This window comes from Ursus americanus, chromosome 18 (assembly GCF_024610735.1).
Source record: "Ursus americanus isolate L20-20 chromosome 18, mUrsAme1.1.p, whole genome shotgun sequence".
In the NCBI taxonomy this organism is placed as follows: Eukaryota; Metazoa; Chordata; class Mammalia; order Carnivora; family Ursidae; genus Ursus; species Ursus americanus.
Window position 1 is genome coordinate 51,113,570 of NC_142144.1, and position 207,676 is coordinate 51,321,245.

General features: G+C 40.8%; 1 protein-coding gene and 1 long non-coding RNA gene across 3 annotated transcripts; both read left to right on the forward strand.

Moving 5' to 3' along the window:
• Positions 1-6,643: 6,643 nt before the first annotated feature.
• Positions 6,644-124,272, forward strand: TTC39B (tetratricopeptide repeat domain 39B). 2 transcript variants are annotated; one of them, XM_045780704.2, is made up of 20 exons: positions 6,644-6,914; positions 41,382-41,416; positions 74,075-74,170; positions 77,949-78,059; positions 80,416-80,547; positions 81,567-81,643; positions 85,067-85,134; positions 88,008-88,072; positions 93,915-94,020; positions 95,367-95,432; positions 96,847-96,955; positions 97,583-97,650; positions 97,741-97,800; positions 99,465-99,626; positions 100,252-100,343; positions 104,713-104,839; positions 108,185-108,293; positions 116,471-116,588; positions 118,167-118,283; positions 121,668-124,272. In XM_045780704.2, the coding sequence occupies exons 1-20, from the start codon at positions 6,675-6,677 to the stop codon at positions 121,756-121,758; spliced, it is 2,049 nt and encodes a 682-aa protein (XP_045636660.2). In that variant the 5' UTR covers positions 6,644-6,674; the 3' UTR covers positions 121,759-124,272. The 2 variants fall into 2 exon arrangements, with proteins under 2 accessions (XP_045636660.2, XP_045636661.1); XM_045780705.2 differs by lacking the exon at positions 41,382-41,416 and having other exon boundaries at positions 6,864-6,914.
• A 23,782-nt stretch (positions 124,273-148,054) lies between these two features.
• LOC148108608 (uncharacterized) lies at positions 148,055-150,331 on the forward strand. Its single transcript, XR_015727503.1, has 2 exons — positions 148,055-148,281; positions 148,418-150,331. It is a non-coding gene; the product is annotated as an uncharacterized LOC148108608 (long non-coding RNA).
• Positions 150,332-207,676: the final 57,345 nt, after the last annotated feature.

Below are 207,676 nucleotides of genomic sequence, written 5' to 3' on the forward strand. Positions count from 1 at the left end.
TAAAGCTACTTGTTGGGAAACCAATGGGGATTCCAAGTCAGCTGGAAACATCAAAAAGAAATGATAATATATAGTTTCTTCTACAGGTAGTACAAAGTATATCAAATAGCATAAACGATTTTACCTTACAAGGCTTTTTTCCCTCAAGCACATTAGCTAGTATGACACCGTGGGGGAAATTACTTGAGATACCTGGGAATTTGGGAACATGGAAAATTATCTATTTGGCAACTTCTACTCACTATTCACTCACTCATAACTGTGAATGAAGGAGGGCTTCTTTCTTTTATTTTTTATTTTTATATTTTTAGAGAGAGAGAGACTGTACACAGGGTGGGGCGGGGGACAGGGGAGGGACAGAGGGAGAGGGAGAGAGAGAAGAATCCTGAACAGACTCCCCACTGAGCGTTGAGCCCAATGCAGGGCTTGATCTCATGACCCTGAGATCATGACTTGAGCTGAAATCAAAAGGGGGACGCTTAACCGACTGAGACACCCAGGCACCCTTAGGAGGGCTTCTTTCAGTCCAACAATTAGAATCCCAGCATCTATGTACTTTAACCCTTACACTGTATTTGACACGCCCCAAAGACATGAAAGAATTGAAGTGGATTGTTCAAAGGTCACAAATCCAGGTCTCAAGGAAGCGAGGAGATGAGACTTTTCTACTTACTGGTGGCCTGATATCTGCCTAGAAGTCAGGCTCACTTGGAGCGGTGAGGATCTACCTTTTTTTCACATCGGTCAACCAGACAAAAAAATGTAGGAAAATGAAATGAAAGTGGTGTTATTGGATCACATGGAAAATAAAGATATATTCTTACCACTTAGATTTTATTGTTGTTGTTGGAAGAATATCAAGGAGAAAACTGTCACAGCCTTTCACTGAGATGGAATGCTCATGTTAGACCTTGTACGCTAAGTAGCAACACAAAAGCCCTTTTCTCGTTTCCCATCCTGAACTCTTGGTGGGCTATGTCGGGCAGGTGGGCTGCTTGTGCCCTGAGGACTCAAGGTGCTTGCCATAATTTAGAGCAGTGGTTCTCAAGGCATGGTTCTTGAATTAGCAGCCCCAGCAGCAGCCAATAGCCCTAGCAAAGGTGGGCCCCACCCCATGCCTACCTAATCAGAAACTGGGGGTTGAGCCAGTAACTGTGTTTTAACAAGCCTTCTAGATGATTCTGCTGCATGCTCAAATTTGAGAATCACTGCTTTTGAGACACTTAGAGCTAATTATTACAGTGCTGAATCAAAACTGATTTCAGAATATAGATATTACTACCTGTAAGTCGAGAAGGTTTGTATCTGTGACTCCTCCTCTAGATAAGCATAAGAACTGCTCTGATATAAACCCAAAGTGCCCAATCAGAAGTGTTATAGATACTGGGACTAAAAGAGGCTATGAGAATAGAATTAAAGATGGTCAAAGATAATTATGGGTTTGCTAAACCTATGCATGAAATACAATGAGAAGATCACTGAAGAAAAAAGCAGAATGTGGAAATATTTGGACTTGTAAGACATTAAAAAACTCCAGCAATGTAAAGGGAAACATGCCAGGGGCGCCTGGATGGCTCAGTCAGTTAAGCATCCCCTTTGGCTGGGGTTGTGATCTCAGGGTCCTGGGATCGAGCCCCATGTCAGGCTCCCTGCTCAGTGTGGAGTCTGCTTCTCCCTATCCCACTCCTCCTGCTTGTGTGTGTGCTCTCTCTCTCTCAAATAAATAAATAAATAAAATATTAAAAAAAAAAAGCCAGAAAAGAAGGCCCAACATTGCCCAGAGAAAGATGACTTGTGGGAGGTACCCTCCGGAGAGAAGGTGTACGTGGGCTGCTCAACTGCTCCAAGTCAACTTCTCCAATCCAACACCAACCGGAAGCTATAAATGCTTTAGCCCGATAAGTGGGAAGGTATGTGGGAACCCAGAACATCTCATAACACTTTGAATTAGATATGTATACCTTTAGATTTAGGTTTGTTTGCATATCACGGAAAACGCAGTATAATGGTGGGTTAAACAAGATAATAATTGATTTATCGTTCATGTGATATAAATGTAGGATAGGTAGTCAGTACTTGTGAGGCAGCTCTGCTGTTATCAGGAATCCAGATTCCTTTTGTCTCTTTGATCCACCATATTAGTTCATGGTTTCCATTCTCAAGGTATTAATTCATGGTCCAAAAGGATGGAAGGAACTCCAACCATCACATCTCTTCTAGGCTGTGGGAAGGAGGAGAGGCAGAAGAGGGAAGGGCACATGCCTCTTTTTTTAGTCCTTTCCCTTTAAACAGCTTTCCTGGAAGTCAAATATAATATATTTCATTGGCCAGAATTTAATTATATCAGCCATTCCTCGTTGCAAAGAAGTCCTTGAAAATGTAGTCTTTTAGCTGGGTACCGGGCTGCCTTATATAAAATCAAGTTCTGGGGCTCCTGGGTGGCTTAGTGGGTTAAGCGTCTGCCTTCAGCTATGGTCATGATTCCAGGTCCTGGGATCCAGCCCCACATGGAGCCCCACATAGGTCTCCTTGCTCAGTGAGGAGCCTGCTTCTCCCTCTCCCTCTGCAGCCCCCCCTGCTTGTGCTCTCTCTGTCAAATAAATAAATAAATAAAATCTTAAAAAAAAATCAGGCTCTCTTACTGATGGAAAAAAGGGAGACTGAATAGCAGGTGGTAATGAGCAGTCTCTGCCACAGAGTCCATATTTATTCTTGGTTTTAAATCTTCAACACTACTCTAGGTCTCATATTGCCAAAGTTAGTCTTTATTATGCTTTTCTCTTCTCTGGGTTGCACTTTCCTCTTTTGAAAAAATGAGAGTAATGTAATTTAAAGAGCTATAAAGAAAATAAATAGGAAGGTGATTGGAAAGATCACATACATATACATATATTATATATACTTTATAAATATATATTTATAACAAAGAACTGATAAACAGGGTAAAATGAATGTTCACCCAGCTCCAAATGCCTAGAATAGGGATATTCTTAAGGGAGGATTTCGGCTCTACCAAATGATGAGGTTTTTCCCCTAGCATTTAAGCCTCTCCCAGAGAAATGAATTCATCCCTTTTAGGTCACTGAGGGAACTCTAAGTGCTTAGCTCTTGTATAATTTTGAAAAAAATGAGTTGGCATTAAAGACAGTTATCATGCCTTGCACATTATCCTAAGAAAAACAGTATTTACTTTTTGGATTTCATGTAAATTGCCATCTTTAATCTCTTTCATTATTATTGGTTTGCTCCTTTTTACAAAGCAGTGGCATTACAAGGTCTAAACAAAATTCTTCATGTACCATGAACTTTTGATACTTTCAGTTGTTCACTCAACAACCATTTATTAAGTATCTGTTAAGTTTTGGGCACTGGGGTTTTATTAGAAACACAAAACACAGGGTCTTTCCCTGATGGGAGTTCACATTGTAGTGTGTGTGAGGGGGGTGTTGCTGAGCGAGATAGACCATGGACATGTAAACAAATCAACAAGATAGTTCAGATAGGAAAAAGTGCTATGAAGGCAGTAGGAGGACATGGAAGCATGTAATTGGGAGGGAAAGGCTATGTTAGAGGGGAAAGTTCTCCTTGAGGAGCTAAAATACGAACATGAGACAAAGCCACTAACAAATGCATAATTTACAATGAGCACTTATTTCATGGATACAAGCATCTAAAAATTTTTGTTTCTAAATGGAAAACCATTCTCTCCCCCACTACACAAATGATGAAGATGCAACTTTTATTTAAATCAAGTATCAACAAAGAACATCAACATCAGTTAAGGGTAACAGGTTCAGGAATACTAAAGATAAGATTGCGAGCAGTATTAGAATTATTTTGAAATTCAAACAGATCCCAGTAGGTGCGCCTTCAAAATTAAAGAAAAAAATGAGGCACTCGCTCTTGCTTAAATCCTGTTAGTTACTTTTGGGAAATTAAATATTGAGTAATCTCACTTGACTGTTAAGAGTACAACGTCATCAGCAAACTGGCAATGAATTCTGTTACAAAAATGAATCCATTCTAATTGTTTTTTGAAAAAAGCTATTTTATATTGGTGATTCATGATCTTGCAAAATCATACATGTGCAGACAAAGCTGGGATCTGCCAGGAGCAAAGCAAATTTGATTAGATGTTCCAGTGGCTAGAACATATACATTCAGTGTTTATAAATGCTTCCTTAGATATACGAGTGCTGCTTATCTAGTGATGTGAATTTAAGACATACAGAGTTTCAAATTTGATCCCTGATATTAAGAAAAACAAAACAAAACAAAACAACAAAAAAACGCCCACTGGACTTTATCTATAAGAATAGAGTCCTGAAAAATTAGACTTGATTCTCATTAAACATCATCATGCCACTAATTAGAGCCAACTTGTTTTGTATCTCTTCAAAATTTGAGATGAAATTTGTAAGACAATAACAAAGCATACAGGAGAGGAAGAAGCCACCAATAAGATAGTTTCACATCAAAAAGATGTGATATTAATTTAGGAAACAATGAACTTTAAAAATCGGAATCATCTGTGAGTAATACAGAGTAGAATCTGGACCAGGAAGGAAATCTAGCCTCAGAAAGTGAAGCAAAACAGAAAAGGGGGTGGAGGGGAGGAGGAATGGAAATTTTCAGGGGTATTCGAATTAAAAGACCTTTAGTTTCCTTCTAGCCCCATCTATTTGATTCAAAGAGCATCCAAAGAATGTACTAACCAGTGAAAAAAAGGACTTATTGAGATGTTATGTAGATAACCCAAAATTCACCCATAAGCATACAATGATTTATAGAAAGTTTACAGTGTTATGCAACCATCACCACAATCTAACATATTTTTTCATGTTGTTTATGGGATAGAAACCACTTTATTTTTCTTTTATAAAGTTACATAGTGATTTGTTAGAATCTGAGAGCAAGTTTCAAGGATGTGAAGGGGACTCACTGAAAATGTCTGTAATAGACATGTGTAGGCAGTTGGTTTACTGCAACAAAGAGAAAGAGAGGCAGAGTGGCTGGAGGCAGGACAGAGTAATGGTTACCAGCCACCTCTTATAGTCAGACTGCTGGAGGTCAGATTCACGTGTCCTTATCTGCTTTAAGCTGTCTGACCTCAAACAAGTTACTTGAACTCTCTGAGCTTCAGTTTACTGATAATAGTACCTACTTCATGGGGTTATAAAGGATAAATGAGATAATATGTATGTGGTGCACAGCATAGTCCTGACACATAGTAAGTACTCAGTAAATCTCAGCTATTTTTTAAATTATCACTGGATGGCCATTAAATAGCCTTTCATGAGCCATACACAAAAAACCACATGCTCTCTGATTCAATTTATGTTAAATTCTAGAAAAGGCAAAACGATGGTGATAGGAAGTAGATCAGCCCTTGACAGAAGCTGGGGAGTGGGGGTAGGAAATTGATAGCAAAGGGGCACAGGGAGCTTTTTAGGGTGCTCTATATTATGATTGGGATAGTGTTTTGTAAACATTCGTCATGGAATTACACACTTAAAATGGATGACTTTTATTGTGTGTAAAATAAAGCGGGCAAAAAATACCCCAACCCTAAAAAATATAGCTTTTAATTTCCTAGTTCGATAGTTAGAACATGTTAGAACATTTTACATGTTAGAAGCAAGAATAAATTTCTAGAGAAGCCTGAGTGGTTTAATCAGATAAGCGGGGGGGGGGGGGCTCTTGATTTCGGTTTAGGGTACTATCGAGCCCCGCCCCCATCCCGCTAGGGGTGGAGCCTGCTTAAGATTCCCCGTCTTCCTCTCCCTCTGACCCTCTCACCCTCTCTCTCTCTAAATTTTTTTAAAAAAATTTTAAAAAAAGAATAAATTTCTAAATTCAGCCAGCAAGTATTTGTTGAGTGCCTACTTTGTGCAAGACACTGTAATAGGTGCTGGGAATGCAGCCTTGAAGAAGACGGCATCTCTACCTTCATAGAGCTTACAGTTCAAGCACGAATTAGATACACATGTTTGGGGTTACAAAAGGGGTCAGTGTGGGATGCTATGGGGATGACATAACCGTGACAGGGGAGTGGGAGGAGTGGTAGAGGAGCTCCAAGTTGTATAAATATCTGTCCCATGGATTTTCTTTTATTTTTCAAACATACACAGAAGCAAACACAGCGTACCTCTATCCGACATGGTGCTTGGGAACGTGGCGTGACAGAGGCTTCTGTGTGACGGGTGATGGTGAGTGACCCAGGGCTGCCCTCTGGTCCCACTGTCTGTGAGACAGGGTGTCCACCTGGCGAAGGAAGCTGACTGGTATTGGCCCAAGGACCAGGTGATACTTCCATCGGCCTCAGGGGTAGCGTGGCCTTGACCTTGATCTCGTCAACCCGGCGTCCTCTTGGCTGCAGGCTGGCACTAGCCCTCAGCACAGCACAGGAAGCGGGTCCCCTCAAGTACTCTCCCAAAAGGTGGACCAAACTTACCGAAGTCCCAGTCTGCGAGATAACTCCCCCCACGAGACGACCCAGCCTACTGGTGACTCCGCCCACATGGGGGTCCGAGGCAGATGCCGGCTGGGGGCGGAGACGCGTTGCGGGAACTTGATTGGCTCTTCAGTTTGAGCCGCGTGGGAGGGCGGGGCGAGGCCGGCGGGAGGCGGAGCTTGCGGCCAGGCGGGCTGCTTGGCGCCCGCTGGGGAAATGGATGCTCTGCAGGTCCGCGGGCGCCGGGGGCGGGGAAAGCACTCGCTCGGAGGCGCGCTGGCCCCGCCCGGGACCCGGCCGGAGCTCGGGGCCGCCCCCTTCCTCCCTCACTGGCGCTGGGCTGAGCTCGGAGCCGAGAAACGGAGTCGGCCCTGAGCTGAGTGTTTGGTTTTTGGGTGGCGGCAGCCTGAGGAGGAACATGGCGCTCCTAGGCAACGGAGCAGAGCTGGAGGCGGACGAGGTACTGACTGGTGGGGGTGCGGGCACTGCCCCTGGAGTCCCGGAGGGATGAGCGAACCTGGGTAGGGACCGCCAAGGTCCCGCCCCCTTGGTTCCCAGTTCGGGACAGGCAACCTCCCGTCGGAGGAAGGGGCACGGGCTGTGGATGGGGGCACCCGGTCTGGGAGGTCTGTCCCCGCGCGAGCGTGGAGGGCGCTCGGAGCGGAGGCGGTGCGGACGTTCTGGGCGCCCGCACGGTGGGGTCGTGGTTATAGAGGACACCACGTCGGAACTGCGGGTGATGGGTGCGAGAGCGCGGGATCCGCTGCACTGCGCTGTTCTGAGCTTCTTCAGGAGCGCCTGGGCTTTTTTTTTTGAAGTCTGACCCTGAAGTCCCGACACTGGCCCTCTGGGGTTTGCGGAATATCACTTCTATGGAAGTTTCCAGGTGTCAGAACTGAAAGGCTTACAGTTGGGGACAGGAGGGGGTTAGCTGGGGGCGGGGGGTAGAAGACACCCGGGGGTGTCTGCTCGAGCGGGCTGGGCAGGGGCTGCCGAGGGGCGGGAGGGCTGGGGACCGGAGCAGCCGCCCAGGAGTTGGTGCTTTCTCCTCGGTCCACAGGGCACAGGCCTTTCCCATGCAGGTCCGCAGTGTCGGTGGTGGACGGGGGAAGGCGCTTTGAGAACCGACTCCAGCCTCCTGACTTCTCAACTGTATTTGAGTCATTAGTCACTTCCTCCTGTGGCCGACGCGCGGGGGTCTGAGCACCCTCGGGCGCGCGCGCTGGACCTGTTGATTCATGGACTGTTCCTTTCAGCACTTGGCAGATCGGTCGAGACGCTCCCTCTTGCGCTGGAAGTTGAGGCCGGCAGCAGGAGCAGCAGCCGCAGCACCCACAGTTGCTGCTGCTGCCATTTTACCTGACTTGAATTTTACAAGTCGCTGCCGGGGGAGGTTTAGTTTCAAATGATGCAATAGTGGAAGATCTGGAGGAGGCAGGTTAAGATTCCTGTCCATCCCTTTAATGTTGGGAAACTCCTGACAATGAATACTGTGTTTTCAGTGTACCCCTTAAAATAAAAGCGAAACAAAAACTAAACTACAGCTCCTTTACACGATGGACAGGCAAGAGGGCAAGCCAGGCTGTTTAAAACCTTTACAGCCAGTCCCTTGTAATGAGGACCCCCGAGATCACAAACCAATGAACTAGAGCTTGCTAAATTGCATCTTTTTATTGTTGAAACTTTTACACTACACGTAAAGGCAGATGATGAAGTAGCGTATTTGTTGCTATTTTCATCCATGACAACCTTTCTTTATTTATAGCTTTAGACTGTCTCTTGGTATGACCTGGAGGCTTCTGTTTTTCTTTCTTCCTGTCTTAGTTCTTTTCTATAATGGAGGTAGTAAAACGTTCATCGTGCTTTGACTATACATACACTCCCTTCCTCAAAAGTTTTTGTGACTGTCTGTTGCATATTAAATTAAGTATTCGTATGCCTGTCATGCAGGGCCCTCTGTGGTATGATCTCAATTTGATGTTCCAGCCCATCCCCAGCTGCTTCCCTATGTATAATCAGTTAGTTTAACCGTGTTATGCCCGTATTATAAATGAGGAAACAAGACTGGCAGTACATAGTAAATGTGAATTGAAATTTTTGAATCCCTAGTCAGCTTATCTAAAAAGATTTGGTACTCTTAGGACTATATAATGTCAGGGCATTGTTGAGCTAGAAAAGGGGATGCTGTTAATTAATGCTTGGACAATAGTTGTAAACTGGGACTGTCCTGGGCATTTCGAGACCTACAGCCACTCTAGCCATACCCACTGTCTACAAGGTGAACTGAAGTGTTGAGATGCATGAGGTAGGGAGGAGGACTCTAGGTCTGTGGGGGAAGTTAGGTTTTGAACAGCAGAGAGCTTGGCACACAGATTCTTGATAAATATACATTTGTTGAATGAATGAATAAAAGCATAAATGATGTTGCTTAATAATTTTCTCAGTGTTTGCTATATCTTTCATTTATTAAATTCAATACCTATTAGATTCCTGTTACATGTAAGGTACTAATTGGTCCCAGGAGATGAACAAAGTACAAACAGAATTTTTTTGTTCCTGCCAGATTCGCTTTTGTCCCTCCATGGTACACCATTTCTATTGGTAGAAATTTTGCAAACATTTATTGAACATTTGCTCTGTGCTCAAACTTGGTAGGTGCCTTAGAAAGAGAAGACACAGTTTTAGCTCTCTAGGATTTTTTTGGCTAGATAGGGAGATAGGACATGTGTACAAGAACTCTAGAATAGAGCTCAAGGCAAGGTAAGCAAGTACGAAGTACTGCATCGTGGACTGGGTACACCTTTCTTATTTGTAGAAAGTCCCTAGTCTTTCAGTGGGCTGAAGCACTGTACCATGAATGAACAAGACCCTGTTTGTCAGTTTTACTGGGCATTTGAAGCTAAAATGGCTATTTCAGCTGGGGAACTTTTTTAAACACTTAATATATTTGATAGTCTTTGTGGCCATTAATTTATATTCCAGAGGAGTAGAAGGGACAAAGTGGTGTAGTTGGAAAAGTAGTAGGCTAGGGATTAGATGAACTGGGCTCTCTGTCACTAATTTGTCCAGTAGCCAGTTACGAATTATGTGTGCAGACATCTGCCTCCAGATACAGCAGTGAACTGGACTGATCAGGTCTCTTTCTATAGCTAGTGATTTCATTGAGCAAGTCTCTCTTTCTCTTAGGGTTCTTTTAAATTTCCTCATCTGAGGAAGGAGAGGCTGGATGAGCCCTAAGTGTTCTTCCAGTTCTAGAAGTCTATGCTTTTTGTGGGGAAGCTCCTTTTTGGGAGAAGAGCTAATAATATGGGAATTCCCTTTCTTTCAAAGTTTCTAAGGAGATGATAGTAGTAGAGGAGCTGTCATGGTAGCTGGTGGATGGGGTGCTTTCCTGGGTGAACTGGTGTTTGTTGTTGTTTTGTTTTGTTTTGTTTTTTCCTGTTTAGTTGCTAGGAGGATAAATGTGGGAACATAGAAGTTAGGGCTTGCAACCTCAAGGGTGGCAAAAATTGTTTCTGGAGGGAGGCAGAAGCATTTTAGATATTGTAATGGTTTTGTAGCCCTTCAGAGCTTGGTCAACAATATCTTATTAACATTAAAATTTCTCTCATTGAGTTTTCTTGGGTATTAGGTAAGCAATGTAGACATCAAGTTCTTGGGAGATATACAGATGTATGCAAACCTACTATAAACCTATGGCAAATAGGTGGCTAGGATTGGAGGATTTTCTATCAGTTACTTGATCTTGAAGTCATCTTTTTCTTTCTTTCTTTTTTTTAAATAAGATTTTATTTATTTATTTGAGAGAGAGAGAGTGAGTAGGAGAAGGGAGAAGGTCAGAGGGAGAAGCAGACTCCCTGCTGAGCAGAGAGTCCAACATGGGGTCCGATCCTGGGACTCTGGGATCACGCCTGGGCGGAAGGCTGACGCTTACCCGACTGAGACACCCAGGCGCCCCTGAAGTCATCTCTTTCTTGATGACCTCCTCATATGTGTAGGCTGCCCATTGGCTACCTTGTGGATGTTGCTTATGTTTGGCGCTGAGTGTTTTTGTGCATAACTTGGTATTTGAGAATTAAAGAGGAATAGTTTATATTTTATTATTTAATCCTCCTCAAGTAATTCAGTCCACCAGTAGTTGTCAAGTACTGAAAAGAAAAAATATTGATAGTATCTGAATGACTAACTAGCAGCTACTTAAGTTAAAAATTGTTTTCTCTAGGGGCGCCTGGGTGGCTCAGTCATTAAGCATCTGCCTTCGGCTCAGGGCTTGATCCCAGAGTCCTGGGATCGAGCCCCACATCAGGCCCCTCCACTGGGAGCCTGCTTCTTCCTCTCCCACTCCCCCTGCTTGTGTTCCCTCTCTCGCTGGCTGGCTCTCTCTCTGTCAAATAAATAAAAATCCTAAAAAAAATGGTTTTCTCATAGGAAAAAAAAGTTAAGTTCACTAAAATTAACTTTTTTTTTAAAGTTTATTTTTATGTATTTATCTAGGTAATTTCTATACCCCATGTGAGTTGTGAACTCACAACCCCAAGATCAAGAATTGCATGCTCTTCCCAATAAGCCAGCCAGGCACCCCAAAAAATAACTTTTTAAAAAAAATAACAAAAAAAATTTTTAAAGTAAGCCCCGTGCCCAGGGTGGAGCCCAGCATGGGGAGCTGAAATAAAGAGTTGGATGCTTAACCAAATGAGCCACCTAGGTGTCCCTAAAAAATAACTTTTTTTTTTAAAAGATTTTATTTATTTATTTGACAGAGAGAGGGAGAGCCAGCGAGAGAGGGAACACAAGCAGGGGGAGTGGGAGAGGAAGAAGCAGGCTCATAGCGGAGGAGCCTGATGTGGGGCTCGATCCCATAACGCCAGGATCACGCCCTGAGCTGAAGGCAGACGCTTAACGACTGAGCCACCCAGGCGCCCCTAAAAAATAACTTTTAAGAGGATAATTTTTCAATTGTTTTACCTTCACTGGAAAAATAGCAGTGTTGAATGTCTTTTAAAAATTTGGTTACATAGCTATTATTATGTAGAAGTTAGAAATTTGCGTGTGTAATTTGCTATATTACATTAAAAGCTACTCAGCAAATATAGTTATAAAGTTAAATGTTAATAGCTTTAAAATTTTTAATTTAACTAAAATATGTATTCAGTTATTCCAAATTCATTATTGAATAAAAAGAATAAACTTTATACTTGCTCTTTTAATGTATTAAAGCATTTTAAGATTTCATGGTGGGTGTTGTTAGGAAAAAATGTCTAATAGGGCTCCTTAGGAGGGCAATAATGAAAAAAGTTGAGAAACACCGAGTTGGAGAAAGAAATAGCTCATGTGGCAGATGCTTTCATGGTCTGCCTTTGGCTCAGGATTTATTTAATTTTTTAATTTTAATTTTAATATTATTTTTTTTTGGCTCAGGATTCTTTTTAGGTCTAATTTTTTAAAAAGATTTTATTTATTAGAGAGAGAGAGTGCAAGTGTGTGCTGGGGCATTGGGCAGGGGGAAGAGGGAGAGGAAGAGGGACAAGCAGATGCCCTGCTGAGCATGGAGCCCGACTTGGGCTCAATCCCAGGACCCTGAGATAATGACCTGAGCTGAAATCAAGAGTCAGACGCTTAACTGACTGAGCCACCCAGGCACCCCAGATCTAATTCTAATTTAGAAAATTTATTCATTGGTGGGGTGCCTGGGTGGCTCAGTCATTAAGCATCTGCCTTCGGTTTGGGTCGTGGTCCCAGGGTCCTGGGATCGAGCCCTGCATCGGGCTTCCTGCTCAGCTGGGAATCTGCTTCTCCCTCTCCCACTCGCCCTGCTTATGTTCCCTTTTGCTGTCTCTCTTTGTCAAATAAATATATAAAATCTTTAAAAAAAATTTATCCATTGGAATTTTAGATGAAGTTTAGATAAGATTGATTGCTACAATTTTTAAAAAAAATTTTAAGAAGACTTGATTTATTTACTTATTTACTTATTTGACAAAGAGAGAGAACGAGAGAGTGAGAGCAAGCAAGCACAAGCAGGGGAAGCAGCAGAGGAAGAGGGAAAAGCAGACTTCCTGCTGGGCTCAATCCTAGGACCCTGGGATCATGACCTGAGCTGAAGGCAGACAATTATCCGACTGAGCACCAGGCTCCCTGATTGCTACAATTTTTTTAAGAATCAGATTTGTTCTTTCATTCCACCAGTGTTCACTGAGTGCCTGGTCCATAGATGCTGGAAGTACACACTAAGTGCACACTAAGATAAGACAACATTACTGCCCTTGAGGGACGTACACTGTAGCAAAAGACACAGTTATATGAGTAACTAGTTAAATCTTTGGGTCAAGGTAGATTTTAGGTAGAAGGGCCATGTAATTTATCATCCATAGCAGGGCAGTATGAGAGTAAATGGGTGCTTTCAGTAGTTACCCTAGGACAACAGGTGCAACACAGGGATGCCACCCTAGTTTAGGGGCTGGCAGGGACTTTAAGGAAGAGATGGTATTTGAACTGGGTCTTGAATGGTGAGGAGGCTTGTGCTGGGCAGAGCAAGTGGGATACGGCACAGGCTTGGTGGAAGTTGAGATGGGCAAGGATGAGAGCACGTGTGGGTTCAGCAGGGCGCTCAGCATGTGGGAGGGAGAGCCAGTAAGGGCTGAGACTGCAAAGTGTAGCTTGGATCATGTGGTGCAGTGTCTGGAACATTGTGCTAAGGAGTTTGGGTTAAATCTCCTAAAAAACGGGAATCTGGGAGGTTTTTTAGGTAGGCAGGTGGGGTAAGGATATTTATTTTAGAAAGATTAATGTGGTAAAGTTGATGCAGCCAGACTGTGGAGGTGGCAGCAGGAAGGGTGAGTGGCTGTTGTAACAGTTAGTGTGGGAGGAGGTGAGGACTGAAGTGGAGCAGAGGCCACAGGCTTCCAGAGAAGAGGCCAGATGTGAGGGAAAACATGGAGAAGGAAGGGGCTTGGGGGCCTTTATCCTAGTTTGAGGGCCAGTGGATGGGGAGTGGTGGGGAGCTGCTCAGTGATAGTTCTGGGTTCCTGTGTGGCTTGGCGGTGGTGCTATTAACACAGGAGGAGTGGGCAGAGAGGATGGGGGAGGACCTGACATAGAATGTGCTCACCTTTGTCACTCACTGTGACTCTCCTTACCAAGGGGAGCATGAGCCCTTTGTTTATAAGGGCATGAGTCTGGGCCAGGTTAAGAAAAGCGTGTTTGTAAATTGGTTCTGCAGGTTAGTGGAAGGAAAAAAATAGCGTCCGTTTATACCATCAGACCCTTACTCCTGCTCAGGTTAACCAACAGGCAGTTTTCCTGAAATGTTCATTCTTTTGTCTCTTGAGATGCCGTCTATACTTGGAATGCCATCTTCTCAGGGAAACTTGCCTTCCTTTTCTTTTCCCCTTCCCTTCATACTTGGATAACCCCTTCCTTGCTTTCAAGTCCAGGAGCAGAGGTATGCTGTCTCTCGAGGCTGGTCTTGGATCTTCCTGGCGTTAGCTGTTTGCCTTCTTATCTTAGTTCCGTGCCCAAGGGTGCAGTTACTAATTATCCACTGTGTTAATCTGATACTGTGAATTCTGTGAGGCTTATGGTTTCTACCTAACCATCTGTTGACATCTCCCCAGCCCCAAGTCTGGGGGGGCCCAGTGGCCTTCTCCGGTGGGTCTCCTGAAGTCACTGTGTGCTCACTTTCCAGAAGATGAATACATGGAGACTGCCCAGGTGCTTGTGAGGCTTCCTGGGGAGAGCTTTCTGCTGGTCTCCACCTGTGTCAGAACTTTTCTTCCACTCACGTTGCTTAGTGGATATTGGTCACACACCCTCGCTGATTGGCTGTGTTGATTTGGTCATCACACCTCTCTAAAGGGACTCCTCAAGTGTTGACTGCCTGGCATTTCATAATGCCATTATGCAACTTATGCTCTTTATTTAAAGACTTTGGGTGTGTAGTAAGTGCTTCTTTGCTGAGATCTGTGGACATGTCCCCTTAGTACTGCTAATATTTTGCTGACATATATGTAGGGCCTATATATTTTTAAATATTTTAATGAAGGAATGCCACATGTATGTATTTGTTGGGTTGGATTGCAACTGGTAAATAAGAATTATTCAGTCTAATTTAATGTGTTGGATATTGCATTAGGTGCTGTAGGGGCAAACACGGCTCCGGCTCTAAGTTATGATCTAGTGGGGAATGGGAGCAGGTGTGTAGACAAATAGACATAATACTCTGTGCTGAGAACCATAGAGGAGGGATACCAGGGTGCTTTGGGAACACAGTGGAGGGCACCTCATCCAAAGGAGGGGATTGGTAGTCAGGAGATGGTTTCCTGGAGGAGGCCACTTCTTAGAAAATCTGGATCTTACAGGGTAAATAGGGGTTGGCTGTGTAGGAGAGAGAGTTGGGGATGAGGGGAGCCCTTAAAGTGTGTCCCAGGGAGAGGGAATGGCAAGCATAAAATATAGAAGTGAGGGAGAGTTGGTGGTGCTCTAGGTGGCAGGGAATGAGTGTGAAAGGTAGGAAGGGCTGTTCGAGTCTTTCTTGCCCAATCGTGGATATCATTGTGTTCATCTAAGGGTGTAAGCTGAGAAGAGGTGTGGAGAGATCAGTGGGTGGTTGGTGGCTCTCTCTGGCAGTGCGTGGAGGCTGATGGGAGGGAGACAGGACCCAAGATGAGGAGGCAGGTAGATTTCTGGTGTTTTGTTTTGTTTGTCCGATGACTGTTACAGCCCTTTGAAGGCTGACTCTATGCCAGGGTGGCTAAGCAGTGGGATAACACAATGGGTAAGATACAGAGCAGATACTTGGGAATACAGACACATGCACACAACTCTGCCCTGAAATAGGGGAGGGCGCAGACAGCATGTACACCCCGGTGCTCCTAGGAAGAGGAGAGGACTTTTCCCAGGGCAGTCATCAGGACATCATGGGGATAGCATGCCCCCACCCACAAGTCAGCTGAGTTGGATTCCTGACCAAGTCTTTGTGTGACTTAGAGCTACCCAGCTGTGTGACTTAGAGCAAGTCCCTTAAACCTTTTGGGCTTCGGTTTCCTCCTAGGTAACGGGAAAGAATTGACATTGACCTTCTATTTCTGAAGTTCTTTTAAGCTTTGACATCTATGATCTAGACAGTGGCTTTTTTTTTTTTAAGATTTTATTTATTTATTTGACAAAGAGCTAGAGAAAGAGCACAAGTAGGCAGAGCAGCAGGCAGAGGGAGAGGGAGAAGAAGGCTCTCCGTTGAGCAGGGAGCCCCACATGGGGCTCGATCCCAGGACCCTGGGATCATGACCTGAGCCGAAGGCAGCCGCTTAACTGACTGAGCACCCAGGTGCCCCTACACAGTGGCTTTTGATCTGGATGGTGAGGGGTGGATTTCAGCAGGCAGCGGTGGAATGAAGGTGTGATCCATTCCACCTTCATTCCTTCAGGCAGAGGGAGCAGCAGAGGAAACGTGCTCGGGCATGGATGAAGCATGACGGAGACCATTGTGCTGAGGCAGAGGGTGTGTGGGAGCTGTGGGCTGAGGCAGGGGAGTCTACTGTGTGTTGTAGCAGATTCTGGCAGACCTTCAGTGCTCAGTGAAGGAGTTTAGGTTTGTTTTATTTTCTAATTTCTTTTTTGATAGTGGGGAGACACATGTATCCTTTCATATTTGGGGAAGGTCTTTCCTTCTCTTTTTTTCGTTTCTTCCTTCTTTCCTTCCCTCTTTTCTCTTCTCTTTTTCTTTTCTTTTCTGTTTTCTTTTTCTCTTTTCTTTTGTTCTTTTTTTTCTTTTCTCTCTGTGTCTCTCTGCCTCTCTCTCTCCCTTCCAGTATAGGAAGCAGTGATGATTCTATGATTCTATTTTAGTTTCCCTTTCTCCTTTCCCAACTCGTTTCTGAAATTTTAAACTAATGACTGTCAGCTGCAATGCAGTGTTTAAGGAGGCAGACAATTCAGATGTGCCTGAGTAATTCCATAAGCTTATGTTTTATCACATAGATTCTTACAAAGTTTTGAGATGCAGAACCACATGACCCACCACTCTGGTGTGGTCAGCAGGACCAGTCCAGGTTTCTCTGTGGCGGGGGTCCCCTTAGTCCTTTTCTCCCTCCCTGCTTCCTTAGACCGCTCTGTCCCAGAGTTCTGGGGGTCCTGGTCTTTTTTCAACTCATGGGTCACAGTTCCTTCCATTCAGAACTAAAGGAAACAAACCTCAGATTCTCACATCATTTTAAGGCCAAATGGGGTGTGATCTCTTCGAAAGGAAGTGGGCAAGACAGATGACTGAGTGGGAGATTCCTGAAGAGAGGGGAATGGGGCCTGACTCCAAAACCTCTCCCAGAAGCACGCATGCGTCATCATCCGTGTGGAAGCATTGACGGGGTGCTCATTGCCCAAGAGCAGCTACGCTCTGTGCAGAGTAGTATCAAGCTTCTGAAGAGGGCCAGCTTGGGTTCAGATCCTGGCTTCCCATTTGCTGTGTGACTGGGCATGTTATTTAACGTGTCTGATGCTCTTCGTTTATAAAATGGGGATAATGATGCCTACCCTAGAAGGTTACTGATGAGGATGAAATAAGAGTTTACTTGACAAAGCACTTGGCATATAGAATTACTCCAAAAATGGTGGTTCTCTTTTTCCATATGCTTTTACCTTAAGATCTTGCTGCCACTGCTTATTATTTATGGGTTTGATGAAGAATCTGCAGCAAATGTTTTAGTGTGTTCAAATATAGTTTTACCTTATTTTTGCAGCCAACTAAGAAGGAAATTCTGTGTAAGCATGTCCGAGAAGCAGGAAATGACTGGCCCAGGGTCGCTCAACTCACTTAGGCACAGAATTGGCATTAGAAGCCAAGTGCTCTAACTCTACATTCAGTGCCCTTCCCACTAGGGTGGCAGACTTTGTCAGAAGGACAAATGCACTCTGCCCTCTTCCTGTCTGTTTTTGTAAATAAAGTTTTTTGTTTGTTTTTGTTCTTTTTTTTTTTTAGAGGGAGAGAGATTAAGCGAGAGAGAGAAAGAGCGTGGAGGGGCAGAGGGAGAAGGAGAGAGAATCCTCAAGCAGACTCCCCGCTGAGCGTGGAGCCTGATTTAGGGCTTGATCCCACATCCCTGAGATCATGACCTGAGCTGAAATCAGGAGTCGGACACTTAACCAACTAAGCCTCCCAGGTGCCCCACAAATAAAGTTTTATTGGGACACAGCCATGCCTGATTGTTTAGGTGTTGCCCATGACTGCTTTCACACTACAACTGCAGAATTGAATAGTTGGGACACAGACTATATGGCCCACATGGCCTAAATATTTATTAGTTCTTTAGGTGATTTCAGGGGCTATGTGTAAGTTTGTTTATAATGTGTTGTAAGCCTTATGAATTAAATTTGCTTATTTCCTTAATACTCATATAAGCATCAAAAACTAGGAAAAAATAGAAATCTGTTTGACACATCCCATGACGTGGTACGGTACAAGTTCTGGAGTTAGATGGACATGGTTTGAATCCCTGCTCCTCCTTGTACAACCTTGGATAAATTAAACTTCAGTTTCATCTGTAAAACGAAGAGAATAGAACCTACTTCAGTGGATTATTGCAGGGATTAAAGCCCTATAAAGTGCTTAGCTTATGGGGTGCAAATGTTGGCCCTTAGCTCTATTGTGGTTGAGACTGCACATGTGGATGCTTGACATTGTTTTCCCAGCCGGTTAAGGAACTGGCTCTGTGAGGGTCAGCCCCTCCACGCTCCACTGCAACTCCCGTCCGGTGGATCCCTTTAGGATAGATGCAGTTAGCTTTCAGGCTAGTCCCAAGACTCCAGCTGGGTCAGTTCTGCGAGTTTATAGTCTTCACACTTTCCTTCCCTGAGGAGGGAGCGGAAACCACTTACCACAAAAGACAGTGGTCAACAGGGGCTCAGTGCAGAACAGTGTTAATATTTGTCAGGAAGGCATTTGGCAGTTATCAGTTATATTTTGAAAATGGCATTTCCCCATCGACACATAAATGGTATGTAACCTTTGGTTTTTCCAAACATTTTGCTGTGCAGGATGGTTCCCTCTTTAACATTGTTGAATGTCGTAACATTCTTTACAGCCTTTTCATGTAGCAACTGGATGTTAACAGGAGACTGTGTTTGGTTACTTAGCATAAGAAGTTAAAAGGTAAAGGAGGTGACAGTGTGTGTGTGCACACTCCTGGCCCTGGAGCAGGTTCTAGGGTTCTTGCTCAACCCCACAGCAATGTGCAATGCCAGACTGCTCTTCCTAAAGTTCAAGTCCTGTTTAAAATCTGTTCACAGGTTCATTGCCTTTGAGATATTATGCAGACACCTTAGCATGGCATATAAGGCCTTCCCTACGACCTAGCTTACTGGTGTTCACACTTTAGTGTGCATAGATCCCCAGGTTAGGGGAGCGGGTGACTTGTTAAGATGCACATTCCTAGGCCCCCTACTGAACCAGTCCTATTCAGTAGGTCTGGGGTGGCTCCCAGAAGTTTGCATTTCTAACAAGACTAATAGTGCTGAAGTGCTTGTGACCTCCCTTCCACTCCCCAGCTCCCAGAAGGTCAGTCCCAGCCTTTAAGATGCTATTCCCTCACCTGGCCAGTTCCTCTTCATCGGTTAAGACTTGTGGACACTTCTCCTCCAGACTTTCTAGATACTCCCTTCTTCCCTCCGCTCCAGGTGCTCAATAACTATATAGTGTTCTTGGCTGCCTGGTAGGAGAAATATCCCTCTTTTGGCACACATGCCATGACATCTGGCAGGGATGGGACGGAGCTGTCCCCTTGTTCCAAAAGGAAAGGGTGTTCTTCTTCCTAGTCGAGAGCAGAAAAGGAACTCCCTTCAGGGGTTTCTAACAATGCGGTATTTTTATCTTCTCAACCAGGAAGGAGAATTTGCATCCACAATCTATTGGCCTGATTTCAATACACTTGAAAAACAGAACAGCTTTATTGAGGTGTAAATACATATCATAAAATTGACTCCTTTTAAGTGTACAATTCAGTGATTGTTAGTAAATTTACAGAATTGTGCACAGATCACCACAATCCAGTTTTTTTTGAAATTGAGGTATAATTAACATAATCTTTGTATTCATTTTAGGTATACAACATATGGTTTGATATTTGTACATACTGCAGATGATCGCCACAATGAGCCTAGTTAACATCTGTCCCCATACATTACTGACATTTTTTTTCTAGCGTTGAGAACCTTTAAGATCTACTCTCTTAGCAGCTTTCAAATATGCAATATGTTATTATTAGCCATAGTCACCATGCTGTGACTATGTCACATCCCCAGGACTTATTTATTTTTTAAGTAGAAATTTGTACATTTTGACCCCCTTCATTCATTTTGCCCACCCCTCTCCCCCCACCACAATCCAGTTAAGAACATTTCCATCACCCCATAAAGATTCCTTCTACCCATTTGCTTTCACCTCAATACACTTTTAACACTTAAAATAATTGAGCAATTTAAAATCACCAGAAGAAAATAAAATTTCTCAGGCAGAAATAAAAAATGAGATGCCATTATATATGATAGGGATAATGCAAAAGTGTTGGCCATCAAAGAACAGGATTGGAGAACAGGGTGCATTTTTTTAAAAAAGATTTTATTTATTTATTTGAGAGAGAGAGAACAACCTGGGGGAGGGGCAGAGCAGAGGGAGAAGCAGACTTCCTGCTGAGCAGGGAGCCCAGTGTGGGGGCTTGGGGCTCCATCCCAGGACCCTGGGAGCATGACCTGAGCTGAAGGCAGATGCTTAACCAACTGAGCCACCGAGGCGCCCCTAACGGTACATTTTGGTCAGCACTTGACTTGGCTCTTACACTGTGACATCATCAGAACAGAGGTTCGAGGGCTGCATGAATTACCCCTGTCCAAATGAAGAATTTGTCCTGTTTGTAGGAAAGCAGATGTGTAGTGTACATGGATAAAAGTTTTTCCTATTTTCTTGTTCATTACCCAAGGCAGATGCTATTTATCCAGTATGTTTAGCTCCTGCTAGAGGAATAAACAAGCAGTTGCTTTTCTAAGCCATTAAGTAGTTGAATCAAACAGGCTATCCCCATAGCTGGTCTTGAGTGGGACAAAGAGTCAAATGAAATCAGCCTCTTTTTAGGCATCACTGAATTTCAGATTTGTTGTGTCTCTTCTTAGGAAGGCATGTGAGAGAGAAGGGAAAGAATATGGGAGGGCTTGCAGGTTAGCAGACGTCACCTGAGAGAGTTCTGCCACTGGCTGGCAGTGTGACCTTGGGTAGGTTACTTAATCTGATTCTCTCTGAGCTTCAGTTTCTCACCAGTCAAATGAGGATTCTAATGCCTACCTCACAGAGGTGCTGTGTGCAGCCCTGGCACCACACCCAGTGCCCCCGTACTATAAATACTGAGTTGCAGCCATTAATTTGAATAGCAACTACGTATTGATTTCATTTTTTATCAGTACATTCAGATGGCTAGAGTTTTATAGAGCAGGAAAGAATCATGGTGAGATGGTATCAAGTACAGCAACTAGCTATATTGAACATCTTGATATTAAATATTCATTTGCTGATATTAATTTGAAGATTTAGTTTTGGGAGAGAAGGTTTTGTTTTGTTTTTATTTTAAAATGCAAGCAGTGGTAAATGTCCTTTTGGAGAACCGGCTCAAGCCAGGTAACCAAGGGCAAGGCAGTCGGAGCCATAGTTTCCCCGCTCCCACAGTGGGGCTAAGTGAAATAACACGTGCAGTCTGGCTGGGGTAGATAGGGAGCTTTCACAAAATGACTATGATGACTATAATTTATTCATACACTTAATGCTTTTAGCAGCGTGAGCTGTTCACATTTCTAACAATTTGCTAATTTAGTACTAATAGCATATGTGTGTATGTGCGTGTGCGTGTGTGTGTGTGTGTGTGTGGTATTTCTCCCCCCTTTTCCAAGTAGAAAACATTGAGATTTGTGGAATTCTTTTTCATCAGACATAAAGCACATCTGCTCTAATTTCATAAATAGTTGAGATGACTTTACTAAGACATGAGACTCCACAAATCAGAATGTTTCTAATTATATTTGGCATTTAAAAAAGTAAAAAGCTACTAGCTTGGGGCGCCTGGGGGGCACAGCGGTTAAGCGTCTGCCTTCAGCTCAGGGCGTGATCCCGGCGTTATGGGATCGAGCCCCACATCAGGCTCTTCCGCTATGAGCCTGCTTCTCCCTCTCCCACTCCCCCTGCTTGTGTTCCCTCTCTCGCTGGCTGTCTCTATCTCTGTTGAATAAATAAATAAAACCTTTAAAAAAAAAAAAGTAAAAAGCTACTAGCTTAGAAAGAATCATTTTCTTCTTCTAAAGGCTTACCTGTTTTTACCTCCCTTTGTAGTTTGCAGAGGAGGAGGTTGCATTTGAATTTAAGTAAGGGTCCCCCTTTTTGATATACACAAGCCCAGTCCCAGTCCACACTTCGGGTGCACATCCTGCGGAAGCAGGTTTCACAGGACAGGAGATTAGGCTCCCCTCAGGGACATGGGACATGCTTACATGAATTCCTGTCTCTTTATTAAAGACCACAAAGCATTCCATTTCAATTGTGGCAATTTGGAGACAATCATCCTTTCTATAATTATTTCAAGAGCAAACACAAGGCTTTGGGGGAACAATTTAAAACGGCATTGTCCAACCAAACCAGCCCTCCCTGTGCCTCATCCACGATTCCCCATCTTTGTTCCCCTCACTTTCCCCTTCTTTTACTTCCACATTTCTGTCATCAGCTAGTCCTGTCGAATCAAGCTCCAGAACATGGCTCCTTACTGCAGGCTGGCTCCTTCTTTCCATCCACACCATCATCGTCTCATGCCCTCCCCTCTTGGACAGCATCCTCGCTGGTCTGCCTGCTCCCTCTTCCTTCTGCAGCCCATTCCACTCTGCAGCCCTCAGACTCATTCACAAACATTAATATGTGTTACCACCCTGCTTAAAACTTTCGTGGCTTTCTAGAATGTTTAGAATGCAATGCATGCTCCTTCCTGTGGTCTATGTGGTCAGGCTTTTGCCTTCCTCCTCTGGCTCACCTGCTGTTCCACCCACCATAGCTTGCAGTAGATCTCCTGAACATACCCGTTTTTTCCCACTGTGGTGCTCTTGCATGTTTCTCCAGCCTGGCAAGGCTTCAGCCAGCTCTTCACATGACCGGCTCCTTCTTAACTTTCCATCCTCACTTTAAAGATCAGGTTCCAAGTGAGGCTTTCCTGGGGTTCTGTCTTCAAAGCAGCCTTTCTCTTTTCCCTTTTATGCATCCTGTGTATTTCCTCTTTGATATAATCACAGTCTGTATTATCTTGTTTATTTTCTTCTGTGTCATCTGCCTCCATCAGGTTTCAGTGCCAGAAGCAGAAACTGCTGTGGGTCATTTAAGTAACGAGTTTAAGAAGGGAAGTAGGCGTTTACAAACCGCGCAGAGGGGCTGAAGCAGCATCTCTAGGCTGAGCCTCCAGAAATGACCTTCAGTGCCATCCAGAGCTGACTCACTAGGAGAGGTGCTCATCCTCCTTGGCTGATGGTTCTTGAGCTAAATGTTCATGGCACTTTGCAGTAACTGTCATTCAGGGATCAAGAAACCAGAATCCAGAAGCTTCGATCGCCACTGCTTTTCATATACAGGACGCTGGAAAATGGACGCTGGAGCATTGCTTTTGAAACTACTTCAGCTTCTGGGATGCCTGGGTAGCTCAGTCCGTTGAGCATCTGACTCTTGATCTCAGCTTGGGTCTTGATCTCAGGGTTGTGAGTTCAAGCCCCTCATTGCGCTCCGCACTGGATGTGGAGCCTACCAAAAAAAAAAGTATATGAAACTACCTTAGCTTCTTTACTTTTGTTTGACAGCAGAAAAGGTCAGAAAGGGGCAGGAAAATGGCCTCAGCCTTCTGGCTCTTGTACAGTTGTATCTTAGTTGGTCTAGCTTAATTTTCACCCCGAGTCAGTTTGCTTCTTCTACAGCTGCAAAGCTACAAGGCTCTCAGGAGCTCCTCTCTGTACAGCGTATTGAAGTTCCTCGCATGTCTGTTATAAGCCGAACAAAACTGTGTTACGATTGATTTCTTCTGTTGTCTTTAGCCGCCTCTCAGCCTCTTAATTTTGGCAGTTTTTTGTTTTCAGAATGGCTGCACATTTTTGCCAGTTTTCACTATAGTTAGCTCTCTATTAATTAAAAAGAAATGATTTAAAGAGACAGTTTTAGAGTTTAGAGGTCTATTATTCTGATATAAATGCCGATGGCTCTTTAGCTTCCCCTCCAAGTATGTAGAGCAGGGAGTAAACAGCTAAGAATTGGTAATGAAACAGTTTCAGGTGGCAGCAAATCAAGCAGATATTTAGTATTCTTATTGTAATAAGGTCCGTTTTGTAATGTACCTTGGTGTGTAAGTCAGTGGCTACATACCGCAGTTTTCATTAGGAGAATCAGAAAAAGAACTGAATATTATTGCTAAAGTTTAGATGTACCTTAACCGTGTAAGATTCCTAGGCAAAACAGAATTCTCATAATAAGCAAGTTCTAAGTATTAGAATATGTTCGGAGGGGATAAAAGTGGGAAGTTTAAAAGTTGCCTAGGCCAAATGTGGGACAGTTTGAGTGCAAAAATAATTAAGGACAGTGATGTGTACAGGCCATTTTAAATAATAGGACTCCGTGAGCCCATATCAATGATAACTAACTAGATACATAAATGGGGGATATGGGAGGGCTTTCACTTTCAGTAAAAGGAGGGAGTGCTGGAGTTGGAAGATCAGTCTTTAGCCATCAGAGTGAAGAGTGAGTAAGGCAGCTATCACTAGGTGCTGATCTAGGGCAAATTTTGATGAGGAGAATATTTACATGGTCTTTTTTTTTTTTTTAAGATTTATTTGAGAGAGAGAACGAGCACAAACATGAGTTGGGAGGGGGGAGGGACAGAGGGAGAGAATCTTAAGCAGTCTCCTTCCCTGAGCATGGAGCCCAGTATAGAGCTCAATCTCATTATCCTGAGTTCATGACCCGAGCTGAAAACCCAGAGTTGGATGCTCAACTAATTGAGCCACCCAGGCTCCCCTATTTACACGGTCTTACACTGTCTCACCACAAACGCCTTCTTAATGGCAAGACAAAACAGTAACTGTGCAGTGGAGAAATCAGACAGCACCTTGGCCAGGTGATCACAATTAGTATCAACAGTGATGGCAGATGAACATCTGTGCCTCCAGATAGAAATGACCTGACAAGGACACAGCGTCCCTTCTGTAGTAGCCTAGCCTGGATCTAATCATGGGGAAACATCAGAGAAACTTTATCTTTTTGTTTTTATTTTTAAAAAAGATTTTATTTATTCATTTTACAGAGAGGGGGGGGGAGTGCACAAGCAGGGGCAGAGGCAGAGGGAGAAGCAGACTCCCCTGCTGAGCAGGGAGCCCGATGTGAGGCTCAATCCCAGGACCCTGGGATCATGACCTGAGCCGAAGGCAGACGCTTCACGGACTGAGTGCCCCAGGTGCCTCTCAGAGAAACTTTAAATAAGGAAGGTGGAAAGTTCTATTTCAAAAGAAAAAAAAAGGAGAGGAGTGCTGTACTCCAAAAGTAGCAATGTCATAAAAGACAAAGACTGTGAGAATATTCCGGATTAAAGGGGGTGAAGGAGACATGACTCCTAGATAGACCCTGTACAGTAGGAGAAAAGTGCCAGAAAGGAGAATTGTTGGGTCAATTGACAAAACTGGAATATGGGCCGTAGTTTCCGGTAGTTAAATTTATTGTAGTGGATAACTGTATGGTGGTTACAAAAGAGATTATTCTTATTTTTAGGAAATATACCCTAAAGTATTTATAAGCAAGGGGCCACAATAAATGTAATTTACTCTCAAATGGGTCAGAAAAAAGAGTAGCTAAGTAGCTAGGTAGAAAAGAAGGAGAAGGGAGGGGAGAGGAGAGAGGAGAGTAGATTATAAAGCAAACAGGGCAAAGTGTAAATAATAGAGGAATCTGAAATAATGGCACACAGGTGTTCTTTTTATTATTCATATTCTGGTAACTTCTGTAACTTTAAAATTATTTCTGAATAGAGTTTAAAAAAAAGTTAACTAGTTACTAAAAGTGCTGTTTACTTACCCTGGACATGGAGGCAACTGGGTTATGAAACAGATTCAGCTGAAATGTCATGTTACTTTATTTTGCAGGAGTTTTTTTTCTAGGTATGTTGAATCTGCTTGTCTTGAAGTAATACTTTACCCTTTCTTTATATTGTACTAATTGTTCATTCTTTTTTACATTATACAAATAATACATAAAACCATTCTTGTTACAGAAGATCTAAATGATGCGGAAGTCAAAACGTGGTCTTTCCTTTACCATTCCCTCCCTTCTTAGAAGAAATCAGCATTAAGAGTTTTTATAAATATATACTATACAGCTTTCCTAGGATTAGGCTTTTCATTTAATATATCTTAGAAATATTTCTACTCTTTGCTTTATTCTTTATAAAATTACTGAAGGGGATTGGGTAATGTAACTGTATTGTTACTTATTTACTATTTCTGTGTAGAAGATCATTTAGGTAGTTTCTAATTTTTTTCACAATATAGTATGTTCCATAATAGATGGACCCTTGTGCGTGTGTATAAATATTATAATAGCAGAGAATCCTAGAAGTAGTAATGCTGTGTCAGTGTATATATATTTAATTTTTTAAAATAGATACTGTAAGGCTGACTTCTAAATAGATTGTAGCAAAGGTATATGTTCACTTTCCAGCATCTCTGCCAAGTGTGGATATTATCAGTCTTATACATTTACGTCAATCATATGACAAAATAATACGATTTTTTAGGTGCTTTTTTTTTTTTTTTTTTTAAGTAGACTACACACCCAGCATGGAGTCCGACATGGGGCTTGACCTCAGGACCCTGACCTCAAGACCTGAGCTGAGATGAAGAGTCAGACAATTGACTGAGCCATCCAAATGCCCCTTTTTAGGTGCATATTTGCAGGTTTATTGGCTATTGGCTTTCTTCTTCAGTGAACTGTATTTTCACACCCTTTATTGAGTTTTTGGTTGTTTGTCTCTTTCTTATTGCCCTGTAAGAGTTCTTTATTTATTATGGATAGTAATTTTTTTGTCTGGTAAAGATGTCTTAAATATTTTCTCCTAGCTGTATGCTTGTCTGGGAAGTTTAAAAATTTCATGTAGCCAAATCTTTCATTCTTTTTTTTTATGGTTCCTGGGTTTTTGTCTTAGAAAGATTGTTCCTATTTCAAGATTATTAAAAAAATATTCTCTATACATTATCTCGTGTGTGTGCGCATGCGTATGTATACTTAATCTATATCAAAATTTGTGTATGGGCTTAATTTTATTTTTGTCCCAACAGAAAACCAATTAACTTGGCATCATTTATTAAATAATTTATTCTTCTTTCTCCAATTGAAAAATGTAACTGAATTATAAAATAAATTCCTATAGGTATAGGAATTTGTGTTTGTATTCCTTATTATGTTCTATTGATATATATATATAATTATATCTGTATCTATATCTATATCTATATCTATATCTATATCTATATCTATATCTATATCTATATCTATCTATATCTATATCCCTGTGCCAATTCCACAGCTTTAATTTGGCCAGGAAAATCCTGTTTTCCTTTCAGATAACTTTAGAACTACTTATAAGGTTTCTTGGCATGATGGATAGGAGCTCAGGCTATGGAGTCAGGCCTGTGTATAAACCATTTATTAGCTCTGGGATGCTAATTACATTTCTTTTAGAGCAATGCTATCTGATTTATATGAGACAATATCTTAAAAAGAAAGCATAATACTTGGTGTATAAACATGCTAAATATTTTATATATTCTCATAGTGACAGAGATTCGATGTGTTCAATGACAGTGTTATAGCTTATTAATCAGAATAGCCCAGGGCTGCCTGGGTGGCTTAGTTGGTTAAGTGTCCACCTTGGGCTCCGGTCGTGATCTCAGGGTCTTGGAATCGAGCCCTGCATCGGGCTCCCTGCTCAGCGGGGAGTCTGCTTCTCCCTCTCCCTCTGTCTCTAGCTTGCTGTCTCTCAAATAAATAAATAAAATCTTAAAAAAAAAGAATAGCTTTTACATTGACTAAGTAACTAGTGTGTACATATACATACATATGAACAAAATTTCTATCTACAGTGATGCTTGAGGTGTGACCAAATGTATTTGTTCATTCCTAGATCCACTCATTTGTTTTTCTATTCTTTCAAGTAGTAGTTTTGGTGCAGCTGCCATGTGTAGGCATTGTGCATGGTTGGTGCTGTGGATATGCCTCATGGAACTTGTGGCTGTGGCCCAGAGGGAGCTCAGACACAAAACAAAAGACCCACGTACCTATGTTTGCAAGTGAGACACATGGTGTGAGGAGAATTGGTATCTCCATAGCTCTGGTTCACTTTGATGAGGTTCAGTTTGACGATTTTGTCAAATGGCACAGTTTGTTGAATTTACCAAATTTGTTTGTCAGAAGCAGTTTTAAAGGTTTTCTTTTTTAAAGATTTATTCATTTATTAATTTGAGAGAGAGAGTGCATGAGAGAAGAGAGCACGAGGTGGGGGGAAGAGGCAGAGAGAGAAGCCGACTCTTGGTGAGCAGGGAATCCACGGGGAGGGGCTCGGTGGGGGGCTCTGTCCCAGGAACCAGGCATCAGGACCTGAGCTGAAGGCGGATGCTTAATTGATTGAGCCACGCAGGGGCCCCCATTTTAAAGGTTTTTGTTTTTTTTTTAAGATTTTATGTTTTTGAGAGAGAGAGAGAGTGTGCGTGTGCACATGAGCGGGGGGAGGGGCAGAGGGCGAAGCAGACTCCCTGCTGAGCAGGGAGCCCAATGTGGGACTTGATCCCACAACCCTGAGATCACGACCTGAGCTGAAGGCAGACGCTGAACTGACTGAGCCACCCAGGTGCCCAGTTTTAAAAGTTTTAATGACAGTGAATAAAGTCATAGATTCTGAAGTTGAACTTTGGGTGGATTCAAATCCCAGTTCTGTCACTTAGTTGCTTTGTGACCTTGGGCAAGTTATTTAACCTCTCTGTGTTCAGTTTCATCATTTGTAATGTGGGGATAATACTAAGTCACTTCAGAGGGTTGTTAAGAAGAACAAATGAGTTAATACATGTAAAAGCATTTAGAACAGTGCCTGGCAGGTAAGGAGTATTGCAGAACTGATACCATTATTATGATACCCTTCTTATGATATCTGTATCTGAATTTTTAACACTTCCTATGGGACATTTCTTATATTAGCTTTTTTCCATTTTAAAAACCAACTTTATGGAGGTATAATTTGCATGTAGTAAAATGAATCCATATTAAGTGTACAGGTTAAATTTCATAATTGTGTATACCCATTTAATCACCACTGTAATTGAGATCTTGAACATTTGCATCAGTCCCAAATGCATCTGCTCCCTGGTACCCCTTTGCAGTTATTTCAAATTCTTTTCGAATGCATTAGTTTTACCAGATTTTTAGTTTTTGTCTTTTATATGTTTAGACTTTTAAATTCTTAAAAAATCTTTTTGTTGTATAACATATTCAAGATACTAATTATATGATCTACTATACTAATTCCTCTGGCATCCTCTCCTTTCTGCTAGTTTTGAGTAAGTTTCCATATTTAATTGCTTCTTTTTTTTAAAGATTTTATTTATTTATTTGAGAGAGAGAGTGCATGAGAAAGAGAGAGAGAACATGAGCAGGAAGGAGGGGGAGAGAGGGAGGGAGAAGCGGACTCTCCGCTGAGCAGGGAGCCTGATGTGGGACTTGATCCCAGGACCCTGGGATCATGACCTGAGCCAAAGGCAGATGCTTAACTGACTGAGCTACCCAGGCACCCATGAAGGGAAATTTAGTCTTGAGAGAAATGAATAAGTTGGAGTCTTAGCCTTTTCTCCCTTAGAATGCCCCAAAAGCAAGATCACAGTTTTCAGCATCTCTGCTTTGCTAGTACCTATAATTTTCATGAGGGTAGATACCCTGGGAGGCAAAGTACTGTCTGAGTGGTCCAATATTTAGACACATAACTTTTCTCTGCAGTATTAACAACAAAAGTAATAATTTAATGAGAGGTGACATTATTGAGTACTTATAGACCAGATACCAAGCTAACCTTACATACATCTTGTCTAATTCTTCAGCCCCACAAGTTTTGTATTGTTGCTGTTCCCATTTTACAATGATGGATATGAATCTTAGAGACTTTAAGTAACCTCCACAAGACCACGCATAGTTAATAAATGATGGAGATGATGGTGGGACTCTATAGTGCATGTTCTTAGCATTATTTCCCTCTTGAATTTAAAGCTTGAAGGCTGTGGGTTTTTAGTAAATAGTCCCTGTATTTTATAGATTTTTCATACCTATTTCTTACTCTATCCTCAAAACATCCAATGGGATAGGCAAGGAAATTTGATGTTTTATCCATTTGTGTAAGTGTAAGCAAACTTTTTTGGTAAAAGGCCAGATAGTAAGTATTTTCAGCTTTGTAGATCATTTGGTCTCACTTGCGACCACTAAACTCTGTAGTTGTAAAAGGAAAGCAGCCATAGACAATATGTAAATGATTGAGTGTGATAGTGTTCCAATAAAACTTTATTTACAAAATTGGCAGCAGGCTAGATTTGGTGCATGGGTTTGCTGTGGTGGACTGATCTATTTGGGGATACCAGGACATATCAGCCAGAGGGAGGCAGAACCAGGATTCTTAGTGCCAAGTGTTGTGCCCTATCCACTCAACTGTCCGAGCTGTAGCACACAGTACTACTCACCAGTGCCTTTAGAAGTGCAAGTCCCAAAATAGTACGGTAATAACCAAAGTTTTATACTCAGTATTTGTTCTACGTGGTTTTCACTGTGTCATTTAATCCATGGATAACCCAGTGAGATGGGAAACTGAGGCACAGAGGACAGTAGCTTACCCAAGGTCACAGAGCTAGTAAGTGGTGAAACTGGGATTGGAACCCACATGAGCTCAAGTCTTCCTTCCTTATCTCTCTTGAATTTTGGGTTTTCTCAGTTTGAGGTGTCCTTTGAAGCTGTACTGTTCAGGAACTGCCTCTTCTGAGCACTCATGTTAAATGACAAGAATCTGTGGTCTATTTTTAAGGCATTTGCTTCGGAGCAGAGCTACCAAAGGGAATGCAAACTCTGCATTTTTCTGTAATGGCCTGAAAATTTGAGGATCCATCCAGCAAGATGATGCAAGAGGTTTCATTTTCCTCATCCTTAGGCTGCACTGGAGACTTTCAGCTGTAGGAACTCTTTCTTTCTCTTTCTTTTCTTTTCCTTTCTTTTCTTTTTTCTTTTCTTTTCTTTTCTTTTCTTTTCTTTTCTTTTCTTCTCTTCTCTTCTCTTTTCTTTTCTTTTCTTTTCTTTCTTTTCTTTCTTTCGAAGATTTTATTTGTTTATTTGACAGAGAAAGAGAGCACAAGTAGGGGAAGCAGCAGGCAGAAGGAGAGGGAGAAGCAGGCTCCCGGCTGAGCAGGGAGCCGGATGCAGGGCTCGATCCCAGGACCTTTGGATCATGACCTGAGCTGAAGGCAGTTGCTTAATGACTGAGCCACCCAGGCGCCCCTGTAGGAACGCTTTAATGATAACATAAAAAAATTGTTCATTAGTGTCTGCTGTGCTAACACAGCGTTAGCTGCATTGAATACATTAAGCCTCACAACAGTGCTATCAGTTAAGTGGTATTAAAACAGTTGCACAGATGGAGAAACTGAGGCTCAGCTATGGGATATTGGATATGTTAATTAAATCTCTGGGTCTTGGTTTCTAATTTGGACATAATAATAGTCTTAACATAGGGTCATTATGAATATTAAATGAGTTAATACCTGTTAAGGATTGGCACTTAGTGGTGTTACCTGTTACTATTATTATGAGAACATAGTGGTAGTAGTAATAGTAGAGGTGAAAAGCTCACTTTTTATGATTTTCTGTGAATTAGAAATAAGCATCCAAGAGTCCAGTATAGTGTCTGGATGTTGTTAAATGGACTTTATAATTTATTCAAAGGAAGAAGCTATAAGCTGTGTTTCTTTTAATTTTAAAATACCTCAATTACTGATGTTTCCAAAATTAAAGAGTTTAAAGTGTTAAAACTCAGCCTCTTGGTTCAGTTTGTTGCTGTTTGTTTTGTGTAAAATTTTTCCCTTGCAAAAATGGCATGTCCTAGATATTATTCTGTTTACAGTAGATTAAGTGGGGTTGGTACCAGAGGACTGGAGTGCTTGACATGATAAGTGGTTGGCAAAGTTCATTTTATGACCGTAAAAGTAGTAGCTGAGGACTGTGTGCAGGTGAGTAAAATAATTTAGTCATTTATGTTAAACAAATTCAGTAATACACAATTGTAAAAAACATTTTGCTTACGTACTCTTTTTTTTTTAAGAGTTTACTTATTTATTTTAGAGAGAGAGCACGCATGCACGTGCACACCAGTGAGTGAGGGGGAGGGGCAGAGGGAGAGGGAGAGTGAGACTCTCTAGCAGACTCCCTGCTGAGTGCAGAGCCTGACGTGGGGCTTGATCTCACCACCCTGAGATCATGACCTGAGCTGAATCAAGAGTCATATGCTCATCTGATTGAGCCACGCAGGCACCCCTGCATGTGTACTTTTAAACTCCTGCATATGTACTTTTAATTACGCACCAGACGTCACTGTGCACGTAGTACATTTGTTATGTACCCATTCCTCTACGAGATTATATCCAAAGCCATGTTTACTCTATTATATAATGGCAATTTACAGTATTTGTTCAATGTTAATTTTGACTAAACACAATTTTCCTTTTAAATGCTCACCTTAGAGCTTAACCCCTGCCATAGCTGCAACTCAGCTTCATATTTATAATGAAATGCAGAAAGGAAAAGCCTTTGCCCCCTTCGTAAAGTTAACTGTTCTTTTTTTTTTTTTTTTGGTACCACGTTCATCTGTGTGTTAGAAACTATAAAGCAATGCTGTCCAATTCAGTTGTTGTTTGTGAGAGTGACATCTGGTGGTTTCTTTTTAATTCTCATGGTTTCTCTGTGCTTGACTAGTTCTCGGAAATTCAGAGAATCATTGTGTGAACTGCTTTGCTTGATACTTAACGCACTAAGTAGCTTTTTTTTTTTTTTTAAAGATTTTATTTATTTATTTGACAGGGAGAAAGAGAGAGCACAAGCAGGGGGAGAGGCAGGCAGAGGGAAAGGGAGAAGCAGCCTCCCTGCTCAGCTAGGGAGCCTGACATGGGGCCCGATCCTAGGACCCCTGAGCCGAAGGCAGACACTTAACTGAGCCACCCAGGTGACCCCACATTAAGTAGCTTTTGTGGATCAACTTAGTAACCACTGATTTGGCTCAAACTTCGAGAAGCCCAGCATTCCTTTTAGATGCAGTCCCTCTGAATACCCGCCTTCCTTGAGGGATTTTACTTTAGCATTTATAGTGGACAAACAGCTGCCTTGGGGGGGGGGTGGATTTCTGTTTAATTCAGAGCATTTAGGATTTTGAGTGAGGGATATCTGTGTCATCCTCTCTGCTTTACTCATGAGAAGGCTTGAATCCTGAGAGGCTGGGTGTATTGGCCGAAGTCACATTGTTGGCCAAGGTCACTTTCCTCCCCAGTGAGCTGAGGTCCTGGGCTCTGTGCCCATAAGTTATGTTTATCATGCTGGGTAACGCACCGAATAGGAAGGGTCTAGGCATTAAAGGATATGAGGTGAAGGCATTTTAAGATGGGAGAAGTAAAGGAAGTTAACATTTTTGAGCACCTATTTGCTATAAATATTCCCACATTCAGTTTTTTGTCTCTCTTCCAAAAGAGAGTGCAGAATCTTTGGTGTGAAAGAGTTATCAAGGAAATCCAGTGAGGAGTCCCAGGTCTGTCTCTGAGTCCACTGATTCATCCCATATCGGAGCATTTAGTATCCTATGGCATTGTATTTACTGATTCTGTTTTGAGTCTGACCTGTTGACATGCATTATCTTGCCGGCATCCTGCAACAATCCCGGGAGGTGGTTGGAATCCCCATTCTACCAGTGGGAAAGTGGAGGATTGTAGGGGCGAGAACCCTCCAGAGTCAGGGGTAGAGCTGAGACTCTGACTCCGGCAGGTCTAAATATAACGTCCAGGCCTAAACCACTGTCATGCTTGAGTGAATCACTGAATAAAACCTCACTCACCAACATGTAATGGTTGCTTAGTAAAAATGTGCTCAATTTATTTTTGTTTTCAAAGTAATCCCTTCCTATTGAACTGTTATTCTATATCCCCAATTTTCACTATCAGATCTGTGATTTTTGGTAAATGTGAAACTTAAAACAGAACTTGTGGGGTAATATTAGAGTACTTTTCTGGCTTGAGAGGAACTAAAGAACTATATTAATGCTGTGCTTGGAGAGTGTGTGAAATTATTTTCAATCTCGAGTGATGAGTGTTTAAAAACTTCTAAGGCACAATTTTTTTTCTTCTGGCAGCTGACTTACTGTTTGTATTATTAAAAGTTTAAAAGAACTCTTATTTTTAAAAAAAGTTTATTTATTTAAGTAATCTACACCCAGCTTGGGGCTCAGACTCATGACCCTGAGATCAAGAGTTGCATGCTCTTCCAACTAAGCCAGCCAAGTGCCCCTAAAAAACTCTATTTTTGAATAATATTTGAAAACCTCCAGTTTTTTACTTTGTGTATCCCCCCAAATCAGGTTTTACAAACCTTCTGGGAAGGTTCAGAAGATGCACTCTGTCATTTTTTTTTTCTTTTTTTTCTGGTATATTTGAGAATTTGTTCATAGTCTGATCTTTTTAAACCTTGGGAAGGTCACATTTTGTTCACTTCAAAGGCCAAGTGGGAACTCGGATTGTGAGTGTGTCTAGTATATGGGCTCCAATTGCTTTCCTTCCCTTTGGTTAAGAGCCCTGTGGGTCAGTTAAGTTTTCACAGAGAACTTGCTTTGATGTTAATCCTCTAATAGGAGTGTGAGTGGTGTTCACACCCACCCAGTAATGGGGATGCTGAAGCTGGGCTCTAAGTTTGGCCTCAGTGTGTTTCAGGGCCTTGCGGCTCCCTCATACAATATAAATTTAAAAAAGTGTAGCATGGCATCTAAGACAAGCTGGTGGTAACCCTCCGGATCTAGTTGGGGAGTTTAAATGCTCCAGAAGGCCATGGGCTCCTTTTTGAGCTTGACAAAGAGATTACAGAGAAATGGATGGCAGGTGTGAGCAGAATGAACAATTATTCCTAAGAGGTAAGCTCAGGGTGCATATATTTTTTAAAAAGTTCTTTGCCTAGTCTTTCTTCTAAAAGTCACTTCACGGACACACAATCAAGATATCTTTTAAATGAATTAACCCTGATTTAGAAAAATCAATACTTTGTTGACGTTGTAGTGGGTAATGATGTCACTTAAGTTTATGTATTTCTCATATGATTCCTTTAACTAGCAGTGTGCCTCTTCTTCTTCTGTGTGAAAAGATTTAATATCTAATATCTGAAAAATTCTCCTGGTATGTCACTGTGATAATGATAAACAATAACAACTGATATCAGTCTGGTTTCCCTTTTGAACATCTTTTTTTAAATTAAATTAAACTGAATTTTATTTTAATTCCATTACAGTTAACATACAGTGTTATATTAGGTGTACAATATAGTGGTTCAACAACTATTTTGAGCATCTTGGTTCACCAGGGGTGAAGGTCATGCAGAGGAATGTTTGCAGTTCTTATGACCCCAACACCCATGGCTATTAATCCCCGTCCTAGTCCCAGGGGAGCTTTGGACATCTCTTCATGTGCCATGTTCTGGGAATGGTCCGGATGTGCCCCAGAGCCAGGGGTAGAATCTGTGACTTGTCAGAGTTCTTGGCAGCGCTAGCGTTCTTTGAGTCCATGGTACCAAATACACAGCTTCATTGGTCAATAGAATGGAATGTGGGTGAAAGCTTCAGTAAGGAGTGTCTGGTGCTATGGGGTGGGGGTGGGGGTCTCTCACTGAGGAGGAAGGTGTCTACAGAGCCCCACCAAACCTTGTCATCCTAAAGAACAACAGTTCAATGAGAACATGGTAGCATCAGCTCACAGACCTGGGAAGTCATCCAGATGAGACAGGGGAAAATGGAGGCAGAGGCAGAGGAGGAGGAGGAAGAGGACGAGGTAAGGGACAAAAGAAGAGGCCTAGAGAAATGATTCAGCCTTTTGGATTTGTGGTACCTAGCTTTAAGTTTCATCACGTTTCTTCCTACTTTTTCTCGGAGTAGCATTTGCCACATAGTCCTTTTCATATTGGAAAATGAAGTAAAATTCAGATGTAGAGGCTTGAAAAGTTGTAAATCCATTGGGTCTCTTTGGAAGTTAATACAGAGTTTATTTATTTATTTATTTATTTATTTATTTATTCATTCATTCATTCATTCATTCATTCATTCATTCATGAGAGAGCGTGCTTGTGCATGTGTGTGGGGGGGGAGTGGCAGAGGGAGAGGGAGAGAGAGAATCCCAAGCAGAGTCCACGCTCAGTGAGGAGCTGAGGTGGGGCTCAGTCTCATGACCCTGAGATCATGACCTGAGCTGCAATCAAGAGTTGGACGCTTAACCGACTGAGCCATCCATATGCCTCAATACAGAATATTTAATTACTACTGGTAATAGCGTATTTGTCGTCTTTATTCTTTGCCGGGCCCCAGTAGGGATTAATGGAATGTAAACCTTTTCATCACCGGTATCTTCATTATTTAAGATTCTCAAATAGACATTTGTTAAGAACTTGCTGTCACTTAAAAGCACTTGCATGCATTTGTGCCACTCAGAATATGATGAATGTAACAAATTAAGATGAAATTGCTTAAAAAGCCTTAGTAGTTGTTGCAGCACCCCCATCCTCCTTCCTCACTCAGTGTCTGTCCCCATGACTAGGGTCCTCCATCCGTCTGGGGGAAGGGGGAGGTTTCAGGCTCCCCATCCAGCAGGAGCAGGCCCTGGAGTGCCAACGCATCCAGAAGGTCCTCCAGGGAATCTTTCACATACAGGGTTGGCCCATTTGCTAAATTGCAAAACCGCTCAGGGTAAGGACCTTTCCTCTTGAGACAAGGGTACTCAGCCAGCCAGTCAGCAATGATTTTTTTCTAAGTCTGTGAAGTGCAAAGTACTATGCTGGGTTATAAAGTAGATTCAGAAAGAGTACAATGGCTCTTGACTCCAGCCAGGGAGTGGAGATAGGCTCTGGAAAAAGTCAGGTACCATTTTGAGGCAATGCATGATTAGGAGCCAGGTGTGGCTTAAATAAGCATCTGTTACACTATGCCCCAAAATAGTCACTCCTCAGGGTCAGCTCAGTGTGGGAATGGGGGAGGCAAATGCAGCGGCCTTCCGGGAAGAAACTAAACACAGGGGCTTTCCTGGAGCATGTCATATCTATCAGCAGCATGATCTTTCCTCTCTTACTGTCATTCAGCTGGAAGGACTCTGGATGCTTCTCTGACTGTATGTGTTTCAACTGGTGTCCACATGGTGAGTCTGCCCAGCATGTGGTGATCACTGGGGAGATACAAACCAGCAGTGGAAAAGCACTGGGAAGGTGGTGGTGAGTGGAGAAGCAGAGAGACCGTAGATAGAGAAATCTAGGTGTGTTCCCTGGAGAATATATGGAGGTATACGTAGTGCTGGGTGGGAGGCTGTTGACTAGCAGTCAGCCGCGGATCTAATGCCAGGCCTAGGGGTCTTGATGGCAATCCACAGAGGAAGGGAGCTCCTGAGGCAGCAGCGGGAGAGGGATAGAATTTGAGCTGGCTGTCGAAACCTAGAAAAACAGAAGAAAAAGGAAGCCATTGGCTCCAGGGTATGTGCTGTGGGAGGTCTGAGGAGAGGTCTCTGACTTCTGGTGTTTCTTCCCTCTGCGGAATCCACATCAATTTTCCCACAGATCTGGGAAATCATATTTGCAGGTACTTAGGGAGAGAGTGTGTTGTCACTGTTAATGTATAATTTCCACAAAATACAAATATAATTCCCATAAAGATATAAAATGAATGTGTCAGTTTTATTTCACCCATTAGTGGAGGAAACCAGTGAGATGGTAAACTGATTCAAAGAGTATTTGAGGAACTGGGTATTTATAGGCTTAAAAAACAATGGTAGATTAAGATTGCTAGGTCATTTGTAAAGCTGGGTAACGTCCTACAGGTTAATAAAACTATAGTCTTTAAGGTTTTCCTGCCATTCAGAAATTTAGAAGTTAATATGTAACCTCACAGTGTCTGCGTTCTAATCAGATAGTGAATAATCAAGTCAAACACAAGGATATTCTCCTAGAGAATGCGATAATCGCTGGGAGGAATTGTTCAACACTGCTGCTGTATGACCTTGAGAAGATATGCTGTCCCCTCCTCTCCCACCCTCTCACCACTCCTACCCAACTGCCTGAGTTCCAAGTTGTGAATAATTTTGGCATTAGAAAAATAACTGGGAGTTAAAGATATGAGATTGAATCCCAGTTCCTTCACTTACCAGCGGGGTAATATGGGTCAGGTAATCATCTATGTTTTACCTGGATTTACTTGCTGTGAATTGGGAGGAACAACTGAGGTAACTTTTGTAAAATGCCTGGCACATGATAGGCACTCAGTCAATCTTAGTTCTCTTTACCTTTCCTTTAAAAAAAAGAAAAAGAAAAAAATATAAAAATATTTTATTTATTTATTTATTTATTTATTTATTTGAGAGAGAGCATGTGAGCAGGGGGAGGGGGCAGAGAAGAGGGAGTGGGGAAGAAGCTCAAGCAGACTCCTCAATGAATGGGAGCCAGGGGCAGGCTCGACTCTATGACGTTGAGATCACGACCTGAGCCAAAGCCAAGAGCCAGAAGCTCAACCAACTGAGCCACCTAGGTGCCCCACCTTTCCTCTTTTTAAATGAAAAAAATTTCACCTTTTGTCTGGCCTTCATGGACGAAATTCTCTCTCTTCTTTCTTTTCTCCCTCTCTTTCTCATCTCTAGTTTATTAGAATAATATCCTAGAACTCTGGTGGATTTTCAATATTCTTTTTTTTTTTTTAGATTTTACTTGTTTGAGACAGGGAGAGAGAGAAAGAGAGCATACGAAGGGGGAGGTTAACAGAGTGAGAGGGAGAAGCAGACTCCCTGCTGTGCAGAGAAGCTCAATGACAGGCATGATCCCAGGACCCTGAGATCATGACCTGAGCTGAAGGCAGACGCTTAACCGATTGAGCCACCCAGGTGCCCCGCCTTGTCTCCTTTTAAATTAAGAGGTGGCTTCCCTAGTTACCCCTCTTGAAGGGCACTCAGTAAATATTTCAGTGTCTCCAGTGTGCTCTAATTTCAGGTTGAGGTTTGTAAGGAGAGGAGAGATGCTCAGTAGCCTTCCAGGCTTGTGATCTTTACATTCTCCCTTAATTGGTAAACGTCAGCCCAGGTAGGGTTAATGGTGGCGCTGGAGGGACTGTGAGCTGATGTCTGGTATAGGAAGCAGATCATCACAGCCAGAATGGGGTTCCTGGAGAGCAGATTTATCCCCTTCTCCATAGCCTCTTACATGATAACTTGTGTGCTGGTGTGTAAGACATTGATTGTGTTGTGATTCAAAATGACAAAATCTGTGATACCAAGAGCCTCAACAGACTTTTGATTTGGAGAAAGGAGTCTATTTGTAATTGGGATTTTTTAAAAAAGATTTATTTATTTATTTATTTATTTGAGAGTGAAAGAGAGAAAGAGAGAGAGAATGTGTGTGTGTGGGTGGGGGGCAGAGGCAGAGAGAGAGAGTCTTAAGCTGAACATGGAGCCCAACACTTGATCTCACCACCCTGAGACCACGACCTGAGCCGAAATCAAGAGTCAGACACTTAACTGACTGTGCTACCCAAATGCCCCTAATTGGTCTTTTTTTTTTTTTTAAGATTTTATTTATTTATTTGAGAGATACAGAGAGAGCATGAGCAGAGAGAGAAGCAGACTCCCTGCTGAGCAGGGAGCCCAACGCGGGGCTCGATCCCAGGACCCTGAGATCATGACCTGAGCCAAAGGCGGATGTTTAACTGACTGAGCCATCCAGGTGTCCCCCACTAACTGGTCATTTCTATTATAGGCCAGAGAAGTATCTTTTTAATCTTGGCTTAGGTTCTTTTGCTTCAGGACTAGCTCATTTGTCTTCTACTAGTTGGTTTATTAACTTCTGCTTTTGCTGCAGGAGAGTGCGATTCAAATTGAGTTGCCCTTGACTCTACCTCCCTCCCAATACAGTAGCTTAATGGGTCAGAGATCCCAAAGTCTGAACTTCTGCCACTACTTAACAATGTTGTGTCTTCTTAGTGTTTATACATTTTTTTCCCTTTCCTGCCTAAATGTAGAGCTCAGTGTAGTCTAAACATTGTTTAGTATCAATTGTCACACAAGGGAAAAGTTCTATAACCCTTCTTCCTCATTTCTGCATCATAGCTGTAAATGAGGTGATGTAATCAGTGCCTTGACAGCCTGAGCTCAGTTTACTCATTCATTAGGCTACATGTATTTACTGAGCAACTGCTGTGCCAAGCCCTGGTGATAACTAAGATACATGCTCTGATAGAGACAGACTGTAATCAAGTAAGTAAACAAGATGAGTACAGATTTTGGTAAATTTTATGAATGAAATAAATCAGATGTTGAGAAACTATAAGCTGCTATCCTTAGTAATTTTAATTGAGATTATTAGAGACATTCTCTTTCTGAGCTGGAAATAGAAGGATGAGAATGAGTCAGCCACAGGAAGAGTTGAGCGAAGAGCATTCTAGGAAGGAGAGAATGATGAGGAGAGGTGTGGGATGAGTTTGGCTTGTTCGAGGAGAAAGACAGACATGCATATGAAATGGGGTGAGCCAGGGTGCAGGTGGGTGGAGAGGTGGTCGGAGGGTGGTAGAGCCATCTAGGGCTCTGTAGAACGTGGGGAGAAGTTGAGTTTATTGTAAGTGCAATGGAAAACTCATAAAGAGTTCTAGGACAGTGAAATGGCACGAGCTTATGAAAGGGAGAGAAAGAAAAGAATACTGCTGTTGTGTGAAGACTCGGATGGAGGGTGTCAAGCCTAGGAGCGGGGAGACCAGTGAGGTCCTTGTGCTTGGGTATGGTGGTGGTGGTGCAGATGTAGGGAGAAAGATGCTTTGAAGATTGGACTAGGTTATGGTGGGTCCCTAATGTCTGAATGAGAAGCGTGCATTTGACTTTTTGCAGCTATGAGGGAGCTTTGTGTGTATGTAAGTTTGTGAGTGGATGTGTATTTGTGAGAGTGTGTGTATGACTGAGTCTGAGTGTGTGTTAGTGTGTATCAGTGTGAGAGGTGTGTTTGTGTATTTGTAAGTGCATATGAGTGTGTGTGTGCATGTACACACTTGCGTTTTTCTCCTGTTGTAGCTTTTGAACGGGCAGGGCAGTGCCACGAAGGAAAGGGCTAACTTTTGTGGTATAGATTAACTGGGGGAAAGTGGGTGTCAGGAAGATTTGCCAGGAGGTTAGTGGAGCTGGATGTGAAATGAAGGCCCAGAGGTGCTAATAACGTGGCCATGGAGCAAGAGAAGTCTAAATTGGACAAATCCAGTTGTTGTTTTATTCTGTATCTGGATGAATGAGACTGAGGAGTGAAAAATCATTCCATTAAAACAATCACACTCTTCAAATTAGCCCAGTGTGGTTGCTAGTTTTATCAGTCTTAGTTATTTAAAAAAAATTAAACGTCACTAAAATTCATTTGCTTGATTTCTCTGGAAAACAGCCTGTTAGTAAAAGTTGAGTGAATCAACTGCATTCCACCCAGACTGTCCCCTAACACTTGCTCCTGCACTTACGTACATACTCATTTTCTCTACATTTGGAGTTCTTAATTCTTGAGAAACTCATTGTGTGTTTTGTTCCCCTCTAGGACATCTTTGAAGATGCAGTGGAAACCATCTCTATGTAAGTAGTAACATAATAAAAAGTATAGAGTAAAGAAAAATTGATGGTTCTCTTATATAAAATGTGTAAATATTTCTTTCTTTTTGAGAGTTGTGACTACTGCCAGAAAGAAATCACTTTTCTGTAATTCAGGAGTTTAGGATGTGATAATGCTTAAGAAAGAATTGTTCTAAAGTTACCACCAAATACATTTTTGAGTATTATTTCTTGTAACCTTAATTCAACTAAAACAAAAGAAGAAATGTTTTCCAACAAATTTAATTTTATTTGTTTATACCCAACCCTATTACATCTTGTTCATGTGTTTTTACATGAGTAACCTCATATTGTGGAATTTTGCTTTTGGTGTGCATTTAATTTTATTACAAGCATTTCCTGTAAGTTTGCATAGTTCTTGTACTGATTTTACATGATATCCTATCAGATCAAGTGAAACATCACAATTATCCATTTCTCCTTTGTTAGACATTTAGGTTGTTAACCAGTTTAAAAACTTAGAACTAAGTAACGAATATTTTCATGTATATAGCTTGTCATATTTTTGAATTATCTCCAAAGATTAACTTGACAGATGTAGGATTACTGGATTAAAAGGGATGGAGATTTTTATTGCTTTTTATACAATATAGTAAAAAAATTTATTTATTTATTTATTTTAGAGAGAGACAGCATGATTGGGAGGGGCAGAGGGAGAGGGAGAGAGAATCCAAAGCAGACCCTGAGCTGAGTGCAGAGCCTGACAGGGGGTTCAGTCCCAGGACCCTGAGATCATGACCTGAGCTGAAACCAAGAGTTAGTGGCTTAACCAACTGCGTCACCCAGGCGCCCCCAGGATATTTCAAATTGCCTTTCTGAATTGGTCAGCTTGGGCCACCATAACAAAGTACCACAGACTGGGTGGCTTAAACAATAGAAATGTATTTTCTCATAGATCCAGAGGCTAGAAGTCTGAGATCAGAGTGCCAGTATAGTTAGGTTCTGGTGAGAGCACTCTTCCTGGCTTGTAGATGGCTGCCTTCTCTTAGGTCTTCACACAACAGACAGACAGACAGACAGAGGCCTCCTCTTACAAAGGCATTAATCCCATCATGGGTGTCCCACTCTCAGGATCTCATCTAAGCCCAAAGGCTTCCAAACACCATCACAGTGGAGGTTAGGCCTTCAATATGTGAATTCTGGGGGACACAATTCAGTCTGTAGCATTTTCATGTAGTTTATGTGGTTACTAATACTGTGGAAGTGAAGTGGTTTAAAATGTAGTGTCCCAGGGCGCCTGGGTGGCTGAGTCGATTGAGTGTCTGACTTTTAGTTTTGGCTCAGGTCATGATCTCAGGGTTGTGAGATCGAGCCTCACATTGGGCTTCATGCTCAGCAAGGAGACTGCTTGAGATTCTCTCTCTCTCTTGCCCTCTGACCCTTCCCCTGCTCATGCTTGCTTTCTCTCTCAAATAAATAAACACATCATAAGAAAAAAATAAAATTTAGCGTCACCCCTGGGTGCTATTTGAAACTCTTTTGCTACTCAAATAATAAATAATTGCTTAGTTTTTAAAATTTTTCTTTATTATCATTGTTTACCACATTGTAGTTCCTTTTATATAAGTTCTAGTCTTCTTTTACATGCTTAACTTTTTCTCACCATCTCTCTCACATACTTATGAACTTTAAAACAGAGACGCAATTTGGGGCGCCTGGGTGGCACAGCGGTTAAGCGTCTGCCTTCGGCTCAGGGCGTGTTCCCGGCGTTATGGGATCGAGCCCCACATCAGGCTCCTCCGCTATGAGCCTGCTTCTTCCTCTCCCACTCCCCCTACTTGTGTTCCCTCTCTCGCTGGCTGTCTCTATCTCTGTCGAATAAATAAATAAAATCTTAAAAAAAAAAAACAGAGACGCAATTTAATCTTTTGGTATATTTGCTTCAGATATTTTCCCTAATTGCTATTTTTTCTATATATTAGTTATACATTTTTATGTTGTCCAAAAGTTTTAAAGTTTATATTGTTGAATGTTTGTTTATGTGAAAAAGAAAAAGTTAATTGTGATTAGGACTAAAAAGAAGCTCTTTATTTTGGAACAGTTTTAGATTTATAAAATTATTGTGACGATAGTACAGAGAGTATTCGGAAATGGACTTGAATTAGTCGTAAATGGATATTGCAAATTCTAGGGCAACCACCAAAAAAGGGGGAAAATATAACTGATATGTAAGAAAGAGAAAATGAAATCATATAAAATACTCAATTAAAATCACAGAAGGCAGAAAAAGAGTAGAAGACCAAAATAGGAACAAAGAACAAGGGCAAGAAATAGAAAACAGTAATAAATATGTTAGATACTAATCCAACCATATTAGTAATCACTTTGAGTATCAGTGGTCTACGTGTACCAATTAAAAGACAGAGATTGTCAGCATGGGTCAAAAAACATGACCCAACTACATCTTGTCTATAAGGAACTCACTTTAAATATAAAGACACATATAGATTAAAAGTAAATGGATGGAGAAAAATATACCATGCTAACTCTAATGAAAAGAAAGCAGAAATAGCTATATTAATTTCAGACAGAATAGACTTCAAAGTAAGGAAAGTTATCAGAGATAAAGAAGGGCATTACATAATGATAGAAGGATCAATTCTCCAGGAAGACATGATGGTTCTTAATGTGTATGTCTAACAACAGAGCATCAGAGCACATGAGGCAAAAACTAATAGATGACTCTGTTATCACAGTTGATGACTTCAGCGCCCTCCTCAGAAATGGACAGACCCAGTTGGCAGAAAATCAGTAAGGGCACAGTTGAACTAAAAATGAAAACTAACCAAACAAAAACCCCTGAACTTGAAGCAACTGGATTTAATTTAGATCCCTATCTCATGCCAACCCTAAAATTGCTAGCCTACTATTCCAACACCATTTGCTGTTTGTGAAAGAGAGAACATTTATGTACGATGCTTCCTTTATCAAATAATAAATTCATTAAAATAATGGTGCTCTGTTTCTGGGCTTTCTGTTGTGTTCCTTTCATCTGTGTGTCTGTGTCTGCATAAAAATTACTCTTTGTTCAACTGTTTTAAGTGTTTCAATGTTAGTATGACTGGTTCTTAAAAGAACAGTGTCCCAACAATGACCCCTGTGGTGATGATGCTTTTGAACACTACCTCACTCCCGAAGTATCTAGAATTTTATTTTCCATTCATTGCCTCTTTCAGCCTCTCTTCAGCTGTATATATCTGCCAGCATTTACTTTCATCTTTTAATTTTTACTTCCCTATCCCGCTCAGGTTAGCAAACCCAAAAGTTTACCCATTCTAGAATTTATCTTGCTCTTTTAGATTTCTGGTGTGCATTATTTCTTGTGTCCCTTAAGACAGTCTCTTAAACAGTTTTGTGTTTCCTTTTCAATGTTGCCAAAATGTCCTTGGTACATGTTCTTGTAGGTAGCAACACGTTATAGTAATATATCACCAGCTACATTATGATAGTACATCACCTAAGAGAGAACCTCACCTTCTTGAAATAGAATCTAAAGCCAGAATGGGTGGCCAAAATAGATATCAGAATTCATGCTCTAAGACTCTTGCCCTTTACCTGTAGTAGTGGCCTCCATCCGGAGTCTGTTTACAATTAATTTTGACCTGATTCTAATAAACTTTGCTTTTTGGCATTATTTTGCTGGAGTTCTGGAAGGTATGGTGAGGGGGTAGCTTTAGCGGTCAGTTTGTTGATGGTGACAAAAAAAGACAGTGAAAGAAGAAAGAAAATGCAGCTTACAGTCATGGCACTCCAAAGCACAGCCTCAGGGTTTTACTTTGCTTAGGTGGATACAACTAGATGTACCTTTCTGGAGAGACCAGCCCTCGGATTTGACAGGCTAACTTGTGCTTCAGTCCCAGTGTGGCTGGGACGCATGGATTAATTTCTCTGTGTCTCAGTTTCTTCCTCCTTGCATAGATTTATGGGAAGATAAAATGAAATTTAATTTAAATGTGATAATGGGAGTAAAGAACATAGTAGGTGCTCAGTGAATACTGGTACCTTCCTATTCCCCCCCCTCCCCAACCCTGATTGCTGTTCAGTCTCCAGTGAGAAAATCATGTTCATAATTCTGTCTCTGAGACATTGGAAGAAGGTTAAATTATATCTAATATATTCCATTTAAGAAGGTGGAGACTTGTGTCACGTATATTAAGGAAATTTTAGAATGACCAGAAATGTTTTTAAATGACATTTTGAAAGTTAGTAGGATACACTTCATTCATAGGGAAACCTCACTTGGGTGGTTCCTTTTATTTCCTCAACACAGAATGTGATGTTTCTGTACTTAAGTCTCCTGTGTTACTGACCCTTTTTGAGATTCAAAATATTGCAGAAGTAATCCATTATTCAATCTCTTTCCTTTAACAAATTGTTTTCCCTTGTGATTACAAATACATGTTAATTGTCAACAATTCTTCAGTTATTTTTTGTGTGAACGTTGGTTTGTTCTTATTTCAGTTTGTCAATATTTTTCTCGTTTCCTCTTACATTTGTGATGCCATGCCATTCCTTTCATGACCCATTAGCTGCTAAGCTCGGTAGAGCCCTTTTTCCTCATGCTGATTGAACCACGCATTTTGGTTTTATGTTTCTAGTGCCAGTAGTGATGCTTCAACTTCCCTGTAGCAAGATATGATCCCCATGCCAACCCGATGATTAATTTATTCCTGTGAATATTTTGCCTGAATTTCTATTGAAAAAGATGCAAGCTAACAGATGAGAGAGGCCTTAAATTGTTTCCGCAAAAGAAGACTATTTCCTATTCTCTTTTTCTGCTTAATGGGTTTACCACTGCAGACATAGATTTTCCTACTTCTCAATCTTTGTGGTAACCACTGTGTTATTTTAACTGATTATTTTGAGAAGTTGCTAGGTTTGCAAACTGCTAGATCATACAAACATCTCCACCATTTAGAACTGAAGGGAAAAGAAGAGATTTTTCTTAAATGGTTAGTGGCACATTGAGCGGGTCCTTTTTAAAAATTAAAATTGTGAACTTTCTGGCCTGCTCGGCATAAGGAGGTGACCTCTTAGGGAGGGACTTTAAATTAGACCCATGTTATGATCTATAGAAATTTGCCAGAGGATTAGTGGTGCTTTAGTGTCTTGCTTCCTGATTTAACAATTCACTGCTGGCATGTACTTCTTGATTCTCTGATGCCCAGTATCCTCCTTTGCTTAACTTCCATCTCTGACAGTAGAGTGGTGGGTATAAAAGGAATCTGTTTATAAATTGAGTGTGATATGACACACAAAGAATAAATAAAATTCTAGGGTTCCAAAAGAGAGCTAGGAGATAGGAGCCTGGCACTGGCTTTGGGTTTTGAGAGATACCAGAATTACCTGACACCCCAAATGAAGAGGGGTCACCAAGGATCCCTGGCCTCTGTTGAGTAGATAGCATCCATTAACCACTTGGAATTATTGTGACTTGGTAGTGGTTGTTGTTGTTGTTGTTTTTTAAAGATTTTATTTGAGAGAGCGAGAGCATGAGAGGAGCAGAGGGACAGAACCTTCAAGCAGACCCCTCACTGAGTGTGGAGCCAGACACGGGGCTGGATAGTAGGATCCATGAGATCATGACCTGAGCTGAAACCCAGAGCCGGATGCTCAACCCACTGTGCCACCTAGGCTCCCCCATGACTTAGTAGTGTTTTTGATTAATCTCTTTCTCATAAAAACCACAGGGGGCAATGGACCCAAACTCTAATTAACTAGAGGGCCCTGGTTGAGTACTAGTTGATTAAGATTTACTTTTTTATTCAAAGAGTGTTACAACAGATGCAGGTTTAGTATGTCCTCAGCAGTGATCTCTTGCATTCCATAGCGTCTTATTAAGTTGTTGAATTTATCCTTACCTAGAAATGTGGATGTGTTGAATCAAGTCCTGAGGCAGTGTGAATGCAGTGGGGATGAATGTGTTTATGTGCAAGAACTACTGTGAATTTATCCTTACCTCTAGAAATTGAAATAGACATTTTTAACCAAGTGATAAGAAGCTTACGACGGAAATAAAAATATTTTGTAGCATAGCATTTCTTAGGGACTTTTCCCTTTTTTCTTCTTTACACCTTATCTTTTGAACTATAAATCGTAGATTACAATGACATAAAGCTTTTAAGGCCATTTTGTTTTTCTTACTAGGTTAGGTCAACTAATTATGATCAACTAGTTTGCTCTGTTTTAAGGTTATTTAGGGTGAAAGTCAGTAAATGCTAGTTGGAAAACATCTAGTTAATGGTTTTCTTCATAGTGGTGAAATTAAAATAGTAACTCCAGGCAGATTTGGATTTACTTTCATTTTTCTCTGATTTTGTTTGGCCTAATTCTCCCCTCTTGGGCAATACAATTATTGCCCAAATCTGGAGAGGAACTCCTCCCCTCAGCCCATCTGCCTTTTCTCAACCAGGTTGACAATTATTTTATTAGATCAAAGACAGCATTTAAATTTTTAATTTTTTTTTTTTTTTGAGCGAGAGAGGGCATGCAAGCACCGGAGGTAGAGGTGGAGGGCGAGGGAGAGAGAGACTCTTAAGCAGGGTATATGCTCAGTGTAAAGCCCACCGAGGGCTCCATCTGAGATCATCATCTGGGCTGAAATCAAGAGTCGGATGCTTAACTGACTGAGTCACCCTGGCGCCCCTCAGTGGCATTTATATCATTACCTTACATACCGCTGAGGAAAAAAAACACAAGAATTTTGTAGGAGAACTTGTATAAGGGAAAGAGAAATAAAACTATCACGCAGGAGGACATGGTAAGGGAACTCGTGTATTTCAATCTTGGTACTAGGTTGGGAGGGAAAAGAAATACCTCTCATGAGATTCTCTGCCATGATCATTTCTTTTGAAACAGCCCTATTTCCATGCCAACTTACATCCCATAAAATTCCCATTTTAAGTGTACAGTTCAATTAAGTGTAGCATATTTACAGAATTCATAGCCATCACTATAATCTATTGTTAAAGCACTTTGTATAACCTGAGATAGACACTTTGTGCCCCTTTACTGTCACTCTCCACTCCTGTCCCCACCCCTAGGCAATCACTGATCTAATTTCTGTTTCTAGATTTGTCTCTATAGACGTTTCATATAAATAGAATCACATAGTATGTGTTCTTTTGTGTTTGGCTTCTGAAATTCATTCATGTTGTACCATGTATCAGTATTTCATTCTTTTTTATGGCTGAATAATATTCAAATGTATGGATCCACCACATTTTGTTTATCCATTCACAAGTTGATGGAAGTTCAGATTTTCTCCAGTTTTTGGCTACTGTAAATAATGCTATGGGGAATAATTGTGTACAAGTCCTCTGTGGACATACATTTGCAATTCTCTGGCATACATACCTAGGAATGGAATTGATGGGTCCTATGTTTACCTTTTTAACGCTCTTAAGAATTTGAATAACAAGCTGGTTTGCAGTCTGAATTTTAGTTATCAGTGTGGCCCAAACAACTTGAAGGAGGTAATTTAATTTTAAGGTTGGTGGAGCCCTCAGGTAATTGGCAGAAGCCAATGTGGATCCTCTCCTTAAGAAGTTGATCTAGGCCAAAGTTGCTGTCAATTTTAAGATGCATCCTTGTTTCAGGGATATTACATGATGAAGAATCATGTGTCAGAGTTAATATAGTAAATGGAAATAAAGTTCCCTAAAAAAGCCCAGACTGAGTGGTATTGCTAGTGTCTTTCACCTGTATTGTCACTACTTGAATTGCTCTTCTTTGCATTTTCTTTTGTACTTTTAGGTGTCCTTTAATGGCCTGTTACTGTATTGGAAACTTCCAACATGAGAGTTCTTTATATGAGGCTATTGGGGGACAGAGTGTATTTGTACATTTTGAGTTAAGGCACATATATTCTATAAATGCTCTCTTTCATTCACTATGGGGAGGACTGACAGGATTTCATAGGTTAAAGGAAAGCTCCTTAAGCGCTCCTTTGGTCCAGTTGTCTCGTGTTACCAAGGAGGCCCAGTGGAGGAAGAAGACTTGGTGTTATTGGTGGCAAAATGAATGGCTGGTGAACCCCTCTGGGTAGGGCCTTTGCCATTGTGGTTGCCCTTTCTGCAGACTCAGGAGCCTCTCTGACTGTCACTCAATCCCAGCTAGCAATGTCCAGGTTGTGTCTGAGAGCCAGAGGGACCTTGCTCCCAGGGCTGAGTTCCTCCCCTCCTCCATCAGTGCTCTTCTGTGCACGGCCACTGCTCTGTGCTGCTGTGTCTGGGGCTATTTCAGTAGTTGTAATGGGAAATCGTTCCAGTCATTGCTTATGTGATCACTCACATGGATGTTTCACAGACACCTTAATATACATGTTACAGACTGAACTCGTGATATTCACCTGCCTTCTTCATCTGAAACGTTGTCCTCTCCTGGGCTTCCCATCTTCACTCACTTGCGCAAGCCAGATAGTTGGGAGACCTCTTTGATTCCTTCTCTTTCCCCTAACTTCCATGATACCAAGTGTGATGATGTCTACCTCCAGAATTTATTTCGCATCTGTTCACTTTTCACACTCTTTCCTGTTTCATTAGCTCAAGGCAGTCTCGGGTTTGCCTGAATTACTTTAAGAGCCACCAAACGTGTTTTCTTGCTTCCTTTGTTCTCTGTCCTCCCACCTTCCCAACAGCACCCCACTCAGTCTCCACACAGCAGCCAAAGTTGTCTTATTTTTAAAAGAATTAAATATGAAACATTTCAAACACGTACAAAAAGCGGAGAGGATAGGAAACTGAACTCCCCTGTGCTCATCACTCATTTTCAACAATTGTGAATCCAAGGCCAATTTTTTTCATCTATAATCCACCCCTAAGTTATTTGGAATCATATTCCAGACATTATAACTTATTTCTACCTTTAAATATCTCAGTATGTACTTCCTAAAAACAAAGATGTTCTCCTATAGAATTACCTTTAAGAGATTAAGTCAGGAAATTAACATTGATACAGAACTGTTATCTAATCTATATGTCTTATATGGTATCAGTACACAAATATAAGTTAGGTCTCTTTTTAAAAGCATCATGAGACTATTATCACACCTAAAAAAATTAACAATAGTCGTCAAAGATGCTATCCCTGTTCAAATTTCCCTGGTTGTCTCATAATTATTTTTTTAACAGCATGTTTGTTTGAATTAGGACAGAGCGATCCTTTTAGAAATGAAATTGTATGATGTCATTCCCTTACTTTAGCGTAGTGTCCGTCCATGAGTTTACGTGTCTCTGCAGGATGAAGCCCCCCATCTACCATGGTCCACAAGGCTTGAGGCGCTCAGGCTCCCACATACAGGTGGAAGCCTAGTCCAGGGCACCCTCCACTCTCATTCACTGCTCTCCAGCCACAAGCTTCCTTCAGGTTTTTGACTGAGCGAGCTCTTTGCTGCCCTAGATTTGAGCTGGTGTCTCAGACTAGAATGACTTCCTCCCACTCCTGCCGGGGCTTCTACCTAATCATCCTCACCTGTCAGCTTGAATGCCTTCCTACCTTTCTTAATGACTCACCTAATTGGGTTACTCCTCCCCCACTTCCCTATCTTGTCATCCTGTTTGTTTTTCTCATTTCATTTGTCATTTTGTAGTTAATTGTTGCTTGCTTTTGACCATCTGTTCCTTTGTTCTCTAAGTTCCAGGAGGGTGGGACTGGTCTGTTCTGCTCATTATAGTGTGCCCTGCACCCACGCACCATGCTTGGCATATAGTAAATTCTCAATTTGTATGTGTCAAATTAATGAATTTGTTAAATTAATGTACTAGTCAGAAAATGTAGATGAGTACTCAAAGTGGACTGCAAGGATTTTCAGTGCATTAAAAAAATCCAGGCATCATTTATTGAGAACTTACCAAGTACAGGGCACAATGATAATGTCTGTGATTGTTCAGAGGGAGAGTAAGTTAAAAGAGCTTTTGGGGTGTGTATTTTTTTTTTTTAATGATGATTGAGTTATAGCTGGTTGGTTACTCAACCCAAATACATACATAATTAGGTAATGTCCAATTGTTTGGGCATAGTAAACACTATCTAGGATTATTGGTGTCTCCTTTGCCATTTCTCAACTGGGGGCTGACGCTCTTTCCATCTGAGGAGTATGTAAACAAGCTGTCAGAATCCTCAGGGAGGTAGTGAGCTAGACCGCCTTTTGTTAACTTTCTACCATCTTTATCTGCCTTGTTTTGATACCGTCATCCATCTCGATAAAAATAGCAACCTGAAATGACTAATAAACCCCCCCAAAATCAAATACTTGAGAACTTTGCCTTTTGAAATGTGTCAAACATCTCCACTGCTAATGTTTTGAAAATCATTCACTGTCTCTGGTTCTCCCTCTCTTCCCTTCTTCCCACTGTCCCCCTTTTGTTGCATGGTGTTTGTAGAACAGCATGGGTAGAACCCCTCAAAGGGGGAGTAATATTTGCATTGGGCACATTTGTGTATAATGTGTAGTTCAGTATCGTGTGTCATACACATTTAATAAATAGTCTGAAGGCTTAGCCACTAACAAATCTAAAGGACTCTGATATTGCTTAAAACTGAAGAGGTATTTGGGGCACCTGGGAGGCACAGTTGGTTAAGCCTCGGACTCTCGGTTTCGGCTCAGGTTGTGATCTTAGGGTTATGACCTCAGTGTCATGAGATTGAGACCTGAATCGAGCCCCGCACTCGGACAGTCTACTTGAGATTCTCTCTCTCCCTCTCCCTCTGTCCCTCCTGCTTATGCACTCTTGCATGCTCTCTCTCTCTAAAATAAATAAATAAATCTTAAAAAAAAAAAACAAAACACCTAAAGAGGTATTTGGGGATTTGTATATGACTTTTATTATTGCATAAAGTAATTTCTGTTACTTATTTTATTTTGATTGTCCAGAGTGAGTTTCAGGCTAGCACAGAGTATTTTTTTTATTACCTATAAGCAGAATGTTACAACTAGAACTCAAAATGTGTTAAAGCTCCATGTAACTCTGATGAATTAACATTTTAGAAGTATAGGCATAGTTTTAGTCTCCCCTGTAGGCAATATTGTTATGAGATTTTGTTTTCTATTTTTGGCAGTAAGAAAGTTTTCTGCAGCGCTAGCTTGACTTTACTTTTATGCAGTTAAAAAAAACCCAAAAAACTGTGTGTGTTTGTGTGTGTGTGTGTGTGTGTGTGTGTATAAAGTTCTGTGTGTAAGGTCCCCATTGATTTAAGAGATCCTTTGCCATTTAAAAAGTTACCCGCAATATAAAAGAAATTATACCAACAACGTATTGGTTTGCTTTGATTAAAATAATTCTGTGTACTTACTACAAGGAAATTAATTCCATGGTCAACTGTTTAAAGCATATATATTTTGAAAGAACATTCTCATGTCTCAGTACAATTTTATTGTTTAGATACCTAGGTGGATCCTATATTTTCAGTAGAACTTAGTCACTAAAATAGTATACGGATACCTTTTCAGACAGCTCTGTGTAAGTAAAAAAAAATATTTTGTAGCACGTCTTTAACCTCTGAAAGAATTTATTTGCATTAAAAAAATTGCAAAGTATAAAACATGTAATATCCGTATCAATTAATTAATGTATAATGTCATGTTGGGAGCATTGCTGTTTTTATAAAACCACTCTTCCAATTATAAGAAATTTTGATATAACTATTTTCATGCTGCCTCAAAATGGCTACCTCAAGATATAAAAACATTTTTTAAAAAAGTAAAAAAGAAAAGATATTTATTTAAATCTAACAAATATTTGAGAAATAAAAGTAACTGTTATCCTTGACTGTTTCCCCATTTTCCCATTTCTGAGAGCTACCTCAGCAGACCAGGGATAAAGGTGAGCATGCCTGTTTGGTATAGTTTGAAAAATGTTTGCCAAGCCCGTTCTCTACATGAGGCACTCAGTTAGTTTGAGGGGACAGTCTTGACATAGGGAATATGTGAAGTGGTGGGGGTGTCTACGAGGTTTCTCATCTCCCTCCTTGACATTTGTTCTCTGTCCAAGTTTTGGTGTTGCTGCTAGTCCAGGGACTGATGTGTGGAGAGACGTGGGTGTGGGGATGTATAACCTTACATGGTTCTTAGTAATAAAGAAAAAAAGTTGGAGATTTTGTTTTTTAAATATTAAAAGCAAACGAAGGTAAAGAATTCTGTGTTCTTTGGGTGAAAAGTATGTTTTAAGCCTAATACCAATAGGAGAAAAGAGTGATAGTTTTGACCAATAAACCAAGTTAATAGAGAATTAATTGGAAAATATTTTAAGCCTATACGAAAGAGGGTTAATCCCAAAAAGCAAATCAAGAAAGAGAACACTGATGGAAAAAATTGTCCAAGGGATATATGCAGGTAACTGTAAAAGAAGAAATAAAGATCTTTCAGGGTACTGTATTCATTTCCTATAATTATTGTAACAAATGACCACAACTTGGTGGTTTGAACAATACAAATTTATTCTCTCAGAGTTCTGGAGGTCAGAAGTCTGATATGCTTTTCACTGAATCAAAACCAAGGTGTTGCCATGACTATGCTCCCTTAGAGGCTCTGGGGGGGAAATCCATATTATTGCCTGTTTCCAGCCTCTGTGGCTGCATTTTTTGTATTCCTTGGCTTATGGCCCTTTCCTCTAACTTCAAAGCCAGCAGCATGGTATTTTCAAATAGCCCTGCTTCCATGGTCACAACATCTTTTTTTTTTTTTTTTTTAACAGCTTTTGGTTTTATTTTTAATTTTTTTTAGAAGTGAGTATGAGCAGCAGGAGGTGATGGGGAGAGGGCAGGGGGAAAGGAGAGAAAGAATCCCAAACAGGCTCCATCCTCAGAGTGGAGCCTGATATGGGGCTCTGTCTCACAACCAAGAGTTCATGACCTGAGTTGAAACTAAGAGTTGCACTGAGCCACCCAGGTGTTCTGGTCACAACCTCTTCTGGCTTGTGATTGCATTTAGAGCACTCCCCATCTCAAGATCCTTAATTTTATTACACCTGCAAAGTCTCTTTTCTCATATAAGGTAACATTCACAGGTTTTAGGGATTAGGACTTGGATATCTTTGGGAACCATTATTGAGTTTAACACAGCTAAAAATACCATGTATAGTCGAAGGATGCACACATAAGCAAAAAAATTATTTTGTTTGGAATTGGTTTTCTGAACATGGTAGGATTATAGGGTATTTATATTTTCAAAAAAGCCTTTATACTTTTTTGTATTGTCTAAATTTTTATGGGACATGTTTTACTGATGACCAGAAAAAGTAAAGTTAATTTCAATTTGGGAGAGGATGTTTTTAAAAAACAGACTTTATTATTATTATTTTTTAAAGATTTTATTTATTTATGTGACAGAGAGACAGCCAGTGAGAGAGGGAACACAAGCAGGGGGAGCGGAAGAGGAAGAAGCAGGCTCCTACCGGAGGAGCCTGATGTGGGGCTCAATCCCAGAACGCTGGGATCACGCCCTGAGCCGAAGGCAGACGCTTAATGACTGCGCCACCCAGGCACCCCCAGACTTTATTTTTTGAACAGTTTTAGATTTACAGAAAGGTCAAGAGGATAGTACAGAGAGTTTCCATATACCCTCATTATTAACAGCTGATATTAGTAGCATAATTTATTATAGTGAATGAACCAATGTTAATATGTTATCACTGACTAAAGTACATACTTTATTCAGATTTACTTAGTTTTTCCTTAATTGGCTGCGATGGTTCTCGGTCTTTTCTTTCTTTTTGATCACCTTGATGGTTTTGAGGAGTACTAGTCAGATACTTTGTCGGATGCCCCACACTGGAACTTGTCTGGTGCTTTTCTCATGGTGAGAGTGGGGCTACGGGTTTTGGAGAGGAAGACCACAGGGATAAAGTGTCATTATTACCATATCATTTCAAGAGTACCTGCTACCAACATAATTTATCACTATTGATGTTGACCTTGATCACCTGGAACCTAACTTATTTGGATGTGTGGTGTTTTTTTCCTTAGAATGCATCATTATGGTTATATCAGATTCATGTCAAATTGTCATACTTCTTCCAACATTCTCAAAGGAGTCTTTTAGCCTTTATGAGATTCTGAGCATGGCTAAGTTAATTTTACATTGAAGATTTCTTAGAAACATGTAACTCATAATTTTAGGGATGTCTGAAATTATGGGTGGGTTACCTGTTGTAATTTCTCAAAGATTATGTTCAAATACAAGTTAGATCGATTATTTTCTTAGATATTGCATATTATTCACAAAAATATAGCTGGACTTAAAGTTTCTTTTGATATAGGAGAAAAGAATATTAGATTAAAAGATATTCATGGGGCGCCTGGGTGACTCAGTTGGTTAAGTGTCCAGCTCTTGGTTGCAGCTCAGGTCATGATCTCATGGGTCGTGGGATTGAGCCCTGCTCAGCACAGAGTCTGCTTGAAGATTCTGTTCCTCTGCCCCACCCCCACTCACATAAATAAATAAATCATTCTTTAAAAAAAGATAAAAAGATATTCGTATTAATGGGAAAGTGTAGGTGTGAAATACGCTGACTAATAATTTTGGAGTTGGGCTTGCCATTCCTTGAGAAACCTTGACCTTCACAAGATCAAGTGTCTTACATATTTCTAAAGTGTCTTATAGTTCTTCTTTGAACTACAGTACCTATCATATATGCTATCATTTGCTGAATATCTGGCTTTCCTGCTGGACTGAGCTCCAAGAAGCAGGAACCATGTGTGTTTTGCTATTATGTCCCCTGTGCCTAGCACACAGTAGGTGCACAAGTGTATGTTGACTGGCTGTCATTGCATATGCTAACTCTTTGGAGCACTTTTAGAAATGGGTCACATGCATGGGTAAATAATCATAACAATGCCATGTGGAAAAGGTAGTATACAACATGTAAAACAATAGTATTAAAGAAAACTGTATGTATATACAGTTTCCATATATACATGGAGGAAAATAAAGAAATAAAATATTATAAATACAATAATAATATATTATATATTATAAATATAATAATATATAATATAATAATATATCATATACTATAAATATAATAATAAATATAATAAAAAAGAAATAAATATTATAAAATATTAGACTGGTTATCTTGGGTCATGAGATTATGGCTGTGATTATTTCTTCTTTGTTTTCCATTTCTCTTCAAGGAGTTTATTTTATAATCAGGAAATGTTAGACTAGATTACCTGATACTTTCATAATCAGATAAAATGGTGAGCCCCTTCGTAAAAGTGGTTCAGTTCTAGTGCGTGGAAGAGCACTTAAGGCGAGACAGGAAAGCTGCAAAGTCACTGTCTCTAAACCTACTTTTGTTTTTTCTTTTAGTTTCATCGAAACCAGCTCAAATATCATTTATCTAATGTTAATTTTAAAGTGCCATTTAGAGCTATATTGGGGTGACTGTCATGTCATATGTGTATTTCACTTTGCTAATTTAAATTTTGTGCATTTAGCCTGTTAGATTAAAAACCTCAGAGAACTTGATTTTCCCTTATTTTAGTGTTTTAAAGAAGTGTCTGGGATATAAAAGTTAACTCTAACCTGGGAATATCTGCCTGCTATTGTATTTTCCTTAAAATGAACAAGAAGTCATTTTATTCCTCAGTTAGCCCTCTTTAGATGGAGATGGATCCTTGGATTAGGTGAAAAATCCCTGAGAGACCCTGGAGAATTGATAAATTCAGGCCATTTGTGTTTGTCTTGCCTGTTTCCCTAGGATAATTAAACAGTGATGGATCAGAATTAGGCTGCAGCAGGGACTGGGGAAAAAAATCTCCCGGCATCCCTTCCCGCAGAAGCGTCAGCCACGGCAGTGAGTGTAGCTGCCACTTTAACTGACATGTCTTAAATTCTGCTCTGGGAAGCTCTGGGATGCTGTCCGCAGCCTCGGCAACTTCTCTTCTTATGCCCTTTAATTGAGAGTCTCACTGGAGACCAAGAAATAAAACAGGAACTGAGGATTTTTGTTGGCCTTTAACTTGAGGACTGTCGTCTTCTTTTTGTTTGCCTTAAAAAATCTGGTAGAAGAGAGGGAAAGGCATCTCCACAGTGAGGCTAGACTCATTCCTCCAAAGTTACAGCTGCTCTAAATCTGTGAGTATGTTGCATTTTTAAAGCTGTTCCTGGGGGTCTGATTGCAGCGTTCTGTTTAGATGGGTGAGGATTTAATTTAAGGAAAGCCATAAGAATTTTAAAAATAGGAGTTAAATCTCATTGGAGACCTGCAGTTTTTGTTAGTTGACATTGTCTTTATTAAAGGCTTCATGTCAAGCTGGCCAGGGCTCTCCCCCAACCCCTCCCCCTCCCTTTTCTGGGGCTTCCTGAGGGTGAGTGCTGAAACCGGAGAAAATAGTGAATCTTGCTGCTGCAGAGGACGTGGTCTTCTCGGGATGCCATGGCTGGCTTACTGCTGCTGCAAGGTGTGCACGTAGTTGTAGAACAATGGAAGGGTGATGACGGCTCACTGTGGATTCACTGTGTCCGTCTTATGGTCTTTGCTGGGTTCATTATAGGGTGTTGTTTTGTTAGGGTGATTAAAACCTTAACGAAAGATGAAGTACACTGGCACGCTCTCAGAATAGTGGGGGTTGATAGTCCTAGACTTCACCTCTTATCGTGAAGCCCTGTATTGGCTTCTCCTGGTGTCTTTGTAGCAGATTACAGGGGGTGGGAGTTACCAAAAAGTGACCTTTGCATGACCACCCCTTTCTAATTGTGCATTTGAATTGGTGCCATTTTTTTTCTGATGACGTAGATTCTTTAGCCTAAACATCTGTCCTTAGTCACTGTGTCCCACTTTCCCCCTTTGGAATCCACTGGAGGCTAGAACTGTATCCTTCCTGAATTATTATGGAATCAATTTTGGAACATTTTGTAAAGGTAGAGGTTAAGTTTTGGTTCCCATGAAAACCCCCGTATGTTCTTGATTTGTCTTTGTTAAATGAAAAGTCTTATGATTTCAGTGATTCATATCATTTGGTTACCGTTCTCATTCCTTTATTTTAAAAATCACAATGGCTAAAGCAATTCCTAAAAGTTGATTTGCTGTCAGTAGTCAAAATACTTTTAAACAACAGCTAGTAACAGTCATCTTTGTAGATATAGAATATATTTGACTGAGGGGGACATATTATATGAGCTTTGTGGGTATCAGTATTTTGGTTGATTTCCTGCAGTGTGAAAGAAATCAAGGATTTTAAAAAAGAAACTCTACCACCCAGAGATCAAACATTTGCTGTTTTTATTTTTAACATTTTGTTAACCCTAAATGTAGCAACTTGGGAAGGATTCCTAAAAATAGGAAATTCTGCCTCACCTAGACTTGTAAGGAACTGACATGTATTCATTCGTTCATTCAATAAACATTTATATTTGTTGCAAAGCTCTTGCCAGGCTCTGGGGATATGATGCTGAACAAGATATTATATGTGCCCTCATGGAGCAGTTATTTTTAGCAGGTGAGGGGAGCATTCAAAAACTACCTCATCATTTCATTACAACTGTGGTAATTTTTCAACTGTCTAAGCGTAGATGGTTTGTGGCCAGATATATACAGGGCATATAAATACTTGCAACTAATTCTGTCCCAGATCTTCTAAAGTGACAAATCCTTGGTATACTTGAGCTGGAAAGAGATTATGAAAATAATTTGATTAGTTCAACAAGTATATGATAGGCACTGTATTAAGTGCTGGTTTCAGATCAGTAAATAAGAAATGGTCCCTGCTTTGGAGGCGCTTATATATATAGCTAAGTCTAGTGGGAGGGGAAGGGAAATTGGTTATGTTAGTATATTTTAGTATCTTACTGATTCATTAATTCAATAAATATTTTTTGAGTGTCTTCTGTGATGCTGGGCACTGTTATGGGAACTGTGCTGGGCACCGGGGGTGGGGTGGAGAATCTGGCAGAGACCCCCTGCCAGCTGGAAACTGTTAAGGGCCACAGTGGAGAAGTGATAAGGTGCAATGAGGAATACACAGGACGGGGGTCGAGCATCTGCAGTGGGCCAGCCACTAGTGGGTATTCTGCATACATTAATCTTCCCTTCGATCCTATAAACTACTTAACTATCTCTGCTGTAACAAGCACGTAAACCAAGGTACAGAGAGGTGAAATTGCTGCAGGTCACACAGGAAGTAAGTGGAGGAATTAGAACTTGATGGCAGGTGTGACTTGATTTCCAGTCTCTGCCCCTTCTGGTGGTCTCCAAACCTGGCTGCTCACCAGTGACCTGAGTTCCAGAGGGAGAACAGTGTTTATTACAGGCTTCCCTGGTGACTGTGGGCAACTAAGTTTAAGAACCATTCTTCTAGGGGCGCCTGAGTGGCACAGCGGTTAAGTGTCTGCCTTTGGCTCAGGGCGTGATCCTGGCGTTGTGGGATCGAGCCCCACATCAGGCTCCTGATATGAGCCTGCTTCTTCCTCTCCCACTCCACCTGCTTGTGTTCCCTCTCTCGCTGGCTGTCTCTATCTCTGTCAAATAAATAAATAAAATCTTAAAAAAAAAAAAAAAAGAACCATTCTTCTACTACTCCCTCAGTTTACACAGGTAGAGAGCAAGAACAGAGGTCACACAAGTTAAAATGGGGCCAGTAACCAGATTTCCTAGCTGCTGTTTATTTCACTGGAGTATATTAGAAGATACTAAGAAACCAAAAGCAGAATTAAAAGCAAAGAACAGACCAAAACCAACCATCCAGGTAAAACAAAACAAAGCAAAAATAACAGCAAGAGCCTGAACGAATAAAGGTGTTTGGCTGGCTTTGGCTTTGAAGAAGAATCCCTGGCGGCCTGACCTGCCTTCCCTCAGAGCCCTGATTCACCTGCCTGTGCTGCCTGATGGTTACTTGCAAGTGAACTAGTTAGGATTTTTTTTTTTTTTAAACAGAGAAAGTATCTTGGCTTATTAATAGTCGTTCAGGCATTTAGAATTTATTGGGGGATACAGATAGGAAACTGTCGTTAGTTAAAAAAAAAAAAAGAAGGAAACTGTTATTGGGATATAGTGGGATAAATGCAGTGGTGTGGAGAAGGTCAGGGTTCTGTGGGAGCAAAGATGAGGGGTGACTAACCTAACCTGGGGTGATGGGCAGGAGTCTGGGCAGAGGCTGAGCTGAGAAGGCTTTCTGAAAGAGGCGATGTCTGAATTGAGGCAGATCCTGCTAGATACAGGGCACGATCAATCGGGTATAGCAGGAGGGTTTATTAAGTACAAAGGCCTTGAGGTATGAGAGTCCGTTGTAGGAGCGGCCAAACTTTCTCCTCTACCCTCTTAATGTATTTCCTGGGTCCTGCAAATTAAAGGGACAAAAGACAGATTAGCAGGAGGGAAAAAAAAAGTTTAATTGCGTACACACATGGGAGTTCATCAAAAAAAGTATCTTAAGGAGGTGGTTAGAATTTGGAGCTTAGATACTTTTTTTTTTTTTAAGAGAGGGAGAGTGGAGGGGCAGAGGGAGAATCTTACTCAGGCTCCATACCCAGCATAGAGCCCGACGTGGGGCTGGATCTCACAATCCTGAGATCATGACCTGAGCCAAAATCAAGAGTTGGCTGCTTAACTGACTGAGCCACCCAGGCGCCCCATTTGTATACTATCTTAACGAGGTACGATGAAGTGTGCAGAAGAGGCTAGGCCAAAGAAGGGGTTTTAGGCTTCTGGATGAGCATTAAATTGTAGGAAGATGACTAGGAAATGTGTGGTAAGGATTTTTTAGTAAGGTTTGCTATGCGATACGAGTCCTCTCAGCTGGTAAGATTTATCCCTGAAGTAATTCTCTTCCTGGTGTGGGAAAGGGAAACACCTTTACAAAAGGAAATTTATGCTCTGCTTTTAGGCTAGGATGGGGAGGGTGAGAGCTAATCGCTTCAGCTCAAAACAATATGTCAAAGTAACATCTTTCAGGGTGACATACTCTGATCCCGTTCACCATGTTCTCTTCAGGGTTTATCAAGAAGCTTGGGAGTCCTGCAGTTCTAGTGAGTTTAGGCTGGTCAGAGGAAGACAGATGTCAGGGGTGTCTTGCCAAGCAGCTGTGGCAAGGGTGGTGACAGACCCCTGAAGTATTTTCATTGTGAGGATTGCATGGACTTGTGTTTAGACAGGATGACCTGGACCCAGAGTGGAGACTGCGGTGGGGGGTGGGGAAGAGTGTGCCTCAATCCTATATGATACCTCGCTCCGGGTTCTAATAGTCTGCCCAAAGTTATAGATAATTTAGGGCTTAATAGGCTTTATGGCATAGGCTGAGCATTTAACATGTGTATGTATATGTACCTATGTATGTATGTACGTATATACACACAAAGAGATAAATATCAGTCATTGTTTGTATAGCAAATATGTTTGATTTCCAACACAGTGACAACCTTCTCATTTGATTAGTAGAAAGCTTGAGGCCTGTCATGAAGTAGGGGATTTTGAGGCCCTCTGTAGTTTCCTTGTTTGCTGTGTCATCCACTAAAGATTTTCATATCTTTAGTGGGGAAAAAATGAACTAGAATCTTTTAAAAATATCTCTTTCAGTCCCAGTACCCATGCTAAGTCTGTCTTTGTTTTTTCAATGAAAACTGTGGTAATTTGTCCCTCCTATTTTATAGATGAGAAAGATGAGGTGCCCCTTGAAAAGCTGTTGTATTGTGTCCCTTAGCCATAGATTGCTTGGGGTGTAGACAGCCCTCTCCTCATTTTATTTTTTTTTAAATAAAGTCACGTGTACTCCTGGATACATGTGTTATGAAAAATGTTTTTTTTTTTTTTGGTGCTGTATACCCAGCGATCTTCCTAACATGTTGCACTTGCTTTCCACTTAAGAAAAAAAAAAAAGATTTTATTTATTTATTTACTAGAGAGAGAGAGAGAGAGAGAGTGGGGGGAGAGGCAGAGGGAGAGAGACAAGCAGACTCCATGAGAGCACAAAGCCCCCCAACGGGGCTTGATTCCATGACCCTGAGATCATGACCTGAGCTGAAATCAAGAGTCAGACACTCAACCAACTGAGCCACCCAGGCGCCCATGCTTTCCACTCTTTTTTTTTTTTTTTTAAAGATTTTATTTATTTGACACAGAGAGGCAGCCAGCGAGAGAGGGAACACAAGCAGGGGGAGTGGGAGAGGAAGAAGGAGGCTCCCAGCGGAGAAGCCTGATGTGGGACTCGATCCCAGAACGCCGGGATCACGCCCTGAGCCATAGGCAGACGCTTAACGGCTGCACCACCCAGGCGCCCCCATGCTTTCCACTTTTTAACACCACATTTACACTTATATCTTTGGCCCATTGTTTAAGTAATCTCTACATCCAGTGTGGGGCTCGAACTCACAACCCTGAGATCAAGAATCCCACGCTCCACTGACTGAGCCAGCTAGGGCACGCCTGGCTCATTTTAGAAAGGGCAGACTGCATATATGGGCTGATTATGTGGGTATGAGTTTGATAGGAATTTCATGGATGGTTTACTTTTCTTTTGATATTTCATCAGTCCACAGGTGTGGAAGGTCTTTAGAGACCATTCAAGTAGTATGAATGGATTTCTTTGGTGATTGTTTTTGTATTGGTGGGTTATAGAATATCTTCTTTCAAGTCCTTACAGATGACTCTATTTTAGCAAGCAGGGAAGTATGGGAACAAGACTCGAATTTCTCTTGTGCTTTGGGATTATATAGTCATTATCCTCTTGACTACTGGGTGGGGCAGAATTTGAGCCTTTCTGTGATCCAGCAAACCGAGTCCTAATATATAACATTTATGTGCCAGCACCCCTCCTTCATATTAGCTTAGGTGTTTTTGTTTTTTGTTTTTAAAGCAATAATATCCCTGTATACCAAAACCATTTTGTGTGCCTGCTTGATATCACAGGCTGAATATATACAACATACTATGAAAACAGACACACATTGAAGAGCTAGGGAAAATTAAACTTTAATTACTTGAGTACTTATTTGCTTCCCCTTCTGGTTTGTTTTTGTTTTACCTACTATTTCTTGAAAGCTACTTGTTTGTAAATGAAGGCCTCCCATGTTAACATTCATGGGTATTTTCCATTTACATACATGATATAAAATGTAAGGTATTGAGAATGTATTTGGCACAAGGGTGCTAATATAGAATTAATATAAATGTCATTTATTCATCAAAAACTCATTGAGCATCTCTGTGCTAAGACAGAGAATTCCTGTCCTTAAAAAGCTCATCATTTACCTCCCACAACTGAATGTAAAGCAATAATCATACCATGATGAGTTTTAAATTCTGACCAAGGAACCCAGAGGAGAAGCACATCAAGTAGCCTGAAAGAAAAGAAATGACTTCCAGGTAGCCTTTATTTTTGTCTCTCCATTATGGATTCTGAGCCAAATGAAAGGAAAACTTTTTTCCAGTATTACTTTTTTAAAATTTCTCTTCTGGCTACTCTTTGTTGTAGTTCGTAAGTTTGAGAAGAAAGATAAACATCCTTCACCCCGCCCCAGCCCCTTGCAGTGTCATACTGAAAACCTGCGTTTACTCTTCCTCTTGGAAATACCTGCATTCCTCCTTTGGGGGACAAACTGAAACCCGCCAAGTGCTGCCTAAGGAGCCTCCGCCCCCAGGGCTGCAGGAAATACCCAGCTGCCCAGTAGCTCGAACGAACGCAGTGGGCTGTCTAATGGGAAGTTCTTGGCCCCGATCACTTAACTCTTTTGACAACATCAGGACTGCATTTATGTAGTATTTCAGCCCCAAAAGTGATTTTACAAAATGGAGCACATTCCTCCTGGTAACTTCCTCATGAGGTAGCTGGGGCAGGTATTGTTATCCCTCCTCTGGCTCTTTGTCTTGGTGTATGCTTTCTTTTTTCTTCCCGGTTTCTTTTTATTGTGGTAAGATACACCTAACACAAACTCTACCATCTTCACCACTTTTCAGTGTGCAGTTCAGTGGTGTTCGGTACATTCCCACGGTCGTGCCCCCATCACTGCCGTCCATCTCCAGAACTCTTTCATCTGGACAAAGGGAAACTCTGTACTCATTAAGCAATAACTCCCCACTGCCCTCTCTCCCCAGCCCTTGACCACCACCTCTCTGCTTTCTATGGTTTGTATCCTTTCTTTGTTTTTGCACACGAGGTCACTGAGATCCCTAGCAGTGAGCAAACGGTCCAGTGTGTCGCTGCTTTCAAGTGCCCGGCACACCTGGGACAGACACCCAGTGCTCAGCCTTGCGTCCCAGAGCTCAGCCTTGCGTCCCAGCATGCTTTCTCTGACATCACACTGCAGGTGGGGCAGTGAGAAAGGGTGATTGCTAGAGTAGGTAACAGCTTTCTGTTAGAAATAAGAAAACCCTTCAATAGGGAAGGAATTTTTTTTTTTTTAATTAAAAACCAGCAAAATGAAATTGGAGCTGCCTGTATATCTCTTGCCAATCTGACATTCCATTGTTTGTTTGAAATACTGTGAAGGAGTACAGTTTGCTTAAGGAAAGAATTTGAAAAGATACAGGCTCTGGTGTTAGTTCCCAGCTCTGTCTGATTTGCTCTGTCTGCGGGCAAGAGAAACAGCATCTGTTGGGGCAGTTTCTTTCTTTTTTTCCTGAAGAAACAGTAAGTCCTGCTGTCCATTTTCTTAGTGAGTAGGGTCTGAGGTGTGCTTTATATTATACATGAAAATTAGCTTCTGTTCTTTTCATCTGTTCTCACTTTGTTCTGGAACTCTCATCCCCGGTGAGAACAGAAGAAAACATGTAGTTGTTGATAAAAGATCCTGTCATCTGTTCACATTTTAAATAGTCTCTTTTATAGTGACTCACGTTTTCTTGGGGGGAGTGGGAGAGGTAAGTGCCCAGTCAAGTAAAAATTTAAACTCTGCATCAGGCCTATATCTTCCTTCTCAAAGGCTCCCCTGTCCCTCTTCCTTAATAGTACCTGGGTGCCAGAAGTTCCATGGAGATAGAGCCCTACTCTGGGAATTGCCCTCTGGTTGACAGCCCCACTTACTTGTTTTTTCTTAACTTCTGTCGTCACTGTCCCTGCCACCAAAGTACCTGAGATGGCTGGATCTGTTGGTATGACCTCAATGGCTTGGCATTCCCCACTGGCATTGGCTAGGATGCCTGAGGTCCATGGGCACTCTCATTTGCCCTTTGCTCCAGGATCATCCAAGTTGTCTTTTAAAAACACCTTATTTTGCAATAATGTCAAGCTGAGCAAAAGAGTATGAGAATAAGAGAACTTTTGTATATCCCTAATCCATTTTAAACATTTTGCCACAGTTGTTTTATTATTCTTTCTCTGTATGCACATTATTTTACATCTTTCTGAGTCATTTGGGAGTAGGATGCAGTCCAGAGAAGGTGGTCTAGAAGGGGACATTGGAATCTTTCTCAAGTGAGCAAGGGAGGGATTGTTTGTTCTTTCCTTTTCTCTGCTTTCTTCCAACTCTCCTTGTTCGTGAATTAAACTTCTCCACTCTCTTGAACTCTTCCTTCTACTGAACTGGCTTTGTGTCCTTTCTATCCCTGGCTATTGGCTGCTAGTTGCATTTCCAGTTATTGTGCTCAGGTGTATTGTTGGGAGCAGATGGGAGTACTGCTGACTTCCACTTGCTCCTTTGTCTGTTTATCCAGGCAGTCAGGTTCTCCACTCGCGTGGCAGGTCTACCTGGGGGATGCTTGGCAGACAGCTTGCTGACATGTATGCAAGGTTTTGGTTGGACATTTTTTTTTTTTAATTCATTCATTTATTTTAGAGAGAAAGATCACGTGCACACTAGGGGGCAGGGGAGAGGCAGAGGGAGAGGGAGAGAGAGCCTCCTCAAGCTGACTCCCTGCTGAGCGTGGAGCCCTACAGGGCCTTGATCCCAGGACCCTGAGTTGATGACCTGAGCTGAAGTCAAGATTTGGATGCTCAGCCAACTGAGCCACTCAGGTGCCCTTGGCTGGACTTTTGATCCAAATTTAGGAGCTTATAAGCAGGATAAAAAAAGATATAACTGGTGGCTCAGTAGGTTAAACATCTGCTTTTGGCTCAGGTCATGATCCTAGGGTTCTGAGATCGAGCCCCATATTGGGTTCCCTGCTCAGAGGGGAGTCTGCTTCTCTCTTTCCCTCTGCCCCCCTCCCCAGCTTGTGCTCTCTCTCTCAAATAAATAAATAAATAAATAAATAAATAAATAAATAAATAAAATCTTAGGGGAAAAAAAAAGATGTGACTTGGCAACATGGTGGTAAAACTTATGTTATTTAAAATCTAGAATTTATTCTCAGATATCATCTTGGAGATCATGAACTGTATGACTTAATGTATCTAACACCTGATATAGTGCCTGCAGTATGGTGCTCCTAGGTGTTTGTAAGTGAAAATTAAACTTTAATTTACTAAATTTGACCCTTTCGTTCAGTGCATTACTTTTTTGTGGTCCATTCCCTGCTACCTTTTCCAGCTTTATTTATTTATTTTTGCAGAGTTGGTTACCTTGTTTTTTATCTTAATCCCAGTTTCTAATAAAAATGTAACATGAGGGTGAAAGGAAGTACCTTTCCAGTGACTCCATCTATTGCAATGGACCTTCACTTTCCATCTTCCATAAAAGCATATAGCTTGTTGACGTGCTCACGGGCCTGGTGTACTGCATCTTTCAGATCTGCCAAAGATTGAAATGGGGCTAGTGTCAAGAACGCATGGTAGTGTCTACTGATGTCTGCCTGTGAGAGCCAATTCCTTTCAATCAAGGAATAAACCCATTTTCAGCAAACAGGTAGATACACTAAAAATCAGGTTGAGGTCATAAATGTATATATAAAGTAACAAGTTTGAAAACAATTTAGGAATATATTATTACAGGTATTTTAATTTCAAAACTTAAAATAGCATGGAAGTGTGTTGTCAGTGTAGGAAACAAAGAAGATAAAATTAGAAAAGCTGTAACATTTAAGTACTGACTTTTCAAAGTACTTTGAAAAATACTTTTTGGAAGAGTTCGATAAGGTCTAAAATTACATTAGAAACACATTGGGTAGTGATATATTCTAACTTCCTCACATGAAAAGGACTAAAAATAATATACTGTTCTTGCATTTTTTCCAGAGAACTATTGTAAGCTGTGTGTGATAGTACAGGGGGTGATCGGAGGGTGTTTCCTTAAATTAATATTTGAATGTCCCCTTCATGAATTTGAATTTAAACTGCTCAAAATATATACTTTTCCCCCATTATTAAAAATAGTGCATGATCATTTTTGAAACTTGGAAAAAACATCAAAAAGCAGAAAGAATATAAAAATCACCCAAGCCCTACAGATAATGTAAAAGAGAGTTTACGGTTTTGTTTGTAGTAAGCCTAAGCATGGACTATTTAGGGGCAGGTTAATTAGTTTATAAATTCATTAGTATCTGACTTAGTCGAATAATTATATCCTTTGTTCGTGCTTGTCCTTTGTTTTTTTAGCTTTGTAGATCCTCCCTATAAAGGAACAAGACTTAAAGTGGAGAGAAAATGGTGGCATTCCTTTGCTTTGATTCTGTAGCACCGGTGATAGGCTGGGGTTGAGGTTGGCAGTACAGTGAGTTTGGCGGTACCTGTTGATTTCTGGGCTGTTCTTGCTGTACCAGCTGCAGCAGCTACACCTCCCCTCTTCTTTGATCACAGGCTGTGAGAATGGCTTCTTGAAGGATTCATCCACTGGGCAGAATTTGTGAGCAGTTTTCTTTAGTAAGAAACACAGGCTGATCATATGGTTAAAATATTAAGCAGTAGATTTCCTGGAAACCTGGTGGTGGTGTCCACTGCAGTCTTGTGTTTATAACTCCAGTGGATACCGTCCAGACTGTAGATTATATAAATGGTGCCTCCCAGAGCGTAACAGTTGGCCTGTTTACTTTCATTCCTTTTCTCCCCAAAAGAGAGATTTTAACTTTGATGAAAAAGCTTAAAGGATACTAAGTGTCTTTTTATTATTTTTTGAAATTTCATTTCATTTTTTTCTTCTTTTTAAAATGGGCCAGAGGGGCGCCTGGCTGGCTCACTTGGTTAAGCATCTGCCTTCAGCTCCAGTCATGATCTCAGGGTCCTGGGATCAAGCCGTGCCTCAGGCTCCCTGCTCAGTAGGGGGAATCTGCTTCTCCCTCCCATTTTCCCTCTGTGCTCTCTCTCTCAAATAAATTAATAAAATATTTTTTTTAAAAAATGGGCTAGCTTTGAGGTGCCTGGTTGGCTCAGTTGGTTAAGTGTCTACCTTTGGCTCAGGTCATGATCCCAGAGTGCTGGGATCAAGCCCCACGTTAGGTGCCCTGCTCACCACAGAATCTGCTTCTCATTCTCCTTCTGCCCCCCTCCCACTCTGTGCGCACGTGTTCTCTCTCAAATAAATAAATACATACATAAAATATTTTTTAAAAAAATGGGTTAGCTTTTATTTCATTGCTCAAGAACATAGCACATTGTTTGGATTTATTGCGGAAATTAAATTTGAATTGATTCTGCTAATTATGATTTGAATGAGAGGAAAAAGTATACAAAAATAGCTGTCAGCTTTTCATTTGAAAATAGTTTTACTTAGTGATCAAAAATTAGAGCAGTGTGAAACTCAATAATAAAAAGACAAATAGCCCACTTAAAAAATGATCAAAGAATCTGAACAGACATTTTTCCAAAGAAGATGTGCAAATGGCCAGTAAGTACCTAAACAGATGCTCAGCATCATTAGTCATTCGGCAAATGCAAGTCAAAACCACAATGAGATACCATCACACCCACTAAGATGGTCAGTAGTAAGTGTTGGCCAAGATATAGAGAAATTAGAATGCTCTTGCATTGCTGGTGAGAATGTAAAAATCACATAGCCACTTGGAAAAATGGTCTGGCAGTTCTTTGAAATGTCAAATATAAAGTTAACATATTATTCAGCAATTATTTCCTAGGTATATACCCAAGAAAAATGAAATATATTTCTATACAAGAACTTCTGTATGAATGTTAATATCAGCATTATTCAAAATACCTAAAAAGTGGGGGGGCACCTGGGTGGCTTAGTCAACTGTTGACTTTGGCTCAGGTCATGATCTTGGGGTCATGGGACTGAGCCCCGCATCAGGCTCTGTGCTCTGCAGGGAGTCTGCTTGAGATTCATTCCCTCTCCTTCTGCCCCTCCCCCCACTCTTGCGCACAAGTGCTCTCACTTTCTAAAATAAATAAATAAATCTTTAAAAAAATACCCCAAAAGTGGAAATAACATGTATATCCATCAACTAATGAAATGATAAACAAAACATGTTCTATCCATACAATGGAATATTATTTGGCAATAAAAAGGAATGAAGTACTGATATATTATCAACATGTATCTTGAAGACATGCTAAGTTAAAAAGGAAATCATGGAAGACCGCATGTCATGTAAGTCCATTAATATGAAATGTCCAGGCTAGAAAAAAATCTGTATATACCGAAAGCAGAATAGTAGTTGCCTAAAACTAGAGGTGGAGGGGGAAATGCAGAATGAGTGCTAATGGATGGATACAGGGTATCTTTTGGGTGACAGAATGTTGTATAATTAGATTATGATGATAGGGGCACCTGGATGGCTCAGTCAGTTAGGGATCTGACTCTTGGTTACGGCTCAGGTTGTGGTCTCAAGGTTGTTGGATTGAGCCGCTGTGCGTAGCAGGGAGTTGGCTTGAGATTCTCTCCTTTTCCCTCCCCTGTGTCCCTCCCTCGACTCTCTCCTTCTCTCCCATACATACATACATACGTACGTACATAAAATCTTAGATTGTGGTGATAGTTGAACACCTCTAAGAATATACTAAAAGTCCTTGATTGTATACTTTAAATGGGTGAATTGTATGGTCTGTGAATTATATCTCAATAAAGCTGTTTAAAAACTTAAAAAAAAAAAGCATAAAATCAGGGCAAAAGAAGGACAATTTTTCCAACATAATTGAAAATGTTGAAATTGATGTAGTGTTTTTCTTATCCTCTATCAACCCAATAACAGTATTTTTCACCAGCTAAAAATACATTTCTTTGAACTTACGAATATAACATCTAGGTTATGCTCAGGGGTACAGCAGTCAAGTCACTCTGTTCAGTTAAATTTTTAATAACTGTGCTTACTTTGGTGGTACAGATTCTAAAACTGAAGCAGTCTAAGGAGCATTTAGCACGGAGGCTATCTGAACCTCAGTGCAGTGTTCATATATTAGAAACATTTACTGAAGGAAAAAAGACCTGAATAAGTGTGTGTATAGGTGTGAAAATATAGTATTGTAGAGATAGTGTTAAAAAACAAAATTCAGCCTAGTAAATTTGAAGATCTAATTGGCTTTATTAAACAATTCATGAATTGGGCAGCCTCCCATCAGCAAAGTAGAGGGGACCTCTGGGGAGTTGTACAAAATGGCAGGATTTTGTAGGAGAAAGGGTGGGGCAAGAAAGTTTTAGCAAAAGGAAAGGATTGTCCTGGGCAAGGTCGATTTCCCTTAGGAGTAAGAGTAGCCGGGTCTTTTCATGCAGATTACCTCAGCTTCCTTTGGGGAATGGTGAGGGCCCCTTTGGCAAACTCAGTGCAGACTCATTGGCCCCAGATGGGGAAAATTCCGGACTGGTTAAGACTGGTTAAGATTACTTTTCTGGGGTAGGTTGAAACTAGAATTAGATTACAGTTTGGGACTCAACCTAACGGACACCATTTTCGGCCGGTGATTTTGCTTTTAACAACGTCATTGATACATTTATTGAGGAAATAAACAAGATTGTAAAACTGGTTCCAGGAGCATTTAGGCAACTAAAGAATGTTGGAATAAGATTTCTATATGCAAAACTCGTTGATCTTCTGTAAAGCAGTATTTGCATCATTACAAGACAAAAAAACCCCTACAAGTTTACATATTTTTTTATGTAATATGAACCTTAATCAGTAGTAAATAGTAAATCAAAGAAAGGTATATTCCTTACAGAATGAAATATTCCTTGGTGGGTCCGTTAGTGCTCCAAGATGATGTTGAGAGGACATGTGCTCCTCCCTTTGTGTTACTTCCAAGCTAAGGAAGTAACTGAAGGATGAGTTATTCACTGGTGTTGGGATAATTGCCTATTCATGTGGGAAACAATTACATTTAGCTCTCACTGTATACAAAAATGGATTCCAGATATATGCCTGTCATTTTCTCTCTGTATTTGAAACATTTGTCATAAAAAAAGAAGAAAATAGGTTCTTGATGAAATATTATGTAGTAGTCTGAGTGAATTAATCTATATCAAAAAATACTGTTGAATAAAAAGATCAGTTTGTAGCCTGATGTACTGACTGTGATATTAATATAAATTTTAAAATACTGTAGAATTTCTGGGACTTCATGGACTTGTATACAAAAACATAAAGGGCTAGAAGGATCTAATTTAAACTTTTATACCTCTGAAAATGTGAATAAAATCTAACATTATTTTATTAATAATTATTAAGTTCTGCTGAATTCAAGTCTCTTGTTGTCTGGTAAAGATACTATAACTGTAGCTTTGAAATATGCAACATTTACCTGGCATAGCAGACTTGATTTTAGCAGAACTTAATAAATTTTAGCATTTTATATATATGGTACACCAAATCACTGGGGAAAATATGTGGTCTTTAAAAATTATCTTGGGAAAAATGGCAAAAGGTTAAGAAAAACTACACAGCGCATTATATATTCAAATTATAAATAGATCAACAAACTGAATATTCAAAAGTAGCAGCACTGGTAAAATTATGCTATATAATCTTAGTGGAGGGAAGGTTTCTCTAAGTATGTCCTTAAAATTTAGAAATGTTAAAGCAAAGTGATTAGTTTTGATTAAATAAAATTTTCAGTATTGGGAAGAATTTTGTAATTAAAGCTGAAGACAAATGAGAAACAGGGGGCTGTTTTTATGGTCATTTCAGAGACCATGTTTTTCTAGCCGTTCTGAGTGAATCTGTAGTAGACCAGATGGGCAAGAATGGTCCAAATGGGTGGATGTCCTTGTAAGTATCTTTTTCCTCTTTGCTTCTAAGCAGAGGTAACATCACTGCCCTAGAGTCTGGTTTGTGTAAGTGCTGGGTGCTTCGTCTCTTCTGGTAAAATGGTCTTGTGATGGAAAACAACCTGCCTTAAGTTACATTTCCTTCTATGTATGGAGTTCTCTTCTCTCCCAACTACCTTTGTGAGAAGAACCTTGATTTTTCCCTAAACTCTTGTGTAAAATTTAGGGAACTTGTTATATTCAAGACAGGATGAATGTTAAATCTAAAATATTATAGGGTATTAGGAAGTCTGAAAAGAACTCCACTTAATTTAGGACATTGCACATCTTAGAATTAGGGAAAAAAAAGTTCTCTAAAGGGAAAATCAATAACTCTTTTCTCTGTATGGTTTGTGTATAGTTAAGGTGAATGGAAGCCGGAGGTTAGTGATTCTATTACAATCCAGGGGGCTTATTCTTAAACGTGAGTTTCCTTCTCTTGCGTGGACCTGCCTCCATGTGTCTGTGGAGGGAGCACTGGGTCAATAAAATGGCCTGAGTCTGCAAACCAGATCAGTCCCCACCTCCTATTTGTTATTTCAGCGCTCCTTGGTGTATATATAATGGGAAATGAAGCCAATTATTAAAAAGAATATACCTTGCAAAATATATGCTCTTTAACTCAAGAATTTATCCTCAGGAAATAATCAGGGAAGTGGAGGAAGAGCTTATTACAGTGTTGTTTGTAATTGTAAAACATCAGGAGCAACTTACATGCCCCCAAATAAGGGGCAGGTAACCAATTATGTTTAGTAACTATGATAAAGCAACACTATTTGTCGAGAAGAAAAAATTGAAAATAAACATGTAATGAAGGAAACTAGAATATGTCACCCCACAATTTGACCTAAAAATCATTTTGAGCTGGCAGCAATCAAGAAGCAGTAAACACTGGAAAAACTCCCCCTTTTCTGCCTAAAGGCAGGAAATAAATTCTCCTTTTACTGGTGAAAGACATTTGTATCAGCTTAGAGTATTTGCAAACCTTTTTAAAGTAACGCTTGTCTCTCTAGTTACTTCTTCATCATTTACTATTCCGAGCCCCAACCCCTTTGTCTTGCCAATTCTTCACAAATATAAAGGCTTCCTGCTTTTTCAGGGCCGTCATTCTCTTGTGAAGGCTCCTATGTACAAGACAAATTCAGTAAAATTTATGGCTTTTCTCCTGTTAATCTGTCTTTGTGCGTTTTATTTTCAGACCCAGCCAGGGCCTCTAAGAGGGTCAAGGAAAACTTTTTCCTTCCTTACAATAATATTCTATTTTAATAAAGTATAGAAATACATGTATAGATTTACTTGGGAAAATATCTGGAAGGATATTTATATACAGGCTACAATGTTGTCTTTGGGTGGACAGCTGTGGGGGTGATTTCAGTTAATTTCTTTTTGTGTACTAGAATAAACAAATAAGTTTATTTTGTTGGTGATATATTTCAGAAATGTTCACCATGTCACAGTACATAGATTTTTGTTACTTGATTTTTAAAACTGATTAGCCATGGAGGTGAGATGTACTAAATAATTGAAGGGCTTATGTTGTATACTTGAATTTATGTGGACTGTTCCTGTAAGACAAAGAAAGAAAAACCTCATTCTGTTTTTTTTTTTTTTTTTTTTTTTATTAATAGGTTTTCTCGCACAGATATGGCAACAAGCAGCCGTCCCTTTGCATCATTTGATACAAAACTGGCCTCTGGACGGTTTGGATCGTCTAATGTGAGCAGGTCTGGAAGAGGGTGCAGGTGTTTTCGGGACAACAGGGGAGAGCAGTACAGCCCTTTGGTGCATTGTAATGTTGATGTTAGAACAGGGTTTCGTATTTTACTGACTGGTGAAATAGGCAGGTGTAGTGTCCATTTTATAAATAAGGGAAGGAGAGACAGAGCTGCTAAGGGACTTGTGAATGGGTGGCGCTGTTACATAAAAAGAAACAAAACTAAATTCAACATTTGGTGCACAACTCTCTTTTGAGCCTTTTTTATCTTAAAAATTTTTAAATCATTAATTTCATTTATACAATATTATAACCACATTGTCAAGCATTGGAGAAAATGGAAGAAAGGAGAAACATCCACCATAAATATGACCTTTTAAACTGTGTTCATTCTTGTCTTTTTCCTGGGCATACGCTTCTGTTTGATACGGATGCAGCCATCGGGTTTTCATTGAATGTTGTAGTATGATTATTTTTCTACTTACATTCTTCTTGTAATGTTGGCTTAAAGAGCATTTTAAGAAATGTTGATTGTAGAAAATTCAGGCAATATAGAAAAGCACAAAGGGGAAATAGAAATGTGTATTATCACTGTAACTTTTTTTGTGTTTGTGTGTGTTTATCCTTTCTTTTTCTCTTCATATATAGAGCAAGTGTTTTTTTTTTTTGTTTTGTTTTTTTTGCTAAAAAAATTTCATTTTTTTTTTTTACTAAAAAAATTTCATTCCATATGTGTCTGCTTATGGATCACATTCAACATACTATTTAGTAACCTGCTTTTTATAAGTTAATGTATCATGACATTTTTCCTTTCCATTAATATTTTTGTTAATATCACAATTGCTAACTAATATTACTTTCCTGCCCATTCTAGAATTAATGTAATGAGTTGTTTCTTTTTGAACATGTATGTTGTTCCTTTATCAGAGATTAAAGGCAACTCTGTGAAAGCTATGTTTTAGTACCATGAGAAAGGGCTTTTTATCTATCCTTATAGGTTTATCAAACTTTAAGTTGTACAGCAGATCTTTAGGATTTGAGATTTTGCGTTTGCAATTTCAGCTACTTGTGTGTGTGTTCATAACACTCATGGATTTGGCAGTTCGCCTTAGGACTCAGCTCTCACAGTAGGACGAAGGGGTGCAATAATTTGAGGGTTGATGAATGGAGATGAAGTTGAAAATAACTCCAAGGATCTTAAGGCATTTATTTTTCACATTAGGATTTCATTCCATATGTCTCTGCTTATGGAAATCTGAGATTTCTTTAGAAATATGAGTCTCTCCCTCAGGGTTAACCTCTGACTCATCTGATAGTTTCCTAAGGAACTACTTGCATCAACATTTATGGATCTTTTTTGATTTATGGTGGACTTCCATCCCAGATGAGCCCGTCATAAATAAAAAATGCATTTTAATACACCTAACCTATCGAACATCATAGCTTAGCCTCGCCTACCTTAAATGTGCCCAGAACACTTAACATTAGCCTGCAGTTGGGCAAAATCATCAGAACCCATTTCTGGTAGAAGAGTAACTGAAGTGGGATTTTGTTTTCATGTTTGAAGGAATGAATTTGGAGAGGTTGGTGACATGGAAGTGTGACTTTAAGTTCTTTTAAATGAATCATCGTACTGCGCGTTTACTTACTGAAATATTTTCCTATTAGAAGTTGTTACACATGTGCGCCTGGGTGGCTTAGTCGATTAAACATCTGACTTTTGATCTTAGCTCAGGTCTTGATCTCAGGGTCCTGAGTTCAAGCCCTGTGTCGGGCTCCATGCTGGGCATGAAGCCTACTTAAAAAAAACAAAACAAAACAAAACAAGTTACACAAAACATTTTGGAGAAGGCTCTAATTTTATCTCATTTTTAATTATTTATTTATCTGTCTGTTTATTTTGGTGGCGGGGAAGGGCAGAGGCAGAGGGAGAGAGAGAATCTTAAGCAGCCTCCATGCCCAACACAGGGATCTATCTCACAACTCTGAGATCATGACTGGAGCCGAAATTGAGTTAGGCAGCCTGAGGGCCCTAATTTTAAAGAGCAAAATTTCTATCAATCATAAATAACAGATAATTTTTAATGAAGGGTAAAATCATAATGATTATACAGATGTAAAAATAATCATGGTAAAGATTTTACTTAATTCATTAATCGGTAAGGGAACTAGGCAGATGTTACAATTGATTCAAAGGAGAAATTGAAACAGCACATAAAAGAATGTTGAAATTACTGTCCAAAGTCAGCAAAACTAGCTTCTTGTACAGTGAAGGAGAAGAGGTAATTGAACGTCTACTAGTCAGGATAGAATTTACATGTCTATAGACAATTATTTTGCATTGCCATCAGTTACAATTTACAGAGTTGCAATTCAACACTAAAAAAACAAACCAGTTAAAAAATGGGTGGAGGACCTGAATAGACATTTTTCCAAAAAGACATACAGATGGCCAGCAGACACATGAAAAGATGCTCAATGTCACTACTCATTGGAGAAATGCAAATCAAAACCACAGTGAGATATCAATTATACCTGTCAGAATGCCTAAAAAAAAAAAAAAAAAGACAAGACATAGCAAATGTGGGCCAGGATGTGGAGAAAAGGGAACGCTCGTGCATTATTGGTAGGAATGTAAACTGGTGCAGCCACTGTGGAAAACAGCATGGAGGTTCCTCAAAAAAGTAAACATAGAAATCCCATATGATCCATTTTCACTACTGGATATTTACCCAAAGAAAATGAAAACACTAATTCAAAAAGATGTATGCACCCTATGTTTATTCACATTATTTACAATAGCCAAGATATGGAAGATACGGGCACCCAAGTGTCCATCCATAGATAAATAGATAAAGAAGGTGTGGTGTATATGTACAATGGAATATTATTCAGCCGTAAAAAAGATGAGATCTTGCCATTTGCAACAGCAAAGCTGGACCTAGAGGGTATAATGTCAGACTGAGAAAGACAAATACTGTGTGATTTCACTCATGTGTGGAATCTAAACGACAAATCAAATGGATAAACAAATGAAATGCAGAATCAGAACTATAAATACAGAAAACAAACTGATGGTTGCTAGAGGGAAGGGGGGTGGGTGGATGGGCAAAATGGATGAAGGAGAGTGGGACATACAGGCTTCTACTTAGGGAATAAATAAGTCATGGGAATAAAAGGCACAGCATAGGGAATATAGTCCTTGATATCAGAATAGCATTGTATGGTGACAGTTGGTAGCTACATTTGTGGTGAGAACAATATAACTATAGAGAAGTTGAATCGCTGTGTTGTACACCTGAAACTAATGTAACATTGTGTGCCCACTATACTCTAATTAAAAAAGAAAACACAGTTTACAGAGTTGCAAGGCAGTTCCCTAGAATCAAAAAGCAATTTGAAGGGGTCTCTTCTGCAGTCTAGACAATAATGCATAGTTTTCCACTGAGGCACATTTTTTTCTTCTATGTAATCAAACTAAAACACAATAACTTCCCCTCTCCTATGAGTAAAGGTAGTTCCATCCATGCTTGTGGTCTTTATGCCTACTATGAGCCTTGTTTGTCAATTTCTTCCATTCTCACAATAGCTTCATGAAGTAGGTGGTGGTGGTGGTGTTCCCATTTTACAGATGAGCAAGTCAGGCTTCAGAAGGTTAAATAGCTACTAAGTGGTAGAGTTCGAATTGGAACCTTTCTGTCTCCAAAGTGTACATGCATACACACATGTGACAACGTGCTAATAGTAAAAGCGATAGAAATTCTGTGTGTTTTTTTCTTGGTCTTCAGGTCAACATCAAACAAGGTGGATCTCAAGTGTGGCCTAGAAGAATGTGCGGTGGCATTGAACTTATTTCTAAGTAACAAATTTACAGATGCCTTAGAATTGCTTCGACCGTGGTAATTAACTTTCTTTCAGATAAAATATATTTTTTTCAGATGTTTCTGATGATTCTTTCTTTGATCTCATGCTTGTTAGTTAATTTATCTGCATTGCCATCTGAATATTTCTAAGCTAATTTGGTTGAGACCCCTACTGTTGGTCAGTTTTAATATCCAGTTAAGAAATCTGTCTTTTCAAATTTAATCAGTAGAAAGTTTCTGATTCTTTCTCATATTTTAATTTCTATATGTGTTCAAATATTGTCATTGTTGTAGTTTTGTAGAGCTTCATTTTACTTTCTTCAGTGAAATGTTTTCATGGATATGCCTCTAAAGCTTAAATATGATTGAAAAAAGTTTCCTTTGAAATGGGATGGAAAGAACTAGAATATGCTAATCTTTAATGTTAAAAAGAAATTTAAGATAATTAAAAGTGTTACTGGGACTCCCTATTTATGTGATAAACAAGTTAAGCAATTTAATTTCAGTTAATAATGCCTGTTCATTTTTGAAATGTGGCAGCAACACCTGTGCTCAGCCCTGTTACTAGGTGTCACCCTGACCACAGTCCCCAACTCTCCAGTGCGCCTGGAGCTTGACAGGAATAATCTTACATTGTGCCTTCAAACATAGTCACTTGCTTGGATGAAGCTTAGACCTTACATAACAATTTTTAGGAGATTACTTGGGCACAATAGTGGGAATCTCATTTCTTTGGTCAGTAGGGCAATGTGACCCTGATCACAGACTTTCAGTCTTACTACACTTGCGGTGGTGAGCATTGCATAATGTATAGAATTGTCGAATCACTATGTCGTACACCCGAAACTAATATACCATCGTATGTCAACTACACACTTCAATTAAAAAAATTACATTACCTCCTGAGAAGCTGCTGTGGTAATTCTATTTCAGAGGTTAGGAACAGATGATAAATAGATGGTACAGCCCACAGCTGAAGGAAATTGTCCAGTATTGTCTTCAACACTTGTCTGCCCTGCTTGTCTCCTGCCTTGTTTCCCTCTGTCCTTGCCAGTCCCTCAGACTTCTTTCTCTCTCCATTTTCTGTCTACTTCCCTGTCTTCCTCTCTGCCTGCCTCCCTTTTTCTTTTTGTCTCTCCTCTCTCAGCCTGCCTTCTTGTCTCCTTCGTTTTTTATTCACATAGGATGCCTGTTTTCTCTGTCTCAGACACCCAGCTGGTCATAACATGGAATAAAAAGACATGATTGAATATTTTATTTGGTCAAGTTTTATATTCTTTGATCTTTTTGCAAGTTTCATTGTTAAACATACATTTTTCCCACTTGAATCTCTGTTTTCTTCTTGGAGCTTTCAGTTTAAAACATGAGGCTTAAAACCACAATAAATGATTAACTTTGGGGTGCTCTTAACTGCTTGCGGTTTTTTGAACAGCCTGTGACCTCACTAGTCAGGACAAACTGCAAATTACCAAAGGATGTTTAGACTATTTCCATGAGGGAAAAGAATAATGTGGGCTTACATTTGTTTTGCATAGCCGTGGGCTGTTGTGCATTACATTTGAATTAAAAACAAAATCGTGCATTAATATTTTAAATCTTATAACAAATCAACCTAATGAGAAGTTTTGAGAAAGAGATAGTGAGGTTTTCACAGCCCTAACGTCTGGGGTGCCCATACATTAAGACTAATTAATGCCCTTAAGAATCCATGCAATTCTCAACTGATAATTTAGTAATTGGAGTTGTCAAGAACTTTAATCAGGAATTATAGATAATGGGATTAGATTAGATATGAGGTCTAAAATGTACTTTTGCCTGGGCCTGTTGTGGCCGACCTAATTTACTGCAGAAGTCTTGCTTTCCTTTGGCCTCTGGCTGGGAGTGGAGAGAAGCTGTTTTTTTGTTGTTGTTGTTGTTTTGTTTTGTTTTTTTAAAAAATGAGTCTTTATCTGAAAATATATCAGAATCTCTCTGTCACAAAATGCATTTCCAGTGGACTTTATTTTAATACTTGTATCAGAGCTAAAAATAGTACGCATATTGCCTGGTGTTCAACTGGGAAGAATTGGTTTGCTTTGAAAGGTTTTCAAGGAAAAGAGTCCACAGGCTGCCCCCTTGTGCTGAAACAGGGAAAAACAATTGTTGGCTTCTGCTTCAACCTGGAACATTCTGTGCTGCCTGTGTAGGTTTAATTTGGAAAGTCCTTGATATTTGAGTTTTTTAGGACATGCCTTTCACAGTCTATATTATGTCGGTGATTATGTGTGTAAAAGTTATCACTATAAAGTCACAATATGCTTTTACTAGGATTTCTCCTGGTTAGTATCAGACAAGACCTGCATGCTTTTTAAATTGAATCAGAAAGTATTAATTCCCTGTGTTCTGCCTCCAGGGCTAAGGAGAGTATGTACCATGCCTTGGGCTATAGTACCATTGTGGTGTTGCAGGCCGTCATGACCTTCGAGCAACAGGACATCCAAAACGGCATTTCCGCCATGAAGGACGCATTACAAACCTGCCAAAAGTATGAACTGAGTAATTAAATGCTTGAGATACAACTACAAACCTTTATGTCTGTGTGACAAAGTGAATGAGGTTTGCCTGATGGAGAGCTCTGTTTGAAGTTCGCCCCAATTGTAGTAAGGGACTTGTACTTCCAAGCCTCCTGGCCTCACGTAGTTCTATGTAACAGAGTTAAAATTTACTCTTAGGAATTATAGTAGATTCTTGTTTGGCCAAACACTTGGCATCTGTACCTCTACCTTCCCCCCCACTTTTCTTTTCTTTTCTTTTCTTTTCCTTTCTTTTCTTTTCTTTTCTTTTTTCTTTTCTTTTCTTCTTTCCTTTTCCTTTTCCTATGTCTGTGGGGTCAGCAGCATGCATCTCTCAAGGGTCTTCCTGGGGTGGATGAATTCAGCTACTGCCTGCCAAGCCAGTATGTCCCTTTATGTGGGAGATACTGCCTATTCAGAAGGGAGAGCTTTATTTGTCTAAAAGGATATATTTGAGCACTTCTGGTTCGTGAAAATGAGACAAATTTTCAGTTTTATTTTAATCTTTGCTCTGTATGTATAGTAAGCCTCCAGCAACAGCTGTTAACTAGCATTGGTAAAGTTTAACATGAAACTGTATCCTCATGTGATTATGTTGCAACCCTATGAATGAAGAGAGTTTCCAAATACTGCAGTCTAAGTGATTCTTAATCCGCGGTGGCTCTTACCCCAGAAATACTGATTTCAGCCATACAGATCAGGGCAGTGCTTGGCAGGGTTAGCATTCATTGTTCTGCGTGGGTTTGTCCACTCACTTGTCCAGTAAGCATGGATTGAGTGCCCACAGGGTGCCAGCCCAGTACTGGGCGCTGGCTGTGCGTTGGTGGGAAGGGTGGTCTCTGCACCACAGACTTAGGGTTTAGCATTTCTCCCTGGTAACTCTTTGGTGTGACTGTGACAAAAATGAATGTCAGAGGAAAATGAGCTTGGTCTGATTTATTGTCACTTTTTCTTTCTGTTTCCCATTTCCCCTTCTGCTTGCTCTCCACAGATACAGGAAAAAATGCACAGTGGTAGAATCTTTCTCAAGTCTTCTTTCTAGAGGATCCTTGGAACAGCTGACTGAAGGTAAGACTCATTTAAAGATTAAGTATTTCGTCTTTGAAAAGTTAAAACATGGTCATACTCATAAAATTCAATACTTGCATGTAGAATATAAAGGAAATGGAATACCTTTTGCTCTTTCCCATGATACTCACCCTGCAGAAGTAACCACTGGTTAATGCCCAGGATTCCCCACGTAGCAGAGTGGGGTTCACAGCTGATCTGCCTTTCTGTAAGCCACAGTTCTTTCCACTGCACCCCACACTTTCTCTTGTAGGCTTGTAGAAAAGGGAACAAAATGTTCACATATGGATGAGGGAAATGTTGAATCATTCCTATGTTAGACATCTTGAAAGTAGATGGTGCTGCGTTCTTATCTTTTTATAATGTTTTTGTACATGGCACTTCAGAAAATCTGGAATAATTTACTTATTACTAATTATTAAAAAAGAAACTAAACAACGAGATGCTACTATACACCTATTAGAATGTCTATAATCTGAAACACCAACAACACCAAATGTTGGCAAAGATGTAGAGTAAAAGGAACTCTTATTCACGGCTGGTGGGAATGCAAAATTGTACAGCTACTTTGGGAGATAGTTTGGCAATTTCTTACAAAACTAAACATACTTTGACCATACAATCCAGCAGTCAGTCTCCTTAATATTTACCCAAAGGAGCTGAAAACTTATGTCTGCCTGTGGATGTTTATAGCAGCTTTATTTATAATGGCCAAAACTTGGAAGCAACCAAGATATCCTTCAATACGTGAATGGGTAAATAAACTGTGGTACATCCAGAAAAATGGAATATTATTTTGCACTAAAAGGAAATGAACTATCAAGCCATGAAAAGACACAGAGTGACCTTAAATGCATATTACTGAGTAGAAGATACCAATCTGAAAAGGGATCATGCTGTATCATTCCAAGCATATGACATTCTGGAAAGGGCAAAACTGTGGAGACAGTGACAAGATCAGTGGTTGTCCAGGGATGGGGTGTAGGGGTGAATGGGTGGAGCACAGAGGATTTTTAGGATAGTGAAAAAACTTTGTGAGATATCATAATGATGGATCCATGTCTTTATACATTTGTCCAAACCCATAGAATGTACATCACCAAGAAGGAATTGTAATGTAGACTATGAACGTTGGGTGATTATGATTTGTCAACAGAAGTTCATCAGTTCATCAGGGGAGGGTGGGGCAAGGGATACATGGGAAATTTCTGTACCTTCCCCTCAATTTTGCTGCACACCTAAAGCTGCTTTAAAAAATAAAACCTTACTTAGAAAATAATAAACATAAATTAGCTTTTGACTATAGCATATTCTGAAAAACAGGTTTATTTAGACTTTTACATCCAAAGGCATGCTTAGCTAACATTTTAGCATGGTGAAGCTATTTCCTTCAGTAGACTAAGGAATTTATAATTAAGAGATGTTCTGGTAAGATACCTATTCATAAATGCCAAACAGCTAATTTTGAGACCTGGGGAACTGCCCAATATAAATCAACCAGAGTGAAGGAATACGACTTTTATAAATTAAGTTGCATTTTATTCCTAATGAGTTTGGCTGTCACTGCAACCCAAACAGACTTTGTGTTCAAGGGAGCATGTCAAAACATTGTAGCTTTAGTATGTGATTTGTTTTTCCTCTTGGTAATTTTCATTTACATCCTTGAGTGGCTGGTTGTCTGCAGGACTCAGTATATTTAATTAAACTTTTCGTGGGTTTAACATGGAACACACCCATTCTTCTCTCGGGGCTGGCATATTGCCCTGAATGGTTTTCAAATTTCCTTTAAAAACAGATATGTAAATGCAGTGCTTAGGATGTGAAAGGGATTTAACATGAAGGGTACTTACATATGGTATACAGAGTTCAAATTTTCTTGCCGTTTATCTCTGCCTTCTTGTTGCTTCTTTAGCTGCTCTGAGTTTTGTCCATCTATAACTTAACCCTGATGCAGTCAATCCTTCTGCTCAGACCTCTGCACGGACTCAGTGTTACCTGTTGAATCAAGCCCAGTCTCTGACACTGAAGGTTGTCCATCACTGAGCCCCGACTTACCTTTCCAGACTATTTTCACATTCCTCCCTTTACACACCTTGTGCTTCGTCACAGGAGCGCCACTGGTCTTCCCCGCACACACCCAAGCCAGCAATCTGTGTCACTGAGCAGACTTTCAAAGTGAGTTAATCCAAACTATTTCCACTTTGTTACAAATGTTCCTAGGAAGAGGAAATTCAGGTGGCTCTGTAAAAATTGAAGACTCCACTTTTTATTCCCCTGAACGCTGAGAAAATCCGGAGGCACACTTAGAGGTGAGGCGTTCCGAAGCACCGAGATCCTGCCTGGTGATGGCTGCCAGAACATGCACAGGCCCTAACTCCGCAAGGCTGGCCCCATCTGTAGGCAGGCGGTGGAAGGATCTTCACCCCTATTGCTTCTTTGTAATTTCAGCCTTCAGCACCTCATCTGATTCTTTAGCTGTGAAGTGAAGATGTTACTAGCTGAATTTTATAAATGAGGTGGCCAGCAGCAGAGAGAGATGGATACCCACAACATGGCAGAACTTTTCCTCCAATCCAGGCTGTTAAATACCCCAAGCTCGTTTACTTAAAAAAAAAAAAAAATGCCAATTTGCATCCCATGGATAAATCAGGAATCTGCTGATTTTGTTTATGCAAAAATGCAAAGATTTCCCTCCCACCCCAGTCTCTGCAAGTGTAAGGTATTGTTTAGGAAGACAGGCCATGTGTTTTGGGGCATTCCATATGTCCCTGGGATATACATAGCTTTACAGAGTCCCTTTTGTCAGTGCCTTGTTCCTGTGCTAGATATCTCAGTGATCAAAATAGCCTGAAATTGTGCTAGTGCGAGCTCTTTTTATATCATGTCTTCTGTGTGTGAGGAGTCATGCCTTGGGCATGCTGGTCCATACTTGTTCACAGAACTCCAGAGAACTGTTGCTTTCCCTTTAAGTTAATAGTGTGTCTGATCATTGCCATGATTATCATACCTTCATATTTTAGAAGCTAGAATTCATAAATTTAAGATAGTTTTTTCAATCTCCATAACTCTGTTAAACTTACCTGTTACTGTTAAATTAAAAAATAATTTTTTTTAAGTGCTTTTAAATTTTGGTTTCCTCTTGTGAGCTGAGTTCGGGTCTCTGGCACCAAGCGCCTGACTCTTTGCAGTTATATTTGAGTGGAGCCAAAGATGACTTCCTTAAATCCTTTTACACATTCTAGGAAAAATCTTGCTGAGGACTGAGAACCAAGGTCATCATTCTGCTTTTATGGAAGGACCAAAGCAACCTCGATTTTTGTGTCTCTCTTGGGTTCATTGAGTTACGAGTCTTTCCTGAACATCTCAGAGCAATTACTGTGGACACAGGATTTTCCTTAATGTAATTTTATTTGTTTTTAATAGAGGAAATGCATGCCGAAATCTGTTATGCCGAGTGTCTCCTACAGAAAGCAGCACTCACGTTTGTGCAGGTAATAAATGTTTGGCTTCGAATCAGTAAGGCTGGGGAAGCCTGCCAGTACTACATAGAAAAAATGGGGCTCATTCTATGTCAGTGCTTCAGTTCTTTTGACTTAGACTTGTAATGGAAGATACTTGTCGTTCTGATAAACTTGGACTGAAAGATGACCCCAGGGAGCTTTGTTCCTACTCAAATGCACTTGGAGTCTGTTTTGAATTTCAGTCTATTGGGAACCACTGCCTTGTAAAGGAACTGTTTTGCAACTACTGCACCTAATTTCTGGATGCTTCTCTGCATGAGAAGTGTGGGATTATCCCTCTTTGCATTTGCTAATGGTAGAGGGCTACAGGCCCGGGCAAGAGAGGCATCTTCATCCTTGCCCATTCCCTTCTTACACAGATGCAAAGCTCGGTGAATGCATGCTTTGAGTGCGAGGGTTTTCATATATACTTCAGATTTTATTTTTCCCCCTCTTTCTATTCTCATGCCCCTTTCTTGCTTTAATTTCTTCCTTTGGAAGAGCAGATTTAAAAAGTCACTAGACCAAACCATGAATACCTTTCTTTAAAGGACATTTTAATTTTACCTCCAGGAACTGTTAAAGCATCATGGCCCCATGGGTGGAGGTGATGGATACATTGGGAGTAGAGGTAGGGTCAAGATTGTAAGGGGGCAGAAATGCAATTGTAAAATTGAAAATTTTCCTCAATCACAATGTTTTACATTGTATTGAGAGTTGCTTTTCTTTTTTTTTTCCTGGAGATTGACTTTTTCGGTTGGATTTGGTTTAATAAAATTGAATCAATCTGGTCTATGACCCTGTTTCCTAAAACCCTACAAATTATGAAGTCTGGTTGAAAACCTCATTCTTACTGCCTCAGTAAGCATAATGCTAGTCACGGAGGCCCCCCAGTTTTTCTGATGTGTTTTCCAAATGGGGATTTGACGATTAAATCTGGGATTTGAAGGCTTATTTTAAATGTGGGGGACTTGTAATTAAACATCTGGGAGATATCCAAGATACCTCCCTCTTTCTCATGCCTCCATATCCAGTTTAATGCTCATGCTTCTTTTACCTTTTGAAGATTTAGCGGTGCCATCTCTTCCTCTTCCTTCTGTGAGTGTTCTAGTGGGGGTGTTCATCAGCTCTTTAGACAGCACAGCGACCTACTGACCCTCTGGCTCTCATTTCTCTTAACCTCCAGCTCATTGTCCACTGTGCAGCTGAGCACCCTCTCAGAGATGAGAATCTCACCTTGTCATTGCTGTGCTTTAGCAGTGAGTCGCTCTCATGGGCTATGGCAGTGGTTCCGGATCAGAATATCAGCAAGGCGGGGGAGGCTTTTTCAAACTAAACTGGTATCTTCTCCCAAATTCCCTCCTCCCCTCTTACCCATGGCCTCAGATGCTAGTGACAGGTGTGTTGCGTACCTGAGTGGCACGGTAGAGGTAGCTTTCTTACTCCTTAGTTTTGTCTTGCTGAAGCTTCTGTGGCGGTGCTGACTTACATAAGCACAGATGGCCAGGCACGCCAGGATCGTTAATGCTTCCTTGCCTTTCCTTCCGCTTGACTTTTCCCTTGGCTCGCAAGGTTCGCATCTGCTTTGCCTTCCTTCATTTGGCCACTTCCTAATCATTTTTTGTGCCTTAAGCCCTGATGCTTCCAGGAAGCTTCTGTGGGCCTCTCCATGCCACCCCCTCCCCTGCTGTGTGCTCTCATGACATCCTGTGCATATCTCCATCCGTGTGCATGACTCCAGTCCTTAGCACCTTGTATTGCTTTTGTCTGATGTTGCATTCAGATGCCTGGTGTAAAATAGGCACTCAGTAAATGTTTGGTGAATCACGAAATGAAAAATTATTATTTGAGGCAGATTTTAATGTGATTAGGAAATTGTTTCCAGGCCAGTCTTGGAATTTGTGTAATCATAAGTTTCCTTAAAATAAGAAGATAAACATTTAAGTTGCATAGTGAATTTTGTATTTATTGATTCTTATAATAATTTAAATGTTAAGATTTAATAATTAATGACATTTGTAAGCTAAAGTAAATTTTCCTCTTGCTTTAGAAGGATGTTGAAGTGTACAGGAAATAAATACCAGAGTATTTCTCCATTATCAATAGACTAGAAAAATATTCTCCTTGGAAATGTGAAATACGGGTCTGTCTTCATTAGCACTGTTAGATTAACTTCTTTTAAGCAGTTTTCGATATAATTTATTAAGAGAGTCTCTTGGAATCCTAGAATGCTGACCCTCAAAATGATAATTCACTTAGGCTCTCTGCCTCAACTTTATGGTTGAAGACCATCAGGCAAAGAAAAGTGAAATGATTTTTTTCTCCAAAAAAACCCTGCATATTAGTGACAATCAGTTTAGAATCCAGATCAGTAATTTTTGTTCTAGAAATGTATACGAGTGAAATTTACGGTGTTAAATGTAGACTGAATGCTAAAGTACCCTGCAAAAGAAGAACCATCATCCCGTTTACTGGAGTGTGATGAACTGGAAAGTTTGTCCTTAGAGCATATCCTTAAATCACCCATTCTGGATTCTGTCAAACCCTTAAGAAAATTGCACATTAGATGATGTTTATCACAGTAGATTTGGACTAACATATTTGGCCACTGAGTGGTAAGGATTACTTCCTTAATTACTTGCTTGAAGTAATGCAAAGATTTTTAAAATGCGTTCTTCTTTTTGCCATCTAACTTGGAAGAAAAATTACAGAAGAGCATTTCAAATGTAAAGCAAGAAGAATGTTTTAATTTAAAAATTATGTCCTCAAAAGATAGTGTATTGTTCTAATCACACAAATATATAAAAGAACAGTGAAAGAATCTTTTGCTAAAGGATCTAATTATTTAACTGAATTGTTTTCAGGATGAAAATATGATCAACTTCATCAAAGGTGGACTCAAAATTAGGACAAGTTACCAAATATATAAGTAAGTTAAAAATTAAGATGTTGTTTTTAAATGATTCTTGTACTCCGTCCAATTCGTACTTCAGAATTCTCATGAAGTATGACTAGGTTTTATTTGGTGTTGGTAAAAAGGCACTTGATTTTTTGGCTTACTGTGTATGTGTTTAGTGGTATAGAACAACAGAATTTCAGTTTAAATGCAATCTTGAGAAAAATGGCTAAAAAAAAAAGCTACTGACATAATTTCTAATTACAGAGAAATCTTAGTTTCTCTCTCCTAAAATCGATTTCTATATTTAAAATTACGGGTATGTCTTCGGTCTAGACTCTAGAGCAGCACTGCCTGATAGAATTTTCTGCAGCGATTCAAATGCTCGGTTAAGGTAGCCCATAGTGTTGTCCGGATCTTCTATATCCTTATTGAGTTTTATCTAGTTGGTCTATCATTTGCTCACAGAGTTAAAAATCTCCAACTTTGATTCTGGGGTTACCCATTTCTCTCTTTAGTTCCATCAGTGTTTGCATTGTATATTTAGAGCCTCTGTTATTAAGTTTATGTATATATTTTATTTTTTTTATCTTCCTAATGAATTAACCTTTTTATCATTAAAAACTGTCTCTACATAACTCCTTATAATATTTCTTGTCTTGAAGTCTGTTTTGTCTGGTATTAATTTAACTACTCATACTTTTTTATAATTAGTGTTAAGTGTAATATGTCATATATTCTTGTACTTTAAACCTATCTTTGTTTTTATATTTAAATTGCAGTTCTTATACATGCTTATAGTTGGGTCTTGCTTTTTTATTCAGTATAACAAATGATTTGTTTGCACTTTCGGCTACCACTTTTCTTGTTCTCTTGCCTCATTTGGTTTTCTCACTTCTTTTTTGCCTTTTATTATGTTACTAAAATTTAAAAAATACATATATATTCCAGTGTAATCAATCACTCTATTGTTTTCTTAGTTGTAGCCCTCTTTGATTTTTTTAAAGGTCACTGTAGTGATTATAATATCCTTCTTATCACAGTCAACTTAGAGTTAATATTGTACTATTGCCCATAAAATACAAGAACTTTGTGAAAATATAGTTTTATTTACCACTTGTATTTTATGCTATTCTTGTGATAGTACACTTATATATATTATAAACCCCACAATGCAGTATCAGACTTTTTTCATAAAGATTTATTTATTTGAGAGAGAGCGAGAGAGTGCGCATGTGGTGTGCCCAAGTGTGGAGGGAGGGGCCGGGGGAGAGAATCTTCAAGCAGACTCCCCTCTGAGCACAGAGCCCGAGGTGGGGCTCAGTCTCATGACCCATGAGATCACGACCTGAGCCGAAACCAAGAGTCGGACACTTGACCAACTGAGCCACCCAGGAGCCCCAGGAGTAGGACTGTGGCTTTCTGTATCAGTTCTAGGCAGCCCATGTTGTGGGGTTTCAAGAGCACTTTCAGCTGACTATCTATGTAAATGCAAAGTCCGTGTGGGAGATACTCCCATCTTTCGAAGTTCAGCTCTTCTCCAGTTTCTAACTACTTTTTGTTTTCACTTTCCAGTGCCTGAAAATGCATTTTAAATATATATTTAAATTCCAAAGTTCATAACTGTTATCTGTGGGAGGGTTAATCTAATATAAGCTAGTATGTGTGTCATTATTAGAAGCAGAGCCCCATTAGTGAGAGCAGAACCAAGATTTAGTATTTTAAGAGACAATTTTACCCAAAGTAATTTCATAAAATTATATTCCATCCAAGAGCGTGGAGGTAGGGAGGAGTTTTGGGAAATTGACATATTGTTTTCAGTTTTCCTCTTGAAATACTTTTTTTTCCAAAGATTTTTTTGTTTGTTTTTTTGTTTTATTTGAAAGAGAGAGCGAGCATGTGCATGCCAAGCAGAGGGTGCAGGAGAGGGAGAAGCAGTCTCCTTGCTGAGCAAGGAGCCCGACGTGGGACTCGATCCCAGGACCCTGGGATCAGGACCAGAGCCAAAGGCAGACGCTTCACTGATTGAGCCACCCAGGTGCTGCTCTTGACTTTTTAGATGATATGTATGCCTTGGTGGCTTAGTTGGTTAAATGTCTGAGCCGAAACAATGAGTCAGATGCTTAACTGACCAAGCCACCCAGGCGCCTCTAATATTAAAATATTTGTAAAAGGGTACTAGCGAAAACATAGGAAAATATTTTTTATAGTCCTAAAGCACAAAAGCCTTTAAACTTTTATTTAAAAATTTTTTACCTTGAAATAACTTCAGAATTTTTACAAAGAATTTTTATATATTTTTCATCCAGAGTCACCAATGTTAACATCTTATAGAACCACAATATGATTATTAAAACCAAAAAACTAACATTGACGCAGTATTATCAACTACTCTACTGATTTTACTCTGATTTCTCTAATTGTCCCACCAAAAATATCCTTTTTCTGGTGCAGGATTGAATCCAGGATCGGGGATGTTGCATTTAGTTATTATGTCTCTTCAGTTTTTTTTAATCTGGAAGAGTCCCTCAGTCTTTCTTTATTTTTATGACCTTGACATTTTTGGAAGATACTGGGTAGTTATTTTGTAGTATGTCTCTCAGTGGGAACTAATCTGATGTTTCTTCATGATTACATCCAGATTTTGCATCTATGGCAAGAATAGCATACAAGTGATATCGTGCCTTTCGTAATCTATCGTATCAGTAGATACATGATGTCAATTTCAGAAGCCTTTTTGAGTATGACGTAAAATCAGGAACCATAAAAGACTGACTTGACCAAATAAACATTTCAGTTTTCATCAGGGCGAAATATACCATAATAAAAAATACAAAGGGAAATGTGATACAGATGATTCAGGGCAAAATGACAGTGTGAGGAGCTCATAAGTTGGTGGGAATCTAAATTGATAGAATTTTCCTGAGGGATGTTCCAACAATATGTATCAAAATTAAGAAAGTGTATCACCTTTGATCTCAGAAGTCCCTTTTCTGGGAATTTATCCTAAGGATAGTTGTGATAGATTAACTATAGTTAACAGTATTTAATGTAGGAAAAGTACTTCATGAATGTACAAGCACACTTTTAGCAGCATTGTTTATAATATGGAAAATTTGGGAACAATGTAAATATTTAACAATAGGAATTTGGTTAAATAAATTATTCCATAGCATAGAGTAATATGCATTTGTTAAAAAATAAGGTAGCTCTCATGCATTTTCATGGGAAATCATCAATATAACCTATAGAACAGTATATACTATTTGATCCCATTTGTGGTTTTTAAAGATTGCGTTCTTACTAAAGCATAAAACCACCTACAAGGTTATATACCAGGCTGTTAACAGTAACCACCTGTCTGCGGGATAGTCATGTCAGGGTCCTTACACTTTCTCCATGTTATTTGAAAATTTTGTAACAATCATCTATTAACAGAAAATAGAACATTTATATTTTGATTAAAAAAGGAAAGAATTCTGAAAATCATTTCTACCTTCTGCCATCCTATTGATATTTTGATGTTTGAGTTTTTAATGCATGTGTATGAGCATATATAATTATCTTTTTATGTAATGAAATCATATAGTTCATGTCATTTTGAAATTTCCGTTTTTACTTCATGTCACAGAATTTTAGGTCATTAAATATTTTTAGTTCATCATGGATTTTAATGGCTATATAGCATTCTATTATGTGGGTATACCACATGTGTGTATGTATAAATATATACACTCATGTGATTGCCTTTTTAATTAACTTCCCATTATTGCCTATTTAGTTTGTTTATATGTTTTCATTATAAATAGTAATACAGTATCTCTCCTTATGGTAAGTTTTGTGTTTATCCATGCTATTTCCTTAGAATAAAATTAAATTTATTGGGTCAGAGGTACGCCTGTATTTAAGATTTTTGATATATATTGAAAAAATTATTCTGAAAAATAATATACTCAACTCTATGTGGAGTATAAACAGCCACAGACAATAAATGAATGAATGAGCATGCTTATGTCCCCGTAGTTTGCCAATCTCCATACTATAACCACCTTTTACCAAAGTAGATGAATATGTCTATTTGTTCTTTCCTTTGCCAGCACTGGTTTTCCATTTAAAACATTAAAATAATGCTTTATTATCACAAAAGTGACATATATATTTAGGAAAATAGGAAAATGTAGATGAGCAGATATTAACATTCACACCCCATATTCTTTGCACACGGTGGTAATGGCTGTTAAACCTTAGTATATATTATTTCAGAATATTTTCTGTCCAAATCTAAACATACATGTACTTTTTAATGTGCATCCTCTTTTGTAACCTGCTTTTTTCAGTTAATGATCTTTACTTTTCCATGTCAATAAATCTTCATTTCATATAATACTCAGTCTGTCTTCACATTTTCCTGGTTGGCCCCAAATTTCTTTTACTGCTGGAATGTCTATACCAGGATGCAACATAAGACTGTCTACTACATCCTATGTTTATGTCCACTAAATATCTTTTATTCTAGAACAGTCTCTATATTCATGATGGTTGTTGAAAAGCCCAAGCCAGTTATCTTACAGAATATCCCACGGCTTTGTTTGATGGCTTCCTTGAGTTTTCATGTAGCTTGTTCTATGTCTTAGTCTGCTCAGGCTGCCGTAACAGAATCCTACAGACAGGGTGGCTTAAAGAACAGAATTTTATTTTCTCACAGTTCTGGAGGTTGGAAGTCTAAGATCAGTGCCAGCATGGTCAGAGAGAGCTCTCTTTCAGGCTTGCAGACAGTTAACTACTTTTTGCTCAGCCCTCCCAGGGCCAAGAGAGAAATAATCTCCCTCTTTTTCTCTTCTGAGGTCACCAGTCTTATCAGATTAGGACCCCACCCTTAATTACCTCCTAAAAATCCCTATTTTCATATATCCTCACATTAGGCCTTAGAGGTTCAACATATGAATTTGGAGGGGGGTCATAATTAATTCAGTCCATAGCATTCTTCTAGCCCCTTATATTCCCTGTAAACTGGAAATTAGATCTATCGGCATATTAGATTCAGGTTAAATTAATTTGGCTAGGACATATCATAAATGAAGTTGTACACTTTATAATTATATTACACAAGGTGATATATAGTACCTGGTAATTTCTTATTACCTTTAAAATATATATTTGTCAATTTGGTAAGCCATTCCTGTCCATTACCAAGTTTTATATCTTTGTCATTGTTTTAATTTGCATTTCTCTGATTAAGTATTTGCCTTTTGCAGATATAAAGGGAAGGGGGAAATATACAGAAAAGAAATTAAAATGAGAAATTGGAAAGATTTGCTTGGATGGAATAGGAAAAAGAAAGACAAATGGTGTAGTTTGATGGCATTTGCTGTCCTTTTTCAGTCTTTCCTACTTGCAAGCTCTAATGTATTTGGTCTGTTTGAGATCATGGCCATCACATTGAAATTCACATCTTTTTGGCAGTAGCACCTCAGATACGCGGTGGAAGGTAGGGTTGCTCAAGCGTGCACAGCAACCGAAGGATGGAGCACCCCTGGGAAGTCTTCTGTGAGACATTGCTGGAAAGCTGTGAGGTCACGGCCCTGCAGTCTTGTGGCTCTGGAGTCCTGTGTGCTGATGTTCGAACCCTGTCTTGTTTCAGACCAGAAAGATTGCTCCTGATAAACAGGGCAGAAATGGTGTGTCAGTTTTTCCTTAATGACTATTACCCGAGTAGCCTTTTAGGTTAAACTCAGCACAGTCACCTCCATTGAAAAATTGCCTAGTGTTTTGGCTGATCACATTTATCTTATCGTGTGTCAGTGTGAAATTTGACTTCACGTTTATTTTCAGAGTCATAGTAAAACTTACGTGATAACTTTTTTCTTCAATCCAGAGAATGTCTTTCTATCCTGCATGTAATTCAGAAGAGCAAAGTTGAACAGCAGTTCTTCTATGAGTTTGAAGGGGGTGTCAAGCTTGGAATAGGTGCCTTTAATTTGGTAAGTAAATAATTTAAAGCCGCCAGAAGCTTTTGTAAAAGAAGCTAAGGTTTCCAGAGCCTTCTCCACTGTGTGTGAACCTCTGCCTGGGTTTTGTTGACAAGTGTCTAGAGTGGGATCAGTTTTTCTGTGTTGTGACCCAGCGGTGACTTTGGCCAGTATGTGTTGTAAAGTTCTGCACACGCTCAGACTAGGTTTGGATTGCACACAAGGGAAAGCATGCAGCACTCTGAGTGGACGAGCAACATTTTTGGTAATAAGGAGCTTGGAATCTGGTTCCATTTCCACGTCAGAAATACTGTTGCTCTAGCAATGGCGGCCCTGGAATTGAAAATAGGTGAGGCAGTAGCCATATAACTTGAGGCATGATTTTGATGCTGTGAGGGGGAGACAGAGAGTTTGAGTAGGTATTTGTCAAACTGTAACTTGTTATTTATAGAGATTTTGAAATTTATTAAGGTTTGACTGGAATTAATGAGAAAATGCAGTGGTAAAGGGAATAATATACACAAGTGTGTACATCACCGTGGCCACTTTGTTTGCGAACCCAGTTGGTCAATGATAGGGGTGGCTGGGGAAAGAGGCTGGCTGACTGTTAGAACAGGTCACCCTATTCACTTGATTATTCAAATCCTCCTCTGCTGAGGTCAGGCTTTGGTGAACATTCACATGGGACACAAATATCTTCATGTTTTTTGCTCATTCAGAAAGGTCTATACTCTTCCCCAGACTTCCTTGTCATTAATATTCCAATGATATTCCTTCCAAATCCCTGACCATGCAGCCAATGAATCCGTATAGAATCACACATGTGGCCATTTCTCTCCTAGCAAAATGAACAAGCAGGTGACCTGCTCTTGCACTGGCTGGATTTCCCCTCCCCACTGCTTCCCAGGGATGTTCTAGAAAGCAACTGTAGTGCCATGCTGTTCACTTTTGGTTGACTCCTGCATATTATGCAGAATTCAACAGACTTGCTTTCTGGAAAAGGATATTAAAAGAGATCTTGTTTGGACGTGGGCACTGAGGGATTGCCTTCTCAGCACTCACTCATCACTGCACATAAGAGGAGCAAGTATTCTCTAGAGCATCCTGAAAAGGCCAGGGTTTTTGCCATTGTTGTTTGTTTGTTTTTAAATTTTTTAGGTTCATTGTCTTAGCTAAATGAAATTAATTCACAAGTAATGACTACTGTATGTGTAATATGTGATGATTGAGATATGTATAGTGGTTCAAACTTTATCTAATATTTCATATTACCGAATTATTAAAACTTTAAGTTGTTTGGAGGTTAATATTTATCTGTAGATAGATACACTGACAAGTATACTTTTTTCTTCTTGCAGATGCTCTCCCTTTTACCAGCACGGATTATCAGACTACTAGAATTTATAGGATTTTCAGGAAACAGGGTACAAATTTAATTTTATCATGGTTTTGACAGGAAAGATGAATATGAGGGCAATACAGCAATTCTCATAACTAGCATGACAGTTATTGACAGTTTGTTTGCAGGACAGTAAAAAGTCATTGGGGTCTTGATTGTACTTTTCAGGAGCTGAGATGGTTTTTCTATTGAAAGCTAAAATTTTTTACTTTGTTACCTAAGTTCTGGGATTAAAAAGTATGTTTTACTAACACTGCTACTTGCTGGACTTTCGTACTCTTGTGTGGTTAAAATATGCTTCCTTAATCTTTTAGCAACCCCAGAGCGTTCTGTAAAACCAGGAAATTAGGCTAGATTTCTATGTCTCACATTTTATGATTCACATGGACCAAGTATACTTCTAGTATTTTGGGTTTCCTTGCACTTTTATAAGTTTCATGATAAAACTAAGCAAGGAAATGTTTTCCATGAATTTCATTCATTATATTTCTGTGTGGTTGTTTTTGTAGTAGATAACATTTATTAAACCTAACACTCGGTATGCTATTACCAGATTGCCTTATTGCAAAAGCTGTCCCTATTAGTGAAAAGGGCAGGTTTTGAGAACTATATGAGAACAAGTATAAGAAACTGTTATTTCCCCGCCCCCCCCCCCCCCGACAGGTCGTGTGCTTTTCTGTTTTCTGTGCTTCTGCTACTCTCTATTTTGGATGCGCTCCCTGGCCAGCAGCCTCCCAAATAATGTTCTCTTGAGAGCCTCTGCATCCATTAGGTTTGAGATAAATGTCCACTGTTCCTCACACTTTCCCTTATCCTCTCCCAGTGAAGCTCAAGTATTCCTAAGTTGGAATCATTTATCTTTCTTACGGCATTCACCACATTCTAATATGACCGTGTGTTCATGTAGTGTCTTCCCTATTTGTTGGAAAGGTCTTTGAAGATAAAACTGTATTTGTTCATGACATTAAGGAGGGCATGTGATGTAATGAGCCCTGGGTATCATATAAAACTGATGAATCACCGGCCTGTACCTCTGAAACCCAGAAAACATTATATGTTAATTAATTTAATTTAAATAAAAAATGTAAAAAAAACCCTGTATTTGTTCATACCCACCATAATGCCTCATACTTAGATCCTCAGCATGTTTGAAGAAATTAATATTTTTATCAGAGAAATACAACATTTCTATGAAATGAGCACTGCCTTTATCCTCTCCCTAGAATCACATAATATGAAAGAGTTTGTGAGATTATCTATCTCATGCCAATTTAAAATGTAACTTTTGTTTCTGGTCAAGCATTGCCCCTTTTCTAAGCTCTTGGAAAATAGACACCACCTTCTTGGAGGGTGGAGACACAGGAACTCGGCCTCTGTAGTGTCTGAATGTGATTTTTCAGTCATGTTGTCTCCTTCTGAAATGCATTTGTTTCCCACAGGAGTTGGGCCTCCTGCAGTTACAGGAAGGTGCATCAGGAAGAAGCATGAGGTCTCCACTATGCTGCTTAACTATACTAGCTTTTCATACTTATATCTCCCTAATACTTGGTAAGGACTGGAGTACGTTTTATGTCATTGAAAGTTGATTACCTTTCATCTGAGTAAGTACAAACTTTAGATTGTACCCTCGAAACCAAGATAACATTGTATGTTAATTATATTTCAATTAAAACAATTAGAAAATAAATCACTAAGTGCTAGTAGTCTGTATGTCTTAACTTTTTTTTTCTTTTTTGAGGAAAGATGAAAAATAGTGACATTTGTCATAGTAACATTTGGCAGAGGGGGGTGGAGGATTTCTTTCCCTGAATATTTTCTATCTGTTTTCCGCTAAAGACATTTGGTAAAGTTTGTTTAAGGTGATCTATTTTAGCATATTTGTATTAGATTTCTTTTTGAGTAGAAAATTTAATTTTTGGTGAAGTTAAGTTAATATTGTTATTAAACCCAGAAAGCCCAATTAGGACTCAACAATAACTCCCTCCATTCTTAGGAATTAGTCGGTCCTAGAGCTTTCTTAAACTAAAGTCGTGGGTGGGACTTGTCTTGCCAAATTAACAGTTCTTATCTTTTCCACAAATAGGTGTTTGCTATATTTTACTGAAATGTGGAGAATTACTTATAAGTATCTACCCTGTTTCATGAAGACTGAGGCCTTTCCTGTTGCATTTCTAGGTACAGGAGAAGTGAATGTTGTGGAAGCAGAGAGTCTCCTTGCACCCTTCCTCCAGCAGTTTCCAAACGTATGCTTAGAATTTGAAATGCATGTTTCGGCCATAACCAATCAGGCGGGGCTGACCACTGATCAGTCTGTCTGCTTCCTTTCTCCCCAGGGCTCCCTCATGTTGTTTTATCATGCCCGGATAGAGCTGCTGAAAGGGAATGTGGAAGAGGTAATTTATCTTGGGGGAAGTAACTTGGGGAGTTGTCTGTAAGGTGGGGTTGTGTCACACTCATTCAGCTTAAGTAAATTCAGCTATATGCACTAGACAGCAATATAGACAAAACATGTCATTAAAATGCCCAAATTTAATTTTGTGTACGCATTCTATATGTAGATTACTGAATACAGTCTATAATTACACATTAAATACATGAGTCAGCTTGGGGTAGAATATACAAAATACAAGTGGGCAACCTTTAAAGGAATTTGAAAAAACTTGATCAGTTTCTGTATTGCATATTGACTTTGAAATCTAGCCCCTGCATAAGATACAACTTCGCTGTACTACACATACTCCTCATCAAAGGAAATTACTCACTAGTTTTCTTAAAGATGATGACTATGGACTTTTTCATAGACGTATACTCACAAATAATTTTCTTCTACACAAATGAGGTCAAACATATGTATTTTTCTTTGATTTTTTTTTTTCTACCTGCAATACATCTTGGATTTCTTTCCAGGTCAGTGTATCTAAATCTCCCTCATTCTTTTTGATGGCTGGGTTTCATTCCATGAGATGGATATATGATACTTAAGCAGTCCACTATTGATAGACATTTGGCTACTGTAAATAATGCTGTTGTAAACATCATCAAGTGTATATTTCTGTGCACAGGTGTATTTATATAAGACAGATATTGATAATCAGGATTTCTAGGTCAAAGATGTTTGCATTTTGATAAATTTAGCCAAATTGCCCTCCTAACTAAGGTTAATAACTAAGGTTATTCCTTTTAAACTCCTGTAAAGATATGAGCATACTTACTTCCAATGCACTTTGGCAACTCTGGACATTATCTGTTGTATTCTTGCCCATGTCATAGCCAAAATATGATAATCGAATTTTTTAAAAGATTTTATTTATTTATTCTAGGGAGAGAGAGAGCATGCACATATGCACACAAGAGCTGGGTGGGGGTGGAGGGGCTGAGTGGGGGGAAGAGGGACAAGCTCAAGCTGAGTTTGGAGACTGACGTGGGGCTTGATCTCAGGATCCGGAGATTGTGACCTGAGCCGAAACCAAAATTCAGGTGCTTAATCGACTGAGCCAGGTGCCCTGAGAATCTAATTTTTAAATTTATATTTTTCAGTTTACAAATTCCTTCATGTGTATGTCTGTCACTTGTATATCTTTTTCTCTGATTACCTATTCATATCTTTGACAATTTTCCCATTGAGTTGTCTTTTTTTTTTCAAGTATTTTATTGAATTGTTATATGATAAGGATTAATTTTGGCCAGTTGTGGATGTAGTGATATCTTCTCCCAGCCTTCCTTTAACTTTGTTTAAGGTATATTTTAACTTCTGGGAGTTCTGACTTTTATATTTTCAGTCCTTTGGTAAAGGACTTCTGCATTTTATATCTTCCTGGGAAGGAACTTCACTACTCCCACATTATAAAGTCCCACAGCCCCCTCACGAAGCTAAATCAAGAGGCAGAGCTTAATTGTATCATTGCATGTAGGGAAAGGAACATCTATCATCACATTGAGTGGTTTAATGAGCGATGCTTTTGTTCTTTTTGTACAAAGTGATTTATGTATTTTTCCATTAGGTTATTTTCTCCTTGTCTAATATCTGGATGATCAGCTTTCTGCAATTGACTTATAGGCACAAGAGATATTTCGAAAATGCATTTCAGTTCAAGAAGAATGGAAACAGTTTCACCATCTCTGTTACTGGGAGCTGATGTGGATTTATGTATTCCAACAAAACTGGATGGAGGCATATTATTATTCTGATCTGCTTTGCAAAGAAAGTAAATGGTCCAAGGTAAAGTGCTATGTTTTCATTACTGTTATCTGTTTGCTAGTAAGTGTCCAGGATGATTTTTCTTTAGGACCGATTGCTCAGAAGTATGACATCAACACTACTTTCTCAACTTAGGCATTAAGTACCTACAGCATAGAAGCACTGTCTTTAGCTCTACATGTTCTAAAAGCCATCCAAACAGTCCTTTTCAACAAAGAGGTTCTTACCTCTCAGGGTGAAGTGTACTTACATTTAAAAGTTATTCAGTATCAACAGCCTTGATAATTTTTCCATAGATTTTATGATGCCCTGATGACAAGGCTTTTCATAATAGTTAAAATTAATTCTGATCTATTTGTGAGAAGTTGGGAGAAATGAGACAACAGTTCCCTGTTCATTCTGTGTACTTTCTTGACCATAAACACTACAGTTGTATAATAGGAAAATGGTCAAAATTAACTGAAACGTCTTCTCAGTAGAAACAGGCAGTATAAGACTTTATTTTTTTCCTTTTATTTATTTATTTTTTTTGGTGCCTTTTAAATGTTACCTCTGGACAGTTTGTAGGTCATTCCTGACTTGCAAGATAGAAATGTCACATACCTAGAGATGCCCTATAACTAGCTGCTTCTCTTCTTTCCTCCAGGCAACTTACGTGTTCTTGAAAGCTGCAATTTTGAGTATGCTTCCAGAGGAGGATGTAGCGGCAACTAAAGAGGATGTGGTAACTTTATTCAGGTAAGCAAGGCACTTTTGCTATGACACACATCCTGGATATATCCTTCTTTCCCCCTAAGTGTTCTCCCAGACTTTACCTTCATATCTTCTTTAATTTCTACTCATTCAGTGCAGGAACACTTAAAAACCACACTCAGAGAGGGTCTGCTGTGAACTTATCTGTTTAACTTTGTTTAGATTGGTGTCCGTCCATCATCTGTAACCTTGTTTTCGAGCACCTACTGTGTGAAGGGTACCGTGTTGGGTGTTGAATAAACAGGCATGGCTCCTGTCCTTGTGGAGTTTATAATCTTGTAATGGAACCAGACATCAGTGAAATTATCACACAAATAATGGCAAAATTATAATACACGACTAATTTTTTTTTCTTAACTACTTTTCTTGCCATTCCTTCTCAGTATCTTTGTAGGCTCATCCTGTTTTATCCAGCTATTAAATGTTGATGTCTTAGAGCCTCAACCTTAGGAAATCTCAGCCAGGCCAAGTTTAAATCCCTAGTTCAGACCTCCTGACTGAGCTCCCGACCCATATAGCCAGCTCCCATTTGTCACCTTTCCTTGAAAATGTGAAAGCATTTTATTTATTTTTTGTTTATTTATTTTTTAAAAATTTTATTTATTTATTTTAGAGAGAGTGGGGGAAGGGCAGAAGGAGAGGGAGAGAGAGTCCCAAGCCGATGTGGTGCTCAATCCCAGGACCATGAGATTATGACCTGAGCCAAAACCAAGAGTCTGACGTGTAACCAATTGTGCCACCCAAAAGCATGTTAAACTTACTGTGTTTAGTCTTCCTGAGCAAACCTGGTATTTTTTCCTCTTTTGGTGATTGGGACCACAGTTAGCAAGCCAGAAGCTGATAATACTTGCATCGTCAACACTGCTCACTGTCCCCCCACCATTCTCCAATGGGAGGAAGGGTATTTATATATGTGTAGAGCCAGTAATGGTTAAGATGGTATCTGCAGGCAGAGTAGGAGCCGCCGAGGCAGCAGGGAGTTGTGGTGGTACAGTTTCAGACCAAGGGAAGAGCATGTGAGAGGACCTGTTGAAGGAAGGAGCACTGCACGTTAAAGGACTAAAAGATGATATTTGATAGGACATCATGCTACATTTAACGTACAGTTGACCCTTGAACAACATGAGTTTGAACTGTGTGGGTCCCCTTCAAGTGGACTTTTTTTTGATCAGTACAATACCGAAAATGCATTTTCTCTTCCTGATGATTTTCTTTTTCTTCCTCCCTTCCTTCCTTCCTTCCTTCCTTCCTTCCTTCCTTCCTTCCTTCTTTCTTTCTTTCTTTCTTTCTTTCTTTCTTTCTTTCTTTCTTTCTTTCTTTCTTTCTTTCTTTCTTTCTTTCAAGATTTTATTTATTTATTTGAGAGAGAGAGACAGAACACAAGCAGAGGGAACTGCAGGCAGAGGGAGAAGCAGGCTCCCCGATGAGCAAGGAGCCCGATGCGGGACTTGATTCTAGGACTCTGGGATCATGACCTGAGCCAAAAGCAGATGCTTAACCGACTGAGCCACCCAGGTGCCCCCCTGATGATTTTCTCAATAACATTTTCTTTTCTTTAGTCTACTTTACTGTCAAAGTATGGCATTTAACACATACAACATACAATATATGTATTAATCAACTGTTTATGTTATTGGTAAGGTTTCTGGTCAGCAGTAGGCTGTTAGCAGTTAAATTTGGGGGGAGTCAAAAGCTATCTGTGGATTTTTGACCATGTGGGAGGGGGTCGGTGCCTTTAATCTCCATGTTGTTTAAGGTAGCAAAGTCACAGGTGCCAAAGTGGTCTAAGAGAGGGTATGGTAGAGGGGAGGAGCTGACCACTGGAGATGAGGAAGTTAAGGAAGAGAGAAGCTCTACTACATCCTTCAAACATATTTAATGACAAAACTTTTTACATGGAATCCTATATCCTGTGCTCATGTTACAAGAAATAATATGTTAGCTGGACCCTCAAGATTTGTCAGGACAAATCTGAAGATAGGACCAAAACCACTTTTTCATCTTCTTTTTAAAAGCTATTTTTGCAAAAAGGAACATGTATACTAACTATAGAATCAACACCAGTGGAAGCCATGGTAGGATTCATGCCACCTCTTGCTGGTAAAATGTACGTCCTTGTTTCACACAAACAACGGATGGAATGGAATATTAAGATACTTTGAAATCTTTAACTCTCCCTCTGTCTCTTCCACTTTAGAGTAAGTGTTCTCCATATCAAAACAATTTTTGTGAAACATGTAACCAGTCCTATTTTCAGAAGAAAGCTTGAGGTCTGCTGTATGATAGCATCTAATTGGTTGGGATAATGAGAAGAGAGTCGCCCAGTGAATGTTTTTTCATACAGACTCTGCAGTCTTCAAACCACATGATTTCCTGTCCAAAGCATGTTTCTATCCCCCATCCCCAACCCCCACTTCACATTTCCACTGCTTCTTCCTCTGATGTTACTGAACATCAAATCATGGGCGTTCTGCTTTAGAGTTCATATCCCCAGATTGTGCCAGAAAGAACCGAACACAATCTTGTCCTCTTATTGGAATATTTTTTCTCTTGTTTCATCTTACTTTTTCTTTCAATGATGTAATTGGATATTTATTTTCCTGAACTTTGTCTCAGCAACCTGTTTGGTGCACTTACAAATTTGTGTGCAAGAAAGTGCGTTGGGAATATAGAGTCTCTCCGTCCTACTCTCATATTTATGTGCTTGTAAATTTCACAATGGGGATTTCTTAGGCTTTTAAGAGGAAGTTTGTAATCATGGTGCATGTCTTTAGTTGATTATTTTCAAAATAACCTATGTTTGAGAAACTTTTTCTCTAAGTATACATTAATTGACAGCTGTGTTTTGAAGCACGTTATCTTACAGATCTGTGTCCTAGGATAAAGACAGGAATAAGTAGGAATAGATATGAATATGAAATGTACCATATACCCTTTTTCCTCTCTCTGAGTATCCACGTAAAAGTAAATACTTTGGACTCTTTTCCTGCTTATTTATGGAATTTGCCAATTTTTATTTTTATTTTTATTTTATTTTTTTAAAAATATTTATTCAATTTCGGGGCGCCTGGGTAGCGCAGTCGTTAAAGCGTCTGCCTTCGGCTCAGGGCGTGATCCTGGCGATCCGGGATCGAGTCCCACATCAGGCTCCTCCGCTGGGAGCCTGCTTCTTCCTCTCCCACTCCCCCTGCTGTGTTCCCTCTCTCGCTGGCTGTCTCTCTGTCACATAAATAAATAAAATCTTTAAAAAAAAAAAATATTTATTCAATTTCAATTTAATTAACATGTACTGTATTATTAGTTTCAGAGGTACAACCCAGTGTTCATTACTTCAAGTGCCTTCCTTAATGCTCCATCCCCCCACCCACCTCCCCTCCAGCAACCCTGTTTGTTTCCTATAGTTAAGTGTCTCTTATGGTTTGTTGCCCTCTCTGTTTTCATCTTATTTTATTTTTCCTTCCCTTCCCCTATATTCATCTGTTTCTTTAATTCCACATATGAGTGAAATCACATAGTGTTTGTCTGTCTCTGACTAACTTATTTTGCTTAGCATAATACCCTCTATCTAGTTCCATCCACGTCTTTGCAGATGGCAAGATTTCATTCTTTTTGATGGCTGAGTAGTATACCATTGTGTGTGTGTGTGTGTATGTGTGTGTGTGTGTGTGTGTGTTTACACCACATCTTTTTTACCCATTCATCTGTTGAGGGACATCTGGGCTCTTTCCATATTTTGGCTGTTGTTGACGTTGCTGCTACAAACATTGGGGTGCATTGCCAATTTTATATCTAGATTTCCTTGATTGTGTTTGATAAATTAAGATATTAGCCACGTTAACTAGAGAGAAGTATGTGTCAGTCAGTGGTTCTCACATTTCAGCACACATCCGAATCACCTGGAGGACTCACTAGAATCCAGATTGCTGCGCCCAGCTCTAGAGTCACTGATATTAGATCACTAATATTAGGTCACTCCACCACTGGGGTGGAGTCTGAAAATTTGCATTTAAAAAAAAATTTTTTTTGAAGATTTTAGTTATTTATTTGAGAGAGAGTGAGCGAGAAAGAGAGAGAGAGCACGCACACAAGCTGGGGAAGAGGCAGAGGGAGAGGGAGAAGCAGACTCCCTGCTGAGCAGGGAGCCCAACATGGGGCTTGATCCCAGGACCCTGGATCATGACTTGAGCTGAAGGCAGACGCTTAACTGACTGAACCACACAGGCGCCCTGAAAATTTGCATTTCTAGATGCTGCTGCTGCTGCTGGTATGGGGAGTGCAGCATGAAAACTGCAGGTATCAATAACGTCTGTGTTCTAATGACCTTTTGCTGGGGCTGGGGTTGGGTTCTTCACAGACAGGTGGATAGCTTAAAGCAGAGAATTGCCGGGAAATCCATCCCTACTGAGAAGTTTGCTGTAAGGAAGTCTCGACGTTACTCTGCCTCGTTGCCTGCTCCTGTGAAGCTCATCGTGCCTGCCCTGGTATCTGTTTTTATTTTATTTACTGTTGGTGTTTTAGAAAGAAATCATCTATTCACAGCAGCAGGAAGCACACCTGTGAAGTTTAGCTGTTTGCTGTGAAGTTTGGCTCAATTAAATGCCATTGTAAGGATATTTGTAAGGTGAACATTTATGAATTATTAATAATTAAATAATCATAAAAATTATAGCTAATGTTTTTTGACTACTTGGTATGTTCTAGGCATTATGATATTTAAAAATATATCATTTATTATTTTTTGAAAGGCTATTTAAAACAATATATCATTTAATTCTTACAGTAACTATGAGGGTACTTTCTCCCTGTAGCCCCATTTTATAGATAAGGAAATTCAGGCAGAGAGGTGAGTTGGCTTAATTAAAGTTGAGTTGAATTCTAATGCAAGCCACTTATATGATTTTACCTTTTCTCATTGCCACATTAAAAATTAAGAGGTCAAAAAAATGTAAAAAATTAAAGGAAACGTGAAAATAATTTTAAGAACATATCTTGTTTCACCCAACATATGTAAAATGTTTGTTTGAACATATAACCAGTAAAAACTTAATGAGATATTTCACATTCCTATCTATGGTACTAATTATTTGAAATCTAGTGTGTAGTTTACTCTCAGAGCACATCTCAGTGTGGACTGGCCGCATTTCCAGTGCTCAGGTACCCGAAGTGGCTGGTGGCTGCTGCATTCCACAGTGTGGTGCTGAAACTCACATTCCTCTTCTTCTTCTTCTTTTTTTAAAGATTTATTTATTTATTAGAGAGAGAGAGCATGAGCAGGGGGGACAGAGGGAGAGGAAGAGAGAGTCTCAAGCAGACTCCATGCTCAGCGTAGAGTTTGACGTGGGGCTCGATCTCATGATCCTGAGATCTCACCTGAGCCGAAACCAAGAGTAGGCGCTTACCCGACTGTGCCACCCATGTGTCCCTGGAGCCCACATTCTTAATCATTATGTTGTTTAGACTACACTTCATGAAAAGCATAATTTCCACTTAAATTTTTTTAATGAATACTTCTTTAAAAGTACTGAATGTATCAAATTATTCGGGCTCTTTGGGGCTTTAGTTTTGCATATGTAGTCAGCACAGGAAAACCATTAAACGCAAGCTGACACCTACAGTCCTCCTTTGGGGTTTCTTGATTTTTTTTTTTTTTTTTTTTTTTGTATTCCAGAGTTTATTCAGCTATTCCTCTTTGACAGTTTAGTTTCCAGTTTTTACTATTACAAACATGTTACAATGAATATTCTTTCATACTGCTTTTTTTTTTTAAAGATTTTATTTATTTGGCAGAGAGACAGCCAGCGAGAGATAGAACACAAGCAGGGGGAGTGGGAGAGGAAGAAGCAGTCTCCCAGTGGAGCAGGAAGCCTGATGCGGGGCTCGATCCCAGGATCCTGGGATCATGCCCTGAGCCGAAGGCAGACGCTTAACGACTGAGCCACCCAGGCGCCCCTATATTGCTTTTTTTGGTGCATGGTCATGTAATTCTCTGGGAAGATTTCTAGAAATGGAATTCCTGGTTGAAGAGTATATGCAGTTACTATTTTGACATTGCCAAATTGCCCTCCAGAAAGCCTTTACTGGTTTAAATTTCTACCAGCAGTGTTTCACTGTTTTAATTTACATTTCCCTGTTGGTATGGTTGAGCATGTTTTCATGTGCTTATTATTTTTATTTCTTCTCTTGTGAATTGTTCATATACTAATGTAATTTTTCATTAGGTTGTTTATTGTTTTGTCATTGACTCATAGGAGCTCTTTATATATTCTGTGAGAAAGAAAACGGTAGCCTGTAACAGGTATCAGATAGGAACTAGCCTATACCTAGGTCCAGTTGTTCTCTACTTAAGATAAACAATCCCAGAGAGCACCACCATCAGACCAGGTTATTCTGTGCCTGTGATGGAATGAGACAAAAATAGCACTCTGTCATCAAATCTGAGCACAGATAAAAACAGGAACACCATGCAAATCACCAAAATGACCAAGCATCCCCCTTTCCCAGCTCACATGGGAGACTATTGCTGTTTCACCAATTATACTTTTAGATCCATTCCTGATTGATTTCTATCAAGTGATTTGCACTGGGAAATTTCTTCTTTGTGTCACAGAACTTTCGTGAAAATTTTCTAAAGCCTGATAGCCCTTTCTGTGCCCTAGAACTTAGTTGCTCATGTGTATATAACTATATCCTACTTTGAGTAAGGGGAACTAACTGCACTTCTTTCTGCAGGTTTAAGGATGTAGAATTGGTTTGAATTGGTGTTAACCAGGAATTTCACCAAAATGTTATTTTTAGAATCTCAGATATGAGCTTGCCTTCTTCTGATAGTCTCTCAATAAAAACAAAACTTAAAGATCATCAGTTAATTATTCCATTAATTATTGAATCAAGGTCTTACACTATTAGCAATAAGAAACTGTTGGATGTTAAAAAAAATTAGAGTGTTGTGATCTTAGTTTTCAGTGCCGTAGAGTAGAGGTGACTTTGCTGCCACTTGAATGTATTTTCCTCATTTATGTGACTTCCCTGTAAGAAGCTGTTCAAACAATATCTTTATCGTATTTTAAAATTCATTTATCTCCAAGAAGATACTAATTACCCTGCTTATTTTAAACCCTTAAAAATATGAACTGTACTACCAGGAAAGTTAGAAAAATATTTTCAAGCAAAAGCATATTTGCTTTTGGTCCAAAAAAATTCTCATCTGTTAGCCTATGAGATGTAATTTGCAATAAGAAATCATTAGTTTACACTTTCAGGGGCTGTCATTCAGCCATATGGCCTTTAAATGAATGCATTTCCTGCATGTTGGATTGTATTGCTGGACTGTCACATGTTTTTAATGGGATGAAAGAACCATTAAAATATTTTCTATGTTCATTTCCAGTGAAGTCCTTGGAAACATTTTATGTAAACAGTTGGCAGATATTTTAAAATATTTCCCTTTACTTAAAAGTAACAACAAAAATTTGTATCAAATACAATTGTTCGTAGTATCAGTTAAAAATATTCTATTTATTTCTGTATTTGTAACCTATTATCTTCCAAAAGGATCAACTACCAGTAGATGCTTAAATGAATGAGTACATTTTTCAGTAAAAACATAATATACTATATATATTGAGTGGTATAAAAGGCAAAAGGCATATGCTAAAATGAGAAAGGGGGAAATTGTATTCACCACACTCCAAATGAGGAAAGCTAAGGAAAGTGATCTCTGAAGGTTGTCTTGAGATCCGTAGCAACCAAGAGAGTAGTTTCGTTGTTGTAAAGGACATTGAATAACCTCACATAATTGCAAATGGCTTTTCGTTCTTCCTCATTAGGAAATGATGTATGTCTGGAATGGTTTTCCAATAGTGAGCAAGAGAAAAGACCTTTCTGAAAATCTGTTGGTCACTGTCGAAAAGGCCGAGGCTGCTTTACAAAATGAAAGTAAGTATGAAAAGTAGAAGCCTGGAAATCTTTTTCATTACCACTCTCCTGCCCTTTCCCTGTGTATATCTACCCGTGTTCATTTGTGTGTGTCACAAAGACAAAGCACTTGGGCTGCAAGGATCTGGGTGATTGTAATCAGAGGAAGGGAGGAATGACACACGCTGCAACGTGGACGAGCTTTGGGCACACGAGGCTACGTGAAAGATGCCAGTTGCAGAAGACAGCTTATCGCATGGTTCCATTTATATGAGATATTGAGAACAGGTACATCTATGAAGACAGAAAGTAGACTAGTGGTTTTATAACTAGGGGTGGATGAACTGGGGCATGTGTGTGATAGCTTTTAAAGGGCATGGCATTTCTTTTTGGAGTGATGAAAATGTTCTAAGACAGTGGTATTGGTTGTACAACTCTATAACATCCTCAAAACCAGTGAATTGTGTACTTCAAGTGGGTGAATTGTATGGTACATGGATTATATCTGAATAAGTCTGTCACTGAAAAAGATGAACAATCAGTTAAGTTTTAGAGTGCATTTCTGGTTTTTAATTTGTGACTCTTTCCATGCCTCCTTTTGCTCTGTAATACCTCTTATGTTTTTGCAGACACAGAAGATTGTTTTCAAGTTGACATTTTCTCACAATTTAATTTTTTTACTCATTACTGTTGGTTGTCCTAGAGGCCCCTCTTTAGTTTACTGGAAGCTCCGTTTCCTGGAAGCAGCCGGCATGGTAGAAGGAAAATCAGGCCATATGGGCTTACAGCTCTGCAGCTGTGAGACTCTGGGAAACTTACCTCATCATTCTGGGCCTGGGGTTTCTTTTAAAATGGGATGAGGCTATCCAAAGAACCATAGATAATATCCAAAGTTTTCTTGCTCTGACAGTGTCTAATTCTCTAGCTTAAGTAGAGGGTTTATCTTTTCATAAATGATGCCATAAATGATAGCCTTTGTAGTATTCCTCATCAGCCCCCAATCATTTAGGGCTTATCCTTTGGAATGTTTTAACCACAGAAGTAAAAGAAAACTTCCATGGTGACAAACATGGCAAAGGGCATAGAAATTCAGGAAAAGGCAGGGAAAATTATAACAGTTAACTCATATTTCTTAACTGGAAAAAGATGGGCATTGACGGAGTGGCTAGCCCCATCCTCGATATATTCTCCACATGGGAAATTAAATATTGAACGTAGCTCTAGGGATGAGAACCTCATTTGGATCATTTTTGTATTTGGAGCTATAGAATGAGGCTGAAATGTTAAATGAGATTTTTCTTTATAATTATTGTTAAAAAATTAAACACATAATTATAATTGATAGTTGTAGGTGAAAAAGTTACCCATATTTTTGCTACTCTAACATGGTTAATTTAGAATTTTTGTTTGTTCCAGCCTAGCCTTGTTTTTATAGTTGCAACCATAGTGTACCTGGATATATACTGGACTACTTTTTGGTTCACTTAATATGTCATAAACTTTTTAAAATTGAAGTATAATTGACACATAACATTGTATTAGTTTGATGTGCATACCATAATGATTCGGTATCTGTGGCCTCTCTAATGATCAGCACAATAAGTCTAGTTAACTTTCGTTACCATACATAGTTACAAATTTTTTTTTCTTGTGTTAGAACTTTTAAGATCTGCTCTCTTAGCAACTTTCAAATATGTAGTACAGTATTATTAACTACAGTCACCATGCTGTACGTTATATCCCCATGATTTATTTTATAATGGGAAGTTTATACTTTTCTTTACCCATTTTTCCTACTTCCTATGCCCCACCCCCAGCAACGACCAATTTATAAACTTGGTTTTTTTGTTGTGTTGTTTAGATTTCACATAAGCGAGATCATAATATTTGTCTTTCTCTGTCTGACTTATTTCATTACTTAGCATAATGCCCTCAAGGTCAATCCATGTTCTTGCAAAATGGCAAGATTTTATTTTTTATGGCTGAATACTATTCTGTGGTATGTTTATACTACATTTACTTTGTCCATTCATCCATTTATGGCTTCCATATCTCGGCTATTGTAAATAATGCTGTGATGAACATGGGGGTGCACATATCTTTTTGATTTGGTGTTTTCATTTTCTTTGAATAAATACCTAGAAGTGGAATTGCTAGATCATATGGTAGTTCTGTTTTTATCATAGACTTTTAAATTGTTGTTAAATGGCTCCTATAATAATTTCAAAAGCTTCATAGCACTCCATGGAGCTAATGTATCATAATTTAATCAAATCTCTCAGTATTGTTGGGCATTTAGGCTGCTTTCCATATTTCCAATAATTCTAGTTTTAGATTGCCATCAATAAGGAGAGGAAATATGAAAGAATGAAAGCTGAATCAGTGGCCTTAATAGCTAATAAGGTCAAGGTTTCAGGCAGGATAGCTGAAGAAGTCAATAGAACAGAAAGCAATGACGTCCTGGGGCCACAGATCAGCACCCCCACCCCCCAGTTCTCCCAAATTACCGTTCTGTGAATATAAACTGGTAATCACAGGGAGAATCGGGTAAATGGAATATTCTACTTTACTATTGAAAAAAGTCACCTGCAGAGGTCATCTATTGCTGGAGGGTGAGTAATGTCAGTCTCCCATGTTAAAGGCAGCATTTTTATAAAAGAACCGTGGTTCCCTTTCTCTCCTTTTTCCTTCCCCTTAGAGAAAAGTATTAAACTTCAACCCCTATGAGCTGAAGCTTGGTAGAGTAGCCAAAATATTGAGGTATTTATCTTCATGGACTGATAATTCTCTGTGATTTCTGGGCACCAGGGAAACAGGTGGATGAAAGGGCTCGAGAAACTGAAATCAAAAAAGAAATCCAAAGTTTGTACTATTTAACAGAGAACCAAAGGAGCGTATGTATAAGTATAGTCTTACAGACTCACTATATGGACATTTTAGACTTTCTTTGTATGTTCTAGATGTGACATTACTAGTATATTATCTACATAGTTTTTATATAGAGAGTTGCATTAAGTTTCTTTACTATTCATTTTACAATTGTATCTTTTTAATTTTTAAAAATTATTTTATTTTATTTTTTTAAGTAGGCTCCATGCCCAGCGTGGAGCCCAATGTGGGGCTTGAACTCACAAACCTGAGATCAAGACCTGAGATGAGGTCAAGAGTCAGACACTTAACTGACTGAGCCACCCAGGTGCCCCTCTTTTTAATTTTTAATTGTAGTACAAAATATATATCACACAAAATTTACCATGTGACCCATTTTTAACTGTACAGTTCAGTAATGTTAAATATATTCACATAGTTGTACAACTGGTCTCCAGAACTTCTCCATACCCATTAAAAATAGCTCTCCATTTCCCTCTCCTCACTGCCACTGGCAACCACAGTTATACATTTTGTTACTATGAATTGAACTATATTAGGTTGCTCATTTGAGTGGAATCCTACATTATTTGTCCTTTTGGGACTGGCTTATTTCACTTTACATAATGGCACCTCAGGCTTTGGGGCACCTGGGTGGCTCAGTTGGTTAAGCGTCTGCCTTGGGCTCAGGCCATGATCCCAGAGTCCTGGGATCGAACTCCACGTCGGGCTCCTTGCTCAGTGGGGAGCCTGCTTCTCTCTCTCTCTCTCTCTGCTTCCCCTGCTTGTGCTCTCTCACTCTCTCTTTGTCAAATAAATAAAATCTTAAAAAAAGATGGTCTCAGGGTATATCCATGTAGTAGCATGTGTGAGAATTTCCCCTTTTTAATGCTGCATAATATTCCATTGCATGTATAGATCACATTTTGCTTTTCTATTTATCCACTGTGGCACATTTGAGTTGCTTCTACTTTTTGGCTATTGCAAATAATACTTCTATGAACACGTGTATGTAAATATTTTTTTGAGATTGCTTTCAGTTCTTTTATTTATTTATTTTTAAAGATTTTATTTATTTATTTGAGAGAGAGAGGGAGAGGAGCAGAGGGAGAGGGAGAAGCAGACTCCCCGCGGAGCAGGGAGCCTGATGCAGGGCTCCGCCCCAGGACCTTGGGATCATGACCTGAGCTGAAGGCAGACGCTTAACCAACTGAGCCACCCAGGTGCCCCACTTTCAGTTCTTTCAGATAAATGCCCAAAAGTAGAATAGCTGGATCATGTGGTATTTCTATTTTAAATTTTTTGAGGAATTGCCACAGTTTTCTCTAGCGGCTGCACCATTTTACCTTCCCTCCAGCAGTGCGCAAGGTTCTAATTTCTCTATATCCTCACCAGTATTCGTAATATCCTGGGGGGTGTTTTGGGTTTTTTTTTTTTTTTTTTTGTAGTAACCATCCTAATGGGCGTGAGATGATCTTTACTATTTTCAGTGTGACGTTACTTCAAAAAGGAAAAAGATTTTAGTTTAATTTGTGTGTAAAGTCAACATAAAGTTACATCATTTTGAAATTTGGATGAAATGAAAGTCTATGAAAGTTGACCTTAAAAAATGAGATTTCACAAAATGCACCTTTGTAGAATCCATTTGGGCTTTTAAACAAATTTTAGTATTCATTTTTATTCAACTAATTGGGCTACATTTTATTAACTTGCTCATTTGAACACTCTTAGATTTTCCATACTAGATATAGAATTGTGATAGGCTGAGAAAACATTGTTTCTGCCAGTAGGGGGATTATCTATGATTAAAACCCATATATCCGCAAACCAAATGGGAAAGTGGATATGTTTTTAATAAGTGGATATGTAAAAACTGGGAGGTGAAGGAAAACCTCTTTTTATTAAATGAAAACATTTGTAGAGTATTTTTCCCCCCAGAAAAGTGAACCAGGTTGTTTCTTGTGTTTTCCTACAAATGTAAGGGCTTTGGTTCAGTTGAATAAATTCTGACGTTTGAATCCTTTGTTGTATAGACTAATACTTACCACCAGAGAGTAGGGCCTTTGTATATTAAGAAGACCTGAGGGACCATTGGATTTTTCTCTATTTGAGCAGGCTCTTCAGCCTTTACCTCAGAGTTTATTTTGTCCCATTATTGGTTGGGGGGAAATGGAAAGGAGTAATACATGTATCGGACTAAGTATGTACAGTAAAATAGAGGCTTAGAAAACCAGACTGCTCTCTCCATTCATTCCTTCCTCTTTTAATGATCTATTGAGATGGTAGGCTTGGAGATATTTAAGGAGGGCTGGGGAAAGCTCAGACAGACAGACAGATGCACTGTACTTCATACAATTCTGTTTTTCTATGTGTTCCCTCTGGTAAAAAAAAAAATTATAATAATAATAATTTTAAAAAGCTTTTTCTTCCTGAAGATTTTGTACACAAAATTTTGATAATCTATTCCAGGTCCATTATTTTCTGCAGGAAAATTACCAAATTTCCATCTCCGCTCCTTCCCTCTACTCAGTAATGACCTTTTAGTAATTAAGCTCTTATCTTTCAGAGCAAGGGGGAAAAGAAATCCAAAACTGAAAAAATAAAACGAAGTTGTAAACCTGAGGTGACTCCAGCCTCCACCCTGTTTCTCCCCGGTATTGGCAAGTGAATGTGTTGTTGCTTCTTCTCCCCTTGGCAAGTGTCTCTAAAGTAAAAGATGGTAGAAGATACAGTTGGTGTTCTGCTCTGACAATGCGATTATGAAAGGCCCCTTATGATTACAAAGGGACGGATACAGTTTAATAAGAGCACACTCCATGTAATATGCCTGGAGTCAGTGTCTGCCACTAATTCCTTTAGTGTTCCATTTGAAATCTAACTAAACTCAACATGTAGCCAGAAGTTGGTACAGTAGTTCTTCTCTGGCTCTTTGTTGCAGTTAATTTGCTTTGTGAAATTATATAGCAAACACAATCAGGGCTACATAAAAGGGAAAATGCTACTTTATGGCTTTTCACTTTCTAAATCTGTTTTTGAATTTTTCCTTTGGTGCATTTCAGCTAGTTTCTAAAAAGTTTAATGTGGATATTTTTGTAGTTTGGGCTTCAAACTTTCTTTTTCCTCAGCCTACCCTCTGTTTTATTAAGTTAAGCAGATCTTTTGTGATGAAAATATGCTTTGGCAGCATTGTATAATTTTCTTGGAATGTAAAATGGAAATTCTGTGTTGAAATGTTCATCTGTGAACTCACCCATGAGGTTGAGAATCACGATAAAGCATTCAGATTTTAAGGGAAAATAATCATCTGACAGAGTACTCTGTGGTCTGAGGAAATAATGGTTTTGCTAAGGTTTGGAGGAAGGTGGTGTCTTTGGACCCATTTTCTTTTCTTTTCTTTTCTTTTCTTTTCTTTTCTTTTCTTTTCTTTTCTTTTCTTTTCTTTTCTTTTTTTTAAAGATTTTATTTATTTATTCGACAGAGATAGAGACAGCCAGCGAGAGAGGGAACACAAGCAGGGGGAGTGGGAGAGGAAGAAGCAGGCTCCCAGCAGAGGAGCCTGATGTGGGGCTCGATCCCATAACGCCAGGATCACGCCCTGAGCCGAAGGCAGACGCTTAACCGCTGTGCCACCCAGGCGCCCCTGGACCCATTTTCTATATCCTTAACTTATGATCTAAATAAAAGCTAAGTGCGGTGTTAGTGGTACTTAAATTTTCCATAGTGTTATGTCTGTTCCTCAGAAAAACCATCATTCACTGAGCACCAGGATTTTGTGCTAAGACAAACTGTCATAAAATGCTAATACAGGACTCAGTAGAATGCACAAAAACGATACTAAAAACTAGCATCCAGTATGGACCCTAAGAGTTTGGTTCTAGGCCTGGAAAGCTACTGCTTCTTGTTTATGTATTTCAGTGAGCATCCATGATTAGAAACGTAGATATATTTGTGTGTGTGTGCCGGTGGCGGGGCGGGGGGTGGGGGGTTGCTGTAAAATGATCCTTAAGTAATACGAAAGGTAACGTGATATTGATAACCTGTGATTTTTCTTGGTGAATGAACTATCAGAGCTTGGAAGTGAAAGGTGAATGTCAGCTGTTTTTAGCACCTAGAAGTAAAGTGATCCCCTTCCAGTTGGTTAAGTTGCATCATTAACCTCCCATCAACAAGCAGTTTACTAACTCAAACACCAGCATGTGTTAATGGTGAATTCTGAGGTTTGTACTCAAAGCAGGGGAATCTCAGTAGGACGACTCCCAGGCTCCAGGGGTTTGGTTTACTACCCCTCCCACCCCTGTCTTGTCATAGCCTGAAATGTATAAATTATCGGCCTGTCTTGAGAATGACTTAGTTGCAGTAACTTGCGAAAGCTCCCAAATTCAAAAGTGGTAGATGTGAAATGTCTACCTTTGTCAGGTCAATGTCGCACAGGATATGGTTCCTTTTGTTTAATATTCTACAGCCTTGGGCTGTAGAAGGCAATGAGTCATTTTGGAAAGGGGAAACGTGGTGAAAGAAAACCCTTGACATTAGCCTCAAGCGCTTGCAAGTTTGTGAGGTAAAGTTTTAGGTACCTTGCCTGTACTTCGGAACCATTTGGTCTAATTTTATGACAGAATTTTCCCCCAAAAGAACAAACCCTGGGAGAATTGATAAGTTGTAAACAGACTGATCTGGAGAGGGTATTCTATTCTACTTCCTGAATTTTTAATGGGTAGGAAGCCATCTGCTTCTCCATATGGAAGTGTTATCGTCTCCTGCGTGAAGCCAGCGCAGTTCGTCGCCAGAACCACGGGAGGAGGCAGCCCTCTTGCTCCTCTCACTTTACCTTTTATAGAATTAATACGGCGCCGACTTTATTAGAGTTCAGATTTCCTATTGTGACATCTAAGGCCGCCTAACTCAGACAATGAGCACTGAGCACCCGAAGAAAGATTTTCAAGTGGATAGAGTTGCACCCCTTCATAAAATGGTGTAGTAAGGTAGTAAGCTCCTTCTTCTTTTAATTTAAAATATTTTCATTGTGTCATGGAACACTACATCAGAAACTAATGATATACTGTATGGTGACTAACATAACATAATAAAATAAATTTAAAAGTAAATGAATAAATAAAATATTTTCATTGTGTTTTATTAAATGAAGCATAGCACATGCTAGAAATATTGTCCTTATTTTTCAGTGATCCCTCCAAAACCTAGTAGCTATTCGTTCTCCCTCTTCCTTGGGATTTTATTTTATTTCATTTTTATTTTTATTTATTTTTTTCCCTTGGGATTTTTAAAAGTGTTTTTCCTTTTGTGCTTGCTTTCTGTTTGTTTGGCTTTAGACATAAGCGACTACTCAGTGGACGACGAGTGCTTGGTGAAGCTGCTGAAGGGGTGTTGCCTTAAGAACCTGCAGCGGCCCTTGCAAGCCGAGCTGTGCTTCAATCACGTCATCCAAAGGTACAAACGAGCAAGGAGGCTGGGGCTGAGTGCAGGCTGTGGTTTCCAGGGAGTTACTGTGAGAAAGCAACGTGTTCCCTCCCGCGGCGAGTGTTCGGTGCTACCAGGAAAAGAATCCAGTAGTGCTCTCTTTGTCCTTGGAGAGCAAACTTAGAGCCCCAGTAGAGCATGGCTTTATGCATTTCTGCTGGTGTGTAAGGGGAACACTAAGCTCCATGAAAGCTAAACACTAGTTTAGCTGAGAACATAGGAGGACTGGTGAGGACTGGTGTCCTTATGAAGAGGAAAGAGACCATGTCTATATCCCAAATAAGTCATCTGCTGTTTTTAGTAAACATGTTAAAGAAGTAGCCATTGATAAAAAAAAAGTAATTAAAAAAAAAAGAAAAGAAGTATCCATTGAGTTCAATTTTACTGATGTTTCTAGAAGGATCAAAAGGATGACCCAATTTGTGCTATGTGTTACATTTGTCGAATCTACAGTGAATTGTTTGCTCCCGTGTTTTGTAATTTGGGATCGTGAGCTCCCCTTCAATGGGGTTTTATCATGAGACACCTATGAGGCTGGGATGGAAGAAGAGCCTCTGAAGTGATTTTGCTTTTATTTCTGCCAGTGCCCCCAAAACTTTTTCAGCCCAGGCCCACTTTCATGTTAATGTCATTGCTTAGAGGTCCTTGGATCCTTTGGGCCACGTAAATATGAATTGCAAATTCATGTGAGGACAGGTCTGTTATTAATTTCCCAAGGAATGCATTTTTTCCTTCCAACCTGGATGCAGACCGAGGAGCCAACTGCCCTTGTCTTCCTCCTATGCCAGAGAGTAGGTTTTTCCAATCTGCCCTTTCTCTGATGGAGAATGGCCCCAGCTTGATATAGAAGTCTCAGGCGCTGCTCTTCTGTGGACTCAAGGCCTCATCTGCATGAACACTGAGATATAAAGCCCTGGTTGATTCAGGCCAAAACAGGTCCCAGAACTGCTTTGACATCATCCAGACACTTAGAGTTCTGGCTTTGTTTTGTTTTCAGCTTGAGAGTTTTTCTTATGTTCTTGTGAGCTGAGTTATGCATTTGGAAGGGCTTTACCTTATATATATTTATTTTTTATTGCTTCTTGATGCTTTATGGTCAGATTTCATAATATTGCTGAAAACAGAAGTGTTGACCACTTCTTTATTGACTTTTTTTTAGCCTTATAAGACTTAACAATTTAAAGGAATACAGTGTCCTTATTTCTAAATGGAGTCATTTCCTGAACACGTTCATTTTTTAGGAGGATGACCTTGTCCTTTCAGGGTTAATCTTTGAAGATCTTGCATGCATTCGTCTGCCTAAGGGGCATAAACAATGCTCAGTACTGGATTTAGATTAAAGAATAAAATAAAAGATGAATATAGTCAAAACACACTATTTATTGCCATCGTTTATTAGATTTCTTGACCATATAATGACAGTTCTGTCCGGTAATAAGCTTAGTGCTGTACCTGGTTCCTGAGAAATGGGGAAAGTACATACATTAAAAAAGAATGATTTGTTTCTTGTTCTGTTAAGACTTAATCACTTTTTTTTCACTCTTTTAGTGAAAAGCTACTGAAGTATGACCACTATCTAGTGCCATTTACTCTGTTTGAGTTGGCCTTTTTGTACAAAAGCCAAGGGGAAATTGACAAGGCCATAAAGACCCTAGAAACTGCAAGGTAAGTGGTGATGGCAGCTCTTCCTGCCTGCTATGAAGTCAGGAACATCGACACCAGTATAACCACAGCAGTAATATTATATACTTAGAAGTTAAAACACGAATGAAAAATGAATAATAACGTTATGCTCATGACTTTTGCTGTAGTTGTGCTATTTCCAGCCTTTTTAATGCCACAATCACATTTGTTTGCAAATGTGATTGTGGGCCTCTCTATGCCTGATTTCTAACCTATTCTCTTCTGGATTGGGGTTGGCAGGCATTTTCTGGAAAGGACCAGATAGTAAGAATTTTTGGTTTTACAGCATAAGGTTTCATTGCAACTTCTAATTGCATTGAAAGCAGCCGCAGAAGACAACATGTAAATAAATGGGTGTATCTGGGTTTGGCCATTATTTGGGTCATAATTTGCTGACCCTCGTTGTCTTCAACCATATCTCTCATTTCCTTGAAGAGCTGCTGATTGGAAGAAGCCCTCTGTGTCTTTCCCTGGCTCTCTTTTCTTTCTGTCTACTGTGGTAATTTCGAAGCATTTTCATTTCTGCTTGACAGTGGCTCTCAGACTTGTGATCATGGCTCACTTAAACCCTGTGGTCTGTTCGCCTTGAATACTTCTTGAATACAGTGGAGAAAGAATGACATAATAGCTTTAAGCCATAAATAGCTTATTTTTTTTTTTAAGGTTTTATTTTTTTATTTATTTGACAGAGATAGAGACAGCCAGCGAGAGAGGGAACACAAGCAGGGGGAGTGGGAGAGGAAGAAGCAGGCTCATAGTGGAGGAGCCTGACGTGGGGCTCGATCCCGTAATGCCGGGATCACGCCCTGAGCCGAAGGCAGACGCTTTAACCGCTGTGCCACCCAGGCGCCCCTATAGCTTATTGATTCATTAGTTTGTTCATTTACTCAAATTCAGCGAGTATTCACTAAGTATTTATTATGTGCCAGACACTAGTAAAGGCTCTAGACAGACATCTATACATAAACAGGTGACGTTTCCTTTTGCTTAGTTAGAGGGGATGTTGAATAAACCAACAAGTAGGAAAACCAGCAATGGCATATGCTTTGCTGACATTTATAATATGATACAGAGTCCCTGGGTATTACCTTAGGTTGGGTTGAGCCTGGAAGTTTTCCTTGAGGAGATGATACTGTAGTTGAGATTTGCATATTTAAAGCCAGTCTTGAGAAGATCAGTCACCAAAAGACGGGGTGGGGAGCATTCCTGGCTGAAGCCACAGCTAGGAAACTTCTAAATGGGCAATTAGCCACTAGATAGTATATGATGCTATTTGCTGAAATGGGGTATGCTTAGAAGAGCAGGTTCCAGGAAAGGAGAAGACATACTTCTGTTTAGAACCATGGGATTTTGAGGTGCTTGCTGGGTGTCCATGTGGAGATGGTGAGTTGACAGTCAAATATACAAGCCTGGAGTTCAGTGGAAACATCAAGGCTGAATGTAGAGATTTCAAAGTCACCTGCTCAAAGACAGTGATATTTAAAGCCAGGATACTTGGTGAAGTGATTCGGGGAAAATAATACAGCTAGAGAAAGAGCTTCGGGATATGCCATCATTTTATTTTATTTTATTTTATTTTATTTTATTTTATTTTATTTTATTTTAATTTTTAAAAGATTTTATTTATTTACTTGACAGAGAGACAGGCAGTGAGAGAGGGAACACAAGCAGGGGGAGTGGGAGAGGAAGAAGCAGGCTCATAGCAGAGGAGCCTGATGTGGGGCTCGATCCCGGTACACCGGGGATCACGCCCTGAGCCAAAGGCAGACGCTTAACGACTGAGCCACCCAGGCGCCCCTATGCCATCATTTTAGAAATGAAACAATAAGATTAAGAAGAAGTGGCCAGTGAATTAGGAAGACATCCAGGAAAGCAAAGTGAACAAAGTGTTTCAAAGAGAAGAAAGTGGTCATTTGTGAAGATGGCTGCTGAGAGGTGAAGCAAGGGGAGTCCAGAGAAGTGGCTGCTGAACTTGGCAGCATGAAGATCATCAGTGACTTTGACCAGTGAGGGGAGAAAGTGGAGTCAGCTACTTCAGGCAACTTTTCAGGATGTGTTGCTGTGAATGAAGCATAGTAATGGGGAAGAAGCTTCAGGGGCATCATGGAACTGAGAGAGGCTGCTCCTGCTGCTACTTATTTTTTTAAAGGGTGATATCGGAGTGAGTCACTTTTAAAGCTAATTTTGTTAAGAGTGAGAATGACTCTTATTTCAACTGACATGTATGTATCTTCAAATCTAGCTATTGGAAAATTAGGAACTCTCATTAGTGTCGTTTGCAGTATTCATTGTTTGGACCTACTTGGTGTTACCTAAGCAATGCACAATAAGACAAATTTGTAATGATGAAAATAAGACTGATAATTCACTACTAAAAAAAAAGACCATCAGTGATCAAAAGTCACCACTAACTCAAGCCTGTGCTAATGAAACCACCATAAACAGATTGCTTCCCAGCAATTTCAAGACTTTGAATTGTCTGCACTTTCCATTATGCAGTTGGAGCTTCGCAAAGTTGCCAAAATTAGTGGCCGGGCATTTAGGAAAATACTCAGTTACATCCTTTGGTAACCCGTATTGTGTATAATAACTGTTATCAAGGTTACCGGTGAGTAGCTCTTAGACCTGTATAAAAAGAGCTGTTGAAGGAAAGCATTGCCATTGCAAAGAAAGGAGTTACAGTTCACCCACGGGCCAAGGCACTGTGTAAAAGCAGGAGCCCAGAGTTACAGCCATTCCCTCCTGCTGATTCTTAACAATTCTAACAGACGGAAGTGAACATGGATGATCTAAGTAAAGTTTTTAACTAATCTATGGATTTCTATGGCGCCTTCTGACATCGTCCCACAGTTATTGGCCAAACCATTGATATTTGCCTGTGAGAATCGGAATAATTTTGGTGTCACCATATAATCCTGCTTTCTTTGTTGTAGCTGTTTCATGAGAGTTTCAGCATCATTTCTTTGCGGGGGTGGGGGGGCAGTGATTGATCATGTTCACGTGAGGCTGCCTTAAAATTCCTGGTTTAGAAAAGAAAGTCAACTATTTAGGAATAGTTCACAAAAGTTGTTAAACCCTCTTCATATGCTTCTGGCTGTGTTTGTGAATGGATTGGTCATTAAATAGGAACCTGCTACTCAAAGTATGACTCAAATCACTGCCAGGAAGCTTCTAGAAATATAGAATATTGCCATCCTCCTTTGCTCACAGGATCAGAATCTACATTTTAACAAGATCTGCTGTTAAGTCATATTCACATTTGGAAGCAAATAAGGAATGAAGATGAGAAGAAGGGGAGGTGGTGGTGTTGCCCTTGTTGGATACAAAGGGATTTTGACATTACAATTTCATTGTTATTTTCTTTAGAAACAACTACAAAGATTACTCCATGGAGTCCAGGCTACACTTCCGAATTCAGGCAGCTCTTCACCTCTGGAAAAAAACTTCCTCCGATTGATCAGAACATGAAGGATGGGGTTTTTCCTCAGTTAGCACTGACATCTGCGATAGACTAGAGCTTGTATTAAAGTAGAAAAGTGATCTTGTGAATGAGAGACAAAAAAATAATTTATTGTTAATATTTTTTATCATCTGTGTGGTTTACTGTTGGTCTGCGTAAATTTTTTTTTTCCTATGAAACGATGTTCAATGTTTAATACTATCTAGAAAATTCTTATATTTTGCCTCTCCAAAAAGAATTTCATATTAGATTTGAATTGGAGAGTGAAGAAGTCTTTTAAAGGACTCACAGGTACAATCAAGTCTGATTAGATTATTTATTTTTTTTAATGTGGAAATTAATGTTTAAGTAGCAAATGGCTGATAAGTTGAGCCATTTTTAGCTTTGTTGGTCAGAGATATTTTGTTGCCTCCTGTTTAAATTTAAGAGGGGAAATAAAAATCACCTACATTCAAAATAGATTACCAATAACCTGAAGTCTCCTGAATAAGACAGGCAGTGGGTGTGAATTAGGGACAGGATAATGTCCTTAATAGGTGGAAGGGAACTGTATCTAGAAAAGATGGTGAAATATAGGTTTTAAGGTTTTTTTTATTCTTCATGTAAGTTAAAGGTGGTGACATTTTTGAGCAACTATTCTTTTTTTGAATGTACCTAAGTCTATTATAATAAAATTCAAAGAACTCTGTCTAAAGGGAAGAAAAAGTCATATTTTAGAAATTATCCTCAACCTTAGCCATGAGAGTCTAAAATACGTACATTGATTATTTTTTTCTATAGGAAGCAAAGTTCCTGCTGCTTTAAATGATATGTAAAATATCAGTAATTTTTATACTCATGATGTTGGTGAGTAAGATCTAATTTTCTAATCTCTTTATCTAGCACTGTGATGGTTCCTTGTAAATATCTGGACTGCGCTTCGTCCTTTAACTGGGAAACACAATCAGGGCAGAATGTGGGGGAGAGCCTGGCTTAGCAGTTACTGGGGTGACCCTTGAGGAGCCCCCCTGTTCTCTGCGTCAGCATATTTTCCTCATCTATGAAATGGAAAAAGAACAGATGACTTTTCAAGGTCTCTTTCAGTTTTTTAACTGTGCGTCTGTGTATTAGGCATTTTCTGCAAACAGCGTCAAACTGTTTAACTCAAACTATTACCACAAAGTGCGTGTCTTACTCCACAGTCCTGTCTACCCCCCCACTGCCAAGTGTTGGGGTTAATGACAGGATTGCATCCAGGGTGAGGAAAAATACTTCATGGATCCATAAATCAGGGTTTGGTCCCATTTCTGTTCTATTTTGAAGAGTAACTTATGGAAACCTCTGCAGTTTAGCAGAACAGCCCCAGATTGGGCGCCTGGAGCCCACCTCTGCTAGTCGGTACTTCCTTGACGTGGACTAAGTCATTCTTCCTCGACTCCGTTTCCCCAGTGGGGATGGCAACACACTGCTTGGTGCTCGTGGCGGCTCAGTTAGATAATGCATATGATAGCTTTTTGTAAACTGTGAAAGGCCATGTGAGTATATGAGTTGCTGTAATAATTATGGATTTTATGCACTGATAATATCAACACAAAAATATTGGCCGACTTTGTGGTCTCTGATGTAAAATGAAGGAAGTGCAGAAATTCAAACACCTTTAAATTTATTCATGTGTTTGGCCCTGACAATAACCCAGATTATGAATTTGCTCCTTACTGTTCATTCCCTGCTATACGTGTCTATGCCCAGCAGGTATTTTGGTCTTGTTTTCTTTAAGGTACTAATTCTTGACCAATACTAAGGATATGTTTCCAGTGGAAGGTGATTAATACAACTTGAGTCAGAGAACTAGTCCTTCAGACAGCATGGTGGGAGCTCTCGCTATGTGCTATTAATATGAATTACGTAGCTTTATTTTAAGTCCAGACAAGAGGAAATAAAATGAACGGTTATTACCATATCAGCAGTGGAAATACATTTAATAATTATTTTGTATACAACTTGAGAAATAGTAAACAATTTCCTTAGAAGAGCTTTGGTAGCATTACTTTTTTAAAGTACAAACACCCATATTGTTTTTGTGAGAACCTGCAGGTCAGAGCGGAAGTCAGTAAAAACTTATCTTTCTGGTATAATTTGAAAACAATATAAGCTATGGTGTTTATTTTTATTTTACTTTAACTCTGCATTACCAAACAAATATAAAAGAAATTCCTATCTCTCATTAGAATTGTTCCTCTATTTTTTTCTTATTTTGTTCTTATTTTTACTTCCTATTCTTTTTATTTAAATTCAATTAACAAGCCTATAGAACATCATTAGTTTCAGATGTAGTTCAGTAATTTATCAGTCGCACATAACACCCAGTGCTCATCACCTTAATGTCCATCACCCAGTTACCCCCTCCCCTCACCCACCTCCCCTCCAGCAACCCTGTTTCTTTCCCATAGTTAAGAGTCTCTCACGGTTTGTCTCCCTCTCTGATTTCTTCCCATTCCATTTTCCCCTCCCTTCCCCTATGATCCTCTGCGCTGTTTCGTGTGAGTGAAACCTCATGATAATTGTCTTTCTCTGATTGTCCTGTTCTTTTTATAGTTAACTGTTAATATGGATGATCTATCCATTGACTGTGTAATTGTTGTAATATCATTAACACTACAAATATTTATCTGTCTCCTGGCCTGTTGACGATGCCCTGGTGATGCCACTTTCATGGCGTCAGCTAATACTGCATTTTTGGAGTGACTTTGGATCCAGGGTGCTTTGTGAAGAATGAGTGCTGAAGTGACAATGTTTTATCTAATGTTTTGAGGGGCATATGTGATGGGTTTGGGCTGCCAATATGTCTGACAGTTTGTGCAATTTGTGTAGTTTTGGTATAATTTTCTTTTCTTTTTTTTAAATGGAGAGCCAGGGTTCTGATTAGTGCTGTATAAATTTTAAGACTCAAGCAAAGGTTCTGCTTTGTAGGATCAGTGACAAGGAAGGCATGACTTCCGCTTGATAATTAATGGAAGATTAACTATATCAACTCCTATGTGGACATATATTTTAATGTTTCTGTGCTTCTCCTGGATACAGGAAAGTCTCAAGTTACATAGGAAAAGGAAGCTCATTGATTCTGTTTTCTCTACAAGTGGGTAGAAGCTTTAGAGAGGTGAATTCCAAATTAATCAGCATCAAGAAAGATTTTTTAATCATTGAAGCAATCTAAGTATATTGTCTTTGGCCAAGTAGGCAGGTTAGCAGAGCTATGTGACTATCGTTCCTACCTGGCCTGGCAACTTACAGTTGAACTTTGAGGTTCCTCTATGAGTCTTTGATAAGGGCTTCAAATCAGTGGGATGTGTATAAAGAAGAAGGTTTACCCCCTTTTGAAGACAATCGAGTATTTCTCCTTTTGAAGCTGCTGTAAGCGTAGTTACATTGTGATAGGCACTAATAGTCCCTATGGTCGTTATGATGCTACTTCTCATCCTTCCTTTAAAGTGACTGAAAATAATAATTGAAAAGGTTTTTGTGACTAACAGAAAGATTTTTGGAATTACTCTGATTAATCCTTCATTGATTTTTCTTTTTACGTATTTCTGTTTTTCTCCTATTCTCTCCATCTTTATCAATCATAAATACAAATGCATTTAGTTAAAATGAGTTAATGAAGACTCTAGTGATTGTTTAGATGCCCTAAGATTTTGTGATTCATAGGGCCTGGAATGAGTCTTGGGAAATTATCTCCTCCCCCACACCCAACCTCTTCAGTCCTGCTCTGTCCGGTCTCGTGGCCACTGGCCACATGGGACAATTGAGCACTTGAAACATGGCTAATGGCATGTGTTGGAATGATGCTGGGTGTCAGGGAGTGCTCATTTATGTGTGCTGCAGTTCTGTTTAAAGAAAAGGCCTCCCAAAAGCATGCTTCCTGGAGTTGCTATCTACTATGATCACCCAACCACCATAGTTGTATTCTCAGTTCTGGTTCAAATATGTATCTGTGAGGTTTGTTTTTTTCTGTTCAAGTGCCCATAAACTTTCATTTCATCATTTTATTCTGCAGATGATCAAGGTCATCTTTTTTTTTTTTTAAGATTTTATTTATTTATTTGACAGAGATAGAGACAGCCAGCGAGAGAGGGAACACAAGCAGGGGGAGTGGGAGAGGAAGAAGCAGGCTCATAGCGGAGGAGCCTGATGTGGGGCTTGATCCCATAACGCTGGGATCACGCCCTGAGCCGAAGGCAGACGCTCAACCGCTGCGCCACCCAGGCGCCCCGATCAAGGTCATCTTTGATCACTCACTCTCCCACAGCTCCTTAAATACTAGACTGAGACCTTATTTTTAACATTGTTATTTTAATCTGATTTTACAAACATTTGTCGCTTTTTCAGATGCAACAGCACAAACAATTAGAGTTGTAGAGTGATTCACCTTTGAGATGTTAGTAGGTTTTATGATTAAAATTATATATATATAAAGTAGGCTCCACAGCATGGGTCCCAACGTGGGGCTTGAACTCATGACCCTGAGATCAAGACCCGAGCTGAAATCAAGAGCCAGACGCTTATCTGACTGAGCCACCCAGGCACCCCTAAAATAATATTTTCTAAGGTTAACATTATTCTGAAGAATTTGGTGTCTCAGCTATGCCAATATGACTATTTAAGGAATATTAGTCACTAGCTACCCACTTATGATTTGGCAGATAGTTTTTTTAAAGTTATATACTTTAAGCCTTTTGCTGCCTATTATTAGTATTTTTAATGTGTGTGATATACTTAAATTATATGTATTCATGTAATTGACATTTTTAATCTCTGTAGACATGTCTAGATCAGATAGGCAAGTAGATAGAAAATAACTTATAAATATGAAATAGACAATGTTTTATCCTGCTCTTTCAGAAAGAGTGCAGGATTTTCTCCAAATTGTCTCCCCTCCTGTAGACCAGTTATTTATATATTTTTCTTTACGTATTCGATTGCTTGTTTGAAACCCTGTTCCCACTTCCCATTGTTGATAGCTTTGTCTTTTTTATATCTGCTGTCAGATTTAGTTACTTCAGATTATTGAACTTGAAATGTAAGGAAGGATGCATCAGAATTTATCATGAGGGAGAATACCTTCTCTGTTGAGCAGTTGCTATCTGATTTTGATGGCATGGAAGTCCATTCCAATCCGTTCATGACTTGAAAACGGCAGAAAGAAATGATGCAAGGACTGTTTAGTGGATTCAGAAGGCTGAGCAGGTTCTTGGCCTGATCCGTCCTAAAGGGCTGGTGCATCTAGCTTCGGTGGAAGTCTAACCCCCATTCTGTCCCATTTATAAATATATCAGACGGTAATACTGTAACCCGACCTTGCATGGAAAAATCCAAGCAGCCGCCTCACTGTATTTAATAAAGAATTCATACAGATGCCTACAGATCAGGTATTTAATAGGAAATCTCAAGGTACTTTGAAGTATAATGCTAAACTTTATGAAGTAAAACTTGTATGTTAATCCAGTAGTTCTTAGAAACACACAGTTTAAGTGATGAATGTAAGGGATGCTGGCATATCCCAGTGGGAGCTTTGGTTTTATTGCTACTTAATATTTTCTAGTAATTTTGTTTAATTATTAGTAGTCTATTGAACACTATTAGGAAAAGAAAAAGTTGGGTCTCAGTGTAACAGAACTGATAGCCAGAGAAATTGGATACGTGAACATATTAGAGAATACTGCTTATCATTTCAGTTTTAAAGGAATTCTGTTATTTTGAGATGCTGGAAGGTCTTCCTCAATTTGAAGGGATGTGACTCCCTGCTTGGGAAATCATACAGACATCCTAATTCATTCTTGTCTTTATTGGAACCAAGTGTCCAGGTTAGTAAATTAGTTTAAACAATTTTCATTAATTACTTCACTTTTTACCTGAAATGATTTTACTCTTCATAGTGGACTGTTGCTTTCTATACAGTGATTCATTTTTTAAGGAAATACTTTACATGAAAAGAAAGATTATGGTAAACATAAATCTTAGGCTGTTGATTTAATGGCTGAAGAAAGCAGTACTGTTGGGTACTTTGATTTGCAAAAGGAGAGCACACGTGTTCCACTGATATGTGCTGTCCAGAAAAATGACTTCATTCCGAACCAGTATGTCGCATTCTCATGTTGTCTAAGGGAAAATTTTTTTATAAGTAGGTAGTTTATTATTTATTCTTTTTTTCCCTTTGCTAACTGTTGACATCCAAACACCCAAATGAATACCAGCTGAGGCATTTATATGCTAGTGTTTTAAATATTTATTTGCAAATATTCATAGAACTCTTGAATTTTTTGATGCAAGTTGCTAAATCAGATGTAAAGGTAAAATATATATTTAATAAGTGAGAAGTATTATTTTATTACTGAAATTTATTTCTAAAGCAAATTTATTTTGTAGGTATTTCACTTGGGAAATTTTGCTTTGCCTTAAAACACAAACAAAATAAACCTGTCTTGTGGTCTGCTTATCTAAAAACCCTTAATGTTACCATGCCATGTAGGTGGATTTTGAAATTCTTTGAAAATGTGTATTTTTCACTTTCATTTGGGTTAAACAAAAGTAGTTAGAGGTCATAGACTTTGTAAATCAATGTGTGGTTTCTTGTTGACTCATCAAAGCTACCTGTATGTACTTTGTAATTCAATGATTTATTAGTAAAAATTGCCAACATTTTCTGTCCCTCATTCTCTTCTCATTACACTTGAACTTGGTTTCCTATCTTTTCCATTCCCAGTGGTCACAGTTTTACAGAGCAAGACATTTTTAGAAATTGAAGATGTGTGAGTTCTATGTAAGATGAATGTGTTAGTAGCATCCATCTGCTGATCAAATAGGCATTGGATCTGGTACCAGAAAGTGAAATAGATTGTAGCTATAAAAGCATTTTATCAATATAAGTCGGGAAGAAAGAAGAAAACTGTGAACTTCTGATATTTTTAATATAAAAACTGTGTTCCCAATGCGTATTTGCTTGCTGATTTTGTGTTAATGTTATCACCTATGATTTGTAAGCTAATGCTGATATGACATCCACATTTTCAACATGAAGACAACAGTTCCTGTAGCATATTTTTAACATTAAGACATTTTTGAAAACAGATGTCATCTTAGAAGTTGTATTTTTAAGTACAAATAAATCATCCCAACTTGAAAGTCAACATGCTTTATTTTTCATTCTTCAGTATTACAGAATACCCTGCATTATTACCCTGCATTATTAGCTGTATGTGTAAGTTGCCAGGTATTCCCGGAATTCGGTATTCTTGTATTGCTACAACTCGTTTACCTACAACATGCAATTGAATTGTTATATTGTTATTTAAGTAAATTCCACTTGATGAAATTAGTCTTATTGTGGTTGGTCTACACCAACACAACATCTGTTATGCTGGTCTCTAATTGTAGTGTGATGTGCACTTAACTTTTTGTTTCTTGGTAAGACTTTCTAAAACCTTTTCAGACAAATGGGAAAGTCTCTCTTTCTGCCATGTTCTTGACTGAGCAATGGGCATGAAGAGATAAATGGGATGGCACAGTTATCTTGAGGGAGGATTACCTTGTCTTTCATCTTTTTAGAATCGATTTCATAGTTTAGAGATTTAGATTAGGTGCTAATACGTTCAGTTTAAGGAGGAATCTTTAGCATTCAGTGTAACAGTGGGAAAAAATTGGCCTCTGGGAATCAGGAGGTCTGTGTTTGAAGCTGGACTTGGCTGGGTAGTGCCATGTGATCCTCTTCCCCAACAAGTTCACTTCTCTGAACTTTGCCTAACCCCTCTGTAGAATGGGGACAATTTCACCACCTCATTCAGCTTCAGGGAAGATCAAACGAGGTATATAAGAATCACCAACAGGTAACCTAGCATAAAATGCTTTCTTCTACTCCCCTGGATGAGTTAGGGTAAGCTAACATCTGTCACAAAGCAGGTTGTTCCTGCCAGCGCGTGACTTTTCATGTTGTGATTCTGTAACCCATGTTCTTTGTCTTGTGGCTCTTCTGTCTTCAATGCATGGCTGCTAAGGTCACTCTGTCCTTTTGCATCAAAGCTGCGAAAGGGGAAAAAGCATGGAGGGTTGTGTGAAGGAGGTAATGCATATCATCTGTTCATATTCCATTGGCTAGAGCTCAGTCATCTCACTTCACCTAATGATGAAAGAGGCAGAGAAATGTAGTCTGTGGGCTCAGGGAAAAAGAGGAAATGGTTATGGCCAACAGTTGGCTTGTCTCTGCTACATTCCCATTTGTGCTGCATCCACCATGGTTCTCACAGTGTGTCCCAGGCTTTCACATTTGTCTTTTTCATTGTTGTTCTTTGGTATAAGGGGCTTGATAAATTTGGGGATGCATTAGTTATAACTCTTTGGATGGGAATAAAATCAACTTGAGCTAGTTTAAAAACAAAAACTCGAGGAAGCATCTGTTAAGTGGGTAAAGGGCGTCTTGTGGAACTCAGGGACAGGAATGTGAGAGATCCTCAGGAAGCATTTGAATTCAGATTAAAAAAGCTTTAGAGACCATTTTTACTCTGTCTCCTGTGCATCTGCTTCCTTCCCAGCAGATGAGCCTCTGCTCCTGGTTCCTAGGCTACGTCATGGGAAGAAAATGACCACAACACAGCCATGTGTTTCTGTCATGCCCCTTCTCTGTCTCGGGCCAGTGAGGGATCCACTCCACATTGTCCTCATACAGGGCCCTGGGCTGCTGGAGTCTCCACTCTGCCAGGAGAGGGAAAGAGAGCATGGTATACATGAATTGGCTCTTAGAGCTTCTACCCAGAAGTGACATAGTTCATATTCAAAGCAAATCCCAGAGTTTTACCACCTTCAGCTGGGGAGGAAACACAATGCTATGCTGTGCCTGGAAGAAGTACCAGAAATGTTGGTGAACAGCACTTATGACTGCCGTAATCTAGATATTTGGCTTATTCTCCTTCCTTCCTTCACACAAAATATACTCACTTCAGCCTGGAGGGAGATACTCCCCAAATCCCATCCAGTCATGGCATCTCCATGAAATACCCTGTAGTCTATTTCAAGTCCAAATGTGGCTCCCATTGATCTGGTGACCATGAACTAAAATGTTACTTGCCCTCTACACACAACTTACATAGTAGTTGAGCAGGGGCAGGATAACCCCAATAAAAACTCCCACTCCGAATGGAAAAGTGAAGCATGGCAAACACATAGCCAACATTGGTCTGTTACAGTTTTAAAATCCCATATTTTGAGCCTCCTGACTGTGCGAATGGAGAATGCTTCTCGATTAGACCTTGATCACATTTCCTGGCAGTATCACCCTTGTCCATTGTTCTCTGTAGCATCCGGCTTCACCTCCTGAAAGAGTCTTTATTTTTCCATAATGTCTTAGGCCACATCTCAAGTGGTTATCAGGGAAATTGCCCTCCTGAGGAAGTGAGCAACTTTCTCAGAACATTTCCTGCCTCGTGATGAGGCCAAGGGATCATTTTAAGTCACAAAGTCTCATCTCTTTCAGGGCAGGTGGTTCTTTGGCAACACAGTTCTCCAAAAAATTTAGTCTGTTTTTTGTCTATTTGATTCAGTGTCATATACCAGATAACCACACCACAGTATTTCTAAGATGCCACTTTTCATTCCCATGTCCAACCTCCCTTGACTTAAGTGACTAAACTTAATATTGACTTGAGTCAATACCACCTCTGGAATCAATTTCTGTATTAATCCGAATGGGCTAGGCTATGCTTTAGTAATAACCCCCATATCTCAGCAGCTTAAAATAACAATACTTTATTTCTTGCTCTTGCTATACGTGTGTGTCAGGTCAATAGAGCACCCTGTTCCACGTTGTGGAGGCCATTGGAACCTCCACTATCCGGAATGATGCTCGTCACCGTGGCAAAGGAAAAGGAATCTGGCTTTTTCTGGTTTGTTTTAAATGCCTTTATTGAGGTATACTTTAAATACCGTCAAGGTTACTCCTTTTAAGTATACAAGTCTAGATTTAGGGAATGTATACTTTTGTGCAGCCATTACCATGGCTGAGCTTTGGAACACTGCCTTCACCTCAGAAAGTTTCCTCTTGCCTCTTTGCCGTCAGTCTCCACTCCGGATTCCCTGGCCCTGGACAAACACTGACCTTTTGTCTCTATAGTGTTGCCTTTAAATAAAATTTATGTAAGTGGAATCATCCTATATATAGTCTGTGGTTTCTGGCTTCTTCCCCTTAATGTAATGCTTTGGACATTCATCCATGTTGTTGAATATAATTGTACTTCATTTTTATTGTCGAATTGTATTCCATTGTATGAATATACCCTATATTGGTTATCCATTCACCAGTTGAACATTCACGTACATGTCTTTGTGTGGACATATGTTTTCATTTCTGTTGGGTAGATACCCAGGAGTGGAATTCCTGAAGTATATGTTTAACTTTGTTGAAAATTTCCTATCTTTCAAATGGGCAGTACCATTTTGCATTCCCACCAGCAACGTAGGCAGGCTCCCATTTCCATATCCTCAAATGCTCTATGGTGCTAGTCTTTATTTTAACAGTCTGGTATGTGTGAAGTGGTATCTGTTGGGGTTTTGATGCATATTTTTTAAAATTGAGATATAATTCACATAACAAAATTCACTATTTTAAAGCACAAAATTAAGTGTATACAATTCAGTGTATTTTTTAGTGTAGTTATATGTCATACAACCATCAGCACTATCAAGTCCAGAACATTTCCATCCAGAACATTTTCATCACTCTAAAAGAAGCCCTGTACCCACTAGCGGTCCACTCTGATTCCCTCCTCCTCCCATCCCCTAGCAACCACTAATCTAGTTTCTGTCTGTGTGGATTTGCCTGTTCTGGACATTTCATATGAATGGAGTCCTATAAATAAATGGCCTTTTGTGTCTGGCTTCTTTTATTTAGCATAATGTTTTCAAGTTCCATCCATGATGTAGCATGTATCAGTACTTGATTCCTTTTTATGGCTGAACAACATTCTATTGTATCACTTCCATACTGTCTTTGTTTACCAGCTGAGGGACATTTAGGATATTTCCACTTTTAAGCTATTATGAATAATGCTGCTATGAACATTCATGTATGAGTTTTTGTGCATACATATGGTTTCAATTTTCTAAGGTATGTACCTAGAAGTGGAATTGCTGGGTCATATGTAATTGTACATCTAACTTTTTTTTTCTTTTTTAGATTTTATTTATTTGAGAGAGAGAGAGCACGAGAGGGGAGGGAGGGGCACAGGGAGAGGGAGAAGCAGACACACTGCTGAGTAGGGAGCCAGATGCATGGCTTGATCTCAGGACCTGGAGATCATGACCTGAGCTGAAGACAGATGCTTAACCAACTGAGCCACGCAGGTGCCCCTGTACATTTGACTTTTTGAGGAATTGCCAAACTATTTCCAAAGTAGCCATACTGCTACTACATTCCCACAATCAACCTATGAAGGTTCCAGTTCTTTACATCTTCACTAATTCCTTAATTGATTTTTGATTATAGCAATCCTAGTGGTATCACATAACAACTTTGATTTGCATTTCTCTAATGTCTAATGATTTTGGGCATTCTTTCATATGTTTATTGGCTATTTATATATCTTCATTGGAGAGAAATATCCATTCAAATTCTTCACTCATTTTTTTAAAGATTTTATTTATTTTAGAAAGAGAGCTTGCATGTGAGTGGGGGGAGGGGCAGAGGGAGAGAGAATCCTTTTTTTTTTTTTTTATAGTGATTTTTTATTATATTATGTTAGTCACCATACAGTACATCCCCGGTTTCCGATGTAAGGCTCGATGATTCATTAGTTGTGTATAACACCCAGTGCACCATGTAATACGTGCCCTCCTTACTACCCATCACCGGCCTATCCCATTCCCCCACCCCCCTCCCCTCTGTGGCCCTCAGTTTGTTTCTCATAGTCCATAGTCAGGGAGAGAGAATCTTAAGCAGACTCCGTGGGGCACAATCTCATGACACTGAGATTGTGATCTGAGCTGAAAGCAAGAGTTGGGCGCTTAACCGACTGAGCCACCCAGGCGCCCCAATTCTTTACTCGTTTTTAAATTTTGTTGTCTCTGTATCGTTTCGTGGTAAGAGTTCTTCGTTTATCCTGGATACTAGACCTTTGTCCAATACAGGCACACCTTGTTTTGTTGTGCTTCACTTTCTTGCACTTCACAGGTACTATGTTTTTTACTAATTGAAGGTTTGTGGCAACCCTGCATTGAATAAGTCTCTTGGCGCCATTTTCCCATCACTATTTGCTCACTTTGTGTCACATTTGGTAGCACTCTCAGTATTTCAAACTTTTCCGTTATTTTGTTTGTCATGGTGATCTATAATCAGTAATCTTTACTGTTACTATAGTAATTGTTTTGGGGTGTCACAATCCCACCCATATAAGATAACAAACTTAATGTTGTGTGCGCTCTGACTGCTCCACCTACTGGCTGTTCCCCATCTCTTTCCCTCTCCTCAGGCCTCCCTATTACCTGTTACACAATGATGCTGAAATGAAGCCAATTAATAACCCTACAGTGGCCTCTAAGTGTTCAAGTCAAAGGGAGAGTCACACGTCTCTCACTTTAAATCAAAAGCTAGAAACAATGAAGCTTAGTGAGGGAGGCATATCAAAAGCCAAGATAAGCTGGAAGCTAGGCCTCTTCTGCCAAACAGCCAAGTTGTGAATGCAAAGGAGAAGTTCTTGAAGGAAATTAAAAGTGCTACTCCGGTGAACACACAAATGATAAAATGAAACAGCCCTACTGCTGAGATGGTGAAGGTTTCAGTGGTCTGGATAGAAGATCAAGGCAGGCACAACATTCCCTTCCACCAGAGCCTAATCCAGAGCAAGGCCTTAACTCTCTTCAATTTCGTGAAGGCTGAGAGAGGTGAGGGAGCTGCAGAAGGAAAGTTGGAAGCTGGCAGAGGTTGGTTCATGAGGTCATGAGGTTGAAGGAAAGAAGCCATCTCCATGACATAAAAGTTCAAAATGAAGCAGCAAGTTCTCCAGAAGATCAGGCTAAAATCATTCATGAAGGTGGCTCCACTAAGCAATAGATTTCAGTGTAGACCAAACAGCCTTCTGTTGGAAGAAGATGCCATGTAGGACTTTCATAGCTGGAGAGGAGAAGTCGATCCCTGGCTTCAACGTTTCAAAGGACAGGCTGACCCTCTTAATAGGGGCTAATGCTGCTGATGACTTTACATTGAAACCAATGTAAAGTCATCATTTGGAAAACCCTAAGGCCCTTAAGCGTTATGCTGAATCTACTCTGCCTGTGCTCTGTAAATGGGACAACAAAGTCTGGATGGCAGCACATGTGTTCACGACATGGTTTACTGAATATTGTCAGCCCACTGTTGAGACCTGCTGCTCAGAAAAAAAGATGCCTTTCAAAATATGACTGCTCATTAACAATACATCTGGTCACCCAAGAGCTCTGATGGAGAGGTACAATGAGATTGCTAATACAGCATCCACTCTGTAGTCTATAGATCAAGAAATCATTTTGACTTTCAAATCTTACTATTTAAGAGATACATTTTGTAAAAAGGCTATAGGTGCCATAGCTAGTGATTCCTCTGATGGATCTGGGAAAGTAAATTGAAAACCTAGGAAGAAGTCACCATTTTAAATGCCATTAAGAGCACTCATGATTCATGGAAAGAGATCAAAATATCAACGTGAACAAGAGTTTGGAAGAAGTGGATTCTGATTCTCACGGATGACTTCGAGGTGCTCAAGATTTCAGAGGAGGGAGTTAACTAGCAGATATGGTACAAAGAGAAAGGGATCGCGAATAATTAGAAGTGGGGCCTGAAGATGTGATTGAATTGATGCAATTTCACGTTGTTTTTTTTTAAAGAGAGAGAGATGGGGGCAGTGGAGGGGCAGCGGGAGAGGGAGAAAGAGAATCTTAAGCAGGCTCCATGCCCAGCACATGAGCCTGATGCAGGACTCAATTTTACTACCCTGAGATCGTGACCTGAGCTGAAATTAAGAGTCAGAGGCTTAGCTGACTGACACATCCAGGTGCCCCTTATGACAAAATTTTAATGACTGAGGAGTTGCTTCCTATGGATGAGCAAAGAAAGTGTTTTCTTAAGACGGAATCTACTTCTGGTGAAGATGCTGTGAAGATTGTTAAAATGACAAGAAAGGACTTAGAATATTGCATAACCTTGGTGAGGCAGCAGCAAGGTTTGAGAGGATTGTCCAATTTTGAAAGAAGTTCTACTATGACTAAAATGCTATCAAGCAGCGTGGCGGGGCATCTGGGTGGCTCAGTCGGTTAAGCATCTCCTTGACTCAGGTCCTGGGATCGAGCCCCACGTCAGGCTTCCTGCTCAGTGAGAAGCCTTCTTCTCCCTCTCTCTCCGCCTGCTGCTCCCCCTGCTTGTGCGCTCACGCTCTCTCTCTGTCAAATAAAGAATAAAACCTTAAAAAAAACCAGCATCGCATACTACGGAGAAATTGTTCATGAAAGGAAGAGTCAATCCATGAGGCAAACTTCATTGTTGTCTTATTTGAAGAAGTTGCCACAGCCACCCCAACCGTCAGCAGCCATCACTCCGATCAGTCAGCCGGCATCAGGATCGAGGCAAGACCTCTACCCGCAAAGATTACGACTCTGAATCTCAGAGGATGGTTAGCATTTTTCAGCAATCAAGTAGTTTTTAATTAAGGTATGTACATTGCTTTTTTAGACATAATGCTATTGCACACTTTAAATAGACGACGGTACAGTGTAAATGTAACTTTTATATGCCCTGGGAACCAAAAAAAAAAAAAAATTGACTTGCCTTATTGCAGTGGTCTGGAACTGAATCTCTAAGATCTGCAAGGTCTGCCTGTATATGATTTGCAAGTATTTTCTCCCATTCTGGGAGTTGTCTTTTCATTTTTTTGATAGTGTCTTTTGACACACATCTGAGGTGCGGTTTATCTTTTTTTTTTTTTTTTTAGGCTGCTTGTGATTTTGGTGTCCTATCTAAAAAACCATTGCCTAATTCAAGGTCACACAGGCTTACTCCTGTGTTTTCTTCTAAGTGTTTTACAATTGTAGCTGTTACATTTAGGTCTTCGATCCATTTTGAGTGGATTTTTGTGTATGATGTGACGTCGAGGTTCACCTTCATTCTTTTGCGTGTGAGCATCCAATGATCCCATAACCATTTGTTAAAAAGCACACTGGCCTTTATAGCTTTCACCCACATCTTTCACCTGCATCATTTCCATTCATGTTTCATTGTCCTAAGCATGTCATGTGGTTACGCTCAGCTTCAAGGGGACAAGGAAGTACATTTCTACCACACATGTCCTTAGTTTTAAATTTACATGTTACATTTCCAGCTACACGAGATGACTCCCTTTTTCAGTGTAAGTTCCAAGTCCTTGCGGGGAGAAGGAGGGTTATTGGTCTAGCTTGGGAGAGGTTCTGACCCTCCCCTCAAATAACTGTGACCAGGGGAACAGGCTCATTTGGAACAAACGAGGCTGCTGAAAGTTTATCCTCATTGAGTGATGAATGGGATAGTTAAGGGGAAGGGATCATTATGGAGTTAGACTTACTTGACTTTGTCTATCTCAAATATTGTCTGTGAGTTTGAATCTAATTCCGATTTAGATTGTTTGGAAATTGATCTACAAGTATGTGTTCCCTGATTGTACTTTTGTTTGGCCAGTAATTTATTGAGTTCCTGCTATGCCTTTTAGTCACTGTTCCAGGCACTTGGGAAATACTAGTGAGTAAAACAGATTTCTGCCTTCATGGAGATTATATTCTAGTGCGATGAGGCAAACAAACAGTAAATGTGATAACTAAGTTACATAACATGGGGATTGACAATTTAACGCCTAAGGCCAGCTGTCTATTTTGTAAATAAAGTGTTACTAGGACATGGCCACGCCCGTTCATGTGTGTATTACCCATGGCTGCTTTGCCACGACAGTGGCAGACTTCACTAGGGATCTTCCTTGACTTACAATGGGATGACACCTAATAAACCCAGTGTAAGTGGAAAATACCCTAAGTCAAAAATGCATTTAATTCACCTAACCTGCCAAACACTATAGCTTAGCCTAGCCCACCTTACACATGCTAGGAACACTTGCATTACCCTACAGTTGGACAAAATCATCTAACACAAAACCCGTTTTATGATGAAGTATTGAACATCTCATGTAATGCATACTGAAAGCAGAAAGCAGAATGGCTGTATAGGTACCAAACGGTTGTGAGTTCTCAGTTGTTGACCTTCATGATCACGTGGCTGACTGGAGCTGCGGCTCACTGTCACTGCCCAGCATCACGAGAGAGTCTCATACTGCATTATCGCTAGCCTGGGGAGAGATCAAAATTTAAAATTCCAAGTACAGTTTATACTGAAGACTCATTGCTTTTGTTCCATTGTAAACTAAAAAAATTGTAAATCGAACTTTCGTAAGTTGGGAGCCCTCTGTAGTTGCAAGAGAGAACTTTAGGCCCACAGACTTAAAATATTTATTATTTGGCCTTCAAGAAAATATTCGCTGACCCTCTATATAGTACATAGAAGGTGATATGTGCAGGGAAGCAAAGAAAAAATAGAGCCAAGTAAAGAGAACTGGGAATGTTGAGGAAGGAAGGAGGGTCAGGTGCAATTTTAAATGAGGTGGTTAGAGCCGGCCCCATTGAGAAGGTGAAATTAGAGCAAAGACTTGGCAAAGAGGAAGGAGCCAACTAGATATCTGGGGAAAGGGTATTTCAGGCAGAAAACAAAAGCCAGTAGAAAGGCCTTAAGAAAGGAGTGTGTCAAATGCAATCAAAGAAGAGGGAGCAGACCGTGTGGCTGAGCTGAAGTGAGTGAGGGGATAATAGTAAGAGATGGGTTGGATGGGTGTCTGGGACGGAGGGGCTGAGATTTTCCTCTATTTGCAAGCTGACAAATTTAGCCTACACAGTTTTGTGGATTCTGGCAGAAGGCATGAGACTCCTGAGTCAGAGACCAAAACCCTTATTATTCGTGGCACAGCAAGAAGCATGACAGCAGCATATTTCCATCAGTTCCCCTTCCTCCGAGTCCCAGGGAGGCAATGTGCGGCCCCCAGGTGGATGCGACGTACCGGAGTCTCTCATAATGGACTGCAAGCAAACCTGCCTACCCTTTGCATGGAGGGAGATATGATCTTTGTCACACTGGATAGCAAGCAAACTGCTCTCAGCTCTGGAAGGAGATGCTGTATTTTTCCAAAGCTGCTTGCTAGCCACACATTTTTGAAAAGATTGTCTGGAACAAAGTGTTTCTTCTTGAAAGATGTGCAGAAAAGCAAGAGACCCATGGAGAATTGTCTCCCACTTGTAGGGTTATAAGGTACCTTCATGAGGTAATGGGGCCATTTAAAGAACTTTGGCTTTTATCCTGACTGAAATGAGGGGCCGCTGTAGAGTTTTTGGCAAAGGAGTGCTGTGAGCTGACTTATGATTTGAAAAGATTACTCTGGCTGCCACTTTGAGAATAGGGTGAGGTGGATAAGGGCAGAAGCAGAGAGACTTGGCGCGGGGGGGGGGGGGGTTGCAGTGATGCAGACAAGAGGTAATGGTGGCTCAGCCACAGCAACTTCTTGCAAAGACAAGAGAAATGAGCAAAAATGAATTTTTGGGACTTCATCAGGATAAAAAGCTTTTGCACAGCAAAGGAAACAATCAACAAAACTAAAGGCAGCCTACAGAATGGGAGAAGATATTCGCAAATGACGTATCAGATAAAGGGCTAGTATCTGAAATCTATAAAGAACTTATCAAACTCAACACCCCCAAACCAAAAAATCCAGTCAAGAAATGGGCAGAAGACATGAACAGACATTTCTCCAAAGGAGACATACAAATGACTAACAGACACATGAAAAAGTACTCACCATTACATGGCATCAGGGAAATACAAATCAAAACCACAATGAGATACCACCTCACAGCAGTTAGAATGGCTAAAATTAACAAGTCAGGAAACAACAAATGTTGGTGAGGATGTGGAGAAAGGGGAACCCCTTTGCAGTGTTGGGGGGAATGCAAACTGGCGCAGTCACTCTGGAAAACAGTATGGAACAGTATGGGGAGGGGTTTGGGTTGAGATAAGTTAAAAATAGAACTGCTCTACGAGCCAGCAATTGCACTACTAGGTATTTATGCAAAGGATACAAACATAGTGATTCGAAGGGGCACATACATCCCAATGTTTATAGCAGCAATGTCCACAATAGCCAAGCTATGGAAAGAGCCCAGATGTCCATTGACAGATGAATGGATAAAGAAGATGTGGTGTATATATATAATGGTATATTACTCAGCCATCAAAAAGAAATGAGATCTTGTCATTTGCAATGACATGGATGGACTTAGAGGGTATTATGCTCAGCAAAATAAGTTAGAGAAAGACAAATATCATATGATTTCACTCATGGGGAATTTAAGAAACAAAACTGATGAACATAGGGGAAGGGGAGGAAAAATAAAATAAGATGAAAACTGAGAGGGAGGCAAACCATGAGAGACTCTTAACTAAAGGAAACAAACAGGGTTGCTGGAGGGGAGATGGGTGGGGATGGGGTGGCTGGGTGATGGGCATTAAGGAGGGCACTTGATGGAATGAGCACTGGGTGTTGTATGCAGCTGATGAATCACTAAATTCTACCCCTGAAACTCATAATATAGTATATGTTAATTAAATTGAATTTAAATAAAAAATTAAAAAAAAAAAGGTGATGGTGGCTCAGACCAGAGTGTGATGTTTTGGGTTTAGGCTTGGTCGACTGGAAGGATGTAGTTGCCTCAACCATCTGAGATGGGGAAAGTGACAGAGGAAGGAGATTTGGGGGGATACTCAGAAATCAGTTTTGGACAGAATGAATTTGGGGTGTCGATTAGGCATTCTGATATCGAGGGGGCAGTTGGTTAAGGGACTGTGGAATTTAGGGGAGGGGTTTGGGTTGAGATAATAAATTAGGAGCTCTCGGCACACAGCTGGTATTGAAAGCCAGGGGACCAGAGACTTTTATAACGAAGGTTCAGGGAGTGACCATGATAGTTCACCAACAATTATGATTTGGGGTGAATTATATGCTCTGCTCACCTCAAAGCTAAATCTAGCCTGTTGGGGTTCAGACTGAATAAAATTTAATACAGATGAAAATGAGCTCTTCCAATAAAACAGGGCCGTTATCTGGCTTTTTTGCAGCCTCCTAAAGGGGCAGAGTAGCATTTGAGCTTTAAGGGGAGGAAAAAAAAAAAAGCCAAGCATAAAATCTGAAATTTTAATTAAGAAAAATTGACAATGTTAAACAAGAAGCAGCTGTGAGGGGGAAGATTTGTGTGCATTTTTAGCCCCTTTTGAAAGCCTCAGATTGTCTCTGGAGCAGAATGGAGCAAATTGTCACAAATCTTGTTTTCTGAGAAACCAGTTATATCAACATTATGGCAGGCCACCACCACAGCCAGCGTGCCAAAAATAACATGCAAAGAAATGACTGCAAATCTATTTAGGATTAAGCCAGTAATTATTGTGTTTGTGATCATTTCTAAGAATTGTTCCTACCCAAATATTAAATGGAAATTAAGAAGAGCTCATTCTAGCCCGGAAAGTTTCCATTTTATTTTCCTCCTTTTCTTCACTTAATGGTTCATGTTAGTAAACTATTAATAGCTTTAAACGAAACACTTCTATGTTGAGACTAAAAGTAGAGTCACTTTAATATTTTGCAGACTTTATATTTTTCTTCATTAAAAAAGAAAGCGTTTTTTCTTTTATTTTTTGTGTCTGAAGTTACTTATGAGACTAAAGCTTCTTAAAATCCAGATTTTAAGTGTATGATCTTTTGAGGTCCTGAGGCACCAAGTATTTCCTTATTTCCCTCCATTATCAAATAAATCTTAATTTGGCCAAACATGTATTTGGTGAACTGTAGGTGAACATGGAGATGCGAGTGGCAAAAATGGGACCGATGTAGGGACAGAGCTAGACCCTCTGTCTTTTGTCCGTAAGATGGCTTCTCTGCAAAGAGATGGAATCCTTTATTCCAGGAAAGCAGTTTTTTAAGAAATGATTACAGCATAATTATTTAAATAATAATATAATAATGTTATATACTTAGTATATGTAAGTATAATAGGTATAATATATGAGCACATTAATATGAGTATATAATATACTTAATATACCTTTTAACTTAAAATAATGTACTTAGCATTCTTACAAGTACTAAGAAATCTACCTTTACTTGGTATCTGCCCACTTCTCCCAGGGATTCTGTACCCCCCCGTTAGATCCCTCAGCAGACCATGTAAATACTCACAGTGCTCATTCATCTAGTAGGAAATATGTATATCCTGACATTCCAGTGCCTTGGGAGAGTATTTTTTCCTAATCTCTGTCAGGGATTTATGTATGGGTTTTATGCAGTAAGAACAGGACACATTCCTTCTCCACCGTTTCTCAGGCGATCTTCCTAAGGTCAAACTGGGCAAAGTCTGACCCCCCAGGGGAATTACTGACTAGCTGTCAGAGAGATGAATGCTGCTTTTTATTTTTTTATTTTTTATTCTATTTTATTTTGTTGAATGCTTCTTTTTAAATAGCTGCAGGCTATTCCCTGTCAACAAAACTGGCAGTTGGAAAGGAATCTTCTATTGGAACTGTCTGGAAGGGTTCGGTTCACCTGTAGAACAAGGACCATTCAGCCGCCAGGTTTCATTCATTTTTCAGGACCAGAAGCTGCCCCTCAGCCAATCTGTGTATGGAGTACTGCCCACGGTGTTAATTTAGTGTAGTGGTTCTGAGCTTCCCACGTCTTAAATTGGACTTTTTTTTTTTTTTTTTGGTTGTGCAGTGGGGAGGAGGTACCAATAAGCAGAAAGTGAGATTGGCGGGGTTTGCGGGGACAGTATTTCAGACTGGTGTACCTCTCTGTGCCTCCGGGATGCCTTCCTCATCTTTTTAGATGAATTCTGTGCCCCTGTGTCAAACACATCAAAGAACAGTAAGTGTCTAAGATTTTGATTAACAAAATCCATGTCATTGTTGGGTGATTGTTTTATAGAATTTTTGCACCAGTGGAGCACAAATTCCCAGTAATTGATGTTAAAACCCTGTGTCTGCCATTGATTATGAAGCAACAAGTCAATGCCAGGTCAATAGAATCTCTTCCTTAATAAACATCAAGCCACAGGAAAGTACAATTTCGATGACTGTCTCATCTTTCCCTCTAGATAAACTCTTTCTTCCATATTCCTTATAGTGATTTTTCCATTAATAGTTAATGCTCAATATTCATTTCCCCTGAAAGTGATTCCTGGAAGTCTTCCAGAATCTTAGGAAACATCAGATATGTAATTTCATCTTCTCCTTTCTCGCCTGTTTCATCATAAAGTTGTCTTCTTGATTTGGTTGAGCAATCTTCTGCCCTCTGAAGGAAGGGTGGTTCATAAAGCTTCGTTCAAAGGGAAAAGCCTTCTGTTCCAAGACCGGCAGTTTCTTTCTCCAGATGGCCTCTAGCAGACAGCCAGCTACCAACTGTCCTCTCATTGCGGCCTTTTGTTGGCTCTCCCACGAAAGTGGGGAGCAATCCCGGACTCTCCAGCTGCTCTTAGCTCTTCTGGCAGTAGCCGTTCCTGGGGGAGGACCTGGAGATGAAGCTGAGGCTGCTTCCTCTCCTGTCTTTGTTGGACGTGTAGCTACAGAATGGCACGGGGAGTTCATGGATAGAGCTGCTGGTGGTGCTCCGGCCAGACTCCCACACTGTCTCTGGGCTGCCTTGTTCTGCATTGTAGCTCAAACAGTTAGTTAGTAAGAGCCCTGGAAACAGGATTTCGTAGGACAGAAGATTATGTTAGACCGTGGCTTGGCACTCACGTTTACAAAGTCATGCATCCAGTCTTTACAGGCTGTGAATGATGAATAGAAGCAAAACCGGGAACGTTCTAGGGCCTCTCATCCCTTCCTCATCCCTGGGTTTATCTAACTCATGTCTAATGCAGATGGTTGATGATTGCAGTGGCTGTTATTGTGTCGTTAAGCAAATGTACACTTTCTTCTCTACAGTGTATTTTGTTTTGTTATCCCAAATCATTCAGATAATGCTGAGTATGAATGACCAGACGCCTACAAGAGGGTTTCAAACTGTAGGCAATTATGTATCATCAAAATACTGAAAACGGCTGTTTACAAAAGAAAACACAGATACCAAAAATGAAATGTTGAGAAAAGAGTAGACAGTCTACAACCAGCACATTCCATCCTTTGATTTGGGGAAAGGCCATCATGGAACATTTCCTGGCAGTTGCCTTTGGACATAGCTGTTTGTTTCTTGGTTCCAAGCCTTCTTTTCTGAGTAGGCCTGACTCATCAGATTTCATTAAATAAAAAAAAAAATTACCATTATTGACCTCTACCCCTTGGTTCCACGAGGACTCCTGCCAGTGGGATTTTGGGCAGGTCTCATAGCAGCCTGGCCAGAGTATGAATCTATTATTTCAGGATGCCTGAGGGGAAGGCTGAGGGGCTCCTTCTGGGTGGGATAGACTAGCAGTCATCATGGCACTTCTCTAGAGTGGCTGAGTTTTCACAGAGATAGACCACAGGGATAGACCACACCCAACCAATCCCCTCAAAAACCCAGTTTCACTCCAACTTGAACAGAATTAAAGTCACTGCACTTTAACAAACTTGAGGTATCTGTAATAAATATATATTACTAATAATTAATAATATATTACTAATATATATATATAATTTATTTATTTTGTATATTGTGGGCTATAGACTTAAACCAATTCAGAAGACAGCCTCTTGGCCAAAGAAAAATCTCCATTGCCAGGTAGCATTTGCTTGGAGTTCCAAGGCTCCAGAAGAGATTTTTTTTCCCTTTTTTTTTTTTTTAAGATTTTTATTTATTTACTTGAGAGAGAGTGAGAGCGAGAGTGAGAGAGAGAAGGGGAGCAGAGAGCCTGATGCGGGGCTTGATCCCAGGACCCCGAGATCACGACCTGAACCGAAGGCAGACACTTAACTGATTAAGCTACCCAAGTGCCCCTCTTTTTTTCCCCCTCTTACGATCCCTACCAATACAAAGTGTGTATACATGCATGTGTCCTTGTGTGTACACGGATACACACGCACATACATGTGGAGAGTCTGCCTTGGGCAGAAACATTTTATTTCAAGATTAAATGGGCTGCCCTGTGGCTTTCCCATTTTCCCACTTTTCCACCTGCCTTAAGGCTGCCTGATGTTCCTCTCTTGGGAGGCGGCTGCCCTGCTGAAAGTTTCCTTTGGGTTTTAGAGCTGCAGAGAGAGGCAGCGGGCCCAGGCAGGCATGGAAGTCCATTTCTGAAGTGCTCGTTTCTTCTTTCAGTGTTAACATAGATTTGACGTGCAGGGACAATTTGGTGGTTACCTCCTGGTCCCTGGCATGATTATACCAAAAATTTGCTTTGGGGACTTCGAGAACTTTTGCAGTCTCTTGCAAGCAGCCGTGGCAAAGCCTGGGCATTCAGTATGGAGAATACGTAGAACGGCCAGAGAAGAGAAGCTTGGAGCCTCCTTCAAACTTGATCGATGACTGAGTCTGAGTGTAGAGAAGGAGAGGTGGCACAGGTTGGCAGTTTCCTCTCTAGGACAGTAGTCTTTGCAAAACCGATTTCCTGATCCAGTGAAGCGGCAGCATGGATGGCTATGAGGATTGCTAAGGAGAGAAACCGCTTGCTGTATCTCTCGTGGTTGCTTGTTGCTATTTGAATATCAGCTGGGGTTCGACAGAAAGCGTTCTAGGTACTTTTTTTTGAACATATAAGTGCTTTTATTTATTTATTATTTTAAAGTTTTTATTTCAATTCCAGTTAGTTAACATATAGTGTTTTATTAGTTTCAGGTGTGCAATATAGTGATTCAACACTTCCATACATCACCCAGTGCTCATCACGACAGGTGCACTCCTTAATGCCCATGACCTATTTCACCCAACCCCGAACCTCCCTCCCCTTGTAACCATCAGCTTGTTCTCTCTAATTATGAGTCTGTTTCTTGGTTTCCCTCTCTCTTTCTCTTTTTCCCAGCACTCTGGGTACTTTAAGAAGAAAAAGACATTGTCCAGAAAACTAGGTACTTACAAAATCACTAGAATGGTTGGACAAGTAGGTTCTAGGCTGGGCCCCCAGGAATGACTCCAGAACATGGAAAGAAGCAACTCACTCACCAGGGGACAAGGAGGTCAAGGCTGTGACTGCTGTGAAGATGGCAGCTTCCAGCTGGGTAGGAGGCCATGATGAACTGCTTAGAGCTTGTGGGTGATTTCAGTGATTCTGAGTCACTTCTCTGTATTGGAAGTCCTCATCCTGCAAGGCTCTTCTTGGTAGCAGCTTTGAGGGAGAAGCATGGAGAAGTCTTTGGGAGGAGGGTATTTGCTGATTATCTTCTTTCCAGAAGTGTTGGCGGCTACTGTCGTCGTGTGGGCTTTTTCATAGGTGTTGAGTGGGCAGATGGGGAATGGGTACTCCTGGGACCCGTAGTTCCCTCTGGTAGGTGCTGGTGGTGTCAGGTCCTGCCTCCAGCATAGTAAGTGTATGAGCAGTGTGTGGTGGCCCGTGAAGCCCACTCAGAAAAGGTGAGTGTTTCTGGACCTGCTTCTCCCAGCCCATAGATATTCTCTGTGGTTCTTCGACTTGGCCCTGGCCACATCAGGAGGGTCACTTCCCAGCTGGACTAGGGGCAGCTGCCTTTATTCGAGATCATGTCAATGCCTGCTTTAAAATCTCCCGTGGCTTCCTATTTGTGTGAGGCAGAAGTCCAAGTTCCTTACATGACCATGAAAGCCTTATATGACCTGGGATCTGCCTAAGTCTGACTTCATTCCTTCTACTCTTCTTGTTCATGTTGTTCTGGCTGTGCTCACCTTCTCTCTGTTCCTTCCATGTGCTAACTTGTGTTTACCTGCGAGCCTTTGCCCTCACTATCTGCTGTGCCCACAGTCGTCTTCCTTCAGGTCTTTGCTTGGTTAACTTCCTCTCATCAACTGAGTCCTACTCTCACCTCCTCAGAGGTTAGAGTTAACCAGTTATTCCCTTAACAAGAACTGGGTGAGTCCCGTGTGAAGGAAGTCACAACATTTTAGTTGGAGAGATGGTAGAAGATTTAAATAAAAGAAGAGAGATATCGTGTTTGGTGGGTAGAAAGATGAGATATGGCAAAGGATATCACTCAGTTTTCCCAAATTAACTTCCCACCCCCAATCAAAATACTAGTAGCAAGGGAAATGATGGTAAAGTTGGTAGTGAAGAGTAAGCAGGCAATAATCGTTGAGAAGTTAAGAAAGGAAAAATTAAAAGTGACTTGCTCTATGAGCTAATAAAACATAAGGCTACTAAAATGGAAAATGTGTAATATTTGCAAAAGAAGTGACGGGGCAGGGGAAAAGATTAGTGCTGAAACCAATCCTTATATAAATAGGAGTTTAACGGTAAGAACAAAAATTAAAGATCGGTGGGAAAGACATTATGAAACAAAAATATTGGGATTTCACTCCTAGGTGTATATCCAAGAGAATTAAAAACATATGTCCATGCAGAAATCTGTACATGAATGTTTATAGCAGTAATATATAGTCAGAAAGTAGGAACAACACAAATGTCCATCAAGTTAAGAACGGATAAAATGTAGATACATTGAAATATTACTCAAAAAAGGAGTGAAGTACTGAGACATAGACAAATCTTAAAAAGATTATACTAAGTGACAGAAGCCCATCACAAAAGCCACATACGACATGATTCTATTAGGACGAAGTGTCCAGAATAGAGAGAAAGTAGCTTGGTTGCCAGAGGCTGGAGGAAGGGCGGATTGGGGAGTGTCCCCTAAGGGGGACAGGGTGTCTTTCTGGGGATGAAAATGTTTGGGAATTAGGTAGTGGTGATAGTTGCACAACTTTCTGAATACATTAAAAACCACTAAACTGTAACTTTAACATGGTAAATTTTAAAGTGGTAAATAGTTACAAGAACAATTCTAAGACCCCGCAGAAGAATAAATGCACACAGGCAATACACAGAGGAAGAAATGAAAGTCACCAATGACCTGTGAAAAGTGCAAGGCAAAATGTAAATTCCGAGGCCCTCTTTTCTTTTACCACATTAACAGTGACTCTCATTCCCAGCATCGGAAGCAAAATGTCGGTCAAACTTACAACGAAGTCATGAAACAGGAGATATACCTGTGTGGATGCCGTGTGGGTTGCACCGTGCTACCTGTTAAAAAAAAAAAAAGTCCAATGTGCAGATTTCCTACCTTTTAGATGTAATTATTACAATTTTGAAAAGATTTTATATATTTATTTGCAGAGAGAGAGAGTACAAGCAGGGGGAGCAGCAGGCAGAGGGAGAAGCAGGCTCCCCACTAAGCAGAGATCCTGATGTGGGGCTCGATCCCAGGACCCTGGGAGCATGACCTGAGCCGAAGGCAGATGCTTAACCGACTGAGCCACCCAGGTGCCCCTAATTATTACAATTTAACTTGAGAGAAACTTGAGATTGATTTTTTAAAATCCTCACGTATTATTTATTTTTCATAAAATGTCATACACTTGTCCTCCGTCTTGCACGGTTTCGCTTTCTGCTGTTTCAGTTACCCACGGCCAGTTACCCACGTGGGAAGCAGACGATCCTCCTCCGGACCTACTGCCAGAAGGTCAGTGGCCGCCTGATGCTGGGTCCCAGCGCCTACGTCCTTCCCCTCACCTCATCTCCTCACCTGCGCATCACCTCACTGCGTCACTAGGAGAAAGAGTACAGTGCGATGAGATGTTGTGAGAGAGAGAGCACAGTCACACAACTTTTATTACAGTATATTATTTGGTTGTTCTATTTTAATATTAGTTATTATTGTTAATCTCTTGCTGTGCCTACTTTTATGAATAAAGTTTTGACCTCGGTATGTACATACAGGAAAAAACATCACGTATGTAGGGTTTGGTACTCCACAGTTTCTGGCATCCACGAGGACTACTGTATATGTAAACAAGGGTTTACCTAGCTTAATTGATTACAATACTTACATGTTTTTTTCCTCATGAAATCAGAGAATATCACCTCTAAGAAATGCTAAACCTTGACAGTGCTCTCAATATTTTTAGGGTTCCTATTTTTTTCTTTCTTGTTTATGTTGGCAATCGACTATCCATATGAGACATATTTTTAAAAAGACTTTTATTTATTTATTTGACAGAGAGAGAGAGTGCACACAAGCAGGGGGAGTGGCAGAGGGAGAGGGAGAAGCAGACTCCCACTGAGCAGGGAGCCGTACGTGGAACTCGATCCCAGGACCCCAGGATCATGACCTGAGCGAAAGGCAGATGCTTAACCAACTGAGCCACCCAGGCACCCCCATATGAGACATATTTTTAGCAGAGACAACAAAGAGGCAAAGTCCCCATTTTCCAGTCATCTTCAGGCACAGTAGGGGTGGAGGACTAGCGTTGGGACTAGTAAGGCAGAATTTCAAGCCAATAGGGATGTACTGTACTGCTTTCTCTCTGCTCTCCTCTCTCCGATAGATTCACCTCTACTTGTCTCCACCACAGCTCAGACAAGTTCATTGCAGACCCAGAAAAATTTGGAGATACTTCTCCACTGTCTTAAAAGCAACACAGGAAAGTACAATTCCTTTCATTCCATGGGAAACATTCAATTGTTCTTAGACATTGTACTATTTGATTTGAGCATTGTCTCATCGTGAATGGCCTGTGCGTCTCTCTGTAAAAGCAGCGATTCCCTGCTACAAACAAAATTCCAGAGGCCTGACCTGCCTGATGCTGGGAAAGTGGTTCTGGGAAGATGCTGTGAACATCAGTGCAAAGTTGAGGGAAAGCAAGAAGCAGCCTTTTGTCTGTTCCTATCCTTGCTGTCTGGCTAAGGCTGCGTTGGGATAATAAGGCTGTTCTATCAGAAAACTGCACTAATTAGTTGCAATTTCTCAACATCTTTGGACTGCTTCTGAAAACTAATTACTGGGAACCAGGGAGCGTAAGAGAATACACACCCTGTGGATATGTAGTTAACACACACACCTCTCACAGGCGCTGATGGGACAGGCTGCTTAATTTCCCCAAAGAGGATGCACTGGGTTTTCCCCTCCCCATCTTTTAAGTTTTTCTTTTTTAACAGCTTTGTTAATTTAGGTTAAGTGGTTTGGTTGTCATGGAAACCAGTATTCCTCTCAGGCTGACTGTGTCAAAGGCATCATTAATCTGTTTTCTCAAATGCCTCTTCCTCATCCGTCTAATTGCAGTCTCCCCCCCCCCCACTTTGGATGACATCATTTTGGACATTTTTAGGGCACCATATGTGAGATTCAGCACAATTTATTTTGTATTCAAATTCCGTATCACTTTGTTAATTGTCATATTCCCACCCCAGGGGAGGAAGATGGCTCCCCTACGTGGGGGGACATAGCGTCCCCAGAGGTGAGGTCCGAAGTCACTTGATTTAGTTCACCTCAGGCTCAATGTAGCGTCCCAAATAAAGAAGACTTTTGACACTGCCTCTCCCTCCTTCTCTTCTTCTGGGTTCTTTTCTTAGGATTCTAAGTTTTTGGTGTACTGGGAACTGTGATGTTTGAAAGAGTAAAGAGTCTGTACTGCTAGAACGTTTTGGAAATTCTAGGATGACGTAGGTAACAGAATGGCCAACGTCCTGTTCGGATGGCCTTGAACTGACGAGAGAATAGGAGCATAGTATATTGTCTGTTCCTCTCAGAAAATGGTCTTGGCGCGAAAATGCTGTGTTGTTTGTGTCCTTTTGCTGTGGTGTCCATTTAAGAACCCTGACTAACAAGGCAAAGACAGTGTGACAGTGGTTATTTGCTTCCTGTGGCTCGGATCCATGGAACGATTTTCAACTGATTTGTTCTGTTTCACCTTGATCAGTGGGCAAGACTCTTCCTGCGCACCTGCGTACCCACACAAGGTTCCAGAATCTCCACCCGTCATTATGATGAGCACATGACCATAGAGGACGTTTGGGCTGTGGGCAGGGCACGGGTTGGTGGGAGACAGCACCTGAGGACAGGTCAGCACACGGACCACCCACTCTGCTCCCAGGCCTTCTCATTGGGAGAACTTCAAGAATTATTGGCCTTACCACCTTCCTCTTGGAAAAGCCAAATCTCATTTTCCCCCCTATTTTGCTACTGTTTTTATGGGAGGGTGCTGAATAGCTGGGAAATAATGTTTATTTACACTTTACATTGCAGTCAGTCACACATCAGAGAAATCATGAATTAGGATTTATTGCACATAAATCATGTATTAGGATACTTTTTATCCTTCCTAGTTCATAAAAGCAGACATACATTATATTCCTAACACTTTTTTTTAATGTGTGTGTTATCTTCTTGATTCTAAACATTGACATTCTTTTCTCATCTCTCTTCTTTAGGTGGAATTCATCCTTTCTTGCTGTGTTTCCTGGTAGTTTTTCATCCGGTTATTTATTATAGCTTGTGTACCATTTAACTGTAGTTAATTTGAAAGTATGTCTCTTTAAAACAACTTATTTGAGTTACATTTGTTATCTGCATGCCCAGCAGAGTGCCCGACGCCTATTATTTAGTCACATTATATGTTGGATAGATAAATGTTGACTTAAGGCCGAAACAATTTTGATGTATAGCTGTATCAGTTTGCAATAGGAAAAAATGCCCATTGGTCTTGACTGTCAGCAATGGTGGTAGAACTGATTAGGTTTTTGTGTTTCACTGTCTAAGAAGCATTTCTGTTGTAGGTCAAGGGAACAAAGCATTACGTGAGAAAATGACACAAACAAGTGTTTGGACTGCTGTAACAGAATATTCTAGACAGAGTGGCTTATAAACAACAGAAATTCATGTCTTCTAGTTCTGGAGGCTGGGAAGTTGAAGATCAAGATGTCTGGATTTAGTGAGGGTCTGCTTCCTGGATCATAGACAGCTGTCTTTGTGTTGTGTCCTCATAGGGAGGGACAAGGGAGCTCTCTGGGATCTCTTTTAAATAGTTTTTTATTTTATTTTATTTTATTTTATTTTATTTTATTTGAGAGAGAAAGTGAGTCGGGGAGAGAGAGTGCAAGTGGGGGGAGGGGCAGAGGGAGAAGCAGACTCGATCCAGGACTCTGGGATCATGACCTTAACTGACTGAGCCACCCAGGTGCCCTCTGGGGTCTCTTTTAAGGACACTAATCCTGTTCATGAGGGTTCTACTCTCATGAACCACCCAGTGGTGCTATCTCCAACACCATCACATTGGGGATTAGGTCTCAACATATGGATTTTAGGGGAACACAAACATTCAGTCTAAAGCAGTGGCTAAGATTTATGCTTCTGCAGTTCTAAGTTAAACAGATTTGGGGACACCAGAATGGAGGTAGGGCAGGAGAGAGGATCTAGAATGAGGCCTCGCTTTCTGGCTTAGGTGCTGGGGAGGAAGTTGGCAATATGGGGGAGAAATGGGTGTTCAGGGTGGGACAGGGAAGATGGGTGAGCGGACTTGAGTGTGTTCAGTTTGACTCTGAACAAGCACCGGCGCAGAGCTGAATTGGGCCTTTCTGAGTTACAAAGAATTCCTTAGGTTATGTTTTTCTCACATGGCTGAGTCTTTACTGCAACTACATGGAAGCAAAGTGTCCAATCTTGTTTCAACTGAAAAGCCCTCTCTGTCAGCGCTGTTGAGCCTCGGAGATAAATAAGGAAAATAGGCAACAAGAGTGCTGAGAATTAGTGCAGTTTGAAAAGCAATTCAGATTTGTAAGAAAGACTTGATATTTTAATTAAGAGATCAGGGACTCCTTTTTACCTTGGAAATCACTCAGGTTACCTCTGTGACTTCTTTTTTTTTTAACTAAAGAAAAATTAGGCTCGGGCACCTGGGTGGCTTAGTTGGTTATGGGTCTGACTCTTGGTTTTGGCTCAGGTCATAACTTCAGGGTTGTGAGATCGAGCCCCGTGTTGGGCTCACACTCACTGTGGAGTCGGCCTGTCCCTCTCCCTCTGCTCCTCTTCCCTCCCCCTGCACTCACATGCATTCTCTCTCTCAAATAAATAAATGAAGTCTTAAAAAAAAAGTTAGGCTCACAGAAGGACAGAAACCAAGGGTAGCTGCCTCTGTCCACTTCTCTCTCCACTCATTTCCCTTTTTTCATGCTTCCTGACTCTCCTTGCACACTGTTTACTTTCTTCTCTCTCCTGGCCAGCTTTGTCTGTATCTTCTCAGGCCCTGATCCCGCAAAACTTTGTCGCAGACAAGGCTCATTTTGTCTGTCTACCTCATGGGTATATCTCCCCAGATAAATGATGTTATTTTTTTATTTTCCCAGTTCCACAATTCTCAGGAGAGAATGCGTGTTGTCCATTTAATCTTTAAAGTCGCAGTGCATGGGCAGGGTTACCTGGCTGCCCCCCATTTAGCAGATGTGTGGGTGAGCAGATCATGGAAAACAAATCTCACCTCAGACATCACTTGGAGACATGCTCTACCCCTTGCAAAATAACTGGATATTTCCCTAGCTACTTCCCCTGTAGAAACAAGGACTTCTATCACAGTAACTCTTTCGTCGTAATTTTTATTAAAAAAATTTATTTTGTAATAATTTTTAATATAGTGAGTAGTATAGGCTTTGAGTGGAAGTTGTGAAATCTTAACATTTCTGTATTCCTTTTCCAGAACTCATGTATTCCTTTCATGTTGTGACTGAATATTTATTGCTTATACCTAGACCTCATTTCCTGGTGCAGTAAGACATAGAAGCCACCAGGTGTCACTGTTGCAGGTAACATTTCAAATTCCCGGGGTAGCATCTGATACTGGCGGTGCAAATATTTTAGTAACGGTGGATAGGCTCCAAGAAATCACCTCGACTGTCCTTCCTGCCAAGAAGCCACCGTGAACAGGTGAGTTGGTGGTTTACCTTTAATGCTCTTCAGATAAAGAACAATGTTTACACACACGCATTTCTGAGGGCCACTCGCAAAAACAGTCACCAAAACAAGCTTGCCTCTGAGGTCCTTAGACTCCGAACAGCTATGAATCTGAGACTCTAAAGCCACGTGGACATGGTCTCTGCCTGCCACTCAACCTTTGTGTGCTTTTGCTTTTGTCAAGATCAAATCATTTTAGTAAATGGTATATTATCATTCAAAAGAGCAGAATCCCTAGTAGTGAGAGGCATTAAAAAGACACCACAGGGATGGTAAAGGTTTGCTGTGTATGTAGGTGGCTTCCCTTGGCTCAGGAGGCGAAGGCTGAGAGGCTGAGGGCCGAGGGAAGAGGCTCCCCGTCGGGCTGCTGGTCAGCTGCTCCTGTGGGAACACCCCCTCACTGACGGCTTCAGTTTAACTCAACTCTGGGATCTTCATGTTAATGTGGAAGGTGGGTGTTCACTGACTGCGGTTTCACCTTCCTTCTCACCAGTATCCCTTCTTAGTTTGTCTTTTCCTTTTTCCCCTTTCTTCTTCTTCTCCTGTGTTGTCCTCAGTTTCCCCTGTCTCAATTATCCTGTCATCTCCGCCATAGTTCCCAGGGCCTCCTAAGGCATTTCTTAGCTGCCCCCGTAGAAACTGGTGGTCAAGAAGAGACAGTTGTGGAACACTCAGTTTCTTGTCTCTTCTCCTAATACTCTACGCCACAAGCAGGGGAGTCCAGCGGCTACAGATGGGTAGCCAGCTAGGAAAGCACAACCGGAAGAACACCGCCGGAGACGTAGGTGGAGAGGCACAGCTGACCTACGCCCCCGCTTCCCAGAGCGGGCTCAGGAAAACATTGCTCCTCAAGCTACAGCATGAAAAAGCAGTTCCCTGCACAAGGCGTCTGAGAAATGCCACAGCCCAGATCCTCTTTTGGGGAGATTTACAATGTACCTGGAGCAGTACAACGATTGTAATATGTCCTCCAGCAGAGACACCAGTTGAATTACTCAGCGCACGCTCCCTTGACACAGAACCCGTATTCGATGGCATCGCTGATGGCGCCCACCGCCCACGAGTGACCCTTAGGACTGGCGCTCTGTGAAAGGTACTTCGGGGACTTTTCCATTGTGCAGAAGTTGGACAAATCCTCTCTTAGCAAGGAAGTAAAATTGAATGCTGCTCCTAGAATAGGCTCAGGCTTTGATTTTTGTATTCTGAGATGGCATATTTAAAGCAAATAGAATAATCTACTCTAGGGGATATAACTTTTCTATGATGTCATTTACATTACTAAAAATAAATACTGAATGACTGCCAAAATTGTAAGACTTTCTTCTCTCTGGAGGAATTTTCACTGCTTGAATTCACTGTAGCTTGAGATCATTTAGTTTAAGATTTATTGAGCACTCACTGTATGCCCAGCACTGTCTCACCGATGCAAAGACAAATAAGACCTACTTCTTGCTCTAAAGGAAATCCAGGGAGAATTTTACAGTTTTATACCACTTAACTCTTGCATTCTGCTGTTTTTGATACTTAGTAAATGAGATGTTACTCATGATATACTTACTCTTGTGCTAGAGGAGTGGAAGCTTTAAGCAAATAACGGTAGTAATGATTAGACATTTAGTTAGATGCTTTGAGTGGAAGAGAATGTTATGCATAATTTATAATTTCAAATTTCTTTTCTTTGTTGCTTAGGAACTCTTCTAAGAACAAAACTCACATAGTTGGCTTTCAATCTTGTGGTCCAGGTTCTCTTTAGAATGTGTAACATTGTGTCCTAGAAGAGTAGGAAGCACCCCTTCATATGCCCAACTCCATCTTCCCTCAATTCAGGCAACACACCTGCTTTTGGGGGGGGAATCACTATGATCATCTCATTTGCCATAGTTCCCATCGGCATCAAGACCAAGTGGGAATTTGATTTTATTGTTGGAGATGGGTCATTGGAGGGACCCAAGCAGATCGCAGCCTTTCCCTCACTCTGTCTCTTGGGCTCTCCACCTCTCCAAGGTAATCAGCCCCGTTTGCTTAGGTTTTGCGTGAGTTCAAGATCTAAGATAGGCCATTTCACAAGTATGCTGCCTTTTTGCATTCAACGAGGAAATGAGTTCCCCTCATTTGAACTTATACAAGGCATTGAAAATAACTTTATCCTCTTGCCTCTCTCATGGTTGTGCCCTCAAGTCTAGAAACAAAGGAATGTGGGAGTGAGGGTCCTCAAAGACTGTGTCTAGGATCTCTGTACCAAGCCTCGCGCACTGGTCCACTCTGCTATGGCTCAGGATTCCTGGTCTTTCCAGGAGATAGCCTTCCATGTCAGTCTTGTTGGAACCAACGGCGATCACTGTTTTCTTACTTGTATTTAGTCAAAAGTCAGAGAAATCCTGATAAATGCTTATTGAATTAATTGACCTGCTTGTGTTGCCCATCAAAATACAGTGAGTAACTTCTTAGAAATGGTCTCTTCTTCGAGAAGAAACATTTGTAAGATGTTGGTAATTTCTTTGTAGATAGATCTGTGATTCTAAACGGCATATTCCCACTTGGGACAAAAGTCAACTTCAATATCAGTTGAAGTTTAGCTCATGTGCACGATTGAACAAATTCTAAATATAAGAAAAACCCTTTTCAAATCTCCTTGATTTATGGACCTTATAAATATGACCGCTGGAAGATAGCATGCAGGATTATGGGATTTATTTTGTGTGTTTGCCATGAGGATGAAATAGAGTTTTGGAATTATTGAGGCCAGACGCAAAGGGAAATTAAATAAGCCCTGTGGATGAAAAGAAATTTTTTAAAAGTGCCCTGTAAGACATATCAGGTAATAAAGCACCAGGGCCAGATGGATACACAGCTGTATTGTACAGAACATTCAGCCATAAATTACTTCCAATTTTAGAAGAGTTTTATAAACATGCTCCAGGAACCAAAGAAACTTCTCCTTGTTTCAATTTTACTGGCAAGAAAAAAGAAATGTATAGGCTATAAACTTAATTTTATTCCTTAACTCTAACTAAAAAGCTATGACTGTTAGATTTATAAAGCTATTAAGCAGTATATTTCCCTGGGTCAAGTGGATTTATTCTATGGAAAATTTCTGGAAAATAATATTTACTACTTAGTTAATCTTACAAATACAGTACCGGATAATTGAAAAATAGGTATGGTTAAGGCCTTTACCTAGTGAATTGAAGAACTGAATAAAAGCACTCATTTCAAAGAGATAGTCATAGAAGGTTTTTTGTAGAAATTTCAGGACTGGCCTGACATGTGACTTCCTCATTTTTAGGAATGTATCCTTAGAAGAATCATGTATATATCAAACTATTTAGTATCCCACTTGTTTCTTAAAGTGTGGTTCGAAATAGCAGAAAAACTGGGAAAAAAACCTTTATGCCCAACACCAGGCTTAGTAAATTATGGTATATTCACGCAATCGATATTACGCAGTTACTGCAAATAATATGGAATATTTAATATCAGAAAGATGGCCATCATAGTCGAAGGGGTAAAAATGGGCCAACGCAAGCCTTGGTGGTATGATTTGCTTTTTGTAAAGTAACAGAAAAGCGTTTGTGTGTCTGCAGTGTCCATCCGGGGGTCTTGTTAGCGTCATTTAAACATTGAAAGTGAAGGCGATCGGAGGCTTGCACTTGGCCCAGGCTGCTGCGGAGGGCGTCAGTCTGGAGCCACAGCGCATGCGCAGGGCAGCATCAGGCATTCCTCTCCAGTGGGAGAACTTGCAGACGTTCAGCTCTGGGGCGAGGACAGGAGAAACACACCAGGGAAGGCCAGCGCTGCCATTGGCCTGGAAGCCTCGTATCAGACAGTAGGTAAGTTTTTTTGTTTTTGTTTTTGTTTTTAAATAACAGTTCAATAGGCTTCTAGGGTCTCTAAGGGACATTTCAGTTACAGGAATCTCCACACTCAGGGGAACTGCAGCTTCCTTGGCCTGATTTAAAGCTCATTTACAGGGGCGCCTGGGTGGGTCAGTTGGTTGGGTGGGTTGGGTGTCTGCCTTTAGCTCGGGTTGTGATCCCAGGGTCCTGGGATGAGCCCCTCCTCGGGCTCCCTCTCCCTCTGACCCTTCCCCTTGCGCGTGCTCTCGCTGGCGCGCGCTCTCTCTCCCAAATGAATACATTTTAAAAAAAATCTTCCAAAAAAAATAAATAAATAAATAAAGCTCATTTACGGTCTCCCCCTATCCAAATGAAATTTACCCGCCAAGTGTCATCTTAATCATTAGGCAACATTGCTTAGTGCCGTACACCAAATATCTGTGCTCCCCCCCCCCCCCCAGTTCATATGTTGAAATCCTTGCCCCCAAAATGATAGGATTAGGATTAGGATTAGGAGAGGTTGCGTTGGAGGGAGGGGATTAGGTTAGGATGGCAGAGCCCTCAGGCAGGGAATTAGTTCCCTTGTAAAAGAAGACTGACAAAGCTCTCTTGCTTCTCGCCCACGTGAGGTTACAGCAAGGTAGTTGAGGAAGTGAGCCCTTATCAGACTCTGCCGGTACCTTGATCTTGGACTTCCCAGCCTTCAGAACTGTGAGAAATAAGTTTCTATTGTTTATAAGCCATTCAGTCCATGGGATCTTCGTTATAGATGCCCAAATGGATGGACACTTAGTGTCATAATTCACATTCCACCTGTTGAGGAATCAGGTGTGTAGGTGGTCAGTTTAAGACATCGAGCCAGACTGAGGGTGACAGTCCAACCTTTAGCCGCTCAGTGCAAGAGGCCAGAGGAGGCACCTTTCTCCCAGGGTGGTATTTGCCGCATGGAGTCAGATCCTTACCTTGATCACGTCTCCCGAAGATAGAGCTGGAATGTTAACTGAAGGGCCAGATCAGGGCTTTTAACCCTTTACCTGTAGTACTTGTTATGTTAACCCTGTTTATTTACTTTCTGGTTCTTTTCTTTTATCCCTTTGGATTTAAGTTACTTTCGTGTGTCATTTCTTTTTTATTCGTTCAGTGACACGGCTGGAAGTTTCCCTGCTCCGGGGTAACGCCTCTGATGTTACACCTCCGAGGGTACGACCTCGGCATGACAGTAGCTTTCGCAGGGCTGGCTTTGGCTGTGTCTTTCCCTCATCTGGCCGTTAGGCTGTCCCCCTCTGTTGCTATCACATCCAGCCGGTAGTCTTCACGAATTTCTAGCTGGTTGCTCTACTGTTTTGAACAATGCCCTGGGACCTAAGTTGTTCTACAGTCTTGTCCAATTAAATTTAGGTCCTTTTTTAGGAATAAGAGTCACTGAAGTCAGTCTTTGAGGTTTGTTTCCATCCCAGGAGGGTTGTTTTTAGCTGTCTTTTTCCTTAGTTCTCTCTGTTAACCTTCCATTGGTCTGCAGTTTAGCTTATTTTTTTTAAAAGATTTTATTTATTTATTTGTTGGAGAGAGAGCACAAGCAGGGGGAGCAGCAGGCAGAGGGAGAAGCAGCCTCCCTGTGTAGCAAGGAGCCTGATGTAGGACTTGATCCCAGGACCTTGGGATCATGACCTGAGCCAAAGGCAGATGCTTAACCGACTGAGCCACCCAGGCGTCCATACAGTTTAGCTTATTATTCTTATAAAGTTACCCGCCTTCTCTTAATTGCTCACCATTAAAATCTCCACTGTTGCAACAGTGCCCTTAGACTTAAACTTCCCCATACCCTGTTCCCAATAAAATCATTCCTTTGAGGAGAGATTCAAAGCTCTCTGTTCTTATGGCTTCTTTCTCTCACTGGGCAAAATCTATGGTCAACTGCTGTAGAGCTTGGGACAGGGACATGGTCTCCTTCTCAGAATGACACCCCTGCTTGCTGAGCAGGGTGCTGCATGGGGGAGTAGCCTGTGGACTTCTCAGCTTGCCTCTCCTGACACGGAATCTGCCCATAAGTGAGCTAGGATCAAGGGGATTTGGGTTCCAGATTGTTAGCCTGCTGTGCCTGGGACAGATCTTCTGTCCCATGATTTGAGGGTGATGGAAGGTAGTCCTGGACCTCTCAGCTATTCTTGCCTTGGGTAGAACTTCCGCAACATGAACCTGGTGGGGGGATAAGAAATGCTGGTGGCCTGTTCCTCCAGGAGAGATCCTGTGGCCCCAGACTGAGAGCTGGGGCAAGTGGAAACCCCATGTTCCGGGCTGCACCAGCTGGGTTAGCGCCCCCACAGTGCTGAGCTGGAGAGAGGGGCAATGCCACCAACCCTTGTGTTTCTTACTGAGACTTCGATTTCCTTGAGTAAACATTTCTCTAAGGGCTCTCTAAGTGCTGGATGCCCTTAGGAGAATTTCTAGAGACTTTAAATTAAAACAAACAAACAAAACCAACCCTTGACTAGTTATGGTTGTTTTGCTGGGGAGGTTTACAGAACTCCTCACACTGCTCTTCTAGAAATCTATCCCCACCCCACGTCTTGTTTATAATTTATATGTGTCTCATGGACCATTAGCCTGATGTCATTTCATTAATACTATGCATTTATTAAAAAGGCAGAAAAATATTTAACAATCTATTGATGGTTATCCAGAGGGATGAGGAATTACGTTGATTTAAGTACTTTAAATATTTTAAAATTATTTTGCTTATCTGTATTTTTTGCCTCAAACATTTATTTGAAATGAGAAAGAAAAGCTTGTAATAAAAGAAAGAAATACAAATTATTTTTCTCTTGATGGCTGGGGGCTCCAGGCATGCAACTCGTTTCTCCTTTTTACTGAGAGACTTGCTGGCAGGAGAGATGACTTGGTCAAATCTCTTTATAAACATATTAATGACAGACTTCTCGGCAGTAACACTCCTGGCTTTCTCTGATGGGAGAGTCCTCAATGGTGGAATATTTTTAGCATAGCAGAAAGTACCTGGTCTGTCTAGAATTGATCATGACCAACAGACCAGGGATCTACGGATTTATGGGGCCTGGCTTTCTGGAAAAAGTTACATAAGCTATTGTCGGCGGAGGTCATCGAGAGGACACGACTGCGGGTTGACCCTCCAGCTGGCCCTGGGCAATCAGAGGCTCCTTACCCCCTCCCCTGGCCTCTGAGTGCACGTTCCGCCCACCTTCCCAGTGTGTGGTTGAGATCACCTGCTCTGAGTACGTGACTGAGCCCAGGGAAGACCTCTGTATAAACTGGAAAGACTGGCAGCGGGGTGCAGAGATTTACTCGTCTTGTGGTTGCTGGAGACAATCCTTGTAAGTTAAGTTGTCTTGCTTATTAAACCTGCCACCACCAGTCTCGGGTGCTCTGTCCCTTTCCTCAGTCTCTCCCTGCCCTTCCGTCTGCTAGGGCCAGTTTGAGAACCACTGCTGTGTAACTATAGGAATGCAAAAGATGTTTCATGGTAGAGATAGCTTTTTTTTTTCTTTTTGGTGAAAACAATGATTGCATATATCAGATATTGGCAAACGACCTAAGAAAGGACTGGGGAAGTTGGATTAGAGGTCCTGGACCTCTTCTTGCTGTTTGTAACACCTGACACAGGGTAAAATCTCTGAATCTGGCGAGTCTGATCTGAGTATCCAATGCCTTTTATTGTTTCAGCCTCAAAATAAGAAAAAGGGCTGCTTTTTTAGGAGCCCCTGTGAGTTTCAACTCACCATTTAGGGAAATGGTCTTAGAAGTCACTGAACTCTTTCCAGGTAAATAAGAAGCAGTTAAATGCAGGCGAAGCAGGGAGTGTCCACTCACTGCCAGCACTACTATTCATAATGTGAATTAGGTATATTTTAGCAAACAATTGGGCTATGAAGTTTAGGTCCTTTTTTTGTTTTTCCTTTCTCCTTTTCCTGAAAACCAATTTGCTGTAATTTGGCAATTCACGGAAATAGTTTTCTGGGAATTGATTTTTAGTGAATTGGACTGCTTCCAGGTGATATGATTAAAAAATAAAAATATTTACCCCAGTTTCTCTGGCATTTCCATGGTGCCTGAGTATAAAGAGAAATTATTGAGAGTTGTGGAAAGTGAATATCCTTTTCCCCAGTTATGAGAAGTTTCATATTTTGGGTCTGGTATCTGCCCTTTTTTTTTTTGGTCCCATGTAGTAAAAGGTTTTTTTTTTTTTTTATGTTAAACTTCTATATCCCTTGGAGAAAATATGAAAAATAGAGAAAACATATTTTTAATTTGTTACTTAACATACAGTGTAATATTAGTTTCAGTTGTAGGATGTGGTGATTCAACCCTTCCATAGAACACCTGGTGCTCGTCAAAGTGAGCTCCTTAATCCCTGTCACCTGTTTTGCCCATCTCCCCCCCACCCCAACTCCCCTCTGGTCACCATCAGTTTGTTCTCTGTAGTTAAGAGTCTGTTTCTTGGTTTGCCCCTCTTTTTTTTCCCCCTATGCTCTTTTGTTTCTTAAATTCTACATATGAGTGAAATCATATGGTATTTTTTCTTTCTCTGATTTACTTATTTTGCTTAGCATTATACTCTCTAGCTCCATCCATGTAGTTGCAAATGGCAAGATTTCATTCTTTTTTTATGGCTGAATAATATATAAATAATATATATAGAAAGAGCCACTTCTTTATCCATTCATCAGTTGATGGATACTTGGGCCGCTTCCATATCTTGGCTATTGAAAATAATGCTGCAGTAAACAGTGGGCTGCGTGTATCCCTTTGAATTAGTGTTTTTGTATTCTTTGGATTAATACCCAGTAGTGCAATTGCTAGATCACAGGGTAGTTCTATTTTTAACTTTTTGAGGCACCTCCATACCATTTTCCACAGTGGCTGCACCAGTTTGCATTCCCACCAACATGGCATGAGGGTTCCTTTTTCTCCACATCCTCACCAACACATGTTTCTTGTGTTTTTGATTTTAGCCATTCTGACAGGTGTGAGAAGATAGTGCATGTAGGTGGTTTTGTTTTGTTTTGTATTATTGGCTGCTTAGAGTTTATTTTCCACTGGGTGCAAGGCACACAGTTCCAGGGGTGTCATGAAGGCTTGCATGTGGCTTGGATAGTACAGAGTGGGGTTCTCTTAATGTCCTTCTTGGTGTTTTGTGGTTTTGATATAAAAGAGCCCAAATGTTTCTGCTTGCTGCAGCCTACCGCATCCACAGGAGGGAAAGCGGGGAGCTCTGATGAGCCTAGCGCCTCGTAAAGCCTGGTGGTGGGCTATGGGGAGACTGGGGGGCGGTGAGGGGCAGCTTCCCCAGGATGCTCTGCCCTTCCGCAGGAGCTGTTACTGGAAGTGGAGTGCAGGCGGCGCTGGTGATAGTCGTGGGTGGCCACGAGCCAGCTGCTGGACGGGGGTGGCTGCCATGCTGTTGTTTGTGGGCTGGTGGAAACCCGGCGGTGACCCCTCCCAGGTCTCCACTGGCAATCACAGGTGGGTGATGGGGTTGGGACGTTAGGCTGTGGAACCCATTTGCAGAGGAGAGTGCTGGACGCAGCTCCAGGACCAAAGGACTGGTGGGGTCTGCACTGTAGGTTTGATTTACATTTCTCACAAGAGTGATGTTGAGCATCTTTTCATGTGTCTGGCGGCCATCTGGATGTCTCCTTTGGAGAAATGTCTATTTATGGCTTCTGCCCATTTTTAAATTGGATTATTTGTTTTTCAGGGCGTTGAGCTGTATCAGTTCTTTATATATTTTGGATACTAGCCCTTTATCGGATATATCATTTGCAAATATCTTCTCCCATTCGGTAGGTTGCCTTTTAGTTTTGTTGATGGTTTCCTTTGCTGTGTGGGAGCTTTTTATTTTGATGTAGCCCCAGTAGTTTATTTTTGCTTTTAGTTCCCTTGCCTCAGGGGACACATCTAGAAAAAATTTGCCACAGCTGATGTCAGAGAAAGTTACTGCCTTATCTTCTAGGATATTTATGGTTTCAGGCCTCACATTTAGGTCTCTAATACATTTTGAATTTATTTTTGTGTATGGCGTAAGAAAGTGGTCCAGTTTCATTCTCTTGTCTGTAGTTGTCCAGTTTCCCCACGCCATTTGTTAAAGAGACTGTCCTTTCCCCACTGGGTATTCTTTCCTCCTTTGTCGAAGATTAATCGACCATATGATTATGGGTTTATTTCTGAGTTTTCTGTTCCATTGATCTATGTGTCTATTCTTGCGCCAGGACCAAACTGTTTTGATGACTACCGCTTTGTGACACAACTTGAAGTCTGGAATTGTGATGCCTTCAGGTTTGCTTTCCTTTTTCAAGATTGCTTCGGCTGTTCAGGGTCTTTTGTGGTTCCATACAAATCTTAGGATTTTTCCAGCTCTGTGAAAAATACTGTTGGTATTTTGATAGGGGTTGCATTGAATATGTAGATTGTGTTGGGTAGTTTAGATATCTTAACAATATTTGTTTTTGCAATTCATGAGCAGGGGATGTCTTTCCATTTTTTTGTGTGTCGTTTTCACAGGAAACCATCCAGTTTTTATACATTTTAATACATCCCCCCCTTTTCTTTATGTGCATAGGTTTTTCTCACGTTTGTAAATCATTCTGAACAGTGTTAAACCATTTTAATATCCCAGACTTCATTTTAGGTAGAATGTTCACCTAAATTTACTGAAAAAAATTAAGCCAGATATCTACCTGAATCACCCAGTTATTCAAATGGACTGAGTCATCAGAAACTCTCCAAATTGCTTGTTTTTGTTTCTTCCTGACATACACGGGACCTCTGAACATAAAAAAAGGCTTAGAAGAGAGAAAACATCCTCTTTACTTAGGGGCAGCACTTTAATGAGATGTAGAAAAGGAAACTGATTAAGAGACTGTAGCCCCCAGGTGCATTTACCTGTCCCTGGGTAAGTCATGTAACTTCCATGACAATTTCCCAGTGGACATGGTATCACTATGGTCCTTTCTAAGTGGCATAGCCAACAGCCATGGAAGGGCATTACCCCATGTTTCAGGAGCTTTCCGTTGTATGTAAAACATTGCTCTCACCTATAGAACCCTTCTCTGTGAAAGAATGGACAGTCACCAATATACAAATGCATTGTAGTCAAAAGGATTTTTTGGCTAATTCAGTTTGGATTGGAACACATTTTTCCACATAAACGATGTTAAATATAATGGTTCCATTTCCAGCTAGATGGCTAAGAGAGAGTTCTAATCATATTATTTTTATTTCCTTCTGTGTCATAATGGATCCTATGTTCTATCTGGAATCTAAACATATCAGTAACATATCACATAGAAATAGCATATAACCATTCTAGTCTTTAAATTCAAATCTTCCCTATCCCTCTTCTTCCTCATTGTCCACACTCTGGCATGAAAGCAGAGAGGATTAATAACACCAAAATTATATGAGCTAACATTTTCCTGCATACTATGTTCTAGTCATTGCAGTAAGCACATTCTGTGTATTTTATCATTTAATCCCCACTACTTTCCCCATTTTTTTTTAAGATTTTATTTATTTATTTGACAGAGATAGAGACAGCCAGCGAGAGAGGGAACACAAGCAAGGGGAGTGGGAGAGGAAGAAGCAGGCTCATAGCGAAGGAGCCTGATGTGGGGCTTGATCTCATCACACCGGGATCACGCCCTGAGTCGAAGGCAGACGCTTAACCGCTGTGCCACCCAGGCGCCCCTACTTTCCCCATTTTATACACGAGCAAACTGAGACTAAGAATTCAAGTGACTTGTCCGGAGAAGCTGTTAAAAGGTGGAAGCCGGCCCGAGGCCTCCAAACCCTGGGCTCCTGCCTGCCCCCTTGTGGCAGCAAGTGCTCTTGAATGCGCCCCCTGCAGCCGTAATTGATGCGTGTTGGCCAAATGTTGTTTCCTCAGTAAGAATCCATTTATGTACCTTCCGCCACCCCCGGACTGATTCAGTTGCCCCTAGCTAGGCTCTCACAGCCTTGAATTTAGGGTACTCATAACTTTTATACTAGCATCTGTGTAGTTATTTAATTACTGTCTCCAAGCTTCACTAGATGGTAAGTACCATGAGGGAGGGGACCATATTTGCCTTCATCCTTGTTTCCATGCCAGGAACATGGTTGGGTCTCTGTTAATATATTTAGAACAGATGAATGAAATGGAAGGGGGAGCACTGCTTTTATGGGAGCGGAGAAGGAGGTGCGTTTGTGGACAGAGGGCAGGCTTGGGGCTCCCATATTGACCGATCGAGGGGGTAGCCACAGGTGCTGTAGCTCCTAGTGCTGGGTGGCCCAGGATGGTATTAGAGTCACTATTTTACCTGTCAGATCACTATGTCAATCTTTAATCTAAGTAATTTCCTTTGAGACAATTTCCAAAGAGTCAGGAGGTTTACCATCTGTACAGCAATTTCTCACTGAGCTCTGTTTCCATAATCCATTGGTTCTTTACATGTTTTTGTTATTTATTTCACATTTTATCCAGATTTATTGAGGTATAGTTGTACAACACGATGACTTGATACACGTAGGAGGGGAGGAATCCTAATGCACTAACCCGAGGCCCTCAGCATTTCATCTCCTTTCCTACAGGAGCCCAGGGGATACACTCTTCTCGGGCGGGTCTCATCCCCTCACTGGACTCCATCTACGTCATGGCTTTCCCCACCTCTCTGCCTGCCTCCACCTGCCTCCACTTCCCATGCGCTCCTCCTTTGCTAAACCCTAATGACCCCAGGAGGCCCAGTAAGTACCTCCTCCACACAGTCTTCCAGCCTGACCGTCCTGTACCCAGAGCTGTATCTGCTAAGTCAGTGCCGTACCCCCTTCTTGCCTTCTTTGGGCACGAAAGTCTCACCAGATCGCAGGATTATCTGCTTTTCCCTTCCTCCCCCATCACGCTCCTCGCGCTCCACCCTGGAAGCTGGCTGCAGTTCTGTGTGTTCTTCGGTAGGTGGCAACCTTCACAAACAGAATTCAGGCAGTTCTGTTGTTTTGCTCTCCAGGATAGTGTCCCTAATGAGAGACACAGATGCCCCGAGCCCTACCTCAGCTGATCTTGTTCACTAATTAGAAACATTTGCTTCCTCGGAGTCACAAAAATGTTCCCACTATTATTCTGTTTTGTGAGGGGAAACAATCTGAGTTGTTAAATTTAAGTGATTCTATTTTCCAGTGCTCATGTGCTTAGATCAGAAGATACCAAAACAAAGCTCTTCTTTATTATTATTATTTTTTTTTCAGAAAACGAGGGAGAAATCATGATTCTTTTTTCAATTTTGGTATGGGATTTTTCTTTTCACGAGATGATGACAATATTAAAATTTTGTGTAGGGATCTTTATCATTGAAAACAATTAGAAGGGGGAATGTCTTTTAAAACATGATGGTAGATTGCTAATTGAAAAAAAATGAACTGGGCATGTCATTTAGCTTCATTCTTTCTCTAACAAGAATATTTGAGAATTGGTTGCTTTATGAAATGGAGAAGTTTGGTAAAAACCCTGGCACATTTGGTACCTGGACTGTTCTGGAAACCTTGACCTAGGCATTGTACTTACTAAGATCACTCTCTGAGTTCATACCTTGACTGTTTATTGTTATTTACTAAAGCATCTTACTCGGAAAATAGATGCACTCCCTTTTCTTGTAGTATCCCTCCAGAACTTTGGTTCACCACTGTAAATTTTACTTCCCATGTGTCCACATACACGTGGGTACTCAGGGAGCAGCTGCCCGTGAGGTACACGCTTCGTACCTGAGCCAAAGGTTCAGGGCTGCTCTGGAGTTACTCACCCCCAGCTCTGCACAGGCTACTGGCGAGAAGTGGCTGAAATGGCTTCTCAGGGCCACAGCAATCTCAGAGTCACCGGGACTCTTCGTCATGGTGAACAGGCCTTTGATAATGACTATTGCAAAATGGACTTTTGTTTTGTGTTTGTTTTTTGTAACTATGGAAGGAAGGATTTTAGTAGCCTCCTTGGTTTTACATTTAAAAAGTGCTTACAAGTCCCCCAGTCTATTTAGAAATACCTCCTTCTGTGTCTACCAGCTTACCACCTATTTTCTTTCTAGCTAGGGTTTGCTGGAGACTTAGTATGGGCCCACATGCTGGGTTTGCCATTTGATTTTCTTTTTTTAATTCCCATTACCTTTGGGTTACACAAGCAACTCTTTGAACATAATTTGATTTTTTTTAAAGTAACTGCATTATTTTTAGACAAAGCTCTATTTTAAGTCACAGTTTATTTTACGGACTATATATGGCAGACCTTCAAGCCTGGTGGGCTATTTCAACAGTGACTGTATGTTTATGAAGATGCGGTGCACAGCAATGGCATGCAGCCTTAGCTGTAAGAAGTCTCCACTACAGCAACGTCTTTTGAAATCAGAGCAGTTTTCTGGTATGGTCAAATTGCTTTTGTAGTCAGTTTTGCCATTATCATAATCTGTCCCAAGTCCTGCTATGGACAAGAACATTCTGTGCCTTTGCTCAGCTCATGCAGTGTGATTTATACTTCATCGTCCTACTGAAGACGAAAGTGGGCGTTAGTTAAAAAGTTCCAATACTGAGTAAAAAAGCCAGAAGACAACAGTTAAAAAAAAAAAATCCCTCCCAAGAGCACACTGTATGTGTGTGCGTGTGTGTGTGTGTGTGTGTGTGTGTGCGCGTGGTCAAGACCGAGTCCGTTCATATTGACATTCTGCCAGAGGAACTTTACTCAGACTTGTCCCTTGCTTCTGGCCAGTGCAGACGTCTGTCTGTGACATGCCTGCGGGGCTCTTGGCCGCAGGGCTTGCTGGGGATGAGGAGCACGTTTGTTGAGTGTGGTTGAATCCACACTGGGGAAGAGAACCAAAGACAGGTTTCTACATGGGAGGAAGCAGATGTGCAAAAACCTATGACAACATGTGGTTTTAGTACTTTCTAGTTTCCTTCTCACAAGGGATCGATGGAAGCTCTGAGCCAGGTGTGTCTAGAAAGTGCTCTCTGTTCTGTCTTATTCTGCTGGTCCCAGGCTCTAGGTGACTGAGGGACGTCACTCACTCTCTTGTGTCATAGCCCTGATTACTATTTGTGGGAAATTCTCTCTCGATATCTATATGGGCTCTGAGCCCTTTATTTAGTTTTATTAGCTTTGACTTTATCATTAAGGCTTGTATCAAAGTAATACCTGTACATATAAAAACATAATGAAATAGGACCAAAAACTTATAAAGAAAAGTCCCTGTCCCATTCCTCCCTCCCTGAAAGTGATTGCATTAAACTCTTTTAGTTGTTTCTTTTAGTATTTATTATAGTATTTCTAACTAATATGCTTATGCTGGGGCGCCTGGGTGGCTCAGTCAGTTAAGCGTCTGCCTTTGGCTCAGGTCATGATCGCAGGGTCCTGGGATCGAGTCCCACGTCGTTGGGCTCCCTGCTCAGTGGGGAGTCTGCTTCTCCCTCTCCCACTGCCCCTCCTTGGCCCCACTCGTGCTCGGTCGCTCGCTCTCTCTCAAATGAATAAAATCTTTAAAAAACCTGATATGCTTATGCTGATAGTCTATATCCATTCCCAAGTTTAGATGTTCTTCTGTTATTGTGGATGAAGCTTTGGCTCTCTTTCTCTCTCCCCCATCTTCACTGCCTGTTCTGCTCCTGTCTCTTTCCTCATATTCTAGTTGTGCCACGGTTTTGGTTAAATCCTTGCTCACCATTGACATTATTACAACCATATAAGTTGTTCACTGCAGGGGCAGGTAATGTTTGAACATTGCCTTTTCTGTCTTGTCTTTTTCATCTTGATGTTAATAATTGACTTATTTTTTCATTTGCTTGGTCTGCTGTGTATGCATTGATAATTTGTTTTCCAGATGCTCCAACAGATTTGTCAAGCATCTTCCAATAATTTTATGAAACGTGTAGAAAAATTGAAAAAAAAATCTGTGGGTTCCATCCCTTCACCCCCATCTTCCCCATCTCCGTCTGGCTCCTCGGCCACCCTGGAGACTTGGCTCTGCGGGTCTGCAGTGCAGGAATCATTGCAGGACTTCTCTGGTCTTAGACAACTTATTTTCTGGGTTCCTTGTCTTTCCCATCCATATCTTGATTTTTCTGAAGCAGAGCCTTGCTGGAGAAGCATGTTTTTGAATTCTTGGGCAGTCTGAAAATGTCTTTATTGCACACGACACCGCAATTCATTAATAGTGTTGCCTGGTATGGAATTCTGCTCACATCTGCTGGGATTTTGAAGGCCTTGTTTACTGTCTTTCATAAGCTAGTTTTCCCCCCCTCCAGGTTTATTGGCAAAATTGCAAGATACTTAAAGTGATGGGTTTTTTTCATCAGGAAGACCCATGTCCTTCAGTTTTGGAAAATTCTTTAATTTTATTTCTTTTTTTTTTTTTAAAGATTTTATTTATTTACTCGACAGAGATGGAGACAGCCAGCGAGAGAGGGAACACAAGCAGGGGAAGTGGGAGAGGAAGAAGCAGGCTCCCAGTGAAGGAGCCTGATGTGGGGCTCGATCCCATAACGCCGGGATCACGCCCTGAGCCGAAGGCAGACGCCCAACCGCTGTGCCACCCAGGCGCCCCCTTTAATTTTATTTCTTTAGCAGTTTCCTCCCTTTTTTTCTGTTCTCTCTGCCTGGATCTCCTGTTAATTGGATCATGGGTGTCAAGTCTAATTTTGAGTTAGAATTAGGAGTCAGTCCTGATTTTCTTATCTTCTGTATTATTCTTGGCTTTTTCATTGTACTTTTCCAACCCTCACATTGAGTCTTTAAAAATGTTAGCTGAGATTTTTTTCAATTTCAAAAGCTCTTTATTTTGATCTTTGATTTTTAAAAAAAGAGGTGGTTTGTTTATTTATTTAATTTATTTAGATTGAGCAGGGAAGAGAGAGAATCTTAAGCAGGTTCCATGCCCAATGTGGAGCATGGAACATGGGGTTCGATCCCATGACCCCGAGACCACGGCCTGAGCTGAAATCAAGGGTTGGATGCTCAACCCACTGAGCCACCCAGGTGCTGTAAGATTTTATTTTTAAGTAATCTCTATGCCCAATGTGGGGCTTGAACTCATAACCCTGAGCTCAAGAGTCACACACCCCACTGATTGAGCCAGCCAGGTGCTCTGGTTTTTAATGTAACATATTTTTTCTTGTTTCATGGACACAGTATCTACCTTTAACCTTTAGGATATTAAGGATGGTATGATAGTGATCTTCTGTGTTCTGTTCCATCATTTGTCCAGCGAATGCTTTTTAAATACCTGGTATGTGTCTCGTATTATTTCTTAACTAGAGATACAGTAGTGTATGAAACATGGTCCCTGCTCTTATGGAATGTTTATCCAAGGTTTTTTTTGGCCTGAGCTATTTACTGAGAATGAGAATGGCATGGGTACTTGGAGGAGAGAGATGAGGAGTTAACTTTAGGAACTGTATGAGTTTCTTGTGGTTGCTATAACACATTACCCCTGACTTCGTGGCTTAAAACAACAGAAATTTATTTTCTATGGTTCTGGGGGTCACAAGTCCAAACTCTGTTTTCCTGAGCCTGAATCAAGGAGTAAGCAAGGCTACATGTGCTCCCTACTAGAGGCTCTAAGGGGAAATCTGTTTCCTTGACTTTACCAGCTTCTAGATCTTCATTCCTCCTATCTTTTGGCTTGCAGCCCTTTCCACCATCTTCAAAACCAGCCGACTTATGACTTATTTTAGGCATCATTAGTCAGTATGTCCTTGCCTTCTTTTATAGTCAAGTCTCCCTCTGCTTCTCTCTTAGAAGGACATTTGTGATTACATTTAGGGCCAATTAGGATATTCTAGGCTAATCTCCCCATCTCAAGATGCTTAAAATACAAGGTAAGTTTTACTGGTGCCAGAAATTAGGACCTGGGTATCCACGTAGGCCCATCCTGTAGCCTACTACAGTTTAAGTAGTAGTTTAAGTAATTTGAGTTTAAGACATTTCTGAGACATTCAAGTAGAATGTCAAGTGGCAGCTGGTATGTCAGTTTGGAGTTCAGGAAGGGGTCAGGGATAAAGAGACAGCCTTGGGAATCATCAGTTTACATGTAATATTTAAAGCTAGGGGTTAAATGAGATCACCTAGCAATGAGTATAGAGAAAGAATAGAGGATTACTAAGCCTGGGGAAATTCCAAGTAGATTCTGGAACGCTGAGGAGAGACCAGTAAAGTTGACTAATGAGTAACAGCTAGTAAGGTAGGAAGAGAACCAAAAAAGAAAGAAGGGTGACTCTAAGCATATCAAGAAGGAAGTGGGAGACTGTATGAAATTGATAATAGAATTAGGAAATTTGAGGTCATTAGTGCTCTAACAGCAGTTTTGGTGGTCTGGCCGTAAGCCTGACTTGAAATGGGCTGTTAAGCATGGGAGGAGAGGAAGTGACGTAGCAATGATAGCAGCCCTTCTGAGAGTGTGGCTGTCAAGGAGCAGAGTAGTGGGAGGAAAAAGTGGTGTGAGGAGATTTTTTTAAAAAATCAACTTTATTATGGTATGATTTCCAGGGCACTTGGGTGGCTCAGTCAGTTAAGTGTCTGCCTTTGGCTCAGGTCATGATCCCAGGGTCCTGGGATCGAGTCCTGTGTCTGGCTCTCTGCTCAGCAGGGAGTCTGCTTTTCCCTCTGCCCCTCCCCCTGCTCGTTCTCTCTCTCTCTCAAAAATAAATAAAATCTTTAAGAAAGTATAATTTCCATATAATAAAATGTACCCATTGTAAAATACACAGCTTGATGAGTTTTGTACACCCGGGTAACCACCACCACAATCCACATTTATAACCTTTCCATCATCTCCAAAGCTTCTGCAGTCTCCTTTGCAGTCAGTCTGTCCCCATGCCAGGCAAACATTGGTTTTCTTTGTCACAGTGGATTAGTTTTGCCTGTTCTAGAATTTTGTATAAATAGAATCATCCACTATGTAGACCAGTTTCTTTTGTTCATCATCATGTTTTTGAAATTCATCCATCTTTTTAAAAAATATCTTATTTGTTTTCCAGAGAGAGAGAGAGAATGAGAGAGTGAGCACACACAAGCAGGGGAGCATCATGCAGAGGGAGAGGGAGAGGCAGGCTCCCCACTGAACGAGGAGCCCGATGTGGGGCTTGATCCCAGGACTCTGGGATCATGACCTGAGCCAAAGGCAGACACTTAACCGATTGAGCCACCCAGGCGTCCTGAGATTCATCCATTTTGTGTCTGCATTAATTACTTTTTATTGCTGAGTGGTATATAGATATATCACCTTTGATTATCCGTTTATCCATGGACATTTGGGTTATTGGGACATTCTAGCTTGGAGCTATTATAAACAGAACTGTAATAAAATTCATATACAAGTTTTTGTATAGATGTACACTTTCATTTATTTTGAGGAAATATTTGGGAGAGCAATTGCTGGGTTCTATATAATTTTTATGGTTAATTAGAAAAAGTATATATCAACCTGCAAGTGGCTGCACCGCTTTACAATCCCGCCAGCAATGTAGGAGAGTGCCAGTTCCTCTACATCTTTGTCAGCACTTGGAATTGTTACTTTTAAAAATTTTAGCCGTGGGGCACTTGGGTGGCTCAGTCAGTTAGGCATCTGCCTTCAGCGCAGGTCATGACCCCAGGGTCCTGGGATGGAGCCCTGCATTGGACTCCCTGTCCCTCTGCCTGCCGTTGCCCCTGCTTGTGCTCTCTCACTCTTTCTCTCTGTCAAATAAAATCTTAAAAAAAAAAAAAAAATCACAACCACCCGAGTGAGTGTGTAGTGGTACCTCATTGAGATTTAATTTGAAATTCCCTAAAGACTAAGGACATTCAAAATATTTTCCTGTGCCTATTTGTCATTTGTTTAGCCTCCTTTGTGAATTGTCAAAGTATTTTGCTAATTTAAAACAATGGGTTGTTTGTCTTCTAATTGAGAAGTGAGAGTTCTTCTCTGGGTACAAATCTGTTGTATATTTTCACCCAAATTGTGCGACTGACCTTTTCATTTTTTTTTTTTAAAGATTTTATTTATTTATTCGACAGAGATAGAGGCAGCCAGCGAGAGAGGGAACACAAGCAGGGGGAGTGGGAGAGGAAGAAGCAGGCTCATAGCGGAAGAGCCTGATGTGGGGCTCGATCCCGGAACGCCAGGATCACGCCCTGAGCCGAAGGCAGACGCTTAACCGCTGTGCCACCCAGGCGCCCCTGACCTTTTCATTTTTAACATGTCTTGCAAAGAAATTTTGAAAATTTCAACTCAAAAACATGTTGTTTCTTTTCTTTTAAGGTTGTGTTGTTTCGTTTTGTTTAATGTTTTGTGTATGAAAAATCTTTGCCAATACCTGGGAGTGAGAAATTTTTTCTATGTTTTATTCTTGAAGCTTTATGGTTTTAGCTCTTATGAGTTAATTCTGTGCACACAAGGAGGTTAATTTTTGTTTATATGGATATCCTTCTGTTATTCTTTTCTCGGAGGATAGCCTGATCTAGTTTGTCAAAAATCAACTGGCAGTATTTATAGGACTCCATTTCTGTTTCACAGTTTTATATGTTTATCCTATGTGAACATTACTGCAGCTAGTCCTAGGGCTTGAAATCTGGTAGTGTAAGGCTACCAACTTTGCTCAAGCGTTTGAGGATCCTTGTCCATCTTCTCATTAAAACAATAATCACTTAAAAGCACATTGGAAGCTGGGAGGAGAGTACATGGGCTTAGGGCTGTGATCTAACATTTTCATTGACAGTGTCCCTATATCGATGTCTGTTGAGTTTTCTCCCCTCTCGTGCTGTTCAATTTCTTTACATCAGTATGTGTTACTCTCTGTCCTATGGTATACATGGCTCCCAGCAGCAGGGTAAGTAGACCTAATGTTTACCGTGAAGGCCTTCCTTAATCCCCAAAGCTCCAAGCTTCAGCCTAACCCCTCACTACCTGGTACTTTTGAGTCGCTCTGGGCTATATTTTTCAGAGACTTAATTTCCAGTCTCTTAAGCAAAGGGGAGAAGGCCAGGGCCTGGCTGCAGGAAACTGAGAGAAGGGGAGGGGCCCTTAGTTTTGATCACTCCTTACTTTGTGTACAGATTTTCCTTCCTCCCTTGGTCTCGTTCCACTTCCTGGTTCCTGGTGTGTCCACTTCTGAGCCTTTCTGCAATACTGTGGGTGATTTGGCTGTTTTTTAAAATAATTTTTCTCTTAGATACTGGATTTCTCCCCTTTGCTAGAGTTGCTCTTACTCCCCTGTCTGCTTTCCGTCATTGAACATTTGTTGACCTCACTCATTGGCAGTTGTCTCCTCCCCATTTTTTCTTTGTCTTGGTGCATTTGTACATTTTTTTTTTAAGATTTTATTTATTTATTTGACAGAGAGAGACAGCCAGCGAGAGAAGGAACACAAGCAGGGGGAGTGGGAGAGGAAGAAGCAGGCTCCTAGCAGAGGAGCCTGATGTGGGGCTTGATCCCAGAACGCCGGGATCACGCCCTGAGCCGAAGGCAGACGCTTAACGACTGGGCCACCCAGGCGCCCCCATTTGTACATTTTTAATGCCTGTAATTTATTTTAGTGGCACCTCAAAAGGTGGTAGATAATTGCCGTCTTCCTTCCACCCTGTTATGTCAGATGTATGTACCCTACAGGTCATAAATAAATAAATGATAAAGAATTCAGGAATGCAACCCCTAAGGTTTGTTATCCATTAAAGGATGCTTTGTGAAAGGCCTGTCGCTGACTACCTGGCAATGGCTTATGTTTCTACTTGCTCTGGTCCTCGTCTTGCTCTCCATCCTGTGCGTTCTGGGCTGGGCACCTTCGGGCTCTGCCTCTGGGATCTGAGTTGTTGTTGTTATGTCGCACCAATGGTGTTGCATGGTGGTCAAGAGGTTGCACGGAGATTTCTATTTCTTCTGGTATAAAGAGTAACTTCATAGCTACATATGATTTTTCCAAAAGTATAAACAACATTAAGCATTGCCTTGGACTTGAGCAGCTCTAAAGGATTTTTCCTACTTTCGTGGAGTCTGCACATGTGTATTCAAAGTTTTAAACAATGTGCAACTCTCACATCAATTGGAGACCTTCCTTTGATATCTAATAAGTTAACTCTAGTGCCTCGAAACCATGGCTTGTAGAAATCTATCCCCAGCAAGATTTCTGAAAATTCACAAGGAACTTGCATTTGGATGGTCTTCTCTGACAATTGTGTATTTTTCTCCAGGCTACCCTGCTACAGCCTACATGTGAATTCAGACCTCTTCAAATTCCAAAAAAGCCACCCTCACTCAAAGCATCTGTCAGTTTTGAATTGAGAGGAGTTTTAACTGAGTAGAGATTGAGTTGAGAAGAATTTGGGTGGAGGTTGAGTGGAGAAAAGTTTGAATTGTATAGAGATTGAGTTTTTCTTAAGATTGAGTTCTGCGGAGATTTAATTGAATGGTGTGTGGGCAGATTTGGGTAACATACAGAGTAGGGGTCATATCTCACCTAGTAGAGTAAACAAACAGAAGTCCATAACAAATTCTCCAAAATCCTTTTGGGCCCCTCCTTTTGGGGTCCTGTTTTGTCCCTTTCCAAAGGGAAAAGGGGGAAGGGCTTTATCCTTGCTCTGCTCTCTTTCTCCTTCTTTTTCCCTCCGCCTCCCCCACTCATTCTAAAACAACAAAGAAATTCCTTTCCTTGTTGCCCTCAGAGCAAATTCAAGCTCTTTGGACAGCCAGATCATTGCTGTTTCAGTGATTCACTCCAAGGGCTCATCGAAGTGTTTCTCCGACACTCTTCCATTCCTAGGAGGGTGTGGTTAAACTGCTAAAACGATACATTTTTTCCCTACCTTGCTTGTTACATCAAATGTGATGATAAATTACAAAATGCCTTTTCTTTCTCTTCTTTCCTTTTGGGATTCATTGAACAGAATACCAGGAGTACATTAGTCAATAGGGACACGGAGAACAAAAAGGAAAACTCAGTGTGTGCTCCTTGGAGAACACTAACGCGGGCATCTTGTACACCCGCCCATGTTGGGGTAGTCCTGTGTGGTTCTAATAAATGAATCGGTCAAAATGGCAATGGTAATTTTTAAGAAATGGAAACATGTCAAACTGACTGTAATGAAAGATGCCGCTCTACTTTGTCACCATAGCACACGTGTAAGTCTCTGCATGTGTATTTGTGTCGTTATGAAGTCCCACTGGATGAGCATGCAAGTGGCTGAGGTGCCAGTTTCCCACGTGAGATCTGAAATTCCAAAGCCACTTAGAGCAGCAGGCAAGGCACGTTTATCAGGTGCTCCGCGCCGTGTTGGCTAGAAAAGATGTGTGAGTCACAGCTCCTTCCTTGAGGGAATTTGAGAATCTTATTAGTAGAGTAAGACATAAGCAGAAATAATTTTTAGATAATATGCAAGAGCATCCACTTGAGGGTGAAATTGTGGGAGTAAAGCGCTCTGTTTTGGGACTTCGGCGAAGGGAAGGTTGTTACAGTTTAGCCAAACCGAAAGCCTGTGGGAGGGACGTGGGGCTTCAGCTGTGCTCCAGCCAGAGGTGGTGGGCGCATCAGGAGAGGACGGGGTTTGGACAAAGCTGGTCCTGGGGGAATGGACGAAGGAGGGCTAGAAGATGAGAGGAGTATTTCTTGGGGGAATGCTAACGATTGAGGTCAGCCAGGTGCCGTGGGCATTGACTGGATTCTAGGGCAAAGAGACAACTTTGTCTCGCATGGAGGGAGAAGCCGCCACTTTGGACCGTACACGAAGAACAAAGAATGACGAAAATGACTGTGAATACATCTCACAGTGTTGCACAGTTCTGCGTGTGATCCCACAGTGCTTACGGGTCTTTCTCCGCAGAAAGAGGGAGAACAAATGTTTTTCTTTCTCAGTGAGAACGATGTGAAGGGCCAACATTTTTGTAAGAAATTCAGATAATTTGTTTTGCAGAATGTGGGTGAAATTAACAATTCCTGTTGATGCCCTACCATGTATGCCTGTCTGTGTCTGTTAACTTGCCAGTCTACCTTGAAATAAAACCCATTTAAAAACGTATTTTCTCGGGCACCTGGGTGGCTCAGTTGGTTAAGTGGCTGCCTTCAGCTCAGGTCATGATTTCAGGGTCCTGGGATCGAGCCCTGGATGTCGGATGTGGGGCTCCCTGCTCAGGGGGGAGCCTGCTTCTCCCTCCTGACCCCTTGCTTGCCTGTGCTCTGTCTCAAATGAAAGTAAGTTTTCTAAAAAAGATTTTATTTTTTTTCTTCAGGAGGAGCAGGCTTGGGGGGCCTGGGGGGCCCAGTCATTAAGCATCTGCCTTCGGCTCAGGGCGTGATCCCGGCATTCTGGGATCGAGCCCCGCATCGGGCTCCTCTGCTGGGAGCCTGCTTCTTCCTCTCCCACTCCCCCTGCTTGTGTTCCCTCTCTCGCTGGCTGTCTCTATCTCTGTCAAATAAATAAATACAAATCTTTAATAATAATAAAAAAAAGCAGGCTTGTGAAGCTTATTTGAGCATTGATGACATCTCCATGGAGGTGCTAGTGTCCGCAAAGATCGCTGCCAATTATTCTGTCCATGAGGAAGGTTCTCCTGCTTGCTGCGTTCTTTGGTGTATGTTCAAACATTTTCTAACAAAAGTTCTCTTTTGTCGAAGCACTGAAGTGTACCTATAATTGCATCTCAGTGTTTTCGGACCAGTCTGGCAGACTGAGGAGGCTGGAGATGGTCTGAGGAACCAGGTTGCAGGGAGGAATGGCCGGTTTTGACCCTCAGGCTCTCAGAGCGCGTACTTTTGAAGACCTCATCCCGTATCATTCTAACCCACGAAAGCACCCACGTTCTAGGATAAACTTCCTTAATGTGGAGACATTATTTGAGCTGATGTAATGTGACATTTGGTAAACATTTTAGTTGGATATTTATTCATGTTAGCTTTGCAGGATTTGAAAAATTTTGGAACAAATTCTTTTTTGTCCATGCTAGGTCTCCCTATTTACAGAGGCTGTTGAGCAGACCGCTGGAAGGCCGTGCACCCTGTGTCTCTAGTGCCTCGTGGCTAGAAGTCCTGGAGGGAGCGCCCCTTGAGAGAGTGTTGGGTGGAGGAGGAAGGGGACTGTCATCCCAACGCAGACTCCAGCGAGGACTCTGAGACTGGCGCTTGTACCCATCGCATCCCAGCTCCGCCTCTCTGAGGTCCCCCGGGCACCCCAGGGAGAAAGGGGAGAAGTGGCTGCCATGTGTGTTCCCTGAGAAACCTGTCTTAGCTCTCTGACCCCTTAGCGCACCCCCATCCACAGCCCCATCCGCTTCCTGGAGTCGCAGGTGCTGCAAAGGGAGCCTGCTTCTCCCCTCTCCCTTCTCGAGAGACTCGGGCTGTTTTTGCTCAGCCAGAATGGAGAGTCTGTGCTGGGCAAATCTGCATGGACCCGGGCCTCGGCTGGGGGGCTGCTCCCAGTGCTGCCGCAGGGTTGCGAGGCAAAGGTGTCGTGGGGATGGGGGGAATTTAGCAAGGGAAGAAGTGCGCTTAGATTTAGCAAGGAGAAAGAGAGATGGTGGTCAGCACTGCCTCGAGAGCACGTGACAGCCCCTGCAGACACAATTCCGAGGAACTTTGCAAAGGACTGGATTCATGCCCGAGCGGTGTGGCTAGGCTTGCTGCTCTCTGTACTGAGGCATTAATGTTGGGGAGATCTCATGCGTAGCCATAGGCTGGGGAGGTTGGGGCACATTCAGGGCCCCTTCCCACTGGCCTGCCTTCCCGACTTCTTTCCTTCTAGTACTTAGGGCTCATTCACTCGGTGAGCGTGTTTGAGTTACATGTTGGATGCATGGGTGCATAGATGACCAGTCTACATGCCTCCCTTTTAAATTAGTCTTGAGTTCACGGGAGGGGATCTATGTATGTAAAACTGTGCGTGGAGAGTGCTGGCAGAATAGCTCCTAACACTGCCTGGGGCAGGGAATCTAGGTTTTCAAGAGGAGATTTGAGTTTCGTCTTAAAGGAAGGCTAGTAGCCCAAGAAGTTCCTGGGTGAGATACAACCTACCCAGGAGCACAGTTTCATCTCAAGGGCGACCACAGTCACAAGCGTGTGTTGAAAATTCAGTAGGTTCCTGGCATTTTCTTAAACCCTTTACAGACATGACTTCATTTCATTGCTCGGAATCCAGAGATTGGAAGGTGCTTTGCAAGTCAGTGTTGAGTGGAACTATGTTCAGGTATTTTCTCTCACTTTTGTCTTTTGAACCCTTTTATATGGCTTCACCAAGGCATGACTTTTTCTGTTACCTGCCTATAGCATGGCATTTTATACCTCTTGGCGCCAACACACACACGCATCTGTGTTTTATCCATTACCGTCTAGCCCGCTCTGTTGGCAATGAACCACCCTCTCTCTTGGCACGTCTCTCGAACGATTGAATTTGTCAAGTATATGTCTTTTCCCCGCGGTAAGACTCTAGGCTCCCTCCGTTCCCCAGGACGCCAACTCAGAGTCACACCCAAAGTAGGTATTTTTTCTTTTATATTTTTTTAGGACTTCTTACCATTTTGTCAAATTTCATCTAAAAATTGTAAAGCATAGGAGTGTGATTTTTTTTTTTTTAAGTCCCAGAACAAAAACTTCGCCTGTCTTACACGGCGGCCATGTGGTGTACATCCAGTGCCCAGTTTACAAACTCTAATATAGAACATATTTGAAAAGACTCCCAGCTAATCCACACTGAGAATATCTATGCGCTTTTAGGGGGATTTTGGCATGGGTGTTTCTTTTCCGGAACAGGTGGTGAAGCTAAATTTGTTTGGTGTGCTTGACATACTTGGAGCCTGATATTAAAAGATTTCAGTGGCTGTAATGAACAGTTCTTCCCTTCTCTGTTTACAGGGGATTGGGACTTTCTCTGGGGTGTTGGGTTTCTGTTTCTGCCCGCGGGCTGGCTGGAAACCATTCGCGGCCCACATTCTTCCGCGGGGACAAACGGCTGGGCCGGTTTGGTTTGGAAGCCTTGTTGCTTGGCTGTGACATGTGGTCCTCTGTTCCGACACTTGGGTCAGAAACAATTTCCGTGATTCCTTCAGGTTCCACAGACACAACAGAAATTTCTAAAATTTCTTCAAGATCCCCTGGTTTATATGAAAGCGCTCCCTGACAGGGTCTCAGGGTGGCAGGGAAGGGGTGGGGGTGCGTGCAGGCAGGGCATCAGTGTAAAACATGGGAAGAGTGCCTACTTGCCGGATTTGAAAATCTTTCTGGTCTAAGAACAGGTTATTCAGTGTTTGTTTGTTTCAGCTAAATCCAACGAATGCCTCCAGATCACCTTTGTGATGGACCGTGGGGGCTTTCGTCCTGAGGAGGAGTGTTTCCTTGCTCAGGTCCTTGGAACAAGCAGGACTTGGTTCTTTCAAAGTATGGATTTTGGACTGACCACTCTCCAGTGTCGGGTTCCGGGATGCCCCTGGAAACTGGGTGGTAGCAATGCCTTTGGTGAGTGGGGTGGGGGGTGACCACAGCCACAGTACCTTGGCGCTGCCTCTTGGGACTTCAACTGGGAAGTGTCGCTGACACCGTGTTATCTCTGTGGGTCATTCACCGTGTTGCTTCCCACAGCAAACCTGACTCTGGCTCTTATCTGCAACTGTCAGCATTGCGCTTGCGTGGTTGGGGTTTGTGGAATGCCTCTCCGTCCTTCTAGCTGTTTATTGGTTTTTCATTCAAGATCAGGGGGCCTGAGCTTTCAGTGGGATGTGGCCTGGCTTGTTTTACTCACTGAAGAGTGAAAATTAGTTTGCACTTAACCCTCTCTCGCTGCCAGCTTGACCTCCTTCTGATATACTTTCTTCTTTTGGTTTCTGCAGGCGAGACTGTATGGTCAGTAAGAAACTGGGCTTTCGATTCATACAGATTTGGGTTCAAATATTAGACTCTGGTATTTATTCATGTGATCCAGAGAATGAATTAGTTCCCATACACATTCGGCTGTTGTAGCCAAGGACACAGCAAAGTGGCTTCAATGGAATAGAAGCTTCTATCTCTTTCACATAGCAGAGTACCTGCTTTAGGGTCGATGAGACGACTTTATGGTATCTAGTTTCTTGTTCTACTAGCTGGTATTCTGTGGTCCAAGACCGTTGCTCTAACTCCCGCTGCGAAGTCTGCATCCCAGACAGTGGGAAGGGTTGATGGGTTAGGAATCTCAGAGTCAGAAATAGGATGCTGGATCTGTTGCCTGGATCCGTGGTCTCAGGAAACTAGGACATGGCAGTGAGACCACAGAGGGTGGAAACCTCCTCCACAGATGTGCCCACGGGGTGGAGGGGACAGTGGAGGGTCAAGGAAGGTCTCCCACCCCCTGAAAGATATGGAAGCTGCTGGCCTCTGAGGCTATCATGCAGCTGGTGGCTGGTTCTGCTTTACTGAATTGTTTTCCAAACCTCATGTGGTGAGATAATGTGGTGCGTTGTGACGAACGTTCTTTGAAAATGGAAATCGACAACACCAGGGCACATCATAGATAGTAAGAGAAGTGCACAGTGTTTAGTTATATATCTCTATACGTGTTTGCACCGAGTCATGATGTAAATGTTTTTCTTATCACGGCTCATGGTCAAAAAAACCTTGAAGAGCTATTGCTCTAGCATAAGATGTACCATGTTACCACCGCAGAGCGTCTTTCCTGTGGTTTGTTTTACTTTTCCCCTGATCCAGATAACACTGTGGTGATGGGGAGGGTAGGCATCTCTGGGGTTTGTCTTCCGTATCTGCCTCTTTCACAGGATGGGCTGGTATCGCCGTAAAGGCTGGATAGCACCGTCAGCAGCATGCCCCAATTAGTTGTTGAGCAGGAACTGCATACAGACGTGGTGCTCAGGGGTGTGGGGGGTGCGGAAGACCCCTTGCTGCCCTCCAGAGACTCCTAGACTAGGGAGGGCGGCAAAGGGTAATTCAACCCCAAGACTGATCAAAGTAGGAAGTATAATTAGTGTTGATTTAATAGTCATGAATTCACTTTCACATTTTAGTGTAGGTAATTAGAACTTTATTTTATTTTATTTATTTATTTTAAAGATTTTATTTATTTGACAGAGAGAGACAGCCAGTGAGAGAGGGAACACAGGCAAGGGGAGTGGGAGAGGAAGAAGCAGTCTCCCAACAGAGGAGCCTGACATGGGGCTTGATCCCAGGACTCTGGGATCATGCCCTGAGCCGAAGCAGATGCCTAACGGCTGAGCCACCCAGGCGCCCCGAGTAATTAGAACTTTAATTTAGGTAATTAAAATATTCTTATTGCCAAGATATCAATTATTTGTATGAGATACTCTTTTAATTTGAAAAGTTTTGTAATTTGGTGTGGGTAGAGGTTTGGTAAGGTGAGTACTAATGCATTGCCGATGGGAATTCAAGCCGGTATCGTCTTTTTGGAAAGCAACTGATGGACAATGATGGGCTTAAAAATACATTCTTTGCAGTAATTCCATTTCTAGTCATCCATCTGTTAAAAAATCGGATCTGGACAAAAATTAATAGGTAAAGATGTTTATTACAGCTTTATTTTTTTTAGAGTAAAAAATTAAAAACAACTAATGATTCATAGGTGAAACGTGTGTAAGGGGATACCACATATTGCTGAAGTCACATTTTCAAGAAATGTGCAAAGATACTGGTGTTTACATATAATATAAATGAAAAAAAGGATCAAATACTAAATAGGCAGTATGATCACAGTTCTGAAAACAAAAACAAACACGGCTCTATTTGTGCATAGGAAAAAACTATAGAAACCCAGCGATAGGTTAGGTGTTTAACCTCCGTAAATTGTAGGATTTGGACGATTTCTGTTCTCTTTCTTCAAAGTTTAATGTATTTTTTGCAATTTGTGATTTTTTTTTATTTTATAATCATAAATAACAAATACTATTTTACAAATACTATAAAATCCCATGCTGTAAAATCATGCTGACATGCTAAGTTGAGTGTATTACTTTTACAAGAGCCTTCTTTTTTTTTTTTTTTTTAAGATTTTATTTATTTATTTAACAGAGATAGCCAGCGAGAGAGGGAACACAAGCAGGGGGAGTGGGAGAGGAAGAAGCAGGCCCACAGCAGAGGAACCTGATGTGGGGCTCGATCCCATAACGCCGGGATCACGCCCTGAGCCGAAGGCAGGCGCTTAACCGCTGTGCTACCCAGGCGCCCCTTACAAGAGCCTTCTAAGTACTGTAACTTCATCTTTTTGGATTTCATGGATAGTCCTAGTATTTGCCTCCTTCCTTCACTTCGCCGTTGGGGAAGATGTTTGCTATGGCAAGAGAAATGATTAGGACAGTCACTTATGTCCTTTTCTAAATTTAGCTTTTAAGAAGACTAGAATGTGAAATGTCTGCTAAGCAGTTGACCCCATCTGTATATCTGTTTACATTTCTTGGAGTCCACTGGACTTAGATGGCGAGACTAGGACTAACCAGAAGACCTTCACACTCTGTCATGGGGATGGAGAACTTGGACTGATTACGGATTATTTAATTCATCTATGTTTTTTATATATATATACATATATATATACATTTTTCTTGGGGGGGCAAACTCTCTAAAGACAAAATGGCAGCCGCTAACAATGAGTAAGTATTTCTTTAGTGTTGATGCCCTAATGATTCAACCATATTCATTCTCACATTAACCCCATTATGTAGTTCTTATTATTATCCCCGTGTTGTATACAGGGCACCTGATATCTAAAGAGCCTAAATAACTTGTCCAGAGTCCTATCAATAGTACGTGCCAGAGCTGGGTCCAGGCCCAAGGGAGGCCAGAGTCCAAGTTCTTGGACTCTTTGCTGTTCAGCATTCCTGTGCGATCCCTCTCATGCCCGCTGAGACCCACCGCAACATTTGCGTGTGAGCTAGGTAATCATTTTTAAGAATTCCAATGTCAGAAGAGACTTTCTGTCATGAGACTATTGCCATTATGACTAAATTATTCTGAATTGATTAGGAATGCCAGATGCCTTCAGGTTCATTCTATTAAAATTAGCTTTGCATATTTCTGCCCTACACTCTGTGAAACTCAGGTTTTAATCTCCTTGCAAATCCAGAAAGGGGGGAAAAAAAAGGCAAAATCATTTTATTGCCAGCAAAAATCTTCTAGGTTTAGTCAAAGCAAGTTATAATTTCTGGTGCTCCTGGGCTCATTAGTTCTTCCAGATGGTGCATGAAAACATGGCAGGAGCTGCAAATTGTGTGGAGGCCGAAATGTAAATCAAGAAATAAGTATTCATTATAATTTGTATGACAAATGGAAAGGCTATAAAGCGAAACAGTGCATTGCTCAATGAATTTCATCCCATTACTTTTGGGATCCTCCAGAGACTATTTTTGGAAATGGATTTCCCTGATTTTGTCAAGGTCAATTGTCATTACAGTGTTTAGAGGAGTCCCCAGCATAGTTCGGAGATATTTCGGTTATCGTAGCTGCATTTTTTTTCTGCTCTTGATGCTCTATGGGCTGATTGTAGCTCTTCGAGAAGAGGGAAAGGGAGAGAGGAAAATGTTACCTTAACATTTTGAGGGTTATTTGAAAAGGAATAGGAGGCTAGTTATAGGTGTTTCTAAGCCCACTGTAGTGGAAGTGATGGTGCCCTGTCCAGGAATCCCCTCTCTTTAGGACAAAGGTGCTCATTCCACTGTCCTGCTGGGAGTATTGATGGCTGGTAACTCTCAACTGAGGCCCTGCAGAGGTCTCCCTAGCCCAAGGTCACATGTCTTCTACACAGTTCATATCTCTTGACTGGTCCATGTGGGAAGATAAGGGCCCAGGCTACCCATCTCTCCCTCCACCCCTGCCTCAAGTCAGACAACTCTGAGTGGTCACCCAGGTTTCTAAGTTCCTCATAGGGTTGGCTGTGGCCTTTGTTGCAGCCAAATCACAGTTCCACTTTCTGCCCAATTTTTAATAACAGTTTAGCCTCCGACATAAGCAACAACTTGAGAAGATAGAAAGGGCCCCAGACCAGGAATCAGGAGACCCAAAGCGTAATGTAAGTTTTGCTGCTACTAAGCATTAAGATTTTGGGACAAGTAATTTGTCTTTTATGTTCCTTATTTTTCTTCTCTCTCAAATGTAAAGCTTGGCCTGGATCAGCACTCTTCCCCGTGGGATTTCCTCTAGTGGGTGTCCTTTGACTCTGAAATTTTACATGCACCGTCTATGCATTTTTTTCTGGCAAGAGGGGTTGTAACTTTCGTCTGCTCTTCAAAGGGCTCCACAGATGTTTAAGAACCAAAGCATTAGGTGATTATCAAATCATCCCTAACTGTAGCTAGGAACCAATGCCTCTATGAGTACAATGTGAATTAAGATGGAAATTATTCAGCATCAGTGTTTCTGGGTAGAATCTGTAGCAAAGAGGAACCTTTACCGACTTTGGCTCCAAGAGGGAAGGACTAAGTAAGTAGACAAGAAATTTCGGTCTAGGGGCGCCTGGTGGATCAGTCGGTTAAGCGTCTGCCTTCTGCTCAGGTCATGATCCCAGCGTCCAGGGATCAAGCCCTGCGCTGTCATTGGGCTCCCTGCTCAGCGGGGAGTCTGCTTCTCCCTCTCTCTCTGCCCCTCCCCCTGCTTGTGCACATGCTCTCTCTCTGAAATAAATACATAAAATCTTAAAAAAATAATTTCAGTCTAGGGGAAGTGGGAGTGGTAGAAATGGCTGGTTTTTTTGCACTTCGGCGGGGGGTGGGGGAATTTGTAGAGAAAGCTGCAGAGAACTTGGTTCATTTGATCGTGGGGAAGTGGGGATTTTGAGGGATCTGCTTCAGCAATCTGAGTCAATCTGGCTGAGTGTATCGCAGATTATACCTGTGAGGGGTGCAAGCTGACATAGGTGCTAGGGGAGATTTGAAGAGCCCGTCTTTACTTGGTAACTTATTGGAGAGAATAAATATTTACCAGAACGTAGTATCTAAAGTGATAGAGCTGGTTCTATAAAAGAGAAAGTGTGAAAGTGAGCATAGAATAGATCATGGATGGGACTGTTTCTCATGTTCAGAAGTGGGAAGCAGTGGGATGCCTGGGTGGCGCAGTCATTAAGCGTCTGCCTTTGGCTCAGGGCGTGATCCCCATGCTCTGGGATCGAGCCCCACGTCAGGCTCCTCCGTTGGGAGCCTGCTTCTTCCTCTCCCACTCCCCCTGCTTGTGTTCCCTCTCTTGCTGGCTGTCTCTATCAAATAAATAAATAAAATCTTAAAAAAAAGAGAGAGAGAGAAGTGGGAAGCAGAGGCAGAGAAGTCACTGGACAGGGATGTGGAGGGGATTCCTGCCCTAGAAGAAAGGTTGAACTAGGCTGTCTTACAGTTGTCTGGGTCTGGGTTTCTCTGAACCTGGGGAAGGATTCTTTTTTTTGGGGGGGGGTTAAAGATTTTATTTATTTATTTGACAGAGAGAGAGCACAAGTAGGCAGAGGGAGAAGCAGGCTCCCCACTGAGCAGGGAGCCCGATTTGGGGGCTTGATCCCAGGACCCTGGAATCATGACCTGAGCTGAAGGCAGATGCTTAACCAACTGAGCCACCCAGGCGCCCCCTGGGGAAGGATTCTGATCCATGATCATTGCATGTGGAAGCTACAATCAATAGAAGGACTACAACATTTACATGCCATGCAATGACGGAAAAGAGATAATGAAGCCAGTCAGGAAATCCTATGCAATTTCCCCAGGTGGAAACACCTGTCCGTGTCTGTATGACACAAACCTGTTGGGTCCAGGTGCAACAGAGTTTTTCTGTCCGTTCGTTTTTTGTAATCCGTCAATACGTTGTGAAGAAAAGCTTCAGTTTATGAGGGATTGCTGTTCACACCCAGAAGGTGGCTGACAATATCTTACTGAAATAATAGAGGATGCATGGGGCCAAATACCAGAAGAATAACTTTCTGGGGATTTTCCTACTAAATCGCATCGGATGCGTTACACCAATGATCAAGGCCCAAGACGGAGATGTCTGCGTTTATGTTAAAGAGACATTTCCTGCCAGTATGTACCATGTTGCAGTGTTCTTGATTCCTGCCGGCCTCGGGGTGACTTCTTCACTTCGAACAATGCAGTGAGCCTACTGAGCTTGTAGGAACTTGCTATTTAAAACTGGAGATTTGGTCTTAGGGACCCCCATACTGATGTTATCTCCTTGGTGTGCACTCTTAGATCTCCTGGGGTCTCTCTGAGTCATTGTATTAGGTTTTCTAATTATATCAAACATGCATAATTGCTTATGTTTCACTGAATTCAAACTTCTTATTTTTATGAATTTCCAATACTATCCATTAATTTTCTGTTAGCAAATTCATCGAAGGGCAGGCGTGAATGGTTTTCCTTTTCATTTTTTGAAATGAGACCTACAAGACGCTCTAGAAGCACATTATTTATTTTTACCGAACTTGATTTCTTTTATCCCTGGGTATTACGTTACAGTAGCTTAAGTTAATGAAATTATCTTTAAAACAACTACTCATCAATAGAATGCTTTTCCTTTAAATTATGAAGTCATTATTAGTACCACATGACCGTATGTAATGAGATGATCTTGCTGGTGGATTTGGAAAGAAGTTTCTTCCTGAAATAGTCATTAGATCAAATCCTATTTTAGTAGCTCTTTTTGCAGGATACCTCACAATGCATCAGACAATCCTGGAACGGAAAGTGGCTGGAAGACCGCTTGCAGAACCAAAGACACCAAAATAGAGCTGTTATAACTCGAGTTATCTTTTACATGGACCCTGCTTACCAGTGGCTTTGGAGGCATGTTCTTTATGGGTCTCCACTCATTGGATTCTCACAAGTCCTCCTGATGTGGTATTTCCCCCATTTTAGGTAGAGTAAGCATTACATGAACATTTGCTTAAATCTATCGATTCTTTTCTCTTTCACCACGAATCGCCTCCCAGACACCATGGTGAGGCCCTTCTCTCCCCACTGCCTCCATCTGGCCTTCATTATTTCTCACCAGCATTACTGACATGGCCTCTGAGATGGTATCCCATTCACCTTGTAGCCGACTTGTTTTTTCTAACCTCCAAGAATGCTCCTATCTTAGGTTGTTTTGTGTACAGGTGAGTGAAACTTCACTCAGACTATACTAAGCAAATCAGGAAGTTCATTTGCTCACATCAGTGGGAAATCCAAAGAGATGAGTTTGATAAAGGCCCAGCTTGACCTAGAATTTCAAATACACTCACTGCTGGGTATATTGCTCACCGGCTGGCCAGGACTCAGATACTTCCAGTGGCACAACCCAGCAGAAACAGAACATCTTCCCACGTGGTTTTGGCAGGATGGTCCCCAGGAAGATCACAGGCCTATCCACAAATCAATCACTCATGTTCCAGTCATGGAGGCCTTTCTTTGGGCTGACCTGAGTGGTACATCCATCCCCTGTGGCTTGGAGGATGGAGTCAGCCCCACCCAAACCCCATGAATGGGTGCTGTTGTTAGCTAAAGAGGGGAAGGGAGCCTTGGCAGGCAAACGCAACAGATGTACATGACATTCCATGTTTAAAGTCTTGCAACAGCTCCCAAATGTCTTTGGATAATCACCAAACTCCTTAACATGCTATATATATGCCTTGTCTACCTGGACAGTTTTATTTATTTATTTTTAAAGATTTTATTATTTCCTTGAGAGAGAGTGCATGTGCAAGAGAGCATGAGGAAGGGGAGGGGCAGAGAGAGAGAGAAGCAGACTCCTTGCTGAGCAGGGAGCCCGACAAGGGACATGATCTCAGGACCCAAAGATCATGACCCGAGCCGAAGGCAGACGCTTGACTGACTGAGCCACATAGGTGCCCTGGAGAGTTTTATTTCTGCCTCTCTTTTCTTTGGCAACTTGCCTAAGGGCCAATCTAAGTAGCATATCACAACTTCCTTCTAGCCTGTCAAACTGGGTTAGAGATTCCTTGTCTATACCATCTTAAACCTCTGGTATCCCATCCCTAAACATATTTTTTTTGTGTGTATAACCACTGTTTATCCACCCTGAATTTACTAGAGAATGCTCTGCCTCGGAGCTTTGACTACCTATGCTCTAGCCCTACCCTGGTTCAAGTCCATCGGGTGCTTGGGGTGGGGAATGGGGGCACTGTCAGTCTGTCTACCTATGTATCTCACTCTTCTTAATCTCTTCAGGTAAGTTTGAGATGTAACTAGGCTTGAGAACCCCCAAATTATATCACTAATGTTCCATTTAGATCCAACATTCTGTGATTCTAACCCAAGATTTGGTAGGGTTGGTGCCTCCTCTTTCTTCTGTTCTCCTTCCCTCTCTCTACCTGGACTTTAGAGAAGTCAAAATCATAGTTCTATTAAAAAATCAATACAGGGGCGCCTGGGTGACGCAGTCATTAAGCGTCTGCTTTCGGCTCAGGGCATGATCCCGCATTCTGGGATCGAGCCCCACATCAGGCTCCTCCGCTGGGAGCCTGCTTCTTCCTCTCCCACTCCCCCTGCTTGTGTTCCCTCTCTTGCTGGCTGTCTCTCTCTCTGTCAAATAAATAAAATCTTAAAAAAATAATCAATACAGAACAGTTTCATTTTAATTTTAATTTACCTCCGATGCATTGAAACGGACTCAGTGACACTGAGATTATCTGAGTTATTCAAGAATGGGTTACTTTGTCTGCTGCCTCTTTCCACCAGCTCAGCCCAGCCTCTGCCCGGCTGGGGCCTGGCTCTGGAGCTGTGCCTGTGGGCCCTTCATAATTATGTCTCAGCAGCACGGCCAGTCAGGCCTACAGTGAACAGAGTCATTCAAGGCGCTTCCTGTAATGTTTCAAACTGTTGTGTTGTTGACATTCAGTGCATGTGTTTGTCATTGACACATAGGCTCCCATTCCAGCTGGAAAGCTTGCCTTTCATGTAGAAGCTGTTTAAAGGAAATGTTCCTACTTATCTCAAAGCCAGAGGGAGTGGATGGCAGGGAGGAGTTCGTTTGCCCACATCTTCAAACACACTGCATTTTGGGGATGCCAACAGGACTTTTTTAATTTGCTCCCCACAAAGGCAGACTTCTGCTGCTTTTCCTGAGCTCCTGACAGAGGAGTGTTTGTCTTTAATGTCACCAGACGAGATAGTGCAGCTGTGTTTGTGGTGGGAGTTACCTGTAATTTATGTTCTAACTTAAATGTTTAAGAAGATTAGCTGTTTCCTTTCATTTAAAGACCTGAAATCATTTTCTCTTTTCTTTTCTTCCTTTTTCTTTTCTTTTCTTTCTTAAGCTCAACACTCCTACGGATTTCTAACCACCAGGAAGGTGGTTAGAAAATTAGGATTTCTGTTTTCTGATACCGAGTTGGAATTGTTAACATGGTAGCATTTCCGAATGTAAACATATACTTGGTCTCGGCGTAGAAAAGCATAAGCACATGAGGCAAAGCTAACCACGCTGGTGTCTAAGTGAGGGCAGCACTCGTCTTAGCAGGTTTGTGAGACCCGAGCTGAGCAGATCCTGTATCTCCCTTCTCACTGACTGTTTTGTTATAGTTCTGATCATAGTAAATCTTATTATCCTGAAAACTTGAATTCCAAGGACGTGAGAGAAAGTGAGCTGGGTCAACACCACTCAGGTTTTGGGATTGGGAAGAGGGGGGCAGTGCGTAGTGATTGTGGACTGATTGACTCTAATGGAACCCCAAGTGTTTGTTTTATAAGCATTAACAGATTCCTCCCCTCATCTGACCCAGTGAAATATGTTTTTTTTCTCATCTAGGAACTAGAGAGGAAAACTCTATTTCCCTCTCCAATGCTACATTAACCTGGTCAAAGTCAATATGACCACTGGGTTTCTGAGCATGCACAGAAGTGCACTTTGTCCATACCCTCTGCACAAAAAAAGTTCCAGAATTGGTAGACAAGTTTCCCTTGGCCACTTAGAAAGCTCCAACCACAATGCCTTTCTAGGTTCTAGAAGTTTAGTCAGAATTTGTTTCAGAGTTATTATAAAGGTCTCGTTGTACTGTTACACAACTTTTTGATAAGTCTAAAATTATTTCAAAATGAAAAGTTAAAAATAATTCAGCTACTCACTGTTGGACATTTAGATTGTTCCTAAATTTTCTTTTTTAAAAAACTTCGTAGTGAATATCTTTGTCATGAATTTTTGTATATATCCTTATCAATTTCCTTATAATACATTCCTAGAAGTGAAAATGTTGGGTCCAAGTGTATGCATATTGTGATGCCTATTATCAAATTATTCTGTGAAGTTTCCCTTAATCCTACCATTGGCTAGTATAATTTTAAAAGTATTCTTTAAGTCGACAGAAAACAATGGTACTTCACTGCTGTTTTAATTTACATTTCTACTAGTACTGAGGGGAATCCTAATCTTCTTATGTTTATTACACATTTGTGCTTTTCTTGTGTGTAAATGACCTGTTCATGACTTCGACATGTTTTGCTTTTGGGAGTGTTTCTGTTTATCGTGGTGATTTGTATCAAGTCATTGATGTAGTTCCAATGTTTGCCCTTATGTGGAGAAATCTCTTTCAGTTGACAACCTTGGAGATTTTCTGTTTGATATGTTAAGAGAATGGGAGAGTTTTGTTTGTCTTAAAAGGAAAAGAAACATCTTCTCTTCAAGAATCGAAAGAATTACAACATATGAGCAACAGCATCCAAGTAACATCCAAAATTGACTTTCTCCACTGGTCAGCACACTTTATGCTTAGATTTAGCTCAAGCACTTCACTCTTTTTGATCAGAGGCAGAATTTCTGGTCCATGCTGGTCTCTCAGGGAGTGGCAGGGCATGAGAATGAAACATACAGTCTATGATCTACCAGCTCACGTCTCCCTTGGTGCAAAATCCAACACCGTACTCTTCTCTCTTGCCAAGCCCACCTGTGGTTTTCTGGGAATTCAAATAAGACCTGTCATCTTGCTTCCCATCAGTCCTCCTCATGCATGGACACTTCCTGTGGGTCAGGCCTCTTTATATCCCTGAATCTGTTCTGTTTTTTTTTTTCTCTCTCTCTCTTTTTAGAGGGAGAGAGAGTGCATGTGCATGAGTGTGGGGGTAGGTGGGGGTGGGGAGGGGCAGAGGGAGAAGGAGAGAGAGAATCTTAAGCAGGTTCCTCGCCCAGCATGAAGCCCGACGTGGGGCTCCATCTCACAAACCCAAGATCATGACCTGAACCGAAATCAAGAGTCAGACGCTTAACTGACAGAGCCACCCAGGCACCCTTCTCTGAATCTTTTCTTTAAGAACTCTGTGTCATTTTCCCCACCTTCACTTCACTTAGTTTGTCCAGAAAAGTCTCCTCTGCTCCCAGCCTGGCTTATTCTCTTAGAAAGTTCCTACGCATTCTCAAGACAAACTAAAGGCTCAACTGGAGGTGTGATGAGAGGTGATTTGATTTCTGGGGGCACACAGATACGGTACTCATAAGTTTGAAGTCCCTTATAAATAGAAGTGTGACTTACAGCCCATAGTCTGTGCAGCTGATTTTGTTATTTTTGACGTTTCTATCATATTATAGCTATAATCTATTTTTTCCTGTGAGAAGTTGGAGGACATGTTTCCTGGCTCCCACCCCTCTCAGTTTGAATTCGTTTCTTGCTTCCTGGGCAGGTCCCCAGTCTCTAGTGGGCTTCTAGAACATTGTGTATGTATCTCTCTTAAAATACTGCCTTGTTGCCTTGATGGTTCTCCCTTTATACTTATTTCTCACCTATTATAACGTAAGCTCTGTCAGAGCCCGTTCTCTGTCTTATTCATTTTTATGTTTTCTGCAACCCAAATGGTGCCTCATAACTGGAGTGTCTTCGATAAAAGTTTAGCATTGTTAGCAGTATGTCCATCTTTGTAGAAATTATTATATTTGTAGCATGCAGCAATTGAGAAGTTTGGATTTTATTTTATATCCAATAGTTAACCACACAATACATATATATTATAAGGAGGAAATGCTGTTAAAAAGAAGAAAAGGAAAGTCTTCTGTAATTATACTTTATAGAAATTACCACTGTTAGTATTTGAGCATCTATTCCCCCAGAATTTGAAGAAGAAGGAGAAGGAAGGGAGAAAGAAGAAGGAGAAGACAAAGGAAGAGGGAGATGGAGAAGAAAGGAGGAAGAGAATAAGGAGAAGGAGGCTTATTGAGTATTTACTGTGTGCTAGGTATTACATAGATTTTTTTCCCTCAACCCACATGTTAACAATATGTGATATTGTTAACTACTGTTTTCTGCATTTCAGAATGGAAGACGCAATTAGGGAGGTTAAAGAACTTGCTCAAGATCACATGACTGACAAGTAGCTTAGCTTGGATTTGAACTCACGCAGTGTGAGCGTTAGCACACGCGAATCAAAGCAGCATGTTGATTGAAGGGCACGTCTCCAGAGCTGAACTTTTGGGGTTTAAATCTCGGTTCCTTCACTAACAAGCTGTGTGATTTTAGGCAAGCTAATTAATCTCTCATCAATCCCCATTCTCTCATTTTAAAAATGGAGTTAAGATGATATTAACCCCAAACTTGGCACAAAGTTGGAATGAGGATAAGGGAAAATCGTTTCTGTGGAATACTTAGAACACGGCTACCTATGGTAAAATTTGAATAATTTTGTTTGTAACCAAAACTTTAAGCCCAAGTATTCTCACAAATAATTAACTCTTATATTACTATATATTCAATAAAAATGATCACACTGTAATCGTCTTTGTTGTCTGTCTACTTCACTTCCTATACTATGAATGTCATTTTCGTTAACAAATGTTCTTGTACCACATCATTCGTAGGACCATAGAGTATTCTAGCCTTCGAATACGCCATAGTTTATATAACCAATTTCCTCTTCCTCTAGGTTGGGAGCTTCATGAGATGGGGACTGTTCCAGGCTCTGTCCTGTGGTTTTCCTGTGCCCAGAACAGAGCTAGCACGAGGTGGGTGCTCAATAAATATTTATTGAATGAATGAATGAATTAATATTATTGAAGTTGCTTCCAATTTTTTACTATTAATAATATTTTAAAAATTACTTATTTCTAGGAGGTTTTGACGTTTTAAAATTTTCTTGCATAGTAAGATACAACGTCCCAGTCACTGCTTAAGAACCAAAATGTAATTCCTAACATTGATGTAAGAACACATTGTGTCTAAGGGTACCCATTTGGTTTAAGAGAAAAAATACTGCAGCGAAAGTAAAGACGCATGGTTATGTTTAAAATAATAACTTTAGAAATTTTCTTTCATGAGATGAGTTTCAAAGAGCGTTTTACCATGTGGGTAAATTTTAACAAAAATCGCTCCAATTAGCTCCAAGTACAATGACATGCATAATGCTTTGATTACACATATGAAATTCATTTAGTCAAAAGAGACTTCGAGTAGGAAAAATACAACTTTGTAAGAAAAAAAAAATCCCTGTTGCTCTAATGATAGAGTAGCCCCCCCAAGACCTAATCACGTGCACGTTTAGAAGAAAGCGTTTCATGCCCTCTGTAACAGTAACATCTGGTGAGACTCAAGCAGCTCTACTCTGCTTTCACAATTCCGTTTTGTGTTATAAAAATCTGTCAAGTTGCCTGCAGAGATGTAGGGAACTTGGAAAATTTTCAACCTCACTTAAAAATTGTGCCACCATTCCTCAATACCTTGAGCTTGGGTGGAACTGGTAATGAGCCGGAAACCAAGATGAATGAGGCAAGGAGAGCCACTCGTGAATTGTTATGAGGTAGTCAACACCTTGGAGAATTTCTTCAAGGAAGTGATGAGACAGATGTAGCAAAGGGAGGAAATCTAGAATCCAGCCCAGGGTGTGCTTTTGGTGGAGGATGCTTCGTAATTATATTATGTTTCTTGATGGCTTGAACGTAATTTTATTTCTTGGCCTTGAACTGAAGTGTCAACCAGGCGGTCCAGTTTACCTCCTCAGATAGTACTCAGGTTGCTTCAGACTCGGTCAGTTTGTCCCTCATTTTGAGTTTGTTCAGTGTGAAAGTGATAGTCCCAGCTCTCTGCAAGCTCCCTGAAGGGTAGTTTTTCCAAATGGCTACTGTAGTCGTATCAGTTGGAGCCAAGGCTCTGAAAACTTAAGAGACATTGGAGACTTGTGAACAATGGCTAAGCAGTTAACTAGCCATTGTAGACGGAAATAATCCAATGATATTTTGGCCTAAAGTTCACTTACAACCTAACTGAAGAGAAGAGTGTGAAGGAAAAATAATCTCACTAGAGTTTCCTTCCCTTCAGCTTTTCTTTTCATTTGTTTGTTTCTTGGTTTTTTTCTCCTGTTCTCTCCTTCTGATACACCCTCTTCTTTTCTCCCCTTTAAATGTGTTTCTCCTTTATTCCTACATTCCTCTTACTCCCTTCTCCCCACTGCTGCCTCCCTTGCCCCTCTCTCTTACTATTTCCCCTTTCTTCTTCACCCACCCCAACACCAATTTTTTTTTTAAGATTTTATTTATTCATTTGACAGAGAGAGACAGCCAGTGAGAGAGGGAACACAAACAGGGGGAATGGGAGAGGAAGAAGCAGGCTTCCAGCGGAGGAGCCTGATGTGGGGCTCGATCCCAGAACGCCAGGATCACGCCCTGAGCCAAAGGCAGACACTTAATGCCTGAGCCACCCAGGCGCCCCACCAACACCAATTTTTTAACTGCCCATGGAGCTAAAGAATTAGTGAAATGGAGTTTTATTGTTCGTAATTTTATAAATAGTTTGAGGAAAACATTTATTTTTCCAAGGAAAAAATTGTGCTTGACTTTTTCTTTTTTGTTTTTGTATTTTAGAGAGAGACAGTGCATAAGTGGACTGGGGAGTGGGTGAGGCGTGGGGGAGGGGCAGAAGGAGAGGGAGAGAGAGAATCTCAAGCAGGTTCCATGCTCAGTGTAGAGCCTGACGCGGGGCTCGGTCTCATGACCCTGAAAACATGACCTGAGTGGAAACCAAGACTTGGAGGCTCGACCAACTGAGCCACCCAGTCACTCCTCACTTTTTCTGATCTTAGTTTTATTTACCTAATTTAAAGCACTTGAATGAAGTTAAGCACAAAAATATCAGTACATTAAATCTTAGCAATTAGTATTCTCTTGATTCCCTTTTTTCCTTTGGATCAGTTGACCTTGGAAGAAAAATGGTTTCCTGTGTTTTCTGTAAACAACTTAAGATGGGCCGTTGCTGTCGCCCTTGTCAGTACTCTGAAAGGTGGGGCGCCCACCCATTTCCCAGCTCCCTGTGTCAGTGGATCATGATCAACTTGTCTATGCCATTTTTTTTTTCAATGCAATTTATGCTAATATTCTTCTGTTTAAGTCTTATCGCAAGGAACAAATGGACAGCGTCCTCCTTGAAGTAATGGTTCAAGTTCTAAGAAATGGCTCTTAGGCCACCTTTGAAGGTGGCCCAAAGATCCAAAGGTGGACCTTTATAGCATAGTCTGTGGACAGAGCATGGGCTTTGGAATCTTACACTTGGGTCCCTGGGCAAGGCATTTATACCCTCTCAGCATCTGATTCTTCCGCTATTAGAAAACATTCAGAGGACTGTTGTGAGAATTAGAAGAATTTAAACCACCAGAACACAGCATAGTGCCCCCATGTGGAGAGATTCTGATAAATGGCAGCATAAACCCCAGGAACCCCCACTGTAAAAGGTTCTTCCCATGGGAATACTACTGATTCCCTTCCTACCTCTCCATGACCCATAAATAATGAGTGTGATCTGGGAATATTTAAATCAGAGAGATCAAAGAACATTAGATATTGAGAGAAAGGGAGAAACAGAGGCAGCCAATCAGCGTACTTACCTTGTGCCTCTTCAGTAGCTGTGTGACTAAACTTGGGAGCTTCCTAATGTAGAGGTAGGAGAAATAGTGGACCTATCATTTGCTGAATTCACTTTTTTCAAACACATTGTGGAAGAGGGCCTGCCCCTGGGGTTGCCCCTCTTCCATCCCCCCATAGGCATTACACAAGCATCTGGTTGGTGGAGAAGCTGAGCAAATGTGATAAACTCTCTCGTTCAAGTGTAAGAGTTACACAAGAAAATGTCTTGTGTGTTTGTGTGTTTGTGCCTGTGGGTGTGTGTTTGTCAGAAGCTAAGAATCAAATCGTTTTCTTAGCAATACTTCAAATGCTTGTAAGACTTAAAAAAAAAAATCTCAGTTACAGGTTTTGGGTACTCTCTCCAAATTGACCTTAAAATGCTGAGACCAAAACCAATCCAGTCAGGAAATGTTTTTATGAAAATTTCTATTGGCTACGCTCTGAAGGTTTCAGTGATTGTTAATTGCAGGTCAGTGTTCTCCGTGAGCTGGGTTGCCAACAGTTTCATGTGAAGTAACATCATTAATAGCTAAAGTGGTCAGGCTTGCAAGCGATTAACTTTCTATCCAAATAAATGAGAATGAATTCAAAAATTTCTCTACAATGACATCACTTTTACTTGCTTTTATTATACTTTCTTGTGTAAAGAGAGTGCCATTATGGCTGGTGGGTAGGAATTTTCCCTGACCCAAGATGTAAACATTATTGATCGCGGCTCTTGTGAACAGTTTATGTGAAGATAAAACTGGCAGAAAATGGGATGTGTTGGGCCAGCCCTGATGCTGAAATGGAACCCTTATGCTTTAATAATTCAATGTTTTGTTTACTGAAATTCATCCTTCTCAGAAATGCCTATGGATACAGGGTCTTGATGAGTGACAGAGTAAGAAAATGAATCTTTAGGGGGATCTGTATATGGTGTCGTATAAGTCATGACAATAAGGAGAGTTAGACACCAAAGAGGTTGCAGATTAAAACTGCAGACAGCTAGTTTTTAAGGAAACCAAGAGAACGAAGAACAGCTACCTTGCCTCTTGGGTGGTCATAGAAGAGGATGACACTGATTTCTCGGAATCTGAAATGGTAGAAGAAATTCTGAGTTTGAGGGGTTTTCTTCAGGCCACAGTCCTTAAAGATGTGATGGGCTAGGCTGTGGGAAGTGTGGGAGTCCATTCAGTGGAGTTTCCTTTTCTTCACAGTTTCAGGAGAGGAAGGAAGAGCAGGTAAGAGAATGGGATAGTGAGAGGAAATCATGGGGAGAGTCTTCCATAGGCGTCCTGTATTCCTACACGTCTTGCTGAGTAGACCAAGAAAGCCAGGCCAAGATCACTTGATACCCGGGCCATTTCTCAGGGCTGTATTTGCAGTGAGCAGCCTTGAGGGGTGAAGTAATGTCTGCCTCTGGGACGAAGTGGAGGCTTGCTGCCAATGGAATAGCGAGTTCCCCCAGCTCCGTGTTCCTCACCAATAGTGCCACCACTGTGTGCAGGCATCCCTCTGGGCCTCAGTTCCTCTGTGGGATTTGGAGGGGAAGTGACGGATGCCAAATACTAATGCTCATACTGCATGCTTTGCCGTGAGTGAAGTCCTTTGTCTCTAACCCAGAGATCTCGTGTCTTCTGCCAGCATCCATGAAATAGTCATGAGCTAGTTTGTTAGATTTGTAGCTAGGTTAAAATCAAACCTCAGGGGCGCCTGGGTGGCACAGCGGTTAAGCGTCTGCCTTCGGCTCAGGGCGTGATCCCAGCATTCTGGGATCGAGCCCCACATCAGGCTCCTCCGCTATGAGCCTGCTTCTTCCTCTCCCACTCCCCCGGCTTGTGTTCCCTCTCTCGCTGGCTGTCTCTATCTCTGTCAAATAAATAAAATCTTTTTAAAAAAAAATCAAACCTCAGACCTCAAGGAAAGGGATACAGTTATTTAGTTATTTACAGAAATGTTTAGAAAGAACATGAGGCTTCACCAACACATTTTCTTTTCCTCTGTCCCTCATGAAGCTGTTCAACCATCTTTAAAAACCATTCATACACTCTGAGGTTCTTGGCAATGGTATAGATAGAATTCTTGGACTCCTTAACTTTGACCTCTAAAATCAGTGAACTTCCTGAATTCTTCTGAGGCACATGAAAGACTTGATGAGAGCGCTGATGTGTTTGATACCAGACTGATGGGGTCTTGGAGGTGGTCCAGCCATTCTTGCCTTTAGGCTACACTTAAATCAGGCTGCTTTTCAAATATCTCCACAGAATGAGTGAGTTTAGCTACATTCCCTCAGGAGCCTATTTCATTTTCTTTTCCTTTCAGGACATTTCTCTCTGCTTTGTAATTTAAATAGAATGAAAAAGAGAATGAAATCTTATCATTTAAAATTTTTCCTTTTGTGGGTTAGAAATGGATCATACCCTGAGAGAGAAAAAAACTCTTGAAGTTCACTGTCATTGTCTTTCCTCAAGGCTGAATGGTGTTCCAATTTTCTTTAACATATTTCACTGTGAATCTTATTCCTATAACTATTTTCTGCTGGTTTCCTTGGGGAAAGTTGGGAAAGAGATTTACTTGCGTGTTCTCAAGATCTTTCGACCTTCCTATACCATACCCACATTTTCTTTCTGCCAGAGACTTCTATGAGTACCACTTTCTAGCGGTTGTTTTAAGCCAATCCCTCAATTGGGTCATTGGGATAATTAAGTTCTAAGATTACTTCTAACATAAGCTTTTGGAGTTGATATTATTTGGGGATCATACATCCCCAGTGTGTGTACGGCTCTGTAGGATATCATCTCCCTCTATCCATTCTACCCGAAAGTACTCTAGATTGCATGGCCAGTTTGCCATGATTTGTCTGAAAGAACACGTGCTTCCAAGGGTGCACTTCAACAAGAGACACCGCCATTTCCACAAGCTTCCCTTACAAATACGCCTTGTCTTGCGCCTCCGTGTTTAGTAAACTCGTTACTATTGATGTTGTTATCTTACAGTTAAGAAAAATTGGTCTTTATTTTTAAGGTCAAATCCGAGCACGTCTGTATAGTGGCCCATATATTAACATAGTCTGACAGAGAAATACCGTAACTGTGCAGCTCAAAGGGGGTCATGGTTTTCCTTGTGACTTTCTCAGCCATTTACTTATCAGTCAACAAATGTTTGTTTGATTAGCTTGTGCGAGCCGCTAAGGTGTAATTATCTGATTGGGAACAGTAACTGATCGTGTAGCTGTGTGCCATCAATTCGTTATTTTTTTCCTTTAATTCCTTGGTGACACTTCTGTGGTATAGGATTTCTCGGGTTAGGGTGGAGTTAACGTAAATAATTGGGCAAGCGTGTCCTTAGAGACAGTCTTGAGAGAAGATCTTTAAAACTCTGCTCCATTAGGTACTTAGCAGTGAAGCTGCTTCTTTTTTTTACTATGAATTTTATTTCTGCTCTTAGAAGCCTTACTTTGACTGCTACTGTCATTTACAGTTTTAAGTGTTATAGCTATCAGTCTGCTGACCATTAAAACATTGTATTTTGCCTGTGAATCACGTTTCACTGAACTTTGATAGCTTCAACAGAGTCAGAAAAATGATATTGTAGAATGACTTTTATTTATGTGAAAAGCTATTTATCAGTGACGATTTTCATTTTCTTCCTCTGGCTCATAGTCATTTGCTGATTGTTCTGTTGTTAATATGTACAAAACGGATGCGGGATTGATTGCTTAGAGTTAGGGTTTTAAATTGTTGAAAGGGCCAAGGCATCCCAATAGGGCTTATTGTGATCTTGCCATATTTTGAAAAACCCAATATCATGGATGTTAATATTGGAATATGTGAAAAAACCACATTCTGGTTGACATTTTAAATCCTCTTGGCCTCCTTAGCCACTGTTGAAAAAGATGGCCAGATGTGGGGGCCTTTGACCAGATTCATGCAGGTACAATTTGACTGCACCTCACCCAGGCCCTGGGCCATGTGCCTCTTACTCCCCAGCCCAGAGATTCTCTGACCCTGCAGGTTGGGACACCTGCAGAAACCCCCTCGGCAGTCACGTACATGTAAGGTGTTACGGTGAGGGAGTCAGTGCCCCTAGGAATATGACGCACAGTTGATCCAGTCGGGCATACCAACCTAGGACTTTGACTCTTTCTTTTTTCCCAAGTAAGTAGATCTTATTATTCACTTATCTAATTTTAGTGAAGTATGGTTGACATACAATATTACATTATTTTCAGATGTACAGTGTAATGATTCAACAAGTCTATAAGTTATGCTATGCTCATCACAACTCTAGCTACCATCTGTTACCACACAGTGATATTGTAATAGCACTGACCATATAGCCTCTTCTGTACCTTTTATCCCCATGACTTACTCACTCCACAACCGGAAGCCCATGTCTCCCACTCCCCTTTACTCGTTTTTCTCATCCCCCCACCCTCTTCCCTCTGATAACCATCAGTTAGTTCTCTGTATTTATAGGTCTGTTTCTGTTTTCTGTTTATTTATTTGTTTTGTTTTTTAGATTCCTCATATAACTGAAATCATACGGTGTTTGTCCTTCTCTGACTTATGTCACTTAGCATTATACCCTCTAGGTCCATCCAAGTTGTTGCAAATGGCAAGATCTCATTCTTTTTTATGGCTGAATAATATTCCATTGTGTGTGTGTGTGTGTGTGTGTGTGTGTGTGTGTGTGTGTATACACACCATATCTTCTTTATCCATTCATCTATGAGGGTACACTTGAGTTGCTTCCACATATTGGCTATTGTGAATATTGCTGCAGTAAACACAGCAGTTATATATCTTTTTAAATTAGTGTTTTCATTTTCTTTGGGTAAATACCCAGTGGTTAAATTACTGGGTTATGTGATATTTCTATTTTTAATTTTTTGAGGAACTTCCATTCTGGTTTCCATAGTGGTTGTACCAGTTTACATTCCCACCAACAGTGCATTTGGGTTGCTTTTTCTCCATATCCTGTGTTTTCTTCTAGGAGTTTTATGGCTTTGTGTCTTATTTTAGGTCTTTAATCTGACACAAGAGATTGCTCCAGTTTTGTTCTTTTGCTTGTAGCTGTCCAGTTTTCCCAACACTGTTTATTGAAGAGACTGTTTGCCATTGCATAGTCTTGCCTCCTTTGTCAGAGATTAATTGACCACAGGACTTTGACTCATGAAGGCATGGTACAGAGATGCCAAGACAGCCAGTGATTATTTACGTGGTGGTGGATGTAGGAGTCCAGTGGGGTAATGATGAGTGTCCAGTGTTGGCTCCCCCAATGGCAGAGGCCAAAACCATTCCCATGGAATGATTTTGACTGTCTCTCGTTTGGCTACTCCCTTGGTTTCTGACCATTTCTTTGGTTTTGTTTTTCAGTCTTCATGTTGATGCTATGAGCTATCCAATAGCTTTGCAGTAAATCACTTTCCTGCTTGGGTAGTTCCTACTGTTTGCAACCATGAGCTCTAACTTTGTAAAATGAGAGTTAGGCTAAAAATGACCTCTACCTGATTATCTCATCTTCTTTACCACTCTATTATAATGTTGCTTCTGTTTCATCCATGTGTGGGCTGTTGTAAAGTTTTTATTTTTCTTAAATAGAAGCAACGTGTAATATTAAGCTTAAATTTCTAGTTTTTCTCAGGCTTGTCTTTTGAGAAGATGAGTGTAAAAAGCAGAGAACTAAGTATCTGTATGATTCCTAACAGCCACGGGGCTATTTTATGAGTGTTTCAAATTAATTTTATGAACTAAAACTCAACTGGGTGATTTATTATAAAGTTAATGGAATGTCTTTCTTTCTGTCCCTTACTGTTCTGGGTATTAATGATCACCAAGGCAAAATATAAAAATTTCCACACGTGAACAGGAAAAAAAGAAGATTTGTTGCTGTCGTTCTTATATACTGTTAACTCAGATCAACACGTGGTGACTGAAGGATCTGATGTTTGCTGGTCTTTCTCAGTCTTGAAGACAGCAGGAAGGACCTGGAATGGATCTAAATGGGTCTGCTTAAAACCGGTGAGAGATACAGGGAGGCGCAGAGGAAAGATCCACAGTTAGGAGCTACAACCCGACGAGACTTGAAGTCTACATGGGGAAGGGTAGAGAGGCAACACTGGATGATAGCTCAAGAGGAATTTGGGGGAAATGGAGATGTGTAATGGGGAGTTTGGGAGAGAAATACTTTGTGTGCGATAGAAACCATCTCCATCTCCCTGAGACATCACAAAATCCATTGCTTACTGATGCCTCTGGGGTAGCTAGTCTGCAGAGTGGAAGAGGTGAAGCGTAGGGTGAAAATAGAGACAGCACTTAAAGGCAGTCAACACTTGGGTTATAGAAATCGTTTTTGTAAAATCCCATAAATGTCATTTCTAGCTGTCCTTAACTAGGGCTCAGTTGGAGACGTAGTAACATTCACGCCCAAAGGCTCTTGTCTTGTGTTAGATCTATTTTCACACAGATTTGGCCTCTTTCCGTCAAGGGAGGACTAGCATTTCCCGAGAACCTACTATGCACCAGTCACTAAGCCAGTTGCATACCGGGGGGAAGTGGCACAGTGCGAGTTGCCTGCCCCCAGCGGGAGAAGTATTCAGTAACTGGGCTCATTTAGAATTGTTTGTGGATTGTAATAACAAGAAACAAGTCAACTTTTACTGGGTTTTATTATTGGTTTTAAATTCTCTTTGGAAATGTATCGACTTTTTACCTGCACCTGGGTGAAGAGCTCCTCTCCATAGCCAGCCTGGTATGCCACTGCTTTGAGCTTTTTATATATTATCTGTTTCACCACTTAGAATAATAACCCTAGAAGGATTCTAGATGAGCCTTGAATGATACTCAAGGCTCATTCAAGGACATTGCCGGATAAGAGCAGAGAGTCGATATTTCAACCCAGCACGTTAGGGGTGCAAACCTCTGCTGTCCCCACTACATGTCCTCTGTCCTCAAGGCAGCTTGGAAAATCCATCAGAATGTGGGTTTTTTTTCTCTTCTAGGATTTGGCGGATTACCTCTGCTCTCTCTTCAGCTTCTCCCCTCATGGAGGGTAGAGGCCCACTTTGGGCAATGGGTAGTACCTATTCTGTCCCCAGTGACACAAATACTTTGGTCGTCTTTGGTCTTTAAAGCTCTTATGATGTTAGCTTTGACTGTGAAAACAACCAGGGACAAGCATTGACTAAATTCAGACCTACAGGCCTGTGCACCTGTCTTACTTCCCTAATGTGTTTGGCTCATCCTCAAGAAATAAACATAAATAGCCTTGCTGTAGCTGCTTTGTGATTAAAGGCAAGTCTCTTGCATGAAAAAGTTTCTGTCTTAAAAAGTCGCTCAAAGTAATCTAACTATCATGATGAGGTATCAAAACTAGTTTACTCTTAAATAGAATGTGCCCTTTTGATATGCCCATAGTAAAAGGATGTGTGCACGAGAGCAGTAAATTAGGAGTTCAGAGCAGTTGAGAATGTTTGCTGTGGCCCGGATGAAAGTGTAAGCAGCTATAGAAAAATCCTCCTTGACTACTGTTGAGTTGCAACATTCTTTTTCCCTATCCCCCTTTTTTAGCCCCTTGTTTTCAGTTCTGAATATCTGTTGTTAAAATATATCTGCCAAAGGTAGATGAATTCCTCCTTGCTGTTTTCATGGTAAAAGGGTTTTCTTGCTTATAATTTAACACTAAAAACATTTCCGACACAAGTCTAAACAAGACAAACGTATGGATTAGATTTGTTTTGAAATAAACATGGCTTTAAGGCTTGTCTGTGGTAGTGGTAGCCCAGGGAGCGGGAGAGAAAAAGGCGTTTGGGCCTTTTGTAAGATCCAAACACTTAGAAATATTTTTAGGTCAGTCACCCCCAGCAGGACAGATGTCCTCATTCTTTGAACAATACCCCCATTCAACCAGAATCCTATAACTGCTGTAAGTTAGGGGTGGGGGGAGCTGGTGAAAACCTTCCTGTTTGTTTTCCATCTCCCTCCCACTCTCTGGCCCTCTGTATTTTAGGATGTAGGTTGACTACGGGCTATTAACCTCCTAATCTAAATTTGCCAATTAAATTATGCTGCTGCCCTTAGTTTCATTTTTGTCCAAGTTTGGGCCATAGACCACCTGCATCAGAACAACCCAAGGTGCTTGTTAGAAATGCAGAGTCCCAGTGGTGCCTGGGTCGTGCAGTCAGTTAAGTGTCTGACTCTTGGTTTCGGCTCAGGTCATCCTCTCCGGGTAGTGAGATTGAGCCCCACGTCAGGCTCCACGCTCAGTGCAGAGTCTGCTTGAGATTCTCTCTCCCTCTCCTTCTGCCCCTCTCACTGTGCTCTCTCTCTGTCTAAAATAAATACATCTTAAAAAAAAAAAGAAATACAGAGTCCCAGTTTCCATATTGGTCCTTATGAATGCATATTTTCATGGGTAGAGCTCAGGGATCTGCACTTTAATGAGATTCCAAAGCAGACTGAAGTTTGAGGTCTTTTGTAATCACATAGTACCAGCTAAATGTTTAGCCACGTTCAACTGTTATTAGGCTATGACATTCCAGAACTAGATTTAGGTGGTAATAATTTTAGCACTGCTTAAAGTTTCAGTTCTACTAGGATTTATTGATCCCCTACAGTGGGGCCAGGCTTTTTCTTTTTCTTTTTTTTTTTTAAAGATTTTATTTATTTATTTGACACAGAGAGAGAGACAGCCAGAGAGAGAGGGAACACAAGTAGGGGGAGTGGGAGAGGAAGAAGCAGGCTCATAGCAGAGGAGCCTGATGTGGGGCTTGATCCCAGAACGCCAGGAACACGCCCTGAGCCGAAGGCAGACGCTTAAAGACTGAGCCACCCAGGCGCCCTGGGGCCAGGCTTTTTCATATTCATTCTTTCACATACCAATACATTATCTGGTGAAGGAAGTGGTTTATCCCACCTAAAGATGAAGGAACGGAGACTCCCAGATAATAGGTGACTTGTCCATCCAAGCTTATGCAACTAGTTAACTGTGAAACTAGGATTTGGATCAGGTTTCTGACTCCAGAACTCAACCTCTTCCGTGTCTACCATAGCTCTTCTTTTGCCGAATTCTGGGTGTTTCTGGAGCTTCTGCTATGGGCCAGGCACTGTTCTGAGTGAAAGGAGACAAGAACGCTGCTTGTCCAGACCCCATTTAAACGGGAAAAGATAGACAATCAATAGCTCAAATGTACCTGAGTATACCCACTCTAGAGAAAATGCAATAAATGAAGATTCTAAACCAGAAAAATGGCATTAATGTCATGGGACAATAAAGATAAGAATAAGACATTATTGGTTTGAAGGGCTAACCGAGTCCTTAATTATATCTAGCAGAATGTGAGAATTGCCCATACAACATTAAGGACTGTCACAGGGAAATACATCATCTGGAAGTTCACTTCTATCTCACAAATCAGCGTAGCTATGATCCACCGGTCAGATTGGGAAGAACTGTCACGCTACTTAAGCACTCACCCATGTGACACATCAGGCAAACATTGTTCACCCATCACCTTGGGCATCTCAGCCTCCAGAGAAATGAATGGATTCGAAAGAGAACAGAAGTAACCGTCTCCCCTCTTGGCTTAGGTCACGGGAGCCTCATGCGCATTACATTTCGAAAGAAGCTTGAGCAAATGTCTTTCTGGAATTCACCAGAGAGCACTTTCATTTATTTGTTTTCCTTTGGTGATGGTTCTGCCCCTTCCTGAAAGCAGAATTAAAATGAGCAACTGTGTGAGAGAGAGCCCAAGGCTTCTGCATCCCCCGTCTTTCCTCAAATCCACCGAGCTTACCTGGAAACTGTGCTTCAGTTTCCTTCACCTGCTTCCCCGCACCTGCGCCTCCCTTGACCTTCGCTTCTCGGCGCCCTTGAGGGAGCCGATGAAAGAATTAATCCCAAGAGGACTACATGTGTGTCCTCTCAACATGGCTTTGGAGACGTCACTCCTGTTCTCCTACGCTGATCTGCGAGTTCTTTGAACCTGAGGCTCCGAGCGGTCTTGCTCTCCTGACCAACTCCGCCTGGAGTGTCTTACTCTCTGGGAATGCCCGGCTGGCCCTCTGGGCACGTAGTTCAGATGTTACTACTTCCAGAACGCTCCTCTATTCCTTCCCCCTCCCCCCTTCTGAGGAGCTAATCGTTGTGCCTTCCCAATCCGACCTCTGCATCTTGGACGTAGCTTGCACGGCTGCATTTTGCACTCTTCCTTGTTTGCTGCTTTGGGGTTACCCTGAGTTATCACGAGGATGGTACTCGAGACTTAACCATCTCTAGGTCCTTGGCATTTGTCTCAGTGGGAGCCACATATAACGTTTTTTGTATCTAGTCGAAACTGGCGTAAGTTTGA

Excerpts from the sequence above, each read along its gene's own strand:
- TTC39B (XM_045780704.2), top strand. The coding sequence starts at position 6,675 with ATGCTCTGCAGGTCCGCGGGCGCCGGGGGCGGGGAAAGCACTCGCTCG. Across the intron at positions 97,801-99,464 it reads TGAAAGGGAATGTGGAAGAG|GCACAAGAGATATTTCGAAA; the intron begins GTAATTTATCTT and ends ATTGACTTATAG. Across the intron at positions 104,840-108,184 it reads AGCTCATCGTGCCTGCCCTG|GAAATGATGTATGTCTGGAA; the intron begins GTATCTGTTTTT and ends CTTCCTCATTAG.